The 278,617-nt window shown below is 39.8% G+C and overlaps 5 protein-coding genes across 7 annotated transcripts; 2 read left to right on the top strand and 3 right to left on the bottom strand.

Moving 5' to 3' along the window:
• Window positions 1–41,204: 41,204 nt before the first annotated feature.
• ccndbp1 (cyclin D-type binding-protein 1) lies at window positions 41,205–55,934 on the top strand. The gene is made up of 11 exons (XM_041778355.1): window positions 41,205–41,370; window positions 41,732–41,791; window positions 43,233–43,312; window positions 43,596–43,677; window positions 48,904–49,000; window positions 51,737–51,810; window positions 52,027–52,103; window positions 53,996–54,255; window positions 55,093–55,153; window positions 55,465–55,511; window positions 55,703–55,934. Exons 1-11 carry the CDS (start codon window positions 41,283–41,285, stop codon window positions 55,809–55,811), a joined length of 1,035 nt encoding a protein of 344 aa, XP_041634289.1. The 5' UTR covers window positions 41,205–41,282; the 3' UTR covers window positions 55,812–55,934.
• A 2,990-nt stretch (window positions 55,935–58,924) lies between these two features.
• LOC121506115 (protein TASOR-like) lies at window positions 58,925–117,047 on the bottom strand. Its single transcript, XM_041781687.1, has 28 exons — window positions 116,643–117,047; window positions 112,281–112,426; window positions 107,948–108,040; window positions 106,578–106,650; window positions 106,377–106,468; window positions 106,021–106,152; window positions 103,544–103,674; window positions 103,409–103,440; window positions 103,210–103,315; window positions 99,322–99,425; window positions 98,866–98,969; window positions 98,271–98,343; window positions 97,525–97,599; window positions 95,852–96,048; window positions 95,305–95,586; window positions 94,989–95,172; window positions 94,400–94,528; window positions 94,132–94,286; window positions 92,559–92,706; window positions 90,349–90,804; window positions 87,067–88,388; window positions 85,554–85,679; window positions 79,967–80,126; window positions 79,738–79,846; window positions 65,262–65,440; window positions 65,029–65,172; window positions 63,810–64,449; window positions 58,925–62,235 (listed from the first exon to the last, which is right to left on the bottom strand). Exons 1-28 carry the CDS (start codon window positions 116,911–116,913, stop codon window positions 61,782–61,784), a joined length of 6,117 nt encoding a protein of 2,038 aa, XP_041637621.1. The 5' UTR covers window positions 116,914–117,047; the 3' UTR covers window positions 58,925–61,781.
• Window positions 117,048–120,329: 3,282 nt separating this feature from the next.
• arhgef3 (Rho guanine nucleotide exchange factor (GEF) 3) lies at window positions 120,330–163,155 on the bottom strand. Of its 3 annotated transcripts, none has more exons than XM_041783439.1 (11): window positions 162,766–163,155; window positions 158,341–158,403; window positions 132,532–132,639; window positions 131,923–132,174; window positions 129,595–129,657; window positions 129,404–129,500; window positions 129,005–129,081; window positions 128,615–128,872; window positions 128,195–128,365; window positions 125,787–125,976; window positions 120,330–123,318 (listed from the first exon to the last, which is right to left on the bottom strand). In XM_041783439.1, the coding sequence occupies exons 1-11, from the start codon at window positions 162,793–162,795 to the stop codon at window positions 122,594–122,596; spliced, it is 2,034 nt and encodes a 677-aa protein (XP_041639373.1). In that variant the 5' UTR covers window positions 162,796–163,155; the 3' UTR covers window positions 120,330–122,593. The 3 variants fall into 3 exon arrangements, with proteins under 3 accessions (XP_041639373.1, XP_041639374.1, XP_041639372.1); XM_041783440.1 differs by having other exon boundaries at window positions 158,341–158,400; XM_041783438.1 differs by lacking the exons at window positions 158,341–158,403; window positions 162,766–163,155 and adding an exon at window positions 139,847–140,372.
• Window positions 163,156–192,366: 29,211 nt separating this feature from the next.
• il17rd (interleukin 17 receptor D) lies at window positions 192,367–242,260 on the bottom strand. Its single transcript, XM_041782993.1, has 16 exons — window positions 242,141–242,260; window positions 218,299–218,353; window positions 209,426–209,548; window positions 204,230–204,348; window positions 201,585–201,705; window positions 201,330–201,374; window positions 200,616–200,767; window positions 200,112–200,177; window positions 199,895–199,949; window positions 199,399–199,509; window positions 199,075–199,259; window positions 198,570–198,685; window positions 194,797–195,048; window positions 193,867–194,388; window positions 193,467–193,738; window positions 192,367–193,301 (listed from the first exon to the last, which is right to left on the bottom strand). The coding sequence occupies exons 1-16, from the start codon at window positions 242,258–242,260 to the stop codon at window positions 193,177–193,179; spliced, it is 2,439 nt and encodes an 812-aa protein (XP_041638927.1). The 3' UTR covers window positions 192,367–193,176.
• A 9,273-nt stretch (window positions 242,261–251,533) lies between these two features.
• On the top strand, window positions 251,534–277,211 carry appl1 (adaptor protein, phosphotyrosine interaction, PH domain and leucine zipper containing 1). Its single transcript, XM_041783283.1, has 22 exons — window positions 251,534–251,725; window positions 256,402–256,500; window positions 256,648–256,707; window positions 257,350–257,421; window positions 258,351–258,438; window positions 259,482–259,523; window positions 262,372–262,430; window positions 262,745–262,891; window positions 262,989–263,071; window positions 263,246–263,407; window positions 265,514–265,702; window positions 265,831–265,873; window positions 265,958–266,014; window positions 267,700–267,791; window positions 269,987–270,166; window positions 270,245–270,297; window positions 272,018–272,192; window positions 272,550–272,586; window positions 272,667–272,807; window positions 272,896–272,946; window positions 273,043–273,132; window positions 275,498–277,211. The coding sequence occupies exons 1-22, from the start codon at window positions 251,672–251,674 to the stop codon at window positions 275,645–275,647; spliced, it is 2,124 nt and encodes a 707-aa protein (XP_041639217.1). The 5' UTR covers window positions 251,534–251,671; the 3' UTR covers window positions 275,648–277,211.
• Window positions 277,212–278,617: the final 1,406 nt, after the last annotated feature.

Genomic DNA, 278,617 nt, shown 5'->3' with positions numbered 1-278,617 from the left:
TTTCAAAATAAACTTCCATTTAAAAGTAAGGTTTAAGCTAAGGGTAAGGATACCAAAAGTTAAAAGTTGAAAGCCTGATCTGACACGCTAACATAGCTAAAGCTAAGCTCACAAAACAGCCACATAAGCTGTGTTATCAACGTAGCTCTATATTAGTTACATAGATAAATTAGCTTTAGCTACATTTCCTAAAGCTTCCATTACTAACGCTAACTTAGTTTTTTACTTAAACATTTTGTCAAATTCGCCCATTGCCATAATTCCTATAGTTTTAGTAATAGGTTTGTTTCCTTTAGTTGTCGGTGCAAGCTGTTTCTAGATCCGGGGGACCGATATACCAGCTGCACAGCTAACGCTATGGAAGCAGACAGTATTTTTTGCTTTCCCTCATCAAACTCATCAAATACACAACCCAACAACTCCAAAACACTCTCGTGAACAAGTTGTGACCTGCACATTCACCACACTATGAAATAATAATGTATAATTATGTAACATTACGACACATGAAGCCAGTACTCGGATCTATTTCTCGAGTAAACCACTGGGAGGAGTGACACAGTGCAGCAGCCATGTCTGGAGTGTAGTTCCAGCTTTGCATTTAGCTTTAAAACATCTCCGTCTTGTAATGTTCCATAATTATTTCATAGCGTGGTGAATGTGCAGGTCACAACTTGTCCACGGGAATATCGGGACAAAAAAGGCCAAATTATCTTTACATGTGTACCCCACTTAACTAAATTCATGATTAAATAAAACTTGCATATAGTTAAAATAAAGGCCTTTTGAGAAAAAAAAACGTGTTTAAGGGATTTTTTTGTTCAGATTTGAACTGTAAAACAATCAAAATTGGTAATTTTTGATGCAAATATATCACTTTTTTCCTGTGGGCCCTCGTGGAAGCAACAATTCAGAAGAAAGGGGATACAGGAAAAAAAAGGTTAGGAACTAATGATAAAATATTACAGGATATGATACTTAATATAAAACCAATACAATAATGTACATTATAAAATACATTATGATATTATACTGCAGAATAAAGCTGGCCTCAGACCGGGGATCCAAGTGCACTTGACCCCAAAGTCTGTTTCACTTCTTCAGTGTGAACATAAGCAGACTGTACTCAGGCACCATGATCGAGTCTCTCTGTGGAGGTGGTCTTTGGCATGATTCATGTCTCCTGTGCACAGGAGACATAAATGCAACAATGCCCAAGAAGGCTACTCACCAGCGATTAAAGTGCAAAGGCAACAACAAATTTTTCCTCTCTTCAAAACTCACTTTATCTATGCAGTGCAGGTCCACTTCATCCTCTAAGCTCCAAAGTAAAGGTAGTAGAAGGGTCAGTTTTGGCATCCTAAAAACAATAAATGTGCCCATAGCAGCAGGACAGACTCCACTGTCACAAATGTCAACCTGAGTGGTTGCAATTGTTGACTCTTCTTCTTTCTTCTTCTTGGCAGATTTGGAAACCACCTAAGCTCATGCCATCACCTATCAGAATAGACACCAATGCTCACTAATGTGAAAGTAGACCAGCAAATTTAGAATCTAAACAAGAAGTTTCATTGTTTATTTATGAAATTAATGTTATATCATGTGGTTGCATGATAATCAAATGCAGATATCAAGGTTGAGCAGTGTAGGACTTTGGTCAAATGAATTGAGATGAATGGTTGCTAAAATCACACAGTGTCCCCTCAGGTGTCACGTTGACTTTTTCACCCTTATTTTTACAGACTCCACTGATGAGTCCCAAACAAGGGCAGTAAGGTTTAGTTAAACTTGAAGTCTTGTGACCAAACATGCAAACATACTGTTATAGTCACACAGAATATGCTGGCAAAACACCAATCCTCTTTCACATTTCTGCTAAACCTGCTTCACTCACATGAAGGCAAAACACCCATTAAGAACTTAGTTACCGATCCAGTAACTTCAAATCTTTTCAAACCCCATAGTGCTGTAAAATCTGACTCAAAATGTGGAATATTCCTGTTCTGTGAATGCAGACAGATGGAGCCAGACGGCATTACATCACCTCCGTGATTGACAGACCCCGGGGACCAATGGGGCGAGACTGTAACAGCATGTTTCATCTGACTTAACATTCAATTTTGGGCATGCAGGAGTTTATAGCTTCATGTTGAAGTGGTTTTATTGACCAGCTGGATTCACCGCAGCTCTGTGCTCTAGACAGGAAAACAAGACCTATCAAATCCACGGCTGCACTTTTAAACAGCTCAGTTTTTAATGGAAGGAAGCAACTAGAATGTTTGTTCTGACTGAGGACAGCTGCTAAAGAGTGCCGTGCTTAAAGGCACACTGTGGGGACAAAACAAGAGACTTTTGAATCAGTAATACACACAAACACCTTATTAGGTCCACTGTAATGGTAGCAGGTTGGACCCACTATGGGGGCAAATCAGATGGAATGGCCAGATCCCATGTCATCTGGCAAATCTACAATCTACATTGTTTGTGTTCAGCGTGAGAACACTTCTGACCAATCAGCATCGTTTGAGGAGAAAGATACGGAAGCTACAGGCAGGTTTTAGTTGTACTGGAAGCCAATAGCAGCGGCTCCCACTGGTGTAGCGGTTAGCTTGGATGTAGCCATTGTATAGCAGCAGTTTAATCAGACCTGGACCACATTTCTATATAAAAGAAAGAGCAAAGAGACGCACTGAAAGCTGTCAGTAGCTGGGTTTCCATTACACTTGGAAATGCGCAAAATCTAAATAGCACAATAAAAAACTGGTAATGGAAACACCTGGATACCGAAAAACCTGTAAAATATCACTAAAAAGTTTTTACGCTTTCATGAGGAAGGTTTTACGGAGCCCAGGAGGTGACATGAATGTGTTTATTTTTTTATTACACATGTGGGATTTAGTATCTTGCACATGCATTTTGGTATCTCGCACGCACGTTTCATGATCTCGCGCGTACGTTTTATTGTATCTCATGCGTGCGATTTCCCAGTATCTCACTCACCTGCAAGATAATAAAACTAAATTGCACATGCTAGATACTAAATCGCGCGTGCGTTTTAGTATCTCGCACGTGCGAAATCGCGAATGAGATACGAACAAAACCCATGCGCGAGAGACTAAAACACACATGTGAGATACTAAAACGCATGTGCATATTAAAAAAATAAACATGTTCATGTCACCTCCCGGGCTCCGTAGGTTTTTCAGGTGTTTCAGTATAGAAATATATCACAAAAGTGTAACAGAAACACTCATTCTACATTTACACGTCACGGGACATGACGTATGGTGTCACATGACCAGCCACTCCGAGACAACATGGCACGGTACGTGTGGACAGAAGTGGAGACGAGACTTTTCTTAACATCATACTTACACCCTTATACGTGGCTTTTGCCACACATATGAACTTGACCTCTGAACTATTATCCATTGCTTTCGTCTTATGTTCAAAATTATAAAAGCATGGGGGCGCAGGTGGCCGAGTGGTTAAGGCATGCCTCATGAATGTGGACGGCCCGGGGTTCTAATCTGGCCTGAGACCCCTCACTACCTGAAGTTATGAAGTTTGTTCAAAAACATTTGAATTATACTCTAACTGCTGATGACTTGAAAAATATTATGTCATTTGCATTGATATTTAGAAAATCAGAGAAAAACGTTGTTTGCATAATAATGTGGAACGCGGTGTAGATGTAACCAAAACCATACCAACACACAACAGAGAGCATCAAGCTTCCCTGCAGCAGATTCATGTGAGATGAGATTTTACGAGAATTGCAAGGCCTATGCCCAAAACTCCCTTCAATGGAAACGCATTCAAAACGCAATTGTACTTAATCGAGATTAAAGAAATATCGCTTTTACTTTGTGAAAAACTGTAATGGAAACCCAGTTAATGATGGAAAATGTGTTTTCGCTCTTCTGCCGAGCTGCTTCAGCCTAAAGACTCACCTGAGGGTTGTAGTGTGAGTCGGTACAGTCGCTGCTGGTGCAGCGATTAGCTCAGATGTAGCCACAGCAGCAGTTTTATCAGACCTGGACCAAATTTCTTCATTAAAAGAAGAAGGAAGAGGAAGCTTTTCATGACAGAAATGATGTTTTCATCTTCTGAGCTGCTTAGGCATGGGGTAAAGTTGCACTATAACTTGTTGTATACATTTATAATGGCTGCTAACACTGTAGCAATTCGCTCAGATGTAGCTGTTGAAAAGCAGTAGTTTAATCAGACTTTGACCACATTTCTTTGTTAATACAACAGCAAAGAGCTACACCGAAAGCTTATGTCAGCAGAGAAGATGTTTTTGCACGTCTTGATACCAGAGGTGTGGACTCAAGTCACGCGACTTGGACTCGAGTCAGACTCGAGTCACAATTTTGATGACTTCAGACTCGACTTGACAATATCATCAAAGACTTGCAACTCGACTCGGACTTTGACAACAGTGACTCAAGACATGACTCTGACTTTAGTCCGATGACTTGAAAATACTTGAGATCTTCAGTGAGTGTGTTGAGTAAAATGTGCCCCTATTCAAACTAACCCAGTGATACTGAACCCGTGGCTCTTGAGCCGCATGTGGTTCTTTAGTGACCAGTTGCAGCTCTTTTAAGGCTAACTTTGAAAAATCCTCCCGAAATCCTCTATAAATCTAAGTCCACACAAAGAAGACAGACTTTAACTTCCAAACTCAAATGAAATGAAAACTTGTATATTATTACCGTTGGATGCGTGCTGGACGGAGGAACGTGCGTAAAAGAGCGCAGAGGAAGTCAGCTGGTGGCGCGTTTCTTCATTAAGGTCATTCATAGAGGTGTGCTGTCTTGTGTTCCAAGATGAACTTCTAATGCCCTCATTTTAACACATTTCTTCAGTCACTCCCTGCCGATGCTCTCCCATACTCGTATTTGATGATGACTTTTACGATGCGCATCAACATCAACGAGCCAAACACACACGGATCACATTTTGAAATACTGTGAAATTGAGTAAAACTTGTCCAAACGTGGGTATTTTATTTGATCTTGAATGTACTAATGATAAATACTGTCAAAAGGGCAGAAGCGAAACAGAAAAATGAAAGCAACAAACTGGGAGGACAGAACGATCTGTGGGGGGGGGCTGCAGGTGTGAGGCAGGGCCGGTTTTAGCCATTTGGAGGCCCAGGGCAAAGACCAATATGGGGACACCCACCCCCCCACCCTTAGCTAAGAGCGATAATAATGAGAGGGAAGTTAACAGAGTTAAGTTAACAGAGTCAGAGAACTACAGTAAATGTCAAAATATGAAATATAAATACCCAAACAGACACCCATGATTCATCAGCTCTTTTTTTTTGTTTATTCACTAGGAGGCAGTCATTGTGTTCACGTAACTTGAGGTCTTATAACTTATAATGTTGATAATGTTATAATGCACATTGTTAAAATGGCATTTTATTTGGTAAACAGTGCTTATGACTTGTAAAGACTTGAAAATTTCAAGCCTATGACTTTGGACTTGACTTGTCTTGTCTTTATTTGAGACTTGACTTGGACCTGCACGTCTTTACTTGAGACTTGACTCAAGACTTGGGATTAAAGATTTGAGACTTATTGAGACTTGCAAAACAATGACTTTCTCAGACCTCTGCTTGATACGCTTTGTCATGAATTCTTGCCACTAACAAGCTCCACTGTTCAAACACTGTGGCAGCTGTATGCTGTGTTCTCACCAAACGCCAACCATCCCACGAATATAAAGATTTCTCAAGTCACGCGGACAAAAGTGTTGAACAGACAAGTTGAGTTGTAGAGCTTGGAGTAGCCTCAGACAGACTCTACAAGTTTCTCCTCTGAACAAACCCCACCGCCCTCTCCAGATTGGTCCTTCGTATGTGAATGCGTCACAGAGGATCTTCATGCTGACTGACCATCACAGAGTTAGTGGTTCACTTGATCTCAGATTTTTCAACTCTTGTGAAAATTTGGCAGAAGCAAACGGCTCGTTGAAAGCAGTGAATGTGCCTTATTCAAGCAAATTGCTTGCACAAATTGCACCATGCATTTGTGGCATTCACACCACCCAAGGTGAACTCATGTCTTCTCGTATCTTTACATTGACTTTACATGGAATTAACATGCATGAATGATCTGACTTGTGTCTGGTGTGAACACAGCATTATCCTGCAGAGCTCAGGTTAGTACTGGAGCGCCGCCTGTCCACTACCTCACTTTGTCTTGTCACTCTAATTGGCCCATGCTGAATGTGACAGAATGTTCGTCCAATCACTTTCCAAGAATTATTTTGAAATTCTTTCTTTGTACGGTTTCCTAGATGAGTGTGAAATATATCCACACAGTAGATCTATGAACCGTCTATCTGGCGTGTCAGGTTACAGATTTGTTGCTGCACATCCACAGAGTGAATCTCCCATTCCACCACATCCCAAAGATCCTCCTTTGGATTGAGATCTGGTGACCAGTTTCCCCATTCTGACGCTCAGTTTGAACTTCAGCAGATCATCTTGATCAAATCTACAGGCCTAAATTCATCGGTTGCAGCCATGTGAAAGGTGGAGTAGATACTTGCATTAGCAAAAAGTTACATATTAGTCATCAAATAGTGTTACAACTTCCCATAAAAATCAGATGGCCCACCAGCATGCTTGTTCATGAGTATACCACATTAGTATCAGCTCTCTACATGCCGTCTGAATGACGTTTCAGGACCCAAAAACTCCCACATCAAGGTTTGAGCTGAGCACTACAAGAACAATGCCACAATTGCATGGGCAGAACAAGGGAGAGGGACCCAACTGCAGTCAAGATGGCCGACATGGGCGTCACTATAAATCCAATCCATGCCGGAAGTCCCAAGCGGAAGTTTCTTCTTTGTGTTGGACTCAGCTGCCAGTGTTTGTCAGTCTTATTTGCCCCGAAGCCTAACCCTTGGTGCTGGATCTCAAATATATCACCTTCCCCACTGCCTTACCCTGAACCTAACCACTCAGGTTTTAATGCCTAAGCCTAACCTTAGATGTACGGACTTCCGGTTGAGACTTCCGGTATGGATTGGATGTAAGTTGGCCATCTTGTCTGCAGCAAGGTACTCCTGGAACGAGGGGGTGGGTTATGGGGCTTCAGCCCCGAAGGTTTTCTTAAACCCTCAGAATCTTTCAGGTTGGTTTTAAGTATGTTCCTTCAGGCCTAGAATGGAAATGTAACTTATTTTTACTTTTACAAACGTATACAGAGGAGGATTAGGGACATTTAACAAAAAAATATTTGGTATGCTTTTTTTTTATTCCAAGAAAAATAACAAAGTTTTTTACTTTTTCGCTGAATTAAAAAAATGCATGCCAATTTTTTATTGGCCCTCATACTCTTCCATATCTATACACTCACTGCAGTGTAAAAAATACTCTTTTAACATTGTTATAAAAACACAATTTTCAGCATTTTTGGGAATGCATTAACCCTTTAAAACCTCCGGGATCGCCGGCGCTCCCATTTGCACATCTATTTTCAAACGTGGGTAGAATTGTAACCAAAGGAGATAGAGCAATAATTATTTTTGCATAAAACCAGAGAGAAGTAACACTAATATATCACACATCCAATATGTTTCAGAGTAATGTTTCCTTGTAAAAATATCCTTCCTTCTTTTGCATAAGTATAGTACAAATAGCACACATCAAAAAACAATATAATATAATATAATCTGGGCTATAAATATGTTGTTTTATTGCAGGTTACGAGTCACACTTGTTATAGTTTCGACATCTGCAAACACATGTAAGCTCAGAAGTATCTGGCACATTTAAAGATTTGATTTCACTACTGTAAATAGTTTATTTCTTCTAAAGATGCTGTATATTTTGTGAATTGAGCACAATTTCATTTTATTTTCATTTTTGCCACAATTTAAAAAGATGAGTGTATTTCAAAAATGAAGTTTTGAACAAACTCAAAATATTTTTTTGTGGTTTGAAATGATCTTGTGCAACTTTTTTACAATCACAGTTTTGAGGGATACAGTTATGACATCTCTGTGTTTAGAAAAATGTGTAAAACAACAAAAAACGCAGTTCATTTTCTTGTGGTTTTTCACGTCTGAGCGATTTAATTTGTTACTATCGACTTATCACACACACATCATTAACATTTGGGTTCTAAGGGTTGCATTGATGTATAGCCAATTCAAATACTTAAAAAATGGCACTACAACAAGTAAAAAAGTAAAGATATGCTCTGGCAGACTTGTACTATGGAAAGTCATAAAGGGTTAATATCTCTAACCTCAATTGTTGCTTTTTATGTGCTTAATGCAGAGCTTCAGTTTTCACTTTTTCACCAAATTCCTACCTACTTATGCAGTGTTACTTAAAATAAAACTCCAGACATTTTTAAGAGGCAGAACTGAACATTATTGGACTCCAGAATGGTGCATCATGATTTTAGAATGATAATGGCACTTTTAGCTCAGTTAGGTTAAGAAAAAAATGATGTTATCAAGTATTTTTTTAGGTTGAACAATATTATTTTTGTCTAAATGATGCGTGGATTTGTTGTAATTTTGATTTTAAAATGTTATTTAAAAGTGCACAAAAATAGTGCATTAAACTGTCCGATAAGCAAAAACATTCTAGGGGAGTGCCCTCCCCACAGCCGTCCTTTGTTTGGGCTTAGCCCCAGATTTTAAACATGTCTGGCTCCACCCCTGCTCAATTGTATTTACAGTTACCATCTCCATCCTCCCAGAACAGCTGAACACTTCAAACTCACATCCAAAGCTTGTATGTGCACAGCAATAATGCAAACGTCATGGTGCATAATATATGGTGCATTCATCTTAATAGGCAAACCTTTCTTATGCATTGTTTATACTATGGTGCAATATGTTGGCCTGCATGAATAAATGCTGTCTAACTTAAAGGTGCAATACTGTTACTCATACTTGAAGCACCCTGTGCAACAACAGTGGTGACATTTCACATGCAATGTGCCTCGGACTCTATGGAAAACTTCTATCCTTATCCCATCCTTGCTTTTAACATGCATAACTCTGCAGACAGCAGTATAACACTGGACTCTTTATAACTTTTAAGCTACCTAAAAAAAAAATGTATTGACATTTTTACAAGTTAAATTGTGACACCAAGTTGTCTATATGCTACTTTTCTTTGTTCTCATTGTGCATTGTGCAACAACAATAAAGCGACTCTATTCACATGCCAAACACCACCAGAAAGCTCTGATTTTCATGATTCTTAGCATGTAAACCACAGGTGTCAAACTCAAGGCCTAGGGGCCCTAAAACATGAGGTCTGCAGATTTCCTCCAGTACAATTAATGTACACTTAACCTTGATGATGTGAAATATCCTAAGTCATAAAAATGTTTAAAAAAATAAAGATTAAAAAAAACTAGATCAAAAGAAATGTGGAAAATCATATTCTTTGTGTTTTAATTTCTTATTTATAATTTTGCATTGGACAGTAATGACTTCAATCTATTATTTGGACTTTTATTTCATATTTTGACCATTTCCAATTTATTATTTTGAATTTTTATCAAATACTTTGATCTTTTACATTTATCATTTTGACATTTATCTCATATTTTGACCTTTTAGGTGCACCAGTTTCAATTTTAAGTCATATTTTGCCTTGAAAACATGATTGTGACTTTCTTTTTTACATATTTTTAAAAGCATTTTTTTAAACATCTAATTTTTTGTTTTGACCTTTTGAACAAATAAGTTTGAATTTTTGTCTCAGATTTCGAGCCTTTAACTTATCATTTTGACTTTTTAAATCTTAAAATCATTTATCACCATTGCTAATTTTTTCCCCCATAATTTTTTACTAGCCAAAAACGAGGTTGACAGTTAAATGTTGACTCTGTTAGGCCCTCAGGCCAGACCTTAATTCAGGATCTGGTCCCTTCTGTGATTGGGTTTGACACCCCTGATCTAAACCATTCCAGGATAAATCTAGCACAGCAGCAACAATAAAATGTATTTGTTAGACTAAACAAACCAAAAAATAATAAAAATGAGAGAAATCATCATAGAAACTCTCCTTTTCTCTCCTGATCATACTGTTCTAATAACACAGTCCTTCTACATCAGAGCCAGTCTCCACAATCTCAAATCTACCCCAAGAACAGGAATACATCCATGATCAATGGACAGTTATTTTATAGTTAGCATACACTATTTTCTGTTGTTTTTAATGGTCCACTGTATTTGCTGAAATAGTGTTTGTTATCCAGGCAGTAATTGGCATTGCCATTAAGCCGTTAAACATCACTAAAATAAGGAATGGCCACTTAAAAATTAGATTGAGAAATGTACTTGAACTGTATTTGTTAGACTGAAACATGCAGGCTTTGGTGAACACACCTCTGATTTCTACAGAATGGTCTGGAAGCAGCTTTCAGCAAACATGAGGAAGTTCATAAATCTGCAGGGTCTCGTCCCAGGGTACTGAAGTGTGCAGGGTGTCTGCTGCCCCCTGCTGGACGCTGCAGTACTGACATACTATCCTGAGACCAGACAGCCTGTCATCATGTATGTAGAGTTAGTGTAACTGTTTTAACAGTTACTCTTTGGGATTTTAGTGATTTTTACAGACAAACTCTGTGACTGACGCAGAGTTTGGATCTGATTTCACACAAACATAAGAAGAAGAAAGACAGAGCAACAAGTGGAAGTACATGGTGGACAAAGAACTGTTATAGCTTTTATATCAATGTTATACACTATGTGGACAAAAGTATTCGACCACCTGACCATGACATCAGCAGGGATTGTAGTGATCCATGTACTTTAATCTGGAGTTGGCCCCTTTGTTGTAGTTCTAACAGCCTCTACTCTTCTCTGAAGGCTTTCCATGAGATTCTGAGTGTTTCTGTGTGAATGTAGAGCAGGGGTTTCAAAGTGTGTGAGAGCGAGCCTCCCCTAAGAAGAAATGATTCATTCAGTGGACCCCCGGCCACAAAAAGGACTGAAATTGAAAAAAACCCACACAGTTCAAACATTTATGTCTGATCTTTAAACATTTTTAACATTATTATATTTTGGATATTTTGGTTTGCAAATGTCCTTAAACATCTGCCTTTCCCTCTTATTCAGTTAAAATGCCATTAAATACCCTTTTTCATATTTTTTGGCCATTTTACAACTTCTTTTTGCCACTTTTCCACATTTTTTCCACTTTAATCCTATTTGGCCCTTTTTCACCTTGTTGCCCATTTAAGCGACCTTTTGCCATTAAATACCACTTGTTTCCTTTTTTCCTCAATTTTTCCCTCTTCTTTTTGTCATTTTTCCCATTTTGCCCTTTTTCACTTTTTTTTTGCCACTTTTTGTCCATTTAAACTTCCTTTGCCATTACATACCACTTGTTTCCTCTTTTTTGCTCATTTTTGCCACTCTTGACTGCTTTTTGCCCATTTTAGTCACTTTCCACTCATTTTTTGTCACTTCTCACCCGTTTCCGCTACTTTCTGACCATTTTTCCACCTTTTCTCCCCATTTTGCCCATTTTCACCCATTTTTGCTACTTTTTGACCGTTTTGCCACCTTTAACCTATTTTTATTGCTATTTCAAGCTGTTTTGCCACTTTTCACCTCTTAGATTGTGGCTTTTGCAAAGGTATTTTCAATAATTTTGCTTTTTGGTTGAGTAACACTGCTCTATAGTCCCTATAGTAACTATAAGTCTATCCATTTTGCTCCATGCACAGCAGAGATTAGCAAAGCAAATCACCTTTTTTTCTGGTTTATGGTTCCACGCCTCCCCTGAAGCTCTGTGGCGGCCCCCAGGGGAGGCCCACCTCACACTTTGAAAACCCCTGCTGTAGAGCATTTATGAGGTCAAGTTCTGATGTTGGACCAGAAGGCCTGGACCACAATCTCTGTTCCAGCTCATGCCAAAGGTGCTGGATGGGGTTGAGGTCAGGACTCTAGTCTTTCCAGTACTTCTTTGGTCTCTGGGACAAAGTCATGCTGGAATAGAAAAGGGTCTTCTCCAAACTGTTGCCACACAGTTGGAAGCATAGCATTGTCCAGAATGTCTTGGTCTGCTGAAGCATTAAGATCGGCCTTCACTGGAGATAAGGGGTCTAGCCCAGACCCTGAAAACCAGCCCCATACCATTATCCCTCCTCCACCAAACTTCACAGTCAGACAGGTAACGTTCTCCCAGCATCCTCCACACCCAGACTCACCATCTGACTGTAAACAGAGAAGCTGATTGGTCACTCCACAGAACACATCTCCACTGCTCCAAAGTCCAGTGTCGGCGTGCATCAGACTTGGTGATGTGAGACTTGCGTGCAGCTGTTACCATGGAAACCCATTCATGAAGCTCCTGCTGCAGTTTTAGTGTTTACTTTAATGCCGGTGGGAGTTCAGAACTCTTCAGCAGTGGAAGCAGCAGAGATTTGGAGACTTTAGCAACATGCACCTTGGCAGTCATTGACCCTGCTCTGTGAATTCACATGGTTTCTGTTGCTCCTAAATGCTTCCACTTTCTAATAATATCACTTACAGGTGACTGGAATATCCAGCAGGGTCTTCTTGCAAAGGTGGTATCATCACAGTACCACACTAGAAGCCTCTGAGCTCTTCAGAACGACACATTTAGGATCATCAATGTTTAAGACTGCTTGGATAGGTCGTGATTTTATACACCTGTGGAAACACCTGAATATAATAATTAACAGGTGTAGCCAAATACTTTTGTCCACACAGTGTATATAATAACATATATTCATAGAATTTAACAAATGAAGAATAAAGAACAAGCAGGAGAGCACAGCTTCATTACATGCGCATGAATCATAATTCTGATTTATGCTGATATTTGTCATCATAGTTGTTTAAAATGTTGCAGAACTTTCACCAACGTTTGAAATAAAAGCATGCATCTATTCAGATTACATTAAATACTGCAGACAAGCAGGTTTACAGATCTTTACATACACTATATTGCCAAAAGTATTGGCTCACCTGCCTTGACTGGCATATGAACTTCAGTGACATCCCATTCTTAATCCATAGGGTTTAATATGGCGTGGGTCCAACCTTTGCCTTCTGGTCCAACATCAGAACTTGACCTCATAAATGCTCTACACACTCCTAAACCTAAACAAGGTTTAGGAGTGTGCTTATGGGAATTTTTGACCATTCTTCCAGAAGTGCATTTGTGAGGTCACACACTGATGTTGGACCAGAAGGCCTGGCTCTCAGTCTCCGCTCTAATTCATCCCAAAGGTGTTCTATGGGGTTGAGGTCAGGACTCTGTGCAGGCCAGTCAAGTTGATCCACACCAAACTTTCCTCCATGTCTTTATGGACCTTGCTTTGTGCACTGGTGCACAGTCATGTTGGAACAGGAAGGGGCCATCCCCAAACTGTTCCCACAAAGTTGGGAGCATGGAATTGTCCAAAATCTCTTGGTATGCTGAAGCATTCGGAGTTCCTTTGACTGGAACTAAGGGGCCAAGCCCAGCTCCTGAAAAACAAGCCCACACCATAATCACTTGGTGATGTATGGCTTGGATGCAGCTGCTCGGCCATGGAAACCCATTCCATGAAGCTCTCTACCACTGTTCTTGAGCTAATCTGAAAGCCACATGAAGTTTGGAGGTCTGTAGCCATTGACTCTGCAGAAAGTTGGCCACCTCTGTGCCCTATGCACCTCAGCATCCACTGACCCCGCTCCATCATTTTTCGTGGCCTACCACTTGGTGGCTGAGTTGCTGTCATTCCCAATGGCTTCCACTTTGTTATAATACCACTGACAGTTGACTGTGGAATATTTAGGAGCCAGGAAATTTCACCACTGGACTTGTTGCACAGGTTGCATCCTATCACAGTACCACGCTGGAATTCACTGAGCTCCTGAGAGCGAGCCATTCTTTCACTAATGTTTGTAGAAACAGTCTGCATGCCTAGATGATGATTTTATACACCTGTGGACATGGAATTGACTGGAACACCTGATTTACATTATTTGGATTAGTGAGTGAATACTTTTGGCAATATAGTGTATCATATAAAATAAGAACACATTGATGTGATGCATGTTTTAATTTTTAATGCATGAACCAAATGTACACGTCTTTCCACCGACCAAAAGGAACTTTTCACCCAGCCAGCATAAACCCTCTGACTCTCCCTGCAGGAGCTGCCCTCATGTAGAGTTACGTTTGTAGACAGAAAGCTCTCATCTCTCTCTGAGCCGTGTGTAGAGGTGCTTGGCTCAGGCTGCAGGCTCAGACGGAGAGCGTTGAGCTGGCAGTGAGTCAGTTTACCGTCTGAAGGGGCTGAGTCACCTAAACGGACACCCAGGTGTGGTCATCCTTTGTCTCCGTCTCCTCTATCTCAGCCGCTCTTTGAACGCTGAATGGGATGAATCACTGAGGCTGGAGACTTGGCCTTTATCAGCCCGACTGACTCTCTGTCAGCGTGAGTGTGTCTATTTATCATCGTCCTTTAGGTGTTCAGACTGAGAATGGTACTGAATCAAAAAGAGGGAACATGCTGGGGAGGGAGGGGGTGTAGTTTTCAGGAACTGATGAGAGGGTGAAAGACAATAAAGGCTACTATGAGTAACAGATCCTCAAGTTTAACAAAGAGCTACAACGCTTCACACTTGGCTAAAGATAAAAAACTATGCTACATACAGCAGTCTTCAAATCTCCACTCTGAACTGTGTGAGCAAGGCAAATCATTTACCAAGAACTGCAAATCATAATCACATTTAGCCAGCAGCACACCTGTACTTGGCTAAACATCGTCAGGAGTCAGATAATGTCATCTGTAAACCAGCTTCTCACTGTACCGGTACAAGGTTGGTTTGTAGAATGTGGCTAAAGTTAGCAGTGCTAGCACTGACTTTGATACTCTTTGCAGGTTAAAGTTCACATTCTTGACCTGAATATCATATAAAAATGCTCCACTTATATTCTTTTTACCTACTTTTAATCCATTTTCTATTTGGCCTTTTATTTCTATAAATTAGTGATTCCATTTGAATAATGAGAGCTACTAAACAGAGCATAATCTGAAAATTCAACTTCTAATGTCTTTTTCATTTTAGTAATGTTCATTGTGTAATGTGTGGATGAATTTTAAAATGCTAATTGAACATATTTATTTTATTTATAAGTCAGAAATGCATAACCTTGTAAAGCAGATGGACACGCCCGTTTCCTTGTTTCTCACTGGTGAATCCATCTTCAAAGCTCCCGTCTGAACCGTTTGGGCCCCGTTAGAAAGTAACAGGACCAACGAGGGGCAGTACTTTCAGGAGCAGCAGAGTCGTGACGTTAACAAGCAGCAACAAGCCGGTGAAATAATGGCGGAAGAGATTAGCATGGATGCTGCTAAAGCGCCAGTTTTAGCAGAACTTCACAACATTTCTTCGTTAAAAGAAGAACAAAGAACAGCAGTGAGTTGTTTTCTTTTCAAAAACCAATGAAGGAGAACAAATTCTTAATTATTCTTTGACATTATAGTCTATCTAACTTCTGTTTAGTGTTTTCTCCTCCCAGAATGTTGTTCTTTATATTTTGTTTTATCACTTTTTGAATTGCATTGTAATAATTTATACTATTTGATGTTCATTTGAATGTTTAATTTTTCACTTAGGAGGGCCACTCGACAAGCCTGCTCAGGTTTCTTTGGCTTCTCCTGCACATTTACTTATGATCTGACTTAAAAATGTATTGTATAGCTTTTTATTCTGTATTGATTTTTTTTTACATTTTCTTTGTTCAATATGTGAAATAAATAAATAAAAACCACAAAAGTCGTGTACTGACTTGTCTACAGTTGCCATGGTTACTGTTATGCAGTTCTCTATGGAGCTTAGTCGGTAGTGGCTACGATGTCATGTTTTTTGTTGGTCTGATTGGCCCGTAAAGATGTGACAGACAGAACGTTCATCCAGTCACCCTCTGAGTGTTTTTTCAAAGGTTCTGCTCTTTGCTAAACTTGGTCTATGGAAGGTTTCCCAGATGGATGTGTGAAACACATCCATCTGGTGTGCCAGGTTAAGAAATGCACGTATATTGTAAATATTGAAAAGCATTTCTGTTTTTGCCTTTTCATTTTCAAATTAGACTTTTCAACTGAATTTCTGAATAACAGCATTTTCTAAAAGTTAGTATAATTTTCTTTCCTTTTCATTTCTGAGTAAAACAATGCTCACACATTCTGAGAATAAAAAAGCATTTCTAAAAATGCATTGTAGTTTCTAACAGCTTGAAGAGGACATAAAAATTTAATAACTGTTTAGAACATGATAAAGTTTTATGATACTGCTGTGGTACATAGAACATGATAAAGTTCTCTCATTGATACTGCTGTGGTACATAGAACATGATAAAGTGCTCTCTTCGATACTGCTGTGGTACATAGAACATGATAAAGTTCTCTCATTGATACTGCTGTGGTACATAGAACATGATAAAGTTCTCTCATTGATACTGCTGTGGTACATAGAACATGATAAAGTTCTCTCATTGATACTGCTGTGGTACATAGAACATGATAAAGTGCTCTCTTCGATACTGCTGTGGTACATAGAACATGATAAAGTGCTCTCTTTGATACTGCTGTGGTACATAGAACATGATCAAGTTCTCAAATTGATACCAGTGTGGTACATAGAACATGATAAAGTGCTCTCTTTGATACTGCTGTGGTACATAGAACATGATAAAGTGCTCTCATTGATACTGCTGTGGTACATAGAACATGATAAAGTGCTCTCTTCGATACTGCTGTGGTACATAGAACATGATAAAGTTCTCTCATTGATACTGCTGTGGTACATAGAACATGATAAAGTGCTCTCTTTGATACTGCTGTGGTACATAGAACATGATAAAGTGCTCTCATTGATACTGCTGTGGTACATAGAACATGATAAAGTGCTCTCTTCGATACTGCTGTGGTACATAGAACATGATAAAGTGCTCTCATTGATACTGCTGTGGTACATAGAACATGATAAAGTTCTCTCTTTGATACTGCTGTGGTACATAGAACATGATAAAGTGCTCTCTTTGATACTGCTGTGGTACATAGAACATGATAAAGTGCTCTCATTGATACTGCTGTGGTACATAGAACATGATAAAGTGCTCTCTTCGATACTGCTGTGGTACATAGAACATGATAAAGTGCTCTCTTTGATACTGCTGTGGTACATAGAACATGATAAAGTTCTCTCTTTGATACTGCTGTGGTACATAGAACATGATAAAGTGCTCTCTTTGATACTGCTGTGGTACATAGAACATGATAAAGTTCTCTCTTTGATACTGCTGTGGTACATAGAACATGATAAAGTGCTCTCTTTGATACTGCTGTGGTACATAGAACATGATAAAGTGCTCTCTTTGATACTGCTGTGGTACATAGAACATGATCAAGTTCTCTCTTTGATACTGCTGTGGTACATAGAACATGATAAAGTGCTCTCTTTGATACTGCTGTGGTACATAGAACATGATAAAGTGCTCTCTTTGATACTGCTGTGGTACATAGAACATGATCAAGTTCTCTCTTTGATACTGCTGTGGTACATAGAACATGATAAAGTGCTCTCTTTGATACTGCTGTGGTACATAGAACATGATCAAGTTCTCTCTTTGATACTGCTGTGGTACATAGAACATGATAAAGTGCTCTCTTTGATACTGCTGTGGTACATAGAACATGATCAAGTTCTCAAATTGATACCAGTGTGGTACATAGAACATGATAAAGTGCTCTCTTTGATACCGCTGTGGTACATAGAACATGATAAAGTGCTCTCTTTGATACTGCTGTGGTACATAGAACATGATAAAGTGCTCTCTTTGATACTGCTGTGGTACATAGAACATGATACCTTTCTTATGATACTGCTGTGGTACATAGAACATGATAAAGTGCTCTCTTTGATACTGCTGTGGTACATAGAACATGATAAAGTTCTCTTCAGGGTCCCAACTTAGCGGACGAGGTCACAAAAGGGGTTAAAAAGCTCTTTAGGTTGTTTTTTGAGTGGGCAGTATGTGATAAAGTGCTCTTCCCTACCAATGACAAAGTTCCTGAAAATCTTGTGCATGCCGTTTTGATAGTGACAGCTGTTTCAGCAGAGCGGTAATTCTCTAAACTCAAACTCTCACTTGTGCATCTTCGTGACCCAGTTTACACAGGGTTTCTAACTATTTCACTATGAATGAATGACAACTTTTTGTGACCCTTGAACATCATAAGTCCATCACTGGTTTGCATCCACTTCCTCATGGCTAAATTCATGATAGTATAGAGCAGTGTTTTGCCCAACCAAAAAGTCAAATTCTTGAAAAATACCTTTGCAAGAGCCACAATCTAAGTGCTGAAGCAAAAAATACCTTAAAGTAGCAATAAAAATAAATTAGAGGTGGCATAAATGGTCAAAAAGCAACAAAAATGGGTGAAAAGGGTGAGAATGGGGTGGGGTGGAAAAGGGGTCAGAAAATAGCAAAAAATGGGTGAGAGGTGACAAAAAAATGCATTATAGGTGACATAAAGTGGTCCAAATGAGGCAAAAAATGAGTGAAAAGTACCTAAAATAGGCAAGAAACAGTCGAGAGTGGCAAAAATGGGAAAAAAAATAGGAAACAAGTGGTATTTAATGGCAAAAGGTAACTGAAATGGGTGAAAAGTGGGAGAAAAGTGGTGAAAAGGGGCAGGAATGGGATAAAAGTGGCAAACATAGTGTCAAAATGGGCAAAAAGTAGGAGAAAGTGGTATTTAATTGCAACAGGTAGCTTAAATGGGTGAAAAGTTTAAAAAATGGTATAAAGAGGGCAAAAAAAAGTTTCCCTTTTTTAAGTTTTCTACAGTAATAATATTCAAATTTAAGATATGAAAGAGCCTCACGTTAAGTATCGCTGGTATAGAGCCATCTACCTTCATCTAAAACTGAAGAGCTGAATCAAACATCTGATGTTTTGATACTCAGGCTTGTCAGATCATTTAAAATGATCCTCTTTAAGCCTTTTTAAAAGTGCTGGAGTAGAAGTTGTCTGTCTTCATGTCAAAGAACGGGAGTTTCTCCTTCCAGTACGATGCTAACATTTCTCTGAACGTGACTTTACTTCCTCTGAGTAAAAATCTCTTCGTCTTTTTAAATCTCCCGGTCTTATCTTGTCATTTTCTAATCCTTCACATATGTTTGAGTTTATCTCTCCATCTCTAGTCTCACTTTCTTCCTGTGCACATTCGTCTCGCTGCTTTCTCTGCATACATTACTCTTTGTAACATCGTTCTTCATCTTTCTTTAATTCTTCTGCTTTCTGAGCCTCAAATCCTTTGCATTGTACTTTTCTCCCATTTATCCCCCTGCCTCTCTGTGTCTTCCTTATTCCAGCTGAATTGGACGTGCTTTATTAGTGAGCGACTCAAACGGAGGAAAGCCAAGACACAAACGTTCCCATAACGTCGCTCTCCCCCTGCGTCTGGGCCCAGGTGTGTGGTAGTCCGTGTCTAATGCCTGTGTTCGGGCTAATAGCCGTCAGAGTCTTAGGCGGTAGCCAATCCCGTTGCAGGTGGAATTAAACAGGGATTAGGCATGTTTCTCTGTGAAAGCAGACAGACAGACTAGTACTAATCTGACTTTAGCCCTGTACCCAAAAGCGGCAGGCTTGAGCAATATTCCTCTGTTCTGTGACTGCAGTTTGTCTACAGTTTGAATGTATTCTGGATTCTTCTACCTGCATGGAACCAACAATCACAGTGGAGTCAGACGTCTTACAACACTTGAAAAGGTTTTAAAGCAGCCATATTTTACTGGAGTTTAAAAGTGTGATACCTTTAACCCTTAGTATACCTAGGCTCATTCTTTGCATTCTGTTTTGTATTTCTTGACCTTATTTGTGTTCTGTAGATGAGATTGGCTTGAAACTGCACAAAGATGTGCATTTTTGCTCATTTTTAATTTTTCATGCCAAATCATTACATTGACCTGTTTTGTATTGTGTATAGGAAAAATACTCCCATATATATTCATTGGGGACAAAACTTGCCCATTTAAACCCATTATAACTTCTTATGGTAATTTGCAGTACCATGTAACACTGTTACCACCATTATCTGTGATGCAATGTTGAAGGGGAACCTTAGACCTGCAGCTTTTACTACTGACCACTAGATGGCACCATTACCCTGTTTGGGCCAAGTGTGTATCCGTAGGGCACTTAAAAGACACACTTACAGTTGGGTTTTTTTATAGCTCTGTGAAATAAAGGCATAAAGAAATTGAATAAAAAATGTTTGTGGTTGTTGATATGAATATAAACTTGGGTTTTGCATGCTAGATTTGAGAAACTGCATCTCTGAAGCGCTACTCTGACATGCTTCGTTGGGGATATGCTGCAGGTCTGTGTAGCCGGCGCTGCCAAACTGCATCAATACCCACTGATCTCCAAACAGGAAGTCAAAAGTTAAGAGTATCAGGTATTTCAAACTCAATGTTGGTGATAATTGATAACTTATGACTATCTCTGATAATATTTTTTTAAATCCAGTTAGCATTTTTAATATGGAGAATATGTCATTCTACTGATTTGAAAATTAAACAAACTGGCATTTAAAGAGATAAAAACATGCATAAAGGGACAGAAAGTGGCAAAATGTGGGTGAAAAAATGTGTTACAGGTGGCATAATTGGTCAAAAAGTGGTAAAAACATGACAAAAAATGAGTGAAAAGTGACTAAAACGGGCAAAAGGCAGCCAAAGGTGGGACAATCGTCAAAAAACCGGAAAGAGTGGCAAAAGCTTTGGAAAAAAGTGGCATTTAATGGCAAAAGGCAACTTATATGTGTAAAAAGTGGCAAAGTTGGGAAAAAATTGCAAATAGTAAAAAGCAGAATAAAAGAGTGAAAACCTGGACAAAAAGAAGTGACAATAGTGGGCTTATAGCTGTAAAAAATGCAAATAAGGGCAATGAAAATATACAGACAAATTTAAAAGTTGACAATTAAAGCCAACTGCACAAGTGTGGGAAACAAACTGATTAATTTGACATTGAGGGATCATTTCTGAGGTCAAAGTTTCTCTTTATTTAAGGTTTTCTGGGGGAATAATATTTCAAATTAAGAAATAAAAGAGCCACAAATCATCACAAAAGAGCCACACGTTGATCATCACTGAAATAGAGTAAAATACAATACTGAGGGTATTGCACACAGTCACTTGGCTTCTATTTATTGTGTTGTCAATGCTGCTTTTTATGATTGATCTGAATGTATGTCTTGACTGCTGGCTGCGAAACAAATTGCCCTTTACAGGGATAATAAAGTAAACCATGAACCTCGAACCTTGAGGGCACCTGTGGACCAGCACTGCAAAAGAAAGCAAGTAAATTTAGTTCAAATAATGCTCATAAATGGGGAAATTATGGTTCAAAAATACATTCAAATGCAGTGATATCTGTTAAAATGAGGCAACATTTGTTGCTTGGCAAGCCGGTTAAGGGGGGCCTGTGTAATATTCTTTCTAGGGGCCCTAGATACGCCCCTGAGTCCCAGGTCTGGTCCTGTCAGCACCACAGAGGTTGTAGTGAAGGCCAGGGCCTTCCCTGCTGCCGTCTGGTATCTAGGGTTGGGTATCATTTGAGTTTTTCTGATACTGGTTGTAGGAGCCAAACATATAAGTTTGGAGATGCCTTTGGGTGTAGGTGGGTTTTGGTTTACACACGGATTAGTGGGTGTGGTGATTGGTGGCACGGTGGTGATCAGTTAATTTACTTCACCTGTGCACCTGTGGGGTGCTTCTGCTGAAAGTTGGAGTGGGGTGAGCACAGGGAGGACATTTTCTGTTGACCGCACGTTCTAGGTTAAAATTTGACCAATTATCGGGTTTTGTTCGGTAAAGCTGTTAAATGGTAAGATGCAGCGCTATGTAAATAAACTGGGTTTGGTGAGATAAAGTAAGGAGTGCGCGTCATCACTTTGACTCCCGTGTTTAGCCTGCAGCGGCTTTAATTTTGGATGGATCGGCCGCTATACTGGTGCTAAAGCAACACTTTGAAATGGTCGGTGCCTTAATGGTGCCTGAATCCAAAGTTTTAGAAGGAAAAGTGTGTTAAAAGTCGCTGAATGAGAGAAAATTTTGAGAGAAAAACCTTAAAGATGCCAATAGAACAGAAAAGACAGAAATGGATATTTTTCATGTAAGAGGCTCAAAAAAATTCCCATACTGGCGTTGCATCAGGGATGGACAATAAACTAGACCTTAGTGTGACTGTTTCCTGAATAGGAGCATGTGAGCAGGGCAAAGACGACTACGCAGCAAAACGAATAAAGATGCACATAAAGCACATTAACACCAGGAATTCCATGATGTATTTTGTGACTCTTATTTGGAGCAGTGGGTTTGGAAATGAAGCACCAAAGTAATTCAGTCAAATACGTAACAGACATCTACAGTTTCATCCCTACCTCTGACCAAATGCTGACCTGCAGTCAAACACTGTGATGACATTTACAATCAGCTGTCCTTGTTCTGTTTGGGTTGGTCTGCTCTATGAGGATCGGCATGTTTTTGGCAGCAGAAATAGACTTTCCATGCATCTGAGCAGAACATGGAAGCGTTACCAGCATGTGCCGTTGATAAACCAGAGCGTGTGCTGCAAGAATGCAGAGACTTTTTTAGAAAGGGAGTAATTTGCTCAGGAGTGCGGATCACTGGACAGAGTATGTTGAATTTGAGGGTGAAGGTGTGAACACTGTAAAGCAGAACGAGCTGCTCTGAGCTATGTGTTTTTTTATTGAAGCCTTCAACCAAATAAAAGAACTTGTCAGATAACATCTGGAGGTAAAAGTTTTAAAATTTCTTCTGAAATGACTCAACTGTAATTCCTAGACTCTGCGCCTCCGCCATTTTGTGAAACAGCAATGAGACAGAATAACGGACCTCTTTTTAGCTGAACGCTGGTGTGTGAACGGGTGTAAAGCTATACGCACTGAGAGCAGGTGAGCAGGGAGCTCTGCAGAAAAAGGATTGGTGTCTTTCTCCTTGCTGAAGCGACCATACTGTTAAAAAACTGTAGCAAGGAGTGCTTCATGGACTCAATGGAAACGTGCTCTTTGGAAACGATTCATGGAGGTGATGAATAAACAAGGCACGGCCACATACTGACCTTAAAAACACACTTCGATCAAACCTTCACCAGGAAGTAAATAAACAGAAGCTAGGAAGCTGTAGGTTCTTTTAAAGTGGAGCTCATCCAATAGGAACAAGCCACATTCATGCATGTTCTCATTAATTGAGCACCACTTTAGGAGAACCTGCAGCCCTCACTGTTAGTGCATGAATGTATTAGTAAATGCATTGAATGTGGCTTAGTATGAAGTGCTTTTGGTGGATTGAAAGACTAGAAAGATGCTCGATGAGTGCAGTCCATTTGGCATGTTTTATCCACAATACTCCAGTTTAAATGATTTATTTCTGTTTCAGTGTCTGCAGAAAGAACCTGAGCTCTGACAAAAGAGACAAACAGAAAAATGTACAGACCTTTGGCATCTGATATCTTAGCGTCTGACCTGCTCCAGCCTGGATGACAAAAGTGACGTTTTTACTAGTGGATGCCAGCGCTGAATAAACACTCAGTACTCTATAATCTACATATTTAACCACGGGAATCTTCTGTTGTGCTGTGGGGTAAGGTTATCACGTGACTTCATGTTGCTATGGCCCTGTCCACACTCAGACTAATTCAGTAGTATACGCAAAAGTTTTTTGTCGTATCGGTGTTTCATCCACACGGAAACAGCGTTTTGGGTGACTGTAAACATTACTTTTTGTAAACGGGTCCCAGAGTGCATAAATCTGACTACCGTTTCATCTCCGTGTGGACGGCCAACCGCATCTTTCTTTAAACGATTACGTTACACACAGCGTAGCGCTCTTAAGGCGCCTGCGCTGGTCCGGCAAAAACAACAACGGTGGCTTACAGGGTTGTGTTCGTGCTGCAGAAGCTACTGAGCTTGTTATGGCTTTTACAGAAAAATCTGATGCTCCTTTACCACCACCAGGAACGCATAAACCATATGTTCTTAAAACCAACGCGGAGAACAACCAAAATTGAATAAGAGTTGCAAAAGGGGTTTAAAGAAAGTGGCAAAAAGAAGTGGCAAACATGGGCAAAAAAGAGGAAACAAGTGGTATTTAATGGCAAAAGGTAGCTTACATGGGCAAAAAGTGGAATAAAAGTGGCAAAAATGGGAAAAGGTAGCTAAAATGGGCAAAAAGTGGCAAAAAAATGGGAAAAATGGGAAGAAAATGGATAAAATTGACTAAAATTGGAACAAAAAGTTGCAAAAACAAGTGACAAAAATTTGGATAAAAGGTAGCTCTAATGGGCAAAAAAGTGTCAAAAATGGGGAAAAAATGGATAAAAGTGGGGAAAACTTTAATAAAAGTTGCAAAACTTGGAAAAAAAGTGGCAAAAAGAAGTGGCAGAAATGGGAAAAGGTAGCTCTAATGGGCAAAAAGTGGCAAAAAATGGGGGAAAAAAGATGCAAAAAGAAGTGGCAATAAAGGGCAAAAAATAATAAACAAGTCGTATATAATGCCAAAAGGCCACTCATATGGGCAAAAAGTGGCAAAAAAAGTGAAAAAGGGCAAAAAAGTTTCCCTTTAAGGTTTTTTGGGGGAATAGTATTTAAAATTAAGACATCAACAACCACAAAAGAGCCACACGTTGAGTATCACTGACCTAACATGATCTTCAGGGTAAAACAGCAGATTCCAGCCCGTCTCCACTGCAGCTGGTGACTCTGAACCAACGCATACTTGCAAATGTCTCTGCGAGGTTTTTACATTTGTTTAGCATGGCAGCAGGGCTGCTTAGGTTAGCTCCAGGTAAGACTGTGGATGTGTGAAACACCTTGAATTTAACACACAAGTCTGGTATGAACGCTGTGACAGTTCAAGCTAAAGTGATGCACAGCAGCTGCATGCAGCAAACATGCAGCCAGTCTGAAGCATGCATTATCTCAGCCGTGGCGAGTGACGTAATGGTAGTTAGGGTGGGTCTAGAGGCTGATACGAGACTTTACTCATCCAGAATTCACCCTAGACATAATACGAGCATCAACAGGCCTCAAACATCCATCTGTTCTTCTCTCCTCAAGCTGACTGTTCTTTCAAACTGGCCTCTGTTTATTCACCAGGATGAGTAATGTCAGCGGGCAAACAAACAGCTTTAAGACAAACTCCCTGACAGAGTGAACTTTAAAATGTTAGAGCCACAGTTCTCATTGTGGAGTAAACATTCAGTTTTCTTGTACAAACATGAGTTTTAGATGTTTTCGATTTCACCCAAACCAGGCTGTTAGAGTGGTCTGGATCGTCTTCTGTGGCTGTTTACTGCTCCTGTTTTCATTGATAACAGAGTACAAGTGGAGTTTCTGCTCTCTAAGAAAACTCTCTCTGATAATAAAAGGCTGACACTTGGCTGAAACCTGTGCTCAGGGATGTTATAAAGCGCTTTATTTCTTGCTGCGTCGCCCTCTCTTCTCTCTCCGCAGCAGCTGTGTGAGGTAATGTCTGTCTGCGTCTGTCTGTGCAACACCCTGCAAGAATAACAAATCCACCTCTCTCCCTCTCATCCTCTTTCTATCTCATTATCTCCACCTCTCCGTCTGCCCCCCACCTTTACCTCCCTCCCGCTCCCTCTCTCTCTCTACCTCTGCAGTCCTCGCTCGCCCGCCCCCTACTCCCCCGTTTCTGTTTGAGGCTAGACGCAGCAGACTATTAAAAATGTCCTCTGTCGAGAAGAGATTGTGTAAACAAAGAGAGGATGAGGGGAAACAGGGAGGGAGGCTGCAGAGGAAATGTGGAAAAGACAATAAAAAAGACAAATTACGCAGGAGAGAGAGAAATAAACACATTTTACCATCATCATTCATCTGCTTTAATAAGAACCCTGATAATTACACTAAATTTACCTTTATCTCAACATCATTCACACTTCAGGCTGCAAAATGCTGCAGAGAAGTTCATCATTCATCTGACCCCACCGTAAAACTTTAGTAGAAAAGTCTGAGTCATAGTGAAACAAACTTATTATCATTGCATGACAAATAATACAAAACTGGTGACCATACAGTAGCCTATAAAACACACTCAGCCCCTTGGATGTTTGGAGAATTACAAAAAAATCCTCCTTAATGTCAAAGTGATACCAGATCTCTATAAAATAATGCAGATTATACAAAATTAACGTGATGTTAAAGGGGCTGTATGTAAGACTTTTGCTTTAAAACTTCCCACTTTTGAGTATATAATGGTGCACACTTTACCCCGATGTGAAGAATGAAGCTCTCTCTGTCTCCCTTGTTTGCCTGTATAAGCCTGTGGAGCCGTTTCTCTGTGAAGAATTCGGGCCGAACTTTCCGCGGAAGTGACGTCGGGTACTACGTAATGTGCGCGCCCCCTCGCTCTGTTTATACCTGACAACGGCGTGTTGAATGGAGAAGGCTGCTTCTGCGAGTGAACGACCTGCTAGCTCAGCCCAAACACGCACACAAACTCCACGAAAACATTAAAAAAAACTAAGATAGTTTTATCAGCTGAAGCCCTTCAAGCTAAAAGAGAGTGTGACCGACACTGGGGGAAGTCCAGGATAAATATCAGTGGAGCATTTGAGAAATAGAGGGAGCTTCGCTCAGCGCTCGGGAAATACCGATCCAGAGATGGCCATCTTTCTGTTGAACAGGTAAGGCATCACTCCGGACCATGAAATACAATGTAGTGTTTTATGTTGTATAAACCAGTGGTCCTCAACCTTTTCAGCCCGCGGGGGGGAGGGGCTTTCTGGGGCCCAGCCATGAAGTCAGCAAAATTATGCTCCATTGTTATATTAATCTGTGATAACCACATGTATTTTTTTTCCTGAGCAATAGCCACTGTTATCAAGGCTAAAGTTATTTGTGTCGTAGTATATAGTCATCTCAAAAATGTAAATCCCTGTTTTAAAATCAGAACTAAAATGGGTTAAAAATGGCCAAAAAATGATGAAAAAGGTGGTGAAATGGGATTTTAAAAACCACAGGAAAGGGTTAAAAGTGGCAAACATTCTGTTAAAGTAGCAAAAATTGGGGAAAATTGGCACAAAAGGATAAGAGTGGCAAAACCAGGGATAAAAAGTGGTATAAAGGGTTTAAAGTGTCAATATTAGCTTTAAAGTGGCATAAATGGGAGGAAAGGTGGTGAAATGGGACTTAAAAAAGAGAAAAATTAGTTTAAACTGGCAAAAATGGATGTGACAAATGGTGAAATGTGGTTGAATTGGCAACAATAAACAACAAATTGTGTGAAAAGGGGTTAAAAGTGACAATAATGGTCACAGAGGAAACATTAGGTGGGGAAAGTGGTGGAATGGGTTAAAAATGATGAAAATGCATTGAAATCTGATTAAGAAGTGGCAGAAATGGGAGTAATGAAGCCAAAATGTATTCAAAGGGGCAAAATTTGGCAAGAAAAGTAATGAAAACAGGTTAAAATGTGTCAAATTTGATATGAAGTGGCTGAAAAAGGGCAAAAAGAAGCAAATGGGCTCAAATTGTGCAAAAAATACTCTTAGTTTCTTTAAGGCATCTGGCAACCCCCTCCCAGTCTCCCGACCCCAACGTTGACAACCACCATTCATAAAAATGGTTGCGAAAATGTTGTCCTTTTTTAATCGCCTCATATGAACTAATATTTAATTTTGTGCCGTGTCCGCACTAGAGGTTCAAATATACTTTATTCATTTTCATTTTGATTTGGTGGAACTTGTAAGTGTTACGTCACTTACCTCCTCTGTGTACATGATGCTGGTAAGTCACCTTGGTCTGCGTGTGTATCAGCTGATTAACCGGAGGCTCGTTCATGAGCAAGGAGCACGCCGTCGTGGACGAGCAACACAATGTTGTTGTAGTTCATCTAATGGCCAGCGGTGTCGCTACACTGATATTTTTCTAAATCTTGCATAGAGCCCCTTTAAATGAGTGACTGCATAAATATTCACCTCCTTCAAAGCAGTTGGTCTCAACTGGTCAGGCATCGGGACCAACCACCACCTCCTTAAGAGAAATCACAATCCTAATTTTTTTACAAATGCTGCATTTATTTCATGGTTGTTGCTTAATCAGTATTCCTGGATACCATTACACTATGAAGACAAAAGAACACTCCAAAAAACATGTTGATGTTCAGATCCTTAAAAGACAGACTTTCTGAGCAAAGAGACGGGACAAAACAAAACCTGTTAGAAAAGTACATCATTACAGAAGGATTTGTACGCATGCATTTTATCTTACTTTGTTTTCCTGAGATTGCGTGGAACTTTGGTCATTTCTCTAAGAATGTCCTTGTTATCTTGGGTAAACCAGCTTTATTTCCCAACAAAAGGGAGATAAACAGGAGCAGAATAATTTTACTCGTAATCATAGGAAAACCTAAAAATAATGCTTGTATGAAATTACTAAATGTCCACTTTGGGCTTCTGTAGTAGAATTTTCTGTCCTTTTTCCCCCTGACACACGTTCCAAGCTTCAGCAGCTGAGATGGAGAGACTCTGCAGACAACAACTGTTGGCCGGGTTCTTCATCAGCCAGAGCTTTATGGGAGAGTGGCAAAGAGAAAGACACTGTTGAAGAAAACTCAGATTCAATCTGGACTAGAGTTCACCAGAAGGACTGTGGGAGACTCCATGGTCAAGAGGAAGAAAGTTCTTTGGTCTGATGAGACCAGAATGGAGCTTTGAGACCATCAGACAAGACGCCAAACACTGACATCACCACAAACACATCATCCCCTCTGTGGAGCATGCTGGTGGCAGCATCATGCTGTGGGGATGCTTCTCAGCACCCGGCCCTGGAAGTCTTGTAAAGGTAGAGGGTAAAGTCAAAGTGAAATGGGAGTAAAATTGCAGTGTCAAAATATGCAAGCCTGACTGAGACCTATCCACACAGACTCAGAGCTGTGACTGCAGCCAAAGGTAATTCTACTAAAGACTGACTAGAAGGCGGGAATATTTCCGCAGTCACTTGTTTTACATTACAGATTTTTATTTAGGTGATATTTCTTTGTAGAAATCTGTTTTCACTTTGGCATTAAAGTGTTTTTTTTTCCATCTTTGCCCCCCAAAAAAGCCAGATTATATTGAACACGACTGATTAATAAAATCAGTAAAAGAGTAAAACATCCAAGGAAGTGACTATTTCTTATAGGGACTGCATTATGTTCTTACAGTGGTGGTGTCTGACAGTGGTGGTCTGTAGCCAGACACTTTTGGGGGTTTGAGGGCTGAGTCTTATTTATAATGTAAGCACCAACACGGACCAAAAAAAACTATCACAATGTTAGTTTTACATCTAAAAAAGATGTTGCAAAGAGAAAAAGCCATGGCCTCACAAAAAGCGGCTGTCTTTATTCCTATCACAGTTAGCAGAGAAAACCACCTGTTACTCTCAGTATTCTCTCTGTTAAACTTGCAGCTCTCTGTGCTTGCATGCATGACTGCATGTGTTTATGTGGGTTAATCTTTCAGGGCTTTAACATGTCTATCTTGAAATATAATTCAGTTGCAGTGTTTCCCTTCAAAGTCTAAAAAATAAAAGCATGAGCAGAGAGAAGCAGGCGAGACAAATTTAAGAGATGAAAAGCGGCAGTCAGGCCGCCCACACAGCAAAACTACACACTAACACAAACACAGCAACGCCTTACACGTTTGTATGCTTTATTTCCATCCAGAAAATTAAAATCAGCAGGCAGGCGTCTAACAAACATGCTCTCATTTAGGAACACGCAGACACGCTGGGTCTGGTTATTTTCTCTGCAGAACTAATGCAGACGTGTGAGTGTGTCGTGGGTTTAATGATGTCACTGTATGATGGTGTTAATCTGATTACAGCAGGTTCTGATGCGCCTCTTTCTTATCGGCCCGCCTGTCTCACTGACGGCCCCGTCGCCCTGCAGACAGACAGCCTGAAGAAATGACGCTCTGTCTCGCTGACTCACTGCCTGTCTCGCACACGCTACTTGCACCATGAATGTTATCTCTGCGGCTCACTGTCTGCCTGTTGTATCTGCAGACAGACAGTTTGCATTCAGTTGGAGTTATGACTAAGGCCATGTTTACACAGGTTAAGATGAAAACGGTAACCTTTTGTTGCCTTTGGCTGCAGACTGTGTTTTGGACGTCTGCAAAGTTTTGAAAACGGCACCATCTCCCTGCCTGTACAGTTGGTACAACAACAACCCCACCTCCTCATCCGTCCACACTTTTTTTGTAAATTTATGCCTCACCGCTCTGTAGACGGAGGAGGATGTGAGTATGCATGGGGTCATTACAAAATCACTAAGCCACCTACTGGTCTGACGTGTTTAGTCCAACTTTTTTGGAGTCATCTCTGTAGATCTGCTCTGGAGAGACTGTTTCATCTGTTCATGGTGTGGGATATAGTTCAACACCACATAGACGGCGTTTGAGAGCAACAGTACATTTAAAAGAAAACTTGAAGGCTGACTGGACAAATGTTCTGTCCATCAAATTCAGTACGGGCCAATCAGGGCAACAAGACATGATGTAGGAGACCGCCACTGAGGAGGAAACACAACACAAGCTCTACAAGCAGCCATTATCGTCGTTCACTATCAGTGGAGCCAGTTGGCAAATCAAACTGTTGTTGAAGCCGGTCAGAAGAAGAGAAAAATCCTCTTTCCCACCAAGGAAAGCTCTCGGTGTGGTTCTTAGCATGGCAGCTGCGCAACAGCCGCATCACGGCTCAACTTTCATTTCAGCATGCACACTAACCGGTCAAGGCTTTTAGGGTGTTTTCACACCTGAAAGTCTGCAGCAAGGTCCGGACCAAGGTTCATGTTTTTATTACATCGTATACATTTACGGCCAGATCTACTAAGATCCCAATTTGCGTGTACTGATTTGTGTGTGCAATCTAGAATTTTGTGTTTGGGGTTGGACCGCAGTTTGCGGGTGAGTAAATGCGCAAATGACAAGAGGTGTAAATGTGTTGGAGAGATGCCTATTTAAATGACGGTTTTGCGTGTTTCATGGTTTGCAGCATGAGAGCCAAATGTGCAAAATGAAATTCAACCTTACAGAATTAGAGGAGTTGATGGATGAAGCCAATACACACTTAAATGAGCTACAGCAAAGAAGCCCTCAGGGAGTCAGGGAGAAGGAAAAAGAGTTTTCCTGTTGGATTATGCTTCCTGGATTTGGTTGAGATCATCTTCTTTTTGTATGTTTTACCTGGTATACTACTAATTAGTGTAAACGTATGTAAACGCCTTATATTGCATATTCATTGTGGCGAACGTACTAACTGGATGCAGCTGCGATATTTTGCACCTCTGAAAGATGCAACCCTTAGCGCGCGCCGTTAGTAAATCAGTTTGTACTATTTTTTGCCTGTGCAATGAGTTTACACACGTTTTTATACACACAAACCTTTCGTAGATCTGGTCCTTACTTTGGTCTGTTTGGGTTTCACACTGGCATTATTGCAACAGGACTAACAGACTTTACATGACGAACCTACGTGATATCGTCATCAACTACATGGTTTGCGTGTCTCTGTAGTTTACACTGATTGGTCATTTTGCCGGCGGGCGTCTGACATCAACACGTTGAATAACACAAGTCTTGAATGTTGTAAACATTGAATGAAATCATCATTTCCACAAATTATTGTTGGTTTTCTACTACCAAAAGCGACGACTTGAAGAGCTGTACATAAGGCTGGTCCCATTTTGTCTCATGAGTTTTATCATTAGAGGACAACTTTATTGTCGTCGACAGGAAAGGAGAAGAAAGTATGCAATCCTGCGAGCCATTGCAACACCGATGCAGGACAAAAGATGAGCTGTCAATAGTGAGGTATAACTTTGTCTACAATTTTATGAAATTGGACAATCCCCATTCAACATAATAACAGACACTTCTACTCCTCGCGTTACGTAAAGCAGCTACCATAAGCCCACCCTGTCCAGACTGCTGGTTAATTTCAGCCCGTGAGATTGTTGTGGGCTCTTCCGCGGCTCATTTTGTTATGGTGCAGGATTTACTTTGCTGGTAGTCATGTCGTAACTTCCTGTCATTGATACGAAGGTCCGAACCTTTCAAAATGATGCTTTCACACTGAGCACGAACCAGACCGTGGTTCTGTTTTGTCTGAACCGAGACCACCTCTTTTGGTCGGACCAAGGTCCGGCTGTTTGGTCCAGGCCATGGTCCGGGGGAGGTTTCACACCTGTCATTTTGGTTTGGACCAAACCGAAAAGTCTGAAAGTCCGGACCAAACGACGTAGGTGTGAAAGCCCCCTTAGACTGTTTGAGGGCCAAATCTAGAGGTAGAGGGCTCGCCTGCATTGGTAGAATATGTCACAGGCAAGATAACACAGATAGCTGTGGGACTTATGTGATCTTCAGAATTAATCTGAGCAGCTGTTAGGGTCTGCAGGCCTGGTATGAGGTCACTTACCCTTCCCATCCCCCTCTCCTGAGCACATCAGCATTAGACACTCTGTCTAACCAAGATACCCAGAGATGCACCAACAGGAAGTTCTCAGAAAGGAGTCCAGTTGAAGCCCGTGGTCATCCATCAGGGTCCAGAGTATAGTATAGTACAGGGGTCGTCAAGTACATTTGCAAAAGGGCCAGATTTAGTCTTGACAGAGTCTCTGGGGGCCGGACTTCCAAATAAAGACAAATTAAATCAATATTTTGTCCTGATAAACATTATTTTATCAATATTGGTATTTTTTTCCCAAATGCAGGACATTTTTAGGCATTACCAGTGAGATCTATCCCAATCTATAATGCCGTAGACCACAAGCAGAGACAGGCATGACGACAGAGCTGGCTGGACCCCTGAAAATCCAAGAGGATGGGCCCTCCACAGCTGTGATTTAGCACCCATATTAACTCATTTTTGACACTTTTAACCCCTTTTTGATACTTTTGCCTCTTTAACCCAATTTTTGCAAGATTTTAACCACTTTTAAACAACTTTTTCTTGCATGTTTTCTTTTGTGTTACTGTTTTATCCATTTTTGCCATTTTTCTTCTATTTTTTTCACTTTTTAGCTCAATTTTTGCAACTTTTAACCAATTTTTTGCAGCTTTCCTTTTTTCCCACTTTAACCCAATTATTGCCATTCTTTAACCCCTTTAAACCACTTCTCCCGCATTTTTTATTCCCTTCGTGCCATTCTTATTTACTTTTGCCATTTTTTTATCCCCTTTTCATGACTTTTTTGCCCTATTTTTTGTCATTTGTAACAGACTTTTGATACTTTTTGCCCCTTTTTTCCCCTCACCATTTTTTGCCACTTTTTAACCCCTTTTCACCACTTCTTCTGCCATTTTTTGTCCATTTGTGCAACTTTACAACCCATTTTTGCCACATTTAACCTCTTTCCTCCCTCATTTTGCAGCTCTTCTGCCAACCTTAACCCTTCTTAAAATATCTACTAATTTTGACATTTCAATAAAAAAGATCAAATGTGAAGTCATTCGAAAACTATTTCAATATTCATTGTTTGTGGGATGGATTTAACAGCTGCAGACATTTAAAGCCAAAAGATACTCCTAAAACCACAACATTTTCTTTTACTGCTTTTCTGAATTTAATGATCTTCTGGGGGCTGGACAGGAAGCTTTGAGGGGTCAGATTTGGCCCCCGGGCCGCCAGTTGATGATCAGTGGTATAGTAAGACCAGGACGACCAGGGTCTTAAAGACTATTATCTGCATGCTCAGATACTGGGAACGTCACGCTGTCTTGCCCAGCAAACCCATCGCCCCCATCCTCGAGTGCAGTTGACCTCAGCCTCACAGTCAGTGGATCGATGGATTAAGGTAGATGAACTGCTCCACAGTTTCCATGCTCTCACCTTTGACCTTGGAAATGTGCATTCTCAACGCTTCAGCCTCCTCAGATCTACAGTCTCTACCCGGATCACCAACCTGACACGCCAGATGGATGTGAAGGAAACGTTTGGGAAAAGGCAGAGGCTTGAAAAAAAAACTCTGAGTGTGATTGGACTGTCACATCTCTACGGGCCAATCAGAGCAACAAAATACGTGATGTAGCTGGAGGCGAGACAAATTTAAGATTTAAGCTTAGTGTGGGTGCTGCTAAGCTCTTCCGCCATTATTGCACCGGCTTCTTGTTGCTGCTTGTTTATGTCACGACTCTACCGTGCCTGAAAGTACTGCCCCTTGTCACTGATTGGTCCTGTCACTTTCTAACCAGGCCCAAACGGTTCAGATGGGAGATTTGCAAGATGGATTCACCAGTGAGAAATATGGAAACAGGCATAGCCATCTGCTTTGTAAGGTTAATGGATTACAACATCATCAGCCAAGTCCAGGTCAGTGATCTGGACATCGCCAAATGACGCCCCTCAGTTCTCCGCCCCTGTCACTGCCCTGTTATCCAGTCCATACTGGTACTGAAGAGTGTAGGGACAAAGATACACCCCTGCCTCACCACAGAATCATCTGAGAAGAAGTCAGAGGTGGAGCGACCACGCTTCACAGCACTCTCTGGACCAGGATAAAGGGCGAACACCAGCTGGATGAGCTCCAGAATCCTCCAGAGAGCATCTCTACTCCCAGAGGGCGACACTGGCTGCAAGCAAGCACTCCTGAACCAACATGTGCCTGGTATGAAAGCCGTGACAGTGCAGGGTAGAGCTAAAACTCGCCACGGCCATCAAACATGCACCCAGTCTGACAGCCATTATTGTGTCTCCCCCGTTAAAACATCTTGAAGAAGCTTTGAGTAGAGCCTCTTTGTGTCAAAGGGAGCCAGCTGTGGTGGTTCGGGTCTGGGATCTTATGGGGGTCTCCTGGAAAAATGTGGCCAGGGATATTTGGGTCAGCTGGCTACTGTGACCCAGCGCTAGATGAGCAGAAGAAAAATGACGGTTGGATGAGCATGCTGCAGTCAGTGAATGAATACGTGGTCGGACTGTGGTCAAAGTAAATGACGGCGCATGGCATTAACCATACCTGCTGTGGTCACATCATTCTACTTCCTGTTTTACTACCTGACTGCCTGTTTTTTTTACTGTATCTCTGAAACCACTGACTCACTCAGGGGTCAAACTATTGTCCACTTCTCTGCCGGACCATCTGTGTGATCAGACTCGACTGCTTCTGTCTGTCTCACTATCGAACTTTTCTGCTGACTCACTGTCGGAGCGTCTGCTTGTTTTGAAATAAAGCTCTGTCTGTCTCACCGCCGCCTTAATCACATCTCTCATTTTATGGTTTTAATTATGAACGCAGACAAATGAGTGATCTCACACACTAAAACACACTAAAACACACACTCAAACACACTAAAACACACACACACACACACAGGCGTAGGAAGGCTTCTTTAGATGTTGGTGTTGTTTTTTAGACGGGGGAATGTTCTTTCATCCAAAACAGCGAGGACCCCCCCCCCCCCCCATGTAAAGGCTGGAACTGCAGCGCTGGATAAGCCTATTACAGTCTGTGTGACTGTGTTTGTGTGTCTGGTTGATCATCACACACACTCAGACGCCCTCACACACTAAAGCCTGTGTGACTGATAGGGTTTCTATCAGACTCTGTTCCTCTGACTCTTTCACTCTCTTCTTTGATTTCTTCATCTCTGCACCTCTACTCTTCCTCTTTCTCTTTTCTCTTTTTGTCTCTTTGCATCCGTCTTTTTTTCTAACTTCCATCAGTTTGTCTATCCTTCTTTCTCTCCGTCAGTTCTTCCGTCATCCTCTATCTGTAATTCCTAAGGTCTTTTCCTTCTTTTCCTTTTTCTTGCCTCCTGCTTTAATACTTCCTTCCTTCCTTACTTTCTTTTGTCCTTTTTCCCTTCTATCTTCCTTCCATTCTTCTTTCTTTCTTTCTTTCTTTCTTTGTCTTCTTCCATCCTTCCTTCCTCCCTTCCCTCCTTCTTCCCTTCCTTTCCTCTCTTTCTCTCTGTCCTTCTTCTTTCTTCCCCTCCTTCCTCCCTCCCTCCCTTCCTTCCTTCCTTCCTTCCTTCCTTCCTTCCTTCCTTCCTTCCATCCATCTTTCCTTTATTCCTTCTCTTTATTTCTTTCTTTTCTTTCTCCTGATTTTTCTGTTTTTCATCTGTTCCCCACATTCCTTCCTTCCTTCCATTCCTCCCTCCCTTCCTCTCTTCCCTTCCTCTCTTCCCTTCCTCTCTTCCTTCCTCCTTACATTCCTTCTTTCCTCTGCCCCTTCCTCCTTCTCTCCCTTCCTTCTTTCCTTCCATTCATCTTTTCTTCCTTCTCTTTCTTCCTTCTCTTTCTTTCTTTCTTTCTTTTCTTTCTCTTGGTTTTTCTGTTTATCATCTGTTCCCTCCCTTCCTTCCTTTCTCTCTCCTTCCTTCCCTCCTTCTCTCCTTCAATCATTCCTTCTTTCTGTGCATGCTTCATTCCTCTCTAATTCTTCCCCATCTCTTTTCTCAGTTCCTTTTTCTTTCCTCTGTCCCTTCCTTCCTCATTTCCTTTCTTCCTTCTCTCCTCCACTCCTTCTTTCTTCCTTGCTTTGCCATTTTTCATCCATCGTTTTTTGTACATTCCTTCCGCTCTCTTTCTTCTGCCTTTCTTTTCGTCTGTCTGTTCATCTTTATTTCCTCTCTGTCTTTCTTTAGTTTCTGTCTTTCCTTCCTTTCTTCCTCTTTCTCCTCATCACTTCTTCTTTCTGTCGTGTCTCTTTCTCTTGTTCTTTTCCTCTCTCTTATTTCATTTTCAGTCTCCTCCGTCCTCTCATCTTTTATCTGTTTTTTCTCTCTCTGCCTCATTTTCATCCTCTCTTTTATTATTTCTTTCTCTCATCTGTCTGACATCACATCTTTTCTCGCTTCACATCACATCCTCCTCTCTCCCTCCCTCTCTCTCTCCCCCTCTCTCCCTCCCTCTCTCTCTCCCTCCCTCTCCCTCACCCTTTCTCCCTTCCTCTCTCTCCCCCTCTCTCCCTCCCTCTCTCTCTCCCTCCCTCTCTCTCACCCTCTCTCCCTCCCTCCCTCTCTCTCTCTCTCTCTCTCTCCCTCTCTCCCTCCCTCTCTCTCTCCCCCTCTCTCCCTCCCTCTCCCTCACCCTGTCTCCCGTCCTCTCTCTCCCCCTCTCTCCCTCCCTCTCTCTCTCCCTCCCTCTCTCTCACCCTCTCTCCCTCCCTCCCTCTCTCTCTCTCTCTCTCTCTCCCTCTCTCCCTCCCTCTCTCTCTCCCTCCCTCTCTCGCGCCCCCCCCCCCCTCTCTCGCCCTCTGCCTCATTATTTGGTATAATCGGTTGTCTAGACAGATTACACCTGAGAGAGAGAGAGATGGAGGGAAGGAGCAGAGAGAAAAAGGAGACAAAGAGAAAAATGAGACAAAAGAGAGAGGGAGGAAAGAGGAAATAAAATGATTTCTCCTTTAAATCCTTGAAGTGGTGAGGAGGAAAATCTGTCTGAGACTTGAGAGCGGCTGATTGAAGGAGAAACTGCAGCTCCACATTCTGACAAACACTCTCTGGTTTTTTCTCCACAGTCTAGACCAGCGGATGTTTTCACTGAGTTTGTCTGAGAGACAGAAAAGGCACTGTCTTAGAAAGCAGGGACACGTTAGTGGGGTTTACGTTCTAATTTATCGCAGAATTTAAACCTCATTGGGGGAAATTCTGCATAAGAAAATGAGAATTTATGACTGCTTTCATCGGCTACTGTAATGTGGGTTTTAGGAGTCAACGCATCGAGCTGTAGGTGGCGCTACTCTTTACAATAAATGTAAAATCACTGCAGAAGAAGAAAGTTTAGGATAGCCCAGGGGTTTTCAAAGTGTGTGAGAGTGAGGCCCCCTTAAAACGAACTGATCCTTTTGGTGGACCCCCACCCACAAAAAAATAAATAAACTACAACATATCAAACATTTATGTCTAATCTTTAAACATTTCTAACATTCATTTATTTTGGATATTTTGGTTTGCAAATGTCCTAAACATCTGCCTTTCCCTCTTATTCAGTTATGATGCCATTAAAAACCCTTTTTTCTTATTTTTTGGGCCATTTTACAACTTTTTTTGCCTCTTTTCCCCCATCTTTTCCATTTTTATCCTATGTTTGCCCTTTTTCACCTTTTGCCCATTTAAGCCACCTTTCATCATTAAATGTCCCGTTTTTCCTTTTTTTTGTTCATTTTTGCGACGCCTTTTTGCCACTTTTCTCCCATTTTTTGCCCTTTTTTATTTTATTTACAATTTTGCCACTTGTCATCCATTTGAGCTGCCCATTTCCATTTGATAACACTTGTTTGTTTTTGTTTTTGTTTTCAATTTTTCCCCTTTTTCACATTTTTTTTGTCACTTTTTCCCAATTTTTGCCACTTTGATCCCATTTTTTCCCTTCCTTTTACCATTTTTTGCCACTTTTTTACCATTTAAACTTCCCTTTGCCATTACATATCACTTGTTTCCTCTTTTTGCCCGTTTTTGCCACTCTTGACTGCTTTTAGCTCATTTTAGTCACTTTCCACTCACTTTTTTGTCACTTCTCACCCATTTCTGCTACTTTCCAACCATTTATCCATTTTTTCTCCCCATTTTCGCCCCTCTTCACCCATTTTTTTTTTGCTTGTTGACCATCTTGCCACCTTTAACCTATTTTTATTGCTACTTCAAGCTGTTTTTGCCACTTTTCACTTCTTAGATTGTGGCTCTTGCAAAGGTATTTTTCAACAGTTTGTCTCTTTGGTTGAGTAACACTGCTCTATAGCAGCGGTTCCCAAACTTTTCAGCCCATGACCCCCACCTCCCCATCAGGGATCAGGGACCCCCATCTTCCCTTTGGGGGATCAAGAACACAATACTGCACAAAGCATCATGTACAAAACTTGTATTTAAGATAGTTTTTATTACTTTTACTTGTATTGAAGCACAGATGCCACTTAATAACAGTGTTTTGATTTTTATTTGAACTCATTTAACAATATTTTCTAAAATAATAGATCAAATTTATGATTTTAAATAATATGAAATTTCTCTTTGTTTTATGGAAAGCATTCTGCGACCCCCCTTTACTGTCTCACGACCCCCCTGGGCATCCCGACCCCCACTTTGGGAACCACTGCTCTATAGCATAGTCCCTGTAGTAACTATAAGTCTATCCATTTTGCTCCATGCTCAGCAGAGGTTGGCAAAGCAAATCACCTTTTTTCTGGTTTATGGTACTGTGCCTCCCCTGAAGCTCTGTGGCGCCCCCCAGGGGAGGCCTGCCTCACACTTTGAAAACCACTGGCATAGCCTATAGATAAATTCCATGTCACCTAGATTGCATCCATGCATATCTTACATATATCCCAGTTCAGAGCAAAGATTTGAAATCTAGGTGAAATCCACACCTGCTTGTCAGCTCACACTGCTGCGACTGGAGCAGACGATGCATGATTATAGCAACCACTCTCACTGTCGCTCAGTTTAAAGTGATTTATTTCTGGAGTTACTGTGCAGAACTCTTGACATGACAGGGCAGTGCTGCACATTCCCTGTATTTTCCCTCTTTATCATCATTATTATGTGTCACATCATGGCTGATCTGTCATCATCATCGTAGCACACACATATGCTCATAAAGCTCTGCTAGCTCAGTCCTGATATGACCAGGATATCTGCTGAGAAAAGCTTTACTCCATGGACACATTCAGCGCCACAGCCTTGCATTTCTCATATTTGTGCTTCCTGCTTCTGTGCATGGCTGATGGAGGGATCAGTGTTAAATCGCTGACTTTGATAAAGGACATCACTCAGGGTACAGTCAGTACCCAGCGTGGGCCCTTGGATACCTGTCCACCTTGGACAAAAGCGTCTGTTCAGTTACAACACGTGAAGTTTAACGGGCGGTAAAAGGCCAAACCCTCTAAGATATTTTTAACCATTCTGTCTCACCTGGACCTTTTGTCTGAAGAAGTTTTTATAAAACATCAGCACTGTGGTCAACAGCCAAGCTCTAAACCTCCTTTCTTTTCAGGACAACCTTAGCTTTAAGGATATGTGTGCTGCAGTAATATCACTTGAATTTAAAAAAAAGTTAGTGGACACAAGAAAACTAAACAGAAATTAAATTACGGTCCACGTTGGGAATCACTGGATTAAAACATAAAAATAATAATTCAATTTTCTAACAAGAAAATAAGAAACCTTGAAAGAACAATTTTCAAGAATCAGCACTCTTGGAGGGATTTTATCTTTCATTTAATCTTAAAATATTTATCAGCAGTGGTGTGCGGGGGGGGGGGGCAGGGGGGCAGTCGCCTTGACTCATTGCCCAATTGTTGAAAAATGAGCGCTAAAGTGCCCTCTTGGGAGCCAAAACACACTAAACTCCAGAAGACCATTAGGACCAAGAAATACTTTAATGTTGGGCCCTTTTTTGATCTATACTGAGTCAGAACTATATCTGACTATATCCAGCGTTGAATCTCCACAGTTCTTATGGATGCTGATCCTAACTACAAACTAACTTGAGTAGTCTGTCTAGTTAGTCTGTTTTAAGTCTATATAATGTGCCATTTGTAGAACATATAAACATGTCTAAAGTGCCCTCCAAAACACGCCAACCTTAGTGCCGTCTTCAGTGGTGAGAACGCGCTGGATGTGCCCTTCTTTTTTTTTCTTTTCGCCCCTGCCCTTGAAAAAGTCTGTGCACGCCACTGCTTATCATCACACCTCATGTTCTTTAACCCCTTAAAGTCTGTTGTATCATATTTGATACATACTTTTATGATACCTCTATCTCATCAATAGGACCTATAAATTACTAAAAATAATCTGAACATAATCTGATAAATGATAAAATGCCCTCAAGTGGATTATCAGTTACCAAAAACACCTAATGTATCAATTCAGATACAAAAAAATATTTATGTTAAATTTATGAAAATTTGGATTTTTTAGATTTCAGAAGAAAATTAGTAAAACTTTCGGCTCCAAAAAATGAGAATTCTCTGGCTATAATCTGTGTTTTCAGGCTTTAATGGGTTAATATAATATTTTTTTTAAAAACTATTAAACATACTGAAGCCGGTTTTCCTCCTGCAATGTGCGTTTTCCACCACAAGGCGTCACTAAAGCTTTGTTTCTCCGACTGAGCGGTCCGTTCCGGTGCTACCTTTGGAACTGTCCCCAGTTGAACTTCCGGTCCCTTTCAGTTCCACAACACACATGTAGCTTGGAGAGTTGAGTTGGATTGACGACTGGTAGAAACATGAGTGCTGATAATAGCACTGGAAATGTATCTGTGGCCTTACGGAATCTGCTGAACTCTATCCAGTGTATCAGAGACAGAGTCAGAGGTGAATATGAGCCGTTATTACGCTAGTGACGCAGTTAGCTAGCTAGCTAGCTGTGTACATGCTAACTATTGAAACGTATGCTCAGTATACTACATGGCTAAATGTTGTATGTAGGTTCGCTCTGGTTGGATTCTAAGGCATTTTAATTACAGTTTTTTTACAGGGTATTTCAGCCACGACGAATGTTTTGACACTTCTTTAGGAAGACCTGAGTGCCAACGTTTACGTTTTTCACGTTGCTTTGCCTTCATAAAATATCACTGTACCATTGACAAGTCCTGAAATACTTAATGTGAACTGTTTTAGATCTGAATAATCAAAAACAGAGATTTTCTTCATAAATACTCTATTTTAACCGTAGATGGAGAGTCCAATGAGTCTGCTGGAGCCTTCAACCTCTCCAACTTCTGGGACACTCTGAGTTGAGTATGACCATCCTCATCCTGTTTGTTCCTCTTCAGCCTCTATTAAATATAATTTTCTATTCCATTACTCTGGGTGTCCTTTAACCTTTATCGGCACCCATACTCAGTGCATTAAGAAAATATTCAGACTTCTTCAGTTTAAACATTTCATTATGTTGCAGCCTGATGCTACAGTCGTTTACATTCATCTTTATTCTAATGTTTATCCTCTCCACACAGAAAAGCCTGCATGAGGTCTGCAAAAACCTCCAAGCAGGCTTTCATGTTTTACACGGAGGAGAGTCTTCATCTCTCCTCTCCTCCATGAAGCCCAGATCAGTGGAGGGCTGCAGTGATGCTTGTCCTAGAACTCTGTCCCATCTCCTCCAGGATCTCTGGAGCTCAGTCAGACTGACCGTCGGGTTCTTGGTCTCCTCTCACTAAGGTCCATCTCCCCTGATGGAGACCATCTCTAGAAGAGTCCTGGTTGGTCCAGACTTCTTCATGTGGGAATTCTGGAAGCCACTGTTCTCTCGGGAACCTTCAGAGCGGCAGACATGTTTTTTAGTCTTTCCCAGATCTGTGACGGTCAACAATCCTGTCTCTGAGCTCTGCAGCTCCTTTGACCCTTGACCCTTGGTTTCTGCTCTGACATCATTGTCAGCTGTGAGGCCCTCTGCAGAGAGGGGCTTTAGAATCATGTCCAGTCAGGTTAATTTAGCACCTGAGCTACATTTACAGTGTTGTTACAAAGGGTCTGAATGTGAATGTGTTAATGTGATATTCCAGTCTGTTATTTTTGATAAATCTGTAAAAATGTTCAAGAGAATTATATATATATATATATATATATATATATATATATATATATTTTTTTTGTTTTTTTTTTTTTTGTGCATCAGGCTTCAACATAGAATTTCAAAACTGAAGGGGGTCTGAATATTTTCTGAATGCACTGTTAATGGATTCTGTTTTCTTAAAAATCAGTACATTTAACAAAAACAAAAAATACTTCCTTAGCTTTCTTGATATTTCAAGCAAATCAAATTGCCTGAGAAATACTATGAGGAGCCCAAACGTTGTCATTCTAAGGACCCCATTACAGCGATAGCCTCGCTACCATAAAAGCACTGGCAAATTTACACAGCCATACCAAACCACGCTAGACTTAAAGGTCAGGAGCAGTCATACCATGCTGAAGCACGCTTATTTCATCTGTGTCAGGGCCGAGGAAGTGAACTTACACCGGTCAAACAAACCAGACTTTTGGGGCCATGCTTGCTTTGGGACAGTACGGATTGCCTTTAGAGCCGTCAGATGTGTTACACTGAGCTAACGCTCGCCCTTGCTATATCTGTCTGTTCCCATTCCTCACCATATCAGAATCAAATACCTGTATCGGTCTTGTTTATTGGACTTTTTAATGTGATTTAAAGTAATTGTGATTTGTTTCCTCAGACCAGGCAGTGAAGGCGGTGTCCCAAGAAGCTACCAAAGTCAGCCTGGCCTTCTCCAAACCACCGCTGCCATCACAACAGGTCAGGTTATTAACAAAAAGACACCTTGGTAATGAAGATCAAGCTCTTGAGAACTAGTGAAGTTATGCAGACAGAGAAAAGCAGTGTTTACCCTTAAACAACATAATGAAGTAGAGGAGAGAAATCTTTAATAATGTGATAATAACAGTTGTTTTGTGCAGCTTCTTTCTCCTCCCTGCTAACAGATGTGAGTGTTGTAATCTAGAAAAGAATCAGCCTGTGTCTGCAGCGCTCCAGTATAATTCCATGTACATTAATGCCCCCCCTCCTTTTTTTTTCGCAGGATGCAGAGAAGTTGTCTGACTCCATGATGAAGAGTATCCTGACTCTGTCCACAGTTTATTACTGGCTGCCTAAAAGCCAAGGTAGAAGCACAACACAACTACATTTCTACATTGATTTTTTGTACTTTTCAGGCATGGATGTTTGATCTAGTCTATTTTTCTGTTGTTAAAACACGAGTCCTTACTGGCGATGATAAAGGATGATATTTGTCCTTTTTACCTTGCAATATTGCATTTTTACAATCTAAGATGCTCACACTCTCCAGTAGGGCTGGGCAATTAATTGCAAATTAGATTAAATTCCAATATTACCTGCTGCAATTTTCAAATCGCAGAGAGTGCAATATTTTTTAACCTGAAATTTGATACCTTTTTTTTGCAGCAGAGATTTTTTGATCTACACATAATGCATACTTACAGGTGTGTTTTTCAGAGTAGTTTACTAAAATCTTACTTTTTCTGTTTGTGTATATGATATTCTTAATGAAAATTAGAATAACATAAAAAATTTATCATCCATTCCATACAGCAATCAAAATCAAATTTGATATACGATTTTTTTTTTTCAAATCTTTTACCCTTAGTTCAATTTATCTAATATTGTGTTCATTATAATACAAATTGATTTATTGCTTATGTTTGTAAAATAATACAAAAGATTAGGAGCCTAAAAATTATAATATATTAAATCGCAATTTCGGGGGGAAAATTGCAATTAGATTATTTTCTCAAATCGTCCAGCCCTACACTCTGGCATCAGTGTAAGACGGTGAAACCAGTCTTCATGTCATTCCCGTCTTATTTGATTTCTCTCATAAGATAAAATGTTCCTTTATTAGTTAGACAAGGGGAAATTCCAAATTCCATGAATATTTCCACATTGGAAAATTGTAGCTGCTCTTCAGAAGAATGTACAGATCTTCTGAATTTTTTTTTTTAGCTCATAAAAGTCAGGAGAACCTCACAAATCCTGAATTTAAATTGCAAGATGGCAGCTCGATAAATCAGCTGGAGCTGAACAATGCAGTGTTTCTGACTATGTTCTGTATGATTGAGGTGATTGGCCTCCACTGGTCATTGAAAGACAGAATCATTAGTATATCCTTATTTATAAGGCTGTCCTCAATCTTTCATGTGTAAGAGCTGGAAGTCCCAGTCCTTGCTCTGTGACCCAGTCCCAGTACTTTCTTCTGTTCTCTGATCCAAAGTCAAAGCTGGAGGAAAATTCAAATACACCGGAGAAACATGCATGTTTTAACTCAGGGGTGTCAAACTCAGTCACAGCAGGGGCCGAAATCTGAACTTAGGTCCAACCTGAGGGCCTAACAGGGTCAAGATTTAGCTGAAAACTGTCAAAAATAATAATATCTTGAATTTATCTAGCGCCTTTCAAGAAACCCAAGGATGCTTTACAAGAAACAGATAAGACATGGACAAAGTGAGTGGGGGAAGGATGAGTGTAAGGGGGGGTTTAATGAAGACTGTAGCAGTGGTGAACAGGCTGTGCTTGAGACGTTTTTGAAAAAAAAAAAAAAGCTGTGTTTTCACTGGTAAAGAATTTTGGGGGAAATTAAACAGAGATGATAAATGATTTAAAGATTTCTAAAAAAAAAAAAAAAAAAACAAGTCAGTCATAATGATTAAATATCACAGCATCAATAAATCTAAGCTAAAAAGTCAACACTGTAAGTCCTAAAGGTCAAGATACAAAATTTAAGTCAAAATAAGGTTTTTAAAAATGCAAATATATGAAATAGAGAAATAAAATCATGAGTTTAAAGGTCAAGATATGAAATAAAATACAAAATCAAGAGTTTAAAAAGTAAAAATATGGGATAAAATTCTTGATTAGGAGTTAAAAAAGTGAAAGTATGGGATTAAAAGTCAAAATTGGGAGTTTAAAAGGTCAAGATTTCATTTAAAATTAAAATTTTTAAGTTTCTAAGTTTCAGTCGTATTCTTGTGTTGTAAAATGAAAATATGAAATGAAAACACAAATTAATTTCTTTCCCTCATTCCTGACTATTTATCGAATTATTTCTACTCTCTACTTTTTCAGATTTTTATAACTTAACTTGGATTTTTTAAAATCTTCAAGGTTAAACTTACATTTTTATACTGGAGGAAATCTGCAGACCTCATAGCAGCAGGCCAATTCTAACTGGATCAAAATTGTAATTTCAGCTGAAATTGCATGGGTATGCTGAGAGCTGAATTTGTGGAAGAACTGCTGAAAATAGCCAAAAGCACAAAAATAGCTGAAAACAGCATAAAAATAGCGTAAAATGGCATAAAAGTTGCTGAAAATGGCATTCAGTAGCTCAAAAAAAGGATACAAATAGCTGAAAGTAGCCTAAAAAAGTTGAAAATAGCCTAAAAAAAAGAAGCTGAAAGTAGCCATGAAATGGCTGAAAATAGCATAAAATAGCTGATTTTGGCCTATCTGAAAATTGCATGGATGAAAAAGCATAGAAATAGCTGAAAATAGCATGAAAATAGCCATATTTTAAAAAATAATAAAAGTTAGACATGAGAAAAATCACAGTAGAATGACGAAGAAACTGAATTTTTTAAAGTGTAAACGGTGTTGATATGACAAAGTATGAAGGAGGAGATAGCCGGCGCGGAAGCAAAATAATAAACAAAATGGCTGACGTGAATATCAATAGTGTGGATGCTCAGCATCCCCATGATCTTGGGTAAAAATGCACCGCGGGCTGCATCTGGCCCCCGGGCCTTGATTTTGACACCCGTGTTTTAACTGATCTCTTCTTGTTTTGGGACTCAGGATTTGGTTAATCTGTGTTTAGCAGCTCTTTTTTAAAGTCTTTGTTAAACTTGCTGCTGTTGTTTCTTGACCAGGACATTTGTAAATGAGGTTTTTAATTCTCAGGGTGTTCTTGGTTAGATAAATAATCACATCACAGGATGTGTGATGTACTGTAACCCAGAGGACCTGATGCGTGCCATGTTGGTACGCCTGTACCGCTGAGTGTAAAAACCAAAGCAGCAGGTTTTCTTAGTCCTGTTCAGCACAGTCTGTTTGTCTCCTGCATGTTAAAACATTCAGTCTACAGGCGACACTGCTGCTGTCAAAGATACACCCACGTGACAGTCGAGGCAGAAGCACAGTAGAGAGAGTATCAGGGCTATCGGCAGCAACTCATCCTGATGGTTATACTGTGGTCACTTACACGGTCCCGTTATGTTGCAGGCAGGATGCAGCTGAACAGAGTGAGCTTTCGTTTGTTTAGAAGTTACAGGATTGATCATGGTGGAGAGAAAAACGTCTTTTTTCTCTCCTCCGTGTACGTCAGTGTCAGAGAGCTGCTGCAGTGTTTGAGAAAAACTCAAAGACCCAAAGAAGAAAAAGATGAAAGTGATAGAAAATTTATCTGTGTACGGTAAAACACAAAGTATTTCTCTGGTATAATTTCCTTTTAAAACACATCCCAGAATAAAAGAACACTGGCCAGCCCAAAATTCAACAGTAAAATCTGCAGTTCTGCTAACATCTATCTTACTTGTCTCAGTCTTAAACAGGATTGTCCAAAGAGTGTTGACGTGTTAAATCTCAGCTTCCTTGTCCTTATCAAGGTTCCAGGTTGTCTTAATCATTCCAGTAAAGAGTGAGATGTCTAGTAGTTAATCATCCATTAAACAGGCCACATTGTAAAAGCATAAATTGGAAGAGCAAGATTTTGGAACCAGTCCAGTCGGCCCTTGATCAGCATTGGGTAGCACAAAGTGCTTTACAAACAGATAGATAATTAAAAGAAAATAAAAGGAAATATGACCCAAACCCACTCCAGCCAACCCTCTAACCCCCCACCGCCACCCTGAGAGCCATCCACTGTATCGGCAAAATGAATCATAAATAAAAGACTCTAAAACACAGGTGTATATTTTGACCTTTTATATTCATAGTTTTGACCTTTTTCTCATATTGTGACCTTTTAGATTCACAATTTTTCATTTTAAATCAGATCTGGACCTTTTAAACTCCTAATTTTGACTTTTTATCCAGTGTTTTCACTTTTTAAACTCCTGATTAAGAATTTTATCTTCTATTTTGACCTTTTAAACTCTTGATTTTTTATTTTATCTCATATCTTGACCTTTAAACTCATGATTGTATTTCTCTATCTCATATATTTGCCTTTTAAAACCTTATTTTGACTTTTAATTTTGTATTTTGACCTTTAGGACTTAAAAAGTTGACTTTTTACCTCAGATTTATTGATGCTGTGATATTTAATCATTTTGACTTTTGTTTTGTTTTTTATTTATTTTTTTTTATTTTTTTATTTTTTTATTCATTTTTTGAGAAATCTTAAAATCATTTATCATCTCTGTTTAATTTCCCTTATAATTCATTACCTGTGAAAACACAGTTGACAGTTTTCAGTTAAATGTTGACCCTGTTAGGCCCTCAGGTTAGACCTAAATTTGCTGATTGAGTTTAACACCCCTGCTCTATAAGAACACCTGTATACACCGAGGAAACGCCATCTTAAAGGTTTAAAATGAGTAAACCCTGGAGGTTAGGTTAAAGTGTAGAATGAAATATCATCAAATAGAATTAAAATGTAGTAAAAATAAATAATAGAAGGGTGCTGTAATGAGAATAAAAACAATGAAAGGTAACTCAAGGCATTATGCTCAAACAGGGAAACAAAACACTTAAGAAGAACTTTAGGAAAAATGCTAAAACAAGAGGATAAACTACAAAATATCATTCTGAAGTTAAAACAGAATAAAATAAAACCTAAATTATTAAAACACATGAAGATGAAAGCATTGAATTTAGGCAAAAGCCAGAATAAAAAGGGAGGTTTTGAGTTCAGTAAAATTCAGGTCAATTTTGTTACATATTGTTGTTAAAAATAAATTAAAAACTGTTTGAAAAGTTTATTTTTCATTTTAAAAAATGCTTAAAATCTCGTTTGGTGTGAAAGAATCTGAGATTCAGTTTTTTACAGATATTGCCCAGCCCTAGGCACAGGTCATTAATCCTTCTGAGTCTCAGCGTCCTTCAGTAGAGCTTGTTTAGTCTTTTCACGGTTTTCCCTTGAATCAGTGAAAAGCTCCTTTTTCTGTTTTTATGCGATGAGTGAGGAAGTTTTAGCTAACGACAGCGGGCCGGGTCATGCTCTAATCTGAAGATTAAAAACAGCCTGGATGTTTGATCACCACAGGAGAGAAAAACGTTCGCCAGCATTTCTTTAACCTCCAGCTCCGACTTTAAAGATCTCTGAATTCAGAATTAACAATTCTGACATTTTGACCTCTGTGTTTCTTTCTTAGGAATCAGTCTGCGGCGCCAGATCAGAGACGCCACCGTGGAGGTTTTGGAGGGAGTGTCCCAGCTGGTGGAGGTCATACTGAGCTCGCCACAGGAGACGTACGTTAACGCCATAATCAGACAGTACTTTTTTCAGATTAAACCGTTTACAGCAGGGGTTCTCAACGTTGGGGTCTTGTGACACTGAGAGGGGTCTCCAGATGCCTTAAAAAAAACTAAGAACATTTTTGAATTACACTGTTGTCACTTTACACCAATTTTGCCCAATTTTAACCTGCTTTCATCACTTTTTCCCAACAATTTTACCATCTTTAATACATTTTTGAAAATTAAAACCCATTTTTTGTCCATTTTAAACTCTTTCCACCACTTTTTTTCCTGCCTGTTTTTGCCACTTCTAGACCAAATCCAGCCACTCTGCCTATTGTTGCATCTGTTGACACATTATTGCCACTATTAACCCCTTTTACCACTTTTTAAGCCACATTTCACGATTTGATATGCCCATTTTTGCCAGTTTATGACTTTTTTCTGCCTCAGCTAACCCTTTTCTGCCAGTTTATGTCAATTTTCGTCCCATTTGACCAAATTTCCACCTATTTTTGCCACTTTTACTCCATTTCAGCCACTGTTGTATCCCTTTTTACCACTTAATATGCCAATTTTTGCCACTTTAACCCATTTTTGCCTTTTTTTTGTCACTTTAATCTAATTTTTGGCACTTCTAACCCATTTCTGCTACTTTGCTAATTTCACCACCTTTCCCACCATTATTAACCCATTTCAGCTATTTTTAACATATTTTAATTCTGTTTTTAACAAAAGGATTTACATTTTTAAGAGGGCTTCTTACTACACAAATAATTTAAAGTTTTTCTTTTTCATAAGAGTGGTTATTATTCAGGTTAAACTTAAAATACCACAGCTTAACTTTACCAGGATTTTACAGGGCCCCAGAAAGCTCTCCCATTTTTCCCCCATAATGGGCAGCCTTGTCTCCACATAACTATTCTTGAATGTTCATGGCTGTGTTCAACCACCTTCAGGTACAGCGGGGTCCCCGGTCTCTGGCACCTTCATTTTGGGGGTCACGGGCTGAAAAGGTTGAGACCCCCTGGTTTACAGCAGTGTTAAAAGCTTTCAGTCCTTGTTCTGTTCCTTTATTTATTTCTATGGATATTAACCCTCGGTCCCTACTATGTCCCTTTTGAAGACATTTATCATTTTTATCATAGTTTTCTTTTTTTTAGTTAATAGTCACATTTTTTATAGATTGAGGCATCAAATTTGGCCTAAGTTATTATTTTTCTTCATATTTAAAAAAAAATTTAAAAATGAAAACTGTGTCACCCATAGAACGCCCATGACGCGAAATAGCTACATCCAGCCTTGTTTGTCCGAAATTGGACTCATAGACTTCCATTAAAAACACGTTTTTTGACTGTGTGTCTAGGGCACCAAAACAACTTAAAGCACCCATTTTTTTGCAGTCAGTCGATCACCAGGGCTCTAAATTTCACCATTAAACAGTGATCCAGTGGATAGTGCAGTGCAGCATTTTAACCCTTTCAGCAGCGCAGACATGGTTTTCCTTCCATGCGCTCAGAGTGTTCGGAGTGCTATTTCACCCGCTAAACATAATCAGAATTAAATGAACCGATTCATGCCACTAGATAAGGATGTCTGAGAGTGGGCTAGATGTGTAAGGAAAAGTTTGTGGGCTCCAACGTGTGTGATCGGGTGCGAATCTGCATGTATGTTTACAAGCGGACATGCCGTAAGTGAAGTGTTTACATTAGGATATGTTACCTGTGGATTCTGCAGTCTGGGACTAAGAAAGAGGGACATTTGGACAATTTCAACTTTGCCCTCACTTTATAGCAAGTGGATTAACAAGCATGAGGATGCACAGGTCCTTTCGATCAATAGGTAAGAATATATCATATCTCAAAGATGCAGTAAATTTATATCTGCGCGTAATTGGCATATTTGTGGTCACATTTTGGTTAGAGGTAGAAATGCGTGTGTTCGTGGTTCATATTCTACATATATCCTCTGATTCTTTATGCCTGTACATAAAATAAACCTAATATGAACAAATGCATTCACTCGTATTAGATTTGGTAGAGGAGGAAGCGCGAGAAAAGGAGGGTAAAATTGGCGTGTTTTACGCACAGATGGACTCATCTGTTTAGCATGGACGAATCCAAGTCATAGGCATAGTGTACAATAAGTGGCATAAAAAGGGTGTAACATTGATTTTTTTTTTTTTTTTTCTTCAGTAGTCAGGGTTGAAGTTGTTGAAGAGATCTGAAGCAGTGAACGTTTTTTAAAAAGTTGAAAAATTAGTATTTTATTAACACCTGTCTGCATGTCCGTTTTCAGACAAACAAGGGTGGATGTAGCTAAAATATGGCATTCAGCACTACAGAAAAATTTCAGTGCATCAAAATCAATTTTACTACTCATCATTGGCATGGTCCAGACTCTATTTATTGAAAAAAAGATTTTTTTTCTAGATCATTTTATATATGGGAATTATGGTGTTTTTGTGTTTTTTTTACCATAAAAAATAGCAGTGACGTGGTGTACAGTAACTGGCATAAAAAGCGTGTAACATTGAATTTTTAAATTTTTTTGTTTTGTTTTTTTAAGTGGTCAGGGTTGAAGTTGTTGAAGAAATTTGAAGCAGTGAAAAAAAAAAAAAAAAGTTGAAAAATGATTATTTTATTAGCACCTTTCTGCATGTCCGTTTTCAGGACAAACAAGGACAGATGTAGATAAAAATTACAAGGGACCGAGGGTTAAATGTCTTTCTCCTCTGCTCTCCTCCAGGCTGACCCAGGAACAGTTAACATCCACAGGAGGAGTGTGGTCGGCCTGTGATCGTTTCGTCCAGCTGCCACAGGGTCAGTGAATGTGATAAGAGTTTTAATGAGCGTTAAAAAGAAAGCCCTGGCCCTACAGTTCTGTTCTACGATTGTATTTAAAGCTGCGGGTGTATTCTGAGCATTGATCCAGTCAGTTTCACTGGAGACTTTTTTTATTTTTAAATAAGCACTGTTGTTAGCATGTTAGACACAGTTGTAGGGCTGTAATGACTTTGTGTGTGTGTTTTTGTACAGATAACAGAGCAGCAGTTTTGGTGGTTCTGTCTGAACAGGTTGGAGTTGTCAAAGATGCTTTAGAAGAAATTGAACAGGTAAATACACACACATCTACCTGGAGAGTTACCCTGAAGCCAATAACCCAAATACAATCATCCCCTTACCTCAAACCACGTCTGCTTAAAGTTTATTTATGTCTATTTGCATTCTGTCCTCAGAAGTAGGGCCGAACGATGAGGGAAATAATCTCGTTGCAATCTAATTGCAATTTGATACGTTATTATTCTTTAAATTCCTCATCTTATGTATTTTCCAAAAACACAAGGAATAAATCATTATATATTTTACCCAACACAATATTAGATCAAACTAGCGCTGAACAATTTTGAAAAAAAAAAATCTAAATGTGATGATTTTGACTGATATTGCAAATTGGATAGGAATTACTGTATTGAATGGAATGATCATTTTGGTCACCTCATATTTAATCAGAAATATGTGGAAAAATGAAGTAAGTTGGATTTTTTGGTAGACTGTTCAAAAAAATGGGTCTTGAATGTTTGCATGGTACATTATGCAAAACATCTCAGCTGTAGAAAACGTTTTAAACCAGTATTTTGACTCAAATTTCAGGTGAAATAAATATTGCAACTTCTGCGATACTATTGCAGTTTAATCTAATTTTCGATTAATCAGCCAGCCCTACTCAGAAGTAAAGTAAATCCCTACAATATGACTCTATTGTCCCACATTATGAGTTTTGGAAGTAGTGGACAGTCATTAGGAATGAAAAGGAACGGAGAAAGTTAGCACTTTAAGCTCTAAATGGACGTCTACGCTGCAGTAATCATCAGAATGTTTCCTACAACATTCAGTCTTTGACGAGACCACAGAAGAGTGATTTTTTTCCCACAGTTTAACAGATTAACCTGGTGTGAAGGTGGTCAATATCAATATTTACTCAGTTCTGTAGACCTCCTAGCATCTGACGTCGTCTAGCCCACTGGTCCTCAACCTTGGGGTCGGGACCCCATTTGGGGTTGTGAGACACTTAGATGGGCTCACCAGGTGCCTTAAAAAAATGAAGAATATTTTTTAAAGGATTTTTTTCACATCCAAATTTTGTTACTATTATTTTACACTTTTTTTTGTTTTTTTTTACCATTTTCTGCACAATTTGGAACCATATTTGCCACATTTGAACTAATTTCCATCACTTTTCCCCACCAACTATTTCCAGTTTTAACACACTTTAGCCACTCTAAACCCATTTTTGTTCATTTTAAACCCTTTCCACTGCTTTGTTTCTGCCTGTTTTTGCCACTTCTGTTGTTGTTGTTGACCCCATTATTGACACTATTAATGTTTTTTAACACTTTCTACAACCATTTTTATCAGCTTAACCTATTTCTGCAAATTTCTGCCCATCTTTCTGCCTCAGTTAGCCCATTTTTGCCAATTCAAACTGATTTTCCCACTTCTAAACTCCATTTCATTGACTTTTCCACCCATTTATGCCACTTTTAACCTATTTCTACCTCTTTCTTATCCCTTTTTACCACTTCTTTTGACCATTTGACCAATTTTTCACCATTATTTGCTTATTTTTTGCCACTTTTATCTAAACCTTGCCATTTCTAACCCATTTCTGCTACTTTTAAAATCCCATTTCACCACCATAATTCTGTGACATCCTCGTTGTTTTTCAAGACTAGAAGCTTTTTGTAAAAGGACTGAATGAATCAACTGTCAAGGCACATGCTCTGCTTGGTCCAACCTGATTCTTATATAATGTGGTGTATAAAAACCTTGTGGTAATACTGTGAAAACATTTTAGTTTAACAGCGTTTATGGATACTGCCCACTCCTACCGTCTATCTAAACAGAAGCTTAGAGGAAAGCTGTTTGTCCAGCCAATAGACAAAATGTTTACACGCCTGTCTGTGGTGTATCAGACACTCACATTGACTGACCATTTCCTTCTCAGGCGTTATCTGAGGCCCAGGACCCGTTCAGCGACGTCCTGGAGGATGAGCAGGGAGGAGACGAGCCCAGAGGAAACCAGGACACGTACTGGTCGGAGAAGGACCGGCGTGTGATTGGTCCGTGTCAGGGGCTGATGAAGGCATCGGCGGCGTGTCTGAGGAAGCTGTCGTCAGCCGTCAGAGCTAACGGTGATGTCAGCACGCCTCAGAAACTCGAGCAGCTGGACGACCTGGCTGACATCAGCAAGGAGATCAGCCCTGGGTAGGAAATATGAACACGCAGCACGCAACTATCCGGTTAAATAAAGGTTAAAAAAAAAAAAACTAGATAAACATCCACACACTTAGAGTTTTAAGTTTTACTTTTGTGATTAGATTCTGTCATTTTAGACCTTTTGTGGAACATTTTTAGATATATTGGACAGGAATACATGAGATGAACATTCATCAAATATCAGTATTTTACCATTTTTAAACGCACGTTTTAAATCATCATGACATTTAATAGCATGCTTATGTGTCTTTTCTTGGAGCTACTCTGGCGTTAGAGTTTTAGGCTGGTATTTATGAGTACTTCTCTTTCACCTCTCACCTGTGCTCTATATCAGGATTATTACACCAGTGTGGCTCTTGCTCATCACAGCAAAACAGCATCTTTAAAATTACTTCAACATATTTGCACACCAGCTGGGGCGTCTTTTCTTCAACCATCAGCAGTCGGGACGTCCCGGTGTGGTGTTTTTACACATGGTGTTTGGAGGCAAAGCTACATTTCAGTGATGGTAGATGTTTAAGGCTGCAAATTAAATTCTACATGGTGGTGTTTTCTCTGTGTAGGCCAAAATTCTTGTGTGCAAAATGAGAAAAGTGAAGTCTAAGTTCAGACAGAGGTCAATGACAGGAAGGATTGTACCCTCACAGCCTGAACTGAAAACTCAAAAGCATCTTCAGATAATAAGGCCGTGTTTTCATTGATATGTTATAATCCTGCTGTTTCACCAATTAAAAATACTGATAAATAGAATATTTTATCCTTAGTTTTAGTAATAACAATGCAGTTTTACATTTTTAACTCTGTCCCCTCTATTGCCCCCTCCAGTGTTGATGATCTGGCTCTCAGTCTCTACCCTCCGATGGACTACAGCGGCGTGGAGAACAACGTAAGACAGACACACACAGTTAAACTAGGGATGTACTGATCCAAGCCCAGGATCTGATGTCAGTAATCAGTAACAGTTAGAAAAGTTTGTATTCAAGACAATCTGCAAGCCAGGGTGTACCTTCTAAAGTATAGAAAGTCCTATGAGAAGTGAATAATCCACAGTTTTCCTCCATAAGATGAGACCTTACCTGAAAGTTACTTGCATAAATGAAACGTATTTTGTGAAACTAGGGATGTCAATTGGATGTATGCAAACATGCAAAGACCACTTTAAAAATAACTAAAATAAATTGTGTTTTGTTTCTACAGGTGTCTAAATTGGCAGCATTGTTAAAGAAAGTCCTGGAGATTATCAGGTAAAAAGGTTATGATACCTAAAACCAGACAGACTGTTCAGATCCTAATAGCCAGATTATTAGTCTGTGCTGAAATTTAGGGTCTAAATGACCCTGGTAGTTCTAAAGGGGCTCATCATTTAGACCCTGGTAGTGATTTTACAGACCTTTGTCTGCTCAAAGTCTGTGCGTCTTTCTCATTTGTCATGCAGGTCCAGTCACGTGTGCGGGGAGTCCCAGCTGACCTGGGTTCAGTTCTTGGACGGAGCTGTCGACCATAACCTGCATAAAGCTAAAGACCTGATTCATACAGACAGCTAGCATGCATGGATGGATGCCTGTGTACATATAAGAGTTTATGTTTTATTAAAGAGTATGAATGAGTCTGAAAGCAGACACATGTTAAACTACACGTGACAATGAAATAAAAGACTTTTGATCTAATACAAACTCTTCTTGTGATAGACCCACTCTGATTTTATGTGGTGTTCTGCTTCGGGGCTGTTGTTCCTAAATGCTTCCACCTTTTAAATAATTATCACTTACAGTTAGAATCAGTCAGTTTCATTGTAGTACCTAATTAAGCCACAAGGTGGAATCGTCGCTGTGCTTTTGTCATATGAACCAGAAAGCCGTGTCTGTGTGTGTGTGTACAACAGTGAGGAGGACTCTCAAACTAGTGTGTATTTTTACTGCTCGTGTGACTAGTGAATATTCTACTAAGCTGAACATAGACCAGGCCAGGTCTCTTCTGTGTTAGAAAGTGCATGTTAAAATCCCCATGCTCTTGTCTGAGCTAACCTGCTATCCTGGAGCCTCCGGTACCTCAAACCACCAACCGACCGCTGACTAAGGAATATCCTGTAGGGATGAATTTTAAAACAGTCTTATTGCAAAGGTAGCATCCATCACAGTACCATGCTTGAAGTCCATTCAGGATCAAGTTTGTAAATGGAGACTGCATGGCTAGGTGATGATTTTATACACCTGTGGTCACAGGTGAACAGGTGTGGCCAAATATTTTTGGCCATTACGTGTGGGTGCTGGAAAAACTAGTTTATGTTGGAATTGTAAATATCACTTTCTACTATTCTGAATTAATTCAAAATGTCCAAAAAAGATATTTTTATACATGCCTTATTACCTCTGCCCAGGAGGTTAGTGAACAAAGCCATGGTCTGTGTTTACCAGCAGAATACCTGTAGTCTTTAAAACATACCTGTATGCACTGCATCCAGTCTTTTCACCTCTGCCTGCAGTCTGGGAGATCAGTGTGTTTGTTCGTTTGTTAGCAACATAACTCAAAAAGTTGTGGACGGATTTTCAGGAAATGGCATAAGGAAGAAATTATTAGATTTTGGGACTGATCTGGATCACCGTCTGGATCCAGGAATTTTCTAAAGGATTCTGTACTATTGGGAGATAGGGCTAATGGTGGAGGTCTGCACTGTTACCACTTTACACCAGGAGATGGCAGACATGAGTAACTTCAATCCCAGCAGCATTTTTGGGTGTGTTTCTATTCAAAGTTTTGGAGTTTATAGAGTTTGAAAGACACACGCCCGGTCCAGGAGATGAGTCAGAGCGTAAGAGAGAGAAAGACAGCGAATTGTAGCGAGAATACTCACAATGCTGGGAGGAATAGAGGAATATTCACCCTCTGCCATGACTTTCAGTCGTCCAGTGAGACCATAGGTGCTTCCGCCACAACAGCCCACACGTAGCAAAGCCAATGCTTTGCCTCACCGTGTCTCCACTCCACTGGGGAGGGAGTAATCGGCGAATTAGATTTTGGGAGTGATTCGGATCACCGTCTGGATCCAGGATCCTTTTAAAGGATTCTCTACTTCCTGGGGATAGGGCTAAGGGCTGAGGTCTGCGCTCTCTGAGTGCTTTTCTAGTTTCATCATGTAGCCTGCATGCATTGTAACATTTTTTTTTTTAATCTGACAGGATCATATTTCTCCTGGTGGGCGTGGCTTCAGCTTATTCAACAGACACGCCCACCCATCCTGGAGCAGATTTTACAGCCTTATTTTCAGAGATGTTTTATCTAACTGATTTGATTTAGGGGTTCATAACACAGTGAGCTGTCATTCAGCAAACCTAAATACAGATTTATTTGTATTTGCATGTGTAGGTGTGGGTTTTGAATTTGAACAATGATGCATTGTTACTTCAACTTATCAAGTAAAGACAACATTAAAGAAGTGATTTTGCATGGATAGAAACGAGTTGTGCCTGTAAATTCTGGCTTGATCTTAAAAGAAATGTTTGAAAATCACAGACCTAAAGAGCTGCATCCCCACATTGAAGCCCAGTGGAGGGAGGATTATGTTGTGGAGATGCTTCAATACATCTGGAACTATTAGCATCAGGAGGATCATCATTTAGACCAGAGGTTCTCAACTGGTCTAACGTCAAGACCAACCAACATCTCCTTAGCCCTTGTGCCCTCCTCAAGTCTACTACCCTCTGGACACTGGCACTATATAAAACATAAAAATGCAATCAAATCAATTTTGTTGTCTATCTTTGACCCATCTAAGACTCTTATCAGCACAAAAGCCCCTTCTTTCCACTATTAATTTTATGGAAAATAATTCACTTTGTTTTTATGTAGTAAAAAAATATTTCAAATAATCAATCTGGCATTTAAAGGGTTAAAATCTTGAAAATTATTGAATGTTTGGTAGCTTTGAGTAGGTCAGAATTTGTTAGAGATTTATGAAAAAAAAAGTAGAAAACAATCTTGATGTATGCTGATTTAATGGCTGTTTTTTGTACGTGTACATTTTTGACTCTAAGGTGTCCAGAGGGTACAAAATGCATCAACAGAGTATAAATGATATGTAGGTGTAGAACAGGTTGGATTTCAAAAATTTAACTAGAAAGAAGAGTTCCTGCAAAAATTCATGCCACAAGCTGTAAAAGTGCCAAAATGATCGCAGATGTAAAAAAAAAAAAAAAAAAAAAAGTTGAGAAAAATGGACAAAAATGCCCGAGGAGGGCTTAAGGGTTAACAACAAACCGGGACCCAAATTTCTTACATTTTGCGATCATAACCAAATGTTTTTTATTAAAATGTGGCAGTTTGACTTGGAATGGACCAAAAGATATAATAGAAAAAGGGAATGGAATTGGGTTTTTTTTTTCAGGTACACGTCCAAGACCCACTAAAAAAGGCTTCACGACCCACTTTTGGGCCCAGACCCACCAGTTGAGAACCAGTTTTTGTGAAATAATTTGTTTCCATGTGCAAAGTAATAAAATGTTAGCATTTAAAACGACACTAGGATGTTTGTGAAGCTGTTAAAAACTCCTCGCTCCTTTAAACAGCATCATGGAAATACTAAAACTAAATAGAGGGTGATAACTTTGCACAACCGCATGTTCCAGTCTGATGTGAAGAACGTGTTGAGACAAACTTTGTGGTTTATACAGTTTTAATACAAAATCATCTGATGTAAAAAAAAAGAACATAAAATGAGTTTTAAGTTAAAAGTGGTCTGGTACAGAATCTTTTCCTACTGAACACAAACAGCTCCCAGGGCTGACAACGCAAACATTCAATACAAAAATGTTTTTACAAGACACAAAGAGTCCGCTGGAAGACGTGTAAGGCAGTCTGTTCATCTTTACTCTTCTATTAATTCAAGTTCTTTTAAAGTCTTTCAATCATCGCCGTCCTTGTCAGAGAGAAGCTAGAGTTTCCTCTGGAGTTCCTTTCTTAGAAATGAATCTGTTGGTATTCTGGAGTAATTCTAGAGCCAGTCTGTTCGTTTCCCAGCATGTAGAGAACAAATGATTCGAGGTGTAGGGGCATTTAAGACGCCTTTATATTTCAGTCAACCCTCTCAGCACAGAATACACTGGAAAAATTCAAAACCAAGCAAGTGTATTTGTCTAGATCTCACTGAATATATCTCACTCTCATTTTAAACCACACTCACCAGACAAGTCCAGATAAACATCATATTTCAAAATTAAAGCTAAAATAAGGCTGGAATTGACTGAAGCCACAAAGATTTTACAGAAACTGTTTGTTTTGTTTTGGCTGCCTTGAAATGAAAGTTTTAAAAATGAAGTGCAAACTTGTGCCAGCGTTTTTATCTCCATGTAAACTTCCTGTACAGAGTTCCTACTGAAAGCTGAGACATGCACACTCATTACAGTTCCAATGAACAGCTGCGCACAAGTAAGTAGACTACAATGACAATGGCAGAAACAGCGCTGACTACTGGCCAGGCATGAGTACTACAATGTTTGTAGTCTGTACAGCTGTGGGCACGTCGGCCAATATCACAACAATGCCCTCTGGTATTTTCCACAGCCTGACGATACGATATAATATATGAACAATACACAATGATTTCTGATAATAAACATCCTTCACAGATTTCACATCAGTTTAAAGGATCCTGCACTTTGAGGACCTTCAAGTGTTTTAGGGATCCAAGATAATTTAAATAATCTGCTATTACCTATCAATAAATGCAAATACATTAATATTTCACTGTTTAAACTTGCCCTCTCTGTTGTTTCTCTTGCTGTTTTTCATATTTTCTATACAACATTCTGCTTTCACTTTGATTTAAGCCCACTCTTTGTAAGTGAATGTTTTGCATCAAACAGCAGCAGTTTTTGTGATGAACTGACAAGGGAGAATTTCACAGCATTACACCGCCCTCGGAGATCAGCGCTGCTGCTCGGCTCATGTCATCACAAAAAAAGCATAAATTGCTGCTTATGAGCTCCTGATCCTGTTTACAGGTTTGACTTAATAGGGTCATTGATGACACAGAATTAGCCTAGTGTCACAAGTCGATGAAGGCTGGTGTTGCTGCAGTGTTTTACCTTGTTTATTACACAGCTAGCTTAACTCTTATCCAACTCCTGACTTTTGGGGAAATCTGAAATAATCCAGTGTCTGTCCTTCTAGTCTTGCTGGCAGTAGATAAAATCTATGATCCATGTTACCTGGTGTGAGTTAGGCTGTCTATAAGGGGGTAAAAAGGGTAAAGCTTTCTGGTCCTTATCAAACTTTTTATTCACCCTAATTGGACATTATTGCTAACTCAAACATCCAAAAAGACACTTTTTACATGCTGTTGCTCATTTCAACATGTAAACCACTTTTTCCTGATCCTTTATTTTTGTAATGTTAAAACTGTGCCAACTGCACTGGAACAGTACTGCCAGTGTCGATGGTCATGCAAAAACCTGCAACAGTTAAATCGATCTTTTTTTTTTTTTTTTTGCATCAGCCCAAAAAAACACTGGAGTCAGCAACTGGCAAATGTTGAGCAGGAGGCTAGGGCTAACACTGTGGGTGTTGATGTTATCAAATAGCATCGGACGCCGTATGAATTCTGGCCTAACTGATAGTTAATACTACTGACTACTTGTAATACCTACTTTGATTTTTGTGTTTTTTTTCTGGACTTTTCAGACAAAAGTGGCTTTAAATAAAGAGAAATCTGACAAATAACCTTGCTTGGACTTGAGTTTTTGCGGTGAAGCATCAGGAGAGAAGACGGACTGTTCATTAAAGAGAAGACAGTCTCAAAGAGAGACTTTAAAAGCACATGTGAGGTCAGAGTGAGATCAAATAAACCTAAAAACTTGGAAAATAAGTTCAATATTTCCCTTAGTGTCATGTTTTTTCTCAGTTGTCCCAAAGAAGAGTTATGGCCTTTTCCTTCTATGGCATTTTTAATTTTTAAGACATCACAGATCAACAGATAGCGGTTAGACTGAACAGGTGATGGGTCAGGGTGCAGGTTTGTTTTCTACTCAGAATCTAAAAAAGCTTCTTTCTGTTTTCTGATTGGTCATAAACATCCCCAGCATCTCCTCACAGCCCTGGTTTAACATTACCTAAGTCTCAAAAGTAAATACAGCCAATCATGTTTATTTAACTTGGCACAGGGTTAAAAACCACTGGGTGGTAGAAAATGTTCTTAGTGGCTTTAAATGTGGGACAAAGTGATCTCTGTTGGGGAAAGACAAATAAAAATAAACTACAACAGAAGGGGCATCTCTGCTACTAACACAGAAGTAAGGCTGACACCTTTAAAAAGTTTTAAAATCAGATTTTTAGCTCTCCTAACATCTGATTAGTGTTTAGAAATTAAGGTTTTTGCTTCCTCTGGATTTCTGTTGTATCTGATGTTTCAGGATTTATGATCAGAAATGATCCTGATCTTAAGATCAATGATGAACTCGTGTGTTTTAAGCTCCGCCTCCTCACATAAACCTCAGCGTTCCTTTTCCCGGTGTAATAAAAATCTACATTCTGTTAAAGCCCCCTCCCCTCTGCCCCCCTCTGTACCAGTTGCTCCCCCGTGGTGCAGAGTTGTGGTACGGCCCCAGAGGTCCTTGTCCAGAGAAGCCCCGGCCGCCCTGTGGGAGACCCCACACCAAACCTCCAGTCCAGACCTGCGTAGGTCCCAGCAGGCCTTGTAATCCCCCTAAAGAGTTCAGTGGGGCCATCATGGGGCCGTGGGGGGGAGCCTGGATAATATGGGGTAGGGAAGGATGCTGGAGAGACTGCAGGAGGCCGACGCCCACCTGAGCTGGTCTTGGTACAAGTGCTGGTCTCTGCTGGGGCTGCTGGACACCCGGTACAGGATTTGGTTTGTTCCCTGGCTCAGTTAATGTGTTCATACCTCCTGTTACCTCTGTGACTCCCACAGATCCCACTGTGACGTTTTCAACAGGCTCAGGGTCAGGGGTCGATTTTCTGCAGGAAGAAAAGGAAAAAGTTCAGACCTGGTTTATATTAGAAAGGGGACTGTGCCCATGTTGGGCATGTGGATACCCAGTGGTAATCCTTAACGTGTGGACAAAAGCCTGATCACTGATCTCTCAGACTGCAGGCAGAGGTGAAAAGACTGGATGCAGTGCATACAGGTATGTTTTAAAGACTACAGGTATTCTGCTGGTAAACACAGAGCATGGCTTTATTCATGTCTCTCCAGACTCCCTTAGGACAATGCCAGGGTTCCTGCAAACCTAAAAGTCAAATTTAAGACTGAAGAAAGTTCATGCCAAGCTGTCAGAAATGAAAGGCAGATAAAATTTCTTGGTACACATTATTTAGCACCAATATTATTTAGCACCAATATTAGCTCATCTTTGACACTTTTTAAAACCTTTTCACTAATTCATCTGGCCATTCCCGCAACATTTTGTTGCTACTCTTAACCCATTTTGAGAATCATTGCCACTTTTAAAATAAGTTTTGCCGCTTTCTCCCCATTTTGCCACTTTTTAAACCCTTTTTACTACTTTGCCAGGATATTCTTGCAATATTTTGCCACTTTTAACACATTTTTGATACTTTTTTCACCCTTTGTGCCACTCTAACCCAATTCTTGCCATTCTCTAACCCCTGTTTACCCCTTCTCCTTCATGTTTTATCCCCTTTGTCCCACTGTTATCCATTTTTGCAACTTTTCATCTATTTTTCCTCTTTTTAATCCCTTTTTATTACTTTTTTTCACCATTTTTGACTCTTTTTACCCATTTTTGATAATTTTGGAACTTTTTTTTCCTCTTTCACCATTTTAACCTCTTTTCACCACCTGTCCCTTGTCCCTTTGTGCTACTCTCTAACCCCCTTTTCCCACTTCATTTGGCCATTTTTGCCATATTTCCACCAGCCTTAACACAATGTTTAAAGATACATCTTTAAAATATTTACTTTTAATGGTTGACATTGAATCCTTTTTTTAAAAACAGATCAAATGTTAAATTATTCTCAAACTATTTCAATATTAATTGTTTTTGTTGGATTAAAAGTTGCAGAGATTTAAAGCCAAAAGATGCTCTTAAAACCACATCTTCCTCTGCTCCTTTTCTGACTTTAATGATTTTCTGGGGGCCAGACAAGAAGCTTTGGGGGGCCTGATGTGGCCCTTGGTCTGCCAGTTGATGATCAGTGATGTAGGATAAGGAAAATTCTGAAGCCAAATGTTCTGGTTTTGGGTATTCTATCAAAATGCAGTTTCTGATATTATTTTTAGTTGGTTAGTAACACAGATGTGTTACTGAGCAGAAGATGTGACCTGCTGGACTAATTCTGATCAGTTTTCAGGATCAAAAATGAGATTTTTTCCTATTGTGGGAGGGTTACACCACTATAAGTACTGAGAAATAATCTGGAAAGGCCATTGGCTCTATTGTAATTTCAAACATCAGTATCGGCCCTGAATTTCACAGTCTGTGCATCTCTAGACATTAACCTGCAGAGGAACCTGTTTACCACTTTAAATGCTAGAGAAAAAGAGCAGAAAGCTTTCACTGTACACTAACCTTGACCTGACAGCCACTACAGGACAGTCCACAGTACTGGAGGACGCTGTGCCTCCTTGTTCCACTGGTTGATCTACCGTCTCTCTCCCGTTGTGGCTCGGTTCTCTCTGACTGGTCGGTCCTCGCCCCACAGCTGAGTTCTGATGTGAAGTAAGTGCAGTTGTTTCTCTCTGGTCTCCTCCTTCTCCCCCTGTTCTCTGTCCTCCTGGAAGACTTTCTGCTCCTTCCTCCCCCCTCTCCTCCTCCTCCTCCTCTGGGTGCAGCTCAGAGTGAATCAAGTCCAGTGTAGCAGCCACTGCTTTCTTTCCTGGACTTTTCTTGACTGACTCCGTGGGACCTGAAAGAGAATTGGCGAGAAAGCCTCCTGTCAGAGCGGACTTTAGGGGGGATCTCTGGAGCGACTTGGAGTCTACACGCTGCTGCTGAAGCTGCTGAAGCTGTGCCTGTCGCTCTGCCCGTAACTGAGAGATGGCCTGATGGAGAGCCTCAAAGTCCGGGGCCGACTGCAGCACCACGCCGTCCCTAAAGGAGGCGTCTGGGACCAGCTGGTCAGACAGACGAGAGAGTGGATTGAGGCCAGAGCTGGGCTGATGGAGGAGGTGATGGGACTGGTCGATGGAGGAGACGGGATGGAGGAGGTCTGGGAAAACAAAGGGAGAACATTCAGAACCCCACACGAAATAAAAGTGAGAGCTGAGGACAGACAAATGGGAGGGATGATGGAGCACGAGAGGAGATTAGAGAAGACAGAAGGGGGTATAGACCAGACGTGTTCTTCTTTCAAGGCTTTGGACCCCAGTTACAGTTTTTCTAAACATCATCCCGCTCTACATAAAGACGCAGTTTTTATTAGATCTAGACAGGATTTCTTAATTGAAAGAGGAACAAAAAAGCTACACTGAAGGCTTTTCTTGATGAAAAAGATGTTTTAGTGCTTCTACCAGCCTCAGCAGAAGTTTGACCCACCAACAAGCTCCACGGTTCATTAACTACAACAGCAGCTGCCTGCTGAGCTCACATTACTAACAAGAGCTGCACATGCCTACTACCTCATTCTGTCTGCTCTCTCTGATTGGCCCATAATAAATGTGACTGACAGAACATTCATCCAATCACCTTCTGAGAAATTTTCAGATTAAACTTTTTAAGAAAACAAGAGCATTTTACACTGTACATTGTATTTTCCATTCATTTTAACCAAAAAGCTCTGACAACTGACCTTTGGGATCCATGATCTCATCTGTGATTGGCTGCTTGTCCTTGTTGTCGCTGACCAGTCTTGGGAAGTCGTGTAGGATTTCATCAATACTGGCAACGATGATGCCAAACTCGGAGTAGGCTCGTAACTCCTCGAAATTCCGCTCTTAGTGAAATAAACAGAGAAGACACATCAGCTCTACACTCCTGATGATAATCCTGACTCTCTGGGGTTAAACGGAGCGGCGTACATACCAGTGAGGAAAACCGTGTGTCTGTACAGCGTGTATCGGGACTGCAGCTCCAGGAGACACTGCTTGTCAGGTGATTGCTGGGCATTCATGTCGCAGTGATGATATGGGAGGAACTCAACAATCTGCCGCTTCTGATAGGCTGACAGCAGATCCAGGAGGCTGGCTGCATCTCTCCTGAACCTGAGAACAAAATCATTCCCTTTTGAGTCTATCATTGCAGAGACAACCTGAGATGACCAACCGCTGTAATATTTAGACTTCAATCATCAGGTTACTGATGAGAGCTATAGAACAATCCTGTGACTGATTTGTGCAGGACAAATCAGTCTCCTTTATCCTGCACATACCAGATCTGGTATGCTGTCCTGAAGGTCTGACAGAAGTCAGACATTTTATAAACCTCCTCATGCTATGGCTTAAATGTTTTCCGCTGTTGATGTTATTGTGCATTTTATTGACCTGGATGAGGTTCAGTTTGGCATCGCCAGTCTTCCTCACTGATCAGCTGTTGACGCCTAAGCACTGAATACTGAGCAACACATTCAAACCTCTAAACTGTGTTATTCAAAGAATCAGAATTAGCTTTATTAGCCAAGTATGCTAATGCAACAAGGAATGTGACTTTGGTTAGCTTTGCTTCTTTTAAAGCACAGGAATTAAATATTAAATACAAAACAAATAAACTTACAAAGATATTAAAATGAATATTTATATATGTACAAGCTTTTTTGAGTATTTTTTCTAGAATAAACAGATCTGTGAGCATTTATAGTATGGTTGCAAGATGGGCAAAGGGTGCAAAATATGCTGACTTAACAGTATTAACAATATGCAGAATGGGGGCAGTCACAGCTAAGAGCTCATTGCATGCACAAAATCCCAACAACTGTTAACCCAGGGCAGGAAATGCCATTTATGCTGTGAAGCATGATATGACACACATTCATGTTGTCTATATAAATAACAGATCTGATAACTTTAACATATTTTGAGGACTCTTGTTTGTACGCAGTGGTCTAAAGTCATGTCAATAATTATAATGACAATCACTGAGACCAAAAGAATGAGTAAGGTCTGTAAAATAAAAACACACATACATACAGTGCTTAACAAATTTATTAGACCACCACCCAAAGTAAGGTTTATGCCACAGCTGCCCTAAATTAACAGCATTGGTAATTATCAAAATCATTTTTTATGTTTCTGCAATGGTTCATACACCAATATGTAGAAGCTCTCTAACCCAAATGATATTTTTGATGCTAAAATATAATTATTATTGTTATCCATGAATTTTCAATTTTACTGATTTACAAAAAACAGGAAAAATAGTAAAGCACATTATTATTTCTTGATTAATATGTCAAATTACAGTAATTTACTCGGATTCCTGAACAGAACAATGAGTTTCAGTGGTTGAATGTTATGCTTGATTCATTTCTGACTTCTCAGAGAAGCCCAGTGAGCCGGCTTAAATTTGGTTATAAAAAGGTGAATTCAGTTTGAAATTCCTCATTCCTGTTCAAAATGGTAAAAAGAGTCCGCATTAAAGCACTTCATGATGCTGGATGGTCTGTGAGACAAATAGGGAAAGACATAAAGTGTTCTCAGTGTGGTCAAGTATACTCTGGAGTCAATGGCCCAGACTGGTACTTACAAAATGCACCAAGGAAGAGGCAGGAAACCAAAGTTAACTGAAGCAGATGTCAGACACCCCAAGATCTGAAGTACTAGAGACAGAAGGAAGAGCACTGCTGATCTTCAGGCAGAGATGAATGCTTCTAGATCAGAGTCTGAGAAAGTCTCCAGAATGACCATAAGCAGACGACTGACGGAACAAGGCTTAAAGGGAAGAACAGCTGCTAAGAAGCCATTATTGAGGCCTGCAAACATCCAGAAAGGCCTCATATTTGCCAGGGAGCACAAACACTGGACTGTTGATGACTGGAAGAAGGTACTCTGGACGGACCAGTCCAAGTTTGAACTCTTGGGTCAGCATGGTTGTGTTTATGTCTGCAGAAAAGCTGGAGAACGTTTTGATGCCAGATGCACCCACAGTGAAACATGGTGGAGATTCCATTATGGTATGGCGCTCCATTTGTGGATACGGCGTGGGCAAATGGGTGAAAATGGACGGTATCATGAACAAGAACATCTACCACAACATCTTGATGCATCATGGAATCCCTTCTGGACTAAATCTGATTGGTCGTGGGTTCATATACCAACAAGACAATGACCCCAAGCATACTTCAAAGCTGTGCAGAGACTATTGGACCAAGGAAAAGGAATCTGGAGTACTGGAACTGATGGACTGGCCAAGTCAAAGTCCGGATCTGAATCCTATTGAACAAATTTGGGATTTAGTAGAGTCAAAGATTGATGGCACAAAAGTTTCATTTAAAGCAAGTCTGTGGGAACAGCTAGGAACTATTTGGAACTCAATAACAAAAGAGACTGTGGAATAGTCCATAAAAACAATGGCAGCAAGAATGACAGCTGCTATCAAGGCCAAAGGAGGCCATACAAAATATGAAGTTTTTTTGGTTATTACGTGTAGAAAAGGACTATTTAGTTGTTTCAGGTTTCAGTTTATTATTTGCCAAATAAATAACAATAACATTTTTTGGTTTAAACAAGTTTTTGAAAGATTTCTAAAATATTTGTTTTCTTGTTTTTATTACAGGTGGTCTAATAAATTTGTTAAGCACTGTATATATACATATGAAACGCTATTCTGGTAAATAATGAGCTGACAGTTAAAATTAACAATTTTAATTGAGCTGTCTTCTGATATAAAATCTGTTTAGGTGCAAAAATTAAATAAAGCCTGTGGGAAACTGGGTCAAAGTTCATGTTTTGCGTCAGAAGCCCTTAGGTGCCGCCATTCTTTCTTACCAGCAGCCAAAAAAAAAAAATAAAAACAGTTATCTGTTTTTGCAAATAAATTCTTCATATATATACACACATAATTTTTCCATGGTTAAGTTAATGTTAAAACTTCAATCTACTAATTAAAGTAGGTCTGTATCTAAACAGGAATGTCATGACCCCTTGTTTATGACAGCAGAAAAAAACAAAATGACAGAAAAAAAATTTAAAATGCAAAATTTTAAAAACATTTTAAAATGCCCTAAAACTAGGTGTTATTTATTGAGGCTCACTACTAATATTCTGATATTCTGAGATAAACATTTTAATCTTTTTAAACCCCTTATGTACATAAACACATAAATTTATATAAAATAAGGGAATGGATGCCATTTCACTGTTTAAATAACAGAAAAGTGATACCCTTGTGTTTCACTAATAAAATCTTACAGAAGTGTTTTTTTCCCGTTATTGTCGGTACTCTTTGCGCTTAAAAATATTTATTTAATTCAATTTAATATCATGGTTTGACTTGTTTCTTCAGAAAACTTGCCTATTTCTCCTCTACTTTATTGCCTACATAGCGGACTTGCCTCTGGCAACATGGCGGGCACCTCGACGTATGGCGGCAGCGGGCAAACACAGCTAATGAGGCATAGATACAGTACGTCTATAGGCACAACGGTGTGAAACATTAACGTCTCCACAACGGGATGATATGTAGTCATTAATCCGGTTTCCTAACGTTATATGGACCTGTACACAAAGCATAGCCTGAAGGCGGACGTTAGCCCGGTTCATTAGGATAGAGTGGGATTTAGCTATCTTGTGGCGTTGTTACCGTACCGTTACAACAAACATTTCTACCAACATATTCCATCAGCTGAGGGTCCGTACTGACCGCGGTGAACATCACCAAGCTATAGCTATTACAAAGATGGACGTCTTAGGCTGAAATAACGCCACTTACTGCTGACTCCAAACTACTACCTGTCACAAACTCACGCTTTCGCCTAAGCGTCAGGAAACGCAGAGACGAGTGTGGCCACCCGATGCGTTCCGGAAACCCGACTTTTACTGCGCATGTGCAAACACGCCTGTGACGTCACATGGACCCGCCCCCATAACGACGTCAGTTGAGATCAAAGCATCAAAGCAATAGAATTTGTTATTGGTCAGTTTCAGAGTCAGGAGGAATAAACAGACAGCAGGAAGTTTTACCAAGTCATCAGAAGAAACGGAGTTTAAATCAGCCTCTGTGAAAAAGATGGCCACTAATCAGAAAGTGAACATTAAAACATCAAGGCGGGGATCTGAGGACTCCAACACTCTTTACCAGCTCCCTGACAAGTACAAATTCTTGGGAAAGGCAGGTGAAGGCGGTTTTGGAGAAGTGTTACGTTGTTTGGATAAAGACACCAACACTAAAGTGGCCATAAAGATGCCAAGATATTCTGATTGCTGGCAGCAGGAGGTGGCCATGCTGAAAATGCTAATGAACAAAAAGCTCTACCAGGACAACATCATCAAGTTTCACCACTGTTTCAGAGTGAAATGTGGTGAGGCCATGGTCTTTGAGAGTCTCGATATCAGCCTCGAGGATTATATCATCAGGAGCCGTCTGAGGCCGATGGTGCTGAGTGACATCAGGGTCATCACCAAGCAGATGGCCACAGCTCTTAAGGCACTAAAGGACGTGGGGGTGATCCACACAGATATAAAACCAGATAACATCATGCTGGTGGACCAGAAACGACCATTCAGAGCCAAGCTCATTGACTTTGGCTTGGCTATTAACAAATCTAAAGCCAGGCCTGGCATGCACCTGCAGACTCTCTTCTTCAGGGCTCCAGAGATTTTTTTAGGGCTGCCATTTACAGAAGCTATTGACATGTGGGCGTTGGGCTGCATCTTATTTACCATGCTCTTTGGTAGGCTGCTGGTCAATATAAAAGATGAACCTGCAGCACTGAAAATACTTATTGAACTGCTAGGTCAGCCGCCAGACAAGCTCCTGAAAAAAGGACTATATACCAGCAAGTATTTTAGCAGGACAACAAACAAAGGCTTTAAGTTTAGGGGACAGACTCTCTCTCAGAATCCTCCAAAATGTAGAAAGGGCAAGTTTACGTCTTTGGATGATTTTAAAAAGGTGAGGAAAGTGAACAAGGACGATGCTGAAGAGCTCGAGCAGTGCATGAAGCTTCTGAAGGTGATGCTTACGATGGTTGCGAGCGACAGGATCACACCCAGTGAAGTCCTCAAACACCCTTTCATCACCCAGTCCTACCAGCGCTCCCAGAAGGAGGCCACAATAACAAAGACGAAGCCAATGATGAAAAATAACCCAGCAGGCAAAGGCTGCAGTGACACTCCCACAACACTGTTTCAAGACAGCAGATGTTACCAGCGGCCATTACCGCCTGGTAAAGTTTGTCAACCATGTGTGATCAAAGTTCAACCTGCAGCACCCCAAAACACAATGGGGCTACAAGACAAGGACATGCAGTGGTCAGGAAACAAAGAAACGGCATTGATTATAAAGAAAGAATCCATACAACTGAAACAAGCAGGACAGTCTGGCTGCAGACTGCTCATCAAGAGTACACCAAAAAATGAGCACATACAGCAGGTGAAGAGAGAGGGCAGGCTAAAGTCGAAAGATAATGACACGATGCAGCTAAAGAACACGGAAAGAACCGAACCACCAACGCCACCATCACCACCGCTGTCACCACCCCCACCACCACCAACGCCACCATCACCACCGCTGTCACCACCCCCACCACCACCAACGCCACCATCACCACCGCTGTCGCCACCCCCACCACCACCAACACCAGCATCACCGTCAACACTAACACCAACACTGCTACCACCACCACCGACGCCGGATGACAGCAAGAAGACCTATGTGCAGCGCTTCTGCTCCTGGTTTAAGAGGAGGTTCTGTTGCAACAGGGTCCACGTTCTTTAGGGTGAAGAAGGTGTGAGAGTTTATCAGTGTTGGCAACACATTACAATCATTTGTTGTCGCACTTTTACTGGGAAGGTTTAATCACTGAAGTAGTACACAGTCAGATTCATCCAAACACCGGAAATGTAAAACCAAAACATTTTTTTTCCGTTTTGAAAAGAGAAATTAAATAAAAAGAGGAGTTTGTTTTAAATTTTGTTTTTGTGTTCTGATCATAAAAGAAAGATCAAAGAGCAGAACAATGGGGATGTAACATTCTTTTTCCCCACACCTGTGCACATGTATGAGAGAAAAGAATGTTGTAGTCTTAGTGTTCTTTGAGCCGTCTTTTTTTTATTCAGGACACAAAAACAACTAGAAAAGCACCCGGAGAGGACAGACCTCCGCCATTAGCCCTATCTCCCAGTAGTGAAGAATCCTTTAAAAAATTCCTGGATCCGTCCCCATGTGCCCCCCAACACGGCATTCGACCGATTACTCCCTCCTCGGTGGGGTGGAAACATGGTGAGGCAAAGGATTGGCTTCGCTACGGGTGGACTGTCATGGCGGAAGCATTGCCTGCCGGTGCCAACAGATGCACTGACAGTCTCACCCATGGTCTCACCAGACGACTGGAAGTCATGGCAGAGGGTGAATATTCCTCTATTCATCCCAGCATTGTGAGTGTTCTTGCTACAATTGGCTGTCTTTCTCTCTGCTATGCTCCGACTTGTCTCCTCAACTGGGCGTGCATCTTTCAAACTCTATAAACTCCAAAACTCTGAATAGAAACACACCCAAAAATGCTGCTGGGATTGAAGTTACTCATGTCCATCATCTCCTGGTGTAAAGTGGTAACAGGACAGACCTCCACCATTAGCCCTATCTCCCAATAAGTACAGAATCCTTTAGAAAATTCCTGGATCCAGACGGTGATCCAGATCAGTCCCAAAATCTAATAATTTCTTCCTTATGCCGTTTCTGACATTTCCTGAAAATTCCATCAACATCCGTTCATGACTTTTTGAGTTGTGTTGCTAACAAACAAACAAACAAACAAACCCTGCCAATCACATAACCTCCTTGGCAGAAAATTTTTTGTCATATTTTGACTTTCAAACTCATGATTTTAACTTTCTCCTCATATATTTGCTCTTGAAAAACATTATGTTTCCATTTTTAATATAGCATTCTGATCTTCTGAACTATTAAATATGAATTTTAATCTCAGATTTGAGCGTTTAAACTTCTTGTTTTTACTTTTTCGAATTTCAAAATGTTTATCATCAGTGCTGTTTTTTCATATTTTATCACTGGTGAAAATGAGGTTGACAGTTATGGTTAAATGTTGACACCCCTGTTATAAAGTCTTCCTGCCACTGTGAATTAAAAAAAAATCTACCAACCACTCAAATTTCTTGCCAGCCACTTTATTTGAACAGGCAGTTTAATTCTATGAAGCCTTATATAATCAAGGGTTACAGTTTTAAAGTTATGGGCGATTGAATAAAGCTTGTTATGAGCTTACAGGGCGAGTCAAAGGTTCAATCTCAGGTAAAATTTAAGCTTATGCTGGACAGTCTGAGAGATATTCTGTTATCACACATAATGCTATTTCCTTCATATGATGCTGCAGCCATTAGACAAGCAGCACGTCATATGAAGCCGATGGGCAAAGCCCTTGGGACCTTCACTGCTGTAGGTAGGTCGAGCATTGCTGGTGGTGCTGAGATGTTGTTGACCGGTTCCCTACTGTTTTGGCTCAAACTGAGGCAGTCCTTCCTGGTCGGCGCCGGGAACATTGGGACTTCTCCTCAGGAGGACTCATATGCCTGTGATGTAGAGGGAGCTGGCTTGGCTTGGGGTTGCTCTGGTGAGGCGCCCTGGCACAGGTGAGATTAGTGTGGGTGGATACACCGTTTACTGGTCTACTACCAGCCAGGCTTAGGGAGCTGCAGTCGCAGTTGCAAGCTGGCTGGCCCCCTCGATATCAGAGGTAAGGCCTGTCAATGAGTGTTTACTGCTCACAAGACCGATCCATTCACTGGGCTCTTGTCTAAGGTGAGTGAACTCTCTGCACCTCCGCTTATCACATTCATTTTCTTGACAGGGGATTCAATTTTTAGCCATATTATCAGAAGTATCCAGGTTAGACTTGCCACAGTCTACAAGAGAGTGAAAGGATGGTATACACTCCTGTGGAAGACAAAAGTCTTCAAAAGTCATCAGCCTCGTTTTAAGAAAAACAGTTTGTTCATGATGTCAGCCAACAATTTTACAATACCCACAATACTTGAGTGTCACAGTGACAAACTGGCTTGATAGCCAGTTTGTCACAGTGACAAACTGTCTATCAAGCCTGCCATCGAAGGCTGTCAGCTGTTGATGACAACAACACATGCTCCTGCTGCACAAAGCAATAAATGCTCAAACTACATCAAATTAAAGCATCGTCATTTCAAATATAATATCAGCCTTCTTCCCTGTTTTTTTTTTAACATGTACACTCTTTTTGCACCGAATAAACTGTTTTATAGTCACAAGTGCACAGGTAGCTGTTTAGCTTGGTTCATGCATTAGAAGTGTTGTAAGGGGTTATAAGGTTATAAGTGTTATAAGGGTTTTACTAAACATCTACAGGGGATTTTGAATGGCAAATTTCTCTTCCTGAGCAAGTGCCGTCGAGAAAAGTGGGTGGGCACTAGGGGTGGGAATCACTAGTGGCCGCACAATACGATATCATCGCCATACTTGGGTCACAATTTGATATTATTGCAATTTTAAACATTTTGCAATACAGTGAGTACTGCGATACCATATGTTGCGATCCATACTATTTTTTTCAACTGTTTAGCCGATTTAGCATTAGTCTCGCCCTCATTTTTGAGGTATTTCTGCAGTATTCTATTTTCATGTAGCACCTCATGTGTCCTGTCCATCTCATTTTTGCCCTGCTTGCATTCCTAATGTCCTTCCCCTGGTGCCACCATGTTTGTTGTGGTAATTTTCTCCTGCTCTATGACGGTCATCTCTGCTGACCTCACTGGACAAACAATTGTTCAAACAACTGATTTTATTTTTCCATTATCATAGACTTCTGTTCATATTAGCAATTAATTTGAGAAAAAAAAAACAATACTTGGTGGACGATACGATATATCACTAGACAAAATATCAGGATACTATGCTGTATCGCTTTTTTCCTCCACCTCTAGTGGGCACTGTTGAGGTCATTTATCTGCACAGATTAATTTGTTTCACACATCCATCTAGAAAACCTCTCATAGACAGTGTTTGGGAAAGGGCAGAGCCTTTGAAAAAACACGTTCATCCAACAGGGTGATTGGATGAACGTTCTGTCTTTACTGTCCTGAAGCCTCGCAGAAAAGGTAATTCTTTCCATTACATAGATTTCATATATAATATCATACCAGTACTTAACAGATGGGGTATCTGGTTTGAGCCATTTCTTTGTGATTGCTTTTCTAGCTGCTGCACTCAATATTCCAAACAGTTTCTTATCATGACTCCGCCATGCCTGAAAGTACTGCCCCTCGTTGCTGATTGGTCCTGTCACTTTCTAACCGGGCCCAGACGGTTCAGACGGGAGCTTTGCAAGATGGATTCACCAGGGAGAAACACAGAAACAGGCGTATCCATCTGCTTTGCAAGGTTACTGCATATCTCCATCTCCTCCCATTGTCTTCATCATCATCATTTATTTAATTCATACACCAAGTAAACAACAGAAATTGAACAAAACAACTAAGGAATAAGAAGCGCATGAAAAGGACATCCCAGGTAAGCTTCCAAAAGCTTTTAAGAGGGTGCCCTTACATGAAACAGCACCAAATACACACAATACATAAAAATGACAAAAACATGACAACATAATAGCCCCTTGAACAGTTCATCAGTCCAACACTAATTCAAAGTGTATAGAGTCCTTTCTTCAAAAGCAATAGCATGAAGCATTTCCAAGCTCCAGAGAGAGATGGTGAACCATGATCAAGAACATGATTTCAGTCCACACTCCACCACATAAGGCAGTCTGAATAAGCATGAGCAACAACAATCAGACATCAACCATTGGTAGTCCAGTGTCAGTACATTTAAGATGCTGTTCCATTCAGAAACACAATTTAAACAAAATGCATCTGAATACTAATCAGGAGTAGCAACATCAGTAATTATACATTGCTAACAGCAGCTTCTTTAAACTCCTCTTGAGAACAGAGTAAGACTGTGACATTTTAACGCTGTCATCAATCTCATTCCATATTTGTGGTCCCCTGCACACAACACTCAGGCTGGTAGATTTTAGCCTACGTTTTTCCCTATAATGTAGTGTTTCTTTCGAGTGTTGTATGTATGCAGAGGACAGCAGATTGGAAAGAGGTCACATAGCTTATAGTTCATACCATGAACAACCTGATACATAGTACATGCATTATGGTAAGTATTGATCTCAGTAAGCCTGAGTAAGCCATATCTGTGGAAGAGAGGGGCAGTTGAGGATCTACTTCCAGTCAATGACAGGGCACGTATAATCTTCTTTTGCAGAGATTGTACTTTTATTAAATGGCTAGGAAAAGTGTTACACCATGTAATATTACAGTGGTTTAAATGAGGCTCAACTAAAGACCTGGACAATGTCAGGAGGGCTGGAAGTGGGAGAGAATGTCTAACTTTGAAAAACAATCCAACATACTTTGACAACTTTGATGTTAAGTCATTGATATGAAACTTGAAGTTTAAGAGTTCATCAATATGCACTCCCAAAAATTTTGTAAATTTTACCCAATAATATCTTGTCCGTTTATTTTGAGACAGACATGCTCAGTATTACTTTGCTTCCTATAAGACTGGAATATGATAAAATTGGTCTTACCAATATTTAGGGAAAGTTTGTTACATTTAAACCAAGTATCTACTTTTACAAGTTCATGGTTTAGTGTGTCCTGGAGTTCAGATAAGCTCTGATGTGACAGAAACAGGTTGGTATCATCAGCAAATAACACTTTGTGTAAAACACTGGAAGAATTTACAAAGTCATTTATATACAAGATAAAGAGGAGTGGTCCCAGGATAGAACCCTGGGGTACCCCATATTTAAGGGGTTTGTTTATAGATTTATGATTGTTAATATAAACATATTGTTCTCTTCCGTACATGTAACTTCTAAACCAGCTGAGGGCAATGCCTCTTATACCATAATGCTGTAGTTTACTTAGTAGGATCTCAAAATCAATAGTGTCAAATGCCTTAGATAAGTCCAGGAAAACACCAATACCATAATGGCCTTTTTCTATGGCTTCATTTATATTTTCAAGTACTGCCATACATGTCGTCCTTTGTTTCCTGAAGCCATATTGTGATGGGTCAAGAATATTAAAGTCATTCAGATAGTCACTAAGTCTCTTGTACACAACTCTCTCCAATACTTTAGAGACAGTGGGTAGTATGGATATTGGTCGATAATTATTCATATCGTTTTTTATTGCCGGACTTAAAGACTGGTACAATTCTCGCGATCTTGGTCATATTTGGCACAATTCCAGAAAGTAATGAGAGATTAATGATATAAACAAGTGGCTCGACAATTTCATTTACAATAGTCTTCAAAATTATACCGCAGATTTCATCTGCACCAGCTGTGTATGTACTTTTCATGTTTTTAATCATTTGGATAACTTCATTTCTATCAGTAGGTCTCAAGAAACAAGACTTTGGGTAACTGCCATGAAGATATTGTTGAAAAGATGCAGCCACTGGTTGGCCAATTTTGTTTTAAAGATTTTCACCAATGGAGATGAAATGATCATTAAAGGTATTTGCAAGCTCATCAATGCCAGCACTCTGACAGGTGTTCCTACCTCTTATTGTGCTCTCTTTATCAGGGAGCACAGTGTCTTTGTGGCCTCTATTTAGAACTTTATTAAGAGCATTCCAAGTTTTTTTAGAGTCACCCTGTGCAGATGTTATGAGATCCGTGAAGTAACCTTTTTTGCTTTTGCGTATAATGTGTGTGAGCTTATTCCTATATTTTGTGTATTCTTCCTTGTTTTTATCGTTTGGGTTTTTGATGTAGCGTTTATATAATTTATTCTTATGACTGATAGATTTCAGGATTACCCTAGTTAGCCAAATGTGTTGATCAGCATCTTTGTGTCTAATGGTCTTCTCAGGAATGGTCAGGTGAATTGATCTCTTGATCTCATTAATCAGAGTATTATAAGCCATATCAACATCAGTTCAGCAAAAGACTGAGTCCCATTAAGAACTTTAATATTTGTTCTATGATGTGGGACTATGGGCTTATTCACTCGCTTAATAAACAGAACAACAGGAAGATGATCAGAAATATCAAGTGACACCACACCTGACTCAGAGCAGACATTCTGAATGTTTATTATGATATTATCAAGAATTGATTTACTATGCTGTGTAACTCTAGTGAAAGTGTTTATAGTGGGGAAAAAAGAATAGGAGTGTAATGTACTGATGAATTCATTTTTGTTAATATCATTCTTAGAAATATCAATGTTGAAATCACCAAGGATGATGCATTCTTTATTACATTTACTAATAGAAAAAAGCTGACCTATTTTTATAATGAAGCTTGTAACCATCTAAGGTTAAGAGATCAATGTAGGATCGATCATTCAGCCAGGTTTCACAGCATCCAATCACATCAAAATTACAGCCTGTAGTAGTCAAAAGGGTGGCTAATTCATCATGGTGTTTATTAAGGCTCCGGATGTTAAGGTGAAGTAATGAGTAGTTACTTTTATCATTTAACCCTTTCAGCTGATCTGGAGTATAGTACTCACAATTTAAACTACCCCTAGTATTAATGGACAGCTGCTCCTGGTTTCTGTTATAATTCATCACATCAAAACCCATACAATATATGATGGTTGTGCTTTAACAGGTAACCAATGATATTGTTTACAGGGACTAAATCAAAACACAAACAGAGACAAGAAAACAAACAAATAAGAAGTCTGACCCCGCAGGGGTACAGCATAACAGAGGAAGCAACAGTTAAACTGCCTCCACTCTCCACATAAAAGTAAGGAACGCAATGCTGAGACATTGGTGTAAGTAGCAGGGCAAAAGGAAGCATCACTGAACATAAAGGCGCACGTGCCCTCGCTCTTTAGCGGCAATCATTAAGTACAGTAAGCAAAATTAAGTCTAACTGTATCATAAGGGCCCAAGGGCTGCAAAAAGATACCAAGAACGCTTTTCTCTTTATATCAGCTTTTGGTAAAGTCAAAAATTAGGTTCATAAGTTCAGTCTTACTGGTGGATTATTTCCATGCAGCCTCACTGTGATTTCTTATTTAATATCGGAGCTTTAATCCTTTCCTAGGGCAGCGATAAAGTTCTCCGTGTCTTTTAGGTGTTGGAAAGTGTGGATTTCGGCACCTTTGGAAATCTTGATTGTTGCAGGATAGAGCAGAAACGCCTGGTATCCTTTTAAGCGAGCTTCGTGCATTAATTTGTAGCAGGGTTTGCGGCATTTTGTGGTGGTCTCGCTGTAATCATGCCTGCGAGTGTGATCTTTTCACAATACTCCTGCGGCTTATCAAGTTTCTGTCACAATCTGTGGATGGACAGGATTTTTTAACCCTTTAAGCCTGAAACTTCAAATAATGGCCAGAAAATTCTATTTTTTTTTTTTTTAACTGAAAAAAGTAAAATTGTTTTTTTTTTTTTCGTATTACATTTAATGCATTAGACATTTCTGGCAATTGATAATTCACTGAAAAAACATTTCTTTCTCATTTATCAGATTGTATTAAAAGATTTTTTAGGAAATGATCATGTTGATGACACAGAGGTCTCGCAAAATTGTGTATCAAATGATAGAATTGGCTTAAAAAGGGCTGAGAATGTATGGAAACTATCCTAAATATTGCAGGATGCAGAGCAGCTTATATGAGGCTACGAGCAGCATGCACGCCAAGAAAAAAAGACAAAAAAAAAGTTTATTGATCCCCGATGAATGAAGACTAAAATGATAAAAGGATGGTCAGGTGAGCCACTCTGTTATAGACTATAGGAAACTGTGAAAACAAAGTGATCCCCTAAAATATTCACGGCACACCTGCCCCCACACACCTGTGCATTGTGTGTGCTGTGCTGAGAAGATGAGGAGGGAGTTGGTGCAGAAATGACTCAAACTGTTGATCATTTTTATCCTCATTTTTACCTGTTTTCCTGTAGTCGTCCCTGAAAACGTTTGCTGTGCTACATACGGGGGCGCTGTAAATTCATGCAGACTTGCATGAATGTAATATTTTGTGCGTGATTTTGTGCTCAAATTCAGAACTTCCTTTTAAGTCAAGTAAACCATTTATAAACCACCCAGTGGGCAAATTTACCTGACACCACAAAAAACATAACCACATTTGGCAGGTGGTGGATGCAATTTTACCCCGCCATAACCCCACTACAGAAACACGCTATCTTTGTGTGGAGCTTGCATGTCCTCCCTGTGACTGTGTTGGTGTCCCCCTGGTACTCTGGTTTCCTCTCACAGTCCAAAAACATGCAGCCCCATGAATGGGACACTTTAATTCTCCCCCTAATCTGACAAAATAGAATTAATACATAAAGTAAGCAGATACATCTACCTTACCTTGCCTGTTCTTTGAGTTTCTTGTGGGTTTTAAAGTGAACCTTCCACCTCCACATGTTATCTGGAGAGCTGTGCTGCTCCAGGAGCTTCAGCAGAGCATCAAGACGATCTGCAGGACAACATCACATTGTTAGACGGCTGATCATGCTGAAATAAATCAAAATGTAAGGACAGTAAATAATTTCTTATCTAGTTTGCGATAGCATATTTATCTGTAATTCTAACATACTGTGACTGATGTAGTCTGGATTGAGGACCAACTCGTCAGACACGATGCAGCCTCCAGAAACAAAAAGCTCATTGAAGCTGTTGTTCATCACGTCGTCCGGTGTGTCGATTCCCATGAAGACGACGGAGGGCTGACGCTTCAGAGAGACCAGGCCTGGGATCTGATATGAACACAAACACTCTTTGTTAGAGTCTCATCTCCACAGTAACAGTTATAGACTTTAAAATGATTAGAATATACTGATAACTGTTCAGATATCACAGCAACACTGTTTCTCCTGTATTTTTTGGTCAGAGTAATTCACAAGCAACAGAATCATACACTTTACATGTTTGTCTCAGAGAAGCAAGGTAAACCAGATCAGGTCTGAATCACATCACGTTAACCCGATCCACATCTACATAAAATTTCAACCCCTCTCGGGGCGCAGATGGCCTCGTGATTTAAATTCCGCCCCATGAGCGCAGTCAGCCCGGGTATGAATCCAGCCTGTAGCACTTTGCTGCATGTCTCTCCCCAGCTCTCACATTCCTGTTTCCGACTCTATCCACTGTCCTCCTTTATCACTAAAGGCATGAAAAGCCAAAGAACAAATCTTAAAAAAAATTGTAACCCCTTTGTCACCGTGACCCGTCAACCCACAACCTGATTGAAGGAGAGCGCTAAACAAGATGAGAGCTGCATAATGGAGAGAGGTAGCAGAAAATGACAGAATAGCGCTCTGTTGTTTTTCTCTCTGTGTGATCATAAAACTTTATCTTAAGGTCCATATATGAAATGGCGGATTTCCTGTTGGAGATACAAACATGGTCCAGCTGGGATTTTTGTAGATCTACCCAAGACGCATCAACACCCCAAATTACATAAATGGAAGGTGGCACTATTGAGGCAATTCCTGAGAGCCATCTCTGAAACCTACATCAACCACTCATTTTTCAGACCCCACATATGTCTGCCGATGTTTCTGTCGTTTTTGAGCAAGTTAACCCTTTACCTACTGAGTCTAAAAATGTCGATTTGGACATATTTTGTTATTATGGCTGTGAAATAGTCAGGAAATGCCCCAAGTCTGAGAGCTTTGGTCCCTTTTCCCAGGAGTACTTGAACTTGACTTTTCAACATCTGGTTAATGATTATTGCAGATTATATGGAATTGTCAGCAGTTTAAAAGAAGAAAAACACAAAAAACAAATTTGTTTTTCATGGCTTTTATGAGAAGAAATTTTCTTATTGCTCATGGAGTTTTGATTTGACATTTGAAATGTGAACCTATACATGTTTAGAACAATCACCAGTCATTTTTTGACTCTAGGACTCTGGGTGTGCAAAACGGTGCAAAAGGTAATTATATACATAGGCAACAATTAGTGCAAATAAAGGTGGAAAAATTCATTCTCAACATTCTCAAGTAACATTGTTTTTGCACATGACAGACACGCACAAATGCCACTAACGCTATTTTTTGAAAACAAAACACCACTCTCACTCGCTGTCCTTTTACTCTCTTCCTTCACTCTCCTTTCTCACTCGTCTTCTGCAAAGCTGCCGTTTCGCGGTGCTGTGCAGCATTACCATAATACTAGTGCATCTCAAAAAATTAGAAAATCATGAAAAAGTTAAACATTTTTTGTCACTCGTTTCTGAAAGCGAAACCCATATATTATACAGACTCATTACATTTAAAGTGAAGTATTTCAAGCCTTTATTTCTTGAAATGCTGATGATTATGGCTTACAGACAAGAAAACCCAAAATTCAGTATCTCAGAAAATTAGAATATTACATAAGATCAATTAAAAAAGGATACTTTAAACAGAAATGTCAGGCTTCTGAAAAGTATGTTCATTTCTATGCATCAATACTTGGTTGGGCCTCCTTTTGCATGAATTACTGCATCAGTGCGGCGTGGCATGGAGGTGATCAGCCTGTGGCACTGCTCAGGTGTAATGGAAGCCCAGGTTGCTTTGATAGCGGCCTTCAGGTCATCTGCATTGTTGGGTCTGGTGTCTCTCATCTACCTCTTGACAAACCCCATAGATTCTCTATGGGGTTCAGGTCAGAATCAAGCTCAGTAACTCCATGGTCATTGAAGCAGCTTTTGGTACCTTTAGCAGTGTGGCCAGGTGCCAAGTCCTGCTGGAAAATGAAATCAGCATCTCCATGAAGCTTGTCAGCAGAAGGAAGCATGAAGGTCTCTAAAATGTCCTGGTAGATGGCTGCGTTGACTGTGGACTTCAAAAAACACAGTGGACCAACACCAGCAGATGTCATGGCAGCCCACATCATCACTGACTGTGGAAACTTCACACTGGACTCCAAGCAACGTGGATTGTGTGCCTCACCACTCCTCCTCCAGACTCTGGGACCTCGATTTCCAAATGACAGCAAAATGTACTTTCATCTGAAAAGAGGACTTTGGACCAATGAGCAACAGTCCAGTTCTTCTTCTCCACAGCCCAGGTAAGACGCTTCTGACGTTGTCTCTGGTTCAGGAGTGGATTGACACGAGGAATGCCACATTTAGCCCATGTCTATCGGTGCGTGCCTCTGTCCAGCTTCAGTCCACTCCTTGTGAAGCTCCCCCAAATTCTTGAATGGATTTTGCTTGACAATCCCCTCAAGGCTGCGGTTCTCCCTTATGCTGGTGCACCTTTTCCTACCACACTTTTTCGTCCACTCAACTTTCTATGAATGTGTTTGGATACAGCATTCTGTGAACAAGCATCTTCTTTAGCAGTGACCTTTGACCTTACCCTCCTTGTAGCGGGTGTCAATGACTGTCTTCTGGACATCTGTCAAGTCTGCAGTCCTCCCCATGATTGTGCAGCCTTCTGGCCCAGGCGGAGAGGCCATTTAAAGGCTCAGGAAACCTTTGCAGGTGTTTGGAGTTCATTAGCTGATTAGGGTGTGACACCATGACCTTCCAATATTGAACTTTTTCACAATATTCTAATTTTTTGAGACACTGAATTTTGGGTTTTCTTATCGGTAAGCCATAATCATCAAAATTTCAAGACATAAAGTCTTGAAATACTTCACTCTATGTGTAATGAGTCTATATAATATATGGGTTTCACTATCTGAAATGAGTGACAAAAAATATTGAACTTTTTTTATGATTTTCTCATTTTTTGAGATGCACTAGTATACAGTCGCTAGAAAAAGCATGTGAACCCTTTGAGATTTCTTGGATTTCTGCATAAATTGGTCATCAAATGTGTTCCGATCTTCATCAAAGTCACAACAACAGACAAACACAGTCTGTTTAAACTAATACCATGCAAAAAATGATTTGTTTTTATGTTTTTATTGATCAAACCATTTAAACATTCACAGTGCATATGTGTATATTGCAAATGTATTTATCTGTATGGAAACATGGACAATGTTACAAAATTAATTAATCATCAGTAAGAAAATTGTACAATAAAAAAAAATATATATATAAACATTCACAGTGCAGGGTGGAAAAAGTATGTGAATCCCTAGGCTAATGACTTCTCCAAGAGCTAATTGGAGCCAGGAGTCAGCCAACCTGGAGTCTAATCAATGTGATGAGATTGGATGTGTTGGTTAAAGCTGCCCTGCTCTATAAAAAACACACACCAGTTTTGAATTTGCTGTTCTCAACAAGTATTGCCTGATGTGAACCATGCCTGGCACAGAAGAGCTCTCAGAAGACCTACGCTCAAGAATTCCTGACTTGCATGAAGCTGGAAAGGGTTACAAAAGCATCTCTAAAAGCCTTGATGTTCATGTGTCCACGGTAAGACAGACTGTCTACAAATGGAGAAAGCTCAGCACTGTTGTTACTCTCTCTAAGCGTGGTCGTCCTGTAAAGATGACTGCATGAGCACAGCGCAGAATGCTCAGTGAGGCGAAGAAGAACCCTAGAGTGTCAGCTAAAGACTTACAGAAATCTCTGGCACATGCTAACATTTGTGTTGACAAATCTACAGTAAGTAAAACATTAAACAAGAATGGAGTTCATGGGAGGAAGCCACGGAGGAAGCCGCTGCTGTCCAAAAAACACATTGCTGCACGTTCAAAGTTGACAAAAGTGCACCTGGATGTTCCACAGCACTACTGGCAAAATATTCTGTCCATAGATGAAACCAAAATTGAGTTGTTTGGAAGGAACACACAACGCTATGTGTGGAGAAAAAAAGGCACAGCACAACAACATCAAAACATTTTAACATAACATGCTATTGCTGCCAAGGAGGGTATACCAGTCATTAGCCTAGGGGTTCACATACTTTTTCCACCCCGCACTGTGAATGTTTACATGTTTTGTTCAATAAAAACATGAAAACATATCATCTTTTGTGCAGTATTAGTTTAAGCAGACTGTGTTTGTCTGTTGTTGTGAATTAGACGAAGATCGGAACACATTTGATGACCAATTTATGCAGAAATCCAAGAAATCCCAAAGGGTTCACATACTTTTTCCCGCGACTATATAAACCACACATCATATATTGTCGGAAAGCACAGATTCTCAGCTCTCTGTCAGCGTAGGAATTTTTTAGATTGAGCAAATTTTCGAGGAGTTACAGTGTTGAGAATCCGTGTAGCCGTCTCGCAATACTTCTGGTGTTTTGCTATGAATGCCCACATCATATGGTTGTGAGTACCGTAATGAATCATATATGTGAACATGCCCACAATTCTCAGCTTTCCAACACCATTGGAATTTTTCTGATTGGACAAACTTTGACAGAGTTACAGTAATAACACTCCGGACATATAAAACACAGCACCGGCGCAGTAGGTAAAGGGTTAAGGAGCCCAAAAGGGCCAGGGATGCATTAAAATAAAAGAGAACCCAACCAATATCAGTAGGGCCCTCACGCTCTCTGTGCTCGGGCCCTAAAAACGAGGAAATTAGTTTTTGGTAGCTAATTATTCTGGAAAAATTTTACACTTAAAATTAACCTGAATGACTAATAGTATGAAGTTTAAAGTTATCATTTTCTGAGCCTAAAGTAATGTTATTTCCAATATAATCTTAATATTCATTTAATTATGAGTTAAATGTAAAAATTGTAACACATACTGACAGAACAATACCTTACATTTTGTTGGTGTGGATATTTACAACTCTCATGACAATGAAACAACAGTTCATTCAGGAACACTATCGTCACACACTTTACCATTTTTCTATTTTTGCTAAATAGTTTTACAGTTTTACTTGGCATAGAAGCCTCGGCTCCAAAGATGCTCCCTGAGTTAGACAAGCAGCACGCTATGGATCAAAACCTTCGTGACAATGCATACTGAATACAATCAAATTACTTCAAAAGTGATTAACCAATAGTAGCATGAATCTGAATATTAGGGTGGTTTCAAGCTTTGTGCTATAAAGGAGGAGGCTGGGGTGGAGGAGGTGAAGCTTTGCCAGCAGCAGCATGGTGCATTAGCATTAATGCAAGCAGGGATTAGTGAGAGCTTTTCTACTCCATCTCTAATCTGGGTCGTTCATTTAATCTTAGAATCAAAGATTTGCATTTGTTAATGAGATCTCAAGCTACAAAGAGCACTAGGAAACCTCTCTTTCACAACAGTCAATCAATCAGAGGTACCTTGTGCACGTTTCCAGATATTTCTTCGTTCTTGATGATGACTAGCAGACGTTTGTCAGAGTTTTCTTGGTTCAGGAAGGCCACAGGACTCTGCTGCTGCAAATGACCCTGCTTCAACAGTTGTTCCTATGAAAACACACAAACATAGAAATAAACAGATTCAATAATAATAATTCATCAGAGACATTGTAATTCATTGTTATTAATCGCATATACTGCGAATATGAGAAGGATTAGTGTACAGATTCATTTAATAATAATGTAATGAAAAGGCTGAAAAGACTGTGTTTCCTAATGACACTTGTTCTAAAATGACTGTACCTCAACGGATGAAGATTTAGACGTACTTTGGATTCATGTCAGCACCTCTGTAGGTGACACAGAGGGCAGCTGTCCAATCATCAGTCAATCTCAGATTGTGCTGAGCTCTGGGACGGGTGCAATAACGAAAATAAGAGCACTCTGACGTGTTTAATCATCACATTTACAAAGCTACAGTGAACTGCTGACAGTGTTGTTGGTGTCATAGTGTGACTAATCTGCATACATTCTTAAAGGGATACTTCAACATTTTGGCAAATTCGCCCATTGTCATAATTCCTATAGTCTTAGTAATAGGTTTGGTTCCTTTAGTTGTCGGTGCAAGCTGTTTCTAGATTTAGGGGGTATATTTGCGGCTGCACAGCTAATGCTATGGAAGTAGACATGCTATGAAATAATCATGGAACATTACGAGATGGAGAAGTTTTAAATTTAAATGAAAGCCGGAACTACACTCCAGACATGGCTGCTGCACTGTGTCACTCCGCCCACTGGTTTACTCAAGAAATAGTTCAGAGTATTGGCTTAATGTGTCATAATGTTACATAATTATACGTTATTATTTCATAGTGTGGTGAATGTACAAGTCACAACTTGTCCAAGAGAGTATTTTGAAATTGTTGGATTGTGTATTTGATGGGTTTGATGAGGGAAAGCAAAAAAATTCCGTCTGCTTCCATAGCGTATCGGTCCCCCAGATCTAGAAACAGCTTGCACCGACAGCTAAAGGAAACAAACTTATTACTAAGACTATAGGAATCATGGCAAAGGGCGAATTTTCCAAAATGCTGAAGTATCCCTGTAAGTCTTAGTATTTCTTGTCGATTAATTCATTGAAAATCAAAATGTTTGACAGCACTGATAAAAAATAATCATCCTACATCAGACATGGACAATATTATCGTCCAGATATCAGTATCAGCAGATATTAGCAAAAAAAAGCAAATATTGGTATGGGCAGATGTCAAAATTTTTGCCAATATTTACATCCAATATTTTGGCCATGCATATCAGCATATATCAACTGTAAAATTTGGCCATATATACTAATAAATTAGTGGAGTTTTAGGCTGAAAAGACCTATGTAAGTTGAAATCATAGGTCTCCTAATATAAAGTTCTTGAAAACACTTTTTCACTGCATGACTATTTGTCACATTTCTAAGTAGAATCTGTAAATAGAAACTACTAACCTTGATGCCCTCATAGACCAGGTCACCTGGCTCTTTCATGTGGAGGTAGAACTGCAGCGAGTTCCTCTTCACGTCTTTGATGATCTCCACCAGGCTGCTGAACACCTCCGGCTGCAGCTGGCTGATCAGGGAGCTCAGGGCCGTAGCCGGGGGTGCCGGACCCGAGCAGGGTCCAGGGACGGACTCATTGGCTGGACTGGAGAGTGGCTCAGACGTGATTGATGGTTCAGACAGAGACTTAGAGACACTGCTGAACCCTGGTAGAGTCACCTCAAAGTTAGTACCCTCAGCACTGGAGGTACAGAGGACAGTCCTAGAAGAGCTGGAGTCCGGGGGTTCTCTGATGTCGTTTACTACTGTTCTAGTAATCTCTAATGTGGGGCTGTGCCGGGGAGTGTGGAGGACGGCGGTGCTGGCAGAACCAGGCACAGAGGTAGAATCAGATAAAGTGACATGAAAAGTCGGGGAGTTCCTGTCGCCTCCTGCGTCAGAAAACTGTTTGGTGATTGTGAGTGGCTGCCAGACTTGACCTCCAGAGTCAGCATCAGTCAGTTCATCATCACCTCTGTCCGTTTTCACATTAGCTGCTCTTATACTGGACACAAATGCACTAACTGTGCTCTCCAAAGAGACGTCGGTGTTAGTCTGCGTGGTGGCCGTCCTGCTGCTCAGCCAGCCGTCGTCAAACTTCGTCAGCATGCTGTTCATGCTGTCCTGCAGGGAGCTGACGTAGTCCTGAACCGGGGGCCGGGGGTTGTAGAAGGTCACGTACTGAGAGAACTGAGTGGTGAGGGTGTGTGGGAGTGCTGACGTGTCTGTGTTTGACGTGGAGTGCGGGGACTGTGGGCAGCTGTAATGGACACTCTCCTCCTGCAGGAGGAGCTGGATGTCAGAGGAGAAGTCGCCCAGATGTTTGTCCACGATGTTGTCGATCCCTCTGTGAGAACGAGGCAGAGGCGGAGAGGAGACAGATGGAGAAAAAGAAGTGCTTCCTGTCAGCTCCTGGGCTGCTTCCTGCAGCTTGTTATCACAAGTTTCCACCTGCATCATTTCCACTTCCTGTGTGGTTTTTGCTTCCTCTTTCTGTTTCTGTGTCTGGATGGACACCTGAGTTTCCTTATTCTCTTTTAAAAGTTCTACACCTCTGTCTCTTAGCTCCACAACTACACCCTCTGCATCTTTCTCTTGCTCAGCCGGAGGTGGTAAAAGGTGTATCCTCGTCTCTGGAGATGGAACGATAAATGGATGGATGGATGAGGAAATGGACCAGTCTTCTGTCTCTTCTGTCCTTTGAGAAACCTCTCCTCTGTTCTTGAGGACTCCTGGAAGAAATAAAATATGTTAAACTGAAAATCACATATGAATACTGGGGGAAAAAAGGCCAAGGATTAAGAATAGAACTTTATTCATGTCCTTAGAGAGTTGCGGATTCTGTGCCAGGACTTTCCTCTTACTGGACCTAACTACCAGACATCATTTACACACAGCAGGGCAAGTTCAACCATCATTACAGCTTAAAAATAACACAAAAATTCAGAATATTTCTCATTCCTAGTCCAAACCAAAGATTATCTTCTATGCCACAAGACCATTTGTGTTATGCATTATTAATAGAGAGTTAATGTGCAGTATGTCCTTGTTGTAGAGACAGATTTATAGCGTTGTATCTTCAGAAATAATTCTCTTTAAACAGAGTAACTGTGACCGTCAGCGGTGGACACAGAATGTGGCAGGGGTAAAAATCATACAAAGGGCTCCTTCTGTATGTGGTGGGACAACAGTAGGGCTGTCAATATTTATCTACAGTCCCATTCGAATTTCATGTATTGTTTTTTACAGATTTTGAATTATATCCAAATATTTATGCACATTTTATATAAATATGTTTATAAAACGTCATTTAATTACCGTGTAGTTACACATTTTTACACTAGAGCAGTGGTTCTCAACCTTTACAGCCCGCGACCCCCAAACTAAAGGTGCCAGAGACCGGGGAACCCCACTGTACCTGAAGGTGGTTGAATACAGTCATGCACATTCAAGAATAGTCATGTGCAGACAAGGCCATCCATAAAGGGGGATAAAGGGGAGAGCTTCAGCAAGAGTTCAGCAAAGCCATGGTCCGTTGTAAAGTTAAGCTGTGATACGCCATATTTTATATCTAATCTGAATAATAACCACTCTTATCAAAGAAATATCTTTATGTATTCATTTGTAAAGTAAATAGCCTTCTTAAAAATGTAAATTCCTTTTGTCAAAAAAAGAATGAAAATGGTTTAAAAATTGTTACAATGGGTTAATCATGGCAAAAAAAAAAGTTTAAAAAGGTGGTGAAGGTGAATTTTAAAAGTAGCAGAAATGGGTTAAAGTGGCAAAAATGGGCATAAATAGTGGTAAAAGGGAGTTAAAATGTGTCTGAAATGGTTTTAAATTAGTAAAAATGGTTGGAAATTTGGTGAAATGGGATGAAACATTGATATAAACTGGCAAAAAAGGGTTAACAGAAATAAAAAATAGGCAGATATTGGTGGAAATTGGTTAAACTATGAGAAATTGTGCATATCAATTGGTGAAATGTGGTTAAAATGGGAAAAATTGGTTGTAAAAAGGGGTTAATAGTTGCAATAATGGGTCAGCAGGGGCAATATTAAGCTCAAATGGCAAGAATTGGTTCAGAAGTGGCAAAAACAGGCAGTTAAAAAGTGGTGGGATGAGGTAAAAAAAACTGACTAAAATAGGTGTTAAATGGCAAAAAAATGTGTTAAAATTGATGGGAAAAAAAATGATGAAAAGGGGAAAAAAAATTAACAAAATTGGTGTAAAGAGGCAACAGTATAATTTAAAAAATATTGTTAGTTTTCTTAGGGCATCTGGAGACCCCCTCTCAGTCTCGCAACCCCCAAGGGGGTCCCGACTGCAAGGTTGAGAACCACTGCACTAGAGGACCCTCTAATATTACATTACAGATTGCAATAAAGAAATAATGAGCTAAACCCTTTCACAATGCTAAAAAAAAGATTAACCATGAGTAACTACAGAATTTCTAAGATTAATCAAGATTAAAATTGTTGTATGGTTTGACAGCCATCAGCAGGGTAATGTGTGACATTTGGCTGTATGAGGACTGAACAGAAAAAGGAGAATACTGAAAGACAGGCTTTAGTCGATACTGAAGCAGAAATAAACGTTAACTTTTGGCACTGCAGTCAAACTGTTGTTGGAATCAGTCTAAACATTGATGCAACAGGTGCGTCATGGGACCGTGCTTGTGTCTGAGGTTACCTGTAGACGCCCAGGACGCCGGGGCGATCTGCTCCTCGTTAGCACCGCTCTGGTTCTTCCCAAACAAGCTGGGCTCATTAGACTCTGGAGACTGACACCTTAAGGGGGAGGAGGGGGGACTGAGGTGAGGGGATGGGCATTGTGAGGGGGAGAGAGGAGGGCTGGGCTGTGGGGACGGGCACTGGGAGGGAGAGGGGGGCGGGCTGGGCTCAGGGGACGGGCACTGAGACGGAGAGTGGGGAGGGCTGGGCTGAGGAGACAGACTCAGGAAGGGTGAGGGGGGAGGACTGGGGGCGTGTGACAGGATGGGAGAAGGGCTGGGCTCCGGGGCCAGTGTGGAGCTCTTCCTGTGGGGTTTGGTTGGCATGGTGATGGCGGTTGCTGTAGTGAGATGCTGGAAGCGGGGGTCCTGAGGGATGTTCCGGTCTCTGTGGGTGTACCTCTCTGAGCTCAGACCTGCAGGCAGAGTTCACACTTCAAATTTCACTTTTTACCATTTCCAGTTTCAGTTTTTATTCCAAGCAGTCGGACACTTAAACACAAAGTCAGCAGGATTAATTTATCTTTTACTACAGTAGGACAAATTTACAATTACTTCTGATAAAAAGGGATAAAAGAGTGACCCAGTGTTTTGATGAATAAGTGACATATTTAACAGACCAGGAAAACATGATGATGTATAAAAGACCATCTAGATCAGCGTTACTCAACCCTGCTCAACTAAAGAGCCAAATAGTTATAAAATACCTTCTCAAGAGCCAAAATCTTAGTGGTGAAAAGAGGCAAAAATGGGTCAAAGGCGCAATAAAAGTGTGTTAAATGGGACAAAATGGCCAAAAGGCAGCAAAAAAGGGCGAAAAGCAGCAAAATCAGCATAAAATGCCAAATACCGAGTGAAAGTGACATAAACGGGGGAGGAAAAACTGGCAAGAAAGGACAAAAAGTAGAAAAAGTTGAATGAGAAGTAAAAAAAAATGAGTTACAAGTGGCAAAATTGTCAAAAAGTGGTGAAAACATGACAAAGAAATGAGTGAAAAGTGACTAAAATGGGCAAAAGGCAGCAAAAGGTGGAAAAATGGGCAAAAAGCAGCAAAGAGTGGCAAAAATTTAGGGGAAAACAGTGGCATTTAATGGCAAAAGACAACTTAAATGGGTGAAAAGTGGCAAAAACATGACAAACTAGAAAAGCACTCGGAGAGCGCAGACCTCCGCCATTAGCCCTATCTCCCAATAGTACAGAATCCTTTGAAAAAATTATAATCAGTTCTTCCTCATGCCATTTCTGAAATTGCCTGAAAATTTCATCAAAATCCATCCATAACCTTTTGAGCTATGTTGCTAACAAATTGACAAACTAACCAACCCCACCAATCACATAATCTCCTTGGCAAAGGTAAAAATGATTTAAAAGTGACTAAAATGGTCAAAAAGTGGAAAAAAACATGACAAAAATATGAGCTACAAGTGGCAAAAATGATCAAAAAAGTGGAAAAACATGACAAAAATGAGTGAAGAGAGACTAAAATGGGCAAAAGGCAGTAAAGAGTGCCAAAAATTTGGGAAAAAAAGTGGCATTTAATGGCAAAAGGCAACTTAAATTGGTGGAAAGTGGCAAAATTGGGAAAAAAATGCAAAGGGTAAAAAGCAGGATAAAAGAGTCAAAAACTCAGGAGAAAGGGGCAGAAAATCGGCAAAAAGAAGTGGCAAAAGTGGGCTTAAAGCAGATAAAATGGATTAAAATGGCAAAAAAAAAAAAGAAAAAAAAAAAGCAAATAAGGGCAATGGAAATATATAGACAAAAAATAAAGGTTGACTAACCCTAACACTTGCAATGGATAACTTCTGAAGTCAAGGTTTCCTTTTTTTAAAGGTTTTCTGGGGAAATAATATTTCAAACTAAGACGTAAAAGAGCCACAAATCATCACAGAAATGCCACATTTGGCTCAATAGCTGCACATTGAGTATCACTGATCTACAGAATCTACCATGAACATTTCTACCAGTCCTGCTGTTTTTGTTCTGCTTTTGTCATTTTAGGTTTTATATTATACAGGAGAGAAGGAAAGATGTAGAACAGCATGTTTGCAACTAAGTTAAAATGATCTCTGAGTGTTTCTTTCCTGCTGATTTATAGTGTATTAACAACACTACTTCACCATTCTTACTAAGTTTTATATATTTGATGCTTATCTGGGGTGCAGACACAGACCTGTGATGGGGATGAGGACCCATGGGACCTCCCACTCTTCCTCCACCTCTTCGTATCCTGCTGCTTTCACTCTCGTGTGATTAATTTCCCCGCTGTGGGAGCCGGGACTGAATCCTTCCAAACTACTGATGCTGCCCGCCATCTGCTCCTACAAGCACACAAAGAACACACCTGTTAATGCTGCCTGTCTTCTTTTAAATACTTGTGTTAGAGATGGGAAATTACTGCAGTTTAACACAACAGGGTTTAACTGTTAATACTAGCAGGGGAACCAGAGCACCAAAAACACCACATATTTAAAACTCTACCCAATTAAAAAAGTTTCCTTAAATTTTAAGAGTCGTCTCTTGAACTTCAGTCATGCTATGATGGGATCAACATGTGGCAGTTGTGCTTAACACTGGCATCACATAGGACACACCCATAACATTTAACATATTTTGCCCTGGTGAACATTTTCGCTGCCATCATCGGAGATCAACAGGTTTAATTTTCTCCGCTCGCTCCAGACTCCGGTCTCACCTCTCCTGCAAAAACTGTGATAGGGAGGGCCTCAGGAAGTCCAGAGTGTCACTGGTTGGCAAATGTTGATGGACAAAGGATTCGACCAATATTCGACCAAGGTGCAATTTTGCACCTTTGTATTTGTTTGAACTAGAATTAGTGTCAAATTACCAGTTTTAAACTCTTTTTTTTTGGAAGCAGAGATGTTATGCATGACATATGCAATCATTCAGGCGCCATTTCTGTTTTTTTTAATAGTCTACAAAAAAATCCTTAAATCCTTATTCTGCCCTTGTTTAGGAATAAAAGAAAGTTAAGGAATTATCCCATATCAAATCACAATTGCAATATTGGTGAAAAAAATCTTAATTGACCTATGGCTAAGTCCCGCCCTGAAACACAATGAGCCAATCACAGTGCGTACTTGGACAACCTCTGCACGGACATCCGTTTATATGCATTGCAGAAAGTCAGTTTTCGTTCTTATTATCGGCTCTAACACCGTGGATTTAATATTTAAAGACCCCGAAAAGTCACCGAAGTTCCAGGCTTGCTAGAACAGCTTCCTTAAGGGTTATGGAGACATCAACCAAACAAACAGCAAAATGGTCAGCTTTCAGGGGAAAAAGAGTGTCTACAATATATGGTTCGAAAGTTATTAACATTTTTGTAAACTGTGTTGCTTCTTGTTATTTACGACAACCCTGTCTTCAGAGACCCTGGGAAGTCAGCCAAGTTCTGGGCTCACTAGAAAATGTTCTGTAAGAGCTACGAATGCATGAAGAACATGTATAGAAAGGGACAACACAGAGCTTTCACAGGAAAAAACAAGCTAGTACCTATGACTTACAGTTCAAAAGTTACAAAGCAATTTACAAAGGGGTGTGCTCTAAGGGTTAAAGAATCTGGTTATCAATCCTGATTGAACACATTTGATTGACAGCCCAAAGATCCATCAATCCATTTTTGTAAGAGACACCTTAAAGTTTATATCTGTTTCCTTTAAATCCATTTGCATGTGTTGATATAAAACGTTAACATGTGTAAGAAGAATACCATGAACCATTACCTCTAACTCGTCCTGCCTCCTCAGGTCGATGTCACAGCTAGTGGGCAGACCAAGCTTCGTCGCCAACCTGTCGAATGGAAACGATTCACCTTGACTTTCCTCTTGGATTTCAGCTGGGCTCTGATTGGCTATTCCTCGTGCAGCCTGGCTGAGGCCTGTTAGTTTGCAGAAAAAGAAACATTCAAGTGAATCAGTCTAGTAGGGAAGAAGCACAGCAACATAAATAAAAAAGCTGAAGGCTCAGCAGGAAGTCCCATGATAAAGTCACCTGTCAGCAGGCTGAGGAGATTTGCAGACAGTTCAGATCCATCTTCCCTCAAGTCAAAATCCTTCAAACCCAGCGAGCCAATCACAGATGCGAGGGAGCCAGGGGGGGCGGGAGCAGGGATTCCCTCAACTAGAGGGGCAACCACAGGAAGTAAATGTCAGAATAAAAGACGTAACTCATTTACAGTAAATAAAGATGAAAACAGGAATTTTCATGTGTTGAAACTGAAGGAAAAAAAATGTGGAAGCTCAATCAAGTACTCATTAAAAAAAATAGAATTTTTTACTCACTGCAGTAAAATGCCTCATCACATACGCATTTGCACTGATTAATCTATTCACTATCTATAAATCAAATACTGTAAGAAAGCTTATTGCAGCAAAATGCCTCACCTCAGATGCACATTTGCACTAATTAGTATCAACAATCGTAAATTATCAAGTAAATCTGCCTACATCCTTGCCTATTTTACACTCCTGATCATGTGTATTCAGCATTCCTGCACCTGCTGCTTTGTTATTCTTTGTTTCTTCAGCATACCCAGCCCATAAATCTTATTCTGATTCTGAAAAGCCTGTGATCATCTCACCTGGGTTCTTCCTGGGACCTCCAGGCTCCTGTGACGCCTTCAGGAGTTTAATTGCCCTCTCTGCCGCGGCCTGCTCCAGTCTCCTCTTCCTCCCTGGTGTCTTTGCCCGTCCTGCTTCCTCCCTCCTCACCTCGTTCTCTGCGTTTCTCTTACATGTAATAACCAGGTCTACCAGATCCTGCATCTAAACCACACAGAAAACACGTTTAACCTCATTAGGGGCTCGTGATAGAAACACAGAAACAATACAGGAATGGGGGATTAAAAGTCTCTACTCCACACTGAAACCCCCTGATGTTGGTGGTATCAGTTTCACCTGCTCAGTGTTGTTCTTCTCGTCTCTGGCAGTGCTGGTCGCCTCTCTTGCTGCAGCCTCCCTCTGATCTCTGGAGCTCCTCCTCTTCGCCTCCCGTGGATCCTCAAGGCCACAGTGAGCCTCCACCACCTGCCTGGCCCGGGCCACTGACAGCAGGTAGAAGGCTGGGTTGTACAGGTAAGAGCGCAGGTAACCGTCCAGGTTCACCCGGTGGTATTTGGGGGGGGGGGCTCCTCCTTCTTCCAGTGTTGAGTCATACTCGCCCATTGGGTACGGTCGTACCTGTCACACACAAATATGTGCTTTAAAGTAAGGGTGGGAAGAAAATCGCAGTATTTTTCTCCAAGATCTTTGTAACTGAATCAAATACAAGCACACACACAAATATAATTGAGTGCATGTCAGAATTAGGCAAAACCTAACTGTTCACCATATCTTCTTTCATATAGAATTTGTGACTGGGAGATTAATACACCAAAAACCAAAAACAAGATTTCATTGGTTGCCTCAGAGCCTTTGGTTGTTGTAAAATATATATTGCTGCTACCTTGCCGTCTTTCAGGCCGATGAGGTAATCCTTCGCTTGGCGTTCAACACCAGCAGACAGCTCTGGAGGCGGGTTGGCGCGGGCTTTGACCAAGGAATGGTGCATTGCTGGGATGAACTGATTCAGCCTCTGCATCACCTGACCCCCAAATATCTGCGACACAGAGGTATCATGGGAAGTAGAGGCATGTCTTTGTGCTACAGGAAGGAAATAAAGAAAAATGGCATCAATAGTTAAGTCATGGTGATAATTTATAAACAGAGGTTATGTTCATTTTCACTAGAGGTTATGAAGAGTCTTTGAAGCCTCAACAAGGAGGTGATTTGTTCAGTTTTAAAGATTTTATTCAAATAAATAAAATGTCAATACACTGTCCAGGATTAGCTCAGCCAGTATGGAAGGTGTTGCATGGAAAGAAGCATTCCAGGGTCCACTCTAAGCCTTCGTCCTTTGTTTCATGCCATGCCAAAGATAGTAAGGGATGACAACAAGGTGCAGCTTCTGCACACAGGGCTCTACCTATCAACCAAACTAAACCAACACAGAATTTTAAAGTACCAGATAAAAACCTGAAAACAAAAGTTCTATCTTGTTTTATCTAGATTTTAATGACTGAATAGCTCAGGGGTTCTCAACTTTTTCACCCCCTGACCCCAAAAATAAAGGTGCCAGAGACCGGTGACCCCCACTGTACATGAAGGTGGTTGAACACATTCTAGAACAGTCATGTGCAGACAAGGCCGTCCATAAGGGGGGATAAAGGAGGGCGCTTTCTGGGGCCCAGCCAGACTGGAGGACAAGGAGGTCAGCAAAATTATGATGTAATGTAAAGTTAATGTGTGGAATCCATAGATTATAATTAACCTGATAAATAACCCCTCTTATCAATAAACAAATATCTTATTTTTCATTTGTGTGGTAAATAGCCTTCTCAAAAATGTACATCCTTTTTGTTAAAAACAGAATTAAAGTGGGTTAAAAATTATAGCTTAATTATGGCAAAAAAATGGTGGAAAAAAGTGGTGACATTGGAATCTAAAAGTAGCAAAAATTGGTTAAGTGGCAACAATAGGTTTTAGTGGCAAAAACGGCATAGATAGTGGTAAAATGGGACCAAAAAGTGGTTGAAATGCTTTAAATTGGCAAAAACGAGTGGAACATTTGTTTAAATGGGATGCAAAATTGATATAAACTGGCAACAAGGATTAACTGAGACATAAAATAGGCAGAAATGGGTTAAACTGTCAAAAATGAGCTATCAAAGAGTGAACTGTGGTTAAAAATCAGCAAAAATCGGCAAAAATGTGGCTAAAAAAATGGTTAATAATGGCCATAATGGGTCAACAGAGGCTACATTGATGTGAAGTGGCAAGAAATGGTTTATAGTGGAAAAAAAACAGGCAGAAAAAAGTGATGGAAAGGGTTTAAAAATGGACAAAAATGGGTTTTATGTGGCAAAAATGTGTGAAAATTGGTAAAGCTGATGGGAAAAAATGATAAAAATAGTTTAAAATTTTGCAAAATCTGTGTAGAGTGGCAGCAGTGTAATTTAAACATATTCCTAGTTTGGGGCATATGGAGACCCCCTCTTAGTGTCTCATGACCCCCATGGGGGCCCCCGACCCCAATGTTGAGAAAAACTGGAATAGCTGAACAGCCATTTTTCTACTCACCACTTCTGGCGACATCTCTGGTCTCTGGAAAGATAAACAAGGCTTGAAGACACCTCTTCCAGCTCTCGCCTCTCTCTGGAAACACAAAAACACATTTCTCTACACCTCACGTCGTCAATCATCACTTTCCCCATGTCAAAAAACAAACCTATAATTGAACTGCATATTATTTATGCCATAATTTTACTAAATATGTGGACGCTGAGCTAAAAGTACAATAATTAACTTCATCTGATGCAGAAGTCAGCCCAAATGACAGATCAGGTAGCATCACTGCTGTCCCCTTTTTAAAAAAAAAAAACAACTCTAAGACAGGGGTATCAAACTCATCACAGCAGGGGCCGATATCTGGATTTAGGTCTAACAGGGTCAAGTTTTAACTGAAAACTGTTTACCGTGTTTTCACAGGTAATGAATTATAGGGGAAATTAAACAGTGATGATAAATGATTTTAAGATTTCTAAAAATAAAGTCAAATATCACAGCATCAGTGTTACTGTGTCCATGTCAAATACATGTTAAATGAGTTTAAAGATTCAAAATCTGAGATAAAATTCAACTTTCTAAGTCCTAATCTGCAGTCCTCATTCTGGTGAGCCACCTCTAATTAAGATATGATGTGGGCCGGGTAAAACTGCACCGAGGGCCGTATTTGGCCCCCTCGAGTTTGACACCTGTGATCTAAGGTGTGCTAATATTACCCCCTACTTATCTTACAGGTACAAGCCAAGTGCATGATGTCATACCAGGGGGCGTGGCCATCTGAACGCTGGAAAGCAGGAAGAGAAACCCTCTGTCTGTGAGTGGAGTCACTAGAACCTGGAGGAAAACCACGGGATTGTCAGTCCACAGGAATTTAGCTTTTAAGAATCCAAAATCTTGCATCTTGGATTAAAATGAGAGGATGTGATAATCTAAATAAAAGACTGGTATCTGCACAAAAAAAAACATTGTTGATAGCTTAGTGAAAAGCAAGGAATTAGTGAAAACTTGAATCTTCAAACCTCGGTGAACATTTGCAAAAAGTGAAATAAATGATTTTAAAGTATGAATTTCTTTCAAAGACTTAAAGCAGCATTTTTTAAAGAAGGGGGAAAGGATGCTTTCTTTCAGAAGAGGATGACAATTTTGACTTTAGACTGTAAATACACAAATTTTTTGTGAGCTTAATGCCCCCAGAAGGTGTTATCATCTGTTGTCTTTGTGTCATGTGTCTCCTTATATGCAAAAATCTATTAAATACAAACTATTTTAAAAATCCTGCTGTTTAGTACAGCTGTACTGCCTTGCTTCTGCAGATGTAACAAACTCATGTCCAATATTAAAGTCAGAAGAACCTACCACCCGGTTTTTCTCCAGCTCCTGCAGCAGCTTCGTCACGCTGGTCGATGACCGAAATCTGTCGGTCACCTCCAGAAGGCTGCAGTAATGTCCGCTCTTCACAACTACACACAAAGAAAAACAGAGACCAGGACATCCTGATGAAATTGTGGTTTAGTTCGCTTTCATCCATATTTTTATCAGTGAAGATGCTATAGCATAGTACAAACTGAAACAAAAAAAGAGGCAGGGAATTTGATTGTTCCCAACCTTTTTTTCTCAAAGGCCCCCAGCGTGTGTCTCACAAAAGGGATAAACTGCCATCAAAAATCAGCATCTATTTCACTTTTTAATGCTGAGATCTTTGGAACCCCCTGAGGAGGTCCTGGACCCCAGGTTAGGAACCACTACTCTGTGTACTTCATGTGTAAAAGCATGAACGGTAAAGCATGATCCCAAAGGCTGACTGGACTTCACCTTCTTGGCTGCTGCTGTAGAGGTTGTAGGAGAACAGGTCTGAGGGGAGAAACCCCGTCGCCTGGTCGAGACTCATCACTGAACCGATTTCTAACTTCTCTGGTCTGAAAGAGACAAACACAAAGAGAACAATCACATTTCAACTCTGAGGAGGCATCTTTTAACTACTACAGTAAAGTAAGAACTAACTTTTCAGTTCTAGTAAGTCTAGATCAGTGTTACTCAACCCTGCTTAACCAAAGAGCCAAATTGTTGAAAAATACCACAATCCAAGTGGGGAAAAGTGGCAAAAATGGTTTGAAGTAGCAATAAAAATAAGTTAAAGGTGGCAAAAATAATCCAATAGTGGCAAAAACGTGGGAAATAACGAGATAAAAATGACTAAAATGGGCAAAAAAGCAGTCATGAATGGCAAAATAGGGCAAAGAAATAGGAAACAAGTGGTATTTAATGGCAAAATGTAGCTTAAATGGGCAAAAAAATAGGGGAAAGAGAGCAAAAATGGGATAAAAGTACCTAAAAGAAGTGGCAAAAATGGGCAAAAAAGAGGAAACAAGTGGTATTTAATAAAAAAAAGTAACTTAAGTGGCAAAAATAGGTGAAAGAGAGCAAAAATTAGGAAAAAAAGTGCCTAAAAATTTTGAAAAAATGGGCAAAAAAGAGGAAACAAGTGGTATTTAATGGGAAAAGGTAGCTAAGATGGGTGGAAAGTGTTGAAAAAAATGGTGAAAGGGGCAAAATGGGAAAAATGTGTCTAAAAGAAGTGGCAAAAATGAGCAAAAAAGAGGAAATAAATGATGTTTAATGGAAAAATGTAGCTTAAATGGGCAAAAATAGGTGAAAGAGACCAAAAATTGGATAAAAGTACCTAAAAGACGTGGCAAAAATGGGAAAAAATATAGGAAAAAAGTGGTACTTGACAGAAAAAGGCAGTTTAAATAGGCCAAAAGTGGCAAAAAAAGGTGAAAATGGCAAAAATTGGGGAAAACTGTCAAAAAGAAAAAATGGGCAAAAAGTAGGAAAAAAGTGGTATTTAATGGCAAAGGTAGCTTAATTGGGTGAAAAGTGGTAAAAAGGTGAAAAAAGGCAAAAATTTGATAAATGGGGAAATTAAATTTGACAATTTTGCCTTTAGTATAGGGCTGTGAAACAAACTGAGGTCAAAGTTTCCCTTTTCTAAGGTTTTCAGGGGGAATAATATTTCAAATTAAGACATAAAAGAGCCACATGTGGCTCCAGAGCCACAGGTTGAGTATCATTGGTCTAGACAAACACATTAGACTTTGGGTCTGTCTCTGCGTAGCCAGCATCACACAGCAGTGTGTGCTCTAGAACTTTGTTAAAGAGTCAGAAGGCACAGTTTTAACACTCTCTTTAATGTGTTGTTGGCGTATTACTGTACAGACCCACCAGCGCAGAAATGCTGAGTTCATACGCAGTTATTTGGGGGAAATACACTTTCCCATGCAAATTTGCCTGATTGCATTAAGCATGTTTGAAGTGCGCTGCAGTTTTTATAACGCTCAAACTTTCCAGAGATCAGGAAACCATTCCACCTCTGTATGACTTTAACAGAAATGATAAATTATGTTTAAATAATTGCTATTGCATTGATATTACTAAGCCATAACCAGAATGCAAATCAGTCTCACAGCTGCTCTTTTTCATCTGAGTGGCGCCATTACGCATGACAAGAATGTGATGGTTTCCTCCTTTATACAGGCAGGAAACTTAACCAATGTGGTACTTAAGTGAGCATATCAATATCATCTTTCATTAAACACATTGTCTGTTATTCTGATTATTTAACATAGATTGTAGACTCCGGCAGAGGGCTCTAGATGACACAAATCCAATCCTTTATGCTTTCAAACATTGTAATTACTCTAAGAGTGTTTTACGACTATGGAAAAAAAAACACTTCCTGTTTTATGGCAAACAAAAAAAGTGCCATAACTTTGTTTTTTATGTGTCTTGAACTTAAGCTGACTTGAACCCTTTGCTGTAAAAATGCTACAACGAAGAATGACCACAGGATTCATTTTTTGTATCCACATGACTTTCAGGGAAAGTTAATACAGTTTTGGGAGAATTATTTTTTTAACCTTCCCATTCATGGAATAAATCCCTGCAATTGTAATAGTTCGTACATTTGCAGAAGGCAATTTCGTGAGAAATGTATTACATTTGTGGGATCACTGCATTAAAAGCTGCTAATTTTTTTTACATTTGTGGTTTATTACGTTTGCAGGCAGGCTGAAATTTTCAAAAATTTCCACAAGTGCACAATTACACAAAAAGCATAAATTCTCTCCCAAACCTCCCTTATGTTTATTTTACACGCTGTCAAAGTTGTAAGTAGGGCTGGGCGATTATGGCAAAAATCAAATCACGATTAATTGAACTTTCTGCCTCAATTATGATTGATAAACGATCATTCCACCCCCAACCTCTGACTCTGTTTGGTCTGTAAATATTTGTATAATTAAAAAAAAAAAAAAAAACACAACTGAAAGAACAGGCAAAGATTAACAATTTATGGTTATTCATTGAAATATTTGAAATCAAAACACACATCAGTTAAAATGAAATAACGTTTCATAAAAAGTCACATTTTTTCAAAATAAAGGGAAAAAATTTGAAATAATTGACACGGCAGGTTTACGTCGGTTAGAGCAGTGGTTTTCAAACTTTTCTCGCCCAAGGCACACCTAAGCTAAAGCCAAAATCCCAAGGCACACCATATTTAAATCAATACAAAACAGACTTTTTAAATAATGTTACAGTCAAGGTGGCCTATAAGGGGAGAGTCTTCTGGGGCCCAGCGAACTGGGGGATCATGGAGATGGCAAAAGTGGGCAAAAGGTGGCAACAATGGGTCAGAAGGGGTGAAAAAGCGTGGCAAAATTGGTAAAGTAAGTGGCCAAACAATGAGATAAAATGGGCAAAAACTTGTTGAAAGTGTCAAAATAGTGGTAACGATGGGTTACAAGTAATCTACGAGGGTTAAATGACGTAGAAAGGTGGTAAAAATGGGTTGAAAGTGATAAAAGGGCAAATTGGGCAAAAAGTAGTCATAGGCAAAAGTAGGCAAAATTGTCAAAAAGGTGGCATAAATGGGTTGAGAGTGTCAAAAAGGTGGCAAAATAGATCCCAAGTAAAAGGAACATGGCAAAAAAGGGTCAAAGTTGGTACAAGGTGGTAAAAAGGGGTTAAAAGTGATGCAAAAAGTGGCCAAACAATAAAATTGGGTGAAAAGTTGTAAAAAGGTAGCAACAATGGGTTAAATTTGGCAAAAAGTTCCAAAAAAGTGGCAAAAATGGGTCAAAAGTAGTAATAAGAAGTGGCAAAAACACAAAAAAAAAGCAGCAAAATGGTTTAATTTGTCAAATGAAGTGGCAAAACTGGTAAAAAAAGTGGTTAACTTGGTTAAAAATAGCATAAATTAATAATTTCAACACCAATTTCAACCCAATAATAGCTCGCCATGCTTTTCATCTCTTAATGAGGTAACTGTAAGCCAGGATGCTAGCACCAATGCTACTGATCCAACACACACAAACTGATATCATCAATCAATCCCAACTGGAGAAGTCCATCTCTGGGGTTTTTTTCAGGGGTCCAGATCTGTGGGCAGGCCTGGTTACAGTACTTGCCATAAAGTTGTAGTAATAACGTACGGCACAAACTCCTGCGGCACACCTTGACCTGCCTGAAGGCACCCGGTGTGCCTTACCACACCATTTGAGAACCACTGGGTTAGAGGCTCTAAATGTCAGTTTTGATAATTTTTCGATTAATTGCCCAGCTCTAGTTGTAAGGTATGCTAAAAATAGCCTACTTTAGTGGAGTGTTGGAGCGTTGCAGAGAAGAATGTTTGGTACTTACAGCCTGTGTGGAAGGTGGGGCGGCGAAGAGGAGCAAAGAGAGATCTGGTAGAGGACGCAGTGACCTTTCACCAAATTTCCACTCCACACAGTGAACTGAGCACGCTCTGAAGACAAAACAGGGTGACAATTTTAAACTGTCAGTGTGAATTCTCTTTTTCAAGCTCTGCTGTGATTTGATGAGAAAAATCTGGGCTCACCTTTACTCCCCTCTGCTGATTGGCTGTTCAACCTGTCCACCAAACAGTAAAAGACAAAAAAATGAATTTAAATAGTTTTAGTGTTTCTTGACCTGAACGCTGAGGTCATGTCATAAAAACTCCAAGTGTGCGTACCTGCTGGGTGTGAGAGGTTTGCTGGGTAGAAGAGAATCTTTGCTTTTGAACTGGAATGAGACAACGGCATACGGACAAACCTGCCGCGGTCTCTCCCGCAGCTCATCGAATGAATACTCGTAGAAGTAATGCTGAAAGAAACAACAGCCGGCTTCTTTAAATGTTCTACTTCAGAGCTGGAACTGACTTTTCCTGTTCGATGTAGATTCAACAGATTATTAAAAGTAAAGTTATTTGGGTTAAAAATGTTTTTTTTTAACCTTTGACATGAAGTTATAATTCCTCCACCACGTATTTCCTGTTTGCTTGTGACCTAAAGTTCATATAAAGGTTTAAACTCTGCAAGTATATCAAATATACAAGCCCACTTCCAAAAAAGTTGGGGCACTGTGTAAAAAATAAGGAATGCAATGATTGTAAAATCCCATAAACCCCTATTTCATCAACAATAGAACAGAAACAACATATCAGATGTTTAAAATTGAGACATTTTAACAGTTCATGACAATATTAGCTTAGCAACACATCTCAAAAAAGTAGGGACAGTGAAGAGACAACCTGATGGAGTTTAGGGAGAGGAATGTTGTCTCATTCTTGTCTCATATAGGTCTCTAGCTGCACAATAGTCCTAGGGTCATGTAATATTTCTTTTCTGATGCTCCAAATGTTTTCTATTGGTGAAAGGTCTGGACCGCAGGCAGACCAGTACAGGACCTGGACTCTTCTCCCGTGAAGCCATGTTGTTGTGATGGATGTGGTATGTGGTTTAGCATGGTCTTGCTGAAATAGTCAAGGCCTTCCCTGACATGGGAGCATATGTTGCTCTAAAACAAGGGTGTCAAACTCAAGGCCCGGGGGCCAAATCCAGCCTGTGGTGCAGTTTTACCCGGCCCACCAGATCAGATGATATTTTCATTATAACTGGCCTACCAGTATGAGGTCTGCAGATTTCCTCCAGTATAAAAATGTCAACTTAACCTTGATGATTTATAATATGCTTGTTGAGTCATAAAAATCAGAAAATGTTAACAGTAAAAATAATCTGATAAAAAGTCAGGAACGTGGGCAAGAAATTAGTGTTTCCCCTTTTTTTAAATTTTTGCATCTCACAGTTATGACTAAAAGTTATGGTTTTGACTTTTATTTCATATTTTGACCTTTACATCTCATAACTTTGACTTTTTATCTCATATTTTTACTGTTTAGATTAATAATTTTAAATCCTATTTTGACCATTTAAAATCATGATTTTGACTTTTATCTCACATTTTGACCTTTTTCAACTCAAACTCCTAATTCTATCTCATTTTTTTTACCTTAAAAACTCATAATTTTTAATTTTATTTCATATTTTGATATCTGAAACTCATGATATTGATATTTACCTCATATTCTGACTGTTAAAAAATCATGATTTTGAATTTATCTCAGTTTTTGACTTTTAAAATTCATGGTTTCAGCGTTCTGTCTCATATTTTTCCTTTTAAAACATTTTGACTTTAGTTGTCATGTTTTTACCTTTTAAACTTATACGTTTGACTTTTCACCTCAGATTTTGAGTTTTTAACTTATCATGTTTAGCTTTTAGTCGCAAAATCATCTATCATCAGTACTAATGTTTTTACCCCCGTAATTCATTTTTGGTGAAAATAAGGCTGACATTTTATGGTTAAATATCGACCCTGTTAGACCCAAGTTCAGAATCCGGCCCCTGCTGTGACTGAGTTTGACACCCCTGCTCTCAAACCTCTCTCTACTTCTCAGCATTGATAGTTCCTTTCCAGATGTTAAGAGCTGCCCGCACCATAGGCACTAATGCAACCCCATACCATCAGAGACGCAGGCTTTAGAACCGAGCCAGGAGAACAAGCTGGATGCTCCCTCTCCTCTTTAGTCCACAGGACACTGCGTCTGTGGTTTCCTTTGACCACAGAACAGTTTTCCATGTTTCCTCGGTCCATGTTAAATGAGCTTTGGTCCAGAGAAGACGGACCACGGTGTTTCTGGATCCTGTTCACATATGGCTTCTTCTCTCCATGATCCAGCTTTAACTGTCATTGGTGGATGGCACGGCCAACTGTGCTGACAGATTTCCGGAATGTTCCTGAGCCCATGCAGTGATTTCACTACAGAATCATGACTGTTTTTAATGCAGTGCTTGCCCGCTTTTCTAGTCATTATTGAAAAATAAAATACAGGTTTATGAGATGTGACAATCATTGCATTCTGTTAGTTAACATCTTCCGCAGCATCTTTTTAAATTGGGGTTGAAAGTGTATTAAGTGGTAAACACAATCCTCTTATTACATGCCTTTTGAATTAGACCTCACATTTGCAAAATGACTAAAAGAAAAATCAAATCATGAAAAATGTGACCTTCATGCATGAAAGCGTAACTTATTTATCAGTGGGTTTACTGACAATAAAATAAAGTTTAGTTGCATTAAAAGTTCAGTGCAGGTAGATGTTTTTTATACCTGTGTAAGTTCATAAGCACGGTAGGCGTTGATGGACGTGACTTTGCCGATGTTTTTGGAGATGTGGCTGTCGAAGCGAGGCGTTGGATCCAGAAGGTTCTTCATATTTTCATAGAAGCTCTTCACTTTACCCTGAAAAACATGCAAAAATTCACTCTAAAAATCATCTAGCTGTAAGTACGGACTCATACAGCCTGACATAGTAGAAAATCCCTCAATGAACAAAACAACCTCATAGTCAACCTTATGGCCAAAGAAGGTAGAATTAATGTAAAGTAAATGAAGCTGAGGAGAGAGGAGAGGCTGAACATGGAGTTGCATCATAATTCCTTCGCCTGATGAGGATGATGACATACCTTCATCACTTTGAATATAATGATGTCTCCTGTGAATCCAGGAGTGAAGAGGTTTATCTGGAGCAGGTCTGAATACCTGGACAGGTAGACGCCTGGAGACACCGACAGTAAGGAAGAGAACAAGGTCATTACTCACAGCTCTCTCTTTTCCACAAACACGCTGTTGTCTCTGTAAGCGAGCGTGTTTCTGCTCAGTCCTACCTTTAGCAGGGTTTCCCAGGACCGTGACCCGGCTGTGACCCAACAACAGCCCCTTCTCACAGAGACAATGCACCTGAAATAAACAACCACATATGAGCAACTTCACTATTATTATGAGAGAATATGAATCTTAGAGGTCAGTTGCTAATCTTGTAATGCTATCAGCTATTGAAATTGTCATTCTCTCCTGCAGCTAGAACGACCATCTGCCAAGTAAGAGGAAATATCACACTGTTGTTCAGCTAAAGCAAACGTGTGCAATCACACCATTATTTAAGAGAAGGGAATTGTTTAAAAAGAGGGACAGGATAAAAGCCAAAACAAATAAAACAGTGACTGCTTCAAGTTCTGCAGAACAATGCTGTCTTGTCTTCCTTATGAAAAAGAGGAAGTGAACTGATATTTCTGGTCGTAGGTTATTTGGCAAATTAGCTCTGGTTTCTTCTTGAGGAGCTGATCGCTAAAGAGGGCTGAACGATTTGGGAAAATAATGTAATTGCAATTTTTTTTCCCAATATTGCGATTGCAATTTAATATGCAATTATTTCTAAAGTTCCTCATCGCATGTCTTTTTAAACAAAAACAAGCAATAATCCCTTCTATACTACTGAATAGATTAAACTGGGGCTGAACAATTGTGAAAAATATGTGATTGTGATGATTTTGACTCATTTTGCAAATTGGATATGAACTGTTGTATTAAAAAATGATATATTTTTTTATGAAGTTCTCATATTTAAGATAAAAAAAAAACATTAAAAATGAAGAAAATAGGATTTTTTGTGTACACTATTCTTAAATATGCCACTAGAATGATTGCATGAAAACGAGATGATTCATCTCAAGGGGCTATCCCATCAATAAATAAATTTACAAATTTCATGTAAACAGCCCTGTTGCAAAAAATAAATAAATAAACTGGTATTTTGACACAAATTTCAGGTTAAAGAAATACCGCACCTCTGCGATTTGAAAATAGCAGCAGACCATACTGCAATTTAATCTAATTCGCGATTAATTGCCCAGCCCTATCGCTACCAAATAAAGCCTGGTTTATGTTTCTGTGTTGATTCCACACCGTGAAACAACATACTGGTGTTGGTGCATCACTCTAAATGCTGGTCCAGTCTTTATGTCGGGTCCTGGTCCTGCAGCCACATTTCCTGCTTTTTTGTGTACAGGAACCCAAATGAACTTAAACCACTTCAGAGAGAATGATTTTGGAGTCAGCACTGACAATAACTAGTGAACAGAAGCTGCTTAGGCCTCTGAGAAGGTTCCAAGGTTAAACAGACCCACAGCATAAGGTGAAGTGTAGATTTGTAACACAGTCATGCTCCAGTCTTTACACAGTCCAGGTTGAATCTCACCTTTGCAGTATCAGCTAACAGGAAACAGTAGCTCTCCTCCAGCTCCTTGTCTGTCCTCCCATCTGCCTTCATCTCCCTCCTCTTCTCCACAAACTGAATCAAAAACAATCATTGAAAACAAAGGAAGATTGCTGTATCAGACCTGGTTGATGAGGGAACATTTCAGCCTCATTGCAATAGTTTAGGACATGGGTGTCAAACTCATATTGGCTGTGTCCAATATCACTCCTTATCCACTATATAGTGCACTGTATAACGAATACGCCATTTTGTAGGGGTGTCTGAATTCTGAGTGAGCATTGTTATTCACTATATAGTGCACTCATTCTATCCCATAATGCATTGTGAAAAGTAGTGAACAACGGAGGCAAACACCCCCCCCCCCCACCCCCCAAAATTAAGGTAAGCTTTTTGATGCTAAATATTTAAATAAAAAAACTAGCCCAGCAATATTTACCATCATGCATCGCGGTTGCTGCTCTCAAACATGACGGACGAATGTGAGGAGCACAGGAACTCATTTAAAACTTTATTTAATACTTTTTTGTTTGTTGGTTTTAAACAAATCTGTAAGAAAATGTTAAGGGGGGGTATTATACTTTAACGATTCTTAAAACAAAAAAAAAATAAAGTCACAATGTTGGGTGTCCATACTTCACGTATGCAAATTTTCAAACCGCAAGATAAATGTATGTGGCAGTAATCTTAGAATTAGAGTGTAAACTGATGAAAACGGTTCGTTGGGAATCTCTCCGAAGATCTTCCCGAGACGAGATTTCGATGGAGCGAACTGATGAGGTCATCGCAATAGGCTCTCCTGACTGGTTCGTCCGTGCTGCCGGCAAAGTGGAACAGACCGCCCCCACAAGGCCTTTTAGCCATTTAGCCATTTAGTAACACAGTAATTAAACACTTACCAAACAGATACGTCCTGCTCTATCCTTCGCTGCTGCTGGCTTTCTTCCCCCTCTCTCTCCAAACTATCAGGATCAGACTCTGGATCTAACACATACGGACGTATATCAAAATTCGCCATATTTTACTCAGTCGGACCGGTTCATTCAAAGTTTACAAGTACGTAAACATAGCCACATTAGAGGGGGCGGGCACAAAACACTGAGATTATTGACGAGACATCCTGGGGGCCGGACTATTTAGGCCAGGAGTGTGAAAGTCTATCGCGGACTCTGAATTTAGGCCTAACCTAAGAGCCTAACAAGGTCAACACTTCAACATAAACTGTCAACCTCATTTTCACCAATAGAAAAATATGAAAAAATATAATTAATAATGGTAATAAATCATTCTGAGATGAAAAAAAGTCAAAATGGTAAGTTTAAAAGCTCAAAGTCTGAGATGAAAAGTCAAAAACATTAGTTCAAAAGTTCAGAACATGAAAAGTTAAGGCAAAATAATGTTTTTAAAAGGCAAATAAAGGAGACAGATAGTCAAAATCACAAGTTTAAAAGGTAAAATATGACTTAGAACTTTTAGTTGTGAATTTTAAAGGTCAAAACTTGCAAAAAGTTAAAATCATAAGTTTAAGTCAGAATTGTGTGAGTTGCAAAATGACATTAATTTCTTTTCCCACCTTCCTGACTTTATATCTAACTTCTTTTACTCTTTACTTTCTCAGATTTTTATAATTTAACAAAGGATATTTTTAATCATCAAGGTTAAGTTCACACTTTTCCTGGAGGAAATCTGCAGACCTCAGACTGGTGGGCCAGTTAGAATAGAAAGATCATATGATCTTACTGGCCAATACAACTGTACCACCGGCCAGATTTGGCCCCCGGGCCTTGAGTTTGACACCTCTGGTTTAGGACAAATTTAGCCAAATAACGTAGCCAGCCCTCCTCCATATCAGACTTTGACTATCATCTCTAATGTTTGTTTTTATGTTTTTATCTTAATTTACAATTTAACTTCTTTGTAATTTTGTAAGATTTCCTAAACATTTGATTCCAGGTGGTTTAAAACAATAAAATTCACAAAACATTGAATCATCCGTAATATTGTTTAATTCCAAGGTTTCATTATTTGCAGGTGGGCAAATTCTCACACTATCAAATTGTTCTGGCAGCTTATCAAGAAAAAAAGTTGCTTTAATGTCTCATGTAACAGAGCACAGTGGAGTTGACAAATCTGAACTGCACAAAAATCAGGGCGACATTGCAGAAATGTTGCTGTTGTTTCTGCATTTTTGACAGTGTGCAGGCATCTAACCTGCATTGCCTGTCATTAAAACCAAGAAACTAGTCAATATTGAGTAACTAAGACTTCTACGTTTGTTCCATGTCTGCACACATGGGCTGTTGTCCTCAAAATGGGCATCCTTAGTTAAAATCTGCTCCAAAGCTCCTATCCCACATATCATTTCTCACTCTGTCTTTCTCTCTCCCTGGTTTCTGACTCTATCCACTGTCCTGAATCTGAACTAAGGCATAAAAGCCCAAAATAAGCTTTAAAAAAAATAAAATAAAATCTGCTGCTGCGACAGTCCCAATTCTACACCGCGATCCACATTATTAAGCAAATGACATTTTTTTCTTATTTTCCGAAATATTAATGCAAATGACAATCAGGATATTTTTCCAGTCATCAGCCGTTAGAGCATAATTCAAATGTTTTTGAACAAACTTCATAATGACAACCATTATTGTTTTAAAAATAAAAACCTCAAAATGCACTGTTCCACATTATTATGCACAGCATAGTTTTAGAACATTTTATCGGTTGTAAAGAACTGAAAATAGTCATGTGTTGAATCTGCAGCATTAGGAAGTCATATTTACTGAAATCAAAGCTATTTAAATCAAAAACATCTTAACAGGCCAAGTTCCATGTTAACATAGGAGCCCTTCTTTGATATCACCCTTACTATTCTTGCATCCATTGAACTTGTGAGTTTTTGGGAGAGTTTCTGCTTGAATTTCTTTGTAGGATGTCAGAATATCCTCCCAGAGCTGCTGTTTTGATGTGCAGTTTGTTGCAGCATGAGATGGTGCATTGTCATGCACGAGATCATTTTGCTACAGAAGGCACAGTTGTTCTTTTTGTACCATGGAAGAAAGTGGTCAGTCAGAAACTCTAGATACTTTGCCAAGGTCATTTTCACACCTTCAGGGACCCTAAAGGGACCTACCAGCTCTCTCCTCATGAATCTGGCCCAAAACATGACTCTGCCCCCTCCTTGCTAACGTCACAGCCTTGTTGGGACATGGTGGCCATCCACCTACCATCCACTACTCCTCCATCTGGACCATCCAGGGTTGCACGGCACTCATCAGTCAACAAGACTGTTTGAAAATGAGTCTTCATGTATTTCTGGGCCCACTGCAACTGTTTCTGCTAGTGAGCATTGGTTGGGGGGGCTGAATAGTAGGTTTATACACGACTGCAAGCCTCTGGAGGATCCTACACCTTTAGGTCGTTTCCACCGAGCAGTTCGGTTCAGTTCGGTGCGGGACGGCACGCTTTTTTGTCGTTTCCATAGAGAAAGGGTCCCAAAAAAGCAAACCGTACCGTCCCACTTTTCAGCACCCTCCCGTAGGGGTGCCAATCTTACCTAACCATATCAAAAAGGTGGAGTTACACACACAACAATAGGTGCTGTACTGACGTCACGTCAGCGCACGACTCAGCTGCTCGCCTCCGAGGTTCAAAGACGGAAGTCTGCGCCGTGAGAAGCGGGCGAAAACGGGAGAAAAAATGGACCAATATCTGCCTAAATGGGAAATATTTGGACTCGACGGAGATCCAAACTGTTTCCTAGTCTATGGATATTGATGTCTGGCCACAAATCAAGTTTCCTGACATTTAGCTGGATGATTTTAAGAACACAAAGCAGAACCTGAAGGCTTACATCAGCCTGATCCATCCGCGATGGATGAGAAACTAAATTAACACATAAGTTTTGTGAATATGAAGCCTTTGAACAGTTCATTCTCATCAGTAACTAGTTATTAATCAACGTCTTACGATAGATAAACTGTTAAAACATCAGTCTGTGGTTGTTTAATGGGCTCGTAAAACTTCGGGCTGCAGACTATTTTTAAACGAGATCAGTGCACCCCGGATTTCTGACTTAATCTAGCTTGATTTTAACTCCAGCTGAACTTTTACTTTATTTTTAATGTGATGAATTCTCACAGTAAAGCTCTAAACTTTCACATTTTTCTGTCATTTGCATTAATATTTAGGAAAAGAAAAAAATTTCATTTGCATAATAATATGGAATGCGGTGTATGTTATAAATGCTCTTAATAATTGGGAAATGAAGCAGACTAATACAGCAGAGCATTTCATTCTCCACCCAGCCCTCTCTCACCTCTTTCTCCAGCAGCTCGCTATGGACGAGTCGGGGTTTGCTGTAGGTGAAGGATCCGGCAGAGGTGGTGTCGATGTAACTGGAGGTCAGGATGGTCATCATGTCTTCAAACTCTCTGGACTCAGTGGAGACGTAATGAAACAGAGCTAAATGGAAAACAGGAACATGCACAGTAAGGTCAGAGAGAAGCTTCCTTCAGAGATAACACTCGGGCAGGACTGTAGGTTGATCACAGTAGCCCAAGAATAAATAGTGATCTTTCTGTTTTACCGGTATATCATCATCATCACGTGCTATAAAGGTGAAATAACTCCTCTACTTTGTTATGTAGAGATGTCTTGTCTAAAACACCAAATCACCTCATTGCTGGATTATGCTATATAAATAAATCTACCTTGAGCTCCTGATAAATGTTAAACTGTACAATTTTCCTTCTTCAAACTTTTAAATCCCTAAAGATCCTGTTTTTCCTATTGCCCACCATTCATTTGGACAATATGTTTTCATCTGGGAAAGAGCATCGTTAGGGCAAAGTGCCCAGATAAATTACTTATGCCAATATCAATCAAAACAATCATGATCACGATATCTGCCATTATCAGACAGCACTAGGTTAGTTTTTAAAACAAAACAAAAAATAAGCCTGAGCTCATTCACAACAAAAAACATGATTGATTTTAATCATATCAGAAAAATATGGACTAAATAAGTCAGTGCTGCAAACATCAATAAATCCTCCCAGTGAGCCTCACCTCAAAACCAAACAGAAGCTTTGGCCATCTGGGACCCCTCAAAAAAAAAAAAAAAAAAAAAACGTTACCCCAATTACAACAGCAGCCCTGAAGCCTTTATTGTACCAGATTCTCAGGAGACTGAGACCTGGAACAGGTGTATCCCTCAGTGTGCAGGGGGGCAGATGGAGCAACAGACACCTGAGAGAGGTACTCGGGATTTGTAATCATTGCTGGCTGGACCCAGACCAGAAGGACGACACGAGAGCAGTGTTAATTTCATCAACAAAACTATTCGTCGACAGCCTTTTTCTCCATGACAAAAACTAGACTAAAATAAAACTAACAAAAATAGATCTGTGATGACTAAAACTAGACTAAAACTAACAAAAATAGATCTGTGATGACTAAAACTAGACTAAAACCAACAAAAATAGATCTGTGATGACTAAAACTGACAAAAACTATGTTTAGTTTTCATCAAGATGACTAAAACCAGACAAAAATGTATTGTAGTTTTTGTTAGACATTCAAAATCCATGATATTTCTCCACTGTCGGTAAATCTGTCAAAAAACAATACATCTGTATCTATTCTTCCTCTCAGCTGTAGAAAGCAGGGACCCCAGGTTTGGCAGAGAACACACTACCATGATTTGGTACCAGATTTAGGCAAGAGGATAAATGCTTGGACTAAAAGTAAAGACTAAAGTGTGAGGACTTTTATGGACTAAAACTAGACTAAAATGTTATGAGTTTTCGTCGACTAAAACTGGACTAAAACTAAAAAGGATAGAAATGACTAAAAGGTGACTAAAATGCACTTCATTTAACCCTTTGGCAGAAGACGAGTGAGAAAGGAGAGTGAAAGAAGAGAGTAAAAGGAGAGCGAGCGAGAGTGGTGTTTTGTTTTTAAAAAATAGCGTTAGATAGTGGCATTTGTGCGTCTGTCAGGTGTAATAACAATATGTTACTTGAGAATGTTGAGAATAGGACTGGGCAATATATCGAGTATACTCGATGTATCCCGGCTTTTGCCACACACAATGTATAAAATGACTATATCGCCAATATCCGAGTATATATTATGTGTAAGTTTTGAGCCGTCAGCGTGCATTTCTCGCTGGAGTTTCGCATTTCCCATTGTCCCTAAATGCACCTCTCACAGCAGAGAGCTCACGCTCTCTCCTGCGCCTATCCAGAAAACTCCTCTGCGCATGCGCATCAGCAGTGAGAAGAAAGGAAAGAGGAAGGTAAACAGAGCAGCGTGGCTAGTTAGCGGGGAGTTAGCTGACTTTGGAGACAGCAAGAAACAGCGCTGGATCTGCAGCGTTGAGCAGTCGTTCAACTTTGAAAAGGAAGAGGTCTAACTCACGCGGTATTTTTTAAAATACGCCACAGATGATTCTGAGATAACAGCGGCAGTAACACAACACGCCGCTAAAGACATGAGCCTAGTGTTGTTGAAAAGACACTTGACCCAAAATACGAGATTTGCCTGGGCGCAAGCATTTTGCTGAAAACTTCCTGCCAGAGTCGTACAGGTCAGAGAGAAAACGGCCCAGCAGCGGACAAATGTGATCCACTTCTCCTCAACTACAGAGACTTATCTCAGCCTTACAGTTCAAAACACCGACAACGAGGAGCTAAAATGTTCCCGCCTCCAGACAAGCTTTTTTCACCATGACCACACAGGAGAGTTTCTTGAATAAGGTCTAAAGATGCTCTCATGTCATGAACTTGTCAGAAACTGCTCCAGTGTTCATCAGCACAGATAGCAGACTAAATAATCACAGCTGTGAGCCTGAATGGAGGACTAGACTGCAGGGTTTTGGCCATTTACTGCAAACATGACTGGTGAGTTCTGTGTAGGTTTGCTTCAGCCTAAATGAGGAAAATAATCATTTTATAATCAGCAATAGTAAACAAAACACAGGAAACATTTCAGGACTTTCCATACACTGTAAAATACCGAGTATTTCATGATTTACGTATTTTTGATTTATTAGTAAAAGACTAAATGAAGTCCTTTTCAAAATAAAACTGCTAAATTTGACTTTATATTGATTTTTACTTTCTGCAAACAATTTTATCAAAAATCTGAACACTGAATTAAACATTATACAGCTGCTGAGAGGACATTTCAAATTATTGTGATATAGTTGTGTATCGGCATATAGCAAAATATATTGGGATATGAATTCAGGCCATATCGCCCAGCCCTAGGTGAGAATACATTTTTCCACCTTTATTTGCACTAGTTGTTGCCTGTATATATAGTTATCTTTTCCACTGTGTTTTGCACACCCAGAGTCCTAGACTCAAAGAGTGACTGCTGATTGTTCTAAACATGTATAGGTTCACATTTCAAATGTCAAATCAAAACTTCATGAGCAATAACAACATTTCTTCTCATAAAAGCCATAAAAAACAAATCCGTTTTTGTATTTTTCTTCTTTTTAACTGCTGACAATTCCATATAATGTGCAATAATCATTAACCACATGTTGAAAAGTCAAGTTCAAGTTCTCCTGGGAAAAGGGACCAAAGCTCTCAGACTTGGGGCATTTCCTGACTATTTTACAGCCATAATAGCAAAATATGTCCAAATCACCATTTTTAGACTCAGTAGGTAAAGGGTTAAAGACTGAAAATAAGAGTAAAATCAGAAATAGCTGCCAAAATTTACACTGTAGGAGAGAAGATTTCACCGGCACCGGAGGGAACGCCCATGTCCCATGCAAAGTATCATGGGGGCTAGGAATGATGGCTATTTGAATATCTAACCAGTAGTATCTACACTGACACTACATAATAAAGTTGTGTACGTTGTGCACCATCGACCACAGTATTTTGTTATGTAGTTTATACGTATAAGATTAATACTGACTATCTGACGTTCGTACATAGAGAGAAGAGTCAACCAGAGTCAAATTACCTGTATGCAAACACCCCTGGCCAGTGCAACTGACTCTGTAGCAAAGACCACAGACATAATAGGACGTCTATGGTAACGACAGTCTGCACATGCAAAACTCCCACATAAACAAAACGGGAAGTTTACCTTTAGCTAGCTAACATGCTAACCATAACATGGAGCTAGGATCCAGATTTAGACAGAGACGAATCCTGGGGGGATTACAGTGAGTTTCCAACAGATAAAATAAACTATAATAGAAATAAAGATGATTACATAACATTTAAAAAAAGCTCTGTAATGGTAGCAGTTAAGGGTATGTGGCTAACTGCTAACTAGCTTCCCTGACTCGTCTTAGCCGCTACATTAAAGTGTGTATGGATTTATAGATTATTTGGTTAATTACTGCTGTTAATATGTGGCACATTTGTATAATATAAGCCATAATAAACACAATAACTTCAGTGTCTAATAATGTACCCTGTCACTAAGCCTTCCTTTACGGTAAAACACAGTAAAAACGGACTTTGGAGATTCAGAACTAACTGAAATAAAACGACCTTTAGGTCAGAGGTTAAAGGGACACTTGCTCTCATTCCAACGGTCAGATTTTGATCAGAATGCTCAAAAATCCGCTGGTAACTTCCTAATATCCTGATCTTTGTAGCTCTGCTCTGGGTTTACACTGTGAGAGGAAGGATCCGGACCAGCCCACCTCTCTTTTCCTTGGTTTTCTTCGGGATGTGGAACTTCAGCGGGTCTATCGGCATGTGTCTCTGGTGGATGGACTGCGTTACCGAGTTCCTCCTCTCCATCCTCCCGCCAGCAGCAGCGGCACCGATCCTGTCCGGACCAGGGTGAGCGTCTCTGGCTGGGTGAACCTCCATTACCTCGCCATCTTGCAGGCTAGCGTTAGCTCCGAGCTCAGCGGCAGCGGACACCCTCCTCGGACGGGCCGCCTCCCTCCGAGTCAGGCCGCCGTCCATGGCCGGTTTCTCGCTCTCTTTCCGACCGTCACTCTGTCACTGTTTGTCGGTGAGAAGCCCACGATGTCTCCGCTGTTACCTCCGGGTCCAGGAGAGCAGGGAGTCAAGCCAGTACACAACCCGCGCCATGCTTACGGTGGGCAGAGATCTTCTTCACTGAGAATTAACCGTAACTGGTTTACTAACGAACTCACCACTGCCACCTACTGGCAAAACGGAGGTACTACAGTCTCAGTTTATTGTTTAAACTCATTGAGAAGTTTTAAAGTGGCTATGATATTAATAAAAATGTCTCCTAAGACAAAAAGTATGTTTTTTTTTTATTCATAGGTGGTTTTATTCCAATACTGGTGTGCAGAAGCACCTCTTATTCACATCTCAACTGCCCTTTAATGATAGTAGTAGGATCTAATGGATGATCTATCCCTCCAGATTTTTTGTTTGTTTTTCACAAGTTTTGTTTATTACATTTTAAGAAACATAACAGAACAAAGTAAACAAACAAAAAACAATAATAATACAAGACTAGTTGATCCATGTTATACGTCTTCTTCTTACTCATTATTATTTCTTTAATCATCGTTCCACCTTTTTATCTCCACTTTTATTATTACATTACTGCTACTTTTGCTATTTTTACCTCTGCCAAGGAGGTTATGTGATCAGCAGGGTTTGTTAATTAGTTTGTTTGTTAGCAACATAACTCAAAAAGTTATGGATGGATTTTCATGAAAAATTCAGGAAATGTCAGAAATGGCATAAGAAAGAATTGATTAGATTTTGGGACTAATCCAGATCACCGTCTGGATCCAGGAATTTTTTAAAGGATTCTTTACTATTGGGAGATAGGGCTAATGGTGGAGGTCTGCGCTGTTACTACTTTACACCAGATGGCAGACATGAGTAACTTCAATCCCAGCAGCATTTTTGGGTGCGTTTTAATTCAAAGTTTTGGAGTTTATAGAGTTTGAAAGACGCACGCCTGGTCGAGGAGACGAGTCGAAGCATAACAGAGAGAAAGACAGCGAATTGTAGTGAGAATACTCACAATGCTGGGAGGAATAGAGGAATATTCACCTTCTGACATGACTTCCAGTCATCGGTGAGACCATGGGTGCATCTGTTGGCACCCGTAGTGAAGCCAATGCTTTGCCTCGCCATGTTTCCACCCCACCAGGGAAGGAGTAATCAGCGAATGCCGTGGTGGGGGGCACATGGGGATGGATCCAGGAGTTTTTTGAAGGGTTCTTCACTATTGAGAGATAGGGCTAATGGGGGGGTCTGCGCTCTCCAAGTGCTTTTCTAGTTATTATTGTTCCTATTAATTCCTTACTACTTCTGTTTTTTACCAACACTGATGAAATCAGCGGAGAGTTATGTAAAGGGTTCCGTATCTTTGTTTGTTTCTTTGTTTCTTTGTTTGTATGTGTACAAGATAACTCAAGGTCGGATCTTCACCAAACTTTCAGGGAAAATTGGGATAGTGACAGGGAAGAATCGATTAGATTTTGGTGATGATCCGCACACCCGTTGGGTTTTTCTCGGACTTCGAAATTTTGAACACCATAGTAATCAATAAGAGCGTAAGTTCCTCGGTGGCGCTGCTTAGGCGTGGGTCTACAGCCTCAGACGGCCATTCTAGTTAACTTGTTTTAATACCTTTTACTTTTCTAATTCCTGTTTTAATATCTCTTACTGTTTTGATTTACTATATCCATGATCTTGAGTTTTTATCCAGGCAGTTCTTACTGGTTTTTGCTTTCACCCTCTTGATGCTTGTATCATTTTAGCATTTTCCTTCCTCAGACTTATTCTGTTACATTTATTTTTTCCTTTACAATTTTACCTCTCTTAATGTTTTAGTTCTCATTGCTTCTCTTTTACTTGCCTTTTAAAACTTCAGTCCCGTTGGTCTCAGGTTCTGTGGTTGGGTTCCTGTGTTGGCCGGGTACTCGTGGGTTCTGATGATGTCTTTGTTTTAATGACGTCTCAGGTTGTCTCAGCTCAGGTGATGTCATGTGGAACATATCAAAGCTCCTATGACTTCCAAAAATGCCCCATTACCCTATTACTAACCTAGCAAAGCACTTAGATATGCCTGTTTCCTTGTTTCTCACTGGTGAATCCATCTTGCAAAGCTCCCGTCTGAACTGTTTAGGCCCGATAAGAAAGTGACAGGACCAACCAGCGACGAGGGGCGGTACTTTCAGGCGCGGCGGAGTTGTGACATAAGCAAGCAGCAGCAAGAGGCCCATGAAATTATGGCAGAAGAGATTAGCGTGGATACTGCTAAAGCGCCAGTTTTATCAGAACTTGACATTTCTTCGTTAAAAAAAGAACAGCAGTGAGTTGTTTTCTTGTTTTCACAAAGGTCATGTACTGACACGTCTACAGTCGCCATGGTTACCGTTATGCAGTTCTCTATGGAGTTTACTCCTCGGAGCAGCTACAGTGTCACATGTATTGTTGCTCTGATTGGCCGTAAAGATGTGACAGACAGAATGTTCATCCAATCACCCCCCAAGTTTTTTGTCAAAGGCTCTGCCCTTTCCCAAACACTGTCTATGGGAGGTTTCCATCTGGTGTGTCCGGTACCAATATTGCTTTGTTACCAACAGGTTCAGAATTTTTTTAGGAAACTCTGAGTCAAAGAAGAACCTTTACTACACATTTCAGTGTCTCATTGTTAAAAGTGTGCCTGTGAGTTCATCCGTGATGTTGGTGTTCAATATTAGCTCCTCGCCAACAACGTTAGATTTATATGCCTTTGTTTGATTTGGGGTTAGGATTCAATTTCGATTTGATTCAATTTTAGAGGCCTGCGATCGATATCAGACAATAGTGTGAACCCATTTACCACAATCTGTTATGTTCTTAGCTCTGAGTTGTTGTTTAGCTTTTGAGGGCAAACGTTAGTCACAGTTGAGCTTGCTGTGGTATCTTCGGGCATGCTAATGTTAGCATGGGGATCAATACTGTGTTTCTTCCTCAGGTGGGCAGCCAAATTTTTCGTGTTTCCTGCATACTTTATCTTGCCACGGCATTGTTTGCATATCGCATGTGCTCTGTCTTATGATCTGTCTTTTCTCTGGAATCTGAAATACCACCGATTCATTCCCGAGAAGGGAGTGAATGTTTTCGGTATCTCTCTCTCGGCTGCTAACCATTACCAGCTATCTGTACTAGCGGTGTTGTGACTCCAAGTCATAACCAAGTGCGTGGGGGAACTTTCAAAATTAAAGCATAAGGTAGAAATGGCAATGGATATCGATGTTTATACTTTCAATCGATTTGACTGAATCATTGCTCAAACAATCGCTGTATCGATCCAGATCAATGAATCCTTACACCGCTATTTGTCACGGCATTAAGTTGTTCATAAAACTCTTCAGTGAAAGCTTCTTTTGAAACCATTTATTAATGCTCTGGTCTTTGACAATCCACACGTTAGATAACAGAAAGAATGTTCGAAGACATGTGCACTCAAGTCTTTGGTATGTGCAAATAACCAGTGTTGAAAACTGTTATCCTTTATCCACTGTCATCATCATCATCATCATCATCACAGCAGTACAGCAGTAATGTGACACAGATTGTCTTGACATTGTCCGCCATGTTTTCACGTGTAAGCTAAACAAACATGTTTGGCTTTTTTTCCTACATTCATATACAGATCAAGTTAATATACAATCTTTACATACATACAGTACATACAGAACAGGCTCCTCCTTCATGACTTTTCTCTCTGCTATAAAAACACTCAATATTTAAAATGACTACTGCTGTAGTATCACCTTCAGTGGAAGCTGTCCAGGATTGTTTTTAGCAGAACCATCAGGATTTCACTGTAAATTCTTCAGCATTTACATGCTGGAAATGAAATACTGTATTGGTAGCCCTTCCTCAGATGAAACGCATAAATGTCAAACTATCTGGGATAAGCTAAGGGTAATGTGAAGGGAAGGGTATATCACAGATTATCAGAAATAATCCTGAGTAAATACCAGCGATGGTATAAAATGCATAGATGATTTGAAGTTTTTTGAAAATTAAGTTTTCAGCATCCAACTTTGAGTAAATCCAAACACTCAAAAATAATTCAGTGATACCCACTAGTCAATAACAGCTGCAAAGGGATAACAATTAGAGGAATAAAAATCAGATTTCATCAAAAATGACTTGAATTGAGAAGTTAAGAGCATTTACTTCTTGAGAAATCACCCCTGGGATAATAAATGAAAGGTAAACTTACAATATAAATTGAATTTTTTGTAAGAATTTGAGTCGCCCCCTCCTGGGTGTAAGGAATACATACAGGTTTAAGGCACTTCAACATTGTTTTTTGTCTTTTACACAGAGATTAAGTCCATAGATTGAACAAACATGAACATAGTCTCAGTGATCTCAATCTTTGGCTTGACAAAACTGAAGGATTGAAACCAGCATGGACATCATGCATCAACCCAACCTCTGATTAATTTAGAAACAGACTGATGTTGAGGTGATCTTAAGGCTCATTTATGCTTCTTCTAATAACAGATCCATGTTTTAAACCAGACAACCGTCGCCACCTACCTATTTCCATCTTCAGGGTGGAGTTTAAAAACTGTCTCCACTAGAGTGCGCTGTCTCTCACAGACTTCCACAACTCCTTCCTTGCTACTACCTGCCCAGCTGTTCTGTTGTAGTTGTCTCTTTCTGAGTCCCAGTAAGCTAACGTCATATATACAGTATGTTTGTTATTCCTAACAGCTCAAACAACACTTGGCGAACCCCCAGAAAGTTCAAATTCCAACATTTTTAGAATTATACTTCTTTTTTTTGTACTTTAATGCTAATGGCCACATTGCTCAACACTGCCCCCATGGTGACTGGTATTATTGCAACATTTTTAGAGAGCAAGCAGACATAAACACAAAAGAAATACAGAACACGGACAGAAAACTCCCTTCTTATCCGTATGCCTGGAGCATAAATGAGCCTTTAAGCTTCTAGGCAAATAGTTAAAATGTGCCCACCTGTCAATCCATCTAACTCTTAAGTCCAAAATACACCGGCACCATATGACGATCACCCCCATTATTTTCTACCAATAAACCCTTACTAGCATAGCTAGATACAGGTGGACATGACCTCTCAGAGCAGTTTACACTACCGCTGTGTTTCTAAATGACACTGGTGGATGTTTTTCCTGAGAGAACAGCCGTTATGTACATTTCATTTCAGCTCTATTTGAAAGCACAGAAGAAGAAACTGAACAAATGTATCATTTATTTTCCCCTAGAAATGAGCATTTTCAATGTGAGACCTAATGGAGATTGACTCATTTTTGGAGCCAGCCTCAAGTGGACACTTGTGGAACTGCAGGTTTTTTGCACCGTTTCAGTTTTCAACACTGTAGGTTGCTACCTGATAAAATCTGGTGTTAAGAGCAGACTGAGGACATACAAAGGAGCAGTGTTTCTCGGTTTGGTACTGAATGATGACCTGGCATTCTAGAGTGAGGGGTTACCATGGTTACAGCAGTTACAGTGTTGAGAAACCCATCAGTTATCTTTAATTCCTAGATATTACTTTGGCTTTATCCATCTGTGGCTTCATCTTCAAGTCTTTGATTTGATTGGCTGCAGTAGCAGTCTGTCAGTGTTTCATGCTCCTTTTCTCCTTTTAGGTCCAAACATCAGCATCTGAAGCTCACTTCTTCACCCTGCAGAGAGTCCATGTCGCTGGTTTCCATGCCCACATCCTCCTCTACCTCAGCACTGTTCTGCTCCTCCTCCATCACCTCCCTCTCCTCTTTGTCAGCAGAAATGGAGGAGGAAATATCATTATCACCACTGCTATCCTCCACCTCTTCTTCTTCTCCTTGGTCCCCTCCTCCACTTCCTTCATCCACCTTCAGGCTGTCCTCATCCCCACCACCCTGCACCATCTCCATCTCCACGCCTGCATCTGTCTCACTGCCCCCCAGCCTCGTCTCATCATCCAACTCTTCTTCTCCATCTAACTCCAAATCTCCATCCACTGCCAACACTGCCTCCATCTCCCTCGCTGTCTCAGGCTCTTCACCTTCACCTGAAATAAGATCTTTCTCTCCACTCACGCCTTCCTCTCCCTCCAAACCCAGCCCTGGCTCTATCTCTCCCCAGCTCCCCTTCTCGTCTTCAAGCTCTGAATCCCCACACAGTCTGAGCTCTGTCTCAGCCAGCGGGCCAATCTGTCCTCCCAGCGCCGTCTCCACACACTGTCCCGTCTGTGCCGGCGTGTCTCCGCTTAGTGTTGCAGCTTCTTTGGCTTGTCTGATGCAGTTGATCCACTGCTGTTTGTTGAATGCGTCGCTGGCCTGGAAGCAGTGAGTCTGCAGCTGACTGCCGGAACGGAACGAGACCCGGAAGAAGTTCTTAGCTGTGAGGAGGAAAGAGAGCAACAGTGGGAGAAACAGGAGGGTTATTAGGGCCTTACGTATGCTTGTTATTTCAGGTAACAAAATGGAACATAATTTATAACTGCAGTTCCAAAAAAGTTGGGACACTGTGTAAAATGTACACAAACCAGAGGGCTAAGATTCGTAAATCATCTGTACCCAGGTTCTAGTTAAAGTAGAACATAAACTACATACCAGATGTTTAAATTAAGACATTGTATTATTTAATGAAAAATATAAGCTCCTTTTTGAATTTGATGGCAGCAATAAATGTCAAAAAGGTTGGGACGGGGCAACAAAAGGGTGTAAAAGTAAGCGGTAAAAATGTAAAACAGCTGGAGGAGCATTTTGCATTTAATCAGATTAATTGACAACAGGTCAGTAACATGACTGGGTATAAAAGGAGCATTCTAGAAAGGAAGTCTCTCAGAAGTAAAGATGGACCGACATTCAGACAATCTGTGAAAACTGAGTCTAAAAATTGTGGAATAAATTCAGAAAAATGTTCCTCAATGTAAAATCTCAAAGACTTTGAATCTCCTTCCCTCTACAGTCCATAATACCATCAAAAGATTCAGAGAATCTGGAGAAATCTCTGTGAGCAGGGACAAGGCTGAAGAGGGCCCTCAGGGGCCACTGCATTAAAAACAGGCATGATTCTGTAGTGAAATCACGGCATGGGCTCAGGAACATTCCAGAAATCATCGTCTGTCAACACAGTTGGCCATGCCATCCATAAATGACAGTTAAAGCTGGATCATGGAGAGAAGAAGCCATATGTGAACAGGATCCAGAAACAGCGCCGTCTTCTCTGGACCAAAGCTCATTTAACACGGACTGAGGAAACAAGGAAAACTGCTCTGTGATCAGAGGAAACCACAGACGCCGTGTCCTGTGGACTAAAGAGGAGAGGGAGCATCCAGCTTGTTCTCCTGGCTCAGGTCTAAAGCCAGCATCTCTGATGGTACGGGGTTGCATTAGTGCCTATGGCATGGGCAACTGCATCAGACAGCCTTAAAGCCAAATGACTTTGCCTGTTTCCTGACTGTATAATGCATTTTGCAACACTCAGCTTTATGTTGCCGTGTCTCCTGATGACACAGGGCCACTTGATGCCCTTTTTAACTGTATTTTAGATATTAAATCATGGATGGCAGAGAACTTTTTACAGATCAAACAGGACAAAACTCAGGTTTTAGTCATTGGTACAGGGGACAAGAGAGAGAAACTGGTCAGCAAACTCAAAGCATTATCTTTTAATCTGTGTGAGCAGGCAAAAATTTTAGATGTTTTATTTGATTCAGATTTTAGTTTTAGGCCACAAATCCAGAACATCACCAAAAAAGCTTTTTATCATTTAAAGAATATTGCCCAAGTGCGACCGTTTCTCTCTCAAGCCAATGCAGAGACATTAATCCATGCTTTTATCACTTGTAGAATAGACTATTGTAACGCTATTCTTTCTGGTCTCCCTAAAAAGAATATTTCACAGCTCCAGCTCCTACAGAAGGACCAGAAAGAGAGACCACATTACACCAATTTTAAGGTCTCTGCATTGGCTAGCCGTCTCTTTTAGAATAGATTTTAAGGTTCTTTTATTGGTTTTAAAAGCTCTTAATGGTCTTGCACCTTCTTATTAATCAGATTTGGTTTTACCCCATGAGCCCAGTAGAGCCCTCAGGTCTTCAGGAAGTTCTCTGTTAATGGTTCCCAAAGTTCTGAACAAAAACTTACGGTGAGTCATCTTTTCATTACTACAACCCCCGTCTATGGGACAGCCTACCTGAAGACCTGAGGGCTGCACCTGATGTTAATGTTTTTAAAGGCAAACTCAAGACCTACCTTTTTAGTCTGGCCTTTTCCTGAATTTAACAGGCTCATCTTAATCTGTTTTAGTAATTTAGGTTTTATCTTATTTCAATTTCAGAATTATCTTTTAGTAGTTTATCCTCTTGTTTTACCGTCTTTTCCTGAGTTCTTCTTAAGTGTTTTATTTCCCTGTTTGAGCATATTGCTGTTACCTTTTATGTTTTTATTCTCATTACAGCACCCTTTTAGTATTACTTTACACTTTAACCTAACCTCCAGTGTTTACTCATTTTAAACCTTCAAGATGGCGTTTTCTCGGTGCGTCCTGGGTACATATATTTTCCTGTTCTACTAGTGTCTTATTTATGATGCATTTTTACCAATACTGTGAATGGATTGTGGGGGGTGGGTTATGGGCTCGGGCAGAGGGGGTTTGGGTCATACCCCCTTTTATCTTCTTTTAATTCTGTCTGTGTGTAAAGCACTTTGTGCTACATTTTCTTGTATGAAAAGTGCTATATAAATAAAATTTGATTGATTGATTTTGTAGTATTTATGAGTGGTATGGTACTAACACCCTGCAACACATTCAAACTGATTAAAGTCTTTGAAGAATCTGCGTTATATGAGGAGTTCTTACTTCTCTCATTGTTGCTAAACGCTCCTCTGATGGACCCGCCCACTCTCATCTCGCCATCTGATAGGTCCTCCAGGTCCAGCTGCCGGATGGGGATTGGCTGGCGGCAGAGCTGATAGCTTACTGGGTGATCGTTCAGAGAGACCGACCTGGTGATGACCAGGACGTCCTGGAACAGGAACACGTGAAGCTTCTGGAAGAAAAAAGAGCAAGGGCGAACATGAATTTTGTGCAAGTCCTGACATGCAATCAGCACACCCAAAATGTAAATAAATAAATAAAGGCTCACGCTACTTAAAGAATAAATTCAGTGTTTTACTTTTTGAAACAGGCAACGATAAATCTAAAGTTTATTTTACAGCTTTAAAATGAAAAGGTGAATATTTAGCTTCTGGATTAAATTTGGTTAGCATTGCTTAAATTCTAGATTGGCCACTAATTTTCATGGGAAGTGTGCTACACTAGCCACAAGGTTTTGTTCCTCAGTATATCCAAATAGCTATGCAGATGGTGTAGCAGCGTTACTCAACCCTGCTCAACCAAAGAGCCAAACTGTTGAAAAATGTCTTGGCAAGAGCCACAATGTAAGTGGTGAAAAGTGACAAAAACTGATAAAAATGGCAATAAAAATAAGTTGAAGGCGGCAAATAATGGCCAAACAGCGGCAAAAAAGGGGCAAAAGGGGCTGAAAGGGGGCAAAGTAGGCATAAAATTGCAAAAAGTGGGTGAAAAGCAGAAAAACAGAGAGAAAAGGTGACAAAAAAGGGCAGAAAGTTGCAAAAAAGGGTGAGAAGTTACCAAAAAATAAGTTTAGGTGGCAAAAAATGGCCAAAAAAACAGCAAAAAAGTGGCAAAAAAGTTTAAAAGTGACCTAAATGGGAAAAAATGTGGGAAAAATTGTCAAAAAGCAGCAAAGAATAGCAAGAATCCTGAAAACAGTGGCATTTGATGGCAACATGTGACTTAAATGGGCGAAAAGTGGCAAAAAATGGGAAAAATTGCAAATAGCAAAAAACAGGATAAAGAGGCAAAAAACTGGTGGCAAAAATGGGATAGAGGTACTAAAAATGGGCAAAAGGAGGAAAAAGAAATGGCAAAAGTGGGCTTAAAGCAGTAAAAATGGATTATAGTGGCAAAAAAATTTGAAAAAAATGGCAATAAAAATAAGTTGAAGGTAGTGAATAACGGTCAAACAGGGGCAAAAAAGTGGCTGAAAAGGGGCAAAGTAGGCATAAAATTGCAAAAAGTGGGTGAAAAGCCAAAAAACAGAGAGAAAAAGTGGCAAAATAGGGTGAGAAGTTACCAAAAAGAGTTACAGGAGCCAAAAATGGCCAAAAACAGCAAAAACATGGCCAAAAAAAAGTTTACAATTGGTATAAATGGGCAAAAATGTGGAAAAATTTGTCAAAAAGCAGCAAAGAATGCTGAAAACAGTAGCATTTGATGGCAACACGTGACTTAAATGGGCAAAAAGTGGCAAAAAATGGGAAAAAATTGCAATAGCAAAAAACAGGATAAAAGAGGCAAAAACTGGTGGCAAAAATGAGATAGAGGTAGCTCACGACCCCAAAAATAAAGGTGCCAGAGATCGGGAACCCCCACTGTACCTGAAGGTGGTTGAACATAGCCATGCACATTCAAAAATAGTCATGTGGAGACAAGGCCGTCCTTGGGGGGGATAAATGGGTGAGGTGTGGTGAAATTGGATTTCAAAAGTAGAAGAAATGGATTAGAAGTGGCAAAAATTAGATTTATATTTTTTTTTAAAAAGGAATAAAGGCAAAAATGGGGATAAATAGCAGTAAAAGGGATTTAAAAAGTGGTTGAAATCCCTTCATATATGCAAAAATGGGTGGAAATTTGGTGAAATGGGATGAAAAACTGATATAAACTGGTAAAAAAAAGTGTTAACTGAGAAAGGAAAAAAAGGCAGATATTGGCAGAAACTGGTTAAACTGGCAAAAATGGGCATATTAGATAGTGATGTAGTTAAAATGGGAAAAAACTGGGCATAAAGAGATAAAATGGGGTTAAATCTGCCAATAATGGGTCAACAGTGGCAACATTAGGCTTAAGTGGCAAGAACTGGTTTTTAAGTGGCAAAAACAGGAAGAAAAAAGTGGTTAAAAATGGGAACAATTAGGTTTTAACTGGCAAAAATTTGTTAAAATTGTTGGGAAAAAATGATGAAAATGGGTTCAAATTTGGCAAAACTTGTGTAAAGTGGAAACAGTGTTATTTAGAAAATATTCTTTGCTTTTTTTAGGGAATCTTGGGGCCCCCCCTCAGTGTCTCGCAACCCCAATGGGGGTCCAAACCCCAAGGTTGAGAACCACTGCACTAGAGGATGTATGCATACTGTGATATGATATAGCTGAGTATAGTGCATATATGCAGTAATGCATGCTTACGAGTCCTCTGTTGTTCTTGAGCTCTCCGTGGCAGCTGAGCGTCCTGGACCGGTCAATGAGCTCATCCCTGTGAGCATACTCCGAGTACAACAGACGGTCCTTGTAGTACTGACACTCTGACTCCCCTGTCCGCCTGTTAATGTCCGCCACCACGCTCTGAACCATCAACATCTAGGGACATAACACAATATACATTACTCTACCCAAACACACTTCATTAATTATCATCCAGTTTCACTTTAGACACATTAGATAATTTATTTTTGTATTAATAAAGGCATGTCTGTTCCAAATATTGGTTGTAAGATCTAGAAATGATCTGCATGTGTATGGGCCCTGAAAAAAAAAAACAACAAATATCTGTTGCCCTTAATCAGAACTGCATCAAGGTGAACAACGTCCTAACGCCTGTCTCCTTACCGCCTCCTCCAGGTGCTGCCGGTCCGGGTGGTCGTTGGGCGTGTGCTTCAGGATCTCTCTGAGCAGCAGCGGGTACTTCACCAGCCGACTGCGCGGGATGTCCAGGAAGTTCCACAGGTCCAACTTCCTGCTGAATGGTGACTGAAGACATCGCTGCAAGAAGTCCTGGACCCGCCGATCCTGCTTCTTCTGGTCCAACAAAGCCTTGGCCTTCACCTGGTTACTGCAGTAGGGGGTGTAGGAGGAGAGGCAGGGCAGCTGCACGGACACAAACACACCTGGTCACTTTCAAGTGGGACAGGTAAATGAATGTGAAAAAGGCCTGGCCATAATTTATGTTAATAAAGATTAACAAATAAGAAAACAGAGTTAAGTAAGTCTTATCCTCACCCAGTCGGTCAGGATGTGTCCCACATGTTCTGTGGAGCCGTCGGGTTTTCTGGCATCTTGGAGGTGACTCAGCAGGTCTGAAGAGGATTAAATTTAAAGTAATTTAAAAAACAATCAAGGCAGTTTGACTGGTAACTATTAGGGTTAGAGTACCATTATCACAGGAACACCAATTCCTCCCATCTATAATGATAAAATATGCAGCAGAATATAAACATGTATGATTTAAATTAATGCCTTTGGTTTGCATGGATGTTAGCCGTAATGCTGCATGATTTCAGTTTAGTTAGTGATCTTTCTTTTCTTTACACCATCGCCCTCTGGTGGCCGGTCACCTTCCACAGGGGGGCTCTGAGACCGATTTCTGCTGATTATTTCCCATCATCTGCTCCATCTTACCTTCATGCAGAGGTATCAGAGAGTCCAGAGTACCAAAGATCTGGTTCAGTTCTTGCTCTGTCATGATGGACAGCTTCAGCATTGGGTCACGGTAGGCCTGATGTACACAGACACAAAAATAAACACATGAGCATAAGCCTTCACAGAAGATATGACATGAGCCACATCAGACAGTTAAAAAGGTTTTTCACCTTCTTTGCCAACTTCAGATCCTCTACTAAGTCTTGCTCGCCCTGAGCCAGCTCAAATATCGCCTGCAGAGAGAGAGAGAGTTGGAAAAATGACAACCTTTAGATTGTTAAAAAAATGTGGTTACCTGCTTTTGTCTTAAGAAACAGTGTGCAATTTCATTCAGGACCACTTTAACAAGAAATACACATGATTAACATTTTCTCCCTTTATTGGCAGTTATTAACTTGCACTGATTGCTGTTATCTACAGGTGCATCTCAAAATACTAGAATATCATGAAAAAGTTCAGTATTTTTTGTCACTCTTTTCTGAAAGGTAAACCCATATATGATAAAGACTTGTTACACATAGAGTGAAATATTTCAAGCCTTTATTTCTTGAAATGTTGATGATTATGGCTTACAGATAAGAAAACCTAAAAATCAGTGTCTCAAAAAATAGAATATTACATAGGATCAATAAAAAAAGGATATTTCAACAGAAATGCCAGGCTGAACGGTATGTTCATTTCTATGCATCAATACTTGGTTGGGCCTCCTTTTGCACGAATTACTGCATCAATGCAACGTGGCATGGAGGTGATCAGCCTGTGGCACTGCTCAGGTGTAATGGAAGCCCAGGTTGCTTTGATAGCGGCCTTCAGGTCATCTGCATCGTTGGGTCTGGTGTCTCTCATCTTCTTCTTGACAATCCTCCATAGATTCTCTATGGGGTTCAGGTCAGAATCAAGCACAGTAATACCATGGTCACTGAACCAGCTTTTGGTACCTTTAGCAGTGTGGCCAGGTGCCAAGTCCTGCTGGAAAATGAAATCAGCATCTGCATGGTGCTTGTCAGCAGAAGGAAGCATGAAGGTCTCTAAAATGTCCTGGTAGATGGCTGCATTGACTGTGGACTTCAGAGAACACAATGGACCAACACCAGCAGATGCCATGGCAGCCCAAATCATCACTGACTGTGGAAACTTCACACTGGACTTCAAGCAACGTGGACTCTGTGCCTCTTCACTCTTCCTCCAGACTCTGGGACCTAGAAGAGTCCATGCCCCTTGCTTGGACATGCCGACCATCTTGCTGCATCTCTCCTCCTCCACCCAAATCTCGTCTTGAACCAGCTGACGCTTGTCCTTTCCATGGGCCAGGTCGTAACGCGGCTTTGGAGAGCAACCAAGACCTGCTCGCCCCACTGCCATGGAGCCCACCAGCGTCTTGTATCTTAGTCGCGCCTCAGCTCTCGTGCTGGCATCTTGTGCCTGCCATTTTCTCCTGGTCTTCACGAGAATTCCTGCTGATGCAACTTTGACGTCTGCGGAGTCCCTGTACATCATCTCCTCCCTGGAGCGGGTGACTTTGAACTCTGCCGTTAGTCCACTGAAAGGGAACTGCAGTTTGGTGGAATGGCCGTACAGGGCGATGCTGCTCTAGGACCGAGGGAGCCCCAGACATCTCCTGAGAAACTGGCTGATTGACTTCTCTAGTGCCTCTACCGTTGTTAATGGTACCTCGTAGGCCAACAGGGGCCCGAGTATTCTTGGCGGGACTCCGTGCTGGTAGATCCAGGCTTTAAATTTCCCTTGGAGACCAGACTTGTCGATAGCTGTGAGCCAGGTTGCCAGGTCGCTCTTGGTTTGTTTTATGGTTGCCGAGTCCTTCAGGGAGCTGTCAAAGGTCTTGCCCAGGGTCTTGACAGGTTTTTCGGTCACTGATGGAATTCTGGTCCCTCTCAAGGCAAAGGGGAACTGGTCGTTACTTTGCCTTTCTTCAGGACCAGAGACCTGGACTTAGCAGGCTTGAAGCTCATCCTTGCCCACTGGATGAGCCGTACAAGCCCCTGAAGCAGCCACCTGCACCCTGGGACAGATATTGTCATGACTGCTAGGTCATCCATAAAGACTCTTACGGGGGGCTGCCATGTCCCAGATCTTGACTTGGGCCCTCTGCATTCCACCTTGGCGGACTTAACAATCATGTTCATGGCTAGTGAGAAGAGTGGCACTGAGATCCTGCAGCCAGTGATTATGCCCTTCTCAAGGCAATGTCAGGCAGATGTTACTTAACCTGAGGAGACTCGCACACTGAAATTACCGTAGTAAGAAAGAAGAGAAGAAAATACAACCCACAATTCTTTGCATTAACTTACATTATGATGCACCTCTAGGCTATTCATCAATAGTGGTTTTAATGACACCTTCAGTGAATTAAACAAGAACTTCTTTTCAATCAAACATCTGATTCATGTGAATAAACGAGAGAAGGATGAGCAGAGGAACACTATAATTTATTTATCTAGGTTTAATTTCCAGACGCAGCATCCGTGTCAGCTTCTCACCTCTTGTCGTTTGATCTCCTTCGGGCTCAGAGGTTGCGTCGCTCCCAGATGGACATCAAACGTCTCGCTCCACAGTTTGCTGTCGCGGCGCTTTGAGCTCGGAGCTGATGTGGTGGAAACCCGTGTTGGAGTTATGGCGTTAGAGCTGGAGACCGTGGCTGGGATTGTGCGTGACTTCAACGCCGACGATGAGGGAGGAGGATGAGCGGTGGCTCTCTCTGTCTGAGTCTCATTCCGGAAACTGATGGAGCGCTGTGGAGATGTTAAAACATGAGCATTTACCAGAGCTGTCTGTGGAGGTACTCTAAACATTTATTTAAGCATCTTTTCTCTTCCTGCTGCAAGAAGAGGAGAGAAGGAAAAAGCAGAGTGTCCAGGACAAATCAAAAACAACAATCTTAAGATTCGCCTGTCAGCAGAAAAACTGCAGCCACAGTTCTTGGTCGGTTTGACAACACTGGTTCCATCTTTTGGTCTTAAATTCAGTGACAGAGCAATCTGAAGTGGACTTTTGTCATTCTTGGGTCCTGAAATATTTATGGCTATTTTTTTTCATATTGATTGTAGAAATCTTTAGGACTTTGTTTGCTAACTTTAATGGTGGTTTACCTGCAATGTCTGCCCAATCCTCTTCAGCGGTACGGTCTTAACAGGCGGCAGCAGGTTGGCCAGAGACGTCACCCTGGATACCAGTTTGCTCCGCTTTGTGCTCGGCTCCTGGATAGAAAAAAAGGGGTATTATGTTCAGATTATCACAGAAAGCAAAGCAAAGACCCATGTGAGGCTTCTCTTATCATAAAACACAAGGTCCAGATGATATGAATGCACATTTACATCTATAGTAAAAACACTGATCACATCCTATTCTATTCATTTGTATAGCATTGAACTGTATCATAGGCACTGTGTTATATATTTCAGATTGTTGAATTAATAACATTTTTAACTGTGATTAATCTTGGAATTTCTAAAGTTAACTGAGATAAAATTCCTTATTTTAAAATTCAACCATTTTACAACTAAAACTGTCTTTGTCTCATTTGTTCTTAAACTGAGGGTTAATGACTTCCTGTTTACTTCCCTTTTTTTTCTTTTTTAGAAAGAAAATAAGGAACTTTAGGTAGATCAACAATTATGACATGAACTTCACCACAGAAAAAGGAACTTGTTATGGACTGAAAAGGGAAAAGGACAACGTTTAATAATGTAAGGTTCTGTGAGAGTAAAATGAGACATTAAGGAACAATGTGGACTTATTTTACATCACTGTGGCTGCAGGGAGACACTGATGCAGCTCAACAAGAGTGTGCTTAAAGCATTAATCTCATAATTTATTGACCCTATTTAAAAAATGTACGCACTAATAATGAACCCTACTCATAATGAATGCATCAACTCTGAATTATTAGAGAATTATTTTGTATTCTGCTGTATCACATCATATTACATCATAGCACATCCAACATAACAACCCAGCACAGCAGCACAAGTCAATGTCAAGCACCTGTCTGTATGCCACTGTTTGGCTGATGTTTTAGTTATTACTGTTTATTGTGAACTGTGTGAGATTGAGTTTGTTTGATATTTGAAATTGCGTTGCTGCCATTCTTGCTCTGGTCTCCCATGGAAAGGAGGTCTTTGATCTCAATGGGACTAACCTGGTTAAATAAGGGTTAAATAAATCAAAATAAAAATGCCATGCAAAGGTAACATAAAAAAATGTTACACACTGCAGTGTTACAAATCATAACGTTATGTATCATAGCATTAAGTATCATAAGGTTATGCATTATAAAATTACATATAATAAACATTACATATAATTAAATTACATATCATAACGTAACGTATCATGACGTAACGTATCATGACATAACTTATCATGACATAACTTATCACAACGTAATGTATCATAACGCAACATATCATAATGCAACATATCATAATGCAACATATCATAACGCAACATATTATACCGTTATATAACAAAACGTTACGTATCTTAACGTAACAAATCCTAACATCACATATATCATAAGGTCACGTTACGTATCACAAAGTAACAAATCATAACATTATGTATCATAACATAACAAATTATAATGTAACAAATCATATCATTATGTTTCATAATGTTACGTATCACTAACGTTACATATCATAACATAACGTATCATAACGCAACGTATCATAACGTAATAACATAACATATAACGTGACATATCATAACGTGACATTTCATAACGTGACATTTCATAACGTGACATATCATAACGTAATGTATCATAATGTAAAGTTTCATAATGTAACGTTTCATAATGTAACGTTTCATAATGTAACGTTTCATAATGTAACATATCATAACGTAATGTATTTTAACACAACGTATCATAATGTAAAATATCATAACGTTACATATCATAACTTACACATCATAACGTTATATATCATAACGTTACATATCATAACATTACATATCATAACATTACAGATCATAACCTAACAAATCCTAACGTAACATATCATAAGTTAATGTATCAGAATGTAACAAATCATAAGGTAATGTATTATATTGTAACAAATGATAACATAACGTTTCATAATGTTACATATCATAACGTTACGTATCATAACATAAAATTTCATAACGTTGCGTATCATAAGGTTGTGCGTCATAACGTTACGTATCATATTATAATGTGAAGTATCATCACATAACGTAACATATAATGTTGCCAACCATAATGTTGTCTATCATAATGTTGCGTTTCATAACGTTACGTGCCATAACGCTGTATATCATAACTTAACATATCATAACTTAACATATCATGTTACATATCATAACGCAACATATCATAACGCAACATATCATAACGCAACATATCATAACGTAACATATCATAACGTAACATATCATAACGTAACATATCATAGCGTAACGTATCATAACCTAAAACATCATAACCTAAAGTATCATATTATAATATATATATTATATATGTGAAGTATGGTAACATAACACAACATATCATAACATTGCCTATCATAACTTAACATACCATAACGTTGCGTATCATAACTTAACATATCATAACATTGCGTATCATAACATATCATAACTTAACATAGCATAACTTAACATATCATAACTTAACATATCATAACGTTGCGTATCACAATGTTGCGTATTATAATGTTGCGTATCATTACATTACGTATCATATCATTACATATCATTGTAATGTAATGTCACACATCACAATATATCATAACGTATTGCAGAGTTTCATCATGTATTGTAATGTTTTTTGCATTGTAATGTATTATGTCGTATCTCAAGGTTACATATTGGTAATGTATGGTAAGATGTTGTATCTCAATGTTACTCAGTGTAACGCATCTTAAGTATCATGCTGTAAAATTAAAGTCCAGTTACAGATTGTTTCACATCTGTTACATAACGCAACAAATTATAGCATACTGTAACGTATCGTATTGTTATGTAACGCACTGTAGCGTATTCTAACATATATGAATTAAATGCTACATTTTGTAATCTATTGTAACATATAATACTATATTGTAATGCAACATAATGCGGAGCAATGTAGCGTAACATCAGGCTACGTAGCATAGCCTTATGCATCATATGTAAACTGACTGTAATGCGACTCATAAAAAATACAACATAATTTTCTGCAAACCAACTTAATGTAACATAATGTAAAATTTAGTGCAACACGGTATAACATAGCTTGACACAAAGCCATACAACTCACTGCAACACAGCGTAACATAATAACAAATTGTACTGTGAGGGAATGTGATAGAATGCACCCCAAGGTTACGTAAAATAATGTAACATAATGTTACAAAGTGCAACACAGCGTAATGTAGTGTCAGGATATGCTATGCACTATAACACTACACTACCAGTGTAATACAGTGTTACACAACGTAATAGAATGCATGGAATATTCAGTAATGCAACATAACCAAACACAACTCCCCACAATGTTCCTAAACCTCAGGTAATGCAACATAACATAATGTAATGTTACAGTGCAACGTTACTGAAAGTAACATAACATAATGTTACTGAACATAATATAGTAAAAGCTGCATCATAAAGCATCTAAAACACAGTAAGACAGTATTTACTGACATTTACTAAACAACTCTCAGTAACCAGATCTTCTACAGTGTGATCTTTTTAAAATATTCAGCATATTTAGAGTCATGTGATTTACCACAGAGTAATAAAACAACACAATAACAATTAAGCTACAGTGTTATAAAACAAACACAATGGTTTTTAAAGGACAAAGACACTAATGAAGGGAAAAGACCCTCAGACAGACATCAGCTGTAGAATCTCAGATTGTTGATCAGACTGCTGGTGCTGAAGGAGTTTGCGGGAAACTTGACACTGTGTTGTGAAGTAAAACAATAGTGTGACTAAAGTCTTTAAATCTCTGCCAGACTTCTCACATAAACAAACCCATTAGGCCTCTGCATAGAGGGGTCGGCCTCTGAAAACGCCACCAGGCTTTTTGTCCTGACTATCAGTAAATCAATCTCTCAGTGTTTGTGTGTATCAGTCAGCTGACCTACTGGAACACAGGAACCATCAAACTCTGTTTCCATCACAACGCTCACAGTCAGGAACCAGTTGACCAAAAATAAATCGGCCTTTGGCAGACGCTTATTGTTTTTCAGACCTCCATCGCTCTGCAGTCACACGAACTTTTCCATCAGAGCTTCAAGTTCAAGTCTAAAGATTTGACGACAGATTGGTACTTGTTGACCTGTGAGGATGCTAGTGGAGGGTTAATGATTCTTAAATAATTTAACAGGCACACACCAGTTAAACCAGTGCCATTACATACATGGTGTGATCTCTCTGTATGCAGACGATACTGCTCTATTCATTTAAGGTGCATCAGTGGAGGTTATAATGGTTGTTTCATTTTTTAAACTGTGTCTAAGTTTCCATTAGACATGCTTTACCAGGTCTCTTTGCGTGATCTCGCTTCATTTGATTGAATCCAGCATCGATCGATTTAGCAACAGTGGACTGGGTTATCTAATTAGATCAGGTTTACTGACTGACTGACTCTCTTGGCAAGAGTGTAAATTAAAAAATGAGAATAATCTAGGACTAGGTCAACTCAGATGATTCATTTAACAGGAAATAAGTAAGCTTTCATGTTTTACCTTATAAACTACACAAATACAGTACTGTGCACAGGTTTTATGCATGTTTGGGCCAAAAACTGAGGCTGATCTCGGCATGTAACAGCCAGTGGGCCACCTGCAGGAACCGTGTGGCACAAAGGAGAATTGCCACAACCCCGGTCATGCTCTGGATGTCCCTGCATATTAACAGGGACGTTGGGAAATAATCTGTTGGAAAAAAATAACAAAGTCCACGTCTCCAGGGTGGCGTTCAGGGTGGATGTGGTGAGTAAGCATGGTCCTATAGGGTCCCATTAGGGCAGGTGGTAGGGTTGCCAAGGACTTGTATTTGTTTGCACCATGGGGACATAAGATTCATCTTAACTAGAAGGCTGATAAAGGGGCCCAAATAGGGGGTTTCATCATTCTAGAAATTAAAATATGACATAATTTCAGCTTAAAGGCATGATAATTAAAAAAACAAACATATTTTGCAAGCTATGTGTGCCATCAGCCTGAAACATCTGACCAATCAGGCAGCACCTTGGATATACAGGCCAATCAATCTGTTTATCAAAGGCTGTGTAGCTTAAAAAACACTGACATGACCTTTCAAGTTATGTAGACTGTGTTTTTATCATTCTTACCCATGTTAATGTTAATTTCCTGTTTTATTTTGAAGTCCCTCTTCCTTGTTCCTGTCTTTCAGGTCTTCAGTGTCAGCCCCGCCCCTGATGACCTACACCTGGGTCTGGTTATTCTCTGTATACGTGTTGCTGGTTCATAGTGGTCCCTACTTTTCCTTGTTCTGGCAGTCTCTTGTTTTCGGTCTCTGGTCTTTGATTCCTTCCCGCTTTTGAGCCAACCCAGCCTTCTTCCTTATCTTTTGCTTTGGTCTGCCAAGTTTCTGCCTCTCTGTGAGCCAACTTTGGTACACCCCTGCTGCGTCCATTGTTTTAAAGTCTTGATTTGGGCAGAAACCATGAAAGCTCGATAAAAAGGGAAAATTTTGGTACAAAACTGATGACTCAAACATTTAGAGGTAGAGACAACTAAGTTCCTTTAGATGAAGCGAACAATATGTGACCTTTAACTCCACTTTCAGTCAACCAAACCACAGAGAATCAACCAAGAACCATCAGACTAGACTTCAGTGCAGGCCTCTGAAATGATAAGGTCATAAATTCATTAATAAAACGGAGAAAATCCTGGAAAAAGTAGCCTGAAATTTGAAAACATGGTTTAGCTTCCCCAGTCTTCAGCCTAGTTGAAACTAGACTTAAAAAAAAAAAACGGGAGAAACTCTCATTATTCCGTTTTTTTGTTTTAGACCAAAAATGGAAAAATGGAAAAACAAGATTTTTTTCCTTTTTATTGTTGTTTTTGTTGTTGATGTTGATGTTTTGGTCAAAAAAAATGAAAAAAAAAAACAAATACCAACATTTAAAAAAAGGGTTCCAATTTTTGTTTTTTCAATTCTGTTATTTTTTTTCTTCATTTAATGAAATAATGGAGGAAAAGGAAATCATGTGACCCATTAGGAAATGTGAGCATTTCAAAATAAAAGCCTCCATGTCAAACAAGAGTCATCCATTGTCTTTTAAAGTATAATAGTATCTATCTATCTATCTATCTATCTATACACAGGTACATATTTACATATATATATATATATATATATATATATATATATATATATATGTATATGAAATAAGAATTGAAGATTTAGAAAAGGTAATAACATTGCAGTCTATTTAACTGCCAGTACATTTATAACTGACACTATTTATCATACATTGTATAAAGAGCATTTTTGCTTATTATAATACTGTAAAATTCAATGGCTGGCTCTTTTTTTGACACTGAGAAGTTTATTTTATTTTGAAAAGCTCACATTTCCCAATTGGTCACATGATTTCCTTTTCCTCATTAAATGAAGAAAACAAAATAACAGAATTGAAATAAACAAAAATTGGGCCCTTTTTTAAAATGGTATTTGTTTTTCCTTTTTTGTGACAAAAATGAAAAAAACAGAAAAAAAACTTGTTTTTCCTTTTTTTCATTTGTGGTCAAAAATGAAAAAATTGGAAAATGGAATAGTTGCTCATTTTTCCGTTTTCCTCTTTTTTGTTGAAAAACAAAAAAAATATATAATAACATCAGTTTCTGTCCTTTTTGAGTCTGGTTTCTGGTCCCACTGACACTTCTGCATGGATTAACCTCTGTGGGATTTTGGCTGGAATAAACATCATTAGCAAAAAGTTCAGTTCAGACTGGTGATTTCTCGTCAATAGAGGAAGCATCCTGTCTTTCTGAGATGTGTTTCATTTCTGTCTTCATGCATTCTGACTTAGTGTGGACATTTTTGCTCTGGGGGGAGGGTTACTGAGTGCCAATCAATTCATTGCACCCCAAACCAAAGTGTCCGGTCGACACCATTCTCAGTGGGTTAGTGTGCAGTGGTGGAGGTTTATCAGGAGGAAAAGGCATGTGGAACATTAATGGAAGAAATCTGCCAGTATGTCTGACTAACAACAACTTTTACAGGTGCAAAAGTCTCAGACTTGTTTCCATCGTCTAGTTATCTCTGTTTGGCCCTGCCAGATGCTACCCCAGTTCTCTAACCTTCCTTCTGACTGGCTGGATTGTTTTTCCATCTATTAAGACAGCTGTCATACCAAAACACCAAAAAAGTCGTTATACAATAGACCCAAACCAGAGAGGATATCTCCACTGATCTTACCTCCACCTGTTTCCCCATGGTGCCGTTACCTTTGACCGACTCCAACGAGCATCCAGATTCAAACTGGTGGACCATGATGCAGTATGGACTCTTCCCCACCACCATACTGCTCAACAGTAAGCCCACAGTGGGATCTTTAATGTCCCGGTAGTAAAAAAAGGTCCAAATAATGGAGGTAGAATATCCAGATGTGGATATTCTTAAGAGGTTTGATGCTGGTGAAGAGTCTGGGCACAGCAATTATCCAGAAAGGTCCTGAAACTGACCAGAGAGTGGTACCAGAAGAGTTTCAACCAAAGATCCCGTCTGGTTTTGGAGGAGAGTCCAGTAAAAGTTTAGTCCCAGATGATTCTTCTTGAAATTTTGGCTCCGGGACCAGGCTTTCTGTTGGCTCTCAGATTAAACAGCTGGATCTTCAGGTCCCTGAAAGGTTGGATCCTGAAGTGGTCCAGGCTTTAGGCAGTCTGGATCTTTGTATCCCTCACAGCATGATTCAGCTCATCTTTAAACCAGTTTTAAAGCTCCCTCTCTCTCCATGGTTGTCCCACTTTAGACTGTGGCTCTGCAAACAAACCGCCCAGTACAGCCTCTCTCGCTCTCTCGCTCTCTCTCTCTCTCTCTCTGACTCACTTCATTTCCTTCCTTTCTCTCTTTCTCTACCTTTAATTTCCATTTTTGTCTGCCTCTTGCTTTATAAGTGATGAGATGAGTATCCTCAGGAAGTCTACAGATATACGTAGGTCTATTTACCTAAAAAAGCACCAGTCTGACCATGAGCTCCACCATCACATGTGTACATCAGCAGCCTTATAGTTAACCCTCGATTGTTCTCCTAAAACTACTCCTTCATGAATCACTAGAGTTCACTTTGACTCATTTCCACATTTATTGTCCTGCTGCTCCACTAGAGCACAAAATGTGTATCGATCCACCGCTGAAAATAGTCCAAAAGACATTTTCCTACTTCCTGCATCATGTTTTAAAAGCTGCAGCTGTTTCAGTTCATGACGTGTTTTATAGAGAAAGAGCTTCACACTTTGAGTTATTTACAGGATTTATGGGCTGAGAGTCACGTGCAGAGGGAAATCAGGCATCGACTGATGAATCGACACTCAATTCAATGGATTAGTTTCCAAAGAAAGGAAGAGAAGAAGAAATAAATGTGGCAATAAAAGCAATCACAGAAGAAGAAACCAGAGTTCTCTAAAAGCGCGTTTACCTCAGGATTTACCTGGAGTTTGAGGTTCTGAGTTTGTTATTCATACCGTCAGGGTGCAGTGAGGCCACGCTGGTCGATGTTCATCTGAGCTGTAATTACTGAAGAGAGAAAAGCCTGCAGGCTCTGCCCTCATTCTACTGTAGGTTTCAATCAATAACAGCTGAGTTTATCTGCAGAGCTCATGTCAGGATTTTTGGCTCCCTCAAATTAAACATTTCAAACACTTTTGTCTAATCTTTAAACATTTTAACATTAATATATTTTGGATATTTTGGTTTGCAAATGTCCTTAAACATCTGCCTTTCCCTCTCATTCAGTTATAATGCCATTAAATACCTTCTTTCACATGTTTTTGGCCATTTTACAACTTCTTTTTGCTTCTTTTCCCCCATTTTTTCCACTTTTATCCCATTTTTGCCCTTTTCACCTCTTTGTCCATTTAAGCTACCTTTCATCATTAGATACCCTTTTTTTCCATATTTTTGCGACAACTTTTTGCCACTTTTTGTCCATTTAAACTACATTTTGCCATTGCATACCACTTGTTTCCTCTTCTTTTGCCCATTTTTGTCACTTCCCACAAATTTTTGCTACGTTCTGACAATTTTTCCACTTTTTCTCCCCTTTTCACCCATTTTTTGCTTTTGATCATTTTGCCACCTTTAATCTATTTTCATTGCTACTTCAAGCTGTTTTTGCCACTTTTCACCTCTTAGATTGTGGCTCTTGCAAAGGTATTTTCAATAATTTTGCTCTTTGGTTGAGTAACACTGCTCTATAGCATAGTCCCTATAGTAACTATAAGTCTATCCATGTTGCTCCATGCACAGCAGAGGTTAGCAAAGCAAACCACCTTTTTTCTGGTTTATGGTTCCACGCCTCCACTGAAGCTCTGTGGCGCCCCCTAGGGGAGGCCCGCCTCACACTTTGAAAACCACTGATCTAGATAAAAAACTTTTTAAAAATAAATACAGTCTGGGCCATGTCAATGATAAGTAATAAAATTTATTTTGATGCATTGAAATCTATTTTTTTGGTAGTGCCAAATTCCATATTTTAGCTCCATCTGTCCTTGTACGCCCATAATCTGGACATACAGAAAACTGTTAATAAAAAACTCTTTTTTCATTTTTTAACTTTCACTGACTCAAATCTCTTCAAACAACTTCAACCCTGACCACTTAAAAAAAAAAATCAAAGTTACAGGCTTTTTATGCCAGTTATTGTCCACTGTGCCTATGACTGTGATTCAGTGAGATAGCGTCCATGCTAAACAGATGAGTCCATCAGAGCCAAAAACACGCCAGTGTTACCCTCCTTTTCTCAGCCTCCTCCTCTACCAAATCATATGAGAGTGAATGCATTTGTTCATGTTAGGTTTATTTTATGTACAGGCATAAAGAACCAGAGGAAATATGTAGGATATGAATCACAAACACGCGCATGCCCATCGCGATTATGCTCATTACACGCATATATAAATTTACTGCATCTTTGAGATATGATATATTCTCTCCTATTGATGAAAGGACCCGTGCATCCTCATGCATGTCCATCCACTTGCTATGAAGTGAGGCCAAAGTTAAAATTGTCCAAATGTCCCCCTTTCTTAGTCCCAGACTGCAGAACCCTGAAGTAGCATTTTCAAATGTAAACACTCCACTTGTATGCCTGTCCGGTTGTAAACATAGACACAGATCCACACTCGAGCACACACGTAGGAGCATACACACTTTTCCTTACACATGTAGCCCACTCTCAGACATCCATATCTAGTGGCACCAATCGTTTCATTTAATTCTGATGATGTTTAGTGGGTGAAATAGCGCTTCAAACACTCTGAGTCCAGGGAAAAAATCCTGCATGTTGCTGCGTTGCTGAAGGGGTTAAAATGGTGCACTGGCACTGTCTGCTGGATCACTGTGGAATGGTGAAATTTAGAGCCCTGGTGATCATGTGACTGCATAGGAAAGGTTGCTATATGTTGTTTTGGTGCCATAGAGACAGTCAAAAAGCCTGTTTTTAATGGAAGTCTATTGTCCAGATTTTGGACAAACAAGGATGGATGGAGATATTTGGCATCAGTAGAGTTCTATGGGAAACACATTTATTCATTTAATATGAAGAAAAATAATAACTTTGGTCAAATTTGATGCCTCAATCTATAAAAATGGGACTATCAACTAAAAATAATGATGATAAAAATGATGAATGTCCTCAAAATAGACATAGTAGGATCCAAGGGATAGTTTGTTTTTAGAGATGCACGGATTATGAGATGTAGGGCAGATGCTGATGTCTGAAATGACATTTAGCCCACATAAATCCTCTTCTTTTAAAAATCTTCTGGTCTAAAACTCCTAGTCTGTCAACATTTCTGTCATATCTGACCACGTAAACAGATCATGAAGTAACTGTTGCCAGGATGCTAGCACCAGTGCTACTCATCAGGGAGTTTCTCCCAGTTTAAAGTTTATGACTCCAACCTCACCTCACTTCTTCTGAACTGTGACACACCAGCGACGACACTGAGAAGGTAAACCCCGAGATCAATATGGACGAGAAAATACCAAGGAATGTGAGAACTGTGCTGGTTTTCTTCCTTATAACCCCCACATGGGTCATTTTCCACTTTAGTATTTGTTCTTTTCCAAAGACGAATATTGAAGGAAACAAACATATGTCACTCTGCCAAAGCCGGTATTTCTCTCTTTATGACCTGAACTAGGCGGGGTGCTCCAGTACGACTTTAGGCTCCAGAGACGAGTTTTTATCAGGTTATAAAACATTAAAGTTAATACAGATGTCTCTGCATGGCTGACAGAAGCAAGACTGTTCATCTAGTTATATCTTTATTTATAGAGAGAATGATCCAGAAGTTCACCCTGGGGATCTATAAAGTATTCTTTTATTCAGAAGGCAGCTGAGAACATTTACAGACCCACAGCTCCAGAGTTACAGAGAAGAATCTTTTCTTCATCTGTTCCTCTGTGGATGTTTGTTCCATCAAGATTCAACTTCTCCACCTTAAAATAATCCAACAGGAAAGCCACTTTAACAGGAAGAGCTGTCTGTCCCTGCTTCTAACACTGTGTACAAACCCCAATTCCAAAAAAGTTGGGACAGTAGCATGTCTACTCCTCGTTTTCTTCTAAAGACACTGATCGCTGACAGACTGAGAGTGGAATTTTCCCTTTCTTATTTAATGTACATCTTAAGTTGCTTAGTTGCAGGGTTTCTGTTGTTGTATTTCATGCTTCATGATCCTCCCATTTTCAGTGGGCGACAGGTCTGGCCTGCATGAGTCCAGACCTGCCCTCTTTCACTGTGAAGCCATGATGTTGTAACTCGTTCACAGATGCTGCTGTTTAAACTTTCTGGACAATTCTTCTCCTCTAGAAACGATTAGACCTGTGGACTCTGCTTCACATGGCAGGGTCTTCACTTACATTAGAGATGCAGCGACATGCTGCGTTCACTGACAATGGTTTTCTGGAGTTTTCACAGGCATTCAATGGTAGTTTGTGGCCTTGGCCCTTCTGAGTTGAGATTTCTCCAAATTCTCTGAACCTTTTGATACATTATGGTCTGTAGAGGGTTAGATCCTTGCCACTGCATGTTGAGAAACGTTGTTGTTCTTAAACTGCTTGAATATGTGCAGTCTTTCACAAAGAGGAGAACCCTTTCAGGAGTGTCCCTGTTATACTCAATCAGGTGATTTCTGAGGATTGCACAGCTTTCCAAGTCTTTTCTTGTCCCTGTCCTAACTTTTTTGGAACATGTGGCAGGCATTAAACTCCGAATGTGTCTAATTAGTTTAAGGAGGGACTTAAGAAGACAACATCACCTCAAAGTAAGCTGTTAAAGTTAATTTTGAGAAATGTCTCTGCTTCACACACCAGCCTTCAGCTAAAAAGAAGCCAGTTAACCCATCCAGTACTTTTTTATACAACCGCTAAAGCTAAGAGAAGGAAGAGGATGGTGAGAGAGGAAGCTGAGAATAAAAAGAGAGCGACTGAGTGAGAAACTAGACCAGTGTTACTCAATCCTGCTCAACCAAAGAGCCAAATTCTTTAAAAATACCAGAGCTGCACAATATTATCGGTAGTATATCGGTATCGGCAGATAATAGCTTAAAAAGTTAATTATCGGTATCTGCCGATAGTAAAATGTACGCCGATGTGAACGGCCGATAATATGACGTCATAATTAAGTGCACACGATGACGCCAGACGTGCACAAACAACAACAATAAACAACAATAAACAACATGTCAGCTGTGTGGGAGAAGTCTGAGGAGTGGGAACAAGACAGCAAAGCTGCTGTTTGCATCGCTTGTAAAGTTCATCAGATGCCTGGAGGAGCTCGACAACATGGCTTTAATACCACCTGTTTAATTTTGCATCTAAAAAAAACGCCAACCTGATGACTACAAGGACTATAAAGAATGGCAAAACTTAGTGCCAAAGAAAATTCGGCAGCAGCCTCTACTTTAGTCATTCAACAAAGCTAAAAAATCAGCAGTGACCACCCAGAGGTAAGGAGCTGAACAGGAAATCATTGAATTTATAGCTCTTGATAATCAGCCTTTCAGCGTGGTGGAATATACCGGCTTGTGATGCATTTAAAGCCCCGCTACGTTATACCTAGCAGGCGCTTATAGCCTTACCTGAATTGCAAAACTTTGTTTCCAGTCACGTAGAGAAGCTCCTCGGTAAAGCTAAACACATTAGCTTCACCGCAGATATATAGACATCATCACGTTTAGCCTCACTGCCTCCGTGGATAGATGAGGATTTTACTCTGAAAAAGTCTGTCCGACACTAACAGGAGTGCTGACTCAGCAGCTGCAGCTGCATCTGCTTTTAATAACATGTTTAGATAGAGATAAAAAGAACGTGCATGTCGTCCTACATGACATGCGCGAAACATGGCAAAAGCAATGTCGGACTTCTGAGTGCCGTCTCCTGTGCACACTCGAAGGTGGACGAAGGTGTGTCCAGCATTGGAGATGTGGGTGTCACTGTGTGGTTACAGCGCTGTTTACAGTGAAATGCCATTAAACTTGGTTGCTTAGTTAGTTTGTGCTGTTTAAAGCAGAATCAGGAGAACTACTTTAGCTGAAGTTTTATCTGTTCATCTTGAGTCTCAGAAATTTAGAATTATAATTAAGCTCTGAACTATAGCTAGTGTTTTTTTTTTTTGTTTGTTTGTTTGTTTGTTTTGCATTTAAGAATCTGTGTTTTTGTTGTTTTTTAAAGCCCTTTGTCAGGAGTATCTCAGGGAGCCATCCTGCAAACTGGCTGAGTAATAAGGAGAATCAGTCTAAATGTATAAGCTATTTCTTTTTTGCACTGTGGAGCTCAGAGTCAGCAGGTTATTTTGCTGCTGCTTATTGCCCTCAAAAATGCAGATGACTTTGGCTGTACTGTTAAAAATACATGTAAGCATGTAATACACATGTAACCCAAAGACATTACTGTAAGTTTGTCATTAGTGTATGGCTGTATTTGGAAAAAAAAAAAAAAAAAAAAGATATATCCTTCAGTTTTGATAAAAATCAAATGTTTTGTCAGTTTGTACAAAAATAGACCAATATCTAAAAAAAAATTGTAGTCCATAATAGAATTGGTTTTTGTAACAGTGGAAAAAAAATGTAATTAAATATCGGTATTGGTATCGGCCCAATTTGTTTCAAAATATCAGCATATCAGATATCGGCAAAAATCCAATATTGTGCATCCCTAAAAAATACCTTTGCAAGAGCCACAGTCTAAGTGGTTAATAGTGGCAAAAACTGCTAGAAGTAGCTATAGAAATAAGTTAAAGGTGGCTAAAATGGTCAAAAGCAGCAAAAATGGGTGAGAATTGACAAAAAATGAGTGACAGGTGGCAAAAGAGTCCAGAAGTGGCAAAAACAAGGCAAAAAAATGAGTGAAAAGTGACTAAAATGGGCAAAAAGCAGTCAAGAGTGGCAAAACGGGGCAAAAAAATAGGAAACAAGTGTTATTTAACGGCAAAAGGTAGCTTTAATCGGGGAAAAAAGTGGCAAAAAAAAGGTGAAAAGAGCGAAAAATGGGTTAATAGTGGCAAATTTGGGAGAAAAGTAGCAAAAAGAAGTGGCAAAAATAGGCAAAAGGGGTATTAAATGTCATAAGGTAGCTTAAATGGGTGAAAAGTCGCAAAAAGGGGGAAAAAATGAGTATTTAATGTCACAACATAGCTTAAGTGGTTGAAAAGTGGCAACAGAAGGGGATAAAAGTGGCAAAATTGTAAAAAAAATGGCAAAAAGTCAGTTGAAAAACTGGGCAAAGAAAAGGAAAAAAGGGGTATTAAATATCACAAGGTAGCTCAAACTGGTGAAAAGATGCAAAAAATAGTGAAAAAGGACAATAATGGGATAAAAGTTCCAAACAGATATGGCAAAAATGGGGAAAACAGGAAACAAGTGGTATTTGATGGCAAAAGGTAGCTTATGTGGGCAAAAACATGGTGAAAAGGGCAAAAATGGGTTAAAGGTGGCAAATTTGGGAGAAAAGTAGCAAAAAGAAGTGGCAAAAATAGGCAAAAGGGGTATTTAATGTCACAAGGTAGCTTAAATGGGTGAAAAGTGGCAATAAAAGGGATAAAAGTGGCAAAATTGGAAAAAAATGGCAAAAAATCAGTGGGAAAAAATGGGAAAAGAAAAGAAAAAAAGGAGTATTTAATGTCACAAGGTAGCTTAAATGGGTGGAAAGATGCAAAAAAAATGTTGAAAAAGGACAATATGGGATAAAAGTGGCAAAAAAAAGTGGCAAAAATGGGTAAAAACAGGAAACAAGTGGTATTTAATGGCAAAAGGTAGCTTTAATGAGTGAAAAGTGGCACAGAATGGTAAAAAAGGGCAAAACGTTTCCCTTTTTTAAGGTCTTCTGGGGGAATGATATTCAAATTAAAACATAAAAGAGCCACAAATAATTACAAAAGAGCCACATGTTGAGTATCACTGAACTAGACAAAAACAAACCGACTGTAATTCAAATCCCTGCAGAAATGATCCATAACAGAGAGAAAACATAAGGCCCCGTCCACACGGAGACGAATTCAGGAGTACACACAAAAGTTCTTTCGTTGTATCGGTGTTTTATTTACAAGGAAACAGCGTTTTGGGAGGCTGTAAACGCTACTTTTTGAAACTGGCTTCCAGAGTGAACAAATCTGTAAACGCTTCCCGTTTTGTTTCCGTGTGGACAAGGCTTTAGTCTGTGGCCCCGTTTACACGCCAACATTTTTGAGTGAAAATGCAAACGTTTTGTAGCGTTCTGGCTGTCTGTTTACACGGCAATGGCGTTTTGGTGCCTAAAAAAGGAACTTTTTGGAAACGGGCTCCAGAGTGGAAGTTTTTCAAAACGCCCCGTCTCCGTCTCCGTCTCAGTGTAAACAGGGAAACCGGCACTTTCTGAAAACGGACAAGTGCGCTGCGGCTGGGGGCCTGTGTGGTTACCAGCGCCATTGTTCCATCATTTAGCAGCTTTAACATGTAAAATGTAAACAGAGGTTCTTTGGCAGCCTCTGTTGATCACTTCTACCAACACTGACCCGCTAGCAGAGCCAACAGGCATTAAACATTAGACTTCAGAACAAATCAATCTTCTTTCTGATGCTCTGATTTGCTTTTCTAGGTCACAGAGAGACGTCAGTGTCAGTTTCATAACCTGATCAAATCTCACAGCTCTCTATGAAGAACTAAAGGATAGGCAGCAGTAAGAAGAAAACACACGTTAAGTGATCACAGTTTACTGACCTCTGCCCTCGATGTACAGAAAACGATCAATAATGTTCATGTGAGCGCTGAGCGGAGATCAATGAAGCCGTGAAAACGTCTATAACATCTCTGCTGAACACAGGAAACCAGCTCTGACTCTGAGGAACAGATCCACTCTGTTCACTCACTTTACTGCTTTACTTTGTAGAGATCTTTGGTTCATATGCTACAGGAATATTTATTTTCATTTAAATGTCATTACAGAGTGAGTCTTTGGCTCTGTAGTTTACCAGTAACGGGTGAATTCATCTGCTCTGCAAGGTCAGCAGCAATGGCAACAACATCAACAACATCCAACTAAATCACCACCAACAACCCTACCAGTGACAGAGATCTGTGGTTCCAGTAAAGGGAGAGAGGTGGGTCAGAAAGAGGGTGTGTGGTGGTCTCAGTGGTAGACCTTTAATAGCAAAGGTCGACCTTTGACCTCCTAAGACTGACCATTTCCTCCTTGAGTCTTGGAGGACATTTGTGCAAAGTTTGAAGAAAATATCTCAAAATGTTTATGCATGCTCACATGCAAGGGATGAGCATGAGGCCCAAGGGCCTTGACCTTTGACCTATAACCTCCAAATCTAGCAGCCTATCCAGTGGCGTGCACAGACTTTTTCAAGGGCAGGGGCGAAAAGAAAAAAAAGGGCACATACAGCGCGTTCTCGACACTGAAGATTCAACATCGGACTGTGAAGAACACACAGAATAAATCAATAAATCCCTAGGGGGTCTGGGGGTCTTCCCCCAGAACATTTTCAATGAAGTAGATGCCATTTCCTGCATTTTAACGCCAAATTCGCAACAGATAATCCAAACTGGTTCTGTCAGATATAGTTCTGGCTCAATATAGATCAAAAAAGGACCCAACATAAAAGTCATTGCAACAGTAGTGTTTCAGAGTATTTCTTGGTCCCAATGGTCTTCTGCAGTTTAGTGTGCTTTGCCAATGAGGAGGGCACTTAAACACGCCTTTTTGACACCCAAGTGGGCAGTTTAGTGTGTTTTGCTAACAAGGAGAGCACTTTAGCACATGTTTTGCCTCCCAAGAGGGCACTTAAGCAAATTTTTTGGCTCCAAAAAGGGCACTTTAGCACACATTTTTCAACAATTGGGCCACGACAGAGCCCCCCCCCCATGCACACCACTGAGCCCATCCTTGAGTCAGAGTGACTTTTGTGAAGATTCAGAAGAAAACCCCTAAAAGTGTTTTTTAGATACTGTGCTCACAAGAGCGGCCCAGAAGAACGGATAGACGGACGACCTGAAAGCAGAACGCCTCCAGCCTCTGCTCTGCACAGACACATAATAAAAACAACTGCTGCATGCTGGGTAATTGCTGGTTTGTTTGATTACTGATATACAACATTCAAAAGGTTTCATTGGATGCAATCAAACACTGCTCAGTAACGTCTATGTTCCAGGTCAGACTGGGGCCACTCATTGTTGGTCCTCTCAGTCAGACTGTCCGTGGTTTTAGTCTCAGAGGGGGCTCAGAGCAGGCCCTTGACTCTTACTCTGAGTCTGAACATGTGAGTCAGTGAGGAGTGACAGCTAAGGAACAATAGTGTGTCACTCCCCCAGGTCAGCTCTGCTCTGGACTGAATAAGACTGCTGGTGTGTTTGGGTTTGTCTGTCACACCGGTATATCGAACAGGGTGGACATCCTGTGTTAGACCGAGCAGGGAGGGAAACGCCCGGGCCGCTGGCAGAGCGCTAAAAATACACACATGTACACGAGGAGGGGCCTCAACACAAGGTCTGAGGGCCCCCAGAGGGTCTGAATATTTACAGTAGATCCACAGTTAAAAGATGGAGGAAACCAAGGACAGAGCTGAGTTACTGTCTCTGAACAATACCACACCAAGACTATTGTTTCAGCTGACGGTCACCTTAGAGAGGGAAAGTCCCCAAACACCCTTTAATGCTAGAAAAATACATTATTTACTCCAGATTACAGTTACAATCACAGGAAAATATCAGGATATCAGTCATCTTCTGGACTCTAAACTCAGAGTGACTAACAGTGATTCTTATTTGCTGCTATTTACTACAACAGGACAGTTTTTAGTACATTTGGCTCTGTATTATTCTGATTTTATCAACAGTTTATTGTTTTAGGATGTCAGACAGTTAGGACAGCAGCAGAGCTCATGGCTGTCTGAGATCTGCTGGCTCCATCCTCCAAGGTCCATAACCTGGGCTTCATCCTGGACTCTACCCAGTCCTTCCAGTCCCACCACAGTGACCAAATCCACCTTTTCCAGCCTTCTCTCTCTCAGACTCTGAAGCTCAAACCCTCATCCACTCCTCTATCACTTCCTGTCTGGACTGCTGTAACAAAGTCCTGTATTGGGTACCCAACGAACTCCTGGACAGGCTCCACCATGTCCAAAACTCCACTGTCAGGGCTCAAACCCTCACTAGGACCTAGAAGCACACCCCTACCCTCATCCACCTTCACTGACCACAAGTTTAGTTTACATCAAGTACAAGATCCTCCTTTTAACCCCCACCTGCAGTCCTGAGACCCTGGGCTGCTCTCCTGACACTAGACTCTGGTCTGTGTTAATCCCCGTCTTAGAACAGTGATCAGGCCTCAGGATCCACCGACTCCTCAGTGACAAATCCCCTCACAAATGTCAGATATTTCTGGACCAATCAGATTTATTTCAAGTAAAATAATAAAGCTTGGACATCAGACAGTACAGGAAGAAAACATGGCGGACAGACGCAAAAACAGGATCAAGCGGTCCAAAGTTTGGCTTCATTTCTCAAAAAAAGACGTGAACAGCAACGTCTGAGAAACAGGGATTTCATGTTAGGCACGCATCTTTTTACACAAGGACAGAATTTAAACCTGTGTTTATACGTGCAGAGATCCAGGATCTAGAGACTAGTTTAAGGTTTTATCTTTTAAAGAAAGTGAGCAGTACTGTTGTGTTCTAATTCAAACTCAGAGACTGAAGATCCAGAGAGATGTTTGTTTGAACTGAGATGTTTCCTACAGAAAAGATCATTCCTGTATATTTTAGCACGTTCTGCTCCCAAACACCTGATGTTGAACATCTTTAGTTCTCTAAACTGTTTATTATAGCCAGTAATAAAGTGTGCATGTCTCTGACGCTCACTGAAGGTGGCATATGTCTGCTTCTGTGTTCAGAGAGAAAGAGCGTTGTTAACAGTGAAATCTTGGGCTGAGCAGTAGAACCCGAATGATATGGGATTTTTGGGGCCGATGCCGATATTGGGGGCTAAAAAAAAAGCCGATAACCGATATATCGGCCGATATATGAAATAAGACCATTGATAAACACAGGATATATACTGTCCATGAACACAAATTCTTATATTTATATTATCTTTGATTATTTCACAAACATGCAACTTAGACGAGGTTAAAACGCTGTATAATAGTCTTTTATTAGATAATGGTGAATGTGTGAATTAACAGTGTTGTTTATCCTCTACCCCTGCGTCTCTACTCCTCTAAGCTGGTTGACTACAATCCCACAATGCTTTGCATGTCAACAAATATGGCTGCCCACTGAGGAAAGTCAAAGTACATGATCGAAAATGGATTCAAAATGGATGAAAAGACGCTTATTATGGGATGTAACGCTGTGGATTTAATCTCCAAAGACCCTGAAAAGTCACCAACGTTCCGGGCTCGCTACAACGGCGTCCTCTAGAGCTATGGAGACATTGATGGTGGCAAACGAACAGCAAAGCTTTCAGAGGAAAAAGTAAGTAAGTTTCTATGACTTACGGTTCAAAAGTTATCAACGTTTTTATAAACTGTGTCACGTATTGTTGTAGAGGACATCTCTGTCCTCAGAGACTCCAGAGAGTCAGACAAGTTCTGGGCTTACTAGAAAATGTTCTGCAAGAGCTACGAATGCTTGGAAGAGAAGATTAGAAAGGCACAACGGAGAGCTTTCACAGGAAAAAAGTTAGTCCCCACAACTTACGGTTCAAATGTCACCAAGTGATTTATAAAGGGATGTGCCTGCGGCACGGATCCGTGCCGCATGAGCTCTAAGGGTTAATATATCAGCTACATAGTGATTAAGCTGTGACACGCTATAATCGTCCCGATTAATCAGCCCACCGATCAATCGGTCGGGCTCCACTGAGCAGTTAATTGCAAAGATTAAACTGAAATATGGTATGTTATAATTTTCAAATCGTAGACAGTGTAATATTTCTTTAACCTCAAATGTGTCAAAATAAAAGTTTAATACAGTCTTTTTATTCTTTTATGCTCTACACATTATGCAAACATTCAACAGTCTTTGATTTTTTTACAAAGATCAACTTTTTCTTGTTTATGCATGTTTTCCTTCATCAAAACAGGAATAATATGAAAAATGATCATCCTCTTCAATACAGCGATTGATATCACATTTGCTTTATGAGCCAAAATCTCAATATTTTTCAAAAATTTTAATTTAACTAATCTAATACTGTGCTTGTTTTAATGGAGAATGATTTTTTGCTTTTGCACATAAGATGAGCAGCCTAAAATAATCGCATTTTAAATCACAATACAGGGGGAAAAAAAATCACAATTAGATTATTTTCACAAATTGTCCAGCCCCAGTGAAAACTGATAAAGTTGACGTTTTCCAGAAAGAAATTTCACCGGAGGAAAACGATGAAGAACTGAATCAATAAGATGAATCTTAAATGTCATCGATTTAATAGAATCGTATGAATTCCCATCCCCACCTGTGGCCGCCCCGGGAATATAGCAGTGGTGTAAAACGCTGCAGCACGTCCACGTCTCACCACCCCGGTGTTTATTTGTTTATAGAAAAAAATGAGGGCTGTTGATTGGACGCCTGTTGGACAGAGCCTGTGTGTTTTAGGCTTTAACCTCCTCAGACCCTGACGTATGAGGACAGCACATTTTAGCCCTCCAACAACAAAGTTATCATTTCTGCTATTAGAATTTCTGAGATAATAGTCTAGAATGTCCATTAGAGTTTAATACTGGCTTTGAATGTTAGAATAATTTGCTGTTTGGATATTTAGGAGAATTCACATGGAATTTATAGGGTATTTTCATGGAAATTTCAGGGATATGTTTACATATTTTGGAGAGTTTCATTGAAAGTTTTGGGGACATTTTCTTTGAATTTCTTGGGCATTTTCTTGGAAATTTGGGAAATTCATTTGTATAATTTTTTGTACTGGATTGGGACTTTAGGAGGTAGGGATTGTCCTTTAAAATTTTCACAAATTTGCATGGAAATTTAAGGGAATTTGTCTGGATGTATTTTCGTTGAATTTATGAAATTTATTTGTTCATTTTATTTAAAAAATTACAGAGAAATTTTAGGGTGTATTTCCAAGTTTCTTTCAGGAATTCGCTTGAAATTTTTCAAGATTTTACATGGAATTTTATGATGTTTTACTTAAAGATTTGAGGACTATTTAAAGAAATTTGGTGTACTTATCAGGGCATACTTTAATAAAATGTTTAAGAATTTTCACAGAATTTTTCACAAGGACATTTAAATTTAAATGTAAAGGAATTTTTTGGGGCTTTTAAAAGAAAAAATTCCAAGAAATTCCCTTTCAGGAACAAGGCTGGTGTTCTAACTTATCAGTTCCTACTTATCCCAGATAAGTGGGAGAAACTAAAAAACTCAGATCTCAGGAGGTTAAGGGTCATTGACTTCCTGTTTGGATGGAAGCTGCTTTTATTTTGAAGGAAAATCATCTTTAATCCTTAAAATTCCTTATGACATGAACGTAACCATGGAACAGGAGGTTATTATGGATGGAATATAAACAACATTGATAGGTAAATGTTTGCTAACATTAGTTACAGGGGACCTTTGACCGGTCCACTGAGCTGTCTGCGAATTTTAATGTGAAGTGAGACTTAAAGGAGCAGTACACTAAAAGGGAAAATAACTCATGCAATTAAATGCAATAAAAAATGCACTTACACTTACAACAGATCTTATCATAAACTAACACTGACAGTCATCATTATAAACATCATTATAATGGTCTTAAATCAGTCATTTCTGTTCTTGTAACTACTCTGTGGTCTGATTTGACTCAGTATCATTATAAACGAGGGTTAATCTCTCAGTGATCTCCTCCAAGTATAAATAAAGAAGATGAAATATTTACAGATGGGTTGGGTGAATATTAAAATGTCTGGCTCAGAATTAAACACAAAGGTCATCTTACTAGAATGATTTTCTTCAGCTTGATTTTTCTACCAGTTGTTTCAACTGAACAGCAGGGGGCGGTAACGCTCCAGAAACATCACAACTGAGCAGCAAAGTCGGCCCAAAGCAGCAAACACTGATATAAACAAAAGGATTTCAGAGTTTAAAAAATTAAAAAAGCTCAGTCTGCCTGTGCAAAAGTTCTTTTATTTATGTTTTAAAAGAGGACTTTTTTCTTCTGACAGATTTATCTGAAAAGCCCGAGCAAAGAGGCAGAATAACTATTTAACACTAAGATTTAACAGGATAAAAAACCTTAAAAGGCTGTGAAACGACGTGATTAGTGATATCTCTGCTGTCTTATGAAGCTGTGAGGGTTGGGCACTTTTTTGTAAAGACACATGAATAAAGTTGATCAATCAATCAATCAATCAATCAATCAATCAGTGGATTATTTTACAGAAATTTAAGTAGAGTTTATTTAGTCATTCTTTTATTAAATTTAGGCTTCAATTATAAAGTTTCACTGAAACATTTGGGGATTATTTGAAGGGTCTTGTTATGAAAAAATTTAAAAATATGTTTAAGAATTTTTTACAGTAATTTTAGACAATTTCTTTGACATTTTATTGATACTGAACTTCATTTTGGATCACAATTCATTCCTGTTCAAAGACAAGGCTCAAATTTTAACCTTAGGTCCAAACTAGGGCTGTCACAATTAGGGCTGCACGGTAAATCAATATTACATCGTAATCGGATTTTTTAGTTTGGACGATGTTAAAAATATGAACATCGCAAAATCGGCTTTCCCTTTAACTAGGGTTACGGTACGGTACGTACTAGTCATACTACCGATCCTTCAGATGTGACAACAGTGATGCTGCCAAAAACAGCCCAAATATGACCTTTACCTGTTAGTAGAGCGTTTCCTATACATATTAGAGGAAGGTCCAAGGTGACTTTTTATTTTCTCTAGATCTCATACATACAGTTGAAACCAGAAGTTTACATACACTATTTAAAAAGGCACATAAACTTTTTTCTCACCGTCTAACATTAAATCAGATTAAACTTTTCCTGTTTTTGGTCAATTAGGATTACCAAAATTATTTCTATTTGCTAAATGCCAGAATAATGAGATTTTTTTAGACAATTTTTATTACTTTCTTCAAAGTCAGAAGTTTACATACACTAAGATTACTATGCCTTTAAACAATTTGGGAAAGCCCAGATGATGATGTCATGTCTTTGGAAGCCTCTGATAGGTTTATTGACAACATTTGAGTTAATTAGAGGCACACCTGTGGATGTATTTTAAGGCACACCTGAAACACACTGCTTCTTTGTGTAACATCATGGGAAAATCAAAAGAAATCAGCCAAGATATCAGGAAGAGAATTGTGGACTTGCACAAGTCTGGTTCATCATTGGGTGCAATTTCCAGATGCCTGAAGGTGCCACGTTCATCTGTTCAAACAATTATACGCAAGTATAAACACCATGGGAATGTCCAGCCATCACACCGCTCAGGAAGGAGACGGGTTCTGTGTCCCAGAGATGAACGTGCTTTGGTCCGAAAAGTGCATCTCAACCCAAGAACAAAAGCAAAAGACCTTGTGAAGATGCTGGCTGAAGCTGGTGAGAGTGTGTCATTATCAACAGTCAAACGAGTCCTGTACCCACATGGGCTGAAAGGCCACTCTACCAGGAAGAAGCCATTACTCCAAAAGAAACATAAAAAAGCCAGATTACAGTTTGCAAATGCACACAGGGACAAAGACCTTAATTTTTGGAGACATGTTCTGTGGTCTGACGAAACGAAAATTGAACTTTTTGGCCATAATGACCATCGTTACATTTGGAGAAAAAAGGGGGAAGCTTGCAAGCCTGAGAACACCATCCCAACTGTGAAACATGGGGGTGGCAGCATCATGTTGTGGGGTTGTTTTGCTGCAGGAGGGACTGGTGCACTTCACAAAATAGATGGCATCATGAGGAAAGAACATTATGTGGAAATACTGAAGCAACATCTCAAGACATCAGCCAGGAAGTTAAAGCTTGGGCGCAAATGGGTTTTCCAAATGGACAATGACCCTAAGCATACTGCCAAACTGGTTACAAAGTGGCTTAAGGATAACAAAGTCAATGTTTTGGAGTGGCCATCACAAAGCCCTGATCTCAATCCCATTGAAAATTTATGGGCAGAGCTGAAAAGGCATGTGAGAGCAAGGCGGCCTACAAACTTGGCTCAGTTACACCAGTTCTGCCAGGAGGAATGGGCCAAAATTCCTGCAAACTATTGTGAGAAGCTTGTGGAAGCATATCCAAAACGTTTGACCCAAGTCATACAGTTTAAAGGCAATGCTACCAAATACTAATGAAATGTATGTAAACTTCTGACTCTCAAGAAAATAATAAAAAATTGTCTAAAAAATGATCTCTCTCATTATTCTGGCATTTAGCAAATAGAAATTATTTTGGTAATCCTAATTGACCAAAAAAAGGAAAAGTTTGATCTGATTTAATGTTAGACGGTGAGAAAAAAAAGTTTATGTGCCTTTTTATATAGTGTATGTAAACTTCTGGTTTCAACTGTATGTGCATCAATTTTCATGCATGTTGCTCTTAGCCAGTCTATGTTGCACTTGGGGCCCCTGTGAAAGGGATTTGCAAAATTCCACCAAAATTTCCTCTTGGGAACCCTTTTCCGGAAGGTTTTTGAGACTTTTAAGGCTCATTATGGCCCCCAAAACAATCCACAAATTGGCTAAAAAATAATATCTAAGACCGCCCACAGATAGAGTAAGGTCCTCGCTCCGAGGTCAGTACTTGGCCCCTAAATAAGGACCTTCTACAGGGTTATTTATTATAAGGTATGACCCAACCTAAAGTACAATGCAGCAGCTGTTTTGGGAGGAAATATGGAATCATTCTCTTCTGTGTGCATGTACTAACCCTCATTTTTCCAAGCTTGGACTTCCTTGTGTGGCTTTCAGTGTTTATTTTTTTACTCAGTACTCGATGCTTTTAAAATGTCATTAAGTACAATGCTTCAGCCAAAAAATAAGTAAAAGTAGTGATTTTAAAAACTACTCAATAAATTACACGTACACAAAAAGCTACTCAGTTAGAGTAATCTGAGTAAATACTTTCCACCCCTGTAAATGTTGAACTCAGTGGCCTCAAGGACACTTTGGCTTTTCTGACACACGTGTTGGAGATGAAAAGAGTGTTTAGATTGTAAAATAAGAGAGAGAATCAGTGATGTTAGAGGAGATGAACTCACATTGATGTCCAGACTGCAGAGACTGAGGGAGTCTGCATCTCTGCTGGCCTGCTTCCTCTTCTTCTGTAACGAAAGAACACAGAAACATTCTGTTAGACATCCAGTCACCTTATAGAAAACTCAAACTGAATTTAGATCAACCTATAAACAAAGAGGTGAAGCTGACAGGGGTCTGAATCTTTAGGGCTTGCAGCTATATCAGCCATGCCCCCAGCTATGTATGAATCGTATTCTTCTTTAACCAAAACAGCCATGTTATGAAAAGCAATGACCCCTGTACAGTATACGGCAGTGGTTCTCAAATGGTGTGGCGAAGCACCGAGACCAGTCTAGCTGTCTACCACCAGACCAGTCTAGCTGTCTACCACCAGACCAGTCTAGCTGTCTACCACCAGACCAGTCTAGCTGTGCCTTGGGGATCTGGCTGGGCCCCTGAGAAATACACAGAGAATGGGCCCTGCCCAGCTGTCATTTATTGATGATACAGGTGTATGTGTGTTGGCTCAGTAGCATTGGTGCTAGCATCCTGGCTAACAGTTACCTCATTTGGCAAGCTATTATTGAGTTGAAATTGGTGTTGAAATTATTATATCATGCTCCTTTAACCAATTTAACCAATTTTTCAACCCATTTTGTCACTTATTTTGACAACTTAAACCATTTTTGCTGTTTTTTTGTTATTTTGCAACTTTTTAAAATACTTTTCACCCATTTTTGCAATTTTTTTGGTACTTCTAGCTACATTTTTGCTACCTTTTTAATGGTTTTTGCCAACTTCTGCTATTATTTGGACATTTTTTTTGCAAATTTTTCCATCACTTTTCACCCCTTTTTACCACTGTTTAGCAAACTTTTCTGCCACTTGTACTCTATTTTGCCACCTTCTTGCCCATTTTCACTCACTTTGCCCTTGTTTGGCCACTTTTTTTTCTCTTTGTGCCACTCTTCTATCCATTTTTGCCACTTTTCTTCTATTTTTGTCACTTTCTAACCCATTATCATTACTTTTTTCCCACCATTTTTAACCCATTTATGATACTTTTGCCCATTTTTTCCTCTTTTACCATTTTATGCCACATTTTCACCATCTTTTACCACTTTTTCTGCCAATTCTTGTCCCTTTGTGCCACTCCACAACCAATTTTGCCATTATCACTTTGCCCAACCTTAACCCTTTTTTTAAATATCTGATAAGTAATGACTGAAAAGTACATTTCAGTAAAAACAGATCGAATGTTGAGTCATTCTAAAATTATTTCAACATTAATTGTTTCTGGGATGGATTTAACAGCTGCAGACATGTAAAGCCAAAGGATACTCTTAAAACCACAGCATCTTCTTTTCCTCCTTAACTGAATTTAATGATCTTTCAGGGGCCAGACCGGAAGCTTTGGGGGCCTGATATGGCCCCGGGCCGCCAGTTGATGATCAATGCTTTAGAGGCTTTTGCAGCCTTAAGTGGACACTGGAACCTGCAGGTTTTTGCACGTCTGCAGCTTCATTTGTCATCACTCTTCAGCAGAGTCGAGGCACATACTCCTGATACAATCTGTGCTTCCTCATGTTTAAACGTGTTCTGATGAATACAGGACATGTCCCCATGTGAACACAGACCAATGCTGACTTAACTGTGCACAAAAAGGTACATGTTAGTCCATGATTCAGACCAAACCAACCGAACTAAGGGAGTATAAAACACCAAAAAATGACAGCCAGAATGAACACTGGGAAATACTCAAGTAAAATATGAACTGCTACACAATATAACGCTGTCGTTTATTTTCTATCTTGCTGTTTTTCTTCTGAGTTATTACATGGGGTTGTTGCTAGAATCAAGCAATGACAAAAATTGGTGGAACTGGTTGTATTGTGAATTTTATGAGCCTCGTGGTTTTTGGTCTGATCATTAATTACATGAAAGACAGCGAGGTGAAACTGTGGATCAGGTGTGAGGTAAAAACAAAAACCTCCTGTACACAACCATGACTGCAAAAACAGGAAGATATCACACCTGATGAGCCAGGTCACTGAGGGCGAGCAGGGGTAAGAGGAGGAAGAGAGGAGGAGAGGAGGAAGAGAAAAAGAGTGGAGAGAAGAAAGGATAAGAGGAGCAGAGAGGAGGAGAAGAGGAGGAGGAGAAGGAAACAGAGGAGAGGAAGAATGGAAGGAAGGAGGAGAGTAAAAAAGAGGAGTAGGAGTAGTAGTGTGAGGATGTTGGAGCAGTGTAGGCAGCGTTCAACAATCACAGGATGTCTGCTGTTTGTTCAGTATTGTGTTCACACTTTGTTGTTGGCCGGACATTATATAACCTGCAGACTTTACCTTTAACTAACTGTTACTATGGAGACAACAACGGAAGGAGGAGGAGGAGGAAGGGTCGGGCTTTTCTTGACCAAATAAGGTCTGTTATCAAAACAGCACGCCATCCTATTACCTGATGGAAAACACCCCAGAAGAAAGCTGGGTGATTATTAGCATTAGCATTAGCTTTAGGATTAGGATTAGTATTAGCATTAGTATTAGCATTAGCAGTAGCAGTAGATGCTAACAGGAAAGGCATACATGGACTGGCATAACCAGGTGGCACAGTGTACAAGAACATCTGTGCCAAGTATGGACTGGAGGTTCCAAGGTCTAACATGGAAGACGCCTACTAAGGTGGTGGAGAACAAGTGACCAAAGATCCTGTGGGACTTCCAGATCCAGACTGACAAGATGGTGATGGCTAATCAGCCTGACAGTGCTGGTTGATAGACATCAGAAGACAGCAGTACAGCTAGATGTAGAAGTACTGAGCGATAGTAACATCTGGAGAAGCTGGAGAAATACCAAGGGCTGAAGGAAGAGCTAGAGAAGATGTAGGGTGTGATAGCAACAGTGGTGCTAGTAGTGACTGGGACACGGGGGGCTGTAACCCCAATGATGGGTGGATCATACTATATCATAGTATACCTAACATAACAACCCAGCACAGAAACAGAAGACGATGTCAAGCAATGCACTAAAATGCCATGCAAAGGTAACGTTAAGTAATGTAACACAACATTACGTATCATAACATTACGTATTATAACGTTACACATCATTACGTAAGGTATCATAACGTCACATATCAAGTTACGTATCACAACATTACATATCACAGTGTTATGTATCATAACATAACATATCATAACATCATGCATCATAAAGTTACATATCATTATCTGAGGTATCATAATGTTACATATCATAACATTACATATCATAACGTTATATATCATAACGTTACGTATCATAACGTTATATATCATAACGTTACGTATCATAACGTTATATATCATAACGTTACGTATCATAACGCTATGTATTATAACGTTACATATCTTAACGTTACATATAACGTGACATATCATAACGTTACATGTCAGAAGGTTATGTATCATAACGTTACGTATCATAACGTTACGTATCATAACGTTACGTATCATAATGTTGCATATTATAATGTGAAGTATTGTAATATAACATCTCTTAATATATTCCGTAAGCTACTGTGTTGTGATGTAACACATTGCAACGTATCATTATGTATCTCAAAGTATGTAATGTATGTAATGTTTTGATAAAGCATGAGATTAATTGTGATTGAGAAAAATTAGTACACTTATTATGGACCCTAATTAATCTTGATTAATGCAATTAATCTTGACAGTCCTAGTGTCAGTCAGTCCTTTTGTTGCTTTACTTTGCTCTTAAGGGAATGCTTCCTCTGTGCTCTAAAGATGAATATACTGCAGCAGTAGCTCAGTCTGTAAGGACTTGGGTTGGGAATCCGAGAGTTCAGGTCCGGGTGGGAACATATCTGGGCTTTGGTCTGGTAGCTTCCAGAGTACTGCCGAAGTGTGCTTGAGCAAGGCACCGGACCCCCAACAGCTCCTGGCAGCTTCAGCGAGAGCAGCAAGGCCATCACTCTGACTCTCCATTAGTTAATCAGATTATGTGTGTAGCATGATCAACAACAGTGTAAACTGTGAATTTTCCTTCAGGGATTAATAAAGTATGTCTTCTTCATATCGAAGTCTCACAATAATGAATGTTTGTTGTTTTTTCGCCTTGTTGATAATGATCAGTAAAAAACACGCTGCTTACAGATAAGTGTACTACAATGCATGGTCAAGCATGTTAACAGGCGATGCATGCAGCAGGGGTTAGAGTGAGCATGATTTTGAGCTTAGGCTTAATCTATGTAGTTAATCAGTGACCCTCAAACTGTTTGATCCGAGTTTAAAAGACAGGAAATGCATAAAACAGCCTAAGATGATTCAAAAACACGAGCAGTAACACACAATCATCAACATGTGGGCAGCAGCTGTGCATGGTTTGTGTTCTTCTCCATGTGTTTGACTGAAACAGGATTAAATCTGCTTTTTCTCACAAACTCACCCGGTAGTAAATGAACAGACAGCAGCCCATCGTCCTGGTCTGATCTGATCCTCAAACACAACAAAGAGACCAAACTCTCTGCAAACAATCATCTGATGCTCCTCTTCGTCTTCTTCTCTTCTCCCTTTACTCCAAAGTCTCATCAGCTGTCCTCTCTCCTCCTCCTCTTTAATCACCTCCTTCACAGTCACATTGCAATGATCTTAATTCTCCTCTTCTGTGCTGCAAACACCACTCTCCTCCTCTTCTTCTTCGCCTGCTCTTCCTCCAGTTTGGTGCTTCTTCTCCTCTTCAGTCTGACTCTCCTCTTTTCCACCTCCTCCTCTCCTTCCTCCTGTTCTCTGCCTCCACCTTGCTGCTGTGCTCCTTGTTTGTCCTCCTTACCCCTCAGCTTCTCCTCCTCTCTGAGTGGATCTACAGGCGCTCAGGAAGAGGAACACTTCACAATGCGTGTATGTGTGTCCACTCAGTTCCCATTGGACAAACAGGAAGTGACGGTCGTCGGGGGAAACAGGCCATCTATAATTAGGAGCTACAGGAGACATGGAGACACCAGCACTAAAAACTCTCAAGAATCCTAAACTTGATTTATAAATCTATTTTTATCATAAAACAAGGAAATGGGCTGTTACAGGAACATTTTTCCTACCAGTAACTTCTGTCAGAGGTAGTTGTAGTTCTTCAGTAGTTTGAGACACCTTAGAGATTTGATGGGATGCTCTGTTGTTCCAGAAAAATCTAAAGTTTAGTGGCAGTGACTGAGGAAGTGTCAGGGTACCTACTGGTATCCTGAATGTCCTACAGTTTAAAAGTTAGGGCTGTGAAATTATTATATTTCTTTATCCCACTTAATCACAGTTACTCATGATTATTCAATGGATTCATTGCATGTAATTTACCACCAACATACTCTCCCCGACCACTTTATTAGGTACACCTTGCTAGTACCAGGTTGGACCCCCTTTTGACTTTAAAACTGCCTTAACTCTTCGTGGCATAGCTTTAACAAGGTGTTGTAAACATCCCTCAGAGAGTTTGGTCCACATTGACTGAGCATGGGGTTTAAACCATGCTCAGCTGGTACAAAGGGGTCAAAAGAAACCCCCCCTCTCACATCACACAACCAGCAGCCCAAACCGTTGATACAAGGCAGGATGGATCCATACTTCATGTTGTTTATGCCACATCCTGACCCTACCATCTGAATGTCTGCTAAAATCCACACTCATCAGACCAGGCAAAACTTTTCCAATCCTCTATTGTTCAGTGTTGGTGAGCCAGTGTGAACTGAAGCCTCAGTTTCCTGTTCTTCGCTGACAGGAGTAGAACCCTGGGTGGTCTTCTGCTGCTGTAGCCCATCTGGTTCCTCGTGTGTTCAAAGATCTGCAGACATGGCTTGAAACTAGTGGCTATTTCAGTTTCTCTTGTCTTTCTATCATCTCAACCAAGCTGCCCATCCTCCTCTGACCTCTGACATCAGCTGACCGTTCTCTGTAAACTCTAGAGATGGTTGTGGTGAAAATCCCAGTAGATCAGCAGTTTCTGAATACTCAGACCAGAAACCATGCCCCGCTCAAAGTCTCCTAAACCCTTTTTCTTTATGTTGCTCAATTTGAACTGAAGCAAGTCGTCTTGACTACGTCTACATACCTGAATGCATTGACGTGCTGACGTGATTTGCTGATTCGCTATTTGAGTTTACAAGCAATTGAACAGGTATACCTAATAGAGAGGCAGGTGAATATATATTGCACCAAGGTACAGTTACAAGTTTCCACCATCGAGGGACAACAGAGGAGAAGAGTTGAGATAGTGACTTAAGTCCCTGATGTGCTAGAAGCACCAGGCGCCTTTCGCTGGCTGAGCGTAGCGAGCGAGAGTGAGTGTAGACCCGGATAAGGGACTCAGGTAAACGGGAGCAGTTTTAGTGACTGCTTTGTCAGCAGTGATCAGAGTTTTGAATTTGATGGAGTGTAGAGATGAACAGTGGAGTGAGCTGTCTTGGGTTGGTTGAAGACCAGACGTCCCTCTAAGTTCTGGATTATCTGCAGAGATCAGGGGGGCCTGCCAGTAATCAGCTGCAGTATCCAATGCACGCTATTACAAGAGCCTGTACCAGGAGCTGTGTTGATGCACACTGTTATACATGAAGAAATATGCAGGAGTGCATGTACAAAATGACACACTGGCCTCCAATGATCTCTGCTTAATGTGACAGTGTTTATGCTTTGCAGGTGTCAAAGTTTAGTGGCTTTCTCTACAGGGTTAACCCCGATAACAATTAAGCTCAGAGGTTCTTGTTCAGATTTTATTTTGTAATTTGAAATGTATAAAGCCAAGGATACTTTGCTCCCCGTTGAGATAAAAACCTGCTTTTAGTTTGAAAGAAAATAAAGAACTTCTGGTGGCTTAGCCACGGAAGAAAAAACAGAAAAGTCAATAAAAAAGTAAACAGTAATGAAGTGCAACATTTGACAATACATGGGTGTGTTTTGGCTTGTCCACTGAGTTTCTGAAGTGAAATGAGACTTAAATGAGCTGATTCTACATTGCTGTGAGAACAGGAAGACACTCAGGAGAGAAGTATACCGCTGCTGCTCTGCTCTGGTATCAAAGCAAGTTTAGAAACAAGTAAGGGGGATCAGGTAAAAAGAATGAAACCACTTTGACTGGTTAATAAAGTTTTCAGTGATTTTAATGACTGAGATTCTTACCCCTCTGAGGGACCAGCTGTCAGGAGAGAGCAGAGGGAAGGAGGACGTTTTCTTATGCAGACTCCACCTAAAGGACGAAGAGAGAGAAGACGATTAATCCACCTGTGTTTGGTTGTTTTAACTCCACGGTGAAACTTTAGAGACACAAGCACAGAATCACAACACTGGATCTGTCTTTAAACAGCTGCAGTTTTTCACCCAAGCTTGTCTTCATGTTTGTTTAAATAGATGTTCAGTTTTTAATGACTTACAGAGAACAGTCAGCCATACTTTTTTCCAAAGTTAAGGACCAAACTGTACAAGAATTATGCACTGACTGGGATTTGAACCACCAATCTTCTAGAGCAGTGATACTCAACATGTGGTCTGGAGCCAAATGTGGCTCATTTGTTTTGATTTGTGGCTCTTTTATGTCTTAATCTGAAATATTATTCCCCCAGAAAACCTTTAAAAAGGCAAACTTTGACCTCAGAAATGATCCATTACAGGTCACATTAATCAGTTTGTTTGCCACACTTTTACGATAGGTTTTAATTGTCAAATTTTATTTTTGTCTATGTCTCAATTGTACTTATTTGCAATTTTTGCCACTTTCTGATCCATTTTCGCTGCTTTAAGCCCATTTTTGCCAACTCTTTTGTCACTTTCTGCCAATTCTATTGCCACTTTTATACGATATCCTGCTTTTTCCAATTTGCATCGCCCAGTCCCCTTTTTCCCTTTAAGCTGCCTCTTGCCATTAAATGTCACTTTTACCCTTTTATGCCCATCTTCCCCCCTTTTTGCTGCTTTCTGTCAATTTTAAACCATTTTTTACTCATTTTTGCCACCTTTTTTGCTGTTTAATGATAATTTTTCCACCTGTAACTAATGTTTTTGTCACTTCTCAGCCCTATTTTACCACATTTCTCCCATTTGCCTATTTGCCATGCCTATTTTACCCAGGTCATCCATTTTTTGCCACTTTTTTGCTGCTATTTGTCCTTTTGTGCCAGCTTTAACTTATTTTTCACTACTTTTCACCACTCAGACTGAGGCTCTTGCAAAGTTATTTTTCAGCAATTTGGCTCTTTGGTTGAGTAACGCTGTTCTCGACCAGGATCAGCGGGGCTAACTCTCCACATGACATAATGAGGGGGAAATTTGAGGACAGCTTGTTTCAGCACACATTTTCTGAAGGGTGGTGAAAGAGGGGTGGGGGTGTGGATTTTTCTGGTTCTTAAGGCCGGCTCAGACTACACGAATCCAGCCAGATTTAAGCCCGACCCCCATGTCCATCTTTTAAACGATGATTCTCAACTGGCGCTTACAGACAATGCAAGAAAAATGTGGCTGGCAGGCCTTACAGGAAAAATTATTATAGCCCAGCAGTGGAAACCTCCTCACCACATCTCTAAAACTCACTGGCTTTGGAGCTTTCTGGACATTTCTTATCTGGCATTATCATTAAAGGATCTACTATCTGAATAAGAATATTTAGACTGTGCAGTGGTTGATGTCCTGTTCACTGGGGATGGGGGGTGTTAATGTTCTAAAACTGTTAAAAAATATTCTGAAAATGTTGATGTAATTTTTATTTGTTCCTATTAAGTCAATAAAAGATAAATTACAAAAAAAAAAAAACCTGTATCCTGACATATCTGTATCACTGAGGTGTGTTGATTATTTCTTATCAGCAGGCTAAATGTCTTTATATCAGAGTATAAAGTGAACAAGATCAAACCAGTTCCCACCCTCAACACTTCTGAGATTGTTTTTTAACTAAATTAACATTTTTGTAGTTTGAAAACGTTGTATTCCAAAAAAGCACATTTTGCTGAAGCTTAAAACCAAGTCATCAGGTATCTGTCTCTTATTTTGTCTTTATTTATATGAAAAGGATGAAATGATGATCAAACATTCACACTGCAGCAGGTTTTAGAGGTCGATATGAAAGTTTAATAATCTGCACGTCACAGTAAAATCACTGCAGTACTGCAGCTCCCCCTGGTGGTACACGCTGGTCACTACATGGCAGCTGCACACGAACAGTGAGCAGGGTCCCTCATGTAAAAACTGAAAAATCATTTATTTGAAAACATGGAAGCAGAAACAGAAATAAAGGAGAAACAAGCCCTTTTGGTCATTGTTTTATCTGATCAGACATATTTTTCTAACAGATGTAATCTTCACTGAATATTTTGAACTTGTGTTGATGTAAAACTTGAACTCAAACATGGTTAAGGATCTAGTATCAGGTTTAAAGAGATACTTTGGCATCTTCTTGTGAATAAATCAGGATGTGAGGACTTGAGCTTTCACGCTTTGTTTACCCTCTGTTTTTGCTCTAATGCAACGTTACTCAACCCTGTTCAACCAAAGAGCAAATTGTTGAAAAAATACCTTTGCAAGAGCCACAAACTAAGTGGTAAAAAGTGGCAAAAAGGGTTAAAGTTAGGGATGCACGATATTATCGGTAGTATATCGGTATTGGCGGATAATAGCTTAAGAAGTTAATTATCGGTATCGGCCGATAGTAAAATTTACGCCGATGTGTACGGCCAATAATATGACGTCATAATTAAGCACACAAGATGACACCGGACGTGCGCAAACAACAACAATAAACAACAATAAACAACATGTCAGCTGTGTGGGAGAAGTCTGAGGAGTGGGAACAAGACAGCAGCAGATGCTTGGAGGAGCTCGACAACATGCCTTTAATACCACCAGTTTAATTTTGCATCGGAAAAACCGCCAACCTGATGACTACAAGGACTATAAAGAATGGCAAAACTTCGTGCCAGGGAAAACTCGGCAGCAGCCTCTACTTCAGTCATTCAACAAAGCTAAAAAATACAGCAGTGACCACCCAGAGGTAAGGAGCAGGAAAATCATTGAATTTATAGCTCTTGATAATCAGCCACAACTTTTTGAGTTATGTTGCTAACAAACAAACTAACTAACTAACCTTCCTGATCACATAACCTCCTTGGCGGAGGGAGTTATTAACTGTTCTTTTACATGTGAAAATTCTAAATTCATACAGACATTTCTTAAGCTCAGTAAGAGTGAACGTTTCTATGTTAATGATCACTGAAGGGTTCTCATTATTAAAGCACTCTGCCCTCCCTCTGCTGGTATTTCCACGGTCATTAGATGTTCGCTATGTTAATGTTAAATGTTTCTGTCAATGACATAACACCAGGGAATCTATTGTACTAAAAATAAAGCTGACAGGTGGATCCACCTGGCCAGGTGTAATAAAATCAGTACAGGTGTGAGAACCTGTCATCCACAGAGACTTCACAGGAGTGCACTGAAAAACAGCTGATAGGGCGTCAGTAGTCTGGGCTCTTTCATATCCATGTTCATAAACTCACACTAATATCACATTTACTCCGTTACATTTACTCCGTCACATTTACTCCGTTACATTTACTCCATTACATGTACTTGATTAGTTTTTTGTTTTGTTTTAAATTCTACTTCTGAGAGCAGTTATTGATCAGAGTACTTTTAACTTCTACTCCGTTACATCGGGCATGCTCTGGTCGCTACTTTTACTTGTCTATAATTTATTTTCATGAAGTATTTTTTACTCTCAGCTGAGCTCTCACAGCAGCGTTAGGTAAAATCCTCAGCACCACAGAATAAACGGAGGAGTGACCCCGCCCCCTTAACCTTCAACAGTTGGAGATAATGGCTGAAGATGTAATACCTGCGTCTCCTTCAGAGGAGCACGTTCATCCCTGGTCCAACATCTAGACTCTTCACCTTTCAAACCACCAGGAACAACCGCCACAACACCTGCCTACTGTGTCTACCTACAACGGCGGAAATCTCAAGCTCCAAAAACAACACGTCAAATCTAAGAAAGCACGTTATGGTAAGTAAGCTACACAGGCTAACGACTGCACTGCTAGTTAGCTACACAGGCTAACGACTGCCCTGCTAGTTAGCTACACAGGCTAACGACTGCACTGCTAGTTAGCTACACAGGCTAACGACTGCCCTGCTAGTTAGCTAAACAGGCTAACGACTGCACTGCTAGTTAGCTACACAGGCTAACGACTGCACTGCTAGTTAGCTAAACAAGCTAATGACTGCACTGCTAGTTAGCTAAACAAGCTAATGACTGCACTGCTAGTTAGCTAAACAAGCTAATGACTGCACTGCTAGTTAGCTAAACAAGCTAAGACTGCACTGCTAGTTAGCTAAACAAGCTAATGACTGCACTGCTAGTTAGCTAAACAAGCTAATGACTGCACTGCTAGTTAGCTAAACAAGCTAAGGACTGCACTGCTAGTTAGCTAAACAAGCTAATGACTCACTGCTAGTTAGCTAAACAAGCTAATGACTGCACTGCTAGTTAGCTAAACAAGCTAATGACTCACTGCTAGTTAGCTAAAGAAGCTAATGACTGCACTGCTAGTTAGCTAAACAAGCTAATGACTGCACTGCTAGTTAGCTAAACAAGCTAAGGACTGCCCTGCTAGTTGGCTACACAGGCTAACGACTGCCCTGCTATTTAGCTAAAAAGGCTAACGACTGCACTGCTAGTAAGCTACACAGGCTAATGACTGCACTGCTAGTTAGCTACACAGGCTAACGACTGCACTGCTATTTAGCTAAACAGGCTAACGACTGCCCTGCTATTTACCTAAACAGGCTAATGACTGCCCTGCTATTTAGCTAAACAGGCTAACGACTGCACTGCTAGTAAGCTACACAGGCTAATGACTGCACTGCTAGTTAGCTACACAGGCTAACGACTGCACTGCTAGTTAGCTAAACAAGCTAACGACTGCACTGCTAGTTAGATACACAGGCTAACAACTGCACTGCTAGTTAGCTACACAGGCTAACGACTGCACTGCTAGTTAGCTAAACAAGCTAACGACTGCACTGCTAGTTAGATACACAGGCTAACAACTGCACTGCTAGTTAGCTACACAGGCTAACGACTGCCCTGCTATTTAGCTAAAAAGGCTAACGACTGCACTGCTAGTAAGCTACACAGGCTAATGACTGCACTGCTATTTAGCTAAAAAGGCTAATGACTGCACTGCTAGTTAGCTACACAGGCTAACGACTGCCCTGCTATTTAGCTAAAAAGGCTAATGACTGCACTGCTAGTTAGCTACACAGGCTAACGACTGCCCTGCTATTTAGCTAAACAGGCTAACGACTGCACTGCTATTTAGCTACACAGGCTAATGACTGCACTGCTAGTTAGCTACACAGGCTAACGACTGCACTGCTAGTTAGCTAAACAAGCTAACGACTGCACTGCTAGTTAGATACACAGGCTAACAACTGCACTGCTAGTTAGCTACACAGGCTAACGACTGCCCTGCTATTTAGCTAAACAGGCTAACGACTGCACTGCTAGTTAGATACACAGGCTAACGACTGCACTGCTAGTTAGCTACACAGGCTAACGACTGCCCTGCTATTTAGCTAAACAGGCTAACGACTGCACTGCTAGTTAGCTAAACAGGCTAACGACTGCACTGCTAGTTAGCTACACAGGCTAACGACTGCACTGCTATTTAGCTACACAGGCTAACGACTGCACTGCTAGTTAGCTAAATAAGCGAACGAGTGCACTGCTAGTTAGCTACACAGGCTAACGACTCCACTGCTAGTTAGCTACACAGGCTAACGACTGCACTGCTAGTTAGCTAAACAAGCTAACGACTGCACTGCTAGTTAGCTAAACAAGCTAACGACTGCACTGCTAGTTAGCTAAACAAGCTAACGACTGCACTGCTAGTTAGCTAAACAAGCTAATGACTGCACTGCTAGTTAGCTAAACAAGCTAATGACTGCACTGCTAGTTAGCTAAACAAGCTAATGACTGCACTGCTAGTTAGCTAAACAAGCTAATGACTGCACTGCTAGTTAGCTAAACAAGCTAATGACTGCACTGCTAGTTAGCTAAACAAGCTAATGACTGCACTGCTAGTTAGCTAAACAAGCTAATGACTGCACTGCTAGTTAGCTAAACAAGCTAACGACTGCACTGCTAGTTAGCTAAACAAGCTAACGACTGCTTTGCTAGTTAGCTAAACGTGTAAGTTCAAACCTCTGTTTTAACCTGCAGACTGCAAAGACACAGCTGTGTCAGTGATAAAAAAAAAAATCACGAGTCCAACCTGAACTGTGCCACAAATGTGATTTTACACGCCATTATTTAACGTTACGTAGGTGAAACTAGTATGGTGTGTTCGTATCTCTGATATCAGTGATTATACCTAACAGGGTTATTTATAACCGGGGGCTAGTGGGACAAAGTTGTCTTTGGATTAATACGTTTCAGTTTGGCTTGACAAACTTGTTAAGTGATCATCAGGATGAAAATTAAACAAAAAAGGGCAAAAAGTCAGAAATGAGGCCAGTTCATAAGATTAGTTTCATAAATATGAGCCAAAAATCATCAATACATGATAAAATAAATATAATGTGATTAAAACTACTTATTTATGACACTGTTCAGTTTACATTACTACCCCTGAATAATATGTTGTAATGCAATACGTCTTAATAAATTGCACAAAATGAAGTTACTCACTACTTGATAGGGGTGGGAGAAAAAATCGATACAGCATACTATCGCGATATATTGTCTGGCAATATGTTGTATCGTCTCATCCACCAAAGTTAAGGACCAAACTGTACAAGAATTATGCACTGACTGGGATTTGAACCACCAATCTTCTAGAGCAGTGATACTCAACAGTTGTTTTCAGTTGTTTGTCCAGTGAGGTCGGCAGAGATGACGGTCATAGAACAGGAGAAAGTTAGTACATCAAACATGGCAGCACCAGGGGAAGGACATTAGGAATGCAAGCAGGGCACGAGTGAAATGGACATGACACGTGAGGTGCTACATGAAAATAAAATACTGTGGAAATACGACATGAGGGCAAGACTAATGCTAAATCAGCTGAACAGTTGAAAAAATGGAATAGATCGCAGCAGTTTATCAAAATATATGCTACCCAATACTCAAATCGCAATAATATCAAATCGTGACCCATGTATCATGATAATTTCGTATCATGGGGCCACTAGTGATGCCCACCCCTACTACTTGAGTAGTTGTTTAATAATAAGGTACTTATTTACTCTTACTCAAGTACTAATTTTTATGAGTACTTTTACTTCTACTAGAGTAATCATTATTGTTAAGTAACAGTACTTTTTACTTGAGTACTGTAACTGTGTACTAGGGGTGCGTGGTATATGCGGTAGACCGTATAAATGATATAAATTTGGCCTACGGTACAGATTTGGAATCTACCGACAAATCGCGATACCCTTGTTAATGACATCATCGTATCTGCCTCAGTGTGAGTTAGCAGGTAAAAACACGTTTTTTTCCTCTCAAAGTCTGACGGCTGTACGCAACTAAGTCAGTGTGCCATCTCTGTCAGCCTGCCTGGGGCTGTAACACAAGCTAAGTGCTGCTTTAGCTGGTCTCAGAGCCCAGCGCTGCAGCTCTTCATCTTACAACCGTAAACAACCGTTTAAAAGTCTATTTTAACTCATGACTTTCTTTTCTAAGTCCACAGTGAGTCAAAGATCCAGGCTGTGATGTGAGATGTGAAATGAGGTCAGAAAAGCTGCTGTAAACTAGCCGTATCCACCGGTACGGCAGCCAAAGCTAAGCCAACTCAATGCTAAACACAGTACTTTGTCTCCACAAAATAAAAGTCTGTGGCTGTTATTTTTCGGAAGCGCTTTTATTGTGAACACCTTCACTAGGAAACGTGTTCAAGTCATTAGAAGCTTAACACACCTCATCAGGTTAGAGATAAAATGTGAAACTTGGAGTGCAGTTAGACAAAAGTAAACCTAGAGAGACTTAAAAAACACCAGGGCTGCAGGCAGCACTGAGGGGCCCTCGTCGGGGTGTGATCCATCATTCCCTGTGTTGTTATAGTGGGGTGCAAGCAAACTCGTGCAGTGAGTTACTGCCCATTTCAATTGAAGTAATTAAGAAACCTCCTGTAACCACAGACTCTTCCACCTTAGAGTGATAGTTGGAGACCCCACCATATATCTGGCGCAGTAACAAGGCAATCTGATGTGGATTTCAAAATAAAAGCCCTCTCAAATATGCCATATTCATTTTTGCTGAAAGGAAAAGACATTATTTTGTGAATAAAAAAGAGAATGAATAGTTGAATACATAAAGGAATAAACAATTAAATACATAACATGTCATTGTTGGGAACAAATATTGGAAAAGAACTTTCATGAAAGAACTTTTTGTTGGTCACATGATGCCCTATATCCACACTGAAATTCATCAGCCTGGGTTGAACGGTGTGCCAGAGCTGATTTTTTTGTGGCAACACATGAAAAACACATCAAAAATCAGTGGTGTAATTGTTCACCTGGCAGAAGGGGGCGCTGTGACAAAATAATAGTATTGATACATTAATGTATTTAGGACTAATGTGCGATTATCCTTGAGGAGTTTGGTGATGATTGAAATAAACACTAAAAAGTTATAAGGCGATATTGGTGTAATTTCACAGTTGAAAACTGACAAAAACGAAGTCTAAGTTTGTGCTCTGATAACGTCACCGCCCTATGGTGAAAACTCACCAAGAGCACAACTTTGGGTCTCAAGGTTTTCTGGAGTCAATCAGATGAAAGCCCTCGGACGAGTTCGTTCAAATGCACAAAGTGTCTGCAGTGAAAAAGGCCAAAACACGCCAAATTTTGACCTTTCGGTGTCTGTAGTTTGGTTCCTGTACGTTTTAGAGGATGGTCATAATCTAATTTTTTTCATCTCATCATGATACATAGCCTATGTGTACCGATTTTCATGCATGTAGGTATTTACCCACGGCCCTATCTCACTTTTGGCGCCCCCTAGAAGAAAACTGTGTGACGGACTTAAACCGTTCCACCACCAGATGGTTGCTTCTTGCGGGGGACAATTTTTGAGAAAAAAATTGACTTTTTACAAATATTGAGGCCCCAAAAACAAACTCGAATTGCCTGAATTCTATGGACAAACAAAATCTATTAGGGTCCTCGCCAACCTTTGGTCAGTGCTCTGGCCCTAATAAAACATGTTTTCTGTGTTCCTATACTTGGAGATAAATTGAGTATGCCATCAAAGGCTTGTTTTAAGGGGAAAAGGGGGTTAAAAACTCTTGAATTTGGATTAAAAAGAATTATTTCTTTTTAATTTTGTAATACCGTGATATAATACCGTTATCGTCAAAGGCAAGAAAAATACCGTGATGTGATTTTTAGGCCATATCACCCAGGCCTACACTGTACTCTACCCACCACTGGTTATTATGACTCAGAGAATAGAAAAGTCTCAGAATAGGACTGAAATACATTCAATTTCAGTCCTATTTGATTACTCATCTTCTACGGGCCACAGAGAAATGAGTTCTGTTTCTGTATAAACATCCTCATTTCTGTCTTAGTTCTTAATGTGAGATTTGAATGAGAACTGTTAATCCAGCCGGATACCAAGATATTGATACTGAGTGACTTTCTATACTGGGACCTTCCAGAGTGGTAATGAGTGAAGTCAGCAGGATCTCTGGATCCAGTGAAAAGCCTGGATTTAGTTTGATCTGGGTTTTTTCCTACATTTTTCACTATGCAGGTATTGCATTGCGGGTATCTTTAGCTTTTATGCAGCTATTTTTAAGCTATTTAGCTATTTTATGCTATTTTCAGCCTTTTTTTTGTTTGTTTTTTTTGCTTTTTCAGCTATTTTCAGCAGTTCTTCCCCAGTTCAGCTCTCAGCATCCCCACGCGATCCAGCTTTCCGGATTCCCTGAGCAATCCAGCATCTCAGCTGGTAGCTGAGAGGATCAGTAGAGGAGGGCAGAACTTTCCTCCAAGTGGGGGAGACCAACCAAACCTGGGGGGCGGGTGCTTAGGCCCCTGCTGAGGTCACTAGGTGTAAAATCTGAGAACGGCTTGTTTCAGCACACATTTTCTGAAAGGTGGAGAAAGAGAGGGGAGAGGGAATGGATTTTTCTGGTACTTGAGGGGATTGTGGACAGGGGCACATATTTGTGTTAGAAAAGCCTGAAAGTGATTTTTGCATGATCTGTCCCCTTTAATATGGAGAAACTCACACACTGCTGCCTGTTTGACACACGGTGAGAAACAAGAGATGAGAATTTAGGATTTAACGAAGGATTTATGGAGAGGCTAGTGGAACCCAGACATGCTCTGTTTCCTGACTTCTGTGACCCTATAGGAAACGCGCAACACACACAAGCACACACCAATACACACAAACACACACAAAGACCCAAAGCCCAGAACCTCCACAGTCCTCTTTCTATGCTTAGTTTGGTTCATTCAGACCAGCTGCTTATTCTGCAGTTATGCAAGAACATTTGATGAACTGCTGAGGTGGTAGATATCAGCACATGCTAACATGCTAAGACACGCTTCATGTCATGTTTCTGTCGACACGCTCCGATGGTGAGAGGAAGGAGAGAGAGAGAGAGAGAGAGAGCGCGTTCTCGTGTACATTACATGTGTTTAAGTCTCAGAGTGTTAAAGTGAGTCATTGGTTCCTGGAGCTTTCTCCAACAGCAGAACTGAACCCACCCTGGACCCACACCCACCCACCCATCCAGCCTTCGCCCCCTCTCTCACAGAAAACACACTCTGTTAATGGAGATCAGAGGTGTGTTTTTGGCTGCAGGCTCCTCGTCTTTTGTTTTTCCTCCTGTTGAATCTTTTTCTTCTCATCTGTTTCTAATCTCCTCCTCTCTCTATAAAACAGAAACACAGAGAGAGTTCTAGAGCTCAGAAAGGAAAGAAGTTCCTGTGGAGAGCAAAACTTTGGTCAAACTATCACAGAGCTGAAAAGTCTGATTTTAGGAGATATTTAGGAGTAAACGCAGATTTATGAACGGATCCTTTAGGAAAGATTCAGACTGATATCTGACTCCTCAGAGCTCTGGCTGAATGAGTCACATAGCAGATATTTTCCATTATTTCCATGAGCAAACACCATGCACATAGACGGCGCCCGCTCTGACATACGTCATGTAGTAACGCACCACAGTTATCAGCAGCTCAGCTCCTCGCTGCTTCTGCCTGTTCCTTCATGTCCTGCATGGAGAGGACACGTGTTGCAGCGAGCACGCGTGGACCAGAGCGTGTAAACAAAGATCCTCAGCTCCCTCATTGAAAATGTTTCTAACCCATCAGAATGAACCCGTACTGGTTTATCAGGGCGATGCAGATTATTAGCAGATCATGAGATTAGAGATTAGACACAATTAATTAGAGATTAATTAGAGATTACTTTTTAAATCATAGAAGTTGCAATATTCCTCTAACCTGAAATTTGTGTCAAAATTCCAGATTTAAACTTTTTTTTGCATCACAGATGTTATGCATGACCTATCATGCAATCACTGAAGTAGAGCCCGACCAATTGATCGGATTATAGCGTAAAAGAGATTAATCAACATGGGCCACTATGTAGCTGATATATTAACTTTTTGCTGCGTGGGGGTTCTGTTGCTCTGTGTGTCTCTGCTGGACTCAGCCCGAGTGCCAGGCCCCTCCCCCTCAGGCAAAAGCGAGTTCAGCAGCAGCTCTCCCCCACTCAGTGTTGCCAATTTAGCAACACTTGTCGCTATATTTAGTGAATTTTCTCTTTTTCAAAAAAGTGACAAGCGACAAATCTAGCGACTTTTTCTGGTGTTATTGGAGAGTTTTGGAGACTCTGATGTGAAAGCACGTATCGTTGCTCTTCTCAGTGAGCAGCGGGTGCTGCCATGGGTCCCTCCCCGTCCCTGAGCACTCACAGGCACCCCAGTCCGCAGCAGTCAGACTCACTCAGCTGCCCGTTTCAGACTAGAAGCGAGGTTTCTGCATGTCAGTCAGCTACATCTCCCTGCTCTCAAAGCTCTGTCCTTCATAAGTTTTACCCCAATAAACCCCCCTAAAAGCGACTTGATTCAGTGTACAGAGGAAGTGTGTTGGGAACTTTTCAAAATAGAAGCATTCTGTACAAATGAACAGAGTTTCTCTATAGAAATGCTAAACCAGGCTTTTACTTTGAAAAGCACAAACCATAAAAGCCTTCATACGGTGTTTATCTTTCCTGTGACATATTCTACCAGTGTGGAGACAGAGGTCGTTTTCGAATTCGCCTACTATACTAGCAGTGCGTACTGATTTGCCCAAAATGCAGAATGCGAACAAATGCGAAAGTTGCAGTATGCCAAAAACACCCGGTTGACGTTCTGATTTGGGAAAATTTCACAGTATGCATCGGACCAGTCTGCTTATCGATTCTGCTATCGAGTCTCACAGGCTCTTTGGTGTAACGTCATTTTAAGATAAGACTGGTGTAAACACATACATCAGTTCTTTCAAGGGGAACATAAACTAGAAGTGCTATGCATCACATCAAACAAGAATGTACTTTAATCTGTCAGCCTGAGGAAAAAAGACGCTGCCTGTGAGTGAGTACTGGCAGTTACAGGCTCATATTCCTCACTTCAGCTGCTTCAGGACAGTTTTCCTCTTCAGCTGCTTCAGGACAGTTTTCCTCTTCAGCTGCTTCAGGACAGTTTTCTTCTTCAGCTGCTTCAGGACAGTTTTCCTCTTCAGCTGCTTCAGGACAGTTTTCTTCTTCAGCTGCTTCAGGACAGTTTTCTTCTTCAGCTGCTTCAGGACAGTTTTCCTCTTCAGCTGCTTCAGGACAGTTTTCTTCTTCAGCTGCTTCAGGACAGTTTTCTTCTTCAGCTGCTCAGATAAATACTGATAAATGCTCCAAAACTCTGAGACAGTCCTGTTTGTTAACAATATTAATCCAGTGTAGAAATCTGCGGTGGAATTGGCAGAATTGAAGTTAATTAGCAAACTTTATGAGATGAAAATTGAAAATATGATGCGTTCAGGTTACCTCAGTAAATTAGACAATTGTATTATATATGTTATGATGTATTCAAATGCCATATAAAAATGGGAAAATGTAGTTTTTGATGAGAAACTTTAATAAATACAGTTATAAATATGAAGAACGTGTTTATATTTGAGAGATATGAAATAAATAAATCTGACTGAATTATAGCTTTTTAACTCAAACACTACTCAGCTAAGACCACTCCAGTGGTCCATCCAATGGGATTATTATCATTTTTCTTGTAATTTTTTGTTACTTTACATTGTTGATATATTATTTTGTTATAATAGCATCCTAAGATGGAAATAAATTAAAATACAAGACCTATAAGGAGTGTTGATGTGATTTTACTTATTCATGGTAGTGTGAAATTAATGAATGCAAAAATAATCATGATAATCATAAAATCGCAATTATTTCTGGCAATAATCGCACCAAGAAAATCTGTAATCGTGACATCCCTACCCACAATGCAAAGCGCCAGGTCAGAGTTCCTGAGTAGTAGTGCTGAGTTCCTACCAAGTGAACAGAGTTTCTCTATAGAAATGCTTAACCACGCTTTTACTTTGAAAAGCACAAACCAGAAAAGCATTCATACGGTGTTTATCTTTCCTGTGACATATTCTACCAGTGTGGAGACAGAAAGTTTCACTAATAGTAGATCTTTAGAGAACAGCTTTATAAAACAGGCGCATCTAAGCTTGTGGCCTTCCTCAGGGTTATCAAGAAACACATTGTAAACATATTCTATGTGCATATTTGCCACAACGATGTAAATATGGCTCTCCATTTATCATTTTCCTGTCTAATATGGTCCACAGCCACAGTATAAGACTATTATACAGGGTTATAACGTCGTGCATCTTTGAGAAATAAACAAAGATAAATGCAGCTGTTAATTCACGTCCACATTTGTGTTCATGTACAGTATTTATCCTGTGGCCTCAAAAATCCCATATCGGTCAGGCTCTACATTGAAGTACCATTTTTCCAGAACAGTCTGCAAAAAAATCAAATTTTCTTCATTTTTGTACGTTTTTCTTATTGAATATGAGAATGACAAAAAAGATCATTCCCTTCGATACAAGAATTCATATCTGATTTTTAAACAATGTGAGCTCACATTATAGAATAATTACGACCATGTATAGAGCCCACAGTCCACAGTAAAGTATTCACAGGGCAAATCCTGATCCTGGGCTCTGTCTGCTGCAGGTCTTCCTCTTTCTCATCATCATGATAAAGGGAAGAAGCCCCCATAATAACCTTCATAACAGAGCCTGCAGGGTTAACAGAATTAGAAAGATGAGCATCTGAGGGATTTCACCGTGTCCCATCATAAATCCCTGCTCTGTCCTGGGATGGAGAGTTTTAGTCTGCAGAGTGAAGACGGACTGGTCTCAGACAAGAGAACAAAAAAAAACCTCTCTGATCTTTCCTGGTTGTAAAGCAACAACAAACAGCTGATCGGATGTAAAACAGCGTTTCAGTCGCTGTTATCTCCATGCAGGTGGATGAGGTCATTTCCTGCGGAGGAAAATGTGAGCCTGAGATGAAGACAGGAAACAGATGAGGAAAAGCTGACCTGCTCTGATGCTGCAAGGATCAGCTGATCGCAGGTCAGAGCTTCAAAACAAAACTCTGACCTTTACAGCTCCACAGATTTTTAACTATTCGAGCATTTATGATGAAGATAATCACTGAGTTTAGCATCAAACGTGTTCTGTTCTCATCTGGGGCAAATAATGTGGCTATTTATTACATTTTTCCTCATAATAAGGACGTTGTTGTTGTTTTTCTGAGATCTGGATAAATGGTTATGGTACTGGTTATGATGGGAAACTAAGCACTGGTTTATCAAGAAAACCTCCAGACTGGCGGGGTTAAACTAAAACAGTGAGGGTTTATTTCTATCGTTCTGTCTGCCTGTAATTTCCTGAACTACTGCTGACATTCGTCCCGCTCTCTGTCCACACACAGAAACCAGCAGAGCAGCATACTGCGGATGCAAACGTGATGATTAGTCTGAGAACAAACGTCAGCAGGACAAACTTCTTCTTTGTTCCTCGACGGCAGCAGAACCGCATTCCTACAGACGGCGAGCTCTTCAACGCTCGTCTGTTATTACAACTGAAATCCCGTCTACAGCGCTCTGATCCACATCTTTAACTCTGTTATTCTGTACTTGATCACGTCAGAGTCTCATGTTTAATCAGAAATATTTAGACGTCTAACATTCTTTTACCAGCTTTTGTTCTCATATACCGGCTAGTAGAGTCAAATGTTTGCGGTTTCTTCAAAAACAGAAAGTTGTCCTGGGTAACGGCTGGTATTTACAGTAAAGCCACAAATCTAAAAATAAATATTTGATGCTAAATTCATGTCAGCCCATGGATGCTCTATGTTTAGCTCCCATAGTTGAAATTCAACACTTTAATGCAGTGATACTCAACCTGTGGCTCTTTGGTGATGATTTAAGGCTCTTCTTGACTTAATTTTAAATATTATTCCCCAGAAAACCTTGAAAAAAAATAAAAACTTGCTTGCTGTTTTCACAATTTTTGCCATGTTTCATTTATTTATGCTACCGTTTGCCAATAAATAAACCTTTTTTCATATGTTTTTTTGGCACTTTTTCACAATTTTTTTCCACTTTTATCCCTGTTTTTGCCACTTTGTGCCCATTTAAGCTACCTTTTGCCATTAAGTATCCTTTTTTTTTCCAATTTTTTTGCCAATGTTTGCAATGCCTTTTTGCAACTTTTATCCCAATTTTTGCTCCTTTATTGCCATTTTCATCTATTTAAGCTACTGTATGACATTAAATACCACTTGTTTCCTTTTTTGCCATTTTTGTCATTCTTGACTGCTACTAGTCACTTCTCACCCATTTTTGCTACTGTCTGACTATTTTTCCACTTTCTTGCTGCTCTTTGACCATTTTTGCCACCTTTAACCTATTTTTATTGCTACTTTAAACTGTTTTTTTTAGATTGTGGCTCTTGCAAAGGTAATTTTCAACAATTTGGCTCTCTGGTTGAGCAGGGTTGAGTAACACTGCTTTAGTGTTTTAAGCCTTAAACTGTTGATTTCTACAGTCAAGCTGAAGGATTTGGAAAAAATTGTCTAATTGTGATTTTTTTTTTTCCCCAGTATTGTGATAGAAATTTAATGTGTGAAAATATAAAAAAATATGTGAAAATATAAAGCTGTGATTCTTTTGAGCAGACAGTGTGGTGTTGCCCGTCTCTGAGCATGTGGATCAAAATCCTCCAGTCTTTGGTCCAACAGAGAGTAAGTCCAAGTCTTACAAGACTGAAAAAATGATTCTAGGCCTTAGTAATAGTTAAGCTTTATTTTGGTGTAAAGTTTAAGTAAATTATATCAAATCACATGTTATTTAATCATTATAGCTAAACAATAGGGATGCATCGATCCACTTTTTTTCAGCTCAATCTGATTCCAATAAACACAGTGCTTAACAAATTTATTAGACCACCCTAACCCTGACTAAAGTAAGGTTTAAGCCACAGCTGCCCTAAATTAACAGCATCATTAATTACCAAAATCATTTTTTATGTTTCTGCAATGGTTAATACACCAATATGTAGAAGCTCTTTAACCCAAATTATATTTTTAACGCTAAAATAGAATTATTATTCTTATCCATGAATTTTCAAATTTACTGATTTACAAAAAACTGAAAAAATAGTAAAGCACATTAATATTTCTGATTAATATGTCAAATTATAGTTATTTACTGTCATTCCTGAACAGAAAAATGAGTTTTAGTGGTTGAATGTTATGCTTGATTCATTTCTGACTTCTCAGAGAAGCCCAGTGAGCCGGCTCACATTTGGGTATAAAAAGGTGAATTCAGTTTGAAATTCCTCATTCCTGTTCAAAATGGTAAAACGTGGAGAGCTGACTGAAAATGAAAGAGTCCGCATTAAAGCACTTCATGATGCTGGATGGTCTCTGAGACAAATATGACAGGTGGTCTGATACATTTGTTAAGCTCTGTGTGTGTATATATATATATATATATATATATATATATATATATATATATGTGTGTGTGTGTGTGTGTATACATATACTAGTGCATCTCAAAAAAATTAGAATATCATGAAAAAGTTCAATTTTTTTCACTCTTTTCTGAAAGGTAAACCCATATATTATATAGACTTGTTACACATAGAGTGAAATATTTCAGGCCTTTATTTCTTGAAATGTTGATGATTATGGCTTACAGATGAGAAAACCCAAAATTCAGTGTCTCAAAAAATTAGAATATTACACAAGATCAATAAAAAAAGGATATTTTAAACAGAAATGTCAGGTATTTACGATATCATTAACATACAAAATAAAGAGTTTGGGTCCAAGGACCGACCCCTGAGACACCCCACACTTTCAACTGTATGCTGATCCTGTTGCTTTTATCTGGACAAACTGTTTTCTGTTTTCTAAGTAACTTGTAATCCATTGCCACCCCTCTGATGCCATACTTTAACATTTTCTAAGTTGAACTAAGCTGTGAAAATGTTCCTAGACTGAAAACTTCCAACTTATAACATGTTAAAGTTAATTTCTTAAATGTTTCTCATCCACTCCAAGTCTTTGTCATACTCTAGTTTAGAACACTGATGCTATCCAGGCTAGGCTAACTTTAGCGACGCATGCAACAAAGACCGGAAGGTTCCAACTGAACCAGGAAGTGCTCTTTTCCATCCTGCCCAGCTCATCTTCCATGCTGCACTGTGGTTGGTTCCCACAGGCAAGACTTGTCTAACTGAGTGGGTAACTTCACCCAGGGTACAAAGTGGCCAATGCCCAAAGGCATTCTGGGAAAATTCAACACAAATATATTGAATAAGATGACAAACAATACTGAAAGTGATTGAGCACTGTTGATTTAAAACTAAAAATAAGTTCTAAATTCTATTTTTAAGTTACCACAACTATTTTGGCTTTTATGGTTTTACAGTGTAGCCAAAACAATGAATGTAAACATAAAACAAAAAGTAAGGACATTTGTGTTTGGTAGATTATTTCTTTGTTGTAACAATGCTTCTTGGTAATAAATCTTATAACGTTGGAAAGCCTGTTTATTACCCTTTTAAATGATGACACATCTGTAAGCATCATGCATTCGTGGGATGAGCAGCAGAGTTGAGTATGTGGGTTGCGCCCATGAAAAATGTGCCAAATCTTCTCTGCCAATGGCTAACAGCTGATTCTGCCATTGACTCTTGTTTGGTGTTTGGTGGATTGGATAATTGAAGTTTGAAGAAACAAGACATGACACTTAAACAATTTATTCATTTAACAAACAGGAGCCTCAGTAGTGTGTGGAAGCACCATACACAGTCACAACAGCCTGGCTCCTCCTCCTCATGCTGGTCACCAGCCTGGCTCCTCCTCCTCATGCTGGTCACCAGCCTGGCTCCTCCTCCTCATGCTGGTCACCAGCCTGGCTCCTCCTCCTCATGTTGGTCACCAGCCTGGTCACACACTGCTGTGGGATGGCATCCCATTCTTCAACCAGCATTTGTCACCAGTCAGCCAACGTGGTTGTGTTGGTCACTCTGGCATAAACAGCACTCCCAAGCTGATCCCACAAGTGTTCAATGGGGTTAAAGGTCAGGACTGCTGGCAGGACATTCCATCCTCTCCACTCCAGATTCTGGAGGTAGTAATAAACCCCGCTCTGTGGGGGCGAGTGTTGTCATCATGGAGGATAGAGTTCTTGCTGACAGGGTGAGAAAACAGTATTCTTGTGGTGTTGTCTTCTTGGGACGCCCACTTCGCAGCCTGTCTCTGACATTCCCCGTTGTATGGAACTTGGCCTTCAGTTTGGAGATGGTACCAGAAGCTCAAAACAAGAGTCAATAGCAACAGCAGAATCAGCTGTTTGGCATTGGCAGAGAAGATCTGGCACATTTTTCATGGGCGCAACCCACATACTCAGCTCTGCTGCTCATCCCACGAATGCATGATTCTTACAAACGTGTCATCATTTAAAAGGTAATAAACAGGCTTTCCAACAGTATAAGATTTATTACCAAGAAGTATTGTTACAATAAAGAAATAATCTACCAAACACAAATTTCCTTACTTTTTTTTTTTAAATAAAAACATTTAAATGGAAAATTTCCACTTACTGTACCTTTAAATATTCAATAATAATAATATAAGAATAATTCAATAATATTCAAACTATAACAAAACTTTAAAACTGTCCTCAGTTGGCCCATCGGCTGCAGAAGCCTGGAGGTTACAGGATTGTTTCATAAGGTTTGTCTGATGCTGCATGATTAATGTAATCACAACTGCAATCGTGATGTCAGGCTGTGTAATTACATAATCACATAAAAAGCTGCGATTATTTTAGTATTCAGAAATGCTTCCGAGGTTTACAGAAATGCCTGCAGAGAGGAATTAAGTGTACAATAGTGCTACTATGGCACTCTGTAGAAGAAGCTTCATTTTTTACAAACTTTTTGACATTTTTTTTTAATATTTGTATTTTTTAGTTGAGTGACAAACACTTCAGAACTGTTATTATCCTCTGAATTGTCCTTGATATCCAAACTAGAAGACTCATACGCTATTACCTCTGCCAAGAAGGTTATGTGATCAGCAGGGTTTGTTTGTTTGTTTGTTTGTTTGTTAGCAACATAACTCAAAAAGTTGTGGATGGATTTTCATGAAATTTTCAGGAAATGTCAGAAATGGCATAAAGAAGAACTGATTAGATTTTGGGACTGATCCAGATCACTGTCTGGAACCAGGATTTTAAAGGATTCTTTACTATTGGGAGATAGGGCTAATGGTGGAGGTCTGCGCTGTTGCCACTTTACACCAGGAGATGGCAGACATGAGTAACTTCAATCCCAGCAGCATTTTTGGGTGTGTTTCTATTCAAAGTTTTGGAGTTTATAGAGTTTGAAAGACGCACGCCCGGCCGAGGAGACGAGTCTGAGCGTAACAGAGAGAAAGACAGCAAATTGTAGCGAGAATACTCACAATGCTGGGAGGAATAGAGGAATATTCACCCTCTGCCATTACTTCCAGTTGTCCAGTGAGACCATGGGTGAGACTGTCAGTGCATCTGTTCGCACTGGCAGGCAATGCTTCCACCATGACAGTCCACCCGTAGCGAAGCCAGTGCTTTCCCTCACCATGTTTCCACCCCACTGGGGGGGGTGGGTAATTGCAGAATGCCAGTGGGGGGGGGGGGGGGGCACATGGGGACGGATCCAGGATTTTTTTTTAAAGGATTCTTCACTACTGGGAGATGGGGCTGATGGTGGAGGTCTGAGCTCTCCGAGTGCTTTTCTAGTTCTTAATGTGCTTTTTATCCACGTTTTACTCACTGATTGTTGTATTTTTGTTAAAATGTCTTTTGTTTTCTTGTATTGTAATAGAAAACTGCAGTGTTTTCCAGTATAAATGCACATAATCACTAAATCATGCATCATTAGTTCTGTCTGCTCATGGCCCCTGCTCTCTTTGTATTAATAACGGTGTTCTGTAAGCCTCTTTAGGTTGGGCCTATTGTTTGTGGTTGACACTCTAATAACATGATCAAACACAGAGGTAAAGAACACCTGTATCACCTGCTACAAAAGTACAGGACAGATGTAAATGAACTTTGCTTTCTACATCTGCGTACATACATCAGTGCATGACAGACTACAGTACAAAGATAGATTACATAACTATATAGCACCGTTAAAGGAGCTATTTTCTCCATTATTGGTTTTCTGCTAATTAAATGACATTTTCTGGACATTATTTCAGCTTCTTTTACTGATTTATTTCTACTTTTCGATTTTGACTTTAAAGACTCTCAGCAGTCTTTTACAGTGTTTTTAGAAAAACAACAAATAAAGCAGATTTTTGACACCAAACTGGTGATTGCTCTGTGTTTACTGGGAACTCTCTGTCTGTAGACTCAGTCACTCTCAGTCTAACTTGTGACTCACAGGCAGCCATAAAAACTCCTTTTCTCTCAGCCTTCCCCCTCCTCTCTCTCTGTTATAATCCTTCAGTTTCACGCTATTTTCACCATTGCTCTCTCACACGGATTTTAAACATTTCCACACATTTTAATCTCCAAACAGACAGACAGGCAGAGAGACAGAGAGCTGACCTCCCTGCCTGTTCTCTCCGCATTCCTCTCTCACAGTAAACGCCCTTTATTTACACTTTTCCGCCTTTTTCTGCAACAAAAACCTTCATTAAATGAGTGTTAGTCGGTGCTGCTCACCTTGACCCTCTCTGACATCCATCACCTGTCTGCATCGGGCTGCAGCTCCTCCCAAAGATCAGATCACCGAGATTTAAAACCACAAACGCTGAAACGAGCCGTTAACGGTCGGTGTTCCACTTCCGGTGAGGAAACTTTTCCCTCTCTGTTAACGTAAAAGTCAAACTTTAGTCCAAAGATTCCTCAGGAGAAGAAACTGAGAGTCTGTGATTGTAGAGAAAACCCTCCTTCACATTTTACCGTCAAACTCGAGAAGGACCCTGCATTTGTCTTCCGGTGGCACCTTCAAAATAAGAGCCATTCGAGTCATCGGTTTCTTTAACGGTGAAATGTATGGAAGGCCAACAGTGTCATATTTACTTCCTGACTTCACTAACAAAGGTGGAAGACGTTAATCTTTTTCCACTTTCATTACCACTGATCTGTTATAAAGATGCTATGTTTCACATTAGTGTACTCTGTTAATAATTAACCGAAGTTAACATTAAATGTGGCGGCTGGTGAATTTTTCTTCATGGGAGGCTACAACAAAATTCCAATTTGATATGTTATGTATGTAAGGTACATTAAAAGATGTTACTACACTGAGAGTTAAGCTATATTAACATGCCTTTTTTACATCAGCATTTGTTTGGTTGGTGAACAAATATTAAAACAAGATGGCTAGAATAAGGATCAGCAGCAGCCACAAGTAGCTAACTCTTATCATAGTCAACTTAAATGCTTAACTTATCACACATTATCAGTTCAATACATGACAAAATTATGTTAAAGAGCTGGTTGAATGTTTATTTTAAATTGAAAAATGTACAAAAGATATAAGGTGCAAGTAGTCACTGCTTCAATAGTGACTGTTTGAGTAAAAATATATATACCAGACCTGAATGCAGCAAAAATGCTTAAACCCACAAAACTATTATTTATTGATTGATTTACTGACTTCATAATATTAGTCACAGATTTGTTGTCTGATCCTGATATCTGGCCGGTCAGGTCCAAGCTCTTCAGTTCTAAGTTTCTCCTTCAATGTCCTCCTCTCAAAACGCCTCATTCTCAACCTGCACATTCACCACGCTATGAAGTAATAATGTATAATTATGTCACATTACGACACATGAAGCAAATACTCTGAACTATTTCTTGAGTAAACCACTGGGCGGAGTGACACAGTGCGCCTGTGGCAGTGCCGTAGTTAGTTGGTTGTTCTGGCTTTGTATTAAGCTTTAAAACATCTCTGTCTCGTACTGTTCCATGATTATTTCATAACGTGGTGAATGTACAGGTCACAGCTTGTCCACCAGAGTGTTTTGGAGTTGTTGGATTGTGTATTTGATGAGTTTGATGAGGGAAAGCCGGAATACTGTAAGACTCCATTGAGTTGGCACAGCAGCTCTGAACTCGGCAGTGCCGATCTAAAAATAGCTTGCACGGCAGCTAAAGGTAACAAACCTGTTACTAAGACTATAGGAATTATGGCAATGGGCAAATTTGCCAAAATGCTGAAGTATCCCTTTAAGAAAATACCTGCCTCTCAGCTGATATCTCCACTCAGGTTTCCATCCGTTGCTGTGGAAGAACACAGCAATACTCACATTTTCACACCCCATGGAAAAGAGAGGTGGAGCGACACAAGGCTGATCTGCACTCAAGGAAACATGGAGCAGACGTAGATGAACTGTTTAAGTCGGGTTTATACTGCTTTAAAAACCTCCTCTGGTGATCCATGTTATAATGTGACCATAGCACAGCACAGATGCATTCAGACCACAGGGAACGGTGTTAAAGGTGGAGATTGAGTGATATACCACAAAATAATGGCCTGAATTGCCTCCCATACAGAAGATTTATTGTTATTCATTCAAATGATGCCTTAGAACAGTGATACTCAACATGTGGCTTTGGAGCCACATGTGGCCCTTCTGTGATGATTTGTGGGTCTTTTAAGTCTTAATTTGAAATATTATTCCCCCAGAAAACCTTGAAAAAGGAAACATTGACCTTTGAAATTATCCATTGCAAGTCACATTATTCAGGTTGTTTCCCACACTTATACAGCAGGCTTTAATTTTATTGTCTGTGTATTTCCATTGACCTTATTTGCATTTTTTGCCCCTTTTTTCAAAAATTTTTCCACTTTTTGTAAGTTTTTACTGCTTTTATCCCATTTTGCCACTTTTCTTTGCTACTATTGTCCCATTTTTGCCATGTATATCCTGCTTTTTGTTATTTGCAATTTTTTGCCCACTTTTTTTTGCCACTTGTTGCCCATTTAAGCAGCGCTTTGCCCATTTTTGCCACCTTCTCGCTGCTTTTTGCCCATTTTAGTCACTTTTCACTCATTTTTTGCTAAATATTTGCCCGTTTCGACCTTTTAGCCAATTATTATTATTAGTAGTAGAAATAATTAATGTTTTTGTCACTCTTCAACCATTTTTGCCAATTCTGCTGGGTTTTTTTTGTCACTTTTCTCCACATTTTTCCCAATTTTCACCCAGTGTTTATCATTTTATGCCTGTTTTTTCCCCTTCTTGCCCATTTTTACCACTTTTTTTTTTTGCCCCTTTTGACCATTTTTGCCACCTTTAACTTATTTCAATTGCCACTCCAATCCTTTTTTGCCACTTTTCACCATTTAGATTGTGGCTCTTGTAAAGATATTTTTTTTAACAAACTGGCTCTTTGGTTGAGTAACGCTGCCTTAAAATCCCTTTACCTGCATCCACACCAACAATAGTCATGGCCTAGAGGAATCATTCCCATCAGTCTATATACAAGCTTTTCTTGTAAACATGATATCTCAATAAAGTTTTGAGAGATTTTCCTCAAGTTTTGCACAAATGTCACTTCTGGCTTTAGGATAAACTAAACACATTTGGAGGTTAAAGGTCAGAGTGAAAACCCCTCCAGCCCTTCTTCTTAACCAATCACTGTAATTTCACTGTCAGGTTGTTGCACACTTCGCTGAGGCACAACATCCAGACGTCAATATTAGCTTTGAATCATTTGTTACTTCCTGTTTTAGTTTGATCCTTTCTTATGCATCCTGGCATTTCAAATGTTTGTTCTGATCATTTAACCTCATCCAGCTACAATTTCCAAAAATAAAATTAATTCTCCAAAAATCCTCCATCTAAAATTAACTTTTGTAATTAGATAAAAATGAAGTTTATTTGGAGGCAAGTATCAGTCTGTTTTTGTAAAAGTAGAGATTATAAATTAACTATTAAAACTAAACTATTCTCCTGAGCACCTGTAGTTGAGCTTTTATTTTGAAGGTCTGGAGGTAGGAAGGCTGTCTGAGTGTGTGACTTTGAGCTGGTCTGTCTGTTAGTTTAAGAGCAGTCTGTTGTTTTAATCATCAATGCTTCACCGCTCAGACTCCACAGAGCTGTCTGATAGTTTCATGTCACAGAAGTTAGAGAGAGTGGGCTTCTATAAATCAAAAACTTCTAAATCAGTATCAACCCAGTTTCATAAACACGTACTCCTGAGTTACTGTGATGAAGAAGCAATCTACTGTATTATTTCACAAGACTGTTAAACTTGTGAAACAGCACTCATATTTAAAAACAAGCACACTCTCATTAACGATATGCAGCTCCAAACCTGACTGAGCCATTCGGATCTGAGTCAAATAAACCTGATTTAAAAATGAAACAGAGGTAGAAAGAGGAGCTATTTATTAGATGGATGTTTCTATTTCTTACATTTAAGTACTATAAAACAGTACATTTCTAGAAAATGTAGAAAAATAGTACACAACAGTCTTGGCAGACATTTCCAACAAGAAAATAAAATATCAATACTATTTACAACAGGAAATGCTGAATCCTCCCTTCAAATGAACTCAAAGCTGCAGATGAGACAGACAACTGGATAAACTTTAAATACAAAAATCATTTTAGCTCAAGAAAGAAATCAGTAAAAGATGTTTCAGGCATAAAACACGTTCTTAGGATCGGTAAAGGATGAGTGTATGGAAGCCCAAAGGCACCAAGTCTAGATCTAACTAGTTGGGCTTCATTTCTGTCTTCTATAGCTCTGAATTAAAAATATGAATTTGGACTTTGCAGGTCAGAAATTCACATTTTCACTTCCCTACTTCACCTTTTTGTTTTGTTCTTGAAGGAATCAGCTCTTTAAATGCCACTTAAATTAAAAATGCCCTCATAATCGCCGCTTCCTGCAACGATGTTAGAAAATAAAAGCATTAAGAAGAAAAACAAATGTAACGTTTATAATCAGGACTTCAAATATGAAACAATGAGCGTTGTATGTGACCACAGTGTTCACGCTGCAGCTCTGACACAAGCTAGATGAACTGTAAAATTAAAGTCAATGAAGATGTTAAGAAATTAAAATGTCAGTAAATTCACTGACCCCTTTTTTTTACATTAGCAGGTTTTAGTCTGTCCAAATCTTTGACAGTTTTGTGGTTCAGAAAAGTTCAGAAAGTGTGAGTAAACATTTAGGAGCTGCTGTGTAGGAAACTTTTCACAAACCTGTTAAACACTCGACCAATCAGACTCTAAAAACAGCTGCTAGCTAGCTATTTCCCTTTAGACCAGTGATACTCAACGCGTGGCTCTTTTACGTCTTTATTTTAAAATATTTTTCCCCCAGAAAATCCTAAAGGTCAACTTTAACCTCAGAAATTATTCATCAATCAGTTTGTTCCCATTGTTCCCCAGTTTGTTCAACATAATGAGGATAAAAATAATGAGTAATGCTTCATTCAGCTTCTTATGTTGATTTTTAGGATCCCTCAGACTATCTGAGGTTATCTGAACATCCAGTCGATTGGTAGGTGTGTGGGTGTAATTTCGATGGTCCAAGTTTTTCTTTGGTTGACTACAGCAGTGGTTCTCAACCTTGGGGTCGGGACCCCCTTTGGGATCGCGAGACACTAAGAGGGGTCACCAGATGCCTTAATATTTAAAAAAATACACTGTTGCCATTTTATCCCAGTTTTACCAAATGTTAATCCTTTTTCACCACTTTTTAACAACAGTTTTCCCAATTTCAGCACATTTTTGCCACTTAAAACCCATTTTTGTCCATTTTAGACCCTTTCCATCACTTTTTTCTGCCTGTTTTTGCCACTTCTAAACCATTTCTTGCCACTTTCTGCCTATTCTTGCCTCTATCAACCACTCTTTACACTCCCATTGCCCACTTTAACCAGTTAACCCATGTTTGCCAGTCTATATCATTTTTTCATCCCAGTCCACCTAATTTCAGCCATTTCTTTGCACTTAAAAGCCATTTCAGCCACTTTTGAATCCCCTTTGTACCACTTTTTGTGCCTGTTGTTGCCACTTTAACCCATTTTTGCCACTTTTAACTCCTTTATTTTCTTTACAAATCCAATTTCAATCCATTACACCTTTTCCACCATTTTTTCCCTTATCAACCAATTTTAGCTATTTTAACACATTTTAATTATGTTTTTAACAAAAGTTATTTTCATTTAAGGAAGTTTTTTTAAACAAATGAGTAGAAAGAGATATTTGTTTCTTTGGTAAGAGTGGTTATTATTCAGATCAAATATAAAATATTGTTTTCACAGCTTAACTTCACAATGGACCATGGCTTTGCTGACCTCCATGGACCCCCAGTTTGGCTGGGTCCCAGAAACCTGCCCCCCCAATGGACGGCCTTGTCTGCACATGACAACTCAATTGTGCATGGCTGTGTTCAACCACCTTCAGGTACAGTGGGAGTCTCTGGCACCATTATTTTGGGGGTCATGAGCTGAAAAGGCTGAGAACCACTGGACGAGAGGCCGTTGTTTGTCCTCTTACAGAGGAGATGAAGAGGAAAAAGAGAGAAACTTCATGTAAACCTCTGCTCTGATGTAACTCAGTGTACCGGTGAAGTGTGAGAACAAAGCTTCAACTATAAATCACACTTCACCAGCACTCCTGTAATCAATGCCTAATAAATATTGTTTTTGTGGACTCATGCATTTTGAAGCGCATGTAGAGGCGTGTGTTCTGCTCGCTGTGCTTGCATGTGCATGCCAACAAGTGCTTGTATGATGATTTTTAAAAAACCTTGGGGTAATACCATAAACCGTGGTAAAATTTAGAGATGGTTTGACGGTGGCTGTGTCAAAAATCACAAACTCATAGTAAGCTGCGTCTGAAAACCCAGAAACATTTGCAGACACTACTGCAGCTGCAAACGACGACGTCCTCATTAAAACCTGTAGCTACAACGGCTCCAAGATATCCATGACAACAGCATGGTCCAAAACACTGCTGTTACCATAGTAACCACTGAGTAGTGATCTAGAGCTCTGTAGTTGTAAAAGCTGGTTTCCATAGTAACCAGTGGGAGTGATCTAGACCTCGGTTAATTCCACACAGGTGAACCACTGCAGCGTCTCTTCGTTCCAGTTTTGTTTCCATGGTGATAGGAGGGCAGCACTCGTTAGAAAAAGTTCAGGTCCAAAGTCACATATATTTGTCTCTGCAATGACATCACTCAGTAGGGGGCGTGTCCTATGATGACGCCACAGGTGCGAGTCTGTCGCCGTGCTCCAGGTGGTCGTGGTGGTGCAGTTCAGCTTTACAGACTGTGGAGGCGCTGCAGTGGAGCGACGTGACGGCAGGCGGCTCCTCGTCTCCTGAAAGACAGAGCATGGCGTTAAATACGTCATTATTCAAAGCACAAAACCCAGTTTCCAAAAAAACTGGGACACAGTGTATAATGTTACTGGAAACAGAATGTGATGGGTTATAGTTTTAATGGTAGCAGTATATTTATTTTTCTAAATAAGAACCAGCCTTACCCAACCCTGAAGAAGATGATTCACTTTCAGCCAGGGAGCAGGAGTCTGCCTGGTCATGGGACAGTCCCTCCATCAGGGGGATGGAGAGCTCCGAGGAGGGGACAGACGAATCGTAGATGCCTGAATCTCGAGGAGGAGGGACTTCTGGAGGGGAAGGACAGCCTTCGTCTGCCTGGGCGAGGATTGGACACACCTCCTCCTGAAGGATGGAGGGAGCAGATGAGGAGGAGGATGGCTCCTCAGGTAGCAGTCCAGAAATCCCAGAAATGGACCTGAAGGAGTAGAAAGAATCCACTTCTTAAAAACAAGCCGACATCCAGACAGGAAACTAGAGACGAATATTCCAACTGAATTATTTAAACTATTAAAATCAAAGAGGCAGCCTGTCAGCTCTTTTTACCGTGAATTTGGTCCCAGCATGGACAGAGAGCAACTAGGCAGGCCTGGACTCGGACATGGACCAGGACTTGGACTGTGGCTGCAGCCCGGGTCTAGGCTGGGAATGGAACCAGGAGCCAGCAGGAGCATGTTCCTCCTTGGCGCTCCCTTTCCCTCCTCCAGCGTCGGCGTCTTCACCGCCACCTCGTTGAGCACCAGGCCGGAGTCGAACCTCTGCTCGGGCTGAGACGGGCAGGAGGAGCAGTGAGGCTTCGGAGGAGGAGTCGGGGCCGGGTCAGCGGGGGGAGGAGGGGGTTTAGAGGAGGAGTCTCCTGAAGGAGCCAGGTCCTTCTCAAACCAGTCAGGGTTCTGGCTGATGTGTTGGTGCATGTTACAGATGGAGACGTAGAGTGAGCGTCCGGACTTACTCCTGAAGTAGTTCCTCCTGGAGACGTTGACAGGCTGAGATTCTCGGTCTGAGAAACTGGACTGACTGGAGTGGAGGCGGCTGAAGAGCTGAGGAAGCTGGTCCATCAACTTAAACCTAAACACAGGAAGTTAGGTTTTTACTCTCAAACAGGAGAGAAGTCAGTCAAACTTCACTTCAGTCCTGAGTGAGTGGAAATGTTTTGGTTTTCTGTTATCAGCAAGTTTTAGAGAAGTTAACCAATAACTCTTTTCCTAACTCCTTTTACATGTTTTCTCAGACATTAGCATGTTGTTTAAAGGGTTAACTTTAATGAGAAACATTTTAGATTCTTGGAGAAAGGTTCTAAAAATGTTGTCCTTCATATTTTCCCAGCGTTTGTAATTGAAATGTTTTTTTCTCACATTTGAGGCTGATAATTCTTTGACTTGTCCAAGTCATTCCGGGATAAACGTGCCACTCAGAGAAACCTAACAGATGTCTGCTGTTTTATCTAAAGGCATTTCTGTCTGCGGGGTCGTTTACCTCGGTGCCAGGCTGAGGAGAGTGGGGATGTCGTTTTCCGTTGAATAGTCGAAGTAGACCGTCATGAAGCGGTTCAGCTCCTGTTCCCCGTCCCCCTCGCTCTGCTTCGCCAGACGTAGTTTCTCAGCGATCATGGCCACGCCCACAATGAAGAGGTCACTGCCTGACCCACCAATCGGTGAGCCGCTGCTGCTGGTACCACGGCGACTGACAGGCGTCTTTCCTCTGCGGCTCTTCTTCTCCATGAAATATCTGTCGAGAAGTAGGACATCGAGGATTTAAGAGATATTTCTGAAGTGTTTAGAAAATGTTCAGAACCTATTTTTAATATCATGGCATATATGAATATAAATGTTAATATAAAAAAAACTTTTTTCCATGTTTAAGCGCATTATAATCTGTAACTGTTGTTCCTGTTTCACTACACAGGTGTTTGTGGATGTTCCCATTTTCTTTCTAAAGATTAAAAACATTGACTTGGATGAAAGAAAAACTCAGGGAAAATTAAAAGGGACATATTTTACTCTTTTGAGACAAGTTTATATCGGTCTCAGAGGTCCCCAAAACATGCCTGTGAAGAAACATCCAGTATTGGATGTTTGCATGTTTAAAAACCCCTCTGCTTTAGCCCTGCTCAGAACGAACTGTTTCTGTGTCTGTGCCTCTAAATGTTAACGAAGCTAGAAAAGCCTGAAAAAGTGTATTTTGCATAATATGTCCCCTTTAAAAAAGCTGAAATTTTAGTGTTTACCTAGCTTTTTTGATAAAGTTACAAATTGGTTTGTATGTATGGAAAAAAGAGAAGCAGGAAAACAGAATGGTGCTGAGGTGTCTAAATTCAAAAAGAAAGGAAGGAAGGAATTAAAAAAAAGGTTAATAAAATAAACTAAATGGTGAAAAGACACGACTAAAGTCTGGTTTATACTTTTGTGTCAAATCTATGAATTATAGCTGATAAACAGAGCAGAAGGTGATCAGACAGAATAATCAAGAGAGACTAGGTTTTGTGGCTTAGGGTGACCTGTGGCGTATGCTGAAGCACGTTTTCTTTGTTTTGGAGAACTCCACGCAGCATGATCAGCTGGATTCAATGATACTATTATTTCTGATCATCATAACTTACTGGGATTGCAAAAGCTCATATTTCTATATCCTGTGGTTCTGGATTTGGGTTAGCAACACAAACATGCAGAAAATTACTCCTTACACTCAGAATAGCACTTCATAGTTTGCACTAAAATCCATGCACTTTATCCAGCAGTTTTTACATTTATGTTGTTGTTGCATGTTTGCACATTCTAAATATTGCTGTTTTTTGTTTGTTTGTATTTTGGTGTTTGTTACCTGCAAAGGGCCTTCAGATGCAAACTAGCAGTCTTGCTGAAATACATTTTTACATATGTATTTTGTACTTATGTTCATTATGTGCTCTTTCCTCTTTAACCCTTGGATGCATGACCTACCAACACCTCCACTCTTCCATGAGTGGGGTCAAAAATGACCCCAATTAGAATGAATGCGTTTTATGCTGTAAACAGGAAATTTCTTTCATTTTGGTTAAAGATGATTATTTTTATTAGATTTTTGTCAACAAAAGAATTATTTCATGTTTGACATTTATCACTTTTATTAACATTTTATCACAAAACAGCTTTGAGAAAGATAAAAAAAGGGAAACATCCAAAAATGACCCTAACAGGAGAATGATTAGTAATAATAATAAGTCTGCCTTTTACAAAGATTTGGTTTGATACTACATTACTGAATCATTTTCATAAACTACAGGAAATGATGACATGTTCAGAGGTATTTCAAACTGTTTAACCAGCAATGATGCATGTAATTGATAACTAAATCTTTGTCACTGATCAGAACAAGGTCCATAAATATCATTAACTAGAGGCTGACACTCTAGAACAGAGATGTCGAACTCAAGACCTGGTCCAGTTCTACCAGGCCTAGTAAGGTCTGCAGATTTCCTCCAGTATAAAAACCTAAACTTAGCCTTGATTATTTCAAATATCCTTGTCATAAACTCATAATTTTAAGTTTTTATGTAGTATTTTTAGCTCTTAGAGTCTCAATTTTAAATATTAAGTCTTATTTTGACCTTTAAAACCTTACTTTCACTTTTAATCCTATATTTTACCTATTAGACGTACGATTCAAAATTTTATCTTACATTTTTAAACTCATGATTTCAAATTTAACCTAATATTTTGACCATTATAAACCTTGATTTTGAATTTTTTTACCTTTGAAAATCATGGTTTTATGGAATTAGATGTGTGGATGGACAGTAAATGTATCCCTGACAGTCACAGTTGATAAAAATCAAAGGTTCCTAGGGACCTTTGAAATTCCAGAGAAAATGCTTGGGGTCTTTTTTGACCCCATGTATGGAAAAGTTTGGTACTGTTGCAAAAAATGCAATTGCTTAAAAAATATAACAGTTAGATACAAATCCAGATGGTCCTATGTCAAAGACAACCTGTTTGAGGAACACATGGAAGATAAAACGATAAAAAATTAAAATTACAAAGGTATTGCAAAAAAAAAAAAAAACGACCGCCGGGGTCATTTTTGACCCCACTTATGCATCTAAGGGTTACGTAAACAAATAAAATAGAGGGAATGCTGAAGAACAAATCCAACTTAAGACGAGAAGGCTGAATAAATAGTTTTGCCTGCATCAGGCTGAGACTGAGGTTGCCAAAAAATGTAAGATTTTGATTTTTTTTTTTTTTATGTTTCTAATGATTCAATCTTTTTTTAATGACTGTGAGAACTGAAAAGTACCCAAGCTTAAAAAAATTCAATCTTCACTCATACATTAAAAAACTACAACAACAACAAAAAGAAGCACCCTAAATTGCACAAGTACTTTGCTAGTGTTTCAGAAATATTTATGCAATTTAACGTGCAGGAGTTTGCTTGCATTTTTAGGCAACTGAAAACAAATTACTCAATACTGGACCCCTAAGACTTGGACTTTTGCTACCTTGGAAGTGAAACAAGTAGTGTAATTCTTTATTTCTAGAAGAATTAAAGTAAAAAAATGTAAAAACCTCTTTAGACCCCTGCAAAAATGAATAAAACTCTTCATTAAAGCTCTTAAAGAATTAAAATCTACTGGTGAGAGAACAAAGTTTGGTGCTTTAAAAAGAGTGTTTTAGTAATATCTAGTGGCCATTGTAGGAACTACAGCTGAGAACACTGAAAACACTAAAGTTGTTTTGACAGGAAAAAACTGCACACAGAAGCTTAAAATTCACTAAAGAATGGTTTGATACAATACCAGATTTTAACTTTAATACTGCTGTAGTTAAAATTACATTACACCGATACCTGATGCAATACCACTGCAAGAAAATGGAAGTCACTGGCACCTACTGTTGGGTAAAGTCTTGTTTTTTAATCACCTTAACTGCAAACTAACTCATGCATGCTGTCTAAATTATATGAACTCAACAGCAAGGTTTCAGCACCAAATTTGGGATATTAGATGCATTAATGCAACTTTTGCATCCTTATGAGACAACTGGACTCCAAAAATGGAAGATTTGAAAAGGACTGTCCCTTCTATCGCTCTTTTCCTTGATGCATTGTCTGTTTTTTGAAGCTTTAGCACCACTTAGAGCTATCAATCAGTAAAACAACAGAGACTGTGTAGTTTAAAAGCATATGCTATCAAAACGAACTTAAGTATGAGGATTTCTGACGTAATCTAAAGTGGATGAGAGAGTGGGTAGATGCAGAGGAGAGTAAAGTACCGTAGGCCTTTCGAGCAAACAGTGATGATGAAGTTAGCCTCGTCCAGCTGTCTGCTAAGCCACGACATTTGACCTTCTTTGCACATCTCCAGGTGTTCCCAAAGGTCCAAAACCACCTGAACAGGAGAGAAGAATGAGTTCAGAACCAGACCGAACCTTTGTTTCTGATCTGTAATAACACTGCATTATGTAATACATTTTCAATTCATTATGTAATAACGCTGCATTTTGTAAGCCACTAAGCAGTTAGGGTTAGGGCAAGGTAGTAGGGTATACCCTGGAGCCCACCTTAAGTCCTAGGGTTAAGGTTATGTGTTTAGTCTAGAGCCCTGAAGGGGGGTTAGGTTTAGGCATAAGTCACTAAGCGGTTAGAGTTAGGGCAAGGTAGTTGGGTAGGGCATACCTTGGACCACTAAGTCCTGTGGTTAGGGTTATTACATAATGCAACGTTATTACATAATGTGGTGCTGCAGGCCTTGTCTGGATTTTTCTGTCACTGTCTCACCTCACAGTTGCAGAAGTCTTGCAGGAAATAAGCGAAGCTCTGGATGACGCTGGTGTGTTTGGGACAGTCTCTGTTCGAGTAGCAGATGAAGACTTTGGGGCGGGGCCAAGGGCGCTCGGTGTTCAATGCTGCACTTTGATTGGACGACTCGCTGCTCTCCTCATCCAGCTGGCTGTAAATGTTTTCTGATGGGAGAGTAAACAAAATAAAAGTTGCTGAAATAAAACGATGCCACAGTCTAACCTTTAAATGACGGATTTCCCTGAATGCAACTGACACATTAGAGTTCAGAAACAAGCACTATCGCTGATATTTCACTCTTACCTTGCTGTTTCTTGCGGCACATGACCGTGAAGAGAGTGGCGAAGGCTGACATGATGACCAGAGGAACTGTGATGGCCATGGCTCTGATTGGTCCAGCCCAGGGAGAGTGGACTGAGAGGAAGCACACAGCTTTAGTAACTAAAACTTCTTAAATGGAAAACTATGATGGGAATTACTAACTATGGTCCTGACACAGACTCTGGGAATGAGTGCTGTATACTCTACTCAGAGACCAGCAGTCACTCGGTCCTACCCAGTGGATCAATCCCAGGGTTTGTGGTCTGGGGTTGATCTGCTGGGATTGGTCATTTTGATGCGTGGGTACGTTCTGTATAGGAATCTAGGGTGGGGACAGCTGGTGCACAATGAGAGATCCTCCTTAGACCTGAAGAACTCATTTCAGGTCGGTCTGTTGGATCTAACAAGGCTACAAAGACTAGGACCTTAAAAGGATGTTTCCCCTGAATTGGGACACAGCTTTGTCTTTGCGTCTCACCTTGACTGACGTGGTACTGGGTCTGCCTCCGGGTCGTGTTGCTGTCATCTCTCAACTGAAAAAGAATGACAGAGAAATCATGTTTTGAATGTATAAACACGTCATAGTGGACTCTAAAATGGAGAACGTCTTTGTCTTTCTATAAATGATAGCATTTTAAATGCTAATATATAAGATGAAAACTAAAAAACAAGAGGTTTATGCTGCGGTCCCGTACCTCTATAGTGTAGGTCCCTGGAGTGACGTCCTGGAGGATGCATGTCGTCCTGGGCTGGCTCAGGTCCTGCACATTTAACATTAGGTTAGGGTCTATTCTAGTGGTTTTCAAAGTGTGAGGCGGGCCTCCCCTGGGGGGCACCACAGAGCTTCAGGGGAGGAGCGGAACCAGAAACCAGAAAAAAGGTGGTTTGCTTTGCTAACCCCTGCTGTGCATTGAGCAAAATGGATAGACTTATAGTTACTATAGGGGCTATGCTATAGAGCAGTGATACTCAACCCTCAACCAAAGAGCAAAATTGTTGAAAAGTACCTTTGCAAAACCCACAATCTGAATACCTCAGCTTTGAGTTCTTTATAAGTTCTTTACTTCCTCCTACATCCTTCATGAATAGAAAGTGCAGAATAATGACAAATACTTATAGACATTCTCTCCTGTCCTCCATCACACTCCAGATTTATGGATGAATCAGATCATTCTGTAAAAAAGCCTGAAAATACTCACAGGTTTGCAGCGCTGCAGTCTGAAGGGCCCGTCCTGTCTCAGTTTGTAGTACAGGTAGTAGAAGTGGAAGCCGAAAGAGGGCGGAGCCTGATCGAACGCCACGTGGAGGTTAGATCCCAGCTGAGACACGTTCAGGCTCTTTGGCTTCCAGACTGAGCAGAAAGAGACCAAACTTAACCTCAACTCCACTTTAAACTCTTAAAACTCACTCTTTATACTTAAATGATTCAATTCAAAGTTTCTGCATGTTGTTATGTTCCGCTCCAGCAGACATTTACACATTTTTATCAGTAGACTCCAGTAAAAAGCCTCCCTGTGATCATGACTTCTATTGTTGTCTTCATGAAGTATGGGTATTTTATCAGCATGAATCCCATCAGTCATTTTAAAGCTGTTCTCCTAAACTATCATTGTTTTCTGTCTTATCACACACATCTAAATGCTATTGGATTCAAAACTTCCTCCAAAGATCACAAAACATAATCCTCTTCTTTCCTGTCAGGATATTAATTCAGAACATATGCAGTTTTTTTATCAGAGGGTTTAAAATACAGAATTTTCAGCTGGAAACAAAGTCAAGATCAAATCAAACCTTCTTTAACTGGGTTTAATTTCAGAAAATTTATTCAGTTTTATCTGCTTTGAGAAGAAGACAATCAAAGCGTGCACAGAGTCATCTGGCTCTGGTTATGACGACGACACTGAGGAACTTACATGGTTTGCAGACCAGGTTGTCTGATCCCAGGAGGACTTCACACGCTGAAACATGAGCACATAAATGATTAGAGGAGCTCTCCTGGTCTGTTTTAGTCTCATCTTCATCTCAGTGACGAAGACTGGATTAGGACAGAGAGGAGGACGCTAAGCTCTGCTTTACGTTTTCACTCCTGATCAGTGATAAAGAAGACAGAGAGCCCGTTTCATCATTCAGGTACCGTTCTGGGATTTCTAGGGAGTGAGTCAACTCACAGTTGGTCCGGAGGAAAGACGGAGGGAAGAAGCTCTCGTTCATCAGAGTGGGAAAGGGAACGACCCGGACCATGTAGTCTGTGTCGAAGTTTAACCCGCTGAACGGCTGACTGCTCAGCTTCTGAGGGACAGAGAGAGTCAGAAACATTCATCAGTGTCGTTCTCTTTATCAACTCAAAAATTAAAAAAACACTCTGTGACCTGGTGCTCCGAGGTAGATTGACGTAGCTTTAACACAGTTAAGCAGAGTAATTCTAAGATATCAAAGCTTTTATCCTGTTCAAATAAAAACATACATTTTTAAATTGTATTATATTTTATCTATTTCATATTTGCATTTCATGTCATTCATTCTATTTGATTATATTTAATAATATTTTGATAACTGTTATAACTATTATCATTGGTGTCTTTATAACTAAACAAAATTATATTCAATCTATAATTATTTATAATATGTATTTATTTATTTTTGGGCCTTTTCATGCCTTTATTTGATAGAGGAAGGACAGTGGATAGATTTGTAAACAGAGAAGAGAGTGGGGAGAGAAATGCGGTGAAGGGCCACAGGCCGGATTCAAACCCAGGCCGCCTGCGTACATAGGTGGCGCCTTAAACCACTCGACCATCTGCGCTCCTGATATTATCACAAATTTCTATGATATAACTGTAATGTGTTTTATATAGTCATAATTATAGTTCTCATATGCAGTATTTATTTACTTGTTCATTTGTTTATTATACTGTAATTTCTATGAAATGATTATTAAAGGTTTTTTTACATATTATATATTTATTATAATTTATTTATTCTATATTTAGATACAATATTGATTTATTTAAATATGTTTATTATGTTGTAATTTCTATGAAATAACCATTAAAGTTTTTTTTATATGATATATATTCATTATATAATATTTATCATATCTTCATATATAAAATATTTTTTTTGTTTGTATGTTTATGTTGTAATTTCTATGACATAATTATCATTTTGTATATATGATATATTCATTATATTATATTTATTTTATTTCTAGACATCTCATTTCTTATGTTTATTATGCTGTAATTTCTATGAAATTTGTATTAAAGTTTTTTTTTATATATGATATAGTCATCATATTATATTCAGTATATCTTTATATGCAATATTTATTTATTTGTTTATGTTTATTATGTATTATTTATTATGTTTATTAATTTCTTTAATATGATTATTACATTTTTGGATATATGATATATTTATTATATTTATTATATTTTCATATGCAATATTTATTTGTTCATTATATAGGACAAAGCACATTATTTAAGATATATTTCTTTTACTGTGCCATGTTTTATCTGCAGTTACAGGACCGGGTGAAGTATGACAAGGAGAAAAACATCAAACTCAGCAGGACTTCATGCAAAGTGACATAATCAGAGCGTTGCGTCTTCACACAGCATGATCCATATTTGATTCATTTTTTCTGAATTCAAACTTTTTAATAACTTGTGGAACTTTGTACTTATATTTTACACGGAATGTCTTATTTTCTGCCTAGCTCTGTTTAAACTTCCAACATTTTATCTTGCTGCAACTGCAAAGCCCAAACGTCCCACCAAGGATAAATTAAACATTTCTTCATCTGATATTTAAAAAAAAATCCCCCAAGGCTGTTCCGTCTTTTTCAGATTCAAAAAAATTGAACATTTCCTTTAGGTTGATCATAAAAACATAAAGATGTTTTAGTTGCTTTCAAATCCATTCGTACCTGAAACATCTAGAACAGCTACATGGAAGAACAATTTTATTTATGAGTAGATTAACTTCAGTTTAAAAACAACAGGGCTTGGATGTAAAGCTGGACTGTCAATAATCCGACATGCATGTTAAAAATATTCAAGAAATATTAGGATTATAACATTAAAAACAATAAAGATTAAACATATTTCCATATCACAGAAACACTTTGTAAGAACTGTGACATTTTCTGATCCACTCACCAGTTCAAGCGATTTGTTTAAAAATCTTTAAATACCCGGTATATTAAAATGTCTCTGAAATATCAAATCAGCTTATTTGTGTCTGAAAGATTCATCTTGCTTAAAAAATCTGTCCGATCTTCACCCTGCTTTCTTTAGGACCACACTCAGTCAACTTCTGTTTTTTATGAAGGCCTGTGGCACAGGAATCAATCACCTGGTAAACGATAATCGATGATTATCGATGATTATCAACCCTCCCTTTAGGTTTGAAAACAAATTTCTCAGTACAAGAGTGAATTTTATATAAATTGTTTTTTACTTTTAGCTGAGAAGATTCATAGAGCAGCAACTTTATTTCCAATTAAACAAATTTAAATCAAAGTAACTGCATTTTTATTTAAAGACAATGTTCTTCTTTTCACCATGGCTGCTGTAGACCTGATGTGATTTCAGTCAAATAAAAGTGAAAATAAAACCAACAAACACCAGACTTTAGACTTTCCTGTGCTGTGGCGTGCATTCATGCCACCATCTGAAGTCTCTCTCTTGTCTTAGCTCATCTGAGGTTTAAAAGACTGACGACAGAGAAAGGCACCAGAAGCAGCCAACAGACGATCACATCGAGTAGGAAGAGTTTGAATAGCAGCTGTTGTGAATTTTGTCCTCACCGTGATCCTGTAGGAGAAGTTGAGCTGCCGAGGGTCTTTAAGGATCAGATGCTGACACTGTTTGCCTTCAGGATTTTTATCTTCTAGGTAAACTCTGAAGCCTTTAATGTGTTCGATTCCTGCAGAGACACAAAAACAAAGAGAGGAGGGTCAGCATCCTTCTTTATCTCCTTCTTTCCTTTCCTCCATCACCTTATCCTTCTTTCTATCAACAAAACTATGCACCAAACTTTAAAACCTTTATTTACATCTCCTTCAAGTACAGCATCCTTTCTTTGTTTCTATTTCCTCTTCTACTCTCCTTATCTCCTTTCTGTCTGTCCTATCCTTGTTTGTTCTCCCTCTCCTTATTCCCTTGCTTCCTATCCTCATCTCATTTCCTTTCAAACTTTTCCTCCCCTCCTTGTCTCATCCCTTTTCTCTTATTTCCTCCTCTCCTGGTTTCCTTTTTCTCCTTTTTTCCACCTGTCCTCTTCTCCTTGTTTCATCTCATCCCCCTCTCTCGTTGTCTTTTATCTCCTCCTGCCTCCTCGTTTCCTCCTCCACTGTGCTCTTTGAAAACTCGTCCGTCCTGTAATTACACCTTAACATCCACAGGAAGGACACGTTTTTCTTATTAGCTCTGTGGGGAGAGGAGAGAGAGAGAGAGAGAAAGAGAGGAAGGCAAACATGCAAAGACAAGGTAGAGGGGAAAAAGATAAAGGTAAAAGGACAGAAGCAAGAGGAGGAGAGGAAACAGAAAGTGAAGAAAGATAGAGGAAGAGAGAGGTGGAGAGAAAATGAAAAACAGGAGAAAGTTTTAGAGATGGAAGAGGTGAAAAGGGCAGAGAGAGAGGAAGAATGAAAGAGACTTTGACAACCATTACACACCATAAATCTCATCTAGAATAGCTGGAAATAATTACTGAAAAAAATATTAGAGTAAACATCCATAGAGACAAAATTTCTGCACTTTGTCATCCTCTGTCCTGGACTGCTCTGACCTCCTGATAGCAAGGCCTGCTCCAGGTCCATGCCCCATCTTTCCAGGTATCCTCCTAGCTGACCCCTCTACACCGCCCCCCAATATCTGGACTAGCCCACTGGGTCCTGGGCACCCAGCATGGGTTGCTGGATCAGGCCAGGTGCCCATAAAAGCGCAGCCGTATCTGTCAGCCAACCCTCCCCATCCTCACTTTCCTGAGAACGTCAGCATCAGAGGAGTCATCACAAAGGAGTCCAGCTGGCACCTGTGGCTATCATCAATATCCAGGCCTCACTAGAGTACAGCAAGACCAGAAGGAGCAAGGACCGAAAGACTCAGATACCAGGAATGCCACACTGTCTTCCTCAGAGAACCCATCTCCCCACATGTGAGTCCAAGTCTGCAGCCTCACAGTTACTGGGTTGATGGAATAAGGTTCAAAGGTAGGTGAACTGCTCCACACCTTCCACCCCCCTGCCATCCACAGACACAGATTAGATGGCACCATCCAAGGCATCCCGAATACCTGGATCTTTGTTTTGACCCTGAAGACGCGAATTTCCAAAACTTCAGCCTCCTCACTCAGCAAGTTAAGAGAGAGGACATCTACAGTTACAATGCTGGGGGGAAAAAATCACAGTAAGATTATGTTCCTGAATCTTCAGCCCTAATTGTGAGTTCACATTCAAATAAAAAGTAAGAACACCAGGCGCTGGATTCTTCTTGATGTCTGTTATTTCCAAAAGAATCTTCGTCAATGCTAATTCAGCTAAAGAAACAGCAGGTCTGCAGGGCTGAGATACTCATGATGGCCTTCAATAAAACAGGAGTTCAGATCTGAAGTAGGTCCACTGATTCTGCCTAGAACCTCACAAACATCCTGCTGACCACAGCAGCACTGATTTAATGCTGAGAGTATCAGCAAAGACATAATGACAGCAGAGCCTAATCACAGGACTGCTGCAGAATTGCAATCTGCAAATGCAACAGGACACTGTAGAAGTCAGTGTTACATTCACAATAAATCCAAGATGGTGGACATATTCACAGAGTATACAGATGCAGTTTCATCACATGCAAGAGACTATACCGGGATCTTATCTAACTGGTTTGGTTCAGTGGTTCATGCATTTATTTGCATTTCCTGTGGGAAAGACACTAAACTAACTGTTCCCTACCGTCTCTCTCTCACTGTGAGGTTTAAATGTGAACAGATGAATTACAAAGTTTTCAGAGGAAGCCTATCTGGAAATTTTCAGAAATGTTCAAAACACTTGAGAGTGCATGTGTGAAAAAGGGCAAGAGAAAAAGTGAGGGAGAGAAGAAGAGAGAGGTGAAAGAGCGAGAGAGAGCAGCAGTGGTGAAACAGGTTTTTCTGTCTCCGGGCAGATTCCTGAACACCTCTGTGTGTCTCTCCTGCAGAGCCGATGACAGACAGGGATGTTTTTGCATTTTAACGACAGCTGCAGCGTGACACCAGGCTGGAGTTTTCCTTTTCTTCAGTATCAAACATGGAGGATTCTGCAGGTATCAGCTTCATTTTAGAAACATTTATCAGACAGAGGAACCTCTGCTCTGTTAGATCTGCTTGATCCAGGCTCCAACATCAACAACTTTCAAACACAACACACACCACAAGAACAAAACTGTTAAATCTGCCATTATTAGTCTCTCATAGAAGAAAAAGGTTAAGGTTTTAAAAATCTTTAAGAGTGCTCCAGGCTTAACATGTGTATCTACAACCCCAGTTCCCAAAAAGCTGGAGCATCGTGTGAAATTTCAATAAAAACGGATCTTATAAATCCATATCATATCTGAACAGAAACATGTCAGTTTAAACTGAGACATTTTACCACTTCATGAAAAATATCAGCTCATTTTGAATTTGATGGCAGCATCTAATAAAGTAGGGATGAGGAAAGGCTGGAAAAGTAGGTGGTACCAATGAAAAACAGCAGGAGGAGCATTTAGCAACTAATGAGGTTAAACAGAAACAGGCCAGTGACATGAGTGGGCATAAAAGGAGCATTTTAGGGAATAAGAGTCTCTTAGAAGTAAAGACCCAACTTTTTTTTTTTTGGGGGGGGGTTTAAATCAGTCCTGGGTAATGTCAAACATTAGCCAAAATATTGATTTTGATGCATTGTCACTTTTTGTGTGGCATCTGATTTAAAATTTACTACCCTTTCAAGTCACTTCTGGACAAAAACGTCCTATTGACTCCCATTCAAAAAAATTGCATGATCTAATCATGCATTCTGTAATATTATGCTTTTATTTTTGAGAAAAATTGTCAAATTTGTCATTTTTACTGTTCATCACTAAAATCAGCCATCATAAGTAATCAAACTGGCATTTAAGGGGTTAAAATCCTAAAATTCTTGAATGTTTGGTAGTTTTGAGCACAGCTGAAGTTGTTTAAGAGATTTATGCAAAAAAAAAAACAGAAAAAAATATTAATCTATAAAGTTTTTATAGCAGTTTTTTGGAAGTGTACACTTTTGTCCTTAACTCATTGAGTGCCATAGACATATATATACGTCAAAATGTTTCTTCGGTGGCTGGCACAAGGGGGCGCTCTCACGCTCCCTGTGAGTAATTTTGGGGCTTCTGGGATATGTAGGCGGAACACTACAGTCGGAAGTGACGGTAGATCAAACGTCAGAGGTGGAAACCCTGGGGTCAAAGAGCAGAGCGATCGTTACGGAGGTAATCTAAGCTAAAAGTTCTAACTTAGATGCTGGAAGAAACTTTACATTTTTGCCTGAGAAATCGCTGACTCACTGAAACCGACACTGAACTTAACGACAGCGAATCCAGGGATCGGCCAGCAAAGAGGCTAAAGAATGCCGTGAGGCCCCCCCCACCCGTGCGTCAGAGAAATAAGGCAGCCTCTCGCCAGCGACAAGCAGGAGAGGACGTGGACGTATAGGGGGGTCCTGTGGAGGCCGTCCAGTTCCAGAGTGTGAATGACAGTGACTGGAAGCATTGTTATTTATTTTACAATAAAATAACATTTGTAATACAATTTTCAGGTGTCTTTATGTCATTGAAGGCAAAATTATAACATTCAAATCACTGTTCTGCTTGACAGACTCTCTTTCACAAAAATGCATTTTTCTCAGCTTTCTAGAAAAAAAGTGGTCTTTTTGGTGAAACTAGTCTCTATTCAACTTCAGAAAAACAAGAACGGAACAAGCTACAAACAAACGTTTTTTTTCCATGATGAAATAGAGAGTTTCTTCTTTCTTTTGAGCTGTTCTGTGTTTTCAGAGTCATAGTACAAAATATTCTGTGGGTCTTGAAAGATGACTCAAAATGGCCAAAAACGCTGGCACAAGGCACTTCCCATTTTATAAAAGGGCTGGCACTCAATCAGTTAATGGCTTTAAAGGGTAGTAAATTTGTTCCACAGTGTTCCCCTGACCTATTAGAGCAATTGAAATTTTAATTAAAAAATTTGCCTAGGAAGAAACTTTGTTACAAAAAATTAGACCATATGCACTAACACGGCCAGAATGGTGAGCACAAAAACAGGAAAAATTTGCCCAAATGGACAAAAATGTCCCAGTGATGCCTGAGGGTTAAAGGGGCTTCAAACTCCAAACATCCACCATGACCAGGACTGGCTGCACATGTTTTAAAAGAAAAAACTACTTGTATATTTTAAAATCTTGATTTTTTAAGAGACATAACAGTTACCATACTGCTACTGTATACAAAAAGCATGCATGATTGATCCGAACTAACATGTTTTCAAAATAAAGCTCGCTGAAATTTACTGAATTAGAAAAAGAGTTGTACTTCTATCTTTGTTTAACGCGTCTTAGGTTTGAAATGTAAAAAAACTGCCACTGCTTCCTCGAGTTTCTGAGTTTCAGGAGGCATCAGAGAGGAAATTTAACACATTTTTTCTTCAGAGACCCAGGCTGCTCCGTCTGTGTGAAAAACAACAGGCTGTATTGTCACAGACAGAGAGGTTCACCTTACACTCAGCGACACTCACATTCCTTCACGGTCAAACAGTGGTATTGTAGTGCGAGATGTGATCCTCTTTCTTATTCTGCGGGTCGGATCAAAGGGACACACATCCACAGAGAGCGGGCTAATCTTACGGATTTGAGCACTTTGAAGGTTTTAGTGTCCTGTTCCTCCTCCCTGACGCTCCGCCCTTCCTCAAACAGCCACAAATACACATGAACACGTAGACAGGTAAAGACTCAGACAGGTACCTAGTGGGCTGGCGGACCAGTGGACGACCACGGCAGCCTGGTCCTCACAGGCGAGGTGACTGAAGGAGACGTTGGTGACCTCGTGGATCACATGTTTCCCCAACGGGTAGTTCAGTGAACAATCTGTAGGGCGAGAGACATTCAGAAGGAGAGAGAGAGAGAGATCAGCTAAAGAGCATTTTCCTTGACAAATCATCACATTACTGGAAAACTGTCATACAAATGAGCCTATTGTGCAGAAAGTGACATCGTTTCCTATTGGACCACATATTTAAATCCTAATAGCCGTGTTTAAGTAGCCCACACTAAGTAAATCTGAAAGTCCCCAAGGCCTTGATTCTTCTTTGTTGGTTAGGACCCAGAAGTGTTTTTGTTTTTGGTACAAAAAAAGCTAAACTTAAAAACAATTAAGGCTTATTTCATTAAAAAACAAGCACAGCCTTTTTTCATGTTAAGAGGTTAGCCTCGTTGTTTGTCTTAAGGAACGGCCAAGCTAGATCTAACTTCAAGTTAGCAGTTTAGCACTGATTTGGTTTTGGTACACAGACAGGGCTAAGCTAAGAAAGCATGCTATTTCTAGCTTCAAACGAACAGTTTGGTTTTGTTTTTAGTCTTTCTGAAAGGCTTGGCAAAAAAATATGATAGCACTAGCTTGAAATGAACAGTTTAGCGTTGTTATTGTAAGGCAAGACTGCGCTAAGCTAGCATGCCAACAGTTTCATGAACATTAACACATTAGCCTTGTTCTTGGAACTACAACAAGGCCAAGCTTAAAAAACTATTATTTTAGCTTCACATCAACAGTTTAGCCTTGTTTTTGCCCGACAATGCTAAACTTAAAACATTGTTCTCACTTCAAATTATTAAAATTATTATATCCAGTGCTTAACAAATGTGTTAGACCAGCTGTCATCTCTGTCTCAGAGACCATCCAGCATCATGAAGTGCTTTAATGCGGACTCTTTCATTTTCAGTCAGCTCTCCATGTTTTACCATTTTGAACAGGAATGAGGAATTTCAAACTGAATTCACCCAAATTTGAGCCGGCTCACTGGGCTTCTCTGAGAAGTCAGAAATGAATCAAGCATAACATTCAACCACTAAAACTCATTTTTCTGTTCAGGAATGACAGTAAATAACTATAATTTGACATTTTAATCAGAAATATTAATGTGCTTTACTATTTTTTCAGTTTTTTTGTAAATCAGTAAATTTAAAAATTCATGGATAACAATAATAATTCTATTTTAGCATTAAAAATATAATTTGGGTTAAAGAGCTCCTACATATTGGTGTATGAACCATTGCAGAAACATAAAAAATGATTTTGGTAATTACCAATGCTGTTAATTTAGGGCAGCTGTGGCAGAAACCTTACTTTGATCAGGGTTAGGGTGGTCTAATACATTTTTTAAGCACTGTATATATCTAACATTTATTTAACCAGGAAAATCCTGTTGGGATCAAAAATGTCCTGGCCAAGGCAGCGGCACTTAACATAGTTTTAAACAAAGAGCAGTCATGCACAGCAAAACATAAAATAAGATATTTAGTCGTAAAATAAAAAACTTTGGGCACAGATGGCCTAGTGGCCAGGTAGATGGGCAGCCAGGGTGCAAGTCCAACCTGGGGCTCCCTTCTCACATCCCTGTTCTTATTCTATCCACTATTCTCCTCTATCAATAAAGGCATGAACACAATTTTTAAGAAGTAAAAATCTGCAAAAAAAATGACCACATTCGTGAATTGAGGCATCCGACACCAAATGTTTCTGCCTCAGTGATTCTCTCTCCTCTAAAGAGCATTCAGTCAGTTTGGTTGATTAAGTTTGAAGTTTTTTTATTATCCATTCTACAAATAAAGGGAGCAGCAAACTTAAACATCCCTTTCTCAACAGCCCAACGTTTTCATTGTTTTATTTTGTGCCAGTCTAGTGCCCTCTCTCTTTTACTGTGAAGCCATTCTGTTGTGACTCATGCAGAATGTGAACGGGGATTGCTTTGCTGAAATAAGCAGGGATGTCCTTGAAAAAGATGTTGCTCCAAAACCTCCATGTACCTTAATGGATATATGCAGGGTGACCGCTACTTTTTCTCAGTCTTCAGATTAAACGCCTTTCAGTTTTAGTCACATTCTGGTCATTTCTACCTTTTATAGTCCTAGTCTAGTTTAAGTCCATTAGAACTTCTCACATTTTAGTCTGAACTTTCAGTCCAAGCATTTACTCTCCTGCTATCTGGTACCAAACCGTGGTAGTGTGTTCTCTGCCAAACCTGGGGTCCCTGCTTTCTACAGCTGAGAGGCAGAATAGATACAGATGTGCTGTGTTGATGTATTTGACAGATTTATCCTCAGTGGAGAAATATCATGGATTCTGAATGTCTGACAGAAACCAAATTACATTTTAGTCTAGTTTTAGTCATCAGAGATCCATTTTTGGCTGGTCTTAGTCTCATCCTTGTCATGGAAAAAAGGCTGTTGAGCATTCTTAGTTTTTAGATGATCAAATTTACACTGTAAGGCACTCATGGGCACTAATGCAGCCCCACACCATCACAGGTACTGGCTCTGAACTTAATGGACCTTTCCCTCTTTAGTTTGGACGACTTGACGGCCTAAATCAAATAAATAATAATAATTGTGGACTCGTCAATCCACAGCACACTTGTCCACTTTATGTCAGTCCGTCTCAGCTGAGCATGTGCCCAGAGAAGTGGGCGGGGCTTCTGGATGTTGTTGATAAATGCCTTCATCTTTGCATGGCAGAGTCTTAACTTACATTCATAGACGCAGAGGCATACTGTGATCCCTGACATGATTTTCTGCAGTGTTCCTGAGCTCATGTTGGAATATCTATCGCAGATTGATGCTGGTTTTTAACCCCCTAAGGGGTCAAAGGTCACAGGGTTTCAGTGTTGATTTCCATCCTTTCCCCTTCTGTGCAGAGATTTCTCCACATTCTCTGAGTCTTCAGATGATATTTGGGACTGCAGATGGAGAGAGCTCCAAACTTTTTGCATGCATTGATCATAAACGTATTTATCCACTCAGGTGTCCACAGAATGGAGAACCTCGCACCATCAGTGACTCTGAATGAGTGAGCGTCTCAGGGGTGCTTCTTTTATATCCAACCACGCTACTATCTGTTATCAAACTTACCTATGGAATGTTCTGGGTATTTTTTGAGCTTTCCACAACTTTCCTGGTCTTTTCTTGCCCCATGTCCCAGCTTTTTTTGGAGCATGTTGCATGCATAAAAGTCAGAATGGGTGTATATTCCCAAAATAGACTGAACATTGAATTGAACTGAATCTAGTTTGAAAGGTTTTGTAAATCACTGATCTGTCTTCGTCAAATTTTGCACAACATCCAGACTTTTTTGGAATTACCTGGGTGTTTTTTCTCTGCAGCATTTTGCTTTTGCAGCTGTGTTCTAAATATGTATGCTTCGGATTTTGCATCATTTATGAATCTGCAGCAGGTTTCCTGTAAATGCAGCTGTTTTTGTCATTTTGGAGGACTTTTTTATTTGCATGTTTGCATATTTGCATTTGTATTGTGTTTTAAAAATCTGAGTCATTTTTGAATTTTCTGCATGCTTGTTTCATTTAAAAAAAAAAACATCTCAGCTTTTGTCCTCATCAGCCCCAAAACAATCAAAAGCTTATCTGCTTTAATTTCTATGAGAAGCATTTTAAGAAACAAAGACCAGTCAATAGATCCTTTAAAAAAAAAAAAAAAAACGCACCGTCACGTTTTTTTAAACCCCCATATTTACTGATCCGTGCATCCAATTCACTCTTTTTATCTCATGATGAAGAAAACGGAGGAAGAGGAGGATGCGATGCAGCCAGCCATGAACCGTGAGGGATGTGTGGAGGAAAGCCGGACTTAGGATGCAGAAAGAAAAGGGGGCGTTAGCTCAGACACGACTCACTGCTCCTCTTTCCTCCCTTTGACCAAGACGACTGAGGTGAGGAGGAGGAGGAGGAGGAAGACGGAGCTTAAAGGGACAGAGAAGATTGAGGAAGAGGAGGTTTCAAGAAAGCATGGGATACGACACGAGTCAGTGCTCCTCTTCCTCTCACCTCCTCAAAGCGGGGTCATGTTCAGGGCTAAAGCAGAAGGTCACGGCTGGACGCTCCTCTTCCTCCATCGGGAAGCTTTTATCAAAGATATAAAGAGGAGGAAGAGGAGGGAAAGGTCGCAGATTGGGCATTTTTCTGCTCCTCTTTGTTTTCATATTTTCTTTGTAAGACAAAAGAAAGGAGGAAGAAGAGGATGAAAGGGGACGAAGAAGGCGTTCACTGCTGGAAAAAGAGAAAAATCTGCATTGTTTGGTTTCTTTTTGCTCCTCTTCCTCAGTTTCACACCCAGCTTAAGGAGGAGAAGATGAAGGTGGCTGCCCTCAGAAACACTTCTTCATCTTCTAAAGTTTAAAATTAAAGTTTTTGGGTTGTTTCACCTGATTTCTGTTTCTTAGGGAATAAAAGTCTGTGGATTAAAGTTTTTTATTTATGATCCTCTACAAACATAAAGACAACGACTGATCTGAGAAAAGAAGTGTTCAATCTTTACTTTTCTTAATAGCAGGCGAAGCATGTCCTGATCATTTGTAGGTCAAATCAGCTCGTTGTAGTGATGTAACACGGGTCAGAAGTCACTCTGTTCAATTTTCTGAGAGTGAGGGAGGAGTAAACCCCTCCTGGCCCTCCTTCTTCCTCCGCCATTCACCCAGTGCTAAGGAAAGGAAGCAGTGAGGTGTGTCGTTTCCTGCAGAGGTGGCTCCGATTGTCATGCTAAAACGCCTCCGTGTCAGCCTGAAGCTGCTGATTTCATCACTTTTCTTCTTCTCTAAAACAGGATAGGTCATCTTTTTAAAGTCACATGACCTCCTGACTCCTGACCTCCGCATCAGCCGTGACATAATGTGGATTTAGATCAGACACCATTAAAGCGGCTTTTTCTTATCCGAGGTCTGCTGCACACGGAGGCGGATATTTTATAAAGCGCCACATTTTGTCCGCTCATGTGCAACCAGCGTTTTAGGTCAAAATACATCTTTTTGAAAAATTCTTTCAAAGGTGAAGATTTTAAAAAACTTTCAGTCTGTGCCTTCTTGAAAATGGTAAAAAGTTTATGATATATGGAGGCCCTAAGCGGACATCCTCCCATAGATTTTATTTTACTCAGTTTAGCTGTGATAAATACATTTCAATATCTCAAAAATGTCACTAATTTATCCTGTTATCTCGAGATAACACAGCTGGTTTTCATGATATCCTTTCTAGAGATTGCTAGACAACAACCAAAATGGACTAGGGATGTATGATAGAGGATTTTTGCCAATATCTGATATGCAGATATTTACAGATTAATTTTATAATAATAGATTATATTTTATATATATTTTTTTATAAATTCTACAGTTCTGTGTGAACTCAAACAGCAGGAATTCCTCAGCCACAGCTCTGGCTTTATCTGCATAGAAAGCTGGTAGTGTTGTAGTACTCGAGACTGGTCTCAAGACCACATTTTGAATGTCTTGGTCTTGTCTTGGTCTCAGACTGGCCTGGCTCAGCATCTTCCATTAAGACCGGTCTAGACCAGCAGTGATCTGCTATCTTCAGCTTCATTATTGTGAGAATAAGGAGAAGCACTCGCTAAAACAACAAACAGCTACACCTGCAAAAACTCAGACATCAGTCCATCTTATTCTAGTCAGAAATCCCTCTGAACACTTAAGGCCTCATTAACCTGACTAATCTAGAGAAACATCTCAAATTTCACAGATTTAAAATAATTCCAGGCCTGTCAGTGACTTTTAAATACGGACAAGGATTTATTTTTAAGAAGTTAGTTGAACAGATGTGTTAAGATTTGAGATTTTAGCATGTTGTGTTTTGAAAGAGTTTTTATCTGTCAGATTTATTGAAAAGAAAAATAAAATTAAAGAGAGAATGATCTTTAACTGTTCAACCTTGTCGTGGTTTTTTAAAACTGATTTTTATGGTCTTGGTCTCGGGTAGTGTGGTCTCGAGTACAAGCTGGATTACAGCAACAACACCTGCTTTACGGCAGTAACTGTGAGGAGACACCAGAGTAAAACAGTAAATCACTACTTAGCAAACATCAGTTATGATGATACCAGAGCAGACAGGATGCAGGTGTGTTTCTGTCCCCTATTTCTGAGTTTAGAGCAGTGTTACTCAACCCTGCTCAACCAAAGAGTCAGTGTTGAAAAATACCTTTGAAAGAGCCACAATCTAAGTGGTGAAAAGGGGCAAAAATGGCTTGAAGTAGCAAGAAAAATAAGTTCAAGGTGGCTAAAATGGTCAAAAAGCAACAAAAATGGATGAAAAGGGGCGAAAACTGTGGCAAAGTTACTAAAATGGGCAAAAAGCAGTCAAGAGTGGCAAAAATGGGCAAAAAATAGGAAACAAGTGGTATTTAGTGGCAGAAGGTAGTTGAAATGGGTGAAAAGTGATTAAAAAATGGGCAAAAATGGGATAAAAGTAGCAAAAAGAAGTGGCAAAAACAGGGGAAAAAAGAAGAAACAAGCAGTATTTAATACCAAAAGGTATCTTCAATGGGCAAAAAGTGGCAAAAAATGGTGAAAAAGGGCAAAAATTGGATAGAAGTGGCAAAAGAAGTGGCTAAAATGGGCAAAAACTAGAAAATTATGTGTATTTAATGACAAAACGTAGCTTAAATGGGTGAAAATGGGGAGAAAAATGGTGGAATAGGGCGAATATGGGATAAAACTGTCAAAAAATGGGTAAAAGTTGAAGAAAGTGTCAAAAATGGGCAAAAAGTTGTAAAAAGTGGTATTTAATGGCAAAATGTAGCTTAAATGGGCTAAAATGGGATAAAAGTGGCAGAAATGGCTTGAAGCAGTAATAAAAATAAGTTCAAGGTGGCAAAAATTGTCAAAAAGCAACAAAAATGTGTGACAAGTGAGAAAAAAATGAGTTAGAGGGGGGCAAAAAATGGTCTAAAAGTGGCAAAAAAATGAGTGAAAAGTGACTAAAATGGGCAAAGAGCAGTGAAGAGTGGCAAAAATGTGAAAAAAGAAATAGGAAACAAGATGCATGTAATGGCAAAAGGTAGTTTTTTGGATGAAAAGTGTCAAAAAATGGTTAAAAAAGACAAAAATGGGCAAACAGGCAAACAGTGGCAAAAAAATTGTGAAAAGAAGCGAAAATGGGGAGAAAAAGTGAAAAAATGGTCAGATAGCAGCAAAAATGGGTGAGAAGTGGGAAAAAATGAGTTAGAGGTGGCAAAAAATGGTCTAAAGGTGGTATAAAACGTGTGATAGGTGACTAAAAAGTGGCAAAAAGCAGTCAAGAGAGGCAAAATGGGCAAAAAAATAGAAAACATCCATCCATCTTCTTCTGCTTATCCGAGATTGGGTTGCGGGGGCAGCAGCCTAAGCAGTGAGACCCAGACTTCCCTCTCCCCAGCCACTTCATCCAGCTCTTCCTGGGGGATCCCAAGCCATTCCCAGGCCAGCCGAGCGACAGTCTCCCTAGGTCTTCCCCGGGGTCTCCTCCCAGTGGGGCTTGCCCGGAACACCTCATCTGGGAGGCGTCCAGGAGGCATCCGGACCAGATGCCGGAGCCACCAAATAGGAAACAAGATGTATGCAATGGCAAAAGGTAGTTTAAATGGGCAGAAATGGGTAAAAAATGGTGAAAAGAGCAAAAATGGGAAAAAATTGCAAAAATTTTGAAAAAAAACAAACAAGTGGTATTTAATGGCAAAAGGTAGCTTTTATAGACAAAAAGCGGCAAAAAATGGTTTAAGACAAAAATGGGCAAACAGTGGCAAAAAATTGTGAAAACTGGCAAAATTGGATTAAAGTGGAATAAATGGGGAATAAGTGGCAAAAGAAGTTTCAAAATGGCCCCAAAAAAAGGAAAAAAGGGGTATCTAATGGCAAAAGGTAGCTTAAATAGGTGAAAAGTGGCAAAATGGCAAAATAAAAGTTTCCTTTTTTTGATTTTTTTAAGGTAAATTTAGACATAAAAGAGCCAGGCGTTGAGTATCACTGGTTTAGAGTGTTTTAGTCTGTGAAGGAGCTGATAAATAAAGTTTGGACTGTCTAGCTCCCTGTTCATGTTTTCACCATAAGGACACATTTGCTTTTTGTTGGTTCCTTTGGAACTGGAATATAAAATACTGATGAGCAGCAGTGTGACCCAGCAGGTCTGTGTGCGATGGCGTTGTCTTCTACAGTAAAATAAAATAAATACTGAGAGATGACGTCACATCTCATGCAATAATAAATGACTTAAAACAGCTCATAACATAGGTAAATCATGACTGTCAGTGCACTGTTTCTAAATTTGATTCCAATTTTATGCGATGATTTTAGGTAGAAAAGTTTAATTTCCACCGGGGGGGGGGGTCAAGATCTGCACACAAAGAGCAGCGTGAATGAGCTCCTCGCTCATGGTCACGGACAAAAGAGGGAGGAGGGATCGGCTACGGCTCAGGAACTTGACTTTTAGGGAGAAAAGAACAAAAGACGAAGGAGGAGGAGGAGGAGGAGGAGGAGGAGGAGGAAGGAGGGGTGTGAAGATGTGGGGGGACAGGGGTCTTCAGAGACCCCTGCTTAGTGACAGGAAGTTAAAACTGATTTTAAACTATGATTTTAAAGAGTTTTATTGACCTCAAATCTCACTGAAGACTCACCTTATAAAACTGTCAGAGACTCTGATGTTGAAGATAAACTGTGGGTTTATTTCTGAGTTCAGTTGGAAATATTAACCCTCTAACTAAGGCACTAGAGTTTAAATGTTTCCTTATAGAAAGCAAAGTTCCAACAGATTTCAGAAAAACTAAATCAATAGAAACAAAGAGAAACTCACTGTCAGCTCGGAGGGTGACGGCCAACCTTCGACCTCCATCTGCACCAGACTGCACCTAAAACAGAGAGCAAACAATTTTAACATGAGCCTTAAACCATCGAGGCTACTTACAGTGATTCAGAGAACTAGTGGGCTGCCTCCACTCCTGTTTAGATGAAGTTCAATATAACAAGGAGGAGAATGAGAACGAAGGAACGCTGTAAAAGCACACAGAAGTGGAGACTGTGGCTCTGTAGAAAGGTCTGGGGTTCAATTCCCTCCTTCAGTCACATGCTGCTGCGTCAATGATGAGTGAACGTGTAAAACAGGCAAATCTTCATTTATCATTTATTTACTTAATGATGATGCTTGAATACAACTCCAGACATAAAACTACCACTGTGTGAAGTCTTAACCAATCAGATCAGGCCATTTTACTCCCCAGACTCTGGTGTAGGTGCCAGTCAGTCTGGTTGTGTCAAAGACTAAAACTAAGGAGATTTTGTCTCCATTTTTTTTTAGTTAGTTTTGTAAGCGCAGTATACAGTTTTAGTTAGTTTCCCTTTTGTTGGTAAAGCTTAGTTTTAGTTAGTTTCAGTTAACTAAAATGATTTTTGAATTTTAGTTATCTAGTTAGTTTTAGTTAACTCTAACAACCTTGCCACAAACACACCATCCCCTCTGTGGAGCACAGTGGTGGCAGTTGCTCATGATGCTGCCAGATGCATACATGCACAAGGTTAAACAGTGATGAATCTCATCATAGAGCTTCTGCTGGACTTCATTCTGCTACTCCGTGGGATTTGTGCAGCTTGTAAGCAGACCTGAGATTAAAACTATACCCAACACAGACAGAAGGAAATTTATTCTGTTTCTGTGCCTCTAAGTACCAAACTATAAAGCCTGCTGATGACACTAACTCTAAATCCATCTGCTCCACTAACTTTAATGTAATGAGAAACCTGTTAGGCTCCACCAGATGACGTCAGCTTTAGAGATCTTTAAAAAAAAAAAAATCTCAGGATTTAGGTTTTTCTTCTCTTAAAGAGGCCGGAGGAGTAAAGTCAAAGTCAGTGGATATCCTCTCAAAGCTCCACCCTGCAGCTTTTATTTTCAAACACAAAGACGACAGATAAAGTAACACATGAAGAAGAGCGAGATAATCTGACACTTTCTTTGAGCTACAGTTACCCAGAATCCTTTTCTCATGGTGACACAAAGCCAAGGAGGAGTGCTGGAGCAGGTTTACGGCTCTGACCCTGTTGGTCAGCCTCGTTACGGAGGTGTCAGGCTGTGGTCACACTAACAACCACACAACCACACCTGTAACCAATCAGACGACCCCCTACTGAGCCGGTGTGTGCTGAAGAAAGTGTGCCGAGCTTGTTAGTGGTGACTGTACCTTAACAACCTGTCCTCACAAACACACGTTAGTAATTATGGACTGTGAAGAGCCTCATTGCCAGAACACATTCCCCAGACCTTAAAACACTCACAAACAAGGAGGCGAAACCCCCAGCATCCTTTTGAAGTGAGGATCAGACAGAACGTTTGAAGAAACGTTCAAGAAAAACATCCTGAAAATCCTCTATTACAGATAAAAACACTCAGAGTTTAATCCTGTGATTTCTCTGTCCTTACATATGCTCCCTTAGTTTTCCTCCACTGCTGACCTTTAACTTTTAGGGGTTTACGTGCTGCTGGGTGCACACATGCCCCGCTGGCAGCATGAAATGGGAGGCTAATTAAAATCAAGGGGAAGGGGTTTCAGTGACGGCTCACAGCAGACTTCCTGATTGGCTGCACAGCCATAAAAACCCCCAACCTCAAGAAAAAGTTTGTTTTGGTGCAACTTTTCCTGCAGAATCACACCGAGTCCAAAAATGGATAGGTGTTGTAGAAACCAACTCTGATTTCAAGGAGAGAAACCTGCTCTCAGAAACATGAAAACGCTAAAAACGCGCTGCAAAGAGCACGCCATGTAAACAGGAGTCTGTCCATCACTGTGTGGGTGAAGCTGGGTCAGACTGCAGCATTTGTTCTGTTATGATGGTCACTCCTTCAGATGAAGCAGACCCCACACTACAAGATAAGCATGCCGACTGTCCACCTCAATCCAAGTCAGCAAAGGCCCATTATCAGATGGTTCTAAAGACTATCATACAAGATCATCCTGTGGGGCGTTAGGAGTGACCTTTTTCCCTCACTGACCTGATCAGAGGCTCCAACTCAAGATCACACATGTTAAACATGTTCAATATTTACAATAGGTTATTATCATTGCACAAGCACAAAAAAATGAATGCAGTCCTCATGGTGCCATGACAGCATTGAGCCGTCACCTCAAAAGGACACATGCATGCAAATTAACATGCAAATGAGTCTGACACCTGGAAGATTTAACACATAAATAACCACATAGTCATTTAAGACACAGTTTATTGATTATTTTTCTCTCACCCTGGTTCAGTGCACACAACTACAATCATGAGAAAGACTGCTGACATAACCAATAACTAGGGCTGGGCAACAAATCGCAAATTAGCTTTAATCACAATAAGGCCTGCTGCAATTGTCAAATCGCAGAAGTTGCAATATTTCTTTGACTTCAAATGTGACAGCACACCAATTATTTGCAGCGGCAGAGATTTTATGTACATTATGCAAACAATTAAGTCTAATTTTTTTATAATGTTTACAAAAATCCTCCTTTTTGTGTTTTTTGTATGTTTTTTTCTGAATCAAAATGAGTGACAGAAAAATGAGAATGTCCTTAAACAAAGCAAATGACATATCATTTGCAATACAAGCAAAACTAGTTAGCTCCTTCTATCTAAAACTGATGAAGCCTAGTGTTACTGCACTAAAGTCAGACCCCAGCTTGTAGCCAGCCTCACCTCCTCCACCCCAGCCGCCTCCTTTATAGACCTAAGGCTTGTTGCACCCTCATGTTCAGATTCATGCTACTATGGAGTAGTTGCTTTGGAAATAATTTCATTGTTTTCAATACACATGGTCTTTGTGGAATTGTTTATTGCTTGAATTTGTTGAAAAACACCCAAGATCAACCCAAGAATAATCGCATGTTAAATCACAATATTTGGGGGAAAAAAAATCACAATTAGATTATTTTTGCAGATCGTTCAGCCCTAATGACAATCACTGCCATTCTCCTCAAGGAGGGTAAGCCACAGAAGGTCACTGCTGAAAGGTCAGGCTGTTCTCAAAGGCTGGATCAGAGATGTTTAAGGAGGGTAAGCCACAGAAGGTCACTGCTGAAAGGTCAGGCTGTTCTCAAAGGCTGGATCAGAGATGTTTAAGGAGGGTGAGCCACAGAAGGTCACTGCTGACAGGTCAGGCTGTCCTCACAGGCTGGATCAGAGCATATATGAGGAGGGTGAGCCACAGAAGGTCCCTACTAATGGTCAGGCTGTCCTCACAGGCTGGATCAGAGCATATATGAGGAGGGTGAGCCACAGAAGGTCACTGCTGACAGGTCAGGCTGTCCTCACAGGCTGGATCAGAGATGTTTAAGGAGGGTAAGCCACAGAAGGTCACTGCTGAAAGGTCAGGCTGTTCTCAGAGGCTGGATCAGAGATGTTTAAGGAGGGTAAGCCACAGAAGGTCACTGCTGAAAGGTCAGGCTGTTCTCAGAGGCTGGATCAGAGATGGTTAAGGAGGGGATGAGCCTTCAGAGGATTGTCAAACAAAGATCAAGAACTTAGGGGAGCTTCACAAGGACTGGACTGAGTCTGGAGTCAGTGGAGCAGGAGCCAGCACACAGACGGATGTGTAAAGTCCAGATTGGACCGATCAACAGAACGTTTTAGAACGTCGTTGCGATGGTTGCAGCTCCCATCAAGCCATCTGAAGATCTTACCTGATTCAGTTTGCCATTTTGAAAACAGCTGGGTTTTGATAAATGAGATATGAAATGTGCAGAGATGAATCTCAAACCCAGCTTCCTAGGCTCCATCCTGTCCCATCTTTACAGACGACTCTCTCTGAACTTTATACTGGCACTGCTCTGACTGCATCCGTGTCTGCATGTTTTACCTCACCTCTTTGGACCGTCAGAGTCGAGTAACTTTTCTCCAACAGTGACCCCGCCCATCGCCACGAGCCAAACCCTGGTTCTTTACAGCTGATCATTTTTCAAACAGACAGACTAAAGAGACACTTTTCTTCCTTCCTGCAGCCAGGTGTTTCTCACTATAATAATCATTATCCCCCTCTGAAACACACAAGCAAAAAGCCTGAGGGAAGCTCAGACTGAGCCACATCGGTAAACAACTGAAGAAAAGACCAGAAACAGGAGAGAGGAGATAAAAGACGATCATTATTCATGACAGAAAGGAGGAAGGAGCAGATGTTTGATTTCAACAACACCCTGAATGTTGATGAAAGTCACTTCTTAGACTTTAGAAACAAAAACGGAGAAAAGACGTGGATTAAAATGTAGAAATGTGAACTCTTAAGCCCTGACTTTCCCTCGGGAATCCCCAAACATGGAGACTGAGTGGGTAATCAGACAGCTAATTGCAGCCTGGGTTAGCTGAACATCAACAGTAATTCATCACTCGCTGCAGGGAAGGAAAGAGGGAGGGAGGAGAGGACACAAGGAGGAATAAAAGGAGGCTGCTCAGCCTCAGATTCAGAGCTGGATAAGGAAGGGGGAGGGGGGGGGAGTGAAGGATGATGGGAGACGTAATCAGCAGAGGAGGAAGGAAGTGAGGAAGAGGAGAAGGAGGATCTGATTAGACAGGAACTGCTTCAATTATAGCTTTCAGGGTTCACGGAGAACACTTCTCCTCTTCCTCCACATGTTTAGGAGGAGAGCAGGCCAGAGCAGACCGGTTCCAGATGTGGGACAGACGGAGAACACGGGACACGCTCCCAGCTGACCTCTAATCAACTCGCCGATCAGGAGACGAGGTTCACGGAGCTACAAGTCCTCCTTACAGGTTCAGAGCTGGTATCAGGTTTTCTGTCTTAAGATACATGATGGTGTTCAAGATATAAATCCTGATATGATGTGCAATTTTTTCTTCAGCTCCTGATCTTATGTTTTTGTAAATTTGATAGGAATTGTTGTATTGAAGGGAGTCATAATTTTTATGTCATTCTCATATTTAGTAAGAAAAACGTACTAAAAGTAGGATTTCTGTTGACTATTTAAAAAAAAAAACTGCCACTTGGATGGCAGCCCCATTGATGGTCACCGTTAAATCCGGATATGGATACGAACGGAGCCTTCTGTCCGTGCTCCGCGTTCATTTCGTCCATATTTCTGCACGTTTCCATAAAGCTTACGGATACGGGCCAAACGGAAAAGTACCACCGGAAACCGTGGGGACAGTGTTGCTGTCACTACCCGATACGTAGCTCTAGTGAGACACGAAGAAGAAATAACAATGGTGGAACTTTTTGAGGAAAAGTCGTGTGAGTTGGTTAGAAATGCTGCCTCCTTTTTTGTCTTTTATGCAAGAGGTACCTTATCAACACCTCCTTCACAGTCGCCATGTTTGTTTTTGAGTTTGTTGTTGTCATAAACTTTTGGCTCTGGGCTGGGCTAGCAACTTTAATCCTTTATTGCCACTTTTCTGCCACTTGTAACCACTTTTGTCACCTTTTTGACACTTTCAACCAATTTTTGCCACCTTCTTGCTAATTTTCACTCAAGTTGCCTTTGTTTGGCCACTTTTTTGCCTAATTTTACCCATTTTTTTAATCACCCTTAAACCATTTTAACCACCTTTTCACAATATTTAACCATTTTGGCCACTTGTAACCCAATTTTGCTACGTTTTTGATGTTTTTTGCCTACTTTTGCTATTATTTGGACATTTTTTGCCAATTTTTTCATCACTTTTTACCACGTTTGAGCAACTTTAACCCTTTTTTGCCATTTTTCTGCCACTTGTAACCTATTTTGTCCCCTATTAGACACTTTCAACCCATTTTTGCCACGTTCCTGCTAATTTTCATTCACTTTGCCTTTGATTGGCCACTTTTTTTGCCCTAATTTTGCCCATTTTTTAAATCCCTTTTAAACCATTTTAACCACCTTTTCACAATATTTAACCATTTTGGCCACTTGTAACCCATTTTTGCTACTTTTTGACATTTTTTGCCTACTTTTGCTATTACTTGGACATTTTTTGCCAATTTTTTCAGCACTTTTTACCACGTTTTAGCAACTTTAACCCTTTTTTGCCACTTTTCTGCCACTTGTAACATATTTTGTCACCTTTTTGCCACTTTTAACATGTTTTGCCACTATTAACCAATTTTTTGTCCCTTTATGCCAATTGTTAATCATTTTTGACTTTGTCTTGCCACTATTTACCCAAATTTGCCATGTTTTATCATCACTTTAACCAATTTTTGCCACCTTTCAGGCACCTTTTGCCCACTTTTGCCATCCCCAGTTGTCTGGGCCCCAGAAACCTCTCCCCTTTATCCCCCCTTATGGGCCACCTTGACTGTTATATTATTTAAAAGTCTATTTTGAATTGATATGAATATGGTGTGCCTTGAGATTATGGCTTAACCTTAGGTGTGCCTTGGGTGAAAAAAGTTTGAAAACCACTGGTCTACAGTTTGCAGGCCAGGCTTCATTTCAATTTTAGAACTGCTGATTAAATATGATCTGTGGGCCATAGCTGGGACACTCCAGGTCAAAATAACCCCAAATGCACGCCAAGAACAGTAACACAAACACTGTTCTTGGAGTTGGAGGTCACAGCGGTTTCATTCAGGTCACCAGGACGACCCGGCTTAAGCTAAGGAGGTTCTATTAAAGCATGTTCTCTCTCTGTTGCTGCTCTAAAATGTTAGGAGCTCTAGGATATCTAAAAACATCAGCAGCAGGACAGATAGGCTCCTCTCTGTTTGTCTGTGTAGATGAGGGTCCCGTTTATTCAAACCCCCAGGCTAAAGCGCTGGGCCCTCCCTCTCTTAATGTCTTCCTGTCCCTACACAGAAACACAGCAACACACAAACAGCTCCAAACGTTACCAGATGTGGCGACAAACTGCTCTGGATTATCCGTGGAGTCAGGGCGGGATTAACAGACCCGTACGACATCGGTTAGACAAAGCCGGGTCGTTCTGAGCCGGACCTCTGATCACAGCTATCGTCTGTCTCTTTGTGGTTTTCTGTGTTTCTGCTGCTGGTCTTCATTCATCAATATGACCTCATGACTTGTTTGTGTCTCAGATGTTTCTTTTCTCATATTCATCCTGACGACTGACCTTCTGTCAAACAGAAATAAAACTTTGATCAGATCTGACCTCGTCTCTGCAGCTCCAAGAGAGGAACAAAAATCCAGAGAGGAAAACTCTGTGAGGTGCAACAATAAGGACTGTGTGTGATTGTCTGTGCGTGTGTTCGGGAGCAGCCAACCAGAGATTTCCCACCGCAGGAACAAAACCTGCAGCTTCCTCCTCCTGCATGACTGCTCCTCAAAGACCCCCCACCCCTCCTCTTCATCCCGACTCCTCCTCGCCCAGGAGGAGCTGCTCGTCTCCTGCTGAGACGGTTTGTCCTTTAAAAGACTTTTTCTGGATACGCAGAGAGGAGCGGGACAAAGTGACTTTCTTTAAAGGGGCACGAACCAACAACGCTCACCACCAGCAGCTGAAACGTACTGGACAGTCGGCGTTAAAGGCTCTTAAGAGGAGAAACAGAGGATTAAGTCATGTCACCTGGACCTACAGGCTCCAGCTGAGCTGCAGAGAGCAGACACAGAAAGGTTAAAGCTGAAGGCGATGTCTGCAGGAAGCTGCTGACAATAACACGGTCTAATGTTGACATGCATGCTAAAGTTAGACACTTCCATACCAGGTAGCATCAGGTGTGTTTGGAGAGAAAAACATGAAATATAATAAAAGTAAAACAATGACCTTAATCAGGGATCGCTGCAGATTTACACCTCTATATGATGTTTGCTTTTACATTAAGTTTTCACCTCAAGTTTGTCTTGATTAAATAAAGGTTGAATAATCAAACACTAATTGTTTACTGTGCTTTTTTTCCAGGGTTTTATTTGCTCTTACCTCCTGCTGCCATTACATAACAATAACCCACTAATAGATCAATAATGTATGTTATCAATTAGTATCAAAATAGGCTGGTCACACACGAGACTAACCTGACACGCCAGATGGATTTGTTTCACACGTCCATCTGGGAAAGCTTCAATAGGAAACGTCTGAGAAAAGGCAGAGGCTTTGAAAAAATCTCAGAGTGTGATTGGGTGAACGTTCTGTCTGTCACATCTCTACGGGCCAATCAGAGCAACAAAACACGTGACGTAGCCGCTATCAAGCTGCACATGCGCAGCTACTGAGGAATAACGCGAAACATGGTGACCATAGACATGTCAGTACTCGACTTTTGTCATTTTTGAAAAGAAAACAACTCACTGCTGTTCTCTGTTCTTCTTTTAATGAAGAAATGTCGTCAAGTTCTGATAAAACTGGCGCTTTAGCAGCATCCACGCTAATCGCTTCCTACATAACTGCACCAGCTCTTGCTGCTGCTTGTTTACTTGTTTACTCCACTGTGTCTGAAAGTACCGCCCCTCGTCGCTGAATGGTCCTGTCACTTTCTAACCGGACCCAAACAGTTCAGACGGGAGCTTTGCAAGATGGATTCACCAGTGAGAAACAAGGAAATGGGCATATCCATCTGCTTTGCAAGGTTAACACGGGACAGCTCTGGGCACAACTTAGGGCCAGGTTTGGCCACGCCCCTTTACTTGTGGGGGTGTGTCCTGATATAACTTGTTAAAAACTAGGATTGGGCATTAATAACTTTTCTAATAGTGTCATACCCTCCCTCAAATTTAAAGAGATTTCAAGAGAATAAAAAACAAGTAAAAACCTTAGCCTAGGGGTGTCGAACTCAGTCACAGCAGGGGCTGGATTCTGGATTCAGGACTAACCTGAGGGCCTAACAGGGTCAAGATTTAACCAAAAACTGTCAACCATGTTTTCACAGGCAATGAATTGTAGGGAAAATTAAACCGTGATGATAAAGGATTTTAAGATTTCTGAAAAAAAAAAAAAAGTGAAAATGAATAAATATCACAGCATCAATGGTACTGTGTGTCCATGTCAAATAAGGTAAATGCTAAATAAATAAATAAATGAGTTAAAGGCTCAAAATCTGAGATAAAAGGTCAACTTTATAAGTCCTAAAGGTCAAAACACAAAATTAAAAGTCAAAATAAGGTTTTAAAAATGCAAACATATGAGATAGAGACTTAAAATCATGAGTTTAAAGGTCAAGATATGAGATAAAATACAAAATCAAGAGTTTAGAAAGTGAAAATATAGGATTAACAGTCAAAGTTAGGAGTTTAAAAGGTCACAATATGAGAGAAAAGGTCAAAATTATGAATTTAAAATGTCAAAATATGAAATAAAAAGTCAAAATCCTAAGTTTAGGTCATAATCTTAGGTTGCAAAATGAAAATATGAAATAAAAAGAAAAATTTCTTTACCCCATTCCTGACTATTTCTACTCTCGTCTTTCAGATTTTTATGACTTAACAAGAATTTCTGTAAATCTTCAAGCAGTGTTAATTTTGTTGAATAATTATTTTTGGTATAGTTTTCGTTAATAGCCTTTTTTCTCCTGATGAAAACGAGACAGTATCTAATAAAAACAAGTGCACATGGACAAAAACTAAAATGAAATTGACTGACTGACATTTTAGTCAACAAATAAAAACGAAAATGTCTGACAGAGACCTTCCAGACTATCCAATCAGACCTAATTTCATCAGTAGGTAGGGACAAGTTAGGCATATATCCAATCACAGCTACTTTTGCTGCGCGGTGGCGGGGTAAGGTGGGGAGTGATCCAATCAGTCGACTAAATTTACTGTAAATTTCTTCGACTAAAATGTTGTGAAGTTTCATCAACTAAAACTAGACTAAAACTAAAACAATTTAGATGACTAAATTATGACTAAAACTAAAAGATATTTTAGGCAAAAGACTAAAACTAAAACTAAATTTAAAAATGCCGTCAAAATTAACACTGTCTTCAAGGTTAAATTTACATTTTTATACTGGAGGAAATCTGCAGACCTCATTCAGGTGAGCCACTTCTAATTAAAATATGAAATGATCTTGTGGGCCGGGTAAAACTGCACCGTGGGCCGCATTTGGCCCCTGAGCCTTGAGTTTGACACCAGCACCTTAGTCCATCCAAAATTATAATCCTGGCACCAAGAATCACCAGTGAGAGCAGGTAAACCAGTTCACATCATAAACTGGATGTTAGTTTTGCAGCACAAACACAAAAACAGCTAGAACCAGGGCTTCAGTCGAACATCAGCGTTCTGTCAGTGAAGAAAATCAAAAGTAGGCTAGCAAAAATGAGGTTGCATCCAAGATCTTCCATAGCCAGGAATAATGTTCCACACTGCAGCGAGGGTTATAGCCTCTCTATGCAGCAGCATCCCTCATAACAAATGTTATACATATGTATGCCTGTTTCTCTGCTATAAATAACACATAAAATAAAATCGTCCCAACTAATATGAAATTACCTCATACCACAGAAGCCCCCGGTCAATCAAGGTAGCAGTGATATTCAGGATTTGCTGCACATTTGCTCGTCTCATTCGCTGACATGTCATCCAAATTTGGAGACTTTGGGTTTAAAGGTCACCTATTTGACCCCTTTAAGACAAGTTTATATCAGTCTCAGAGGTCCCCAAAACATACCTGTGATGTTTGTTGCTCTAAAAACACTCCAGTATTGATTTCTGCATGTCTAAAAACCCCTCTGTTTCAGTCCTGTTCAGAACCAGCTGTTTCTGTGTCTGTGGCTTTAAATGTTAACAAGCTGTCTGACTCCGCCCCTGACCACGCCCCGCTCAGGAAATGGATGTGGCTCTGCTGATCCAGAGGAGGATCAGGAGGAGGGGGGCGGGACTTTCTTCCAAGCAGGGAGGGAAAACCGACCCTGGGGGCGGGGCTAACTCCCCACAAGACATCATGAAGGGAAAATCTGGGAACGGCTCGTTTCAGCACACATTTTCTGAAAGGTGGAGAAAGAAAGGGGAGGGAATGTCGGGAAAGTTAGGCCTAAAAGAACTCACTAGAATAATAATGAGTAACTATGATCTCTTTCTCCACCTAATTTTTCCCCCAAATTTCATTTTTATCATTTCATGACCAAAATAACCAGAACAGCGTCGTCTATTTGTCCAAACCTGACTAAACTCAGTGAACAAAGCTTGCAGACGTGGAGTCTGAAACCATGTTCTCTGTTTTAAAGGAAATTATCCTCGGAAGACGGAGACGGATGAATATTTCCCTGACATGTTTTATGTAAGAGATGAAGCTCCAGCGTCGATCGCTCACCTTCTCTCGCCAGAAACCCAGCTAACACACGTGTTTCACATCGGACGCCCGTCCAGCCGTGACGCCCTCTGAGGCCCTCTGATGCCAAAAACACACCGAAGCCGAGGAGGATGATGGGATACGTTAGGAATGGAAAGCCGTTTAATGATGATGGAAAGGGTACAGAGAGATGGAAAGGAGGATGAGGAACCCAGAGAGGAGGAAGCTGGATGGTTTCCTGGTGTGTCTTCCTCCGCGGGGACAGATGTGATGGTTTCTGCAGATGTGTTCGACCGGAGAGAGCGCACACGGAGCTAAATCATCGGCCTCCTGTGAGAACCTGATTTCTGAATCATCCTGTGAAGAAGAAGCTGTTTCCGTCATCACGTTATCGGATAAAAAGAGGGCTGTGTTTTCTTCTGGAGCCACCTGATTATTTGTTCATGTCGGCACACGCTTCAAAGTCTGTGTCAAGACTTCTGCGTCTCCTGAGGGAGCTACAAAAGTCTGATAAAGCCATCAAGTGGCTTCAGTCAGCGTCGATGCTCCGTTATTAGCATAACAGGATGTCAAATGTGTAAAAACTGAAGGTTTTAAACCAAGGAACGTGTCATAGCCTAAATAAATGTGTTTGAAACAGCTGCTGATGGTACTGAGTACTACAAAAATATTTCTTTTCCTGTCATTTTTTATAGAGAAGCAGAAGCCTGTAGACGGCTGTAGCTAGGAGATATTAGCTGGAAAACTCAACTGGAACAAAGCATGAAGCCTCGGCTAGTTCAGGTTCAAATATGAGAGCAAAAGGACAGAAAATTAAGATTTTACACCTGTTTCTATGAGGAAAGTCCCGGTGTTTTCAAACTCCAAAAAAGGACCCTTAACCACTAGAATAAAAAGGCTGCAACTCCCCAACGCGTCAACATATAGACATCAGGTGACACTTAGAGGAATCCTGTCAATAGTCCAGATTCACCATCAGTATCACTGACACAGAAATAGAAGAATGGATAAAATAAAGTGCATTCTTGCAACTATGTGCATAATACTGGTCTTTAAAAACTTTCAAATCAAATATTGTGATGGAGAAATCAACAAATCAAGCATATGGCATCAGCGACCACAGAGTCGGGCGCTGACGTTTATTTGAGATCAGCTGATCTCACACAAGCTCTCAGCAGCTGACGGCCAGCTAAGCACACTATTGGCTAGCACTTCTGCTGCTGCCATATTTAAACTGCTCTAGCTGGTTATGCTTTACTGCAGCCCTCCTCCACCCCAGCTACTCCTCTAGGCTAGTGCCCAATCTCAAGGCACACAACATTCAAATCCATGCAGAACTTCTGCTTTAACAATGATAAAGAACCGTATGTTGATGTATAGCTGTAGTAATAGATCAGTCATCCAGCATCACTAGACATTATTTACACATTTCATTATTTCCATACCAACCAGGCTTTATAGAGCTCAAAGGTGCCCTGACACTTTTTCCTCAGCACTGGTCCTGGAGAAGAAATTCACCTTTCAAATCCCCCATAAACATTCCATAAACTCCTTATTGCAACACTTTCAGTGCTCAGACCAAGCTGAACAGCTCCCTGAGTACTCATGACTAAAAAAACCATCATTTCAGCTCATTCAAAAACAAAGAAAAAGGGTCCAAGACTGTGTGCATTTTTCTTTACAAGGAGGAAAGAACTACATATCCCACAATCCTTTGCAATTCAATTTATCCTTTGTTAATGTCAGCTTTACAAGCTTTCAAACCACATAAGAATCTTCCTTCCTGTAGTGCAGAGGTCATCAAGTTCATCTGCACAAGGGCCAGATTTAGTCTCAACAGAAACTCTGGGGGCCAAGTTTTCAAATGAACATTTTGGTCTGACTGAAATATTATTGCAGTAGTATTTGTATTTTCCTTTAAACTACAGGCCATTTCAGTCATTACCAGTGAGATCTATCCCTATTAGCTATAATGCAGCAGGCCACAAGGAGACAGTCCTGACAATGGGATTGGCCGGCCCCCCAAAACTCCAAGAGAACGGGCCCTCCCTAATTGTCATTTAGCACCAATAATAACCAATTTTGACATATTTAACCCCTTTTTGATACTTTTTGCCTCTTTAACCCAATTTTTGCATGATTTTAACCCCTTTAAACCACGTTTCCTGCATGTTTTATCCCCTTTGTGCCACTCTATTATCGATTTTTGCCACTTTTCTTCTATTTTTGCCACTTTTTAAAGCCGTTATTACATTTTTTTAAACAATTTTTGCAACTTTAAAAGCATTTTTCCCACTTTTAACCCATTGTTGATACTTTTTGTCCCTTTTTGCCTCTTTAACCCAATTTGTGAAAGATTTTATCCCCACTTTCAACCACTTTTCCTGCATATTTTATCCCCTTTATGCCACTCCATTATCATTTTTTGCCACTTTACTTTCTTGCAATATTTTTTTATTTGTAACTAATTTTTGACACCCTTTGCCCGTTTTTTCCTCCCTTACCATTTTTGACACATTTTAACCGTTTTTCACAACTTTTTCTGCAAATTTTTGCAACACTTCTGCCAACCTTAACCATTTTTTTTAAATATCGACTTATTTTGATACAAATTTCTGTGAAAACAGATCAAATTTCAAGTCGTTCTAAAACTATTTCAGTGTTAATTGTTTGTGGGATGTTATTTTTTTTTACAGCTGCAGACATTTAAAGCAAAAGGATACTCTAAAAATCGTCTTTTCCTCCTTTTCTGAATTTAATGATCTTTTGGGGGCCGGACAGGAGGCTTTGGGGGGCCTGATGTGGCCCCCCGGGCCGCCAGTTGATGATCAGTGCTGTAGTGTTTACATTTGAAATTATAAGTCTGTAATATTTTATAGTTTGAGTTTTTACCAATCAGAGGAGTTTCTGTGACACTCGAGGATTGTGGGTATTGTAGTATTTTTGGCTGCTAAGGATGTTTTTCTTAAAACTAGATTGATATCTTGCAAACTTTCGTCTTCTACAGGAGCATGTACCATCGTTTCAGACTCAGGTAGCTCTAGTAGATCTAACTCTGAGACTTTAGATAATATAAGGATAATAATCAAATCCTCTATGGAGAAAATAAATGGGATATTTACTTCTGGAACCACACGGCTGAGCTCTACGTGGCTGAAATTATTACAGTAAATACAGCAATGATAAATCTAAAGCTATACAGCAGTCCATGGATCTGCATGGATGTGGTCCTGCTTTTAGACTTTGTGGAGGCTCTTTCTGGTGCCTGGTTTTGATGGAATATGATAGAAGAGTTGTGTAACTGTAATGAATGTTTGTTTGGTTGTAGTCTGACAAATGCATTATTGGTGTCTGCTATGATGGGACAGTTCACAGGGTCAGAATCCTGAGAATATCAGCTTTCCAGTGTGTAGTATATTTACAGTCATTTTTTAAATTGCAAAAAAAGTTTAAAAAGAAAAAAGTGCCAGCCCACCAGAGGACCCTCTGATTTTAAAGGAGTTAAAATGATGCAATATCAGTTATTTTCATAAATGACAGTATTTCACTTCAAACTCCTAAACCTATTTTATATAACAGTTATAAAATGAAAGAGTGATCCCATGAAAAAATCAGCGCTGACAGCTGAAGGTCTGAGATCTCCACCATCCTAACATCTGACTGAAAACCTCTGAAACACAAAGTGAGTCGTGTTTTATCTCTTCCTTACCATGTAAAGTAAATAACCCTCCACAAGTGTTAAAACCGTGGGAAATAAAGCTGGAAACTTGACTTTTAGAAGGAAGAACGGTTCCAAATGTGTATCACAGAATGTTCTAACAGCACCATGGAGACCGTCCTGCTGGAAGAACCACTCACAGAGTTTCTGAAGACCCAGATCAGAAACAGAACGCTGGCTTCTCAAAAACTGTGTTTGAGACCTGCAGGCAAACTGTGGGCATGTTCTGTGGAGTTTAACTAAATACCGAGGCTTTTCTGGGAAAAATAAACCTTGAAAGACACTGCTGGGTATCTCGGTCCAAAGAAATGTCCTGAGAGCTGGAGTGGGAACAATGAGGAGGGAATTTTAGAAGGAGAGGATATCTGGAAAAAACATTTATGAGGAGCAGAGAGAAAATATTCAGTAAAACAAGAAGCTGATCCTGGAAGGAAACCGCATTCATACCACCAAAGAAAATGCAAAGTTCTGTATTGTGAAGTCACATTAGAAAAAAGTACAAAAAGATAAAAATGAATAAAGGTGATGAAAATAATCTTTCCCATGATGCATTCTGATTGTACATCAATGCTGACAGACACAGTTAGGGATGTACAATATCATCAGTCTGGTATCAGTATCAGCAGACATCAAAATTTCTGATATTTAGTGGGGATGCTGAGCATCCACACTATTGATATTAGTGTCGGCCATTTTGTTTATTATTATTCTTCCGTGCCGGCTATCTCCTCCTTCATTCTTTGTTGTATCAACTGTTTGAACTTCAAAAAATCAGTTTCTTCGTCATTTGACTGCTATGACTTTTCTCATTTCTAACTTCAATAATTTTTAAAATACAGCTATTTCTATGCTATGTTCAGCTATTTCTATGCTTTGTCAGCCATTGAACACCATTTTCAGCTACTTTTAGGCTATTTTCAGCTATTCTTAAGCTATTTTCAACTATTTTTAGGCTACTTTCAGCTATGTTTAGGCTATTTTAAGCTTTTTTAGGCTATTTTCAGCCATTTTTGTCCTTTTTTGGCTATTGAATGACATTTTCAGCTACTTTTATGCCATTTTATCCTATTCTATGCTATTCTTATGCTATTTTCAGCTATTTTTTGTGTTTTTGGCTATTTTCAACAGTTCTTCCTCAATTCAACTCTCAGCACCCCTTCACAATTTCAGCTGAAATTGCAATTTTAATCTAGTTACATCTGATATTTTGCCTGTGTATTTCAGCATACATCAACTGTAAATTCTGTCCATATATCCTGATAAATTAGTGAAGTTTTAGGCTGAACAACAGACCAATGCCAGCTGAAGTCTTTTCCTTTATATATCCTCATTCTTTAAACTTTAAAGTGTTTTTAAGGACTAAAGTTTGTTTCCGTGGTCATCCTCAAACCTTAAAGTGAGTCCAAAAGGACTGAAATTTCTTGTCTGAAACTCATATTCAGTTATCTGTATCAATATCGGTGGGAGGTGAGTAGTGGGAGGGAAATCAGGTTGGACTTTGGAGATTGAAACAAAGCCAGGAGGCGATTCAGCTCTCAGTGGAGTCAGAACAGAATGCAAAATATCTGCATCAGTAATCATCCAGGCTGATGATTGGTCGACTCCTGAACATGTGATCATGTCAAACATTACTAAACGCCATGAAGATCTAAATTAAAGGAAGATTTTTGTCCCAGTTTTAAACAGAAGCAGCTATAATGTAAATTGATGTTTTTTATTTAGGTTGATAATTTAATAAAAAAAAAGGTTCTCATAAATAAAGTAAATCAAGTGTTGCTGAGTTCCATTAACGGTTTCATCTCTGCTCTAGAGCAGACAAAGATAGACCAGTGATACTCAACGTGTGGCTCTGGGGCCACATGTGGCTCTTTTGTGATGATTTGTGGCTCTTTTACATCTTTATTTTAAAATATTTTTCCAACAGAAAACCTTAAAAAGGTCAACTTTAACCTCAGAAATTATCCATCAATCAGTTTGTTCCCCACTCTTGTACAGTTGGCTTAAATTGTCAACCTTTATTTTTTTGTTTGTATATTTTCATTGCCCTTATTTGCATTTTTTTTTCCTTTTTTGCCACTTTTAATCTATTATTACAGCTTTTTAAGCCCAAGTTTGCCACTTCTTTTGCCAGTTTTTGCCTTTTTTGTCTTACTTTTTGCTTTTTTTTTTTCCACTTTTTTGTCATGTTTTGCCCCTTCTCACACACTGAAGCTGCCTGTTTCCATTGAATGCCACTTTTTGCCCATTTTAGTCTCTTTTCACTCATCTTTTTGCCACATTTTGAAGTTTTTTTTTTTTTTTAACAATTTTTACCACCTGTAACTCATTTTTTAATCAATTTGGCCACTTTTTGATGGTTTTGCCACTTTTGCCCATATTAGTCTCTTTTCACTAATTTTTGGCCAAATTTTTACCTTTATTTGACCAATTTTGCTACCTGTAACTCATTTTTTGTTACTGTTTTTAACCACCAGTTTTTGCCTCTTTTATCCTGCTTTTTGCTATTTTCAAATTTTTTCCCCCTTTATGCCATTTTTGCCCCTTTTTGCATATTTTAAGTTGCCTTTTTCCATTGCTGCCACTTTTGCCCATTTTAGTTACTCTTTCTTGCCACATTTTTTATCTTTTTTTTTTTTACCAGTTTTACCACCTGTAACTCATTGTTGATTTATTCTGACCCTTTTTCTCCCCATTTTTGCCATTTTCCACCAGTTTTTGCCTCTTTTATCCTGCTGTTTGCTTTATTCATTTTTGCCACATACTACCATTTTTTGACCATTATTACCCGTTACTAATTTTTTTAAATTTATTTTGCCACTTTTTCTCACCATTTTTGCCAATTTTCACCTGTGTTTTGCCACTTCTTTTCCACTTTTAGACCATTTCACCACTTTAACTTATTTTTGTTGCCACTTTAACCCATTTTCACCACTTTTCACCTCTTAGATTGTGGCTCTTGCAATGGTATTTTTGAAATAATTTGGCTCTTTGGTTGATTAACACTGCTGTAGACAAATCTCAGAGACTTCCAGTGACCTGTGCCAACCAGCAGACCAATCACAGAGCTCGTGGTTTAATTCTACGTGTGCCTGTCTCTCTCTAGGGTTCCGGTGGGGCTACAGCGTAGATTCAACAGCAGGCTTTAAACCAGCAGAGCTTTAACGGGTCCCTCATTCACACAAAGAGCTGTAACAACCTCACACCTGTAGAATAGCAGCTCCTCACACCCCCATCCTGCAGGCTTTGAAGTCTTTCTAAAGCGAGGGGGGCAGTCCGTGTCTGAGCGTGTGTGAGGGGGGTGGAGGTGGAGGTTGCAGCAGGAAGGAATGTTTGAGCAGAGTAAACAGTGTGAAGCTTCCTGTAGAAAACACTTCAAAGAGCCAAAGAGGAAACCAGGATAACGCAGACACAGACGGGGCATCAAAGGTGGGCCGGAGTCATCCATCAACACCGGAAAATTCAAACCTGGAAAGCTCGGTACAAACACACGCAGACGCATCATTTTTATTCCTACAGCAAACATGACACATAATATTTAACTTCTGCACTTTTTAAACACAAAAATCTGAACCAGACTTTCTAAATCTTTCAGCTCCACATTTAAAGACAAACTAACAAATGCACAGGACGACCACCAGAATACTAAACTATCCTCATGACTGGTTTTTAGTTTTTAACCGTGCATTTCTGCATCAGCACCATGGAGGCTTTCATACTGATATACAGGTCCATCCATGGGGGTTGAATTTCATTGTAGAATTAAGCCATGATAAAAATATATATATTTTTTTATCCCAATAATAACCGTCTTTATCATAGCAAAATGGGTTTAAATTGACAAATACAGCGAAAAAAGTGGTGAAAAGCAGTTAGAAAGTGGCAAATAACAGGGAGAAAGGGAAAAAAAAGAGAAAGCCAAGGCAAAAATGAGTCAGAAGTGGCAAAAAAAAACCTGCAGGAAATATGGTGAAAGACTGTTAAAAAGTGGCAAAAAAAAGTGTGCAAAAATTAATGAAAAATAGCTGATAAAGTGGCAAAAATTGGCAGAAAGTCTCAAAAATGGGTTATAATAGGCTAAATGGGTTTAAATTGACAAATAAGCGGAAAAAGTGGTGAAGAGCGGTTAAAAAGTGGCTAATAATAGGGAAAAAGGAAAAAAAATGGGAAAGCAGAGGCAAAAATGGGTTTATAGTTGCAAAAATGACAGAAAAAGTAAAGAAAGAGGGCTAAAAAGTGTACAAAATTAATGAATAGTAGCTAAGAGAGTTGCAAAAATTGGCAGAAAGTAGCAAAAATAGGTTAAAAGAGGCTAAATGGGTTTAAATTTGCAGAAAAAGTGGTGAAAAGCAGTCAGAAAGTGGCAAACAACAGGGAGAAAGGGAAAAATGGGAAAATTGAGGCAAAAACGAGTCAAAAGTGGCAAAAAACAGCAGGAAATATGGTGAAAGACGGTTAAAAAGTGTCAAAAAAGTGTAATAAGGGGCAAATAGGGTAAAAAGTGGCTAATTACGTGGCAAAAATTGGCTAAAAAAAAGCAGTGAAAAAGTGGTGTAAATAAATAATTTAAATATCAGACCCAATAAAAGTATGACAAACTTTTCTGCTCCAAAATGAAATGACTGTTAGCATCAATGTTACTGAACCAACATACAACAATATCATCAAAAACCACAGCTGAGGAGGGCCGGATCTCTGGGCAGGCCCGCTGATACCACAGATATCTCATGTTCCTAACCGCTGTTACCACCTCTGAAGACCTTGAGAGAGGATCACTTCATCCCCCCTTTACCTCTCTGCAACGATGACGAAAACATCACCCTGAACATCTCCCATCCTCTCCTGCCCGTGTCCTCAGCATCATCTACCTCAGTATTCACTGCCTTCAAACCAGGGATGCAGCGCTGCATCGGGGATGCTGAATTATTATGGCTGCAGCCACAATTTTCCCTGAGGTCACTGGAAGAGAAAAGTCTACTTCCTGTGACATTTCAGTCACCAAAATGTTCCTGCTGCTTTTGGAGTCATGCCTCAAGTCTTTCAGAGGTTGTGTCTTATAGATGCTGTAGGACAAGGACTATAGGAGACTGGGGTCTAGCCCACTATAAGAACGACTCCATTATAATAATTAAAGACATTTTCAGTCGAGATGAAGGTCTGCTTACGTTTGATCACTAACATGACTGATGACTTTTTCCAGGCTAAACTTCATCACAATGCTCCCATCCTATGGAAATTAACTGCAGAGTGTGCAGACCTAAGGGTGGTTTTCCTGAAACAAAGCAGAAAAGCTCTGAGGATGTGGAGCATTGGTGTTTTCCACATCAAATGTTTTTAACAGACTACACATAAGACAGGAAATCAGCTTTACTACCTGCAGTTCTCCCAGAACCACAAAACTCTGATGGAGAGACGGGGAAGTTTTTCATCCCTGAGGAGAAGTTTTTCATCATTTCTGCGTCTCTGAGTTTGACAGCGGTCCAACTTCAGATGTGGAGTTTGGCTTCTTTGGTGTCTCGTTTCAAGTTCATACATGAGCCAGCTACCAGAACAAGCAAATATCACAGAAATAGAACAAATAACATTTAAGTGCTTCATCAGGAGCAACTCTACTAAAACAGGTTTGGTTTACAGCAGAAAGGCCAAACTTTACTCCTTTATAGAAAGGAAAGACAGAAGAGAGACATTTTCTCATATTTAGACTTTTTCAGCCAGTTTATCACAGGTTTTATATTTCTAAACAGCTTTATATCTTAAATTTATTAGTTCAGAGCAGGGGTGTCAAACTCGATGCCCGGGGGCCAAATCCGGCCCCTGGTACAGTTATACCTGGCCCCCCAGATCCTTTTGTATTTTATTATAACTGTCCCACAGGTTTAAGATCTGCAGACTTCCTCCAGTTTAAACATGGACACAGGAATGTGGGGAAATACATTTCTGTTTCCGTTTCATATTTTTGTTTTTTATGGTTTTGACATTTTATTTCATATTTTGACCTTTTCAATCCACATTTCTGACTTTTTATCTGATTTCTTACCTCTAAGACCCTCAATTTAAAATTTTTAAGCAATTAATATTTTGAATTTAAACTCACGATTTTGATTTATTTTTCTCATGTTTTGACCTTTTTAGCTCGTTACTATGAATTTATCTCATAATTTGGTCTTCAGTATCCTCAGTTTAAAATTTTAAGTAAAACTTTGACCTGTAAAACTTCAAAATTTAATTTTTTTCAGGCTCTGACATTTTTAACCAATGATTTTGAAATTTATCTCATATTTTGACCTTTAAAACTCATGATTTTAAATTTTATCTCTCGTTTTGACCATTAGAAATAATGATTTAAACTTTTTTTCTTATACATTTGCCTTTTAAAAACATGATTTCGACTTTAAACACCTTTTGAGTTAGTAAGTTTGAATTTTTATCTCAGATTTTGAGCCTTCTAAATTAGGTTTTGGCAATTAATGGAAACTTAGATTAAACTGAAATATGGTGCTGCAATTTTCAATGGCAGAAGGTGCAATATTGCATATTGCTGGTGAAACTGTTGTTGAGGGTTGAAGGTTAAATGTTGGCCTTGTTCGGCCCTCAGGTTGGACCCAAATTCAGAATTCGGCTCCTGCTGTGATTGAGTCTGACATCCCTGGTTTAGAGCTGAAGAATCGCAGAAACACCAGCTTTTAGAGTCCATTCAGACAGATCTAGACTACCTGAGCATACTCTGATTTAGTTTGGCCAGGGGACTAAAGTATAGCCTAATCTGTTTTTCTGTCAAAACCAATAAACTAAACAACAAAAAAGTGGCGCCCTTTTACCTGTTTTTGTTTTCAACCAAAAACAGAAAAACATTTTTTTTTCTTTCTGAGCAAAAGAAATTATGTTTCCTGAAATTATCAAAATGAGCATAATGATGTATATAATAAACACTGTAACACTGTTTAAAAATAAAAGCACTATTTAACATAACTATCTTCTTATTATTATCAATTTATAAGTTTGGGTTTTATTTTGGTAGGGAGTCCATTTACCTCATGGTCACATGCTTCCGTTTCTGCGTTTCCAGACCTAAAACGGCAAAACAAAAAAAAAAGGGAAAACCAAAAAAACCATACCGGCCATTATTTGATTTTGTTTTTTTTGTTTTTTGTTCAGAAAGGAAAAAACGTTTTTTCGTTTAGGTTGAAAACAAAAAAAAAAGGAAAAAGGGCGCCAATTATTTGTTTTTTTGTTTATTGGTTTTGACAGAAAAACAGATTATACTTTAGTCCCCTTACCTAGTTTCACAGCTATGCTGTCTTGTTTTTTTTAAGACCTTAAAACCAGGGACAGGGCAGCTAAAATCATCTCTTTATGAGGGTATATTCAGAATAAATAGCTACACGTCTGTCACATTATCAGAATGATGGACTTTGGTAGGATTCTTGCACAAATAAAACTTTATTAACACCTGTTTTTGTACTGAAAATATTTTAAATCATCTTAAAAATCTTGATGTACTGCCCAGCCCTGAATAAACCCAGTACTAAACATCCTTCTTTTGATTTATGTCCTCTTTGTTAGATCATATAGGTGCCAAAATTAAAGGGACGCTTGATTTATTCACCTCACCTAAAACTTTCATTAATAAGTGCTGATTATTGAAGAATAGAGTGGGTTTTCTATAAAAATGCACTTTCTAAATGCAGTTTGGTGTGAATCATGAGGAGAAATAAAGAGGTTAGAGCACAGATAAGGCAGGGTAGAGACTTTTAGCACATTTTAATTTTTTATGTAAGATTTAAATAATCAATTTCTACAAATGCAGAAGCAAAGGGAACCTTTCAGAGTCTGTTTTTAATTCAGCTGTAGCTCAGGTTAGTCTCAGACACTCTTTTCCTTCTCACAGACATTAAAAACACTCTAAAACATGTTGTTAAATGAGAGCTCTCTATCATAGACATTATGTGTGCCAGATTTAAAAGGACACCTAAAGTTCTTCAACAAGCAAAACTATAATGGCACAGGGGCTGATTATCTGGGAATATGGTGGATTTTCTTTAAAAGTGCACATTTTAAATGCAGCTTGGTGAGGAGAAAATGGTGAAAAAGGAGAGGCTACAGTATAGATAGGGCAGGATAGAGGTTTTAAGGACTTTTTCACCATTTCTCTTTGCTATACTGTTAAATTAAACTTTGTTTTACATTTTGGACAAGTTTACATGTCATATTCATTTGATTCTTCGCCCATTATTACCAGTCTGTTTTTAATTCAGTAAAGATCAGAACTGCATCAAATACAGTTTCATACAGTTAGGCACAGGTAGAGACATTAAAACCACTTTCAATTCAACCTTTATTGAGTCAGAGTGCTTTACAGTGTGCCGAATTTAAAAGCACACCTGCCTTCCTTACAGCATGTTCATGATTCATCTTTTCAGCCTTTATAGTCCACAGTAGAGCTGGTTTTCTCCGAATAAGCCCTTCTTTGAATGGAGTTTGGTTTGGAGCGTAAAGGTTAAAAGGACCGCAGAGAGGAGCTGAATATCACAGCGACAGGTAAGAAAGGTAACGTGACCTGGCTTTAAAAACACCTCCACCTTCTCTACAGAGTATTATCTCAAACGTTTAACTATTTTACTAGTTTATCTGTCTCTAACTCAGACAGGTAAACTATCACAAGAGGCAGAAGAGAAAAAACAATCTCCGAAAACTTTAAGACACTTGATACGCAGCAGCAGCCGAGCTAAGGAACGAAAATGTTCTGGAAACTTCGCGTTAAAAGTTAAATTCTGAGTTTTACCTTGTAGCCGCATCGCTCCTGGTTTGCTCTTCTGTTTCCCGGACTCGTAGATCCACAAGAAAAATACAAAACAAGAATTAAAGCGGAGAGAGAGATGAAGAAACTCCGAGGGGCCGCCATTCCTCCCTCCGGTCTGAAGAGCTCTGAGAAGAGGAGACAGAGAGAGAGAGGGAGGGAGAGAGAGGGAGGGAGAAGTTTGGGGATTTGTGGGTGTGTCCGTTCTCTGCCTCTGTGCTGAATGAAGGTGAGAACTTCCGGTCCTTACGCCTTCAAAGGCCTTTTCAGAGCTAACAGGGGCCTCTAACTCTGTGAATTAAAATGTGAGCAACCACTGAAAAAAGACATCTTCTAAAACTTTTGCATTACACTCACGAAATCTGCTGGGTTTGTAAATTAAACGTTTTAAAGTTTAAAACTGGATTAACCAGGTATAAAACAATTACACCTCCTTATTCATGAAGCAGCCTGACATAATCACATGTCAGCAGACTACCATCATTTTGAATTTTGCTAATTTTTAGTATTTTTTCTTCATGTAGAAATGCAAATTAATCTCTAATCCAGCGTCACTGATGAGAGGACTTGCTGCTTTTCTTCCTTATTTCCTGCAGATTAGCCGTTTTTAGGGTTTTCTTTTCACTATTGAGTATATTTTCGACATTTATAAAACTGGAAAACTTTATACACTGATCTTGGCATGCACAACAGTTTCCAAAAAATGGGACACTGCGTTAACTTTGGCAGCTATTTTTAATTTTTGTCATTTCTACCCTTTATAGTTTTAGTCCATTAGACGTCCTCACTAGTCTGAACTCTTAGTCCAAGCATTTATTCTGTTGGAACCAAATCATGGTAGTGGGTTCTCTTAATAAATCCAAGCGCGTGGCTGACGACTCGCTGTTGAAGCACACGTATGAACATAACTGCATGACTGATTGTGTTATCGGAAAATTCAAACAGTTTCTGAAAGCTGAGAAACTGTGCTTCACAGCCAGCATTGGTCATTACTGTAATTTCCCCTTTTCTCACTAAGATTCTAGCATAAAGTTCTCCCGTTTTTGTGTTTTTCATTTTAAACTGTTAAAACACTCTTAACATGCAGTAAAATGTGTTTTATCCATATTAATTATTTTTCTGTTGTCGAGTTATGATTATAAGGGTTTTCTCCGTTTTTTTAAACTTATTCGGCCGGGAGCTCCTCGTTTTAGCTGTCTACAGTCTCATCCACAAACCGGACGTCCTAACATGCAGTAAAATGTAAATAACTGCCATATATTAAAAATTCTAAGTATTGTGGAAAAGTGGGCAAACGCACGTACTCACAAGACATTTTCTGGGCCTTTAATGGTTAAAATAAGAAAAGAGTCCAGAAACTCAGGTTTTAAAGGGTTAACCTTGCAAATCAGATGGATACGCCCATTTCCTTGTTTCTCACTGGTGAATCCATCTTGGAAAGCTCTCATCTGAACCTTTGGGCCCCGGTTAGAAAGTGACAGGACCAATCAGCGATGAGGGGTGGTACTTTCTGGCGCAGCAGAGTCCTGATGAAAACAAGCAGCAGCAAGAGCTGAGGACGAAGCTTTTTTCTTATCGAGATAACTTCAGGAGTCACCGCTGTAACCTACGCTGAACGGCTAACCTGCTCCGGAGCAGGTTATGTTCTGGATAAGAGATCAGGAGTATAAAAGCCCCGCCTCCTGACCAATCAGTTCTCTTGGAAAATGGCCTGCCCATCCTTAGAAGATCCTTTCCGTGCACCAACCAGGATCTTCTAAGAATGGGCAGAGAGGAGGAGAGTGCTTAGGAAAGAAAGAATCTTTAGGGATAGATGATAATTAATTCCGGTGATTTCATCCATACAACAGAGACAGTGTAGAGAAATAAAGCCTTGTCACCCGTTGCCGTGTTTATATATTTGATCTTCTGTTCCCAAGTCTTTTTTGCTCCACTAGGATTGCATCTGAAAAAATGGGGTTAATAATAATGGTCACACATTATGTCCTTTACACACTCGGTCCAATTATTTCGTCCGAATTTTTTCGCATGTTAAAAAAAGAAAATCGAGCTCATGTTGTTCTGGTCCAGGTTGCACACTGATGCCGACATTTTCGTCCGTCCTTTCTTGTCGGAACAGGCTCGATTTTATGCGAACTTTCGCACCAGTCCAAGTCATTTAAATGGGTGAGTGATGATTTAAAACAGTGTCCACTGCTTTCTCCTCGCTTGCTCACCCTCACCGGACCCCTCCTCCCTCTCTCTCGCCCTGAAACCTCACTTTAAACACCAAAGTTTGCTCATTTATTATGTGGATATAAACCATGGAAATATGACTGATGGGTGATAGATGATTCAGATCAGCGCCTGTTGCTTTCTCTCTCTCTCACTCACCCCCGTCCAACTCCTCCCTCTCTCCCAAAACCCCATAGTTTGCAGGTGTGTCATGTGGATATCAGCTATGGAAATATAACAGATAAAGAGGCTACATTTGTAGCCTACTCACAGCTCATAACAGAGACTGAATAAAAAAGTTGCCCTCCATCTCTCCAACATGTGTCTGCGCTCTGACGCATGGGCAGGTGCTGAATGGAGCTCTGTGTCAGGATGGATCCAGCGGGATTTTAAAGGAGTGACAGAGACGCAGGCTCACAGTACTAAACTATTTGCCACCTTTTACGAATTTTCGCAGTGAAGGCAAATAAAAATGCATCGGATCCAGTGTGCAAGGTCCGAGTGCGTGACGTTTTTTTCGGATTACGGATCCGAAAATAGCGGACAGTGTGTAAAAACCTGAACAGCAGAAACATGGATTAATGGAACGTGCGAGGAATTAATATTACAACATAAAATTCGCCGAGGAAGCTCCGCCCCAAACATCTGTACCGTAATAAAGTGAAACCGAGTGATCAGAGTGCTGTCAGTTTATATTGTCCCATAAATTACATTTGTATAATCTGACAAATTTACGCATTAACAGAGTCGGCAATTTTCGGCCAGCATTCATTCCTGGCTTTTGCTGTGGCGACAGTGTTGCTTCTGGCCTGGATGACTGATTTAAATTCCTCCTATTTTTGAAGAATGATTGTCTGTTCCTCCATTGAAAAGATGCTGCTCTACAGGCTTTCTTCATGTTTGTGATTGGTCAGACGCTGCAAACACCACCCCTTTTGTTTGAGCCCGCACTGATCCAGATTGGAAAACCCTGGCTGCAGTTAGGAGTTGATAACGAGCTTCCTCGTACAGCTGATCCGGATTGCAAATGTCTCGATAGGTCAATCCAGCTAGCGGAGAGATATCCAGGGCTTGTTAATCCAGCTTCATTGTACAGGCCTCTGGTGCAGTTGTGGAGGAAGAGATTAGCGTGGATGCTGCTAGAGTGCCAGTTTTATCAGAACTTGACATTTCTTGGTTAAAAGAAGAACAAAGAACAGCAGTGAGTTGTTTTCTTTTCAAAAACCACAAAAGTCGAGTACTTTTTTTCAAGATTTATTTTTGGGCATTTTTGTGCCTTTATTAGATAGAGGAGGACGGTGGATGGAGTGAGGAGCAGGGTCAGGGGTGGGGGAGGGACATGCGGTGGAGGGCCTCAAGCCGGATTCGAACCCAGGCTGCCCGCCTTGGGAGCGCCTTTAACCACTAGGCCACCTGCTCCCCCAAAAGTCCAGTACTAACATGTCTACCGTCACCGTGTTTCGCGTTATTCCTCTGTAGCTGTGCACGCGCAGCTCAATCGGCTACGTCACGTGTTTGTTGCTCTGATTGGCCCGCAGAGATGTGACAGACAGAACGTTCACCCAATCATACTCAGAGTTTTTTCAAAGCCTCTGCCTTTTCTCAAACATTTCTTATTGAAGCTTTCCCATCTGGCGTGTCAGTTTAGGGTTCTCTGCCAAACTGAAGGTCTCTGCTTCCTACAGAGGAGAGGCAGAAGAGCTACAGATGTTTTGTTTTCTGATTTACCCTCAGAGAAGAAATATCATGGCAGGTCCAACAGAAACTAAAATATGTTTAAATCTAGTTCTAGTCATCAAAGATCTATTTTGGGTGGTATTGGCGTTGTCTTCTCGTGGAAAAAAGGCTGTCGATTAACGTTTTAGTCTGAGTTTTAGACGATAGAATTAACACTGAACCAAAGAATAAGCCATATGTGAACAGGATCCAGAAACACCGCTGTCTTCTCTGGACCAAAGCTCATTTAACATGGACTGAGGAAAACTGTTCTGTGGTCAGAGAAAAGCACAGACATCGTGTCCTGTGGACTACAGAGGAGAGGGAGCATCCAGCTTGTTCTCCTGGCTCAGTTCTGCAGCCTGCATCTCTGATGGTATGGGGTTGCATTAGTGCCTATGGTGTGGGCAGCTCTAACATCTGGAGAGATGTGGTCACTCTTAACCTATTTTACCAATTTTTGCCCCTTTTTTTCTTTTTGCATTTATTTCATTATTTTCCCCTTAAAGGTATTTCAGTTCCTTCTACTTTATTCTCTGGTACCTTGACATTTGTGCAGATTGTAGCCTAACTATGAAGTCTGACATTAGTTGCATGGTTTAGTTAATTTGCCTGTATCATCAGAAAAATAAGTAATGCTGTTTACAGAAAAGGAGTTTAAATTTTGAAAAAAAAAAAAAAAAAAACTACTTTATCGTACTATGGCATTAATAATAATAAATCATGTTCTGTTGCTCTGATAAGAGAGGTTCCTGTTCATAAAAATATAAAATATAGTTAACACAGATTAAAACATCCATGGGCTCTCCACTTGGCTGGTGCAGGTACAGGCTGGTTGGCTCGGAATCAGCTGTTATTTCAGCACATCATAAGGTAGAGATAACAGCACCACCTAGTGTTGAAAGTAAGTAATGCATACAATAATGCAATAGGTCAGGGGTCATCAAGTCCATCTGCACAAGGACCAGATTTAGTCTCAACAAAAACTCTGGGGGCCTGATTTTCAAATACATAAAAATTAGATGAACATTTTGGTCTGATTGAAACATTATTGCAGTAGTATTTGTGTTTTCCTTTAAACTACAGGACATTTTTAGTCATTACCAGTGATATCTATCCCTGTTATCTATAATGCAGCAGGCCTGACAACAGGATTGGCCAGACCCCTGAAAATACAAGAGATACAATACAAGAGAATGGGCCCTCCCTAACAGTCATTTAGCACCAATAGTAACCCATTTTTGACCATTTTAACCCCTTTTTGATACTTTTTGCCCCTTTAACCTGATTTTTGCATGATTTTAACCCCTTTCAAACCATGTTTCCTGCATGTTTTATCCCCTTTGTGCCATTCTTTTATCAATTTTTTGCCACTTTTCTTCTATTTATGCCACTTTTTAACCCCTTTTAATACATTTTACAACAATTTTTACAACTTTAAAAGCATTTTTCCCACTTTTAACCCATTGTTGATACTTTTTGCCCCTTTTTTGCCTCATTAATCCAATTATTGAAAGATTTTAACCCCCTTTCAACCACTTTTTCTGCATGTTTTATCCCCTTTATGCCACTCTATTATAATTTTGTGTTACTTTTCTTCTATTTTCGCCATTTTTTAACCCATTTTCTTTACATTCTTGCACTATTTTTTGTCATTTGTAACCAATTTCTGATACCTTTTGCCCCTTTTTCCTCCTGTACCATTTTGTGACAAATTTTAACCTCTTTTCACAACTTATTTTCTGCCAGTTTTTGCAACACTTCTGCCAACCTTAACCATTTTTTTAAATATCAACTTATTTTGACAGTAAATTTCTGTAAAAACAGATCTAATGCTCATTCTAAAACTATTTCAATGTTAATTGTTTGTGGGATGGATTTAACAGCTGCAGACATTTAAAGCAAAAGGATACTCTTAAAATCTTATTTTCCTCCTTTTCTGAATTTAATGATCTTGTGGGGGCCGGACGGGAAGCTTTGGGGGGCCTGATCTGGCCCCCTGGCCACCAGTTGATGTAAGCATCTCATAGCATATAAGATCACAGTATTATTTTTATCAATTTCTGCTCATGTTTTTGGCAATTCAGTTACTTCTGAGTCAGTCAATCTCCACTGGTTTGCACTTTGAACGTTTGAAAGCAGTCCTGTCTGTATCGCTCTGTCCTGGTGCCACACGCCCTCTGGTGGCAAAAGTTAGAAACAGCAATTCCCCAAATCTGTCCCACAGTGGTCAGTCTCTGTCAGTGATGGAGAAATGATCTGATCTTTTTATTTCAAAGAGGTGTTAGGTCTCGGGTATAAATTAGTTGAGAACCTCATTGTTGCCCACTCTTTTTTTTATTGATGAGTCATGAACTCTGACCTTAACTGAGTCAGTGAGGCCTGCAGGTCTTTAGATGATGTTTTGGGTTCTTCTGGGACCTCCTGGATGAGTCGTCCATGCGCCCTTGGAGTCATCTTGGTACTCCTTTGAAGGTTCACCACTGTTCACAGTTTTCTCCATTTGTGGATAATGGTTCTCACTGATGTTGGCTGGAGTCCCAAAGCCTTAGCAATAGCCTTATAACCTTTCCAGACTGATAGATGTCGGTGACTTTGTTTCTCATCTGTTCTTGAATTTCTTTAGATGGTTCCATGATGTGTTGGTCCATTCAGTAGACCACCACCCACAAACAGGGTTCAAATTTTAAAAAAATTAAACAACAAATTTCAAACATTTATGTCTAATCTTTAAACATTTCTAATGTTAATATATTTTGGATATTTTAGTTTGCAAATGTCCTTAAACATCTGCCTTTCCCTCTTATTCAGTTATAATGCCATTAAAAACCCCTTTTTCATATTTTTTTGGCCATTTTTCAACTTCTTTTTGCTTCTTTTCCCCCAGAAGCTACATTACATCATTAAATATCCCTTTTTTCCATTTTTTTTCTCATTTTTGCGACATCTTTTTGCCACTTTTTCCCAGTTTTGCCACTTTTATCCTATGCCCTTTTTTTTTTTTTTTTACAATTTTTTGCCACTTTTTGTCCATTTAAGCTGCCCATTGCCATTTAATACCATTTGTTTCCTTTTTTCCCAATTTTTGCCTTTTTTTCACAATGTTTTTGCCACTTTTATCCAAATATTTTCCCTTTTTTAACTATTTTGCCACTTTTTGTCTATTTAAACTACCCTTTGCCATTACATACCACTTGTTTCCCTTTTTTTAGCCATTTTTGCCACTCTTGACTGCTTTTTGCTCATTTTAGTCACTTTCCACTCATTTTTTTGTCACTTCTCACCCATTTCTGCTGCTTTCTGACCATTTATCCATTTTTTCTCCCCATTTTCGCCCCTTTTCACCCATTTTTGTTGCTTTTTGAACATCTTGCCACCTTTAACCTATTTTTATTGCTACTTCAAGCTGTTTTTGCCACTTTTCACCTCTTAGATTGTGGCTCTTGCAAAGTTATTTCTCACAAATTTGTCTCTTTGGTTGAGTTACACTGCTCTATAGCATAGTCCCTATAGTAACTGTAAGTTTATCCATTTTGCTCAGTGCACAGCACAGGTTAGCAAAGCAAATCATCTTTTTTTCAGGTGTCTGGTTCCCCTGAAGCTCTGTGGCGCCCCCCAGGGGAGGCCCGCTTCACACTTTGAAAACCACTGGCCTGCTTCGTGTTGTCAGACAGGTTCTGTTTAAGGGATTTCTGGACTCAGCAGGTCTGGCAGTAGTCAGGTCTGGTTGTGGATAGTAAAATGTACTTTTTCACATCACATTATCAACAATGGATGAACTTCTCTCACCTCTGACAGGTACTGTGAGGCAAATAGAGCTGAGCTATCAACCATAAAAATATACTGAATTTGATAAAGTTGAACTCATCACAGAGGTACTAAACCTCTCTCTCTGAACAGTCTGGCTGCAGCCTTCACATCTCTGACAGCCGCTCTCACAGACCGTTCATTTTAGACAACTTCTGTGTCAGAATAGAAGTGCTGTAGTAATCCGGTTTTAGATTTAATAAAAACTTTATTCATAGACAGAGTCTGGCAGGTATACTCATGAAATAACCACATTATAACATTACAGACTAAACTGAGAAAAAGGTCAGAGGTCTAAATAATTTAATTATATATCAACAAGAATGGTGGCTCACTTTATCAGAATCAGCTTTATTGGCCAAGTATGTTTACACAACAAGGAATCTGACTCTGCTTAGCTTTGCTCTCAACGTACAGGAATTAAACATTAAATACATTTTTATAAACAAATAAAACTAGAAAAAGTACAACAAATCAGATTTAAGCATTAAAAGCTGTTGTTAGGTATTATTCCTCATATATACAAGTCCGTGTGCATTGATGGCATCAACAGAGTAACTCTGACTGTTAAGAGGGCATCAGAGTATGCTAGGTTTGTTAGCTTTAGCTAAGGCTAACATAACTATGCTAGCTACAGTCATGGGCGAAAGTATTGCGCCCCCTGGAATTTTTCCAGAAAATTCACCATTTCTCCCAGAAATTGTTGCAATTACAAATGTTTTTGGTTTACATGTGTTTACTTCCTTTATGTGCATTGGAACAACACAAAAACATCCAAAGAAAAAAGACAAAATTGACATAATTTTACACAAAACTCAAAAAAATTGGCCAGACAAAATTATTGGCACCCCCAACTTAATATGCACATAATGTTACTTCATAAGCCAATATAGCTTGGCTGCTTTAGCAACACAGGCTTGAGCAAACATATAAGCTAAAGCTAATATAGCTATGTAGATAACCTAGCAGTCTGAACTAACAGTTAGCCATGTCAGCTAGATAGCCACGTCATCAATGTAGCTATGTTACCTACGTAGCCGGCCAGCTAATGGAGCCACATTTGATGCGTAAGAACACAGATATGGACACGCGTAAGAATGCTCATGGACACTTTTTTTCCTGTTTACCCGACTTTGTTAAACATTTTGTAACCATGTTTTCTTGGTCAGGTCTTACACACACAACCTTACTGTAACTCTAAAGGGAAAATTAATTTATTGATTGATTTCTTTTGAAAGTTTTAGCGTGTATTTCTGTTATGACTCAGATGGCGTCTACAAGAGGGGCCGTCAGAGACGTCCTGTCTGCAGCTATATCCCTCTATAACACAGTTTCTTTAAAATGATGACATCCATAACTTTATAACTTTGGCAAGGAAACTAATGAAGGCAAAGAGTATCGCCATTTCTTGAAAATAAATGGGTTTCTGTGCTTTTACACCCTTTCTTAACCTTCTTCCTCAACCAGTTACCAAAAAATGGCCTCCATTACGGCTCTAACCTGTACACGAATGCGGAGTTTCCAATGAGAGGGCGCTTCATGTTGGAGCCAAAATGGCGCCTTTTCCCTTTAAACAAGTAACCAATCGAAACCATGGAAGTTGTCTCCATCCAATCAAAATCCACTTGGGGGGCGGGACACGTGAAACCAGGCGGAGCTGTTTTGGGGTGTTGTGAATTCGTGTAGCCAAGAAATCTTGAGTGGGAGTTGTCGGACGGATTTGTTGTGCGATTTGTCGGTGGATTCGCGCTGATTAGCAACGCGCCAGCAGCAGCAGCGATGCCCGGGATAGAGAAGCTGCCGATAGAGGAGACGCTGGAGGACAGTCCGCAGGTAACGGCTCTCTTTCCTGGAAACGTCAGCTAGCATGCTAACATTAGCATCCTATACAGCTAGGCTAACTGTCTTTGTAGGCACAGAGCCCAACAACCAGCGAAGAGCTACCAAGTTCAAGAAGTATGCTAACCGCTAAGGGCCCTTAAACCAGGGCTGTCAGCCGGACAGTTCAGGCCGGATCATCCAGCTGTGTGCTGCATCAGGATGAGACAGCTGAAGCTAACAGCTGGTGGGAGTTCCTGTCAGAATGCCAGGTCACAGTGTCAAACATTCAGAGAGAGAAATGAACTGGTGAAATGAGTTAGCCGGATACTTCCTTAGCCACCAGGCAGTGCTTCCTCCCCCTCCTTCCAGTGATTTCTGGTGATCTGGTGGCCAAGCAGCGGTGTCACCCTCCTGCTTTATGCTATTGTTAGATGTGAAAGTCACACAGAGCTGTGAGCTGCAGCTGCACTCGCTCAGATAAGCCCAATCACTCATGATGGATTCTGCTGCAGATCAAAACACCTGCTGTGACGTCACGGATTGGGGTGTGGCCAAACAGGAGCAGACCTAAAAGGTTCATTTTGTGTACGTAGGGGAATCTGACGATGACATAATGAACTTTAGATATTGGGAAATTCAAAGTCTTCACAATCTTCCTCAATTTTACGATGAGTAACATTTTTCTGAAATTGCTCCACAGTGTTTAGACCAGTGGTTCTCAAATGGTGAGGCGAGGCACGCTAGTGGGCCCTGAGACCAGTCTAGGTGCGCCCTGGGAATCTGTCTGGACCCCTGATAAACCCAGAGAAAGGACCCTCCCCAGCTGTGGTTTATTGATGAGTGTGTGTTGGATCAGTAGCATTGGTGCTAGCATCCTCGCTAACAGTTACCTCATTTGGCAAGCTATTATTGCTACTTTCAACCAAGTTAACCAATTTTTCTCCTCATTTTGCCACTAATTTTGTCAACTTAAACTATTTTTGCTGCTTTTTAAAAATCCTTTTTTGCTTCTTTTTTGGAACTTTTTGCCACATTTAACCCGTTTTTGCTACCTGTTTGATGGTTTTTGCTGTTATTTGGGCATTTTTTGCCCATTTTTTTCATCCCTTTTGACCATGTTTTAGCGAACTTCAACCCTTTCTTGCCACTTTTCTGCCACTTGTAACCTATTTTGTCACCTTTTTGACACTTTCAACCCATTTTGCCACCTTCTTGCTAATTTTAACTCACTTTGCCTTTGTTTGGCCACTTTTTGCCTAATTTTGTCCATTTTTTAATCCCTTTTAAACCATTTTAACCACATTTTTACAACATTTAACCCTTTGTCCAGTTGTAACCCATTTTTTTCCCCTTTTTGACATTTTCAACATGTTTTGCCATTATTAACCAATTTTTTGGCCCCTTATGCCAGTTGTTCACCATTTTTGATGTTGTCTTGCCACCTTTTACCTGATTTTGCCATGTTTTATCATCACTTTACCAATTTTTGCCACCTTATGCCCACTTTTGCCACCCCCAGTTGTCTGGGCCCCAGAAACCTCTCCCCTTTATCCCCCCATATGGACCACTTTGACTGTAACAGTAATTGAAAAGTCTATTTTGTATTGATATAAATATGGTGTGCCTTGAGATTTTGGCTTAACCTTAGGTGTGCCTTGGGTGAAAAGGTTTGAAAACCACTGGTTTAGACGCACTTTTCCTGGATTGGTAAACTACTACTCCACTACTCCTGAGATACTGAGAGAATTCAAAATGAGCCAATAATTTCATTGAATGGTCAAATGTCTTGGTTTCAACATTTGATATTGGTTATGTTCTTTTGAGGAATAAGATTTGGGTTTATGAGGTTTGAAAATCGTTGATTTCTGTTTTATTTACATTTTACATAGTGCCCCAACATTTTTTTGGAGTTGGGGTTGCTTGAAATGATGTAAAAAAGGATGTTTTTCAGCAGCTTCACTCATAAACAAACACGTTTTCATCTGAATTTGCTCCAGTTTGTTCAGTAAAACATTAAAAACAATGAATAAATGTGAAATAGCAAGAGGAAGGCAAGGTTTTAGCAGCTATACAAAAACGCCTGCAAGTTAAACCACCTTTCTTCCTCATTCTGATGCTCAGTTTGATCTTCAGTACAGTCTTGACTGTGTCTACATAACTCACAGGTGTCAAACTTAAGGCCCGGGGGCCGAATGTGGCCCGCGGTGCATTTTACCCGACCTGCAAAATCATATCTTAATTAGAACTGGCCTGCTGCTATGAGGTCTGCAGATTTCCTCCAGTATAAAAATGTAAATTAAACCTTAAAGATTAAAAAAAGCCTTGTGAAGTCAAAAATCTGAAAAAGTAAAGAGTAGAAATAATTAGATAAAAAGTCAGAAATGAGGGAAAGAGATCAGTTTGTGTTTTCATTTCATATTTTAATTTTGCATCCCAAGATTATGACTGAAACTTAGGATTTTGACTTTTCATTTCATATTTTGACCTTTTAAATTAATAATTTTGACCTTTTTTCCTCATGTTGTGACCTTTTAGATTCACAAATTTTCATTTTAAATCAAATCTTGACCTTTTAAACTCCTAACTTAGACTCTTTGACTCCCATGTTTTCACTCTTTAAACTCCTGATCAAGAACTTTATCTCATTTTAACCTTTTAGAGTCACAGTTTTGAATATTATCGTCTGTTTTGACTATTTGAACTTTTGGTTTTGTATTTGATCTCATATATTTACATTTTACAAACCTTATTTTGACTTTTAATTTTGTATTTTGACCTTTGGGACTTACAAAGTTAGCTTTTGATCTCAGATTTTGAGCCTTTAAAGTCATGTATTTATTTAGCATTTCATTGACATGGACACACAGTAACATTGGTGCTGTGATATTTAATCATTTTGACTTTTTTTTTTTTTTTTTTTTAGAAATCTTAAAATCCTTTATCACAGGGGTGTCAAACTCAACCACAGCAGGGGCCGGATTCTGGATTTAGCTCCAACCTAAGGGCCGAACAGGGTCAACACAACCTTAAACTGTCAACCTCATTTACCCCAGTAGTAAAATATGAAAAAAAAACCAGCACTGATGATAAATCATTTGAAATTTCAAAAAAGTAAAAATGATAAGTTTAAAGGTTCAGATCTGAGATAAAAATTCCAATTTATTAGTTCAAACGATCAGAACACGATATTATAAATTGAAAATAAGGTTTTAAAAGGGCAAATATACAAGGACAAAGTTAAAATCATAAGTTTGAAAGGTCAAAATATAGGGTAAAATTTGAAATAATGAGTTTAAAAGTCAATTATGTCGTGAATTTTTAAACCATGAGTCAAAATGTGGGATTAATAAGCCAAAATTAGGAGTTAAAAATGACCAAATATAAGCCAGAATTCAAAATGACGAATTAAAAAGTTGAAAATATGATTTCATGAGTGTAAAAGGTCAAAATATGATTAAAAAAAGGAAAAATTATGAATTTAAAAGTTCAAAATATGAGAAAAAAGTTGAAACCATGTGTTTAAAAGTCAAAATATGGGATTAAAAAGCCAAAGTAAGGAGTTAAAAAGGTCAAAATATGACATAAAATTTAATATTGGGAATTTAAAAGATAAAAATGTGACATATAAAGTCCAAATTATGACTTGAAAGGGTCAAAGTATGAAATGAATAGTCAAAATCATAAGTTTGAGTCGTAATCTTGAGATGCAAAATTAAAAATATGAAATATAACACCAACTATTTTCCCCCCACCTTCTTGACTTTTAATCTAATTTTTTTTACTCTTTACTTTTTCAGATTTTTATGGCTTAACAAGGATATTTTAAATAATCAAGCTGAAGTTTACAATATTGTACTGGAGGAAATCTGCAGACCTCATACTGGTGGGCCAGTTTTAATAAAAATATGATGTGATCTCCCGGGGCGGATATAATCGTTCCTCGGGCCGAATTTGGCCCCCGGGACTTGAGTTTGACACCTGTGCTTTATCATAACTGCTGAATTTCCCCCAAAATTCATTACCTGTAAAAACACAGTTGACAGTTTTCAGTTAAATCTTGACCCTGTTAGGCCCTCAGGTTAGACCTAAATTTAGATTTCGGACCCTGCTGTGATTGGGTTTGACACCCCTGACATAACTGAAAGCATTGGCTGCTCAGAGTTTTCCACAGAGACACATTTTACTTGAGTGGTAGCGGAGGCAGATGGGGTCATTGAACCTGCCTTATTTTCTATTCATTAGTGATATGATGTCTAAAGATTGCTCATTTATCATCGCTCACCTTTGAACTGTTGACCTTGCTGTTCCATAATCATAACAGTTGAGCTGCTTATTGTTGATACGATATCGTAATTTACCCATCATCCTTTTGTTCAGAGGTACAGGATGCTACTGTTGGTGAGAAGCTGCAGAAAAAATGTTAATATGATGGCGTAAGAAATACATTGTGCATTTATGTATAAATGAACACCTCTTTCATGCAAAAGTGTTGTATAATAGATAGATTTCAATAAAACAAGAAGAGGAAATGGTGGGCAAATATTCTTGGGTGGCTATCCAAGTATCCCCTAGGTGTCAGAACCACTGAATGTAATGCGAGGGATTATTGAAAGCCATAATCTGTGGGTCTTTTATGAAATGGTCTCCAGCATTCTTTAGTTTTGACCACATTTACGTCTTGTTTGCAGACACGCTCTCTTCTGGGAGTGTTTGAGGAGGACACTGCAGCCATCTCTAACTACTGCACACAGCTTTACCAGGCCATGCACAGGATTTATGATGCACAGGTACTCAGACGTATGATTGACAGCCGCTCTGCCCCTGGCTTTGCATGCATAGGCAGGACAAATATGAACATTACCCAGCTGCTGCTAACAGAAAAGTTTTTTTCTCAGTAGTGTCTTCATTTCTCTCTCTCTCTCTCTCTCTCTCAGAACGAGCTGAGCGCCGCGACACACCTGACCTCCAGACTGCTGAAAGAGTACGACAAACAGGTGGGAAAGTCACATCATAACAGAAACCAGAAGAAAACACTGCTCTATCATTCCCTGAACTGTCCTCTTCCTACAAATGTGGATAATTTAAAATCCAATCTATCCAGAGCTCTGATGCACATCCTCTCACTCAAACAGTGACCACATCATCCCTGACCTTCAAAATCTCCATGCTTAACTAAAAATCCTGCTCCGTACACACAAAGCCACCAACCAAGAGGCCTCCTCCTACCTCACTGACCTCCTCTACTGTCACACTCCTTCCTCTAGCTTCTGAACTTCCTACCAACCTCCTTTTTCCACCACTTAAAACCAGAATGCTGTCCCATTTAGAACTCTCTCCCCTCACATATTCAGGACTGCACTGACCCGTCTGTATTCAAATCACTGCTCCAGACTCAGAAGCTGTCAGTGTGTGATTTATCTGTTGTTGATGTTTGGTTCATGATTTGACCTACGTGTAGTGTTTGTGTGTTTATGTTTTGGTCTTTTTAACTACAAAGCAGTGTCTTTTAGTACCTGAAAAGCTCTCTGTAAATAAAAGTAAAATAATTCTATTTGAACTCTTGAAATGCCAGTATCTTACAGGTTGCAATGTCATTAATTTCATTCTTATTTCCACCTTGTTGCTTTTGTGTGCAGCGTTTTCCTCTCGGGGGCGATGATGAGGTGATGAGCTCCACCCTGCAGCAGTTTGCAAAAGTTATTGATGAGGTGAGGAAGAACACAAACATGCCACCGCCCTGCAGTCTGCTTATTTATACTAGATGTGCTTCACAGACAGATTTTACCTGATATGGAGAAACCAAATATCTGATGTGAGATGTGAATGTGCAAAAATATTTTTGCAATATGTAGCTCTTATTTTTTTCCAGTTTGACTGTTTTCTGATAACACTCCTCTCCGCTCTTTCTCTTCCTGCCTCTCGTGTAGCTCTGTAGATCAGTGGTTCTCAACCTTGGGGTTAGGACCTCCTTGGGGGTCGTGAGAAACTAAGAGGGGGGTCTCAAGATTCCCTTAAGAAACTAAGAATATTTTTCAAATTTGCCTGTTGCCACTTTTCACCAATTTGGTCAAATTTTGACACATTTTTGCCATTCAAAACTTATTTTTGCCATTTTAAACCCTTTCCACCACTTTTTTCTGCCTGTTTTTGCTACTTCTAAACCAATTCTTGCCACTTTAGTTTTTTTTTTTTTAACAATATTGATTTACATTTTTAAGAAGGCTATATACTACACAAATGATTTAAAAAAGAGACTTGTTTCTTTGATAAGAGTGGTTATTTTTTCAGGTTAGATATAAAATATGGATATCACAGCTTAACTTTACAATGGACAATGATTTAGCTGGTCCTCAGTTTGGCTGGGCCGCAGAAAGCTCTCTCCTTTATCCCCCCTTTGGACAACCTTGTCTCCACATGACTGTTTTTGAATGTGCATGGCTGTGTTCAGCCACCTTCAGGTACAGTGGGGGTCCCCGGTCTCTGGCACCTTTATTTTAGGGGTTATAGGCTGAAAAGGTTGAGAACCACTGCTGTAGATAACATGATGTCATCTGCAAACTCCTCATATGATCACATTGTGACTTTTCAGCTGAATCTGTGTTTCCTAGTATTTAAATTCTTCTCGCTCTCTCTCCAGCTGAGTTCCTGTCATGCTGTCTTGTCCACCCAGCTGGCAGATGCCATGATGTTTCCCATCACACAGTTTAAAGAGAGAGACCTGAAGGGTAGGTACACAGAGCACTAATGATTAAACCTAACACCTGTTTATGTCATATTTACAACATGAGCATTGGTAAAAAGTTACAGAAGAAATAACAGCCTAAAATGTGCTGAGGAAAACCTTCTTATATTACATGGCCACCTACTGTAGTGAAGTACTTCTGACAATGAGTCGATTCTCCGTGATGCCTTATAACCCTACAAAGCAGAAAGACTGGTCAGATTCCACGTCTGTCATCAGGCAGATCCATCTTGCTAAATTCCTATCTGAAATGATTGTGCCATATCTGAAACTGGACGGGCCAGTGGGCGTCATTTGAGGAGAATGAGGCAATGGGTGGGGTTTAGTTATACTGCAAGCCAGTAGCTGTGGCTGCCACCGGTGTAGGGATAAGCTGACGTAGCTACAGTAAAGTGGCAGTTTTATCAGAACTGGCTCCGGTTTCGCTCAGTGAGTAGAGCAGGTGTCCAGGCGCGATCGATTCATGGTCTTGGTGCTGTTTGGTGCTGTCTGCTCTATTTCCCCATATTTCCTGTCTATCTTCAGCTGTCCGATCCAAATGCAAAAAATTTCTTTAGAAAAATGAAACAGGGCCCATTTCTTTATTAAAAGAAGAGCAAACAAACAAAACAAACATTTTTTGTGGAAAAGACGTTTTTTAACTTCCCCTAACTGGCCTCGACATCAGTGTGATGCATTAACAAGCTCCACCATTAACCCCTTAAAGCCTGTTGTATCATATTTGATACTTTTGTGATACCTCTAATCAATATGACCGATAAATTCCTAAAAAAACTTCTGAATACAATCTGAAGATGAAGATGAATGCAGACGAAGAAGACCAGCAAGAATAATGTTTGGAGTTCAAATGTTTTAATTCTTTGCCATCATAATTTAAAATCTGGTGTTCTATATCTCCATCACAAAAGGAGAGAAACATTTTAATGTTAGGCGAGGATAACGTTAAATAAACCCTCTGACATCATCTCAGCATTCTGCACAAATAAATCATCAACATAACAATGCTTTCTTTCTGCTTCTTTCCAGAGATCCTCACTCTGAAGGAAGTCTTCCAAATAGCCAGTGATGGTGAGTCTTTACTGCTTATGTTGGCTGCAAAGCTCCAAGGGCTTATTTTTCAAGTAACCCATCTGTAGCCCGGCCAACATTTACCTAATTTTGCTACATTAAAATCTCTGCTCCCAACCCCTCCTTTAAAGGAGACATATTATGCAAAAATCACTTTTTCAGGCTTTTCTAACACAAATGTGTGTCCCTGGCCCGCCACAATCCCCTCAAATACCAGAAAAATCCATTCCCTCTCCCCCTTCTCCACCTTTCAGAAAATGTGTGCTGAAACAAGCTGTTCTCAGATTTAGCTCCTGGTGACCAGGAGCTAAATCTCACCAGACTCACCAGGAGCGTGAGCACCTGCCCCCAGGTTTGGTTGGCCCGCCCCCACTTGGAGGAAAGTTCTGCCCTCCTTTACTGATCCTCTCAAGTACTAGCTGAGATGCTGATAGCTCAGTGGGTTATCCTGCTGACTACAGTCTGGGAGGTTGATGGTTTGAACCCAAGTCAAGTTCTAAACTTTGGATGAATGTGTCTGTAGTACCAGGAGTACTGCATCCATATCCTGAGAGGGGTGTGGTCAGGGGCGGAGTCAGACAGCTAATTACCATTAAAAGCCACAGACACAGAAACGGCTCGTTCTGAGCAGGGCTGAAATAGAGGGGGTTTTAAACGTACAAAAATTCTATACTGGAGTGTTTCTTCAGCAGCAAACTTCACAGGCATGTTTTGGGGACCTCTGAGACCGATTTAAGCTTGTCTTAAAAGGGTCTAATATGTCTCCTTTAAAATCTGGCAACTTGTAATATGAACAAACAAATGCTTTTTTTTCATTGTGGGATTTTATTGAGAAAACAAAAGCAAGATGCTGCTGCTAAACAAATTTTCTTGTTTATTTGCTGTCAGAAAGATGAGTCCTTTCGCAGCCCCTGTCTTTGACAGAAATGCTGATGCACAAATGTGAATAAATAACTAAATCTGCAGATGTCTGAATCCATTTGACTTTAAACGTTTTTCAAAAATAAGTACAACTGGTAAAAAAATAATGCTAGAATTTGCTGAAAGGATTCTCCATCTGTTCCTCCAGGCTGAGGTGTTAAAATAGGTTCCTAAAATACATCAACAAATAACAAATACAGACATACAGGATTTCTCCAGAACAGGGCTGAATAGTTTGCAAAAACAATCTTAATTGTGATTTTTTCCCCCAATATTGCGATTGAGATTTAATATGCGATTATTCTCAAGTCAATCTTGTGTATTTTTTGACAAACTCAATCAATAAATAACTCCTAAATAAGACCACGTGTATTGAAAACAATGAAATAATTTCAGAAACAATTAATCCATAGTAGCATGAATCTGTAACCTTGCAAAGCAGATGGATACGCCCGTTTCCTTGTTTCTCACTGATGAATCCATGTTACAAAGCTCCCATCTGAAACGTTTGGGCCCCGTTAGTAAGTGACAGGACCAATCAGTGACGAGGGGCAGTACTTTCAGATGCAGCAGAGTCGTGAGGTAAACAAGCAGCAGCAAGAGCTGGTGCAGTTATGGAGGAAGAGATTAGCATGGATGCTGCTAAAGCGCCAGTTTTATCAGAACTTGACGACATTTCTTGGTTAAAAGAAGAACAAAGAACAGCAGTGAGTTGTTTTCTTTTCAAAAACCACAAAGGTCGAGTACTGACATGTCTACAGTCACCATGTTTCATGTTATTCCCCAGTTGCAGCTCAATAGCAGCTACGTCATGTGTTTTGTTGCTCTGATTGGCCTGTAGAGATGTGACAGACAGAACGTTCACCCAATCACACTCAGAGTTTTTTTCAAAGCCTCTGCCTTTTCTCAGACATTTCCTATTGAAGCTTTCCCGGATGGATGTGTGAAAGTAATCCATCTGGCGTGTCAGGTTAATGAATCTGAACATGGGGGTGCAACAAACTTTAAGCTGTAAGGAGGCGGCTGGGGTGGAGGAGATGAAGCTGTCTACCAGCTGATCACAGCTGATCACAGCTGGGATATGACTTTCATGAAGTAGCTAAGGCTAGGCTTCATCAGTTTTATTACCTTCACCAAGGAGGTTGTGTGATCGGCAAGGTTTGTTTGTTTGTTAGTTTGTTAGTTAGTTAGTTTGTTAGTTTGTTTGTTGGCAACATAACCCCAAAAGTTGTGGACGGATTTTCGTGAAATGTCAGAAATGGCATAAGGAAGAAGTGATTCAATTTTGGGAATAATCCAGATCACCATCTGGATCCAGGAATTTTTTGAAGGATTCTGTACTATTGGGAGGTAGGGCTAATGATGGAGGTCTGCGCTCTCCGAGTGCTTTTCTAGTTTAGAATGAGCTTAATATTTTTGCTTATATTGCTCATGTGATGTCATTTGCTTTCTTTAAGGACATTAGCATTTTTATATCACTCATTTTGATTAAGAAAAACATACATAAAACACAGAACGGAGGATTTTATAAACCATTATAAAAAATGAGACTTGAATGTTTGCATAATGTGCATAAAATCCCTCCTGCAACAAAAAGGATTTATTAAACTGGTATTTTGACACATTTCAAGTCAAAGAAATATTGCAACTTCTGTGATTTGTAAATTGCAGCAGGCCAAATTGCGATCTAGTCTAATTTGTGATTAATTGCCCAGCCCTACTCCAGACTGTGCACTTCAATATGAAGTATTTTTCCCACATGACTCACATTTGTTGAGGTCAGGTTCAGCTTAAATTGATCACTGCCTTGTTTTTCATGCTTTAGAGAACAGTCTCTATCTGAGATGCAGCTTCATGTTTCTCTCTATCTTCTGTCACTTCTAAACATCAAAATATGAAAATAATCAGTTTATGTTTGTGTGCGCAGATCACGACACAGCCATTAACAGATACAGCCGCCTGTCCAAGAGAAGAGACAACGACAAGGTAACAGACACTCCTGTCAGCTCAATAATGCCAGTATTTCCTTTATAATTAACTCTGTATTTAAAAGATAACCTATGTTTGCTCTTTTTCTGGTACTCTTATTTACATGTGCATCTCATACAAATTAGAATCTGATATAAAAGTTAGTTCTAGTTAGAGGAATGACTGCAGGTCTATTTTTATAACGACTCACTAAAGCAGCAGCTTTCTGAAAGGAGAGATGGTGCCTGTATGATTATTTCACAATCCAATTGTCCTGGAGATTTCCCAGTTACTTGAGCTGAAATAAGAGGAGAGTGTTTTGTGTGTTTTAGTTGAGGGCAGAGGCAGTGGAGGATGTCTACACCTCTCGCAAGAAACAGCACCAGACCATGATGCACTACTTCTGCTCGCTCAACACTCTGCAGTACAAGAAGAAGACGGCGCTGCTGGAGCCGCTGCTGGGCTACATGCAGGCCCAGGTAGATGCACATATACACCTAAATGTGTATTTAAAAACAAATCTACTGTTTATAAGAGCATTTAGCCAGCCTGCTGATGTCTGTTTGGTTCACACAGATCAGCTTCTTTAAGCTGGGGTCAGAAAATCTCACCCAGCAGTGGGAGGAGTTCCTGGGAACCATCGGGACCAGTGTCCAGAAGTAAGAACGGCACCCTGAGTCTTTGTCTATCAGAAAGTTTTTGGATAATTCCGTCTTTTGTCTGCATATTTTGATGTCTTCTTTTAGAAAGATAGAAACATAAAATCAGTAAATCAGCTTTGAGAGGAAAGTTTGACTACATCACGTTTATATATCGTATCTGTTTGTTTTTAGTGTTCGTCGGGAGATGGAGGAAGAAGTCGGCCAGATGCAGCAGACCATTCAGGATATGGAGAGGTCATGTGACCCTCTGTATGCACCATGTGACCCTGACCCCGCCCACTCACCTGTGTGCCGCAACCTGACTAGGAAACAGGGCTACCTGTACATCCGCAAGTAAGACACTTTATTGAATGTCACATGTGGAAGGTTGTTGTAGAAAAATTAAATTCAGGGTGAAAAGAAGTTGAACTTTAAAGGTATATTTCAGAGTTTTTGAAGTTGGGTTGTATCAGGTACTTGGCAATGATGGAGGCATTAGCCTGCTGAGATTTCAGCGTGTATTGCCCCTTTAAGGAGACTAGGAAGCCAGGTTATACAGCGCTGCAGACAGGTACAGCTGCTCTTCATTTAGTGAGTTTTAGATGTAAAAAAATGGGCCAAAAAACAATGTTGGCTCAATTGTACACTTCATCAAAAAACTTGGAAGCGTTTTATTTTTCCCCCATAAAGCCTTCTGGGTTTGGTACTATTTTACAACGCAACCTTCAGCTAAGTGTTCTTCCACCTCAAACTATTGTTGCCTCCTGATCAGCTGTTTGGGTGTGCAGGCTTCAACAGAGGCGACAACAAACTGAACTAAAACAAAACTTAAAATGAGCAATTTTGACTCGAGTGACAATGGCGTGGCATTAACTTTAGGTAGGAAAGGATGCCTTTAGGAGCTGGAGTACATAGAGGAGCAAATTGTGCAGATTGAGACACGGCAGGAAGAAAGAGACTGGTGACCAGGAGAGATCCCCCGTTACCTGGTAGTGTAGGTGTGTAAACTGTGAGCCCACAAACATGCAGAGCTAGTACTGCCACGATGATCGGGACATATTAGCTACAGATTTTTTTGATATGATACATTTTAGCCAGCATTGTTTTTGTCCCATTTTTACCTAAAATTCACTAAATTATGCGGAGCAACTGTACCTGTCTCTAGCGCTGTATACCAAGCTTTCTTGCGGTCAAAGAAATGTCATTTCTACGTCTCTGATATTTCTGTACCTCTACAGATATTCTGGTTTGGTCTCTTCTAGTACCCAGGTTAAGCTGTTGGGTCAGGAGCTGGTACTCTAGAGCCACATTTCCATCAGGGGGTCCAGTCTGTTGGACAATAATGTGAAGTTGTACATGGTGCTTTGTGCAACATCTTACACTTTAACCACCTCCTCGGAAGGTGAGAGTCCCCCGTCTCTGACGCTGGTATTTTGGGGGTCATCAGCTGAAAAGTTTGGGAACCCCTGCCCTAATGCAGAGCTGTCAAACTCAAGCACGACAGGAGCCAGATTCTGAATTTAGGTCTAACATGAGAGCCTAACAGGGTCCACATTTAACCTTAAACTGTCAGTGATTCGGCGATAATAAAAAAGTCAGAATGACAAGTCAAAATTAGTTGTTCAAAAGGTCTAACACAAAGTTAAAAGTCAAAATAATGTTTTTAAAAGGTAAATATATGAGATAGAAAGTCTAAATCATTAGTTTTAAAGGTCATAACATGGAATAAATCAAAATTATGAATTGAAAATATTAACATTTGAAATAAAATGTAAAAATGGTAAGTTTAAGTTATAATTGTGAGATGCAAAATTGAAAATACAAAATGAAAACACGCATATCTTTTACCACATTCCTGACTTTTTATTAAATTATTTTAATATTTAACTCTACTCATTCTTATTCTTATGACTTAACAAGGATATTGTCAATCATCAAGGTGAAGTTCACATTATTATACTGGAGGAAATCTGCAGTTATAATAAATATATTATGTGATCTGGTTGGCTGGGTACACCTGTGCCATGGGCCAGATTTGGCCCCCGGGCCTTGAGTTTGGCATCCCTGGTGTAAGCCATCTGAGTGTCCTGTGTCTACTCGTCTCAGTGTCTGAGGAATTTCCTCATCATTTGCTGATGCTGCCAGGACGCTGTGCTTGAAGTGGCACAAACACTGAAATCTCTGGAGGCTAATGCCAAGTACCGTATACAATCCGAGAGGAACACCTGCCTTCTTTTAAATGACCTGCAGGGGGCGTCTGCTGCTTTCAAAATGAAGTCTGATGCATGAAAGTCAATGATAAAGTGATCCCCTCGGTTGATTACTTCCCTCTGTAACATAGTTAGAGCGTACCTGGCCGGTTCAAAAACAGCTTGAAAACAAAAGATGTCACTGGAAAAAGGCCAACCTCTTTTTGTCACTTTCAGAGTAGTAAAAGTAGTTTTTCTGTCTGTTTCTCAGTAAGACGGGGTTGGTGTCATCCTCCTGGGAGCGTCAGTACTTCTTCACGCAGGGTGGTAACCTGATGCAGCAGGGTCGAGGCGAGGTGGCAGGAGGGCTGGTCACAGACCTGGACAACTGCTCCGTCATGGCAGTCGACAGTGACGACCGCCGCTTCTGCTTCCAGGTCACTTCATTCGATGGCAAAAAGTGAGAGGGCTGACGTTTTTCAGTGGTTTTTGTTACTACATCACAATCCTCCAGAGTTAAAGTTAAAGTTCTGTTTACATGGAGTTTCTGGTTCTGAGATTTGACGTGTTCTTACGGCGTTCTGTCAGGGTGGTGACGTTGCAGGCGGAGAGCAGGAAGGACTGCGAGGAGGTAAAACATGATTCTGTAACATAACCTGCTCTGTTGTTGAATGTCAGCCTCCTCATCTGGTCTCTCTGCTGCTTCCTCCATCAGTGGGTCTCCACCATCAACAACATCTCCAAACGGATCTACCTGAGTGAGAATGCAGAGGTCTGTGTCCTTCCTTTGTAAACCTTTACCTGCACTCTCAGGTTATAGCTGCACTTTTCTTTTGGTTTAGTCCAGTTACTCAACCCTACTCAACCAAAGAGCCAAAGTGTTGAAAAATATCTTTGCAAGAGCCACAATCTAAGTGGTGACAAGTGGCAAAAAAGCTTGAAGTAGCAATAATAATAAGTTACAGGAGGCAAAAATGGTCTAAAAGCAACAAAAATGGGTGAAAAGGGGCGAAAACATGGGGGGAAAATAGAGTGAAAAGTTACTAAAATGGGCAAAAAGCAGTCAAGAGTGGCAAAAATGGGCAAAAATAGGAAACAAGTGGTAATTAATGGCAAAAGGTAGCTTTAAAGGATGAAAAGTGATTAAAAAAAAGAGAAAAAATGGGATAAAAGTGGCAAAAACAGGGGAAAAAAGAAACAAGAGGCATTTAATGGGAAAAGGTATCTTAAATGGGCAAAAAGTAGCAAAAAAAAATGGTAAAAAAGGGCAAATATGGGATTGAAGTGGCAAAAGAAGCGGCTAAAATAAGTAAAATTAGAAAAGTATGTGTAATTATAAACAAAAGGTAGCTTAAATGGGTGAAAATGGGGAGGAAAAAATGGTGAAAAAGGGCAAATATGGGATAAAAGTGTCAAAAATGGGTAAAAGTAGCAAAAACTGTCAAAAATAGGCAAAAAAGTCGTATTTAATGGCAAAAGGTAGCATAAATGGGAAGAAATGGGATACAAGTGACAGAAATTGGAAAAAGTGGTTAAAATAGGTAAAAAAGGAGGAAATAAGTGGTATTTAATGGCAAAAGTTAGCTTTAAAGGATGAAAAGTGGCAAAGGAAGGTGAAAAAGGGCAAAAAAGTTTCCCTTTTAAAGGTTTTCTGGGGGAATAGTATATAAAATTAAGACATAACAGAGCCACAAATCATCACAAAAGAGCCACACGTAGAATCCCTTGTTTTAGTCCATCCTGAGTCAACACCCACACCTCTAATGTGTTCAGGTATTTAAATCTGTCTGCTATTCTCTTGGAGCTGTTTTATATTATTACTGTACAGCCTTTAACCTTATTCAGAGGGTTAACAGAAGAGGATCGATGGGGAATTACCGGAGCTTTAGAGCGGCTGCAACAGTGATCATAATCAGTAATTATACTGAATATAATGATAATCCTGCCAGTTTCACTTGGCACCAGTAGAAATATATAAAAGAATCAGATGGTTTCAATGTGTAGAGGTCAGTCAATTGGCTCATATTTAACACAGGATGTGTAATTTTATCATTTTGCATTTAAATGTTGAGATTTGGACCCAGACTGATCAACAGTGTTAATAAATTCCCTTGCACATTAGGGTTTTAATGACGTATAGCTATTAGAGCTAATCTGTTAGAGTTGCAATAATTCAAACCAATCATTTTGTATAAACATCTGATGCTTTCTCTCTCAGCATGGTTATTTTTTACAGGCAGGATGGGGCTCTTAGACTAATGGCGATGCTCCCAAACCACCTTCATATGGTCAGATTAATTTTAAACAAGCTGACATTAAATAAATGGTGTCAGTTTTCAGGTTGATTTTGGATTTAGAAAGAAGATGATCCACAAGTTGGTACTGTGTTGTGATTTTGATGCATTCATGATCTTTTCCTCTTGGTCGATGCTGACAGTTCTGTCATGTTATTGGCAGGAGATCGCAGCCAGAGTGAACCAATCAGCTCTCGAAGCTGTGACACCGTCACCGTCCTTCCAGCAGAGACATGAGAGCATGAGACCCAGCAGGTGTGTTAATGTTCAGAGAGTCCTGAGCTGGAAATAGTTAAAGACCCTGTAAAGTGAAAATACATCTGTATTTAGGTTTGTTGTATGACGGCTCACTGTGTTATGAACCCCTAAATCAAATTTCAGTCAAATAAAAAATCTCTAAATTTATAAAATTAAGCTTCAAAATCATGAAAAATGAGGCAGTAAAATCTGCTCCAGGATGGTGTGGGCGTGTCTGTTGAATGAGCTGAAGCCACACCCACTCAGGAGAAATACTATCCTCTACCATCTGATTGGAGGAAAGCTCTCATGCTATTAGCCCCGCCCCTTGACTTCACGGTGACCTCATGATCAGAGCACAGCTGCCTGGTTCTGGTCCAGAGAAGAGCCAAAGTGTGTTTTCTGTCTGAAATCTCTGCTCTGATGCTGTCAGTGATCCATAGACCACTGTGGCTGATAGATTTGGTAAATTTACCTCACAATGCAGAAAAAAACAGCATTTAACTGACTGTTAACTTTAATAAAGGCAGAGACATCAGCTAACAACAGACTGGACTGAGATGAACTGCTCTGTGATTTGAGATTGTAGTGTTAGAGGGGCGGGGCCATTCCCCACTGTGTGCTGATGACATCACCAGCCCACATATTGGCCCCGCCCACATTAAACCCAGCCAGGAAAGAGGTAAAAAAACTTTCTAACAGTGTAAATCCAGAATTTAGTTACATGTAGATCGCAGTGTTTTTACATGTTTACAGAAACCAGATTCCAACATTTCTAGAGAATTCAGACACAAATTTTAGATTTCCCTTTACAGGGACTTTAAGTCCGTTTCAAGCATGCAACGCTGGAATTTCTGGATAATTTCAGGGTATCTCAGCATGAGATGCTTCTTCATACTCATCTGTCCCATCAGTGGATGGGTGGAAATGGGAAAATTCTAGAGTGCTAGTAGGGACATTTCAGGGTTAAAACAGGGTGTCTGCAGGCTTTTTAAAAGTATTAAAAGTTGATAAAGTAATACAGAAAAAATTAAGCCTGTTAAAAATATTTAAATGTTTTAAATGCAAGACTGCCTTCATTTTTTTTATATTTACCAACAATATTGTGGGCTTATTTTCCTGCTTTTGTTTTTATATTTAGTTTTAATCATATTGGGGTTATCAGTCTGCACACTTGTTAAGGTTCTGGTCTGTTGAGCTATCAGTACAACCTTAAAGCCTCGCCGTCTCTAGCTCCGAAATTAACCGTGTTAACAATCATGTTTGGATGTAAATGATTGGCGAGCTTCCTGAGAAGAGGTAGGGAGAGGGTGTGCTGGAGCCAAGCTTCACACCAATTCTTAACATTCTGCAGGATTTTGAACATAAAAAACATCTTTTGCCTAGTGTAATAGTATCGCAGAGTCTGTTTATGTTGGCACTGCAAGCTTCTCAAAGAAAGCTTTATTTACATACCACAATAACAAATACTATCAGCATTTTCTTCAATATGTCATCACATTTTTATCTTCAAATCTGCCTAAAAAAATGCAAAAATTGTAATCAATTGATGATGCAGTGGGGTCCTAAAATATATATAGTGAAAGTCTTGAAAAAGGTCTTTAAAAGTATTGAGTTTAATTTTGCATTTTCTGTATATACCCTGTAAAAACTGCTGTTTGCACTCACACATGCAGCTCACTCCCATAAATTCAGGAGTTTTCTACAAGAGTGAATAAAGCTGTATAGCATTTATGTCACTACTATGTGTGATAAAGATTTTAGTTCCACTCAGAAGTCAAACATTTGTTTTTCTGGTTTAACTTGAAGAGTCAGGCCTGCATTAGGCAGGGCAGCTTCTTACAGAGAGCCATGCAGAGGGCTGCACAGAGTTAAAACAACAATTTAACACTGAAAAAATTCAAACACAGCAGAAAGACACTTACATTAAATACAATATATTTAGAGAATATGAAACTTGTGGAAATACAGCAGTAAATAAAACTTTAAAAGATTTGTTCTAAGAGAGCTAATGGATGTAGAAAGCTTCAGATTATCTGGTTGTTTGTTCACTGGTGAGGAGGAAGAAACTAAAGCTGCCTCACCCTGTTTGGTTCTGGTTCTGGTTCTGGGAACAGTAAAGCAGTCCCAGGGGACCAGAGGGGTCTGGATGTGTCATAAGGGACTAAAAGATCCACTAGAGATCATCTCTCTCTTTCTCTCTCCCTGTCCAGTAAGGGGCGAGCAGGCCGGACTGGCAGCATCAGCTCTGTGGGCTCTGAGCCGTCTCCTGCCCTCTCTGTGCTCTCATTGGACGCTCTGGTTGCCCCAGAAACCCCCATCCAGTTTGACATCATCTCCCCCGTCAGCGAGGAGAACTCAGGGCAGAACAAGACGGCCGCTCAGTCTGGGAGGTAGGCGTGTGTGTTCTTTGGATTTTTAGTGGTTTAGTGTCTTTTTGTGTGTTTTCATGAATGTTGTTGTGTTCACAGGAGGAGTAATCCATTTGGAGAGTCAGGAGACAGCACATCAGAGGACAGTGAAGGTACTGTCTGTGTTTTTAAGGCCATGTTTGTATTAAAATGAGGAATCTCCAATTCATCAGAGATTCTGTTTATAGTCTTGTTAGAAGCCAGTGGAAACATTATCGCCCTCTTGTGGATTAGGGGCAGAAATCTTATAAATAAATGTTACTAGGTACTTCAGGACAAGTCCGTCCATAAAGAGGAGAGCTTTCTGGGGTCCTGCCAAATGGGGGCCCATGAAGGCCCACAAAATCACGGTCCTTTAAAAAGTGAAGCAGTGATGACCATATTTTATTTCTAACCTGAATAATGAGCATTCTTATCAAAGCAACAAAAATGAATTTTATTTATTCATGCTGTAGTATAGTAGAGCCTTTTTTTTTTATGTATATCCTTTTCTTGAAACAGAATTATCTTTGTATTTGATAAGAATGAGGATGGGCACACTGAACTAAAGAATTAGGAAAGTAATGTCAGAGTTCACCTCTAAACCGAGATTTACACAAATGTTAAGATGCCAAGGATTAAAGAAGAAAATACTAAGACCATTTGAATGGAAATATTAAATCATTGTGAAATTAGTAAAAAATGAAAACAAAAAAAAATGAGCGTAAGGCAGCAGAAAAAAAGTGCCAAAAAGACAACAAAAAACGGACAGAAAGTGGCAGAATATGGTTTTAAATCACAAAAATTGACATAAAATTGCAATAACAGGTAAAAAAAAGTGGAAAAATAAGTAGGAAGTGGCATAAATGGGTTAAAAGTTTTAAAATATAGTGAGAAAAATGGGAAAACTAAGCCAAAGTGTGATAAAAATGCCAAAAATAAGTGGCATTATTGTGGCAAAAATAGTGGAAAAATGGGTAGAAAGTAGCAAAAATGGACAAACAGTGGCAAAAAAAGGCTTAAAGCAGCAAAACTATGTTTAAAAAAATGTCAAAAAGTAATGACAGAAATGGGTAATCTCAGCCAAAGTGTGATAACAGTACCTAAAACAAGTGGCATAACAGCGGTGAAATGGGTTCAAGGTTACAAAAATGGGTAAAAACCAGCAAAAATGTGTTTCAGTGGCAAAAAGTAGTGGCAAAAATGGACAACTAGCATAAAAAATGGGCTTGAAGGAACAAAAACATGTAAAAGTAGCATAAATGGGTTAAAAGTTGCAAAAAAAATAGTGATAAAAATGGGTAAATGCATCAAAGTCTGATAAAAGTGCCAAAAAGAAGTGGCAAAAATGGGTGAAATCCACCAAAACTGTCAAAGTCAAATGTATTAATATATCACATTTAAAAACGCATAAGCCGACCAAATAGCCGTACAGAATGACAGAAGAGATGCAAATGAACATAGAATAGTGACCATGGGTTACAATGGGTTTAAAGTGGCAAAAATGGGCTGAAAAAGTGGTGAAAAGGGGTTAAAAAATAGCAAATAAATAAGTAATTCCAACATCTGGATTACAGCAGGGGACGGCCAATCACAGGGGTTTTCAGGGGTCCAGCCAGTTCTGTGTGCAGGTCTGCTTCAGAACCCCATCAGAGAGAATTGTAGGGATCAACCGAGGCAAATCACTTCCTTATATTCTGGGATGTCCCAAACCGAGATGATTCTGGAATGGTATTCATACAACATGAAATAAGGTATTCAAAGCTCAGATGCCTCTGAAGTTTGAGTCTTTACTTTGGTTAGATTTATGTCTACCTGTCTGGTATAATAACTTCTCAGCGGTGTCTGTCCTAGACTCCATCCTCCACCAGCTCTTCATCGTCCGTTTCCTCGGCTCCATGGAGGTGAAGACCACCGAGTCAGCTGACGTCATCTCTGAGACCATGAGGCAGATCCTGGCCGCCCGAGCCATCCACAACATCTTCAGGATGACCGAGTCACACCTGCTTGTCACCTGCGACTGCCTCAAGTATGAAACCACACGCGCTAGTGTGCATGTGTGTAGAAAACCATAATGTTCTTATGAAACATTTCTCAGAGACGAGATCGTCGTGATGTCCTGTGATTTACATCGGAAATGGACCATCTGTTCTCTATTTATTCTTCTTAATATTCTGTACGTTTGGTGAGTTTTGTCTTTGGAATGGACCTGAAATAGCCTGGAACACAGTAAGATTTTTAAATCTTATTGTGAAAATGTGAGAGCCCACACACAACGGCCAATAATGACTGCTGTCTCATAAGTTTTCCTTACAAATTAGAGACAAAAAGCCCCAAAACAATGTCTAAAAACTGCATTAAAAAGAAATATTTGTGTTTCTTCCAGGCTCATTGATCCTCAGACACAGGTCACTCGGCTCAGGGTAAGACCTCCTCTGCTTCTTTGATCAGAAGGTTTTATTCTCTGAGATTCTTAAGATAACATCACTTTCTCCTCCTGCAGTTCTCCCTCTCCTCTGTGATCCAGTCTGCGTCCCACCAGGACAACAAGCGACTGTTTGGGTTCGTTCTACAGCCTGGAGGTGGGCGAGGTGACAGCCGAGCCGTCTGCTACATCTTTGAGTCCAACAACGACGGAGAGAAGGTCGCTAGTGTCTTCATCTGTTTTTGCAGCCATCCTTCACCTCTCTGCTCTGATGGATCCGTCTAACTGTCTTCTTCATCTCTTTCAGATCTGTGACAGCATCGGTCTGGCCAAGCAGATCGCCTTCCACTCCGAGATGGTGAGACTGACTCAGAACGCTCAGCTAAAGCTATTTCCCTTAATCAGGTGATGTTTAGGTTCATTTCTGTCATGTTCCACTTGTGCTTACATTTAGGACCGAAAAGCATCAGAGAAGAAGAAGGAGCAGGACAAGGCCAAAGAGAAACAACAGGAAGAGCTCAGCAAACAGAGACAGATCGAGAAGGTGAGTTTTGAAGCGTCACCACAGACTTAAAAGTTAAAATGCTGCTGGTCCTTGACTTTTCATAAAAAGTCTGTATTCTAACTTAAAATGTTTTTTTTAACAAATTGCACGAAAGGCAAAGAAAATATGACCACTCCTCCCTAGAAAGACCACTGACGGTCATTTTGACTGCACAGATTTTGCTGCATTAAAGTGATTGGTTTCCTGTAGTGGCAGCTGTAGCATTCATTGATTCTCACAGAGTAGGCCACCTGTTGGCCCTTTCTACATGTTTGTTAGTGTAATGAAGCCAAGCTGAGGAGGTTTTAGGCTGTTGTTACTCAGGATAAAAGTGCTGCTCTGTGGTGCTGATCAAGGGCTGCTTTAAAGGACAATGTCGTACTCAGGCTGGCCACACTCTGCAGGATTTTAAGCCTGATCTACGGCCAGATTTGCCTTCCCAGATGATGGTGGGGGCGTTCCCTGAGTGAAGGCTCGTCAGACGATTATTTGACTGAATAATCCTCAAGTGTGTGGTATCATCACCATTTACTGTTTGAAATCTTCCAGACCAGAAATCATAAATATCAGACGTGTTTGATATTTACCAACCAGGAACCTTCTTGCTGTGAGGCAACTGCACTAACCCCTGCATCGCCATGCAGCCCAAGACCAAGACCATAAAAATCAATTTAAAAAAAAACATGACCAGGTTGAACAGCTAAAGGGCATTCTCTCTTTAATTTTATTTTTCTTTTTAACAGATAAAAACAAGGCGTCTGCAACTCTTTCAAAGCGCAACATGCAAAAATCTCAAACCTTAACCAATTTGTTCACCAACATCTTGTAAAAAATAAATCCTTTAATGTATTTAAAAGCTACTGACAGGTCTGGAATTATTTTAAATATCTGAAAATGAGATGTTTCACTAGATTAATCAGGTGAATGAGGCCTAAAGTGTTCAGAGGGATTTCTGACGAGCGACTTGATGAGTGCTTCTCCTTACTCTCACGTTAATGAAGTTGAAGAATAGCAGATCAGTGCTGGTCTCCACCGGTCTTGATGGAAAATCCCGAATCCAGCCAGTTCGAGACCGAGACAAGACCAAGACATTTAAAATGTAGACTCAAGTCCCAGAGCATTCTCAAAAAAGTTTTGACCATGAGCTGGGACATTGCTGTGGGGCCAAAGTCTGTCTGAATTAAGGTAGACTGAACCAGCCTTAAGGAACAGCTAAAGTCACTCTGAACTCGGCTGATAACTTCACTCATGGTGCGAATGTCTCATATCAAAAACAACAACAAAACTCCACCAGAAACATGAGAAGTGCAGCAGGGATCATTGTACAACAGGCAACATCTAAAACACAACTAACATTCTGCCCAAGGGCATGATGGGAACTCATCCCTCTGATTTGAAATCGCACTGGGTTGAGTCTAGATCAATGGAGTCTTTAGTCTTTACATAGTTTAACTAACACAGGTGGATCAACACAGTCAAATAACTCCAACACTGAAGACCATTTCATTCAGAATGGAGTTAAAATCATCTCTGAAATGTTCTACTGTGTCATCAACAGAGCTGGAAAAAGTACTCAAGTAAAAGTACAGTAACTCTGGTTCAAATTCACCAGAGTAAAAGTACTGAATTTAAAATGTACTTAAGGTACAAGCTAAAAAAAGCGCAATTAGAGTAATTTGAGTAAATGTAATGAGTTACTTTCCACCTCTGTTGAAAATGTAATTCCTGAGCATTAACTTTGAAAATGTTTGATAAAATAAGGAACAGATGACATGAAGGAGCAAACTTATTTTACATCCCTGGGGCTGCAGAGACACTGACGAGGATTAACTTTAAAAGACAATACAGCAGTTGATTTTAAAACTAGTGCAGTTATTGTGGATCTTAAAGGTCACATATTATGCAAAATACACATTGATGTTCTCCTGGCCTGTCCACAATCCCCATTCTCAGAATTTCCCCTCAAGATGTCATGTGGGTGTGAGTTAGCCCTGCCCCCAGGTTCGGTTGGCCAGCCCTGCTTGGAAAAAAGTTACGCCAGCTAAGAGTAGGAGAGGAGAGCCACATCCACTTCCTGAGAGGGGCGGAGTCAGGGGTGGAGTCAGACAGCTCATTAACATTTAAAGACACAGATACAGCTGGTTCTGAGCAGGGCTGAAACAGAGGGGTTTTTAGACATGCAAAAATCCAATACTGGAGTGATTTATCAGCCGCAAACTTCACAGGCATGTTTTGGGGACTTCTGAGACCGATATAAATTTGTCTTATTGGGGTAAACTATGTAAATGATGCATTCTTGGTATTCGAATACAAGGGGGCTGCACTTAGTATGTGCGTCGATAACAACTCATCTTTTTTCTTTTAGGATCTGGAGGAGCAGAGTCGGTTGATCGCCGCCTCGAGTCGTCCCGCAAACCCACCTGCCCCTGACGGACAGTTCCTCGTGCTTAGCAACAGCCAATCAGAGGACAGCGGGGGAGAGGAGGGAAAGAAGAGAGGCGAGTCTGAAGCCTAACGAAGCGAGGAGGACGCATGTTTCACCGCTCAAGCAGATCCCAGCCGGTACCGTCGAAACCAACATCTCAGGAGTCAGAGGAAGGGAACGTCACCCGCCCGTCCGGGGCTGCCTGGGAATAAAGAACATGTGCACCCTCGCTGTTGGACTCTGAAGATCATGGTGGAGCTCATCACTCTGCAAACAGAGGATAAACTAAACACACCCTCGCTGTAAGAAGAGGAGGGCAGCAGGCGTGGAAACGTCTGATAGCGGACGCTGCTTTTTATACCAGCTCCACATGTAAACATTAACCTGTAAGTTTCTGTTTTTTATGTTTGTTTTATAAAGAAAAAAGCTAACAGCAATGATAGAGGATTTAACTAAAAAACGTGGAATCATGAACCAGGATCTGACGGAGATGTGGAAGAACGTCAGAGCCAAGACTGCGATTGGACCGCACGTGTGAGAAATACAAGAAGAGAGGACGAACGAGAGCAAGGAGTCTTATTTTGAAGGGTTGTTCCTGTGTGGTGTGTCCTCCAGCTGACCATTTCTTAAAGCATCCTACAAAAATAGAGATTTTTTCTCTTCTTTCCTCCGTTCTCAGTGGATTCTCATAGAAATATCGCTGTGATTGTATGCAAAACAGCTGAAAACAATGCTATCTGCTACTACTAACCACTAAAACGACAGCATCCCATCATGCTTTAACTGTATTAATCATGAAGGAAACACATGATGCACCTGTAACTCTAGAGTCCAGACTCACTTTGGCCACCCACGGTTCAGATACCAGTTTAACCAGTGGACCCCCTTGTTTAAATGGCATCAGGTGATGATAGAAAACTGCATTCTGAATGATGCATTCCTCCTCCTTTACTCTCCACATGGAAGATTATCTTTCATAAAACCACTGCTGGTCAAACATGGCAGATAAAATTTCCACTATAAGCAAAAATCTGCACATTTCAAACACTAAATTTCCTCTCTTTTCTGCAGAATGTGCACTGAAATACTGATAATGGTTTATAGCAATTAGTGATGCACTCCTCTGATATTAAGGTGATCTATTTGAGAAGGGAAAATACATTTTATAAAATGCATGGTTAAAAATTACTTGAATAAAGAAAAAAAGCCTATTAAAAGTCCACTAAATGCATCCATACCTGATAAAGGTTTATTTTAATGCAGTTTGTAGTCAAGTGTCCATTATGAAAAAAGTGAAGATTAACTAGAGCAGTGGTTCTCAACCTTGGGGTTGAGAACCCCTTTGGGGTCACGAGACACTGAGAGGGGGGTCTCCAGATGGCCTTAAAAAAACTAAGAATATCTTTTAAATTACACTGTTGCCACTTTACACCAATTTTGTAATATTTTTTACACCTTTTCATCATTTTTCCCACCAATTCTAACACATTTTTGCCATTTACTACCTATTTTGGTTGGTTTTACTCTTTCCATTACTTTTTCTGCCTGTTTTTGTCACTTTCAAATCAATTCTTGCCCCTTAAGCTTAATGTTGCCTCTGTTGACCCATTACTGCCATTATTAAACCCTTTTTACACCCAGTTTCTCCCATTTTAACTACATTTCACCATTTGATATGCCCAATTTTGGTTGTTTAACCAATTTCTGCCAACATCTGCCTATTTTTCCTTTCTCAGTTAACCCTTTTTTTTGCCAGTTTATATCAATTTTCCATTCCATTTCACCAAATTTCCACTCGTTTTGCCAATTTAAAGCCATTTCAGCCACATTTTAACTCCCTTTTACCGCTATTTTTGCCCATTTTGGCCACTTTAACCCATTTTTGCTATTTTTTATCTAATTTTTGCCACTTCTAACCCATTTCTGCTGCTTTTAAAATCCAACTTCACCACCTTTTCCACCATGTCTTTTTTCTTTTTTAATTTTCCTAGACACATGGATAAATAAAGATATTAGTTTCTTTGATAAGAGTGGTTATTATTCAGGTCAAATATAAAATATGGGTATCACAGCTTAACTTTACAATGGACCATGGTTTTGCTGACCTCCATGGGCCCCAGTTTGGCTGGGCACCAGAAAGCTCTCCCATTTATGTCCCTTTAGGAATGGCTTTGTCCGCTATTCCGAACTGTGCATGGCTGTTCAACCACCTTCAGGTACAGTGGGGCTCCCCGGTCTCTGGCACCTTTATTTTGGGGGTCACAGGCTGAAAAGGTTATGAACCACTGCACTAGAGAACAGATCTGTTTGCTTTGATTCAGTATCCAGGCTGAAAAAAAAAGTTCCTGATGTATGTTAGGATCATGATTCTATAAATTCTTGGCTCAAATGTCACAGTACTTATCCACTATGTCATCATTGTTTGTTTGGTTCATTTTGAGGCTTTTTTTTTTTTGCTTTTTTTCTGCAGGTTTTCTTCACTTATTTGCCTTTATAAAAAATGATCTACAGATGACTTTCTGTAGAAAAACCAAATAATTCATCATCAGTTCCTGCATCAAAAGAAGAGATGTTCAGTGTCAGCAGCCAAGCCTCTTCATTCAGCTTTTAGGGCGTAAACCAGCTGTTACTGATGTTTCTGTTACTTTGGGAGGACGTTTTCTCGCTGTAATCGGGTGAAGGACTCGTGTCGATGAAGCTGCACTTTACTGACGCGGGGAAAAAAAGACGAGCATCCATGATGTTTAATTGTAAATATGTTTCTGTTGTAACTGTTTCATGTGACATGAGTAAAGAAAAAATGCTTTTCAGTGGTAAATAAAAAGCACTAACTCCACCCGTCTGAGTCGGTCTGCGCATGTTTACAAATTAAACCAGCCTTTACGGCTAAAACTCAATACTGCACAAAGACAGATAGTCGAGGTTCAAGCTGATTAAATTATTGGTTTATGGATATATAAGTGCATTCTGAATTTTATGCCTACAGTGTGGTCCAAAAAAGTTGGGACAGAAGTTTAACTACCTCTGTTTTACATCACAGCATCTGAAGACTTGAATTTT

Source organism: Cheilinus undulatus, linkage group 3 (assembly GCF_018320785.1).
Source record: "Cheilinus undulatus linkage group 3, ASM1832078v1, whole genome shotgun sequence".
Classification (NCBI taxonomy): Eukaryota; Metazoa; Chordata; class Actinopteri; order Labriformes; family Labridae; genus Cheilinus; species Cheilinus undulatus.
This window is presented reverse-complemented; position numbering and strand designations above follow the sequence as displayed.

Excerpts from the sequence above, each read along its gene's own strand:
- appl1 (XM_041783283.1), top strand. The coding sequence starts at position 251,672 with ATGCCCGGGATAGAGAAGCTGCCGATAGAGGAGACGCTGGAGGACAGT. Across the intron at positions 256,708-257,349 it reads TGAAAGAGTACGACAAACAG|CGTTTTCCTCTCGGGGGCGA; the intron begins GTGGGAAAGTCA and ends TTTTGTGTGCAG. Across the intron at positions 263,072-263,245 it reads ATCGGGACCAGTGTCCAGAA|TGTTCGTCGGGAGATGGAGG; the intron begins GTAAGAACGGCA and ends GTTTGTTTTTAG.
- il17rd (XM_041782993.1), bottom strand. The coding sequence starts at position 242,260 with ATGGCGGCCCCTCGGAGTTTCTTCATCTCTCTCTCCGCTTTAATTCTT. Across the intron at positions 218,354-242,140 it reads AGGAGCGATGCGGCTACAAG|GTGCAGTCTGGTGCAGATGG; the intron begins GTAAAACTCAGA and ends TCTCTGTTTTAG. Across the intron at positions 198,686-199,074 it reads AAGACTTCTGCAACTGTGAG|GTGGTTTTGGACCTTTGGGA; the intron begins GTGAGACAGTGA and ends TCTCCTGTTCAG.
- LOC121506115 (XM_041781687.1), bottom strand. The coding sequence starts at position 116,913 with ATGGACGGCGGCCTGACTCGGAGGGAGGCGGCCCGTCCGAGGAGGGTG. Across the intron at positions 95,173-95,304 it reads AGAAGAACAACACTGAGCAG|ATGCAGGATCTGGTAGACCT; the intron begins GTGAAACTGATA and ends TGTGTGGTTTAG. Across the intron at positions 80,127-85,553 it reads TATCTGGAAACGTGCACAAG|ATCCCAGGCCTGGTCTCTCT; the intron begins GTACCTCTGATT and ends TGTTCATATCAG.
- arhgef3 (XM_041783438.1), bottom strand. The coding sequence starts at position 139,951 with ATGGTGGTGGGGAAGAGTCCATACTGCATCATGGTCCACCAGTTTGAA. Across the intron at positions 132,640-139,846 it reads CCATGGGGAAACAGGTGGAG|GAGCCGAGCACAAAGCGGAG; the intron begins GTAAGATCAGTG and ends TTTTCTATCCAG. Across the intron at positions 132,175-132,531 it reads GGATTGGGCAGACATTGCAG|CGCTCCATCAGTTTCCGGAA; the intron begins GTAAACCACCAT and ends ACATCTCCACAG.
- ccndbp1 (XM_041778355.1), top strand. The coding sequence starts at position 41,283 with ATGAGTGCTGATAATAGCACTGGAAATGTATCTGTGGCCTTACGGAAT. Across the intron at positions 49,001-51,736 it reads CTGAGCTCGCCACAGGAGAC|GCTGACCCAGGAACAGTTAA; the intron begins GTACGTTAACGC and ends GCTCTCCTCCAG. Across the intron at positions 51,811-52,026 it reads TTTCGTCCAGCTGCCACAGG|ATAACAGAGCAGCAGTTTTG; the intron begins GTCAGTGAATGT and ends GTTTTTGTACAG.